Source organism: Simochromis diagramma, unplaced genomic scaffold, assembly GCF_900408965.1.
Source record: "Simochromis diagramma unplaced genomic scaffold, fSimDia1.1 OVJJ01000753.1, whole genome shotgun sequence".
NCBI classification, from domain to species: domain Eukaryota; kingdom Metazoa; phylum Chordata; class Actinopteri; order Cichliformes; family Cichlidae; genus Simochromis; species Simochromis diagramma.
The window spans coordinates 5,036,919-5,241,735 of record NW_024387523.1 but is presented as its reverse complement, the minus strand read 5'-3'; the positions used below and the strand labels follow the sequence as shown (position 1 = coordinate 5,241,735).

The window sequence follows — 204,817 nt, the reverse complement described above, 5'->3', positions numbered from 1 at the left end:
TAAACTCTTGAGTCTTAAATGGTATCACGTGACTAAACATGCAAATCAGAAAAATAATAACAGAGGTGATAATTTGCAGCCTGAAATAGAACCTGAACAAATTAAAATCTCTGAATGGGAACACTGATGTAATGGTTTAGGGGACTGCATTCTCATGTTTGTAACGAGTGGTTATTTGAGTTACTGTTACCTTCCTATCAGCCTGAAGCAGTCTGGCCATTTTCCTCTGACCTCTGACTTCAAGAACTGCTGCTCACTGGATATTTTTTCCCTAGAGATGGTTATGGAAAAATCCCATCAGATCAGCAGTTTCAGACCATCTGCCGCCACATTCAAAATCACTCAAATCACCTTTCATTTCATTTCTGATGCTCAGTTTGAACTTCAGGAGATCATCTTCATCATGTCTGCATGTCTAAGTATTGATATATTGAGATGTATTGAGTTGCTGCCATGCGACTGGCTGATTAGACATTTGCATTAACAAGGAGTTGAGCAAATGCACCTTCATAAGGTGGCTCGTAAGTGTATACCCTCCCTTTTGTTTTTATCTGTTTGCAGCATGTGAAACAGAGCAGGAAATTCATCTAGGACTGCAGGACTCACAGACACACAAACTAGGAGGAGTGCCAAGACCGAATCCCAAGACACAAAACACACTCAATTGCAGATAAAGACAAGAGTAGGTTAAAAGACACTGAAAAGACAAGGGAGACCTGGGGTGTATACACACAGATACTACGTGGACAAATCGGAGTAGTGGAAACGTGTGAAAAATGAAGAGCTGAAACTAATCAAAGGCAATGGGACAAGAGAGGTAAAACTAACTATAAAGCACAAAAGACAAATGACTATCAAAACAGCACAGGAACCAGCATGACATAGAAACAAGTACCACAAAGACAAGATACAAGGGAACATGGGGGTACCAGTAAAAACGGAAAATAAACTACATCTCTAACCGCAACAGTCTTACTTTAAAAAAAGGTACCAAAACTAAGAAACTTAAAGAGTAAACTGAGAAAACAATTAAGGAAATTATACTGGAAATATCTACCCGAAAAAACATCATTCAAAACTCAAAACGTAATGAACACAGGAGTCTACACTCGCCTAGAAAGGAAGCACAACTAAGAACAATGAAACTCATCCCAGGATCTACATATTAATAGAAAAATCCTTAGACAACAGCCACAAAACCCCAGGTCCATGATAGTTTGTGTTTCTATCTTCCCCTATGCTCCAAGGCTCCTGGGTCTTTTTAGTCTTTTTAGGACGTTTGCAGCTCAATCAAGTGATCATTTTTTCTAATGTCTTACGCCTCAGTGTACTGCATTTGGGTCCTCTCTTCTCGTTACGTTGCTTTTTTATTTTCTGGTCTTGGCTCTGTATGATGCCACTGAGATGAGATACTCCAGATCAGCTCATTTCAGGCACATAGCTCTGGCAGTAAAACCTGCTTACTGTTAGCACTGTCACTGTTTAAATATTTTGCTTCCAAGAGGCAGCCAATCAAATGAAAACAGCCTTAAAGGGAGGGTGGCCTAACAATGATTGATTAAAGGATTATTATTTTGAACTCTAAATCATCAAAACTATTATGGCAGAATCCCAAAAATATATATTTAGATGGAAACGAGAGTACCCCTTTAGATTGTGTTTACTCAAGGCTCTTTGTGATGTGTCTCAATCTGCCTCATGGTAGCAGGATACTGTACAATGTACTGGCAGTTTGGGATTCAGAGTGTTTCTGAAAGAGTCACCAACCATGTCATTGACACATAACCTACTCTGCCTCCTTAGCCACAGGTATTGTAATACCTAATGAAATGACATTGAAATGTCAGGTAATAAGACTATAGCTGCTGAGTGGAGTGCTTCTAACATGCCTGCCTGCTTTGGCAACCTCACTCACACCCATAAACTGTCCTGCCTCTCTGCTCTTGTAGCGCCGGGTGTGCTGATCTCATTCTTTGTAAGTGAATTTTCTGAGAACAGCTGAGTGGACTTTACATGCTGCTGCTTTCAGAGCAAGCCATTGTACTCCCTGCTCTCCATCTGAACTTAGCCCTGCAGGGATCAGATCAGTGTGCTTTTAATTAAAGCATAGGTAATGCACTAGGTGGATAGATAATCCATTTTAGTTACGATACCCCCTCCGCTCATAATTATTACACTGTTTCTATTTCCCTATAAGGGGTGATCAGGTCGCCTGTTGGCCTTCCTCTCCACTCTATCTGTCTCCATCTTTCTGTCGTGCATTCTCATCAGGCTCCTGCAGAACTGACTACATGATGCGGTACTGCAAGCCTGTTGTCACTTTCATGGTAATCTGTGCTGCTTGATTGTGTGCTGTTGCATGTAATCAGTCTCAGTTGTGTTTTCCGTGAGTTTTCCTCCTGCTGCTCATCAGTGACGGTTGGAACTGTTCAAACAAACACACAGTTGAGCAAATACGAAGTTGTTACGATTTCTGAGAGCAATGCCTTATGATGAATGAAGGTCTTTTATATTTTTATTTTGTTGCAATGAGATTTGATTACATCAACAAGAGTGGGCCCTTTGGAATCAATAGGTTTTTCATCAGCTCGTTTTGATGTGATCAATACATTCTGCTGTTTCTCTATTCACTTTGAACAGTGAGGACAGATGAGCTCTTGGTTGGTCAGGGCCTGGAGACAGCTGTCTTCTTTAGGATTTAGGACACATTTACGTTATACAGTACTGTGCAAAAATCTCAAGGCACCCTTATTTTTTGTATTTTGCCAGGAAAGTGGGAAGGAGCTGCAGCAGTCACAGTCAAACATACATGGAGAGGTTGAAGGTCAATATTTGGCGTGACCATCTATATTCTTCAATACAGCCTGAACTCTATAAGGCAAGCTTTCTTGTCATTTCTTTAAGCAGTCTTCAGGCTTCTTGAAGGATTTTTAAAGCTCATATTTGGATGTCAGCTGCCTTTTGTTCTGTTCTGTGGTGGGATGCTCTCACACTGCTTCAATAATGTTGAGATCTGGGTTCTGCCACTTCTTCTTTTTGAATTTTTGTTGATTCAACTGAAGAAATAAGAACAAATGATGTTCAAATGACAAATGACAAACAAAACAAGCAAACAAAAAATCTGTCTCCTCTGAAGCAAAATATAAAGAAGTAAGGGCCGACTCTAGGGTTTTGCACACTCTCTCAAACTTTTACATTTTCCATCCTTCTCCTAAAGTTGCATCGTTAATCAGCAACATAGCAATATGGGAAAACGTATTCATCTCGCTACCTGCCTCCACCCACTCACCATCGCTGCTTCCTCTTTCCAATTAAGCTCACCAAGACATGCTGGATGATTATGGAGGAACTTATTTCCAAAAGGCATGCCTCAGTTAGTCTGGCGCTACAGCAGATGGGGATTGTGAGAGTAACACTCATTCATCCTGGCAAGCTAACTAGCACTCTGTCTGCAATTAAGAAGTTGTGGGCAGTCAAGTGAACTCAGTGTTTTTCGCATCAGTATTGCATGTTGCTGCTAAAAAGAGTGGGAAAAAAGACTCTGGGTTACCATTACATAAAGTGTGTTACTGATAAAAGAAAATTGAAATCCAGCCCATGGCACTAAATTTCAGTGAATGGTGTATATTAAGTAATAGCATCCTAATCTACTTTTTTCAGCCTCATTCAAGCCTAAAGGTAAAACCTTTCCTTTTTTCCCCCTTCTTTTTAAAAAAGAAATAAATAAAACTCTTATTTCTAGTGTCTGTAAGTCACTAGTAGGGCAGTAATTCTGCAGCACATGCTGAGGAAGCAACCTTGTACAGCTTGCTGTCTGTTCGTGACACCTCTTGTATTTCAAATTAATTTGAATTCTGATGGCTCAAAAAACAATCCAAGCACAACTGTACAGTAGACTATAAATAATGGATGGGTAGATGCACTGAGGGATTTAATTTAACACAGAGTAAGGGAAAGAGAATGACCCATGAGAAGCAATCATGTGGCGTAAAATGGCCTGGGGGCTGATGAACTCAGATTTGTGGTAGTGATGCTGTTATAAAAAAAAAAAAGAGCCAGTATGTGTCGCTCTTACCCCAAGTAGCCCGAGCACATTTTGGTGTGCGCGTTGCTTTACCGTAATGTTTTCATGCCTTAGAACCATTCAGAGGGAAGCAGTAGTTGACCAAAGGCATATTTGATATTAGTACATGTCAGTTATAACATGTTATTCTCGTTAAAGTTATACCAAATTAAAAAAAATATATATATACATACACACACACACACACACATTTTCACGTTTCGCTTCTATTACATTGTTTACAACCCAAAATAACGGCGTCAACTTAAGACTTCTCGCGATAGTTGCAGCAGCAGCTGAGATCCCTGGAGCAGAGGGACTTGACATGTCAACAAAAGAGATAAATTATCACCACACAGGTAACCTACCATGTTGTAATTGTGCCGGTGAGCAAACATGAATACTCTCTGTGACATGATGTGGTAGAAAAATTATATATATATAAAAAAAACCCACAAAAAATAAACGTAGAGAAAGCGAGAGTGTCGTATGGTGTGAGTGTCCACTTAGCTTTTGTGACAATCACTGTACTTTTACATGAGCGATGATTAACCCGTTACTCTATTTCATGTATCTGGGTGTGTCTTTTAAAGCTCGGGGTGGCATTTGAGAGACTTGTACTGATGTGAGTTATCGTTTAAATAGATTCAAATCCGCGTAGATAACTTATTTTAAAGGCTATGGCGTTAGCACAGAGACTAACGCGTTGTTTTTGTTACTTTTTAGCACTTGTGGAGTTTTTATATAGCTGAAAATATGTTTTTATCAAACTTTAGCCTAGCTAAAAGCTAAGCTGATATTGCTAAACTCTATGCTGTTGAGTATTCACAAAGCAAGTGCAATGACCAAGACTTCCTTTAACTTCTCTAAATTTCCTTCTCTTTATCCCCTTTAAAATGCTCCCTAAAGGCATGTAAATGTCTCCTGGTGTGGAATAACCTGACAGGGAAACACGTGAACCTCCCTCCAATCCATCCTCTCATCAGCATCTTCACCTGCAGTCTCCATGACGACCCCTCCTCTCGTGTCACCTTTTGGCGGGCAGCCACCACCTCAGCAGCAGCAACAGCAGCAGCAGGCTCAGGCAGCACGGGACGTCAACACGGCCTCGCTGTGTCGCATCGGTCAGGAGACGGTCCAAGACATCGTCCTCAGGACCATGGAGATCTTCCAGCTCCTCAGAAACATGCAGGTATGGTCACGTTTGTAGCTCTAGAACCAATGTGAGACTCTTAAGTATGACACAAGATGAGTAAAATTAAAGGTTTGGACACGCTGTCATGAAAACAGACCAGCCAAAAGATGTAAGGGGGAAAAAAAGAGATACTAACATAACATGATGACTATTATTCTAATAACAAAGCAAATGCCAGTCAGGAAGGCAGTTCTTTATCAACACATTTTGATGCAGGATTTAAAAACAACAGGATGCCTGCAGTCTTGATGGTAAATGGGAGACGACCACAGCCAGCAAGAAGCGCAGTGCAGTTAAAAGGCCAAAATCACTTGATTTGAGAAGCCTGCAGAGGCAGTTTAAGGTTCATTAAAATAATGTGGCATGTAGATTGTATTCTGAAAGAATTTGGCAGAAAGTACAAAGATGTAAGGAAACTTTTAATCAGTGTCTAGGCTCCAAATATGCCTTTTTCACAAATTACATTTTGACAACTAGGAGCAGGAAAAGTACAGACCCTTTTTTATGCCTTCAATCATTAAGGCAGGGAAAATACATATTAGCATAAAGCAGTGCCTCTTAAATCTGGGGACAGGAACCACAGCATAAAACTGAAGTTAAATTAATATCACTTAAAAAAAATTTTGTTTGACAAAATAAACAAGAGTTTGCTGATGCGATTCCAATCACCTTTACTTCCCAATTTTCAGTTGTTAATGATAAAAATGAGGCATGTGGGGGCCTGCCACGCAAAAATTGGAGAACTGCAAGCAGATCTTGTTCGTCTTTCTTGAGATAGGAAGTTTTTTTTGGATATTTTAATTGCTCAAAGTTCAGCTTACTGTCAGGAATTTATGACCAGAAGTGCATTTTTCCATGCAGCAATGTGATATGACAACCATTGTCAAAGTGTTTGCGATAAATCCAACACTGGCTAAGCAAGGATGTTGCCTTTGTGTGATTTCCTCCTGTGTTTGCAGGGCTTTGTTTATGTTGTCATAACAAAGAAGGAGCGCTCGTAGATAAGACTCATGAAGTCATCCTACATATATCATTGAGCTGAACGTATTGCTTTTATGTCAAATGTGTTAGTGCACTTTCCTTCCAAATGTTTTCTTTTATTTCCAAACAGTGCATCAGTCTTTACTGCATTTAAGTGCCAGCGGATGCTTGTTATTATTCCTTGAGATCATTTATTTGTGCATTAGCTTGGTCTGCAGTTCACATGTAGTTCAGCTTTGACCTCATCTTAAAGATGCAACTGGAATGAGTTTATCGTGGATGTCTGCCTGCTCCTCCGAGACGCCGCTCCCGCACCTTGTTAAGATCACAGCCAGCGAGATGGACCGAGCGAGCGCGACCTCAGCCGCAGAATGCACAAACAGCATTGTTGTGACTTGTTTTTTTTAGATCACAGGCCGCCTTTATACTTGTAAAAATTCCTCATGTGTCTTCTCCTCCCTCCACTCCTTCCGTCTCTCTCTGTCTGTCTCCCTTCTGCTTCTCTCTTTGCTTGCCCTCAAGGCAGGCTTGTTTCATGCTATGCAGGATGTTTATAATCAGACAGTGCTGCTCCAGAGGCTTGTCGATCCTCTCAATAAAAAACATGTCATGCTGCTCTTTAACACCCATTGTTGTTGAAAGCCAGTTTTGCAGCCTCAGTATGGGAGTGAGTGGGGAAAAAAGAAACCATTCAAAGTGCTTGAGCTGAAGCTGTTTATCTTTTGATGCTGCGCAGTTTATGTTTGGTGCTTTAAATTGTGATTATTAAAACCACATGCCATATTGTTGCAGGATCACAAACGTGTTAAACACATTTTAAAGCGTCTTTTCAGACTGATGGCTCCCGTTCTTAAGTAGAAAGAACACTATCACTTTTTTATCAGAGGATTTCCTAATGCTTTCTTATCAGCTGGGGAACAACAGAGGCTTCGTGATGCTTTGGCAGTCAGTGAGGATCAATAAGTTTAGCTTTTTTATTAGCACTAAGAAAATTCTAGTACTTTATTTAACACAGAGTTTCCCCGTTGGTTCTTCTTAGCTGCCTAATGGAGTCACTTACCACCCCAACACCCACCAGGACAGGCTGGGGAAACTCCAGGAGCATCTACGAACGCTTTCTGTGCTCTTCCGCAAGCTGCGCCTCGTCTACGATAAATGCAACGAAAACTGTGCCGGCCTCGACCCCATACCTCCAGAGGTGAGGCACGACAACACTAAGAAATATGCTAATGACAGCTTTCTCTTACTGACGTTATTGAATTTCTGTTAAAAGTTGGTAAAATAGTCAAATTTGTGAAACTTCCTTCCATTTCCAAAGGAAACCCGTTGTGCTTTTTCCCCATTTCCTGTCACATATATACACACACTGTTATATCAGTTATATTATACCACCAGTGGTGCACTTTCCATAATTATTAAAAATAAAGTTGTGAAGTTTGTTAATGAAATGTTTTTGCAACATTCATCAATACAAAATATTTCAGAAGAAACATGTAATAATGAAGAATGTGTCAAAATACAATCATACAAACGGGGGGAAAAAAATTAAAGAAGATTAGAAAAGCATAAATGTAAGCTCCAAATGATTGAACAGTTGGTGTATTAATATAAAACAGAGTCATGAAAGTGCAGCATCAAGAATGAAAATACAGTGCAACTCAGTAGTTAACAATAAAATAAAAAAGCCTTAAAGGTTTAAAAGAAAAGTAAAAAGTTATAAGGAAGCCTGCCGATATATTTAAATCTTTAAAAGAGGTCTAAAAGGAAATGGCAGCAGTTTCTTACATAACAGAGGAGCTCTAACAGCTAACGCTCAGCCGCCTTCAGTCTTTTAAGTGTGAGGTGGGAACAGTTAGCAGGTTCTTACATTGGCTGGTTGGTTAGGGGACAACAGAGTGCACTTATAAATCATAAAAGGATTGACGAGGAGGGAAAATTAATCTTAAGATGAGCCTGAAACATAAAAAATGGAAAACTTTGAACTTTCCAAAAAGGCTTCTAACATTTCTTTGATCCGTATTTGCTGCACACACCGGTCCTGTTGCAGAGAGTGAAGCAATATGACGCACGCCTACAGTGGCGGCACGCACTGGTTGCATAACGCAGACAAAAGAAGCAGCTGGGGTTTGTTGGCTGTGATGTGGAGGAGAGGTGATGACATTGGTGCAAGTTGATTTAAGTATACAAAAGATTGGCGTGCACCTGGGAACACTGAGATTTAATCATGGGTTGATGCATGCCAGTGCACTCGGGTAAAGGTAAGGTAAAGTTAGCCGAAGAGCTCTGTCTGATTACACACATGTACTGATGCACTGAACTTTCCAATGCATTGCCAGCATGGATGTGTGTGAGGACATAAATGTCAGACTCAGTTGGACAATAAATTGTTTTTAAGTTATTAGCTCCATATTACAAAGTCAGTGTGATATGTGATATCAGGCTATGATCTGATTAATTCACCCTGAGTGAGCGAGTGTAATGTGTCTGGCTTCCTGCAGGCTCTATACATGCACCGCCCTCACCAAAAGTAAATAAAGTATTTGCAGTAGTGAGACATGTTGATCGTGGAGTTTGTGTGTTGCTGACATACTGTCCGGAGTCCAGAGTCCACCCAGCCATGCTCAGCCTTAGAAATAACTCCTCTCCCCACCTTAAAGGCTGAGCCCGGCCAACCTATAAAGGAAACTCATTTTGGCCTCTTGTATTCGTGGCCTTACTCTTTTGGTCATTACCCAGAACTCATAATTATAGGTAAAGGTTGGATTTGTAGGTTGACTTGTAAAGTTCAGCTCTCTCTTAACCATGGCAGTCCAGTACAATGCCTATATTTCTGCTGAAACCATACCAATCTGCTGGTCCACCTCTCACTCCGTCTTCCATTCACTCATGAATAACACACTCTCCCCCTCTTCACAAAAGATTAATGAAACAAACAAATAATATAGTTGTTACCTGATAAAACACATTGTATTATACTTTGTATTTTACATATTTTGTCCATTTGTTATTACTTTTAAGATGCTGTCTTACCTCAAATTAGGTCATGCTTTTATTATATAAAGCACACCTGCAACTGCATTTAGGTTTTACATGATGAGGCTGTAAGCGGGGAAGTGCTGATACTACATTTTAAGTTGACTGATTGATCTTTTTAGATGTGAACGTCAACAAATGCTTTATGTGCTTGTCAGGATTTTTTTTTTTTGTGCTTTCAGCCGTCGCCTCACATAGTCTGGCTTTTCGTAAAAGCTGTCTGCTAAATTAGGAAGCTGTTGGTTTAAAGGAAGTAGGCCATTGTAACTTCCATATCCCCTTGCTCATGCACACACACACCCTCTCACAAAGCTGCTCACACAAACACACACATATTTACCCTGGGGAACTCTTATCTCACCTACTCCCTCTAGGTCTGTCTTTTCTCTGCCTGCAGCAGATTCATTGGTCGTTTCAGGTGAGTCTCCAGAGCCTCTTTACTGCTGGTTACAGTCACCATCCACCTTCAGGAGCAACAACACCACTTTGCCTCTTAGCCCTGCTCCTTCCCTGCCTGCCTTCACAGAATGATTGCACAATTGTATCCCCCCACCCCCCTGACACACACATAAATGTACAACATAGAAATGCAAGTGGTGCAGTGTAACTTGGCACAATAGCATGTTTTCGCCACATGTGCAATTCCACACGCACTGGCTCGCTGGGGGTGCACTCTGTGAGGCACCATGCGGGGCTCCGGCACGGCTATCCACTACTGTTTGATTGGATTTATGACTGCGGCAGTCCCTTCCCAATTTCTACAGATTGGCTCGGAGCTAATCTTTCTCACCAGACTCCTACTGAGGATAAAGGAGGATGTGGGAGGAGACCAGTCTTAAATTGGAACAAATTTGTGATGGCTGCCACCACGTACATTTTCTGCATTGAGGAGTACAGTCAGCGAGAGGCATTTCGAACGATCTGTTCAAAGTGACTCTTGTGTGCAGTTGTGCCCTTAAATCAAAGCCGGTGTGACGGGCTTTCTTTGACATTTTCCTTTTGCCGTTCCTTCATTGAGTCATTACACCATCTGGCTATTTTTTTTCCTCCCCCTGCTCATTCCACCTTATTTAAATGTTTATTCATTTCCCCCCGAGGCTGAGACCCAGTCCGGTGCTGACCAGCCAATAGCTCCTCTCACCATGTTTGTCTGGGGCTGAGGGGTTGTTGATTTTGGCCCCAGCATGCATGCCATTTATCATCCTAGAGAATTCAGGTGGCTGCCTGACAGCCACTCACTATTGGCTGCCTGAAACAGGAAGTGGAATCAATGACTCGGGCAGCGTGACCTCATCTCAGCCTAATTAGCAGCAGACCCGTTTAATGAACAGCTGGACCAACTGCACACGTCAGCGCTTTCCCCCCTTTTTCTTTCCACTTGTCGTTCGTTGCAGCTTTTTGCTTGCCCCTTCTCAGACTTTAATCTGCTTTCTTCCTTTTTAGATGCATTTTTCTTCCTCCTCCCCACATTTTCTACCACTTTCATCTTCTTTTCTCTGATATCTGCTAGATATTGGATCTCTGCTCATTTCCTTCTTTCTCTCGGGCCGGTCTGTTTGTCCTCGTTGGCTTTGTCTCTCTGTCTTTTTCTGCTTTTCCCATGTTGTTCTTTCCCTGTGATCCCAAGTCTTGCTCTCCTCTTGTCATTTCCTGCAGTGAACAGCTATGCCATTTCATTTCCCTCTCCTCTTACACATTCACCCTGCTGTTTTTTTTTTCCCAGTCTTTTTTTACCCTTTTCTTTTTGTCTCACTGAGGCAACCTGGGGAACTTCATTAGGCCATTCTTCTCTGTCAGCCAGGAAACCACATCCATCTTTCTGTGGAAGAGGCAGGGGTTATGACTCACACTTTGACGTGCACGTGCTGCATATCTACACGTACACACACACACACACACACACACACACACACACACACACACACACACACACACACACAAAATACACTCTCCATCCATCTCTCCCAACCTACTCAGCACATTTCATTTTCCCCCCGCGGGCTGCCAAACTGAGCCCACCACCTTTAAAATGTGATATGTCGTTGGCTTCGGCCTCAAATTATCTAATGAAAAAACTTTCATCTTTTCCTGCTCAAAGTTGAAGGCGAGCTCATAGTTTGTCTGGTATAATATCCTGCACATGTCCTTGCTGTCTTTTCTCCCTCCAAGAGTCAGAGTTTACAGTTTGGCGCAGAGCTAAGCCTGGAAACTGACAGGAGTAAAGAAACTTTTTCCAGACTTTTATGTCTTTTTGTCATTCTTTATTTTCTTCTTTGTCTGCCTTTCTTTTTCCCGTGCCCATTTTCTGTTCTCACCTCTCTCTGGCTCTTTTCCCACGACTCTTGCCCTCTTCAGTGCTATCCTACTCTATTAGTCTCCTCTCTCTGTCTGTATTTTATTTTATTTTATTTTTTTATAACTTCCTTTGTGCTTGTCTTGATATTGTCTGGCTCCAACTCTACTCATACACTAGTCAGTCATTGCTTCCAGATGAATCAGGTTACTTAAATCAGCCGTCGACTGTCTGCAGGGCCTCTGCTCCAGCTGCACAACACGGGCCAAAATCTGTAGTCAGTCATAATTTACTGCTTTGCCAAGTCATTATTGGAGGAAGGTTTGCTATTCCACCATATGGGATATTTTTTTTATTAGCTAATGTTGCTTGGAGACTGTCCTACCTAATCTATGTTTGTGATCTTGTCTGGTATGGCAGTATTGTTTTGGAAAGGAAAACAATGTTTTTCTAGATGTTTTTTTGTAACAGGAACTTCTTGCTTCCAGTATTACAAACCATAGCAGAGTCGTCCACAGCCTTTATTAAAACCCATAAAATGTCATGCTATATAAAACTGTTGCTGTCTTTTGAGAATATGAAACTCAGGTTTGACTCCATTTTCACTGCGTGTGCTTTACAGTCTATTATTTTGTTGTTGACAAAATTCAATTTTGTGCAGTCGCTCTGCAAAGATAGCATAACATCAATCACACATTGTCAGTGCAGGTCTTTTATATCCTTGCTGTCTGTGTGTTATGAGGAACAGTGTGTTCTCAAGACATTCATAGATTACTTGATGTGTGACTGCAGCAAGCCTCCTGCTCCCCTACCCACACCGAGGTGCCCACTAGGGGGCAGTGCGACGCAAAGCAGCAGGCAGTGACCCTGTCGGCTCTCGGGAATGCTGCCTCGCCTGAAGGCTCTTGCACATCAGCCTCACTCTAGTGTCAAGCAGACAAGGTCAAGCACACAGAGTGTTTAAAAATAAATTAATCTCCCACTCGCTTTTCCCTCTCACTCTTTTCCTGTCCCTGTCTTTCCACGTTGAAGAGAGTGTTCGAGAGCTTACACACAATCCCCATTTTCACCACTTTGTGGGAACAATCGTGCGAGAAGGCATAGAGATATGTTGAATATAGCTTAGTTGAGATTTCCCATACACATGTAAATGTGGCCTATAACTGCGCTCAGTGGGCGTATAGGAAAGATGTGACTAGGCAGCACAGTGCTTTTAATTTATTTGGACCTTAGACGTTAGATTGGGGAAAAACATAGAAGTAGGAAAGAGAATAATTGCATCAGGAGGTGAATCTTTAAACAGATTTTATTGAAAAAACTATGATATGGATCTTACTGTGCGACTCCAAGCAGGGAAACACAATCCAGTTATCTGAATAAGTCAGCATTTTGGGAGCGATCCTCTTACGCTTGTCTTGCTTACAGTAAGTAATACAGCCACATTTTTTTGTTTGCTGTCCCTTCCAGCAACTGATACCCTTTGTGGAAGATGACGGCTCCAAACATGAAGACCGATCAGGTGGGCAGAGCCGCTCTGCCAGTGAGGAAAGGAGAGAAATCCTGGAGGTCAACAAGGTATGGTGTTCTGGATGAACAGCACAACACTGAAAGGCTTACAGGTTTGATTTCCAGCCTGTAACAACACGAGGAGGAGAAGCTTATTAGAGGAAAAATGGGAAAAGGTTTGAAAAGGCTCACAGTGATATCTCAGTCTCTTTTTATTTCAGCTATAAACATGGTGTTATTTCAGTGATGTTTCAGTATCATCGTACAGAGAAGACATGATAATTAGGCGTGCAGTTTATTCCAGATGAATAATTTTACTCAACATCATTAACCCGAATTTTTAATTGCAGGTTTGCTCTTATTTGAATTGCAACCATCCAGGTTGTACAGAAGGTTTGTGCAAAAACAAAATTAAGAGGCCACACTTGATAAACTTTGTCTGATGATAGTGGTTGTGTGTTTAAAGAAGGTCATGATACCACTGGGAAATCCTATTAACCACAAATGCATTTTACAACATTTTCCTGGGGACTAGATTCATCCTCAGCTATCTTTTTTTTTTTTTTTTAGTTTAATTTTTATCAAAACCTGAATCTCCTGGTCAGTCGGGGAACCTGAGGAACAGTTTGAAGACCCAATATTTGAACCTAATGACATTTTTCCAACTGTGCAGGAGGAGCGTACGGTTAAAATGAAGGAGACTCATCTCATATGAGGTTTACTGTTGATCTTATTGAACCGAGCAGATATTATGTTGTGACTGATTCAAAATGAACTCAATTTGATATGTTGTGCAGCTGATTCTGTTTTAATGTGCACCACTCAAGCATCACCTCCACATTTAATCCAGCACAGTGTGGTATACAGATTTTATTGTAGTAATTATTATTGTTATTATTATTATTATTGGGTTTTTAAAAATTAATTTGAAGTTGTCTAACTTAATTCCTAATTCCTACGTTTTTGAAAAGGCTTTGTAGAGTCGTGTTGCACCTCGGGTGTCTGAGAGTCGTGTTCGATGTTTGTCTGTCTGCATAAAAGTGTTTAATATTAGTTTGAGTGCAGCACCTGGACTGGCTGACTGATTCTTACCATATTTAATGAAGAGGCGGATGTAATTCCAACCTCAGCCTTCCAAGGAAATACAGGGACTTTTGGGAGTATTTGTGGAACATTGGAGTGCTGATATAGACCTATGGGTATGTGATCCTTATATAATCATCATATTAATAATAAGTTTGTTGTCTTTGTTGCCAGTGGCAGGGAAATTGAATAATAATAATAATGGATTGGATTTATATAGCGCTTTTCTAGGCACCCAAAGCGCTTTACAATACCACTATTCATTCACACACTGGTGGAGGCAAGCTACAGTTGTAGCCACAGCTGCCCTGGGGCAGACTGACAGAAGCGAGGCTGCCATATCGCGCCATCGGCCCCTCTGGCCAACACCAGTAGGCAAGTAGGGTAAAGTGTCTTGCCCAAGGACACAACGACCAGGACAGAGAGCCCAGGGATCGAACCGGCGACCTTCCGGTTACAGATGCGATTCCCAACCCCCTGAGCCACGGTCGCCCCAATAACACATGATGTCTTCCAGGGGGCATCCCTGAGTTTTGCTGACAATGTAGTTCTGTTTAATTGCATTTTCCATGTAATTTTTGCCAATCTGGGAGTTGATTATAATGTAACTTATTTAAATGAGACCTTGGCTGAGTTGCAACTTCCTGTGAACTCACCTGTATGTTAAAAGACATGCTACCGTGTGCCTTACCCATAGACTGTACCTCAAAGATGGATGTAAACACTGCGACTACACCCACTGGTTACTGGACTATCATTTTAAAACCTCGCTATGCTGATTAATTTAGTTTATTTGAGCCAGAAATCACCACCGCACAGCAAACTGCACTATTTTCTTGTAAAATCCATTAAAAATGCTCATACATCAAAGGCGGTGAAAACATCCAAATGAGTGTATGAAATTAGCAAAGGTGAGATCTGAAAAGCAGCTGTCAGCTACAGCTTCCTGTTTGGCCTTATCAGCCATATGCCATAACTTTAAGCCTTATTCCTCAGATGGATGAGTTATAATAAAAATCTGCCCCCTGTACTGGTTTTATGGAGGAGGAAACTATCCATAGAGGCCAAAATGTTTTGGGCTTTTTTGTGCTAAGCTGTAAATATACTTTTTAATCCTGTGCAGTTTGACATTTTAACATGGGAGTCTATGGGGCATTGACTGCTTTTCAAGCAGCCTCAAGCAGCTGCACTGGGAGCTGCAGTTTTCTGCGCTTGCTGCTTCTTAAACCCCAGAGTTTGCTACTTGGCTGTGCCTCAGTCACTCTTTGCTGCTCCCCAACAGTGCAAAGCAGTGAGTAACACTAGCTAATGTTAGCTTAGCAATAGAGTTCACTAATGGCTACTTGTTCTCAGTGCATCACTGACTGCAACACAAACTCCAGAGACAATTTAATTTGTATTTTGCTACTGACAGCGTTAGCAAGGAAGCAAAGTAAGGTTGGACACTAGCTGCTATGTTGGGTGGGTAGAAGTTTGTCTGTGTTAGCAGGTATGTTAACATTTGGTAATATAAGCCAAAAAAAGCCATTTTATGTGATCATCCTAGCCAAACGGTTTGTGACCAAAGTAACATAAACAGGTTGCTCGATCTGTGGAGGGATCTTGGCCTCTGCTCCAGCTTAGGGATTCATTAGCAAAGCTCTGCACATCCAGTCATAGTGGTGATATTTGGATTTGTTGTGTTTTGGTCTCAGTGTTCATCTACGGTCATGAACACTGACATTGCTAAGGTGTTTGCAACATATGAAAAATAATTAAAAATAATGGCGGTAACAAATCAAAAAGCAGCGAAAATGCTTATCAGCTTTTTAGACACCTCTGTAGTATATAAATACATTTTAGATCGCAGTAACAGACTGAGCTGAGCTGACCCTCAACTACAAAGAGCTGTGTGGGGAAAAAATAGTAGCTGGAGGTGTTTTAAATATTAACAAGAAGAAGGAAGAGATGACTTGATTTTTTTTCCCCATATCTTGTGTAAGGTGTTCACGTTTGGTTTCAATTGTCAGACATCAAACACACCTAAGAGCTTTTTTTAAATTTATTCACTGTCAGATAAGTTTTCGCTCAGCTGTGGTAGAGCGGCTATTTTCTAGCGATCTGAAGTGCAGTGCAGCTTTTCTTTGGACTGACATGCCAGCGTCAGTCAGGACTGAAATGTTGAAGGTAGATTAGATCCCAAGTCACGACCTAAACAAACGAGTTGAATATGAGAAGTCAGTTACATGGAAATGTGGGCCCTTATATGTTAATTAAACAAATTGCACAATAGGAAATGTTGTGGATGAAGCTTTGAGAGGGAAAAGGCTTTTTAGTGTCATCTTATTCTTAAAATAAAGACCCATCCTGATTGATTTAGTAAGGCCTGTGGTTTCTTTGGTAACAGCAATTGCACTGTCAAAAATGCCAAGAAGTATTACACTCATGTCACATTTTGCAGACAAATGTATAGATTGGTTTTGACCTTGTGGATAGATGCACTAAAATTTCTGTGACAGGTTCATAATGGTGTGTTTCAAATACATTTTTTTTCTGAAGCAATAGCTGGAAATGTTGGCTGTATTGGACCCACTTTATCAAAGATTTAAAGTGATGATACTTCATTCAGCGGGGGAAAATAGACCCTATCGCCATGAGTGAAATCTCTGTAGCTACTTCAGAAAATTTAGGCTAGTATAAAAACAGGGTGTGATTTTTATGAAAGTCTTAAGGATTTGTAGCTCCATATTTTAATTGCTCAAGCACAGCGAGATGTCAGAGTGGACTGTGTGGGCGTCTCCAGGTGCACTTGCTATTTTGGTGTATGTAGATCAGCATGTAAAAGAGGAGGATGAAGCTGGAGGCTGTGGTGGTTAATGAACTTCCAGTCAGTCACATCACTGATTTCATTGCGCCAAAGCAGCTGTACCAATCAGACTGCATGACAAGAGCAGATCAACAAGTGACAGCAGGCTTCTAGCAGTCTGAAAACCAGACGCAGATGGTTTGGCTTTTTGTCAGGCATGTTCAATAATGATAGAGATAAATAATACAAAATGTTGGCAAAGCTAAGAGCATTATAGCTTCACTTTTACTTTGTGTTGGGATAAAAGTCGCATATCTACACACAGTCATAATGAACGCGTGTCTTCCAGTTTTGAGTAGGGCTACTTTGCGACATCATGCTGTCATTTGCATACAATTAAAGGTACGGTAAGTACTGTTTTTGAGTTTATTTAAAAGAAAAAGAATGGTGAACTCATAAATGTGCCTTGATTAGTGTGTAATCATGCCTTCCAACAAATTAATGCATTGTCATAAACTTAAAGCGAAAAAATAAAGAGTGAATCCATTAAAAATTCTTGTGAAGGGGTTGCTGGTTTGTGGAAACCGCTATCTTGCCCCCCTGTCATGTTTTGTGTATGTGGCTAGAAACAGGCCACATATGTAGTACGCCTTATATAAGTCCCATTTGTGACCTTTAAACTATATATAACCATTTAACATTAGAATTATCTCAATCTCTTCCTCCTCACCTCAAACTTCATCTCCTGAACTCAAATCAGGACTTATTCCCGATATTGTTACGATTACTTATTGTCAGCTTTTTAGACATGTGACCCTCCCATCTCAGCTGACAAAGAACTGGCTAAACAACTACAGACAAAAAACAACAAATAACTTCATCCTACTCAGTTTTTATTGGTGAAAACTATACGTAGAGGCCAAAACACTTTTGGTAACAGGTTCTAAACATGCTTGTTTCCCCTGTAAATTTGGGCATGTTAACATGGTAGTCTAAGGGGATTGACTCCCTTTTGGAGCTAGCCTCTAGTGGCTGCATGAAGAACTGCAGCTTTTTAACACTTCCAAATAGTTTTATTTTTCAGCTCCACAGGTCCAGGAAACATCACAAAATTTATACAGAAAGAGAGAGTCCATCATTGCCAATTGAATCCGGTTTTTAAGACGTCAAACAGAAAGTGAGAGGAGATCTCACCAATTGGTTCATGAATTAATACCCAAATTGGTGTGTGGACAGTGTACCTCTTGCTTGAGTTTTGGTATGATTATCTTCTTTCAAAGGTGGTAGAGGCTTGTCCGTTTCTTTCAGTTTAAACCTTTGTCAAATTTGCCTCCATGTCTCCTTTTTCAACTCTGACATGTTTTTTTTACTCTCCCACGTCCCCTGGATCGTTTTAGGAAAACGTAACACAATTAATCATTGATTCAGTTAAATAAATAAATAATAATGGATTGGATTTATATAGCGCTTTTCGGGGCCCTCAAAGCGCTGTACAATTCCACTATTCATTCACTCTCACACACTGGTGGAGGCAAGCTACAGTTGTAGCCACAGCTGCCCTGGGGCAGACTGACAGAAGCGAGGCTGCCATATTGCGCCATCGGCCCCTCTGGGCATCACCAGTAGGCGGTAGGTGAAGTGTCTTGCCCAAGGACACAACGACCCAGACTGTCCGAGCCGGGGCTCGAACCGGCAACCTTCCGGTTACAAGACGAACTGCCAACTCTTGAGCCACGATCGCCCCGCAGCCACGATTGGAGCGATCGTGGCTGCGGGGCGGGGAGGATAGAATCAGTGCTTACAACCACAGATCAAGTTGCCGTGGCATCTGTGCCATGTTGAACTGCTTTGCGATCTTTGGATCTGGAGCTTCATTTTCAGTTCGAGTTTTGTCTGTAATGTTATGGCAGAAGCTGGTGTTTGGAATCTTTTTTCCTTTTCTTTTTTTAGAGCCTGGAATTTCAGGCACATTTTTTACTAAAATTCCAACAAAGCCTCACTTGAATGGACCTCCCACGTTTTTGCACTTCTTCTGCTTCCATGTGGTCTGTACTTAGTACCAAAATACCACCTAGATCCATGAAGTGAAATTCAAGGTTAGGAAATTACCAAACAGTTGAATCACTACTTGTGCTGCAAAACAAAACAAAAGGGGTAGGGCGAGAAAAACCACATCAGTATTATTAAGGTTGACAAGGGTAAATGGGTTGTTGGTTTGAAAGGAATAGGTGCTTTTACATGGCGTTTGTCTGAACTGGGCGATGCGATATGAAGTAGGTTCTCTAAACACTGACAAACCCTGCTCTGTGATGTTTTGACATTTGTCATAATAGATTATTTTGAGTCCTGGATTAGGTTTAATCTCTCCCTGGGAAGCAGGCCCATCATGACGACAGCAAAGCACTACATGCAAATATCCGCCCTGGGTCGATGAAACCTATACCAGGGAGTTAGAGTACGCAGGCGGCAGCCACACAGAATATCTCCCATATCGCAAGTGAGCATAGTGGTTATTAACAGTGGAGTATGGCATAGATTTAGGTAAAGCACACTATTCGTTATTTAGGATGACTTTTTATTTCCCCTCGTCAGTAGGGGATTTGCTTTGTTTGTATATACAGAGAGTGTGTGTGTGTGTGTACTGAGTGAGACAAAGAGCTCTTAGTTCTTTCTTCAGTGAGAAGAGATCGAGTTTGCTTTACTCGTGTTTCCAGTGTGTGTGTGTGTGCTGTCTTGACGCCCTGCTCTTCTCTGTTTCTTCTCTTTGTATGTGCATTGTACTGGCTCTGTACAGATTGAACATGCCACTCTGTCTGCGTTTGCTGCAATGATAATAGTCCAAGGTCAGAAGTGTCAGCAGAAGAGATGAGCAGAGCTCCCCTGGCTGCTTTTTAAATGTTAACACTACAGTGAAACATTGCAGCGAGCCTTCTACTCGACTGCACTCAGTCTCTTCACCTTTGCACACAAAGCTGCCACACCCACAAAAAGAACATTAGAAGCCTGCCGGAGCAAGTGCTTAAACCAATCCTTACAATTCTGGAGCAATGCAAAAAAGGAAGGGGAAAAAAGTATCGGATCTGTGTTTTTCATTCACATTATTCACTTTCAGCTCTTGTGTTTAAAGTTTAGACACCTTTGTATCGAAGTGATAGCCTTATATGTGACGTGACCTTCCTCTTATGCAAAGCATTAGCATGCAAATTGATTCCTGTCAAGTGATCCGAGTATATAAAGATTGGGAAGACAAGCTGTCCTAATGCGCTCTGGGAAAGCTTTTTTTCACATTCTGCAATCCTCAACACTAGCAAGACGTTATTATGGAGTATAAATTAAAAACGCTCTTTACACTGTACAAAAGATATGTTATTTCATACTTATTTTTTTAGTTTAGGGCTTGTTGTTGACTTAATAAGTGGGCTTATTTAAGGCATAATTGAGATTTTAATTCATCGTTCCTTTGCAGGCGCATCCTGTTGTTTTCATGTGGACAAGTAAAACTTTTGTTTACATAAAGCGCTTCTTACCAAACTCTTATGAGTAACCTTCAATCATAACAAACTTGCTGTGTGTGTGTTTGCTTTGTGAAAAATTTGCAAACCTGATTTCCATAGAAGCTTGAAACCTGTATTGTTTACAAGTCTAATAGTCTTCCCTTTTCTTGCATGTGTTGGTGCATTGCTGCATATCTCTGAGCTTTACCGTCCCCTGTGGATCAACTAAAAATGCGAAACCACTGGCAAGAATGTATATCACGTCATCGGCAAGCAAAGTAGACACCCACATGGCATTACTAGTTGTTAGAAATAATACCTTTTAAGCTTTGACTTTCCTACTTCAGAAGCTGAAAAACACCCAACAACTGAATATATTTAAATAATGAGTTATAAACCATAGACTGTGTGCTTTGGATGCTCTGTGGCATGCAGGGTTTATGCCAGTGTATTACAACCTGTCCAATACAGCTCCACCCTTCTGTCAGCGGACAAAGAACAAAAGCAACAGGTCTTATAGAGCAACAAATCCAAATTTCAAGTGTTTGGTTCAAATTGTCAAGATATTCCAAAATGGTCAGGAGAGAGGTTTAACAGTGGGTGTCTACAGCCATCTGTCAAACATGGTGGAGGCTCTGTTGTGGTTTGGGGGATCTTGACAGCATTGATGGAATTATGAACACAGACAGCAACAGCTTCATTTTTCCCAGATACATTGCTAATACAGTAAAAGCATAGCTGGATAAAAACACAGACGCCACCAGTCGTGGATTGACCTCCCTGGAGCTTGAATCTCAACATTAATGAAGCAGTGTGAGATCATCTTGACAGAACAGAATAAAAGGCAGCCAACATCCAAATAGGAGCTTTGGGTGTCCTTCAAGAAACCTGGAGCACTATTCCTAAAGAATACTTAAAAAAAATTACAAGAAATCTTGCCTATGAGATTCTTAGGGAAGAATAAGGGTAGTCATACCAAATATTGACTTTAAAGCTTGTGAGGGTTCTGTAGACTCTGTTTTTTTTGCCTTTTCTGCTTTATTTTCATGTAAATTTGTACATATTTTTGAACATTTCCACTCCTGCTTCCCATTTTCCTATCAAAATATAAAGGAATGAGAGGTGGCTCGAGGCTTTTGCACAGTACAGTACTTGTGTTTGCTCTCATGTTATTTTCTTTCTGTCTGTAGTGAGATGTATAACAGTTGTTTGCTTGTGATCCTTTCTGTTTTTTATTGTAAATTTTTTTAGTTCTATTATTGAAGAAGTTTTCTACCACGATGAAGTTTTTTAAACTTGAACTTTTCAGACATTTCCAATCTGGCTCTTAGATTTCTGGTGTATGCCTCATGTGTTTGGAAAAAATCGTGTTTAGCTGTGATTCTGCCCAGGGTGCCCAGCTGTGCGTTAAGGCAGCAGTAAGGACACCAAGCTTTGGGGAGTTAGAGCAGTTAGCCTGATCAGCAGAGTAGAGATGCAGCAGGACAGGGAGAAGCAGATGTTTGCAGCCTGGCTACATCTGCTGCACTCACTCCAGCCAGATAGGATAGTTCTGGATGAGAGGGGGAGGAGGAGGGTGCGATATCAGCAAGCAGAGAGAGATAAAAGAAAAACACAGAGAGAGAGAAGAGATGGGAGAGAGAGGGCTAAATGGCAGGCAGCGAGATATTATGAAAAGGATGAAGAAGTGAAAGATGAAAGATTTGTGATAAAGAAATAAAAGAAAAGTCTGGGAGCAAAGCTTTCTCTGGAGGAAAAGAAGAGAATGAAATGGACCGCTCAGGTGGGAAAGGTGTTTGAAGATGGATCACCAGACAGATAGCCATTTTGTCATGTTGAGGATAGATGTGTGAAGCAGAGGGAGACAGAGGAAGACAACCGAGAGGGGGGAGGGACACAAAACAAAGCAAACATGTAGCAAAGTGCAAGAAATAAAAGCATTCCTGCGTTGCATTTGTGATGGATCAAATGGTATACAACAGTAGCAACGAATCAGGGACTCCTTGATGTACAGAAAAGTAGAAACAGGTAAAAGATGGATAAAAGGATGGATTGATAGATGTGTAGACAGCTGTGAATTGTCAGAGCTAAGCCGCTCCCATTCAGATAGTGTCTTCAAAAGGAATAACAGAAAACTGATGAAACTAAGCTGCAGCGTTGAAAAAAGGAGGCCTTCTTGTAGCAGGATGCCGACACAGGGGGAAGATTGATGCATAAGTGAAAAGATAAGTCCAAGCTTGCTGCAGACTCTCTGACTGATATGTCACAGTGGTTTAGCTTCATATTCCCCCACAGAAATGCCAAAAGAAGATTTTTTTTTTTCTTTGTAGAAAAGATGGCATCTATCAAACTTTAAATTCACTCACTGCTGTAAATAATGAACAATGGCGTAATGTATCGTCATGGGATGATAGGATGGCGGCCTAACAGAGTTCTGAATCCATGGATGGGTTTTTTTTGCATGCTCTGCTCTCGGTGAGCTAATCTCAGAGCAGAAACTATAATGGTTACCGCTCGACAAAAGGGAGTGATCTGAGGGAGGCCGTTGAAGTGCGTTTTGTTTTATACAAAAGGAAAGAATGGAAAGTAAGGACACACAGTCATGGTTAAAAGAAAGTAAAATCTGAGGTGTTGCATAAGTTCCTGAAATTAGGTAAATACAACCTGAGATGAGCCATTCTAGTATTACTCCACATCATCATTCATTAAACAAAAAGAACCACCTTTAGCAGCAATGACTTGAAAAAAATCATTTTCTAGATAATTTTCTCAGTGGGTTCGCTCTCTTTCCCATCGTTGCACTAATTCATTGAAGTTTTTGAGAATTTGCACATATGCACAGCTCCTTTGAGGTCCAGCCACAGCATTTCAGTTGTTGCTGTTCTGCTTGGGATCACTGTTCTGTTTCGTGACCCTGTTTCAGCCAGACTTTAGCTGTCGGACAGATGACCTCAGATTTGATTCTAGAATACTTTGTTATTCAGAGGGGTTGATAGTGGACTCAATGATTGCAAGATGTCCAAGTCCTATGGCTGCAAAACAAGCTCAAATCATCACCGCTCCACCACCATGCTCGACAGTTGGTATGAGGAGTTTCTGCTGTGCATTACATAGCTTTGCTCTCGTCTGTGCAAGGGGCATTATTCCATAGGTCTTGTGGTTTGTTCAGATGCAGTTTTGCAAGAGGCTTCCTCCAAACAAGCAAGCAAGTTTTCAGTCTTTTTTAAAAAATTTGTTCTAGCATGAATTTTAACATCTTACATGCTAACTGAGGGCTGTAGCCTGAGATGTCTGACCTTGGCATGAATTTGCTGGGACGTTCTGGAAGACTAGCAACTCTTGCAAATCTTGTCCCTAAATTTATTTGGCCAAATAACCCTTATCAGATTGATAGGCAGCAGCAGTTACTTTTTAAGATCATTGCTGATGTCTTTCCTCCTATTAACACACACCTGAATGCACCAGACCAACAAACTGACAAAACTTGAACTTTTATAGAGGTGCTCATTCTGGCTGATGATCAATTAATCAAATGTGTTTGAACAGCAGCAGCTGGCAACTACTTTCCCTCTTAATTGAGCAATAAAAGTGTACTTAATTTTTCACACACTCCTTCTGCATTTTGGGGTTAGTTTTTGTTAAATAAATGATGACACGGTATAATATGTTATGTGCTGTTGCTCACTGAAAGTTGTGTTTACCTCATTTTAATGAAAAGAAATGTAAAACCTTAGAATTTCAAGAGTGTTTACTTTCTTGTTGCCTTTTTAGCCATATAGTTGACTATCCAGATGTTTGTTCACTAGGTAGATATCCAGTTTTTTAATTTGGAGTTTGGATTTTTTGCTAAAATTCGTTTGTGTGTGTGTTTTTTCTTTAATATGTAAGTTTATTTTTCCAGCCAACGTCCCTCTCCCTCACAGCAGCGATCATCACGCTTCATTTCACCAAAATTGCTAAGGTAGTAATTTTGTTACTAAATTTAGCCATTTTCCAAGCCCCCTTGGCAGGTTCAGGTTGAGATTACTTTGTTTGTACCCGTAGGTAGATCTGGTCTGCAGTCGATGAGTCACCCATCCTCTCATGCACATTTCCAAAACACACACAAACAACAGACAAGGGTAATACAACATAATGAAGAGATAAATCATGCGTCATGTTCATCTGGGTGATTGCTGCTAGAACAAGCTGTTTTTTACACAAACTCGCTGTGGAAAGGGTGCCAACGAATTGGTGCAAGTGTGATTTAGGAACACTGGGTTCAGCTCTGGCTCCCCAACTATGTAAGAATCTGACTTTTTGTTCTTTACAGAAACCATAAATATTCAAACAATGACATTAAGGATTGGGATAAAGCAGACTCAATCAAACATGATATAATAAAATCATCATGATTTTGTTAATGTGAAAATAAGAAAGCTTCATCATACAGAAGAGTCATTCAGTTTTAATTAGTAATTGTTCCAAGATGTTTTTATGACTGAGCACGTCACACCTTCTTGAATGTGACCCTTTGTGTATGAGTACATGTGATCATATCGTTTGTCTTAAATCCCTTTCATTGAAGATGGGGTTCATCGCTCTATATAATAAAATCATCAAGGACTGGTCTCATTGTCATAGAGCTGAGTAATAATAATAATAATAATAATAATAACAGGTCATCTGTATACTTTAAAATTGTCCTGTTTTCACATCTGCTCTGACATATATTTGTGTACAGGATAGATAATAAGGGCAAAATGTGTCAAGCTAATTAATATAAGAGTCATTTACCCTAACTCTGTGAATTATACTAGTTAAAAGTCAAAACTCACACTGCTCACAAAGTTGTTATTCAGGTCAAACTCTTTCTAAAAGACTTCTGATTAAAATATGAGGTTGAATTGTGTTAAAGGCCAAAGAAAGACCAGTGAACAGTAGCTGAGCCCCTCAAAGTCTTTAAGCTGGGTTAAACAGGGTTGCTGTGGCATCTTCCGCTCTTCTTCCCAGCCTGTTTTTCCTTTAAAACCTCAGTTTTCACCAGTTTTCATCACAACAGCTGTTAAAGCAACCATTTGGAAATCCTTCAGAGTTTTGGGATGGCTTTAATTAGGAACAGTGACAAAAACTGCATATTTCCGTACATTAAGTACATGCTGTGGCTGTAACCACAGAGTTTTTTCAGTTAAAAAAAAAAAAAGTTATACCAAAAATCCTACTGTTTCATCCTGACACCAGCAGTTTCTCTTTCACCAGCATTCAGTGGATAAACGAAATAACTGAAATCACAGCATTGGCATCATCTGTCATTTGTGCATGGAGATTCTGTTGCAGTTAAAAAACTTGACATGAGTAGCTATTGACAAACCCCCCCGCCACTACCACCACCACCACTACAACCACCACCCCCTGCTAAACAAGCAAGACTTTGATTATTCACTGCTGAATATTAGTATAGCCACCCCCAAAATAAATAAATAAAATAAAAATAAATGGGACAACCTTAAATCATACCAAACTAATCCTTGTCAGCTCAGAAATGGAAATCCAGATAAAACATATTGGCATATCTACTGTGGTGTAAGCCACATGAGGGATGTGGTGAAGCCTGACATTGGTTATTTTAGGTTATTGGATCTGAAATTGGTTAGAGGTGTCATTTTTGGTAAACCAATCAAGTGAAGCTGAGAGACATATTAGTTTATGCAAACATGTCTTTTAGGATTAAAATCCCCTTAATAGAACAACCCACCAGGACAGTGTTAAAACTGGTGATATGCAGAGGTTCCATCATCATTGAGATACGATAGCTGTGGTGCTTCTTCTTCCCTCCATAATGTTTGTGGCAAAGAGATATTTTTTTTTAGTCCACAGGGGATTGTAAGTTAATCAGCATGTGATTAAAGTGCAGCTTTAATTCAAGGGGTTTTACTAATATTGTGCATGAACTGTTAAGAATTACAACCATTTTTATACACAGTCCCTCATTTTTAGATGTTGGAAATTAATGAAGTAAACCTAGATGAAAATCCTTCGTAGTCAATGACTGCGTGAAATCTTAAGCTCATGGACATCAGCAAATGTGTCCCCCCCTTAGTTGCTCTACTAGACCTCTACTCAAACTGCCTTCAGTTGCTCCTCGTTTGTGAATCTGTCTGCATTCAGGGTTAGGTTGTGGAAAAGCATGTTGCACTGATTTGAGATCAGGTGACCGACTTGGTCATTGAAGAATTTCCCATTTATTTGCCTTGAGAAACTCTTGGCTTGCTTTTTGCAGTTTGCATTGGTTTGTTATCCAGCCTACTTCATCCTGCCAGTTCTATCAGCAGCCACATATGCACTGGTCACTGGCAGCCGTGCATAACCATGGCATAACACCATGTTAAACTGATAATGTGGATCCTGAGCTGCTTCTCTCCTTCTTCATACTTTTCTCATCATTCTGGTAAATGTCTGTTGGTTTCTTCTGTCCAAGATGTATTTTATTTTATTTTACATAACTATTCAGGTTTTTTAGATGTAGAAGTCTAAATTTGACCTTATTGTTCTTGAGTGTAATCAGTGGTTCGAACGTTGTTGTAAACCTTCAGTCAAACTTCCATTCTTGATACACCGACTCTCCAGGAATGTTCTTGACTCAGATTATGTTAATTATTTTTAACAATGTACTAGATTTCTGATTTGTCCTTTTCTAAAGTTTTTTCTGTCTATCTAACAGGTTTATATGGAATTACAGTCTAATGATGGCCTCCCTTACTTGCCTCTTGTTATGTAAAATTACACAAAAAAGCTATAAAATACATACTCAACACTTCTAATGTTATTTCTTTCCTTTATTTTTGGAGGACTGTGTATAAAAATGGCTGTAATTCTTAAACAATTTATGGTATTTAAAAGAAACAAAACAATAACCCTGAATTAAAGCTTAAAGTCTGCCCTTCAATCACATGTTGATTGTTTGATTTATATTTCATTGTGGTTGTGTAGAGAGACAAATCTACTAAAAATGTGTTTTTGACGCAGATATTATGGAGGCCTACAGCATAGATATAATGCAGACACATAATTCCCACGCAGGTTCCACTGCACTGTATTTCAGGAAAATGTTACAGTTTTTATCAGGATCAGAATTCTTTATAAATGCTTAAGGCAATGATGTGGTTACAGTTGCTCCAAGACAATATGTACAGTGACAGACTGAACTAAATTAAATAATACGATATATGACAAAGTTACAAAATATAAGAAATAGTTCTTTTATATACCAACAGCTCAATTAGTCATCTCCAGAACATGGATTAAACAGATAGATTAACAGACATTAAATAAATATGATTGATATTTTATTCTAAAATATATTTTATTTGACTGTAGAGGATGTGCAAAAGAGTGTATTGGATGTACTGTGCATTGGATGGAGGAGTTGTACAGGGAGATGGCCACAGGCAGGGATAATTTCCTGTGCATTGGTGCATTGTGTAATCTCAGTCTCTCACTGAACGTGCTTCTGTGCCTGGCCAGCACGCCATGGAGTGGGTGGGTGGGTGGCATTGTCCAGCATTGTCCTTATCTTGGACAACATCCGCCTCTCCGACACCATCTTAAGGGAGTCCAGCTCCGTCCCCACAACATTACTAGCCTTGTGGATAAGTTTATTGAGTCTGTTAGCAACCTGCTGCTCCAGCATGCAACATCATAGAGGATGGCACTGGCCATAAAAGACTCATAGAAAATCCTGAGCATTGTCTGAAAGATGTTAAAAGACCTCCGCCGCCTCAGAAAATAGAGACGACGCTGGGCCCTTCGTGTAGAGTGCAGCAGTGTTTTTTAACCCAGTTCAGTTTTTTATCTATGTGTACTCGGATATATTTATAGTCCTCCACAATGTCCACACCGACTCTCTGGATTGAACCAGAGGTCACAGGTTTTCTGTTTCTCCTAAAGTCCTCATTCAATTCTTTGTAGCATGCAACATTATAAGCGCTTTGTTTCCATTGTGATTGATTTTTATTTTGTTTTTAAAATGTTATTTCTGTCTCTTTAGACCTTTATTTGACAGAACTGTGTAGAGCAGAAAGGGTAGATGAGGGTGAATGGAGCTATGGTAGTTTTAAAATCTGGGCTTCATGGGGCACTGCTCCCAGGCACTGTACTGCCTGGGAGCTACTTGGCTGCCCCATCATCCGTCCCTTTTCTTAACCACTTCTCCAGCTTAGGGTCACGGGAACCTGAGCTGTCTGAGGGTGTGAGGCAGGTTACACCTGGGATATGTTGCCAGTTCGTCACAGGTGAACTGATGTGAAAAGGCAAATAAAAATAGGTAGAAACCATAGCCTATGGTAAATGGTAAATTTTTGCCTTTACCGTCTTAGCTTTTTGAAAACGCACATCACAAGAGAGGCGTGGGTGTGACTGAAACTGAGCGACACTGCTGGGACCCTCCTTATGGACATCAGAGGTGACCCTAATGTACAAAACGACCATCATTTTACATTAAATAAAGATTGAGATCATTAACTCATCAGCTCCTGGTTATTTAGAGGAGGTGCCCCCTGTTGGCCATTAGATAGAATGCAAGTTTAATGTACTTGTGTATTAGCTTCACATTTAAGACACAGAAATCATATCCATTATTCATATACAATATGTGATTGAAACACACATATTAACAATACCTGTAGATGCCTTTAAAAGAACTGCATTTTGAGGTAGTAATCTTGACCCTTGTGGGTTAGCTGTCACTTTCCATTTGGCCTCAGACCTCTATCCTACCCTCTGTTCAGCTGGGTCTAAAGCCCACCCGTAAAGCTTGTGGCGTGAACAGGTAGTAAACATAAAGATCAGAGTAGGATGCAGTGGAAGCAGAAGGGGGATGGGCAGAGGAGAAGCAGATAAATGACTCCTTCATGGTAATGTCTGGCTGCTTTATGGGGCGTCCTGGCTGTGAGTGATAGCCTTGCTCTCGTTATCTGTCGATTGGGGTAATTGCTGTTTGTCGGAGTCTGGCTGACGGATGGTGATGCAATCTGCCCAGAGCTGGAATGGGTGGAGGGGGGAGGTTACGCTCTCATCACTCTCCACAAGTGTTTTTATTAGGAAGCACATTGTGTGACACTATGTGTTTTAACTTAAGTGTCTTTGAGTGTGTACATTCCCTTCTATACATGTGTGCGAATATGAATTTGTGCCTTTTTGCCTTATGTTGAAGTATACAACCTATTTATTATCTTTTAATGCTCACTCCCATGCATGCAAGTGTAAGTGAGCTGCAGTCTTTGCATATGTTTGTGAGAAGAAGCAAAGTTTATCTGAGCGTGTGCAGAAGTCAACAGTGTTTGCATAAATGTTTTAGATGCAATCGTCATAATTCATTGAAGCTTAATGGGTTGCGATTGCTCAATCTCTGTGCTGCAGACCCCTGGTAGCAAGGAATGTGATTGTGCATATCAATTCAGGGTCCCCAGTCAGCCACATGTTTCTGCTCCAGTAAAAAAAATAAAATAAAAACAGGACTGAATTATCTCGTCCCCAAGTGACCATAAATTGCAGCCATTCATTCCTGGTCACACGCCAATTAATGGAGGAAAACTAGGAATATGAGAAATAAAATAGCCAGCAGATCATTTCTCAGAGTGCTGATTCAAATACAGCTTTGTGATTTGCGTAGCTTTCACTTTTGCCAGCTTTCTGTAGCGAGGGGTGTCCAAGTCTGAGGGAATCAGCCTCCTTTCTGCCCGCCTGACTGACTGATTGGCTAACCGATTGACGGACCGGCCGGCTGTCTGGCTGAGTGACGGTGCATTTTGCAGAATGGAGTAAGAATGATTCATTGCGGCTCTCTGGACTACTTGATAATCATTCCATCTGGGGCATGGGACAGGCTCTCTTGTCGTTGGCACATCACTCATCCTTACTTCTCTTCATACAACCCTTCCCTGCGCCATCTCTCCATCCTTCTATCCATCCCAAGGGCCTTGGAGATGACCCTCCACCTTAGAGAGGGACTGTAATGCCAGACCCTTGTGACATGGCAGAACCCAATGCTTTCTCTACTCCATCCCCCCACCCCCCGCCCCACTCCACTGCTGCAGCCTGCCACTGCCACTCGCCTCGCGTTTGATTTAATACCAGCCTAAGTGTGAATAAATTCCTGTCACAGCCCATTAAGGAGGCCTTGGAGAGATCTGGCCTGTTATTAATTCTCCACAGCTCCTCTCTTCCTCTCCCCTCTTTTAGTTACTATCTCTCCCACTCTGCTGCTGCAGCCTCCCATGCCCCCTCACCCTCCTCCTCTTCCTCCTCCTCCTTCGCTCCCTCCCTCATTGCACACTGTTTTGCTTTTTTAATACCCCGTTAATTACCGTGTCTGTCCTCTTTATTCAAATAAGAAAAGGAGAAATTAAAAGCAAAGGGATGTTTGTAATTTCAAATAGAACAGGCATCCACTGTCTGGCTTTGCTCTTCTCTCCTCTCTGGACCTGTCTGAGCTTGCTGCCGGCTCGGTGTATATAATGAATTCTAGTGTTACTGGTGCTTAGTTTTATCTAAGAGCAGGCGTGTATTCTGCCGAGGCCTGATGATAAACAAACGCAACCACCTTACTGTAATAAGACCAGGAGAGAGGGATACTGCTTGGCTGGCAGATGTTCTCGCTGTGTTTTTCTTTTTAAATTTCTTTTGCTTTGCTCCGATTCCCCTTCTCTGTTCTTTTTTTGTCTACCTTTCCACTCACGCCGACATTACTCCCCCTGCTGTGCTCCACTTTCTCCCCCTCCTTTTCATACCTATTTCTCTCTCTCTTTTCTATCCCTCTATCCCTGTGTCCCTCTATTCCCATGCTCTCCAGCTATGTTCAGGGTCCAGAATTAGTACGCTGTGCACAGTGGGTGTCCGTACCTCTGTCTTATTAGCAGCCTCATATGTGGCCCATTACTAGCTCTTTGTATGCCGAGGGCTTTTTAATTGTTTTGCTGGGGTCAGAGGGGCATTGTAGCCGCAAAGCTCTTGCAGGGGTGGTATCAGAGCGTTTATTTGGGGAGGGTATTTTGCAGCATTTTGTTGCGTTTAGTTTCAAATGTAACCCCAATTATTTCTGTTTTGTGTTGCACTGTTTAAGGGCTATGTAAGCAATTAGAGAAGCAGAGTTTTGCTGCTATTGTTTGACTGCTGTTTACTCAGACGACAGCCATGAGAGGTGGAAAACCTTGTTCAGCTTGTATTGTGCACATAATTTGCACAGGTTACTTGTTTAACTAAAAAAAACACATTAAGCCTTTTATATTTTTTTGTATGCTTTTGAAGCTAATTTTAGCATAAACTGGAAAATGTAGGATGCGCGTCAGAGGTTAATTTGTGTGAAAGAGGTTTCAGTAAAGATGAAGCTGGTCAGTAAAGAGAGATGTCTTTAATTTAGTAAGAAGGAGACTAGTGCTGGGGCACTTTCAGGTCACCAGGCTTTCACTAAGAGTCTGAGTAAAAGTTTCAACTTATTTATAATGTAAGAAAAACAAATCCATTATTTTAATGTAGATTTCTGTAGAATTGTTGATTGTTGCAGAGAGCATTTATGTAAAAAAAATGCATGTATCTTAAAAGACTGAGGGGTTTTTTTTGTCAAGGAAGTTATTTGTATGGTGGTGTGCTCCTAGGTTTTCTCAGTGTAGATTATAAATAATAGCAAGGTACAAGAGAAGGTTGAGGATATACAGATGTTTGAGGACAGAGGTTAGGATCCTGATGGCCAGAGGAAAGAAACTTTTTCTTAGCTTCTCGTTTGCATCAAAAATAATAGCAAAAAAACAGGACAGCACAAGTTTAAAATAGATTCTTTAATAAAGATTACATCCAGTTTATGCCATATATGCTTTCAATCAATGTTCAAGTACATGTGGGAGGAGGTCAAGTTATTCTAGCAAGCTTCTAGGCTCCATAATATATCAGAATCCAGCCTACAGTGCATCATGTCTATCTTCTCTATTCATCATATTTCATATTAGTGGAGACTGCATGAAACATAATGGCTGAAACGTGGTGTTTATTAATGAGGTGGTAGGAGTAGTAGATGTGGTGTAGTAAATGTAGATGTGTTGGGGTTGTAGATTGTTGTTGTTGAATCAAGCGCTTCCCTTCTTTTCTCTTTGTACCAAAGTCTGGAGGAGGCTTTTGTATCAGTCACATCCTGGGATGCACCTCCTCCTCCTCCGGTGCAGCGTTAGGCCAAGTTCCAAGCTTACAATAATGTGTAGTCTAGCTGAATGCATCATGCATAGTTTAAAGTTTTATGTAGAAAAACTTAAAACTAAGGTTTATGGTAGATGTGCTTGAGTTTTAACAAATTTGTTCTGTAAATTTATGACTTACTGATCGAATAAAAAAAAAACACAGCCACATCTCTGTGACTCTCCCATTCTCCACTTTTCGACTTTCTGTTCTCTTCCACTGAAGAAACATGCGTTGTTGTTTACTATTTGTGTTTGATCTGTGCATCTTTGTTCTCCATTCATTTGTCTCTTTGCTTTTGGTTGCCGTTTTCTTACATCTTGCATCGGGCTGTCAAGTTTTATTCACAAGTGCAACTTTGGATCAGACGTGTCCTAGTGGCCAAAATCCAAGTTATTTAAAGTAAAGGTAAATGATCGATCTGTTTAACTCCATTTAGTATAAAGTATAAATTAGCCCATCAACATAATTATTAGGGGCAAATACTTTAACTACTCGTGACTACGCAGCAGTGGGTTATTTGTGATAATTTAGTAGTTTTAAGTGGATTTTGACTACAATAATACATGTTTTTAAAATTATTTTTATTGCTGCCAAACTGAGAAGTGGAGGTAAATAAATATCTATTAGCGTTTTTTAACAGGCAGTTTGAGAACGGGAGGAGATGCGAATCTCTTTATGGTTGCATCAGGAAGGGCATCCAGCATTAAACTGGGCCAAATCAACCACGCAGAGCTACCCATTGTGGTGACTCCATCCATAGAATGTAGCGTTAATGTACTTTAGGTATACTTTGAGAGATAATTCCTGTAAGGCTATTCCTGTAATCTCTGTTTGTTCAAATTAATCAAAGTAAAACTAGATAACTTTGATAATAAATTAAAATAAAACAGATTAAAAGCTTTTAAAATAGTAAAACCAAAAATTGTCTAGCCACAAATCAAGCGAATAAAGGAATCCATTTCTCTTAAATCCTCTATTTTCCTATTTCTTGAAGGGACTCACTATGGATACATCCATGCTAACTAGGGCTACCACAAACGATTTTGATAGTCGACTAGTCACCGATTAGTCGACTAATCAGATCATGCATCCATTGGACGTACAACGTACAGCTTATTGCACCAGCATGTGTCTGCTCTTATATAACTATCATTAGCTTACAGCTTTAAGTGTTTAAGGTATGTGCTAACTAAAAATAAAGTCAAGATGATAGTTTATTAAATTTTAATGAAATTTGCAATTGTTTAGGTGAAGTTTAATAAACTCAGCTGTCTGCTCCTTGCTATCTAAAATATAACAGGACACCGGAGTATATTCTCGAGTATCTCACACTTCTGATAATCAGTTGTCTGCTTGACGTTTATTCAGCTGTGTAAAAACTTTAACTTTAATCTCAGCCAAACCGATTTACTCAGGAACAAATAAAATACTGAAAAAAGGCCAAACAATAACATTTTTAAGTTATCTAAGTGACTTATATATGTTTAACCTGAGTAGCGAAAGACAGCGGTGGGTTTCAAAACGATTAGCCGAGAGTCCGGTGTTCTCACGGGCTCTAGTGAGCCATGCCCCCGGCTAGCTATCGAGCTAGTGGGTAACAGACGTCTCCGAAAACGTCGGAGCGCTTTTGAAAATATGTGGTGTCTTCATAAACTAAGCAGATATTTGAGGTTTACACAGCTACATTCTCACCTGAAAATGTGTTAAACTTTTATTTTGTGACCCAGAAAGAATAATAAGAGTAATATTAAAACTAACTAGCTGCCGCCATTGTTGGAAACTGAGCAGGGCCGCGCTATGAATTCTGGGACACAGTTTCTTCTTCTTCTTCGGGGTTTAACGGCATCTGGCATCCTTGTACATGCAGTGCTGCCATCTTCTGTTTCAGTGCGTTATTACACTCTTAAATCCTACTGCTTATTCCTTCGTCTTTTGGGATCTTAGATTTTGATAGTCGACGTAATCGTGACTAGTCGACTAATCGTGGCAGCCCTAATGCTAACCACTGCTATAAAAGATCAACTAAAGTATAAGTATAGCAAACAAACTGACAGACAATTAGGTTTAAAAAAAGACGGTGTTCTGTTTTCTTATCCTTCCAGAAATCAATAAGCTTACACCACTGTGAGGTGTCTGTTGTCTGTTCACCCCTCCACTTTTCATAACACTTGCTACTCCTCCTACAATATTGATCAAAGTTAATCAAAATTACAAAATGACACCCTAATGGATCTTTAAATTTTGCTCAAGGTTACATTTGATGCTTTATGAATAATAGCTTGTAAATTGTGATGGATGAGGAGCTGGATGGATGGAACGTGTCTATCACTGACATTATGGGTTTGTCAAAGCTGGAGGTGGGAAAAAGAGCTATGTTTGGTTCTGGAGCTGAGTGGTTGTGACCTCCTGGCCCCTGCAAACAAAGAAAACGTGTCAGTTCTCTAGATTAGATTATTGGTGTTGAAATTATTAGAACACCAACTCATTTGAGATCCAACAGGTCGATGTTGAGCAGAATGAAGAATAAGGTGCCGAAGAGCCAAATGTAATTTCCCCCATGCATGTGTGCTGGGATTGGCTGGGCTGGGAAGTTGTTTGTTTTTGATTGTTTTACAATCTACTGTACAGGGTGAGTTACAGTATAAAGGGCAGTTTGTGTGCGCTCGGTTCAGAGCATATGGGTTTCCAATTCAGCACTCAGCAAAATATGGCAGCTAATATCAGAACCACAAAATCGAGGAGTAGACAACAAACAACAGCAGCCTCTCCCGTGTGCTGTGTAAGGGATGCGAATGGTTTGATAAGGTGCATTTGTTTCCAGATTTAGCTGTAGTCAGGGTTTGTTGTCAGGAGCTGATTGAGGATCTGTGCTGTGACTGCCAAAGGGCATGTTACATCACCCGAAAGCCTGCTATGTTTTGTTTTGCTTCAAACCCTGTCATCACTTTCCATTCCACTTTTTATTTAGTAAAGGGAAAGCTGCTTGCTCAGGAGCTGGTAGAAATGTGTACATTTGAACTTCAGAAACTGCTTTCTGTGTATGTGAAGAGTCTATTAGAGTTTTGATGAGGGTGAGGCACAAGTAACAGGCTGTTACTCTTTTGAAACTCTTCCCTGCACTCAGTAAACAGCATCTCCTGTGAGTGCATAGGAGGCTTTAAATTGAAATTACCTCTCTTTTATCTTTCCTGAAATCTGCCTGCCTTTCTCTTTTTCTCACCCTCCCCGCACTGCTGCTTTCACTCTTAAAACGATGGAGTTAATTAGAACCGATATTACTTTTTGGAGACGTGCCACAAAAGAGCTGATTTTAAGTGTATGTGAGTGATTGTGCCAATTTAACACATCACTGCGTCACATGATGCTTTTCATGTATGAAGAACTGTTTTTGGCACCTGAAGAACTTTTTTTTTTTTTTTAAATTTCGGAGGAATCCTTTCCTGCCCATTAAAACCCCTTGAAGTATCATGTTTACTTAGAGTGTGAGAGGAGGTGTTCGGCTTGGCCTCAGATGATATAAGCTCCTGACAGACATCTGAGAGAGATGAAAGAAACAGGTCCTGTCTGCTCTGAGATTGAGACGGCGGGGTATCGCTCTTCAAATACTGGCTTCAAGCTCTCACTTCTCACATGTTCACACAAACCCATTAAGTGCACATAGCATGAGCAATTTATATGTTTGAGAGGTACAAACAAACACTAATAGGTAAATAAACAGAAAACTCGCACATCATCCGCTACAAGCCAACTCTGCAGCAAGCCTGCAGAGCCGGTGTCAGCTCTCCGAAGCTACTTCCACATTCACCTCTCCTCTTTAGACCGTGTCAATAAGCTAGCTAGTTAGCAGCACAGGTTCAGCTGACTGTAGCTGTTTACGCTTGTGTCTCCAGGCAGAGCCTAACTGATATTGATCAGTCAAAACAAGTCAGTCTTTTTGATTGCTGTTAATATGGGAATATTATGGGAATTGATATTAACATAGGAGTTGTGAATATGAAAGTATAAAATGGCTGGACGGATTTCTTCCTTTTTTGTTTTGATGACAGTTTATGAAAGAAAAAAGATAAAATATCATATATACAAAGGTGAATACAGTAAATGGCAGTACAATATATGCAGTCATGTGACAAAGAGTTTTCAGAAGACTCTTTGTAGGCCTCAGTTAGCATGTTACATGTTAAAGTTCATGACAGTCCAGTTAGAAAAACACTGAACAAGCCTGACTTGTTTGGAAGGATTTCCAGGAGAAAACATCTTCTCTCTAAAATGAACATGGCTGCACTGCTTTGCTAAGATGCAGCTTAACAAACCACAAGCCTTCTGTAACAAACACTTGGACAGAAAAGACCAAAGTGGAGATGATTCACCATAATGCACGGCGACATTCTTGGAGAAAACTAAATATAAACAGAAACACTTCATCCCAGCTGTCAGGCACGGTGATGGTGGGTGATGATTTGGGCTTATTTTGCAGACACAGAACTTGGGTGCTTTGCAGACAATGAGTCGACCCTGACCTCTGTATATCAAAGTATTCGAGGGTCAAATGTGAGGCCATCTGTCTCACAGCTACAGTTTGGCTAAAACTGAGTAACTCATATTTATAACTCTATATTTACAGGATTCTGCCTCTGTATACTTACCAGCCCTCTTTAATAGGTACATTATCAAGATGATTGCAAAGGGGGAAAATGCTTAGAAGCAAACAAGAAGAAAGTGAAGTAATTGGGTTTTTCTACTATGTTCTGCAGAATGTTTTAGAAGCGTGCCAAAAGCTTCTCTCTCCTCTACTAAAAACATACACCTTGTCTATTTTTGATGTGAGTCATGAAAAGCTGCACAGCACAGCTGGAGAACAGGGGAGGAGGTCAAACAAAAGAGCGGTCTAAAGAATATGCTCAGGCTTCTAAATAAAAACGTTGCACAGACCAAGCAGAACACAGAATGTAATGCATTCGTCCCAGCATGTCTCTGCCACTATATAAATACAGTTAAGTGGAATTTAATATCACCCACCATCATGTTTTAAAAATAATATGGCATTGTCCCTCATAGTCGTGCATTTGTTATGTAATGTTAATGTTATGTTGTTTTCTAATCTGTTTGCATTCTCTTCACACTGCAATCTGCTGCAGTTAGCAATCAATTCAGGAGCTCACATGAGCTAAATATGACAAGAGAAGATATAAGAGTACCGTGCATGTGCATTTGTTTGAAAAAAAAGAAAATGAATTAATAATTATTCAGTGAAATTTTGCCAGAGGTTAAGTTGCTTGCATGGTTGCCCATCAGTAGTTTTAAAGCAACAGCACTTCACCCGCTCAGCCCTCATTCATTATTTTTGGGAACCAAATCACAGAGGAAAGCCCGATCGATGGGGCTACCTGGCAGAGACTCAAATGCTTTGGAGAGAGCGAGGAGGCGACTAGCCTCAGATACTGAATCGATTGCAACCATTCTGCATCAGTCGGCTGACACTGCAGGCTTTCCACCTCAATGCTGAGGATGTATTGAAAGAACCCCGTTGGTAGGTGTATGCAAGGATGACAACATGGCTATTGTATTTCTGCCACTGCTGGAAGAGAAAGCTTTTATCTGCTTTCAGAATCCCTTTAAAGGCCTTTACTCTCCTGAGACAGCCCATGCTAAACACAAAACACACTCGCACTTAAACCTTCCCATTGAGGAAAAAGCCATAAAGTTTATAAAGTCAATTAAGGCTTCTTTTTTTTTTTAACTGATGTCAGGCAAATTAAAGCTGCCTGGCCTCGCTCCCCGTGGGTATACTGTCAGATGGTAAACCAGGGCCCATTTAGCGTCACGGGGTTCCCCAGGCAGGGCGCAGAGCAGTAAGCCTCTTACTTACCCCCAACTCACTTATGCTTTTTACAAGTTCCCGTAGAGTGGCAATTTGTTTTTGTTTTATCAGGGAGTGACATTTTACTTTGGTGGAACATTTTTAATACACATGGACTCACATCATCAAGTGCAATCTGGAAGCATTCATGTTAAATTGTTCATTCAGAATCGTATACATTAATCAGCTTAGGGGAATTTACTGCAGCAGACTTTCTAAAGCGGCGCTAATCACTGTGAAACAAGAGCTGCGATGTCTAATTTGGACAGCAGAAATCAATGAGTTTCCTGCTGTGTCTGCCCAACGTATTGACTCACCGTGTATGTCCAATATTTGTGAGCTCAAAGCGATACGAGAGCAAATACATCATATATATACATTATGCATATATTTTAGTGGTGCAATGTGAACTATATTGTTTATGTGTAAAAATTTCCATCGTTAATATTTTCTATTTGGCAGCATGTGATACAGTTGTGATGCTCTGTGTTGTCATTTTTGTGCTGGCGCATACCATCGAGGTTGCATCATGAATATTCTGTCTGCTCTCCAAATGCTGTCAACTGGACAGCCTCTGGCTAGGGCGCAGAGATGCACAGTGGCTATGATATTAAACAGATGCAATAGCTGAAACTAGACTGTGCTTTTGAATCTTGAATGCTTTCTTAGGTAAAAATACATGCACATGGAAAGGTAGGAGAGGGTCTGCACATACAAAAATAATCAACGTCTCACTTTTTCAAAAACTGATAAAACGTGAAAGTTTTTTTGTTTTTTTTTACTGTGAGCCTGCCTTTAGTACAAACCGGGCATGGAGTCAAGCCGAGCCTGTAATTCTGGCACATCAGCTGATAACAGCTGATCTCAGCGCCAGTTCACAACAGCTGATGGCTCAACTGATACCCTCCTGCACATCCTCTGGCTAATCTCATATACTGTGTGCTTTTTAAGTTCAAGCTTTAGCCTGCCTACTGCTGCCGTGTCCTCTGCAAGCTGCTCTGCCACCCAGCCCACCCCCTCCTCCTCCTCCACTGAATCAATATCCTATTTATTATAGCCTCCAATCTATATCACAATTTTGCAGTGAAATTTGCAATGATATTTAACATGATATAGAAAATGAATACTGACCAATGTTTTCTGGGTGAGTGCCGCTTGCAGGCAGCAGCATTTACTTAGTGCAAATAAATGAAGGGCTTTTCATCCGTCATCAGTGAGCTAGTGTTAGTGATGTCAGTGAGTTTAAAGTATAAATCTACTGAAACAAGGTGCCAGCAGGTGAAGCATTATAGCATTATGCACTGTAATACAGCATGAGCCAACGTAGCGCTTTCCATAAATATTTAAAAAGAAGTATTACAAATAGCTGCTTAATAGTTTAGTTTAACAATAACTAAAGTAACTTAACCTTCCACAATATTGTCACATAAAAAATGTTTAATGAAAAATATTTTCTACCTTTTTGGTCTCTCCGTTGCCATTCTTTTAGCAAGGTCAGTAATTTCCATCCACTATTTGCTCTACCTGTCAAATGAAGTGCACCTATCAGCTATTGCATTTGATTCTATGTTTTTGCCTTGAGTGGTAAAAAAATCTTGTTTTTTTGTAGCTCCCTTTACAGGTAAAAAAAATCCTTAGTAGGTGATGACATGGGCTCTGGCTTTCCAGCATGTCTAGGCTTGCCTCATTGTTTTGGGGGAAAATAAAAGTGTGGTGTTTCTATGTCAGTGATATTGTGATGTGACAGTTTATCGCATTAAATGTGATGATATGCCTTATCTGTTATTACTGATGCCTGCTCTGTTCCAGACTGGGGGTCCTGCTGCTGGGACCTTCCCATACCACAAATAATAAATTAATGCAGACAGATTAAGAATCACTGTAACTTTTGACTTAACTGTGTCTAAATGAAATATAATATACGTGTAACTCACATTTAAGCAGCTATAACAGAAACTGTGTTACTAGGTAATGAATTCAAACAAAGTATTTGTCTGAATGTTACAGGAATGTTGAACAAAGCATGAAAAGATAAATAAGTTGAACAACCCTGTTTTTAAAAACTACATTTTTGATACAGGTATCATTTTTCAAGTAGTCCTTTAATAATTTCCTGTTGGCTTTACAAATAAATATCTCGACTTGTTATTTTTATGCACATAAAATGCAATCAGCAATCAAACAGTGTAGGGAAATTCTCGCACCTTACTAAACATTCTAAGGTGAGGTACGGAATCTGCGGCTTCAGTTATGCAGCGATTAATGATATAATCAAAAGGACAACCCATAGCCTTATTACACTCACGTTTTCAGTCACGTTACTGGCAGTTTGCCACATATCACCAGTGGACTTAGTCTGTGCACCACTTTTAAACTAAGTTCTTAAAGGAGTTGGTGACTGCGGATCATTGCAGCTTATTTTTACTCATGCTGCATATTCTGTGGAACAATCTAAATGATTGATTACCCAAGCCATTTTCATTCACTTGTAATAAATATGCAAAAGTTAGGTTGCGAAATAATCAGTAGAAGGTCCCGAAAAGATTTTATGCTCATCAGCGTTATGGCTGCATGGACAGAGATTATAGCACTTTAAGAACAGAGCCTGGAAGCTTTTACTGTAGACACTCTCGATGCTAAAAGTGTTGGCCCCATGAGTTTGCTTTGTCCTAATTCTTCTTCCTGAACGAGAGTTACAATTCCTTCAGGAAATGAGTCATTTCTACATAATTTAGGGGATCACTGGATTCTGGGGGAAAAAGAGCACCTTTACACATAGCTGTGGCTCTTCTCCATGTTTCCTGTCACGCTTGTTATGAATAATAAAATTTAATTAAATTTCACTCCGGTGCAGGCACCCAATCTCAATCTCGCTGTCTGAGGATAGCCAGGGGGTTTGCTTTAGCCTTAGCAAACCTTGTGGAAAAGGCAGAAGCTGTTTTTGTTCACTTTGAGTTGGGGGTTGGGCGATTAGACGAATATGTATCAATGACTGGCTAAACCCACTGCTAGCTAGACTATTTGGGTCATTTTTCTCATGATTTATGTTGTTTTATTTTAAAATTTATAGTAATCTTCAGCGCTGTCAATAATTACTTTATAAAGCACAGTTACTGAATAGCCACAAGGTGGTGCCTTCTTACTTTTTAATGTGTTAAGCTTTAGTTGACACCGCCCTGACACCGCACGGTCAGTTTACTTTACTGTAGAACAAAGCACCAGTCTAACTGCCTTCACACCAGTGTTGCTGATGAATTTCTGAGCTAGCAGGCTAGCCCATGCTAGGTAAGCTAGCAACTTGTAGGTAGATGGTTTTTCCCTTCCTTTACGTCTTCCTACTTGCTGGTTTTCTGTGCTTTAAAATAAATATTTTTTTTGTTATCTTGGTAAATTTTTTATAAAAACATTCTGGCAGTATTATGGTATATCATTATATTTCCTTTATATAGGTTTGCAGTGCTCTCGCTGGCCACTTCATTAGGTACACCTTGTTGGCACTGGGTTAGAAACATTTTTAGATTGACATGACAGACTTACAAAGTTGCTGTTCCACCACATCCCAAATATGCTCTATGGGACTGAGATCTGGTGCCTGTGGAGGCCATTCGAGTACGGTGAAGTCACTGTTGCGTTCAAGAAAGCTGTTTGGGATGACCTGAGCTTTGATACATTACCTGGTTGGGTAGAAGATGGGTACACTGTGGTCATAAAGGGATGGACATGAATGATGTTCTGTTAGTACTAAGGGATCTGAACAAAGCAGATATTGAGACTCATCAGACCAGGCAATAATTATCTAATCTTCTATTGTCTAATTTGGGTGGGCTTGTGTCAATTGTAGCCTCAGTTTACTCTAGATGGCTGGAGTGTCACACAGTGTGTCGTCTGCTGCTGGGTTAACATGTTGTACATTCAGAAACGCTTGTCCGCATACCTAGCTATAGAGTCGGTCCCTAAAAGGATACCTGCTTTTGGCTTAGATTTAATGTCACTTTTGTTGAGGAATGTTTTTTGACCAAAGTCAAACACAAGGTTTGTTGGTTCTGAAGTGCTGCTTTGACACAAACTCCATTTGGACTGATTCTTCCTAAACCACCTTAGTCTTGAGTAAAACCTTTCTGTGTCTTTACCTCGCTTGGTTCATGGTGTGTGGAGGAGCTGCCTGAGCCCTGTCTGCAGTGAAAGCTCAGTACAGTGTTAGCACAACCAGATGGGAAGCACAAGTCTCTTTTTTTTTTTTAAACCAAGTGGAAAACCATATATTTGGAAGGCAGTAAATTATGATTGGAGTATCATCCAGTTCTGGTTAAACAAACAAACAAATAAAACAACCCCCAGAAAGTGATTTCGCATTATTTTTTTGAAGGAGTAAGAGCATGAATACCTGCTGCTCTCTCGCTGGACTGACAGTGTTTGAAGGTTTTAATTTATTTTATGATTTATAATGGCTGATGTCAGGCATGATGAAAAAGATCAAAGGATTTTGAGTGTGTGGATGGTAATAGTTGCAAATGATGATATAGAAGCGGTCATATGTCATGAAAAATCATTCATATGACTGTTTAAAAAAGGGTAAAAAGGTCTCCCATCTTCTCTTCTCTTCTCTTCTCTAATCCCTTCTCCTCACTCACAGACACTTACACTTGTAATTCCCAGCCAGATCCATTGGAGTAAAAGCTGTGATTTGAGTTGCCGGCGACAGGCCGGATTAGCAGAAGAATCCTGAGTGAAGGCAGGTTTTTGCTTCACTTGCGACATTCCTCTGTGTGTGTGTAGTATTATTTTTTTTTAATTGAAGTCTTTTCTTTCCAGCCCTTCATCAAAAAGCCCAGAAGAGATTTTAATGTGCTCAAAGAAGTGTGGTGGTCGTGTTTTTAATTGCAGATGAAACACGGTAAATGGTTAAAAAGCAGGTGAATACTTCATCCTATTCACACAGTAATATAATTGTCAGATTAGCTCGATTTTTCTGTAATGTCTAAGGGATAAAAATAACCCCTCCCCAGTCAGCTTTAACACAGAAATAATGCAGCAGAATTAATTCATATAGAGATGGCAATTATCAAGCTCGATAACCCTGGAGACGCCCTGTTGTTTGATGGCCTACATTCGACAAATCCCGAGTGTTTACAGATTTAGGTTTTGTGCTGAGTTGTTGCGCCTGACTGTTGATGAATGCCGTATTGAAGGTGCGGAAAGCTATTCACTTTAATCGAAAGCAATCTCCAGTGGGCCTACACTGATGTGAATGTATGAATATATTTGTCACTAATGGATTTCAGGTCAGGGAATGTCCTTTGGTGGCCTGAGTCAGAATCTGTCTTGACATGACACACAGATATAGTCGTTAGAGCTTCTCTTGTGGCAAAGTTTCAGTAGAACTGAATTTTAATGTAGTGATTTCGATGAAAAATTCATTTTTTTCCTCCCCTTTTACTTCTGTCTTTCACTCGTCTACCGGGGACAGCAGCTTTGATCTAGTTTGGACGAGTGGGGCAGATGGGGAGCGTGATGTAGGAAATCAGAGAAAGGCAGACAGGGATGGAAGAGACAGAGAAATATCCTTCATCCATTAAACAAACTGGTATATGGCTCGGTAACCAAGACCTCATGTGTCCACTCTCCATTTCGTGTCCTTTATTTGTACATCTCATCATTTTCAGACATATTCAGCCGACCTCTGAATAATCAATGGTCATTTTCTCCATGAGATCCAAACTGGTAGTTTTTTTTTTTAAGTTGATGGTGAATAAGATACCAGATACTGTCTGGATAAAAGCTACAGATACTGACGGATCTCATCAGTGTGTGGCTCAGAGCATGTATAGGATGGTTTTCTTTTCTTTACAGAGCAGCAGCGTACAGTGACACAGATACTGTAGCTGCTCGTCTTATCTGTGTCACTTTCATATCAAAGAACAACACGAGAATCTTATGAAGTGTCTGAAGTATAGAAGGGAACATGAGCGTATTATACAGTAGCCCTGGGAGGTCAAACGCATTGGAACTTAACGAAACGCCAGCAAATAGAAAAACGCGAAAACGCAATAAAACACAACATAAACAGAAATAACCCACAAAACAACATAAAGAGACAATAATATGACCTGTGTAATGATTTAACAGCTCAGCTAACACCTAATAGCAAACATCTATAGTATTGTCCTCCACTCAGTCCTGTAAAGGTTAATATACTACATTATAGATATATCACTCCTGCACACACAAAGTCGCACTCTTTAATATTATATATAATACAATAATGCTTTTGTTCTTTCTTTTGGTTTTATTACTCATTTGTTCTGCTGCATGTTCTGTCTTCTTCAAAATAACGTGTTTTTTTAAAAGTAACATTTAAAAAAAAGGTCACGCTGCTCTTTGGCTCTGCTTTCTCCGTCTTCATAAGCATGTTTTTTTCTTCTTCCTTTTTTTAAATAGAAATTTGCTATTACTGTGTATAAATCAGAGGTAAAGTACAACATAGACAGGTACTCTGACATGTCTTTCATACTTAGTGGAGGTTACAGGGATGGGAATTGGATTTCTCCCACTGCTGCCAAAATGTTTAATCTCTTTAGATGATGTGTTCCCAAAACTGTGTCCGATAAACAGCTCTGTGAGTCCATGTGACTTGTTTACAAGGCTCATTCTGCGTGCAACTTGCCTGTGCTTTGAAAAACACATCTCACCCCGGCCTGTCCTCTGCCCAGATGTTCTGCAAGTGCACCTGAGAGCGTCCTGCAGTTGGACATTAGCATGACCTTCTCTTCCTACTCTCAGATTCCACACACACACACACACACACACACTAACAAATTCACTCAGTTGGGTACCCATACTAGCGATGCACTGACCTGACTTTATTCTCTCTATAAAAATCATATTTATTTGACCTTTGCTGAGTATTGATTCACTCTTTTTCCAAATCTAAAACCTGTCAACCTCTGCCATATTCCCCTTTATATGCAGTAAGATGAGGCGGTTGTTACATGGCTTTGGCTGCAGTGTTATTATGTTCAAATACAGAACCTGCAAACAGCACCGAGCGTCTGTGATAAACGGTGATCGCGGCTGCAGTGGCTTTCTGTCCGCACAGCAGATAAAGTAAAAGCCTTTTTTTTTAACGTAACAGCGTGACTTGCGTTCTCCTTTTGAATCACTGATTTCTGCAAACCACAGATGTCTTGATTCTGATTTTTAACGTCCAAAGTAAAAACTGTGGATAAATCACCTGCACGACAGAGACTGATGCACACAAACACACCCTTATCCTCCCACCCTTTCCATGTACACACACACACATCACAACCTAAACACTTGTTCTGGACCATTATTTTCACTCCCCTCATCTCGCTGCTTCTCTTCTGGGCGTGCCAATCACAGTTTCTATCTCAGGTCGCTGTTCTTTTAAGCTCTACCGCAGACTACTACCAGCGTTTCCAGGTTATACGAAGCAGGTAGGAAGTCTCCCAGTCTGCAGGAGGCCCTCGGAGACAGGACTCAGACAGTGGTTCCTTGTTTACTTTCATGAGTTGTTGACTGGCCACCCTGCAGCAGGTGATGGCCTGTCAGTGCTCTTGCTGTGGATTGAAAGGACATCAGAACATTATTGTGGGTCCGAACATAGAGAAACGAGGGAGCGTATTTGCTGGATTCCTGAAGTGTGTGCAAAACGCCTGGTAATTCAGACAAAGAGGAGACGGTTCAGAGCTCCATCCCGCTTTGTTCTCTATTGTAAACCCTTTCTCCAAATATTGCATTATAGGTGTGAAGGATTAGAGTTCCGCTAATTATGAGGTTATGAATGGAATTATATCTCCCTGAGGTTGCCGAATCATTACTGTGATAATAGCAGTCTTGTTATTCATATATCAAGATATGCCAGCGAGCCTTTTATAATAAATGTGCTGTGAAGGCTTTGCTGCCTCTATAGTCTTATTTCCACTGTGAAAAATGTATAATTTTATTGCCTGCTTTCAAAGAAAGCATAGGGCACAATTTTGTGGAAGAGTCTGTATTCAAAAGTGAAGACAAAAAATGCATCTTTGAAGCCATATGTGGCTGTTTTATTCTTAAAAAGCAAGATGAAAAACATATTTCTGAGTGCAGCTCCTTTTTTTGAAGCTTCATGGAGCAAAAAGTGTTTCACTTTTTTTTTAAAAAAGGGGAGCAACGTTGTATTCTTGGAGGGAGATTACAAAGACTCTGGGTATCGTCTCATTAATACGTAAATGACCGAGTTATTTCAAGACTTGCTTGTCAGATTAATGAGGCATATCCCTTTTAATACACACTCACTGCCATCTTCTCACACACACACACACACACTTAAGACTCAAAGTGTAAGTTGGAGAGATAGAAGGTAGGATGGAGTAAGAGAGCTTGAGATGCTTTTAGAGCCCCCCAGAGAGAGGGGAAGAGTGAGGGGGAGAAAGACTGGAAGGCTTCCAAATGTTCCACTGTGGAATATCTTCAAGGACAATCAGCTAAACAGTTGATATTAAAAGAGCTGTGTGAAATCGATTGCTCAAGGTGTTATCTGCGCTGCAAAAATGGCTGGTAATTAGTCATGGCTAAAGGAGTGTTAGCGAGAGAGTGAGATGGATTTAATCTTAATAGATTTCACTGCACTGCAGATACAGTAGCTCCTGAGTGAAGGAGCTCTCCTCTTTCTCTCCCCCTCACTCACTCTGGATATCTATCAGAGGAGAAGCGGCTGAGCGAGTCGCTGTGATGTACTGCTGCTGCTTGATTTGCCCAAACCTCCAAATGGCAGAGTTATTTTTTTCAAAAGGCAACGCACATTTGGCAGCTGTACTCACTTTTATTCTTCTGGCTCTCCAGCAACAGCAGCTCAGGAGCTATTATTTGTTTATGTATAAAGCTTGGGCAATGAGGCACTTCAGTCCATGGCAGCTGTTGACTTAGAGATCTTGGTGCGGCATTTAGAGGCAATCAGCGAACAAAACCCTGAGTGACTAACTGGGAGATTGTGTTGTTTGCTGCTCTGTGATGTACCGGTACCCTCCCGAAACAGGCCAGATGCGTGTGTTAGTTTAGCGATTAGTGGGGCGAGGATTGATGAAGTGAGCTGAAGCAGGGAGTGTTTGGGAGAGATGTCAGCAGGCAGGTGGGGAAACTTTGTTTATTGTGTGCGGGAGAAATACCTGGAGTTAAATGTGGCTTTGAAGCTTTTATTAAGCCTCCTGCCATACACATTTCAGAAAGAGGAAAACAAAACACATTTCACATGTTCTGTCCATCCACAACGCTCTGCAGCTAATTTCCTCAAGGGACCTCAACTGGGGTCTAATTCCAACATTTACCAGTAGCAGTTCAGAAAAAGATAAAGAGATAAAAAATTAATATTAAGATGAATTTAGTTCGTTGGGATGGCCCTCCGCAAGAGTCCCAGTTTCCCTTGTAGCCCCTTGGGAATATTATTAATATTTGTCCAACCCTGTGTTGATTTTCCAGTCTGGCCTCTGACAGGAAACTAATCTGAAGAAAAGCAGAAAGTCAAAAATGAAATGGCATTACTGCTGGAAGCTTTAACATGGGAGTCTGTGAGGACTGGAGCCAGCCGTTACAGAGACTGCACTTTTTGGCTTCATTTTTCAGCCTCACAGCTTTGTTGAAACCTTTTGAATATTTGAGTTCTAGATCAAGCCAGTGAGATAAATGATTTAAATGGCTAAATTACCTCCTCAACATGTCTTGAAGTTCTCCAGAGGCCTGGTAATGAACTAATCATTTGATTCAGTTGTGTTGACCCAGGGTGAGATCTAAAACCTCCAGGACACCGGCACTCGAGGCCTGGAGTTGCCCACCCCTGGTCTAAGCAATGGGCAGTTTGTATTTTGAATATGTTTTTTGACATCAGCTACTAACCTTACATTTCCTAATGTATTTTATTCAATTCTTCACTTAATGCAGTTGATTATGAATTGTTCAGTTGACAGTTATAATCACCACTTGAGCAGCTGTACATCTGAAGTCTGAATTAGAGAGAGCAGCACCTACACAGCTCTTCTGTTTCCACAGACTACACCGTATAGTGTGGAGTTGTAGTGACTTAACAGCTTTTCAGGTGAAAAACAAGCTTCTTATTCTGCGCAGCTCAGGAAACAGGCAGTTGCATTTAGTGCTGATTTTTCTCCACAATCCAGGACGAATTCTCACAATCAGATGTTGATTACCTACACCACTCAGCTTCACAAAGGAACTGATGCTAATTAGTAAATGTGAGCATGTTAATACACTAAAGTAAGCTGTTGAACAAGGTAAAAGTGATGCCTGCTAGATATTGGCACTGTTTTTCTTAGCAATAAGATTAAAACCACCAAAATGTTTAAGTACAGCAAGGATCTTTTTTTAACCAGTTTATGACAGACGGGGATTAAATGGTTCATTGTTGGAGACAATCTTCAGCTGCAGAGCAATGCACATTTTTTATTTTGCCGATCATTTATAGCAGCAGGATGGTGGATGAACGATTGACTCGAATTAACCCTCTAGGGTTTCACCACATACAAACAACCAGAAAAGCACTCAGCTGTACTTTTGTTTGTCAGAGGCCAAGTTTGAAGAAACAAAACACTTTATTTCATTGAAAAATGAATAAAATATTGGAAATTCACTTTCTACCATTTAAATTATTGATAATGTTATTTTGAGTTTACCGAAGCATGGCGTGCTTAAAAAAATTATATCCGCAACCTGCTTGTGTCTTACGGTGCAGATTTTTGGAGGAACCAGTTAAATACAAACTAAGCCCCTCGAGGGTTAAAGCGGGTTGTTTATCTTAATTAAGGAACAAGCTCCACATTGCCACCATGTGACTCATTTTGTAGGAACAATTGAGCCCTGTAGAACGGAGGAATAAGTGACGTAATCCTGCGCCTTTTACCGTGACGTTTTTCTAAACCACTCCCAAATCTGGCAGTGATTTTTGACACCAGCCCAAGTATCAGCAGTGTCCCCACTAAAAGCCTTTCCCAGTCAAAAGTTGTGTGTGTGCGTATTTTAACATTTTATTTGCCTTCAGAATAACTGACTAATACTAATTTTGAAAATATTTGTCGAGCCAGACTTTGTGGTTAGAACCTGCTTGTTTTCTAATGGGAGCGGCAAAGTGGCAGCGTCATTAGGAGCGAGATCACATCTGGAATTTATTTTTCTTCAGTAGCGTTTGTTAAGTAATTTATGTTACAAGGATTTACAGTGTTATAGTAAATGGTATGAATCAGCGTTTGTGTTGTTGTGGGTAGTAGCTGCAAACAAATCTGTAATTATTTGTGTGTGTATATAATTGCTTTGTTGGTTTTACACTGTTTAAGCAGGCCTTTTTTTTTTTCCAGTAACCAAACTGCTCTCACATTTGTAGTTATTATTGCTTTTGTATCTAAAACATGCTTTTTCCCGTCTCTTTTCTATGTTTTTCCTACAGAAGCTGAAGCAGAAGAACCAGCACCTGAAACAGATCATGGACCAACTCCGCAACCTCATCTGGGAGATCAACTCCATGCTGGCTGTCAGGAGCTGAGCCACACACACAAACACACGTGTACAAGGTGCAATCAGAAAGTTTAGAGACGGTATCTATAAAATCTTTAAAAGTAAAGTAGTCTTTACGACAAGCTGCATCTCATCCACAGCTTCCAAATAACAGCTGTTGCTTAATATGAAGCTCATTTTGTGAGCAAGGATGATCTAAGCAAACAGCTTGTAGGGACTTACTTGTTCAGCAACAACACGAGGCATAGGGTGGGTAGTGGGTGTGTCAGTGTGGCCAAAGAACCTGTGCAATGTCACCACGAACCACCGAGCTGCCGTCGTGCCAAAGTTTGTGTTGGTTGAATCTTCTCCCTCAGGACGTTGCTGCAGACCTCATTGACAGTTTGACACTGTGGATGAATTCACAGTGCACACACTGAATGTTGAAGAAAACAATGCAAAGCATGCTCTTTGTTCTGCACTTCATGCTTTGGCACTTTAGGTTCTTCTCCTGCAAAAACAACCTGTTTAGTTGTTAAGGCGAAGCAAAACAGCCAACTAAAATCGATGATCTGCGAGACAGATTTTGGCTCATTCTGGAGTCTGTTGATAGATCTGCTTGCAGACTCTGAGACACTGTGCCTGTTTCACAGCATAATTGTGCACCTGCACGTGGATACAAAAATATCAATGACCCCTGACTCACAAAAGTTAATTCAATCACCCGTTCACATTCACATAATCAATGTCTCAGTCGATTCTTTCTCAACAGGCACAATCTCGGATTTATTTTGATTGCACCTTGTATGTAGCACATCCACAGGTACACATGGACTACAGATAATGGATTGGTGATGGGTTCTTAAACTGGATCTATGACAGGTTACCACAGACTGGCTGAAGCAGTGCTTCACAGAAGGAATTGGTACTCTAGCAATATCAAAAGGCTTCTAAAAGAAGACATTAAAGAACAGAGGATACACGAGAGGAGACAAATGAGGGCAAGACATCCCATGGAGGAGCCAGGGGATGGAGGGCACCGGTGTCATCAGCATGGCAGAAAATATTCTGTCTACCTCGACATTCAACATTACAATCAGCATTTTTTTTCTTCTCAGTTAATCTGAAGAGTTAATGTTTTATCTGTCTGTAGCTGCTAGCTCAATAGAGGGTTTATGCCTGTAGAGAAATTGATATATTCTATTTAATCCTTATATTCTGTTACATGCCTATGTTACAAATGTATATTGTACTTGAGAACTTCAATAAGAAAAAACACTGTGGCAAAATCACGAGTCTTATTGTGAATATGTTGATCTTTTTAAAGTGGATGTTAGCTTGTATTTTAATCCAACCGATTATCTGGTTCCAATTTTCATTTTCTTGTAAGTAATGGGGACAACACATGTTCAAGAACATTAGTATGCCAAGTGTACAAACAAGATTTTAGTAAAACAGCTTATTTACATCCGTAATCCTATAACAACTGAACTAAATCTTCCTGTGATTTTATTTTTTGAATCACTTTTTTTTGGTTTATTTAATCTGTATTTTCATTAAGCATTTCCCACAGTGTTGCTGTTTTAACACTGAGGGAAGCACAACTGAAGGTTACTAATGGACCCTCCTCATACTCTCTGATGGTAAATTCATTTGTGTGCTTCTGCTGGACCTCAGTACAGCATTTGATACCAGTTTGTGGATGTAAATGAGGAATCTTTCTCACACAGCGAGTCATGGAGTTCCTCAGGGTTCTGTGCTGGGACCTTTAATTTTTATATTGTACATACTTCTCTTAAGTGGTAGTATTACAAAACACAACATCCATTTTCATGGCTAATCAGATGAATCCCAGCTTTATTTATCCATGCAGTCACTCAAATCAGTTAGTTAAACTAAAGGCATTTCTTAAAGGCCTGGGTGAGCTCTAATTTCCTGCATTGTTGAAGTCAGCCCCAGCTTCCTGTAGGGCTGTCACAGAGAGACAGACAGCCATTCACACCTGTAGGTAATTTAGAACCACCAGTTAACCTAATCCCACAAACTGCATGTCTTTGAACTGGGTGAGGAAGCCAGAGTACAGACACAGACAAGTTGACATAGGAAGGCCCCGGCCAGATGGTGGATTTGAACCCAGTACCTTCTTAATGTGAGGCAACAGCGCTAACCACCTTTACAGTTCAGACAAGAGTGAGGTCATTATATTTGGTCCTAAAACCTTAGAAATGTGGTGTATGTAATACTATGGATAGCATTACCTTTGCCTCCAGTAATCAGGAGATGTCATTCAATACATGTATAACAAGTATGTAAGACTGCTTTCTTTCATCTGCACTGTTTTGCCCAGTTTCACTGGCTCCCTGTTAAATCCAGGATTGAATTTGAAATCCTTCTTATCACATACAAAGTCTTAAATAATCAAACCCTGTTGAATCTCAAAGATCTTTTAGTATGATGAGATCTTCCAGGAGAGCACTCTCAGCTCTTAGGTCACCAATTCATCAAAGGTTTAACACAGAAAAAGGAATCATTCACATCCACAGCTGATTAAGATTCACCAGTTAACCTAACATACATGTGAGGAAACTAAAGGGAATCACGCAGAAACAGGAAGAACATCGAAGCACATAGAAATGACCCGGTCGACCAGTGGAATCAAACTTGGGACCTTCTTGCTGTGAGGCGGCAGTGCTAACCGCTGCATCCTTTGCCTGTCATTAGGAGGAATGCAGATCCAAAGGCACTTAGGCATTTGCTTCACTTATCAGACCCGGAGGCTACATCACTTCTTTTTATATGCAGTCTGGTCCAATCACTGGACCGCAGCGTGCTTTTACTGTGCGTGAGTGTGTCTTTATTGAAGACAGAATTTCTCCTCTTTATAAAAGTCCAGTTGATATTTCAAATCATCTGGTGTATTATTACAGGTGAGGCCAATTATAGCTCATCTACCCACTGTTGGAAAAATGTCACTCAATATAACTACATCTTAGGTAAAGGTCAGCTGTCAGTAACTCTAAACCAGAGGTCTCAAACAAAAGGCCCAGGGACCAGAATCAGCCCGTATAAGAGTCCAATCTGGCCCTCTGCACGTGCGCACATCTTTGGAAAATGCGAACAAGGGCATAAATTTTAGTGTTTTAACTAGAATTTGATCAATTACAGTATTTCTTACAGTGCTGATAGATTTTTTTTCCCCATTCTGGTAATAGAGCAGCATTTTTGTGCAGTTGAAATTGCACTTCTTTTTCTTTTCTTACAATATCTCAGTGTAATTTAATTTCGTTAAACTTCTTTACGCTGACTGAAAGGGGAGTTTCACTGTTCCGGCCCACTTAAGATCACAGTGAGCTGTATGTAAAACAAGTTTAACATCACCACTCTTAAAAAAAATCATGCAGCTCGTTTTTCGTTAATTCGCTCCAAAGAGTTTGGAAATAACAAAAATATCCGCAAAGCTGCACCAGGAAAATAACAAAAACACCGGTTGTGATTGGAATCGAATCAAAGCTGCATTCACCCTGCTGAATCTCCCACAAAGTCCATAGAAGAATTCCTCATTTTAATAAGCTTTAAGTCATTAATGACATGTGCCTCAAACGCACGTTTCAGCCTGAACACCATCTGCTTGTGACTCCAAACATGTTTGCACGTCTCAATCTCTCATAAATATTAGAGAAGATAAGAGCCATTTCATATAATGTGGGTTTTTCTTCTTAGAAGCTTAAAGCGCGTCACTCTTAAAAACTTTCGGCCAATTAGAAGTGATTTCTTACTGTGAGATGCTTGATAAATAAAGGCCCTGCTCTGATAAGAGGAGCGCCAGATCAACTCGTCAGAGCTTTTTGGTCTCTGTTGGTGTCCTGTGATTCCAGCCTCAGTTTAAAAAAGCCTCATTTATAGATCAGAAAAGAAAGAAGCAGTGAGAAGAACTCACAAAGGGCCTTATTCAACCAAACATGAAACATGAGCTTAAATCTGAGTACATGTTCGTGGCAACAAATCCACACACACACACGCACAAATACGGCACTGCTGTCAGGTCACAGATATGCATGAGAATATCAGTGTCTGATATGGGTGCTTTTAATAATTCAGAACAAAGCTGGGGTCGTATCTTAGATGTGTTATGAGGCTATTGTCCTCAGGGAGACGCAGAAGGACAGATGCAGCTTTGGAGCAGTGAGAAGGCTTTCAGCATTGTGGGGGGAAATCAATGCTCTGAGTAGTGACTAATAAACCCCTCCTCAGTGGTCTAATACTGGGGTGGTTATTATATCGCAGAGGGCAACGCAGCATCGAGGGACTATTATTACTGTACAAATGGAGTGTGTTCACATTCAGCTGAGGCAGAGGTCAGGGGCTGAGTACTTGTCCGTGCACACTCTGTCACAGATGATGAAATTAATAAAGAAAATGTGCAGGGTTGCACTCGGCTGTTGACAACGTGTGCACAAAAGCAAGCACAAACAAATCATCAGTGTTGTTGCAGCGTCTGTTCGGGAAAAAGTAATCCTCAGACACTGGGACATGTAATATCCTTTATTACGTCCTTCCTGTCTGGAAGATGAAAAGTAAACCTTTTTGTCTTCCAGAGGAATTAAAGCATCGAGGTGCTGCTAATCAAAATGACTCGACTAACTGTGAGCACCTCTGTAAAAGGAGTTTTGGAAGTTTGCGGGTCTAAAGCATTCAGGTGTGTGTTAACACAACACCATAGGATTCCCAGTGGAGGTTCCAGCAAATTCACCCCAAGGTCAGACCGTACAATGCTGAGAGACAACAAAAGCTACAGGCCTCAGTGAACATGTTAGATGCTAAGGTCATGACAGTACAATTCAAAAAAGTATGGCTAGTTTGGAAGGGTTCTCTCTAAAATGACGTCATTTGGAAAGACAAGACTTAAATGGAGCCGTTTGGCCCCAAAGCACAGCATTGTCAGTAGTTAAAGCCAAAGAACATATCAGCACAAACACCTCATATAAGCTGTGAAGCACTGAGGTGGAGAGCTGATGATCTGGGCACCTTTACAGCCACTGAGTCGACCATGAACTCCTCTGTATCCCACAGCGATCCACAGTCAAAGTTGAGGCAATCTTTCCCGACAGTTTTGTCCAAATTGTGTAATGTAACAGGACAACGGGCCCAAACACAGCATGGAATCTACAACAGAACAGTCTTGATGTGTGCTCAATCATCCAGGTAAGGAAATCCCCCCCAAAATGAACAGAATCAACTTTTTGGGTACAAAAGAACAGCTCAAAAAGAAAATCAAGGAGTTGCAATGGTCCAAAGTCCAGATGTCAACCCTGAATGAAATGCTGTGGTTGGCCCCTTTAGAGAGCTGCGCATAAACAAAAGTAAACCTCAGAGAACTAAACTGCATACGGTCCTGTGAAAACTGCACACGACTCTATTTGGGTTTTCAACTGCAGATGGATGACATATTAAAGAAAAACCCAACGTTTCCTTCTTTCCACTTCCACTCAAAAAGGTCAAGGATCACTGAAAATGTCATATCATTTTCAGTGGATTTGATACTGATCCACAGCCATTTCATTTCTTCCGTGGTGCCTTTGGGGACCCACCCCACATTTCAAAATGTTTTAAGACTGAACTTTGCTTAGCTTAATGAGCAGAAGTCGGGATACATTCCTCTGGAAGAAATTTGTGAGGAATTTCTTGTGTTAGCCCACATCTGTGGCTCCAACTTTAGACTCGGCTATTTTGTGGTACGTTTTGGATCACGCCGTATTTGCATTGTTTCTCCCAAGTCCCGGGAATTTAACTGGTGCAATGAACATTCATTCAAAAGATAATCCCATATTTTTTGTGTAGGCCATAAATTATAGGTTACATTTTTTCTTTATGTACTATTCTCTGGCTGATTGAAGTGTTTCGTCATAGGGTAAAGGTGACCACTCAGAACAGCTTTGTATTGATTCAGAGTGACTCTTCCAGTATAAAATACAGGATTATGCTTAGTTAAGCCTTATTGTTACATTTGGATACCATGGATAAAGACTGATGCTTTTTTAACCCCAACTTTGCTTGAAGGAGCCTGTAGGGAGGAGTCAGCACCTCGTGTAACTGGAAAAGTAGAACCTCGGTATAACAAAGCTATCAGATCTTCTTCATAGGAGGCTTTTCGAAATAATTTGTCACCATTTTGTGCGCTCGCTTGAGGTCCAGGATGAGCTGCCTGGCCTCTGTTGGGTTTTGGTTTGTGCTTCAGGCTCTGGTGGAGGCCTTCTTCTATGTTTCTAGTTGGTGCCCACTGCATTTTGGTCTTTGCTGTAGGTTGTGGCCACTCTGGAATTCTGGGTTCATGTGGGTTCATCACCACTGTGTGTTTTGGTGTTGAGTCTGGTGATTTGGGTGGCCTTGGTGGGAGTGGAACCACCATACTGCCAGTTTCTAGTTCCTTATCTGTCCTTGCTTGAGTTTCTGGTATGTGGATCTCATTGTGTTGCATTTTGCCCTCTGTGATAGTAGATAGTTCAACCATCATGGTTGTCGGAGGCGTTGGCATTGGTTGACATTTCAGTTTGCTGCCTCTTTCACCTACCGGATTGTGACAACTGTCAACACTTTCCTACTTATATCCAGTTTTTCCTAATAGCCTCACACATTTTTTCTCTTTTAGTACATGTCATTTGCTTAGTCTGTCATGTACTGTATGCTTTTCCCTGTTGCACTTGCAGGTGAAGATTTGGAAACAGAACTGGTCCATGTGAGGCAAATCATCACGTTCTTTAAAGCAAAATTAAAAAGGAAACAAAAATAAAGGCACAGAGATGCAGTTACCATCAAATATGAGTTTATTTTTTTTTATAAATCATTCTTACAAAATTGGAATTTATTCTATTTAATCTGTGACCTCTATAAAAGTCTTCTCTTAATTACAAGGTAGGAGGGAGGAGAAGGCATCAGGACAGCTGGGCTTGACCAAGTCCTTACAGATCAACAGACACTACTGCTGATTGCTCGCATAATACAGTCAATCACTGATAAATAATCAGAAACAGGAAGTGGTCATGCGTTGTCGCCTTAGCAACAGTGTCCGAACACAACAATGAAAATGGGGCGTCAAAACAAGAGAATGGAAACTGTGACTCATCCAGTGTATGAAGGCAGGGATATGAGTCCTCCGCACATGGTGCTATTGCTGCCCGTCTACTGGAAATAACAAGTCTGGGACAGACAGTGCTCAGCATGTCAGGAACTCGCATGTTGATAAAAAGGCACAAATCAAATCGAGAGCAGACCAGTTTCCAGCGCACACGCCAACCGCCTGGCACGTTTTGGGTAAACCTTCTTCCATCTGTGTTGAAGCTCAAGATGATAACTTGCATAATGTTTCCCTGATCAAATGACGGAGGCATTTTAAGGGGATACGAAGTTTAGTTGCTTTTTCTTTTCCGAGGGCCCCGACTCACATCCATCACACTCTGACTGAGCTCTGGAATTGAAAGACTGTAGATACACTTCAGTTTCTGTTTTTGCGAGCTACGACTTGAGCCCCAAGCTGCGACAAAGACAATTTAAACCACTGTGTCACAGCCTCAGACGCATTACTGTAATGCATGAGGGGAAGATGTTGCGGCAGAATGTGAAAATGTTTCCATCTGGTGCAGGAGAGAGAGGGCTGGGGGGCCCCAGCTGCTTATTATTTTCCACGTGTCAGTTGGCGTAGTCTTTATTGGGACTTTACAATTTCACTCCCGCAGAGAGCCAAGATGGAGCGGCCCAATCCAATTCTGGATCACTGGTGTATGCAATCTTTTCCAGGAGTTAAAACTCCACTACGGCGACTCTGGAAATGTTATCTCACTTGGGGAGCTCTGTATTAGAAAGAGTGTGATAGATGCTTCCCCTGGAAAACCGATGCAGAGTGCGACATAATACGAGCTGTATATCGGCATCTGTGTGGATTAATGTGCACAGCGTGTAGAAAATAAACTGAATAAATACCACTTACTCCCCTCAGCGACGCAGGATCGGTCTCAATGTTCTCGCCGCGTCATCTCAAATCGTACACAGTCTTGTTTTTTTTCCTTTTCAAAAAAATAAATATGTCTATGTACAGTGCTGAGACCAGGGATTTGAAATAGGTGGTGGGTTGTTTTTTTTTTAGTGTGTGTGGATTATCTGCAAAGCTGGGGAATGTGGTTGTCTTGAGACGATCAACAACAGTAACTCTGACAATCAGACATAAAAGGCTTGATATGGATTGAAACAATGTGATTCTTTTGAAGATGAAATAGAGGCCAGATGCAGACCGTGCGAGGAGCATGAGTTTCCCAGAATCGCAACGTATCGATGTTGTTACACTGACGACGAATCTCCCGGGAAACGACTCCAAGTTTCAAAGTTTCAGAGTACAAGCACAAACAGCGATATTCAAAACAGTGACATGATTGGGGCAAAAAAAAAAAAACGAACAAAAAAAACAAAACAACACAAGTTAGTCCTGCTGGGTTTGATATGACTCGCGGAAACAGAGCAGCTCTGCTATAGTAGCATTTGGATATGGCACTTCAAAGCACGTCTGTCCCCTTTGTTGAAACAGCGAAGGCTTTACGATACATTTTACATCAACTCTTTGTCAAGCGAAAATAAAAACAAAGTGTGAAGAAAGAAAAAAAAAAATGAATCTAAAGCAGCCACTGAATGTGTGACACTGATGTTGACGATGTCAGTGACAGCTAACTGATTAACACGCTGAGCAGCTTTGGCTGAGACATTATGCTGAATGCCTGTCTGACAGAAAAGGCCACTAAAAGCATGCTGCTTTCATTCAAGTGTCTGCAAACTAAATGTGTGACTGGACCGCCTGTGCTCCCGCCTGCACGCTGCATGCAGACCTAATGGCAGCGTATAGCAGCTCAGCTATGAGCCAGCCACCTTTATTTTTTCTTCCCCTGACAGCCTGTCTTTAAAAATGATCAATTAAAGGTCAAGATATCTATTTATTTAAGCATTTTGATCTGGTTGTCCGATACCAATAAGATCATTTAAGGTGCAAAAAAGTGTCAGCCATAGAAAAGACACCGAGCGTGGCCACCGTCTCTCTCACACACACACTGTTGCAGAGGAGGTGGTGTGTGCCAAGGGGGAAAAAGCTGTCATCCCAAGGATCGCATTAGACAGCAGGTCGTGTTTGCCGGTCACTGTTTTCGCAAACGCTATGCTCCATAATGTTCAGTGTTTCATCAACAGCGTGTCCCCTGGGAATAAAACAGCACTTCAAACGAAATACCTAATTGAAGCCTAAACGTATCTCTGCCTGACAAATGGAGGAGAAAACCTTTTGTCAATTTAATGGCTCCGAGGTCCTTGGATATGTCACGGGGGGGGGGTGGGAAAAAAATAAAAATAATCAGGGCGCCAGGAGAGACACATAAAAGTGGCGATTACAATATTTCAACACAAGAGCATCTCAAACGGATGTAGGCAACGTGATGTGCAATAAACAACTTTAAAGGCAGACCCTGATGTCAGAATGGCACTGATGCGCTCAGCGTTAAAAATCTGTCCTCTGAAATGATGCTGGTCACCAAAGACCTGCTATGGCCCCCCCCCCCTCCACAGTAAGGTTGGTGCTCAGAGACCATGCAGGAAGAGGGGTGGGAGGGAGAGAGAAGAGGGGGAGGAAAAAAAAAAAAGTTTGGGTTAGAATGCAACGTTCTGCTCCATTTCATCCAGAAATGTTCATTTCGCTCATTCCAACGGAGGGAAAATGTACTCCGCTCGGGCTTATGGTTGGATGAGCCAACTTTTCAAGGGTCTGCACACACAACACACACACACACACACACACACACGGACAAGAGGGAGAGCAGAGAGTCTGAAGTGAGGAGGGAGGGGATAAAAGATGATGAAAGTAAGTGGGGATAAAAGATGATGAAAGTAAGTGGGGAAAAAAGATGAGAAAAGTACAACTGCTGTGGCGAGTACGAGAGGAAAATGGGACATGAAATGAGATGTTTTCCTAACTTATCTTTGTGATAACACAGGAGCAGATAGACCATTATAAAAGCCAGATCAACTCATAAAGGAACGAGCCAAGGGTAGGAGATGCGGGGTGTTTGTCAACTGCTGAGAATATTAGGAAGTAATGGCTGCTAAAAAAAAAAAAAAAAGAACGGGTTGGACAATGTTTGTTTTTTAACTCGGAGCAAGAAAATATTCATGGGTTTACAAAGCAGGAGTTTGGTAATGAGTCCAGTATTATGTCCTGATCCAGAGTAGGGAAGGTTGCTTGGGACGACAGGTTGGGTTGCCAGGTTTGAGATCACAAACACCTTCCCGTCTTCTACCATCGCCCCGCACGTGTGCCGAAAGAGCAGGACAGACGATGTCGTCCTCGTCCGTGTCATACAAAAAAATATTCTATCCAAGAGTTCTTGTCGTCAGTAGTGCGTGCTGCGTGTTTGCACATGTGTGAAACACACAGTACTGTTTGGTAAGCCCGTCAGTTTGTGTACTCTCTTTGCTTTTTTCACACCCAAACGGCATACGCTCGTTTCACGTTTATCCCTTTCCTCATCGAGTCTTTCCAGCAGCGGCGCTCTGGTCATTGGCAATGTGCTGAGTGGAAGACAGACCTGTGTCTCTCCCTGTCCATCCCCCTGTACTCTGATGACTCCTAATCTCCACAGAGTCTCTTTCCCCCTGCGTAGGGTCTCCCCCGAGGGGGCGGCGGTCTTGTCAGAGCCTCTCGATGTCCCTGTATTTCTTGCGGAGGATAGAGACCTGGTCCTTAAACAGGACGGGGTCCAGTCTCATCTGGGAATGGACCAGTGGCATGGCGCCAAACCAGCTGGCGAACTTGTTCATGCAGGTCTGCCGCTGGGCGAAGTGGTCTGGGTCAGCCCAGCGAGAAGCCCTTGAAGACTGGAGGGAATGGAGAAGAGGAGGAAAAACAAAAAGAAGAAAAGTTAGAGTTTTCAATAACAGATGCAGATCCTGGGGGAACATGAAAAAACTAATTACAAGTCCACTGTGTTTTGGAACAAAATCCAGTTTTGCAGATCTTTATAAAATATCAGTGGTAGCGTCTTAAAAGAGCCTCAGATGCTTTTCCTTAGTTTCTGTCATATGTATCCTGTTACAGCAGTGAATAATTATATTAAACATGGCCACATTTTCAAATAATGAGCTCAGAATACGTTCGGGTAATCCCTGTGAGCCAAAAGCATAGACGTCAAACTCCTCTAAATCCTATAAATGTGGAATATTTTAACTGTAAATCATTCCAAGCAAAGACGAAAAGTATGGAAATGACCGCAGTAGGACCCCTTTAAAACAATATTTTGCAAGTGTGCAAGAGTTTATGAGACCAAATCTATGATGTATGAGTGAGGCAGAGAAAGAAGGAACTACTTTACTTTTTCATTTTGCCACAGTTCATGTCATATGCATGAGCATGACCGAGGAGGGCTGCATTTCTCTTATGTCTGCATTATTCCATTATAGCAAGCATGGCGAATAAAGCCGGGATTATAATCTCATGTGGACATGCACATGTTATATTTATACTATGCAGCGCTTGAAATGATCGGAGCCTTGAATTCCTCTTCTTAATGGTTGGCTGTAGCTCAGGAGGGAGAGCAGGTCATTGCTAATCAGGGAAGTTTGTAGTGTAATCCCTGGCTGCTCCAGTCTGCTTCCCAAAGTGTCCTTGGGAAAGCCACAGAGTGTGAATGTTAGATTCACACTCAGTAGAAAAAAGTGAATGTGTGTCAACGGATGAATGAAACATGTTGTATAAAAGGGCTTCAAGTGCTCCAGCAGAGTAGGAAAGCACAATATGTGAACCGGTCCATTTAGTAATGACGCATTTTTTGTCACCGGTATCCAGGCGGACTCCTGTATTTATACATAAACCCTCCTGATAATAACAGGAAATAACAATAATACATAATAATACAATGGATTGCATTTATACAGCGCTTTTCGAGACCCTCAAAGCACTTTACAATTCAACTATTCATTCAATCTCACATTCACACACTGGTGGAGGCAAGCTGACAGAAGCGAGGCTGCCATATCGTGCCATCGGCCCCTCTGGCCATCAGTAGGCGGTAGGTGAAGTGTCTTGCCCAAGGACACAACCACTAAGACAGACAGAGCTGGGGATCAAACCGGCAACCTTCCGGTTACAAGATGAGCTTCCCACCCAAATTTTTTGATTGACCGCTAAAAGAGTAAAAAGCTAACTGGGGTAGCCGTGGCTCAGGAAGTAGCGTGGTTGGCCACCAGTCGGAAGGTTGGCGGGTCAGATCCTCATTTGCTGAGGTTTGAATATGTGAAGGTTAAAAGTGTGTTGAGTGCTCCAAAAGAGTAGAAAGGCACCAAGTATCTGTCCATAACTGACTAAATACTCCAATACTGAAACTCTTATGTTATGCTAGTTTCAATCCACTTTTCAGTCAGCGTATTCGGACCACGATCATTAACAAGCAGGGATTTTAGACGTACACTAAACAAAAAGAAGCTCTTTGACTCAATCATGCTCAAACTTTCATCGTAGTAACAAGGGAAAGCCATCACTGAACGATGGCTGATGTCAACTTCTCTCAATAAATCGTCAGCTCCGCCATATTTGACAGGCCGGAACCCGATGAGAAAGTGTGACGCAAGGCTTCGGGACCGACACGACTCCTTTCTGTGCTTTTGTCTGTGTGTCGTTATGACTTGCCCTGTTTTTTTTTCTTTGTTTTTTTCTGTGGCCCATACCAGAGGATTTTTAAAGAGAATAATTCATGCTGTTCATAAAGCAGCACGGCTTCGCTCCAGCTGAAAGGCCATGACACACTCATGAAGGGAAGAAAACAACACTGGCTTCAGCATGAATCACGGCTCATGAAAAGAAGGACAAATTCAAAGAGGTCCGTATAATAAGGCTGCTCTGTATCCAGCATTGTAAATTGTTACGGGCTCAGTCACATCCAGTAATGAGATGCAAACCAGTTTTCTCGACCGGCCGTTATCCTCTTCTTTTTAAAAGAACCCCAACGCTAATAAGCTCTCCAAGTGCAACAAAGAGATGGATCTAAGCATTATAAGTATTCATACTTCCACATGCGGTGTGGTGTAGTGGTCACAGCTGCTGCCCTCTTACCTGTCCCATCATGGTCTCCTTGTACTGTTTCTTCTGTGTGACCTTGATGGGCGGCAGCTTGGTGACAGCAGAGACCAGGAAGTTCATCAGGATGTCCTCACAGTTGGCTAACTGGTCCACCATGCTCTTCAGGCTGGTGGGCAAGTAGTTGGTGTACAGGAAGTGATAATACCTGAGAGGACAGGAAGAAGAGTATTTAGAGGATCCCAGATTGAAACCAGTGGCACTTAAATCCTTAATAGTCTTAATTCTACTGAAGCTCTTATTTTGAAAGTAATGCTTTAAAAACTTCTAAATAAACAGTGTTAGAGCTTCAAAGGTTTAAAGCCGGTTGTGCTGACAGCTTAAATTAAATATAAAAAGGGAATATTTCACATTTCACACATATCACACCATCGCTGTTGAAGCTCTTGGATGGATTGAACGAGTGACTTATTGAAAGTGATTAAGCGTTCGGCTGCGGTGATTGGCTGACTTAAGCTTAATGGACTGCTCCCATCACAGCTGAGTGAAGCCATATTGAAGCTGACAGGACTGTAGTCGAACTAAATGCGGGAACTATCGAGGGCTGCGTGGCAGACAAATTGACATTTTTTGGGGATAAAACATACTCCGTGTCAAAACACTGGTTTCCCGAGGCTGTGCCACACTGAACATCACATCTACTTTCATAATCTACAGATCACCGCATCAAAGTGCCGCATCAAAAGAAAGACAACCGAACACTGGAGAGCAGAGCGGAGCAACAGCGAGCCTCGTGTAACGGAAGGAGAACGGAGCAGGAGTGAGGAGAATCAAAGGACATGGAGGTAAACAGAGCTGCTTGAGAAGGGAGGCTTTAGTTTAACAGCCTGAAGTGCACCTGTGATAGATGGCAGCCCCAGTCAGGACCATCGAATAGTCGTTGGTCCATTTGGAGGTGTAGCCCCAGCGCTCCTTGTTGCTGTCCCAGAAGTGGCTGCGGGCGGGGTAACCGACGATTCGCTCTGGAAAACTCTGCCAGACAGTGAAGGCAAAGTCCACCTAGACAGAGATTAAAACATTAAAAAATCAGAACATTAATCATTTCTAATAACAAACTCTAATTTAGTACCCTCTGGACACCTTTGTGGCAAAAATGTACACATTCTTTTCTTCTTTTTAATCAACTTCAGCTGATCAAAATGACAAGCTACTGTTCAGCACTTTTCATATACAATAACCCCCACTATGGAGAAACTGTGCAAAAAAAAGCACGACAGCCTGGTACTGTAAAAAGGTGCTTTTGCTTTGGTATTGTTGGGGGAGGGAAGGATAAATAAGGGAGAATTTTCACAGCTCAGCAGATGTTTTCCAGCTACTCGGGATGCACCGATCCAATGTCTGGATCAGATTGTAATCCAGTTCCAAGGGTCAATCTCTTCAGTCTTGTTCTTTGTTGTTCTACATCTTCTAGATCATTAGTGGAGTAAAGCAAATCCAGCATGGACGCCAAGGAGGTCGACGTCAAGGTCACACCAAATCAGTAAAAACTTTATGGATCTTGACCTCAATTGTTAGCGCCCAAGGTCAAAGTTGACCCTAAATCTTTTAACTTATGTTGGTCCAGTTTCTTGTTATTTACCAATAAATAGCAAATCAGTCAATTTGTATTCTTGGATATCAGCAAAACAATATTTAAATGGCGTCAGAACGGTCCTCTATCAGTAAAAAAAGGTTGGATAAGTGCATCCCTAATAGTCACACCATTAACGTCATTATAAACCCCTGTTGGAATGAGCTGTGTTAAATATTTTCTTACAAAAGCCAAATAAAGTGAAGTTGTTGTTTTCATTAATCAAAGGTGTAAAAAATTTATCTATTTACGGTGTGTTGTGTGAGGGAAAAAAAGATAAAGAGGAAATGAAAGAGACTACAATGAAACCCAACAAAGGAACAACACGTTCAAAACACACTCGAGTGAAAATACAACTGAGGCAAAACCTCATGAAACACAAAGCAGTCTTTTCTAAGCAGCTGCTTGTAGTAAACGACTGCAGCGACGATCAAAGCGCTCAATCAAATAATTAGACAAAAACATCAGAAAGGTCTCAGCGGCTCCTCAAACAGCCTGCTCTGCGTTACACCGCACACCACTATACTACGCTGTGAGGCTGCTTATGTTGTTGAATATTAAAAAAGAAGAGAAAAAATTTAAAATCCACCATAAAACAGTATCTATCTGCTCTTCCTGCCAAAATTTGTACATATGAAAAAGCCCTGAAGGAAAATAATGACTTTCTTCTGCTCCTGCCTGCAGTTCAAAATAAAAGAGATGGAAGCTGAATGATGTTACAATCACATGGAAAATATTTCACAGACTTTCATAATTCTGCCTACTTTCCGACTGAACCGGGAGTCATATTCAAAGGAGTGAGTATCATTGTTAAAGACAGCTCTCGTCGTCGCCATCTTCACTTAAGGGTGGAGAGAATCGGATAAAAATGAGAAAACAAAGACGCCGGGGCCAGAAACTGCACTTTGAATCATTTGTTTAAAAGAAGGAGTGGGTGGATGGGGAGATTACCGGTTTTACCCTTCATTTTTTTCCCCCCTTTTTCTCAAGTTTCCTGGCATCGACATTCCCTGAGCTCAGAAACTTTGAGAACTGTTTGCTCTCGTGATCCAACCGTCTTCCTGGGAGTAACGCAGGTCGATTCAGTTGTCAGGGATGGATTTTCCCTTCTGTCTTGCCATCTTGATCTGCCACATAAACTCATTTCTTTCTGCTATGTTCTGGCTTCCCATGATGCCGCGCCAAAACGTATCCCCAGGAAAAGAAAAAAAAGAAAAACAGGAACAGCCCCGCCAGCATGTGGAACAAAAATGCCCATAACAGTGCTGCCGTCGAATAGGGGATAGGAGAGGTAGAGCCAAAAAACAGGAGGTGGGCGATGGGAAGAAAAGGAGAGGGAAGGAAAAAGAGGGAGAAAAGCGCACGAGAAGAGAGAAAAGCAAGCAAGGCCTCGGGAATGAAAGTTAGACTTTAAAAGATTAAAGAACCAGGCCACAAATTTTGGGGGGCCAACTTGAAAGCAGCAGGGACAAACAGAAAGAAGCTAAAAGCTAAAAAAAGGAAATGCAATAAGGGAGTGTCGAACTTTACAACTCAAGTGGAGGAGACGGCGATACAAAGGAGAGTCGCTGTGTTTATTAGAGGATACCTCAGTGGTGGACAAAACTGTGTCTTCATCCAGGCTGAGGACAGCGTCGGTCACAATGATCTCGTAGGGCAAAAAGCGGCTGCTCATCACCTGCAGGGGGAGACACAGAGCACAGAGGGTTAAAAATCATTGGAGCGACATAAGCTGGGATCCCATCTTCAAACTACACTAATAGCAAATCTAGATCCGAGCACAGCGGGAAATAATAAAGTAAACCTCTCTGACATTCGTTCTTTTATTAAACAGCACTCGTGCAGACAAGAGTTTTAATCAAACTTGACTGAACAAGACGTTTTCAATTTTGAGATAATGCATTTCAGGGAATTGTTGCACTTTAAAGACAAAATCATGTGAGCTGGTTTCTGCTGCTTTTTTGGCGCCGACGGTACGAGAAAACTTAAACACGGCATAACCGAGTTGTCTTTTTTTCCCTTGCCAGGCAAACTGCAGCTTTAGGGTCACCTCCCAGGATCAAAACTTTCATTTACAAACGGAGAACCGCCTGCACAGTCTGTAAACCTGCTGTAACTGGTTTTCTTTGGCACTTTGGGGAAGCAATTTTCATAAACAATGAGATAATATCCCCCTTTTTACATCGGTATGACAACCCCCCTTTTATGTTGGTGTGTTACGGCGTTTAGCTGGAATTGTGTTTCCGTCTGCCTGATCAAAGCGAGTTCACTGTTCACTCTCCTTTTAGCTGTTTGTTAGATTTATATCAACTCCTGGCAGAAATGTGTCTCTCTTTAGCTCCTACATGCTCCGTTATTCACCGGACTAACAGACAGACAATTTGCATTTTTGTCCGTTTTATCTCGCTGAAAATGGCTGCAGTGAGAGTGTCGAGACTGAATTAAAATTGTTAAATCAAGGCAAGAGTCTCCCCCCCCCACCCCCGAAAATTGAGCTGAAAGATGCTAAGGAGTGCTCAGTGGAGCTGAGAACAAAACATAAACGGAGAGCTTAAAACAAGAGACACATTTTAGAATAACAACTCCGTTTGCTCCTGAAGTCTACCACATTCATTTTTATTCATTAACAATTCCTCATAATTTCATGAGATTCAGAGCAGACAACAAACAGCTGCTTATTTACACACAGAGCGTACAGGTGGAGGTGTATTCCTGCCCACCCGATCAATACATGTTCACTATTCATTCTCTGTTTAGCTGATTGTTAGATTACTCCCGGCAGATGCTGCTTTGTTGTTTCACCAGCTAGCTGCTTACTGACAGATAAAGCTGGCAGCTATTTGCTTGGTTTGTGCTACCAACCTCAGTAACAAGCATCAGACTAAAGTTGATGATTAGAGGTTTTACTGTAGCAGAAAATGGCTTCAAAGTGAGACTGCACATGTTGACACTAAAGTAAAACAGTAAAATTGAGGCTAGTAACTCCCAAATCTGCTGAAAGTTGCTAAAAAGCTGAAAGTAGAGCTCATGAAAATCACATGCAAGTAGTTACTATTCTAAAAACAGCACTTATAGCTGCTGTATAGCTCAGTCACAATACAGTAAAAACAGGATGGCAACCTCCTTGGGACTAGAAAAAACACCTAAATAAATAAATTGGTGCCTGCCTGATGATTGCTTTAAACTTTCTTGCTTTTGCAACTGGTTACCCAGTGTTTGCAACATCCTCTAGGCCTGGCTGACCACGTTTGATTGCAAGGCCACTGCACAGGTCACCTGGTGGGAAACTTGTCTGATGGCAAATAACTGCCAACACGTTGCACTCAAACAGAATCAGTCTGTGCTGATATTAAAGCAACGATGTATCTCTATCCAATAGGGGGCTGAACTGGTTGCCAACTGGTTGGATTCTGGTTATATTCTTACATGCAATTAAGGCTGCTGAGGGCTTATGTCATTATGGAGTTAACTTGATATCCTGCAGCATCTATGTCACTATTTGTGGAGGAATTTCTGAAGTGCTGTTGCAAATCTCGTGGGTTCTGGCTAGAGTCTGAGAGGAAGCAATAAATGTGAATTTCTTGCATGTAGATGGAAAAAGATTTACAATTGCTGCCGATTTATCCCAGATATATCACAGTTAAGTTAATCACCTAACTACCACAAACAGATTGCATTTAATTGCCAACTTTACCTCATTCAAATGCAAATGGACAGCAAACCAAGAGCAGACTAAGTCCGTCTTACTGCCATGTGATCATCATCAAGTCAGCAAGTGATCACATCTTTGAAGTCAACTATTTCCAGGGCAACAACATCCCAAGTTTATCACAAACAGTCGCAATCATTTTGCTGGTGGTGCAACCTCCAGTCATTGTTTCCCCTCGTGTACCTGGAGCACTGCAGACGAGCCCACCCGCTCTGAATCGCTACCCACGGCTCACTAGACCCCAGTGCTAAATGCAGAGTTTCACCTTGAGATAAATCTTGGAATAAAAATTCCTTTTTGCTCTCAATATCTGCCACATGCATTTTTAATGATCCCTCACAAATTCATGAGATTCAGAGGAGACAACAAGCCATGACATCAACAAATAGCGGTGCACAGCGAATGAGAGAAAAGCCAATATCCTACGCTTTACTGCAGGCTGCACCCTGTCGTTTGCTACAGAGATAGAGTGCTGATACTAGTTTCCATTACTGCTGCAGGGTCGACTCGCTCTTTTAAATCAATAAAAACACACAAATGTAGTCAGACACCTAGTGTGAGTCATGTGTATTACATGTGGCCCAAATTTACTTTATCTCAGCCGCTGTTGAAAACACAATATGTATATTTAACAGTGGATGAAACCCAACTGTATAATGCATGACGGTCCTTGAATATTTACTGGAGGCAGAGAGAGTGTTCGTGGATGGGGGTTTGGTGGGTGGATGGAAAGATCAACATCTTGAGGATATTTAGACTTGTTTGGTCTTTGGCTGTGATGAAAGGCATTCGGATGAGAAAACATTGGTTTCTCGGTGACAAAGAGCGTGCGTGTCGTAATCCGGATGTGCGCTCGAACTCGAACCGCCTCCCACGCAATTAGAAAACTGCAGAGAAATGCACAGCTTTAATGCGCGCGGACATATCGAGATACACGTCCCATATATGTAAACACTCTCACGCACCGTTGTTTAGTTATTCAGCACGGCTCTGAAGGTCAGGCCTCTCTGAGGATTCTTGTTCTTTTAAAGCACTGCCTGCACAGAAAAGCCATTACATTTACATTTAAGAGTGGTCAAAGCTGACCTCGTTTCCCTGTAAACACCTGCCATTGTCTGCCTGCCGAGCGTCACTGCTGACCTCACTCTCAACAGGTCTTTATCACTTCTGCAGGCGAAGGGCACCGAAAATAAATAAATAAATAAAACAACCAAACCGCTCCCAAAAATTCTGGTTTTGCAGTCAAGCTGCGGAAAGCCTCTTATCTACTGTAGTGCTCCAGCTCCTGATAACTTTTATTGTACAAGCAGTGTGACCAAGCACTTTGTCCTGCAAACAAAAGGAAAGACACGAGTTCCTCAAACACTTAAATCAGAACTGATTTGCACAGCGTGCAGACTTCACTTGTCTGCCAGGTCCTTTAGATAACAGGAGGAAAGCACGTGACCAGTTTTACTGGATGACTCAAGGGACTTTTTGAAAATCTTTAAATTCAGCTGATTATTAGGTGAAACACAAACGTTTTAATACAAGAAGGAAAACACTTGAGCTCAAATTAAAAAGCCTAAAGGAGTATAAAATAAGATTTCAGTCCTTTATGTGCAAATATATGTAAATTAAAAATTGTTTTACTATGTAAATGTTCATATTATTTAAATTAAGTCCAATATCTGTTTTAATTTTTAGCAGAATAAAAAAAAAAGTGAAGACCTAATATATGCTCTTTATTTGAATTTTAAAAAAAATATATATTCTAAGACATGCAGGTGTGCTGTAATGAAAAGATTACAAGTCTGTGGTTGAACTCTTGATGTCTTGACTTAAACTTCATGAGTTAATTTTTATGAGTGTAGAGAAAAATAATGTTAATGACCCCATTTTCAGGCTAAGGGGAATCTAAATTGTTAACAAACTGCTCTAAAACCGCAGACACAGGCAGATGTAGCATCTGGTTATGACAGGTGGAATACCTTAAACCTGCTTATTATATGCAGACAGGAAAGCAGAGTGTGTGGGAAGGACATGCAGGAAATGCTCAGAGCCTGTTGCATATGGGCCGCCTGCTAAACCAGGTGAGCTAGAGCAACGCCCTTCCTGGTGCGTTTAGGGTCTTTTGTCAGTCGTGGTCCTTTTTACAGTCAAAGACAATGAGCAAAGTTTCTTCTGATGTACTTCTTTGGGATTCAGGAGTTGCTACCCTGTGAGCTTGCAGGAAAATCAACCCCTTGCTAAATTTCATAACAATAAGATGAAGCCAATATTACCTTGAACCAGAAACAGCCCAGGAACCAAAGGACACCACATCATCTGTCAAGCACGGTGGAGGTAGTGTTATGGCATAGACGTGTATGGCTGCCAGTGGAACTGGGCCACTTTATTGATAATGTGACTGCTGATAGAAGCAGCGGGATGAACTGAGCTACACTCTCTGCTCAGCTTCAGCCGAACACTGCAGAACTGAGCAGACAACGCTTCACACTGCAAATGGATCACAACCCAAAGCAAACTCCAAAAGCAACCCAAGAGTTTCTCAAGGCAAAGATATTCTTTGCTTTTTCAGTCATTTGACCTCAGAGCATGTTTTTCAGTTATTAAACACCAAACTGGAGGCAGAGAGACCCAAAACACGCAGCAACTGAAGGTGGCTGCAGTAGAGGCCTGGCAGAACATCTCATGGGAATAAACACAGCATTTGTGTTTATTCCTATGGGAATGCGAACTGAGATTCTTTAAATTCTTATAATGCTTCACATGTTGCTCACACAGCAATTCTAAAATTCATCCCGCTCACACGGTGGAGCCCGACAGAGATGGGAACGGCCTGTCCAGCCAAGTGCCGCGGTGTTCCCGTCTTCCCGAAAATACTCCAGCGGCGGCAACAAGAGCAGATGAAAATTTCAGCTGTCGCTCACATTCGAACGGGGTGGAAGAGCCGAGGTGCGTGAGTGACAGCGAAAGATGGAAAAACGCTGGAGAGAAAATGAGAAGAAAGACGAGAAGCGGTACCCTCCCTCTCATTTCATCGTCGTCATTACTGCCATGATGTCCTGCGGGCATAAAGCGAGAAACAAAACAACCCCGTCTCTCCGCCCCCCCCCACCACCGCTTGTTTTCCCACCAGAAAGACACATAGAGGATACCAGAAAAGACCAAAAAGAGGTGAAAGACCAGGGATAGGAGACAGGAGGTGAGGAAGTGACAGTGAGACAAGCAGCGAATACTGAAAGAGACGAAAAGAGACAAAGAGAGGATGAGAAGCTGATGTTTCCAGGCCCCAGATGGTTTGTAATGTTAGAAGTGAGACATATTAGCCTGGGGCTTCCTGCTTCTCTCCAGGAATGTGAGCTCTTGCAGCAGGAATCTGCCTGCAGCACTTCACCTCCTCTCTAAAGGACAGCAGCAGAGGAGAGAGACGTAGGGAACGTCGGAAGGGAGGACCACCAGTGCATGTAAACCATATCAAGTGCCGCCGGGATCCTCACACGGCCTAAACCAACAGTCACAAACCAGATTTTGTTGGCCGCCGTGAGAAGACAACAGAGGGAGGGAAAGACAGGATGTGGTTGAAGGATAAAATCTGTATTATTCTGTGTTTTTTTCCGCGCTGTCGACAAATCCCTCAAACAAACCAAAACCAACAATGCAACCACATGTCTGTGTTACTAAGAGCCAAGCTTTCAAATGAAGGCATACACCCTAAAAAAAAAAAAATACAATACCAAATCCATAATTTAATATTATTAAAGGAAAAAAGCAATTTCCTGAAACAGCTGGGCACTGGACTTGTTTGGAACGGTTCGGAACGGCTCGCATTAATAACTATTCAAGGCTCTGGTGGGTATTTGCAGCAGCAGGAGTGCGCGGTGTGTGGGATTATCGCAGCGGCCGTGTTCACTTTAATGCCAAAACATGCCATCCAGTGCATTAGTGTGATTCACTGACGTGTTTATATAATGCCGCCGATAGAAGAATAAATACAAAGCTGAAGAAGGATCAACTCATTTGTTTTATTTTTCTTGGACTTAACTTTTAACTACCGACACTGCATGAGGAGGCGGCGCTGGGCGAAGCGCTAAGAAAGGGGGGAAAAAAAGAAACGTAGTCCTTGTTTTCCTGGGTGTTACACTTAGTTTGTGCAGCACCTATCCACAGTTTTCATTAAACTGCAATGGAAACTGCACACTGTGCATCCTGTAATTTTCTTCTTCGGGGCTTCAGACTTTAAATTATCTTCACCTTATCAAGTGCTGACCCACGGGCCCTCACGTGTAAACAGAAAAAGCTGCCAGTAAGCAAAATTTTCTCTCTTCCCCTTTTCTTCAGATGGAAAAGCATTTCCAGTGAGTTTTGGTAAGCTGATTTGTTCAGCTTTAGGAGGCTTGTGCTTGTCTTGCATGGTGTTTAACAGGAGTTTAATTGCCCACAACAGAATAAGAAGTGGAAAGTTACAACAGTTTGTTTGGACTCATTTAATAGAGAAATACTGCGGACTCGACAGCCACTATTAGGTACAACTGCTCATTTTGTGCAATCACATGGCAGGAAATTAATTCTCTTGGACATGTAGGTGAGGTCAAGGTGAGCATCAGAATGGGGAAAAAGGTGATTTAATTGACTCTGAATGTGGCATAGTTGTTGGCACTGGTTGGGCTGGTCTGTTTCGGAAACTGCTCATCCACTGGGATTATCCCACAAAACATCTCTGGCGCTAAAAAGAAAAGAAATTTCCACTAATCTGTAGGAAACGCCTTGTTGATGTCAGAGGTCAGAGGAAAATGCCCAGACTGCTTCAAGCTGATAAGAAGAAAACTCAAATAATCACTCACTACAGCCAAGGTATGCAGAAGAGCATCTCTGAAAACACAACACGTTGAACCTTCGTGTCAGCTAAAAACAGGAACCTAAGGCCACACTTCACACGGGGTCACCAAAACTGCACAACAGAAGATTTGAACAATGTTTCCCGGTCTGATGAGTCTCCGTTTCTACGGCAACCTCAAATAGTGAGATCAGAATTAGACGCAGATAACATTAAAGCCTGGATCCATCCTGGTTATGTAATGGTGTGGGATTTTCTTGGTACATTTTCCGCTGTTTGGTCTCTGCCCATCCTTTGTGTACTTCTTCAGATAGCTGCTTTCAGCAGGATAACTCAACATGTCACAAAGCTCAAAATGACCTCAAACTGGTTTCTTAACCACACCAATCAGTTCAATGCACTCAAATAAGCTCCAAGCCCAGATCAAAGTCTAATAGATGTGGTGCAAGAGGAGATTCGCATCGTTTACGCGCAACAAATGTCTGAGGAATGTCTGCGGCACCGGCAGGAATTGGGGCAAAAGAAGGTCCACGTTATTAGGCTGTACCTAATAAAGTGGTTCATTTTTTGAGGGATCTGCTAAAACTGCTTTATTTTAAAGATTTCTTTTCTGCAGAAAAACAACATGCCACAATTCATCCACGCATACGCAAATAAGTGAGAAGACGTAAAAACCACAAAAGGAAGCGAATTTGGCGATTCTTCCAACCACGACTCATGACGTCAATATTTCTACACTCCTGGTAACATCCAGGACAACAAGCGAGAAAAGAAGGTGGCAGAAAGAGATGCAGAGATAGACAGAAGCAAAAGCAAGATAAAAGAAAGTGTAATGACAAAAACACCGGATGTGTGAGTGAGGGAAGGAATGAAGCAGAGATGGGATAAGGGGGGGAAAGTGGCAGGGAAAAGGCGAGAGGGATGACAAACGCTCTCTCTCTCGCTCGCGCTCTGTGGGGTGGAGGAACACAGCTTGGCTCGCCACGGTAAACACATAAAACGCCACAACCACAACAAACCACAGGCTGCCTGGCGCACGCACATAAACACACACAACAGCAGTGCGCTAAGCCCGTTCTGCTCGCTTTTCACAAGCAACACAGCTACACGCAGAGGCTTCCCACTGTGATTGACAGCTTGGGAGAAACCACTCAGAGCCACGGGGGAGAGGTAAACCATAAACCCAGCCTACCGCCGAGTGACTGACACTGATGTGAAAGCCACTTTCCCTGATTGGCAGTTGAAGTTAAGTCCTCGGAGGAAGAAGGGGAAAGGAGGGCTCCGGATGAGTCTGATGTCCAGGAATACAGCCGAGCAACAGATCCCACTTACCCTAACCCTCTCAAAAAACACCTCAAAGACGCTCTTTGAAAAAGGAACAATTCAAATGTCAAACTGCGTGTCCGCGTTTGACCTTTGACTCGTACAATAAGAGGTCAGAGGGAGGTTAAGGTAAACATAGCAATGCTTTACACGGGACAGTACCTTCAGCATAAAAGCCTAATGCGGATGTCATAATAAATGCCACCGAGGCATGCTCTGGGTCTCGCTGGAGGGTTTACTTAAAAACTAGGAAAAACATGCATTTTATGACACCGCCAGTCATAACAGAGGGAAAAATATCTCTAAGCTGACATGCTGAGAAAATTGACGCCCACTCAAAAACATAGCTTTTATGCACATTACCCATCGTCGAAAGCTTTTTCTTACCGTCTGTGTGGAAACATTTTCGAAGAGAAGATTTCAGAATTAAACAAATTTGTCACTTCTAACGGCGTGTCAATTTAAGGGAACTGAGCTGTTGATTTATTTAACCGATTAAATAGAATCTTTTATATTTTATTTAGGCGATTATTCTTCTTTCAAGAAAAATATCAGAGGCAAGGGTTTGTTTCTTTTCATGGTTTCATATAAGTGTTTTTACAGGCAGTTGTCCCTATTTTCTAATCACCATCTCTATACCTCAATCTATCACGAAAACACCATTTTCCGTTTCAGTCATATACTGTATATAAATGATGGACACATCCAATGAGAACTCCTGAGGAGGATGTTGATCTGACTGAGAAATCGAGGACACTGCCTTCTAGTTATTTTGAGAGTTTTGAGAGAAGTAACTCGAAGTTTCGAGCTAGCGCTGCCAATCAGCAATCTACGTGAATAACGTCTCTTTCTTGTTACCCAGAAGGTTATGGCGCAGAGGGATGTGCACTCAAAACCAGATCATGAGGTGCCAATGTATAGCAACAAATTGACGCTTTCGGGAGTACGTTTGCTGATAGTAACGCCATGTGATTCAGCTAACAGCACAAGGATGTCATCATTTGTGAAGCCACATTGAAAATACTCAGCAATCTGTGCATTCATGACTGACTAATACTGGTAGCTTAGCTGTAGCATTTGTAGCTGAGGGCTTCAGCTTCTGGGTAACAAGGAAATGACGTCATTCACGTAGATTGCTGATTGGCAGCGCTAACTCGAAATTTTGAGTTAATAGATCGAATTTTCGAGTTAATAAGTCGAAATTTTGAGAAAATAACTCGAAATTTTGAGTTATGGATCTTTTTTTGTGTGGCAGAAACGGGCTTCCACACATTTCTGATGAGGCTTCAGTGAACTGTAGCTGGATCGAATGAAGGGCCAGATGCATCTCTTGGGTCCTGCGTCAGGTCTTTTATAGTTTCTTCTTCTTTTGTTCTCCATTTGTGCACTTTCCTCAAATCTTTTCAGGACACCCTGCATGCAGTGCAGAGATATGCCAAGTTTTTGGCTAATATCTCTTTCGGAATCACCTCAGTGGTACAAAAATGGAACGTTTTATGCCTGTCAAAACGGCACGTGTTATTTTTCAATGGTATAACTAAAGAAACTGGACAAATAACGTGTTATTGTGACAGGTTACAAGTAACAAAGTGGCTAAAGATACAATTTAAGACACGCTCTTTGCTAGGTTGCCCGTCATGTGTGGACACAACGCTGGTTTATCCATTGTGCTAAGTGCCGTGTTTATGCTTGACCGGTTAATGTTAATGCTTACCAAACAAAGAAAATGGTCAGGTGCAGAGACTGGACTGAAAAAGCAGCAAAGCTCAAGAGCACTTTTAAAAATTACAATCACTAAAAACCAGAGATTAAGAATCCAAACTCATCAGGGAAATGTTTACTGAGATCATATTTAATCATATATAAAATGAGTGGTTGAGCATGTCCTCATACATTTGTATCCAATCTGATTTAAAGCTGCAACCAGAGGTGTTGCCCCCCTGTTGGCTGCTAAAAAAAAATACAGATTTACAGACTCAGGCTCCATCTTTTATAAATAGCCTATATTTACAGTCCTAAAAAGTTTTAAATGGATGAACGATGAAGAAAAGTAAATGCTCTAAGTGCATTTATGTTGCAGATTATGGCTCAATGGTTACTCTGCAATGATTTTGTCACTTTCTTTAGCTAATTGGATATTTGGTTCCGATCAAAGTAGAGCTACTCTGCCTGTGCACTTAGCCATTATTACCACCTTATCATTCCAATACACAATATGCATTAGCCTTTCAGGCCTTCTGTTTTCAGTGTATATTATTCTCATTACTGAGCTTTAATTAAAACCACACAAACTGTCCTCTAATGGAATCATTGCGACACAAATCGAAACTCATTAACTCCCCGAAACTCTCAGACTGAATAAAATGTCTGAAGATTCAGTAGCTTTACAGAGAATATATGTGTAAGACGAGCTAGGTAATTAGAAATGATCGGGATCACGGCTTTGAGGTAACCGAGAGGCCGAGCGCGCGCGCGGCTCACCTTATTCTCTCCCTCTATCACGATGACGGGCACTGAGGTGGCGGGCCAGCGGTGCTTTGCGGGGAGAGGCTTGTCACAGTTCCACAGGACGATGATCTGAAAGAGAGAACAAACAAAGGAAGTTTTATTTGTGCGCTGAATCTAATTCAGCTCCTCAAACCCAAACAAAATGAACTGGCCTAAGCAGGCGACATTTATGCGCTCCGCAGCCAGAAAATGTCACCTTATTACAAGCTGATTAAACGTTTAAGAGACAAAAGGGCAGCTGAAGTGATAAAATATTTCCAATTATGTCCCCAGCGTGCTTTTTACATTTCGGTCTGTAGCCGATCTCGTTGCATTATCAGGTTGTCCTTCTTAATGCTACATCCCTGTGATGCTCCACCTCCCTTTAGATGATGTTTTCAGATTAAAAAGTCATGTTCCCAGCCACAGTCACATCATGTTTTATATGACCTGCAGGTCAGCCGATTCGCTGCACGACGACGGCGGGCCTCATTAATATTTGATGAAAAATACACACACACACACACACACACCCAAATATGACACGATCCTAGCTGACCTTACACACACAGTTACATCCCTATATCTCGAACCATTCTTCTCATGCATCTTAAATTTGATGTGGAATAATGTGGCGACACAAGCTCGCTAAACTCCTCTAGCTGGACGTGGCGTGCCTGTCAAACTTTGGATGTCGCCGTGGAACTGCAGTAAGCCAAACATGGTTATGTTACTCTGGATTTAAAGACTTTGGAAGGTTTTCTCTGCAAAACAGCAAATGAGTAAAGAACAACCTGCTCATCTCTGCTCTAAGCTACAACTGTTGCATAAACTAGATGCAACATATGCTGCCTAAGGCTTCAATCATACCAACCCCAGGCAACTTCCAGTCACTGAGGACTGATCGGATCATGTGTGGCTACTGGGTGCTGCAGCACAAATCTCCTTGTCATTGCTTTGGTTTCTTGCAGTTGCATTAAAAAATTGCATCTTTTTTGCAAACACTTGCCAACTAACCACAGCGTGGCAGTGAAACTTGTGCCAACGTGTTTAAAAGGCGCAGCTTTTACTTTGAAGGTGGTTTGCGTCACCCTTTATCCAGTTTAACTACGGCTTAGTGAGTAGTTGGTGAGGTGTTTGTAGACAAGTCAGTGTCTTCCAACAAAAGCAAGTAAAGTGGTTGTGCAGTTAAAGGTTAAGTAGCACAACATCTGTAACCTCCAAGGAGAACATGGAGACTATTATTGTTGGTGTTGGTGCCTTTTGAGGATTAAAAAAAAAAAATTTGGCAAATAGTGAGTGCCACGAATGAGTGCAATTCCAGCATTATTATTATTATTTATATATAAAAGCTAATTAGCAGAAACCTGTGTCTGTGCAGTGCACAGTACACTCTGTAGACGTGGTTTGCATTTGCTGCAACTTGGCTCTCCACCGCTCTCATCCCAAAACGCGTCCTCGTGCCTCCAAAAAATGCTATCATTTAAGCTAAAAGGTTTACACTGAAATCAGCAGTTGCTTTAACAGGAAGCAATTTCCTTGGTAGTCTGCCTTTTTTACAGCGTGTTTCAGTGTTTGCACTGAATCTTAGTAATTTGATTGTTTTTTTTTTAGATATTTTTGTTTTGGTCTAGGGGTGGTTGTGGTTGTAGCTCAGGAATTGGAGCAGGTCATCTACAAATTGGAAGGTTGGTGGTCTGACCCCCAGCTGGTGCAGTCTGTATGCCCGAATATCGTTGGGCGAGATACCAAACTCTGCGTTGGCGCGTTCATCTGAGTGTAAATGTTAGATAGAAAGCACTTAGGTGTAAATAAAAATGCCTGTATGTGTGTGAATGCGTGAATGAGAGGAAAAGGGCTACACATACATATAAAAATCAGTCCATTTAGCATCTATCAAACTTCCTGTGAACCTGGGGCAGATGCTTGTTTCTCTTTCCTGTACTCTGAACTCTTGAGACTTTTATTTGCATGCATCATCAAGCGCCAGAGACATTGACTTTTTGTCTGTGACTTGCAAGTTAAATCCTTTGTTTTTTAGATTTTCCCTTTAAGATGATGAAACCATAGCCTGCAGTGTGTAGTTAATACCCAGCTGGTAAAGAAGAAACTGATAGGGCCCCATCATCAACATCCAGTTGCTGTGTGCCAGCTAACATCTGCCCTGCTGGAATGTCCTTGAACGAGTGAGCAAATTAATCCATCCCAGTTCCAGTGTGCAGAGCTGCGGCTGACACCGTGCTCAGGCGTCCCTGATGGAGGCAACCCATAAGAATTTCCCTGCAGGGATCAATAAAGTTTCACATTATCCTGACATTAACTGTGTCACACGCAGCGGTTCCCCTCGGGGTCTCTGCACCCTGACTGGACCTGCCAAATTATGCGCTGGTAGCTATTCAGATATCTGAGCTAAGGTGTTTCCATGTGTCTACGGCAGCTGTGTGAAGAGAAAGAAGATGATGTTCAGCTGTTTGATGAATTGCAAAATCATCTCAACATTATCAGCGAACAAAAACACTCGTGACGCCAAATCTGGACGGAGAAAATGCCCGTCATTGTTAGACAACAACAACAGGTATGCAGTCTGCATGCATGTGCACGCACCCGCACACACACAGAGCTGAGCTGTTACAGCCTTCTATTCCTGTTTGATTAGAAAGACAGATGGTGTCTCTGTCAGCTCACCAGCTCCCAAGGGGTGCTGGTGGAGGCTCTGTATGTGTGCGCCTATATGACTGCAGGAGAAATGGTGAAGGAGCTGTTGTGTGTCTGCAGCGCGAGAGGAAGAAACGCTTCCCACAAGAATGTGCGTGAACACATTCACACATGAGCACACACACACACACACACAGCGGGAGGCTGTCAGAATGTGCTTCAAAAGCTTTCTTGTGTCCAATTTAGCCTCCTCCACCCTCTCTGTTCTTTCATTCTGTCCCCTCCATTCATTTATTTATATCCCTTTGCTCATCCCCTCATAGCCCAGCAGCCCTGCTCTTCCTCTCCTCTCCTTCTCTCCTCACGCTGAGAGTGGAAGAAAACACTCCGGCTGCGTACCTGGCTCTCCACTCTGCATGCACAGCCAGAGGAACGCAAACACAAAAGCACCTCCATAAAAATAATAGGAGGGGAGCATCTACTCATTCAGCCAGCTGCTATGAGAGGATGCGTCTGTGAAAGCTTGTCGACGATAGGACGTGCAGCTGGGTTACACCACACCGAGGAAGGGCTGAATATTAAACACCCATTCTTCTCACTAAAACAATGAAATGTTCAGCAGAGGCAGCATTGACTGCTGGGCTCAGACTTATAATCTTCGTAACACACATAAATATTTTTTAGAATCCAGGTCATTTTTTTACTTTTGCTTTTTCCAGATGATATTGGTCAACATTTTTAAGTGACTTCACCAATTTTACATTTCAGTGCCGTTAAAAATAATACCGCCCCCTCTGAGTTACACAGTCTGGAAATGTAAATCTTAACTTTGCTTATTTGTTGAAGCCACACTGCTGACATAAGGCAGCAGGGGCAACATTTAAATATCATTAACCACAGTCTCCAACTTTCAAGCTTTTCTAGTGGCACTTCTCTTCTGTCAGTGTAGTTGTTATTATAAAAATTATTAATGTTGACTTAGAAAGAGAAGGAGGTTTTTTATTAAGTTATTGGGTCTGAAGTCATACCAGTGATGCCTCTGGATTAAAACAAGGCTCATCTAGCATTTTCACTAAATATATATTTTATAGTATTATAAAACATTGTTTTTTGTAAGGTTTATTCTTTTTTCCTTCAGCTATTTATGTTGAAAGTATATTTCTTGATAAAACTATGTTTGTGTTTAGAGCTGTTCAATATAACGACATATATCGGATGACGATATAAAAACATCTATCATTGCATTTTACGCTATCGTTTGTTTCGTGGTGTCGCAAAATAAACTGTTTACGGCAATATTTTTTCATCGTTTCGATGGTCACTGTAGTGGCTATATTAATTTCTTAAAGTTCTCTCTTTCTCTTATATTTAATATAACCACACTACAGAGGGACAAGCGCCTGTTTTTATGCGTTGTGGTTAGCAACAACGACGGTAACAGCATCGCGTGTCCGCTTGTTTATGTTCCACGTAAACCTTTCACAATAAAGCTCAAGATCCTGTTGAGACTTTTCAAAATAAACTGAATCACGTGAAAGAGCAGATTATTTACGGATGAGAATTAAAAAAGAGCCGCCAGGTGCTAGAAAATAAACCTTAGACTCAAACGTTAGAACAGGCTTTTCCCCGCAGCACGCCGTGTAATAAATACTCAAAGAAAACGGCGGCCTTTACAACTTTTGTCTAAAAATGTATAGTTTCATGCATCAGTTAAAACACTCGACTACATGACGCGCAGCCGGAAACACTTCCCGCAAGTCGAGCTGCCCGAGATTCACAGAATTTACAGAAAATGTTACATTTTTGTGATTTATATCGTTATCGGACGATAGAATTCTTATATCGGGATATGAGATTTTGGTCATATCGCACAGCCCTATTTGTGTTTTCAGAGCCTTTTCTGCATGTTCTCCAGCTAACTTAGCCACAGGTGTGAATGTGTGAGTGAATGGTTGTCAGCTCAGCTGCAAATATTGGGCCAATATTGCCAATACTGATACTTCTCACCTATAAAGGCAGCTTATGTAGGGGAGAGCAGTGTCCAGTTTTCAAATTGGATACTTTGCACTACATCACTGAGATTTTAACTTTTCATGATAATTAGTTAACACAACAAAAGACACCTTTGAGTTTTTCATGTATTCTGTGTTTTTTGGCCACCTTGAATGTAAACGTGCCCGTCTCTAAAGCACTTGGGCTCAGCTTCTGTAATTTTACTGTGGTACAGGCTATAAATAAATACACATGACAATCAACGTTTTTCACAGTGTGTGTTTGAGGTGTATTTTTCATTTACAAAAATATTAAAGAAAAATATTTGTACAATTTTGTGGGCTAAATGGAATTTAGAGCAGAGAAAGAAAAGAAAAGAAATTAGACTTATTTTGAAAGTCTTTCAAAACTTTGTTCCAAAAAGTTTCATCTTTTGAAACTGGTGCGACATCTTCCTCTGTTTTAATGATGCATGGGTACAAAAACTCAGAGCTTCAAACTCAGAGCTTCTGTACCCATGTATCATTAAAACAGCTGTAAAAACCAACACGGCTGTAAACACTCACGTCTTCAACCTGGCTGCGGCGGCACAACGAGTGAGGTTTCAAAAATCAAGAGATGCACTACCGGCCGGCTTGTGCTGATGGATCTGACACATCTTTTGTTTTACGGTGCCGTTTGCCAGGGTGAGAACAGCAAGCTTAATGGCCTCTCTAACCCTGCAGCAGACTGGCAACCTGTCCAGGGTATATCACACCTCTCACCCTATGACAGCTGGGATAGACTCCAGTCTCACCATGACCCTGAATTGGATAAATATAAGAAGATGGATGGACAAGCTAAGAAATCCTGATTTTAATAAACTGTTATTTATTTTAGACAAGCTGTTGTGTCCATCAGTGGGGCAGTGATCACAGTAACAGATACGGGCAAAAATGGCCATAAGGCATCAGTGAATAAGGTCAGATGTAGAATCAACATGTTTAGATGAAAGAGAGTGATTCACGATGTGCGATATTTCCAGGAGAAAATAACCGTGATCCAGGCTACATTATGCCTTAACTACAGCATGTATGCAAGTGGGCTTTATAATTACAAACAACAAGTGCCTTAAAGATGGCAAGCAAACAAAAAGATACAATTATCATGCCCTGCAATCCTGTACCAACACACATCCATGTACTACTATCCAAAATGCATTCCTCCTACACAAAATACAAACTCACTTGGTCATACATTCTGCTGGTCGCAGAAACAAACAAAAAACACGCACACACACACATATATATACACCCACACACTCAGGCAAACACAAAAACCAGCCATCAGGGAGCAAATTCCATTTCATTTCCCGCTTTAGTAAGGAGCAAGCAGGGGAATCGATACATGCCATCTCCAGCTGTGCTGAAGGGGGTTTGGCTGCCATGGAGACAGATGTAGCACCGCTACAAACTGCTGCTCTAATTCAATCCACCGGAGTTAACACACAAGCACACGGTGATGGAGGATGAGCTCTGCTGCTGCCCTGGTTGGAAAATACGATCGCAAAATAGCCGTACGAGCGAGCCGCATAACGCGGCACAATTTAGCAGATGCGCGGTGGAGATGAGTGGAGGATTCTTGAGATAATGAGTGAACAATCACACAATCACACACACAAACACACAAATGGTGTACCTGTGCACAGTACTGGGACTTGGCCACGGCCGCCAGGAGCTTGAGTATGGGCTGGGATTGGGACACCAGAGGGGAGACGGCATGGATGACAGCTGTGAACTTCGGGTACGGTCTAATACCTGAAACGCAACAGACAGAAAACACTCAATGTATTTCTGAACAAAAACAGCAAAAAGAGCAGACTGTCAACCCATCAATGCAATTTCAGGCTTTTGAAAAGAGCAAAGCCGAGTGAGAATCAGAGCTCTGCATTTCCAAACACCTCATATCTATATTCAGTGAAAGCTGTTCCTTAAAACCAGTATGTCAGCATTTCAGTGGCACAGATTACATAATTGTCAGCGATGGAAGTTTTTCAAACCCCTCTTAAAATATTCAACATTGTTAATGTGTTTTGAAAATGCCAGATCTTTTGATCACTGAATATTTCATTTTAAAAACTCCTCAGCTGTATCAGCAACCCAATAAACACACGACTGCTAACTGCTGATGTGACTTTAAATTCAGTCTGACTTGATAGAGTAATTGAGGCTGAAAATGAGGAGGAAATAAGATATTGAGCAAGACGGATCATAGAGGACGTCCAAGTTTTCCTAATTTAAATCTAATCTAATCCAAGGCAGCAAAGCATGGCGGGGAGGAGACAGCATTAGATGAGTCTCCTTTCCGCCACTGAGCAACTTTTATGAAGAGGAATATAGTTCAAAATTGGTAAACTATCCTTTAGATTTGTAATAAAAAGTAGAGAGACTGCCGACTTTTTTAACACCTAGGGATGTAAAACCGTAACAAGCTCATAAACAGACTTTCATGAAACATTGAAGAAAACAAGGAGCAGGATTATTATCACGCAGCATATTCTGTATTTTGAATGTGCATGCTGTTTTCTGCCTCTTAGCACATGATGCTCAGTGGCTTTTATCTCATCCGGCATCAGCACATTACACATTTCTTTGGCTAAAACTTTAAAGCAGTACGCCAGGCAGATTAAAGACTGATTCAGCAATTTGAGGCAGTTTCCTACTTACAATGACCCTCCTCGTCTAAGAAATACTGCATGGACTGTATACTAGATAGAGTCGAGACTTTAAACTAATTACCAATTATGGATTGTTTTAATACAACAGCATGAGGCCTGTAATTCATAATTTGTTTGGCTTTCATTTGCAAAAAAACAAATATACATATACTTGAATGTTATAGAAAAAGAAATGCAAGACGACTGCTCCTGCAAACTCTTGTTTGTGTTTTTCTCCTACATAAATCGCATGTGGGACTCAGAGACCAGTTGGAGACCACCTGGCAACCATCAGTATTCTCTGGTCAGCTGCGAGTGGTTGCTGATGGTTGTTGTGGCAGTCGCTGCGAAACCAAGTGCTACTCCCAAGTCAAGCAGTTCTAAAGATTGGTCTGTGAACCCCAACTATGGACACTTGGCAAAAAAAATGTGTATTCCCTGACTGGTTGGCAAGTGGTTGCTGGCTGTTGCTAGGTGAAAACCTCATCGCGATAGCTTTGGTCACTATAAGTTGCCGTGGTAGCTCGTTGTTTGTAAAACCTCACCAACTTCTCGTGTTTGTGAAACTGAACAAACCGTAAATGGAGATCGCTCCCCTTCAAATTAAAAGTTGCTACTGAAATGTGTTTGCTGCAGCTGTAATATGCAATGTTCTCAGTTTCCAGTGTGTGCCGCACATTGATTAGTTAGCAAATGTTTGAAGTCGTCTTTCATGCAGGCAATGGGGGCAATCTGCAAGCGACCAAAGAAATCAGGAAGTTATTGATTCAGTTTGCCCTCGGCAGACACACACCAGCTGGTCAGAGATGACACATTTTCACTAGTGACTGGAGGTTGCCAGGCAGTCACCACCCGGTCTCTTGCCTGTATGACTGAGACCATAAGTTTCACTCCAAACTGTGGTCATCTTTGTCCCACTTTAAGTGTTGAGAACCACTAAAATAAAACATTTGAAGACATAAAAAGCAAAACTGGCCATAATTTCACAACAAAACAGCAAAAGCCCAAATAAAAAAAAACAAAACAACTAATGTTTTGTTGCATAATTTTATCATTACTCCAACAATCATCTTGTGACACTTTAAGGTTTATCCTGTTACCCAGAGTGGAAAGTCAAGCCCCATCAGTCCCACTTTGGTTTGGCTTCTGAGTCTTGGCCCTGACCTCAACCCCATCCAAAACATGAGGGTTGACAGCCAGACCAACATCTGTGGCTGACATTAATAATACTGATGAGAGGAAATCCTTGCAGCCACTTTCCAAAGCTTTCCCAGAAGAGAGAAGCCCATTTTAATTTTACTGCTGATATTTTTATGAATGAGATGCTCAAACATTATTGATGTGTTTCGGTGCGTCTCAATACAGAAGTTTTACCGGACCCAAAGTGAGAGAGAAAGCAGCGAGCTGGAGAGATAAAAACTATTGACTGTGACTATTTTTTTCTCGACTGAGGTTTCGCGCAATCGCGTCAATTCTAACAAAGTATCTGAGGTAATGTTTTATATTCACTTTGTTATTTTTACTGTTACAGTTACACTTCTTGCATTCTGGGTGAACTCTGCTGCCCCTCCCTCCCCTGTTTGAGTACACTTGTATACAAATCAACATTAGACTGACGCACAGTGTCATCCGTGTCAAGGAACATCCTGTTAGGATTTTGGAGTTTCGGTTGGCTGAAAATCCCTCTCTCCTAGGCAAATACATACGCAAACGGACACAACGGCGATACTATGAAGAACTCAGCCTTAATAATTATAATAGGTGAGCTAACGAAAAATAAATAAATATAATAAATATGCTTTTCTTTCTGCTGTGTCAATTCAGTAAAGCAGTAACATGGTGAGTAAAAAGTACATGTAAATCGTTTTGGTGCTGTGGGCAGGACTCCTGCTGGAAAAAGAAATCTCCATAAAGCCTGTCAGCAGATGGAGGCTTGAAGTGCTCTAAACTATCCCAGTAGATGGCTGCATTGACTTTGGACCTGATAAAACACAGAGGACCAGGTAAGATCATCTGACATTGTCTCTCTGTCTTAACACAAATTAATCGATACTCAACACCAGCATCAGCATCCACCCAGTCCTTGTGGAGAGCTCCCAAATTCTTAAATGAACTTTTCCCCATGATTGTTGTTACATGTACTCAGAGATCAACAGTATTTAGTTTCTTTAACAGTAGTTAAACCCAAAATTAAACATTCTAATAATATTAGATACTGGATTTCTTTAAAGAAAGTCATTGGAATAAACACGAAAAACACCCACTTTACATATGCTCTGTGTTCATATTCAGCACATGAAAGTTTACTTTTTTTAATTACATTTTTTTTAGTTAAATTATGAAAAAGGAAACTTTTTATGATATTTTAATTTTTAGAGATGGATGAGTATTTTTGCTCAGGGTATTATTATTACTATTCTTAAAGATGCATGTTATGATCATCCTAAAAAAACCAAACTTATTTCTGCTTCTTATTAGAAAGACTATTCTGCTAAAGCAATCAAAACAAACTCTTCTCCTGCTGTGTGAGTCTGAGTGTTAATATGCTGCATGAGAAAGAGTCTGTGTGTGTCTTGTTATTGGCTCTTGGACAACAAGAAGAAATATCTCTTAGAAGCAAACTCACATTCTTTGATTTCACTCATTTACCCGTCAGCGACAAGCCACCTTGTCTCCTAAAAACCCATCCGTGTTTAATTGCTTCCTCTTTGACAAACAAATAAACTTGCCAGTGTTGTAATCCATGCCTGTCACTGCGCCCCATCCATTTTAATATCCGCTCCACCTCGGGTGCTACATCGACACATTTTTGCATTCGTACTGTTGCTTTCTGGACGTCTATGACTTTGTGCACGTGGGGACGTTTGCAGCGGATGATGATGGAGTGGAGAAGCGAGGGATGGAGCAGCTCCCGGGTCGCGGATTGCGGTGGGGGGGGAAATCAACACTGCTGAACCGTAGCGGGCAGCGGCAGAAGCTGTAGCAATGCTGACTCAAAAACCAATGATGGACGTGGCGATGTGTCAGCAGCGCTAATACAAACATCCGTCAAAGACCTGTTCGTCCACTCCACTTGCTGCTATTCACAGCCGTTCGAGGAGGGCAGTAGACCAAGGCTGTTTTTCTAGTGTTTGCGCAAAGTCCACAACCACAGCTGCACACAAATCTACTGTCTTTATTCAAAAAGTCTGTGACAATTTAATGGCTATGCAGGGTGGGAGAAGCGTAACAGCACTTTACAGTGAGAGAGTGTGTGTGTGTGTGAAGGCTACTGACCCAGTGTGTCGTAGTAGAAGGGGAAGTCTCCCAGGTATCCAGAGTACTGCGGCAGAGCGAACAGGCCCCCAGGGTGACTGTTCCACATCAGGCTACTCCTGGAGGCGTGCTCTAGTACACGGTCCTGAATGATCTGCACACAGGAACAAAACCACACACAGGTTAGATTACAACGTAAAAAAACAAAATAAAGCCTGTATAAATTAAGACAAGTCTCATATGAGAGATATGAGATGGATCTTTATTTCCACAATTTATTTTATTTTGTGCTGCTGCGGGGACTTTGTAGAGCCCTGCCAATATTAGGCTTTTAAGGCCGATATCAATACTGGTACAAATATTTGGTGAATTAACAATCTGATATATATCCAATTATTTTTCTTTTCAGACACAACAAATAAAAAAATAGAAATAGCTACCCATTTAAAATGTAATCTAAGTTCTTACTAAGATAATATGACAATGTGGCTTAAAAACAATCTGGTTTTATTATCACAACAAGGTGTTGTTTGTGGCATTTCAAACAAGGTTACCAAAATTAAAGTAAAAGTCAGCTACACTAAAACTAGATGTGAAAGAAAAAAAAACAATTTTAATTAAATAAAACAAAAATGAAATTTAGACTCCTGAAATAATGAAAGCTAACTGAAAGGATTTTGTGACTCAAGTAACCAAAGTAAAGATGTAGAGCAGCCGTCCCCAACCCCGGGGCCTCGGACAGGCACCGGTCCGTGAGTCGTTTGGTACCGGGCCGCGAGAGTTGAGGCTCAGGTGTGAAATGTATAGTTTTCAGGGTTTTTATCGGTTTTCAGCGTTATTTTGTTATCGTTTTTATCGTTTACTCTGTTTTCCTGGGTCTTTTCACGTGTGTTATGAATAAATTTTCTTTTTTTCGGTACCAGTACTAGTTTTATTTTGTTGTATTTATCCGCGACACCTTAAAGGCCGGTCTATGAAAATATTGTCGGGCATAAACCGGTCCGTGGCGCAAAAAAGGTTGGGGACCGCTGATGTAGAGGAATAATACTACAAATATGTCTCTGCCAGTTTGGCAAAAAATTGTTATCACAGGTCGTCTTGATGACATTTTAATGTGTTTACTGAATTGTTAGATGTTTACATGACAACGAGTTAACTGCCCTCAAAAAGTACTGCAGTTCTATCTAGCTATCTATCAAAAACAATTAAACCCAGAAACTAATTAAAACTAGAAAACCCAATCTGGAAACTAACAAAAACTAAACCTAATTAAAAGCTAGAAATTAAATTAAAATTAAAAACTAATTAGAAAATATATTTTTAAAAGCCTAACAACGTTGTCCCATATATGTGTTGCCTGTCAGCACTCAGGGTGTTTCTTCTGTATAGTCTTTACTTTTTTTATTTTAATTTATCAGCTATTATAAAAGCTGATCCCAGTTTATTGGAAAATAGACGATAAATCATCTGGGTTCTAGCGCTTAGTTTAAAAGTTGTACGAAATTTAAAGGGTTAAAAATACCAAAAATACCTGCAAAGTAACGAACTTAAAATGGTGCGTTTATCTGTGAGGACTTTGAACGGCAGCTTTCACTCTGGACGGAGTTGGGAGAGTTAAGTCAAGGCATGTCCTCTTGCAAATGCACTTCAGACATGTTCTCACTGGAAATGCTCGGCCTTTGTGGAGCGCACAGGACTCGGGACACACGGCATCACCTCGCTGGCTGCGAATCCACCGGGACGATTAATTACCTTCGCTATTCTCACATGAGTGCAGTTGGACATTACTCTGACTTTCTGCTAGGCCGCTGGCAGCTTCGATTATTTAATATCCAATCTGGCTGCGTGGGGCACAGAGCTCTTCAAAGTTTCAGTGCATATGAATCCAGAGTCTGTTTTACAGGATTAAAACTGTACTGCTTTAATTACAGCAGGGTCTATGTATACCTCGGGCCACTCTGTCGTTTGTGCCACTTCTTTATTAATTCAAACTCAGAAAAAAAACACACAAAAAAAGCGGCATGAACCCAACAAAGATTACCTTTAAATAACACTTCTTAGATCACAAAGGACTCATAACAATCAGAAATATTTGTGTAGATGAGCGAACATTCGTAAGCCTTTCAGATTATGCTGAATGAAGGATTTGATCAATGAGCCTTGTAATCACGTCTATAAAATATCTCACACTGAGAAATGAGTTTTCTCACAAAAAGTGCCAAGAAGAAGACAGTCGTAAATGTGAATGAGAATCAACACGGCTAATGCACCAACTTACAATACCACCCCCCCTCCTTTCAGCTCTGAATAATACTCGAGTATTATTCAAAACTCAGTCGGTGTATTAGAGGAGGTGAAAGCAAGAAAAAAAACTGGTATAAAAGTAAGTCTGCGGGCGTTAGATGAAAGCAAAAAGCTAGCTGAGCTTTGCAAATGTTTGCTTTGTATCACCTCAATAGCAGCCATTGATTGTGTCAAGAGTGAATCGCACTGGCACAAAGCGAGGCTGAAAGAAATCTATGTTATTGTGCAATATTTTCTCCGCTGACAACCCAAACTGTTTTTTTTTCCCCTTCCCCTTCTTTTTTCTTTCCTCAAGCCAAAAAGCATCTGTGCCGGTCAGTCACACAGACAGTGGGGGGAGGGTGGGTATAAGAGCCAAACGGTGGACACGGACAAAGTCATCAGCTGCATCTAAGCACCAGTCAGTCAGGCCTGCCCCAATCCTTTCTGCGCCCAAATAGAGCAGTCAGTCAAACGGGTCGGACGTGAGAATGGGCACTATTTCCCCCCAGCTGCAGCTCGCACCGGGCCTCTGCTGAACAGGCAGACAGGAGAAAGAGATATTGCTGCTGTGCCCTTGAGCCATGCTAAATTGCTTCAGTAAAACAGACACGGGTTTGCGGCCGTGTTTTATGGCCGCTATTGAGCGGGAAGGTGCTGGCTGCTTGGCTTGGCAACTCAAAGGATGGATACATAGCATGGAAAGAAGTAGGGAGAGTCAGGTGGGGCGATGGCTGAGCTGCTGATAGCTGTTCAAATTGTAAAAAAAAAAAAAAAAAGAAAAGCTAATAACATAGCTCGAGGGCCTTACTGTAATAATATTGACAAAGCGGCATAAAAATTCATCATAGTGAGGCGGGGATGTGAAGAAAGAAAGGGGGAGAGAAAAAAATCAGCCCCGTGTGAGTCTCTTTTACTTTTCCGAGCTTTGTCCCCGAGGGCAGTCGATAACCATTTGCCTCAGAAAAACAGATTAACTCGGAATCCGTTAACTTCTCTATAAAAACACTGCCTGCCACCTTAACACCCTCAAGCCCTTTACACCTTATGAGGGGCAATTTTGCTCGCTTGGCTGCTGCTCCTCCCCCGTCGGCAGCCCTCAGTCGGGACATGATGGACGACTCAATCTCACCTCAGAACAGCCACAATCAACCAATTAGAGCATGATAGATAAATCCTGCCTCCGTGGGAGCACACTGTGAACTCGCTTTTAATAGGTGAGTTTAATGGGTGTACCAGCAGCACGGAATCCGGCGATATTGACCTTGTGATTGGTCGAAATGTGGCTGCTTCCTGACAGGAAAGAGCGCATGATAGGTTGAACTCGTGTTTCCTGCTTGCTCGCTGCACACACACACACACACACACACACACACACACACACACACACACACACACACACACACACACACACACACAGGTAGTCAATAAAACAGGCAAGTGTGTTTTTTAAATGCGCGCAAGCAGATTCAATCTGTCAAGATATCAGAGTGTATATGTGTGTTTTGAGCATGTGTGTATCCTTACAGATCTGCAGTAGAGTTGGGTGTGTGTCTCTGTGTGTGTGTGTGTGTGTGTGTGTGTGTGTGTGTGTGTGTGTGTGTGTGTGCGCGCGAGTGCAGGCCCAACAGGATGAATAAACCATGTCGCTCGTTATCTGGGGGCCTGCCACTGCAACGCCATTTACATATGTCACCCCCACTCCTCTTCACCCTTTCTCTCCCCACTCTGCTCTTTTAACAGGACAGTCAGTCAGGATTATATGTTTAGCCACTGCCCCATTCAACACACACACACACACACACACACAAACATGCAGGCAAACTACGCGCACACCCTCACAGACGCACGCTGAGTCACAGGCCGTGTCACCTTGCACTTCAGCGTGGAGTGACAACATGTCAGCAAGGTTATGCCTGGGTGGTGCCGTGTGTATCTGGCCTGACACATCTTGACATATGGAGATGTGTTTCTGACTGCGTGTGTGTGTGTGTGTGTGTGTGTGTAATAGCTCACAGTGAGACATGGCTAGATAGAAAACAGACTAGAGATGTAGAGCTAGCTGAAATCAGACAACTCTAGACACTGAAGTCACGACAGATTACGTGCACTGTGTGTGTGTGTGTGTGTGTGTGTGTGTGTAAGATCTGGGAGGTTATAGTGTCAGTGAGATTGTAGCATTGAGAGGGGAATCTTGCTCCGGGGCTTCAGCAATGCAGTAAGAAAGGAAATTAAAAGCGTGATGGGGTGCTTGAATGAGGGAGCACACAGGAAGGAGGAGACATTTGCAACCGCAGCATGAAACTAGCAGTAAGCCCCGGTGTTATCCCTGCATCCATAACCAATTTGTTTAAAATGAATAATAAGGGATGGAGGAGGATTGAGTGGATAAATTGTTTTTCCACTCACAGATTCCTTAAACTGGGTTATTGTTAACAAAGTCAATGTGCATGATAATATGGGGTTGGGAGGAGGCTCTGGCACTTTTGAGTAGTTTTCAGTTTTGTGCCTCCTGTGGTTGACGTTTGGTTTGGATTGCATGGATTTCAAGTTATTAACCCATCCTTTAAAACCTGTTAAATGACTAATACGTCTACCATAGCATGACTACCTATACTGCTTCCATCTTACTAATCCATGTGCATGCTGCTAATCAAGCCTGCATGTAGCTATGTGCATTGCTTGTTAAGTTATTTTAAGAAAAGAAAGAGCAGGAGCAAAATCTAACTGAATAACAGCAGTTCTTAGAAAAGCGACTGCTCCCCGTAGACTCCCATGTTAAAATGCCCAAATTTACTACAGAAATAAGCCTATTCCCCAGCTTTTAACCACTATGATGGGTGAATTTTTATATCTCACCAATTCAAATTTTATTAAAGCCTGAAAGATATGAATAATTAAAGCTGTGGCTGCATATAAAAGACGGTTGTAGCCACTGTGATGCCACCCACTGATTTACCGAGGCCTGTTTTGAATCCACAAACTGAGCATTGTGGTCGACGTCATTACCTTGGTGTTTTAAAACCACACATGAAGAGACTGAGGGATCTGCTAGAGAAACCGAGGGACAACGCTCTGACATCTTAATGTATGCTCCTTTTGCACTCTAATGGTGATCAGAATGTAGAAATCAAACCTCATATTTTATTTAATAAGACCAGAAATTAGTAAATTAGAAAACAATCTCATCAGGACCACAAGAGTAGCCCCCTGCTGGTCACTGGAAATAATGCAGGTGCACTGGCTTCATTTTAGCAGCTTCTAGAGCTGAAACTTGAAGCTACATCCTTGTTCTACATCATCTCTGTTATCAGCACAGGCTAGTATAGTTATGACATGTTAGGAGGACCTGTCAATGCCGTTTGTAATGTCGGTGCCTCAGGATATTTAACTATCTGATAAATAACATGGCTTCCTGTACGCTTATATTACCGTAACTGACCGCCCGAGAAGTCTGGGCTGTGGTTTTACTGGTGAGTAAAACTCTAGTATGACATTTATATACTGTACAAGCACTAACTAACAGTTATCTGTGTGTGTGAAATCTTGTTTGAGGATGCACCTTGCCGACAAGAATAACTCAGTATTTCCACCGTCTCATATAAATATGCACACTTCTGCCTCCCAACTACAAAATATCGTGACGACCTACAGACCTAAGTTGTTTATTTCTAGCTTCCAACATAGTCCCATCATTTTATGACCTTTTGAACCAAGCAGTCTAGAGAATGATTTAGTTGTGTCTGGCCGAGACGCGGAAGTATGCAGGGTTTCTTTTGAATACTTCTCTGATGCTCTTATTTTTAAATTATATACAGCTACAGTCTTACAGTCACTTTAAGTGAGTTCAGATGAGCACACTGTTATTCCAAATCCCTCTGTCATCGCATCATGCGCCAGCGTTTGCCAGCAGGCATACTGCCTTGCCTTTGAGCGGGGTCATTTGAAACAACCATAAACACTTTTGCTTTTAGACGTGTTTGGATGACATGTTGTATAAACTAGATTGTTTCAAACACCCTCTGGCCTTTTTGTCATATTCAGAGTTGAACACAGATGCAGACTACACTGATGTGAAACACGCTAAAAGGGATGTGTGAGAACTTTCCATGGACCTAAAAGAACCTCAAACTTCACCCACAGAATCTGTGGCAAGATCTGAAAACTGCTGTTCACAAACGCTGTCCATCTAATCTGACTGAGCTGGAGCTGTTTTGCAAAGAAGAATGGGCAAGGATTTCAGTCTGTAGATGTGCAAAGCTGGTAGAGACATACCCTAAAAGACTGGCAGCTGTAATTGCACAAAAGGTGGTTCTACAAAGTATTGACTCAGGTGGCTGAATAATTACGCACACCCCACTTTTCAGTTATTTATTTGTAAAAAATGTTTGGAATCATGGATGATTTTTGTTCCACTTCTCACGTGTGCACCACTTTGTGTTGGTCTTTCACGTGGAATTCCAATAAAATTGATTCATGTTTGTGGCTGTAATGTGGCAAAATGTGGAAAAGTTCAAGGGGGCCGAATACTTTTGCAAGCCACTGTAACTGTCTCTACTGGTGGCATTATAAATAGTACTACCCCGCCAATTGCTGCAACTACTATTGACATATCATAAAATAGCATTTAATAAAAACAAAAAGCGGCCTGTGAGAAATTCTACATGAACACGTTCCGCAATTTCCATTTTTTCTTTGCTCTCTGTCAAAAAACACAGAGAAAAATTCTGTTTTTACTTTTAGCCTCACACCAAACAGACCAAACAGAGAGCGCAGCGATTATGGAGTCTGCAGTGACACTGCAGCCCTCGGAGAGAAAGGCTGATAATGGACGAAGGAGAGTTTGTACAACTGTGCATGTGCGTCTTGACTCCTCACCTCCAGGGTGGTCAGAACAATCTTTTCCACAGAGGAGAAGTAGGCTTCCCAGAGGAACTGAGTCTGCTGTCTGAGGGACAGGATCTTGTCCTGGTGGATGGAGCGCACCGTTGTGGGAATCTGCAAAGAACAAACGGCATTCGATCAGTATTGCACATCGCTGCTGAAGAACAATTGATCTGGGCATTAAAACGTTTTGCTGTGGGTATGCACCTGCTTCTACTGTCTTGTCATAGACATATGCATGTAGATGTGAACTACATGTACATGTAGGTTCTTAGTCATCCAGGTCATGCTAACTTTTAGAGCTTGTGGGGGAAAAAAAAGTGCAGCTGGAATTATGTCTCCTTCATTCTAAAAACAAAACTGGAGTTCCAGATATGTAATCTTAACCCTTGTGGGGGTTTCCCCCTTTGCTGGGACCCACTACTGAGTACTACTGAGTACTACTGCTACTACGACGGATTATTCATGCGAGCTGTCATGTGAGCCAAGGTGTAAGAAGGGGGCCTGGATCATTACCATCACCACGAGTGACACCACTGTGAGACCTTGCCCCACCCTGTCATGTGACCTGCTGAGGTCACCTGAGGTAAGTTATGATACCTGTGACCCAGGTCTACCTTTTGTTCGTTTTCTTCTTTTGTGTACTTTTTCTTTGTCTTCACAGAGAGCAGTGAGCTGCTGAACTTTTAGTGATTAGGTCCAGGATTTAGATCTTTTCAAAAACTTCAAGACTTCAGAGCAAGTTTTAGTAAAAAAATAGCAGCAACATCAGAAGATTTGTGTTTTCCGTCTGTCTCTTTTTAACCTGGCAGAATTTAGTCCCAATCAAGAATGAAGTCCTATTTGTGTAACTCAGTTCAATTCAGTTTTATTCACAAAGCATCATATTCAAGATTCTTTCCATTCTAAGATAGAGCCCCTATGATAACACAGAAAACCCCAATATTCAAACAACCCCTTTTGAGTAAGCACTTGGTGACAGTGGGAAGGAAAAACTCCCTTTTAAACAGGAAGAAACCTCCAGCAGAACCAGGCTGAGGGAGGGGCGACCATCTGCCGTGACTGGCTGGGAATAAGGGGAGGAAGACATCACAAACTCAAGGTAGGTTTAAAAAATGTTTTGTTTTAAACCGGCAGCATTTACAAGAGACAAATATGTGATGTTCCTGAAGGAAACAAAGCACATGAAAGAAGGAATGAAGTTAACGGCCTCTATCAGTCAAACAATATTACGAGAGAGAAGCTTTAAATGCTTCAGCTGGAATTTAATGGACAGTTTTACACTTTTGTTCCAATAGCTGTGTAGTTTCTGTTGTGACCATTTGTCACAGTAAAGGGGAGATGATGGCCAATAAACGGTATTTATCCACTCTAGTAAAGAGTACAGTCCTCTATCTGTTAGCATGTTTATTGGAGAGGTAGATCCACTGTACGAGCAATATTTTCTAGATATTTCTGTGGTTCCGATAAATACCTCTAATAAAGAGTACAGGCATCTCACATTTAGTGAAAAACGCACATATTAAGTGGGTGTTGTGTGCACCTTGCCCCATTGTACCGCAGCAAAATACATAAATCTGGAGAACGATCCAGGGCGTCTCAGACCTGTTTGTAGCTGCACAGAGAAAGCAGAGATGGAGCTCCTGCATTATAAAACTCAATGTCAAACAATATTATTACACACTTCATTCAAATTAAGGTTTAATGGGCATATAATTACTTTCCCCCCCATGAAGTTCAAGCCGTTCCAACGAAATCCATTTGGTGGTTTTATTTATTTGCCCTCTCACAAAGCAACGTGGGGCTTTGTGGGGACATTTGGAAGCAGTCTGGGACTTGGTATGCCGCTTGAATTTTGTTTAGTTAACAGCCATGTCGCTAGAAAACCAAACATGGTGAAGATGGTGAAGACTGAGCGTGTGCCGAGGGTATCGAGAGTCAGAGAGAGAGTCTGATTTCAGTTGTGGGAATGCTGCGGTTTCTCTTCGCCGTGTCACTTTCAGGTGATATACAGAGCATGTGATTGTTGTGCGAGCGCGTCTACGGGCCGTTACCTGCAGCAGGAGCCTCTCGTCGCCGATGACTGCGGCCGTGTTCCAGTCGATGATCTCGGAGAAAGGCAGCTCCCAGCCGTTACTCAGCATCACTGGTACACATGCAGCCTGAGACACACACATACAGAGAGTGAGGCCTGGAAGTGATGCTTTTACGACTACAATCATTGCTACCTGCCTAATCTCGGCTGATTTACTGGATATTGATCCTCGTCATTACAGCGACAATACACAGCTCTGTTTATATAAAGCTGTGATAACTGGACTTCATAATAATCGATCACTCTGTTATTATCTGTGTTTGAGTTTCTTTGAATTGAAAGAGTTTACTTTTAGTGTTTTTCCCGTTATTTGACAATGTGACCGGTAGAAGAATAGAGAAGGAAACGTGGAGAGAGAAAGAATAAAAGTTCAGGTGGAGGTTAAGAGCCTTGTAGATTCCTAACTATTCAGCCATTAAATCCCTCTTAGGTTTGGACATACAGTGGATAAAAAACACCAATGGAAGGAAAGAAACCACGATCCAAGCAGACATACCTTTTTTTGCTCAGTCAACTGTACCAGCTTAAGACTAGATCCTGAACTTTCATGGAGTTTATTCACTCCTATTTATTTTTCCTAGATATGAGAAATACGAATCCTGACAAATAAGCCACAGTTTCCTCTAAATAATAAACTTTTGATGGAAATTTCAAATATTTAGCAAACATCTTTTCAATTATAAATTTGCAGATATGATTCATGATGGATTCCTCTGGGGAAAAACCACAGGCCTGTGGATGTGGTTGTTATTTAAACATCTCTGTGCACCTTGAAAGGTGGCGACTACTTAGTTTCAGCAAATATTGCACGTACAGCTGTTTTTGGACTACTTTTTACTGGATTATCTGACATGTTAAATCTAGCTAATCTATCTATTTGACTTGAGCCTCTAAATGATGCCATGTGCACACCAGCTATTCTTTAATAAGTTTCAAACCGGTCCCTCCACCCTCTCACTACACCACTGCCCTCATTCAGCTTGTGAAGGGTCTGTGACATTAAGTGCTATTCCAACCAAATGCCCTTAAGAAGAAATGGCTTACAAAAGCATTTCATTGGGCGAGTCGGTGCTCATGTAGGTTTACTAACAACAGGTGCAGCACCTGTTCTGTGACCTATTAATATACTGATTAATATTGATTAGAGCAGCTTAAATCCTACAGGACACGACCGGCCTTTTTTCCTTTTGCATTCACTCTGACAGAACAATGTGACACATTTGGACTTAAACCCATGTTGACTGGCTCATAGTTGCAAAAGTGGTTAATATGATATGTTGGGACGTAACATTTCTAGATTTGCATGCTAATAGACAGGCTATATGCAAAGACAGCAGCTGTGGCTACAATGTAGCTTGCCATCACCAGTGTGTGAATGTGTGTGCGAATGGGTGGATGACTGAATGTAGTGTAAAGCGCTTTGGGGTCCTTAGGGACTAAGTAAAGCGCTATACAAATACAGGCCATTTACCAACTATATCTCATTATGAACTGAAAGCACAGGAGTCCAGACTCAACTTCAGATGTGTGGAAAAAATTTAAAAAGCCAGATTCATAAAAACATTTTCTCACACTGCTGCGACAAGAACTACAAGAGGTGAAACGTTCACAAAAAGAATTCCTTAATTACTCGCCCTGTTTCAGTTTATTTGATTTCTGAAAATGTCTGAATCATTCACAAGTCTGGAAAATCAAAGAAAGGAACCAGGCCGCTCTGGCGGTTTTATTCACTTCATGTCTTCACATCAACGTTTAAAAATGATGACATTAGGAGCGGGTGTGTTAATTACTCAAAAGGAGGTGAGCTCGAGGAACGATGAAGGGATGAAGGGAATTCTTAAAAGATGAAAAGGCAGACGAACGCGGATAAACAGATATGAATGATCAGGTGGGGAGTTAGTAAAGCCGCAGATGACCTTTGGCAAAGGAATGGCAGAAGGATGGAGGGGTGAGAGGAGAGGTACAGGGGAACAGCTGGTGTGTGCGTGTGTGTCTGTGTGTTTCTGTGGTTTGATGTTAATGACGGCCCTGTCGCTCCCAGGTCATAAAGGTGTCAGCTAAACCAGAACTGGCCCTCGGGCTCTGCTGCTGTCTCTCTCACACACACACACACACACACACGCACGCTGACCTCTATGAAGAATTGCTTTTTCATGCAAAGACCAAAGCTGGCAAATACTCTCTCTTTGTCGTCACGGTTTGAATTCGATGGTTGGAGTGAGTGTGACAAATGGAAAAAGGAGAGGAGAGGGCAAATTTGCCTCCTGAGTGAAGTGTTCTCTGCGCGTGTGCGTGCATGTGTGTGTGTCAGCTGATAGTGAGATAAGCACACTTATGTGAGTGCACTCTGTGGACAGCGGCGTACGGTAAGGAGAGGTAAAGGACAGTGCAGTAGTAATGCAGAGCGCTGTGCAGTTACAGAAATGGATGAACAGAGAGGAGGAAAAAAGAAAACGATTGGCGCATGTAAATGAAAAGGAGGCAGGAAGAGGCAAAGTGGAGGTGAATGCAGAGCCAGTGTTAGAAAATTACTATGATGACTTATGTTTATTATGTGCAGCAGTTTTACCCGTAATCCAGCTTAATATACTCTTAACCTGAGCAGCAAAAAGCTAGCAAACGGTCTCTGCATGTCTATGCAAATGCATAAAAAAAACAAACCCTCTTTATTTATTTTTTTCATGAAGTCAGGCAACAATTTAACAGTGTATCTGCAAAATGAATATCAGTGTTTAGAGGCAGGAAGCAGCAGCTAATCCTCTCAGCGAAGGTCTCGTTTGTTTATATTAATTAGACTATTAGTCTGAAAATTAAGGTGGTAATGATCTAGTGATCCTTTAATGCTAGAGGTAGCACCATTAAAACAAATGCTAAGTGGAAGGTTGAGTGTAGGTAGTGATTATTTTTCTTCGCAGTGATATTTGCTGGTTAGCTTGAATTTAGAGCAGTGAGCAATGCTCTCTCGCAGTGCTGTGGATGTGTGTGTTGCTTGTTTACCTGCAGCGCCTCGAGGAAGCGGAAGGAGCCCAGCCGTCTGCCGCGGGGCACCAAACAGAAAGTGGAATTGTGGAGCATCTCCTTGTAGTCGTACCTGCAGGGACACACACACACAGACGTGTTGTGAGTTCACTGATGTGAAAATGACACTAAAGGAACGGGCTTAGAAAAACATGTGAGTGATCATCAGCCACACAGGCCTGGAGACAAGTCATCCTCCCATGGACAACCACGGGAGGCTAACGGAAAATGTGTATTCCCAACCAGTTGTCACCATCAGTCTCAAAGAGAGAGCTGCACCTAAAGATCTCCCTGTAGCCACAGTTTCACTAGCTCTCTGTAAGGGTTCTGAATGGTTAGAAACAGAACACGGTGCCTTGCCAGTGCAACCAAAAAGCTGCAGAAGGTGCAACTGTTACTCGTCCGTTTCCAGGTTCACCGCCACCACTTAGTGAGCTGTTGGGGAGTGTCATCAGACAAGTCGCCGTCTTGCATGCACATTACTGTCGACTGCATCTGTTACTGACCGAAGTAGACCCAATTGCAATTGGAAAAGGTTGCACCTAGCAACTGCCAGCAACCACTCACCATCTGGTTTGGGACTGCCCATCTTTCTCTAGCAACCTGTGGTAGTCAGAGTGGTGTCTCTAGTCACGTGTCACCGGTTTACAGATTAGACGATTGCATGCTGTATGAGCTAGTTCTCATCAGTCAGTTAGACAATTGTTTGATTGTTTGATGAAGGGATGAAATCTTTGCCACAACATGTATTAGGGTGGAAATTGTGATGTGACTCTGGATACGATGCTATCTGGAATCATCGCCCATGATAATGCTGTTATCATGACACAGTGATTATCATATTGCAATTATTTAGTATCTATGAGAGTATGAAATCTGTAACTAACAACATCAACAAAACTGTCCTAAAGAGCCAAAAAGCAGAATTTGATTCATATTACAATATTTTGAATGATTGCAAGAAGATGATGCATCACAATGTTGCTCTTTTGCAGCGCTACTGTTATGCATGTACTTTTCCACACACTCCCACACATTTAATGACATAAAAACCAAACAGTTATATCAGGAGGGCTCAAACAACTTTTTTAACAAGGTGAAATACAATAATTATCTGAGGGATTTCAAGAGAAAGGGGAGTTCTCACATTTAAAGCGTTGCTTTTTGTGTATTGTAAAGTGGGTTTAACAAGTCAGCAGCTGGCTAATAATCCCTTGTTCCTGGAAAACAAGGTGTATGTGCGAAATCACAGCAAGAACAAAACCACGAGTTGATTTTATTATTATTTTATTATTTAAGGTCCCCAGAGTGTCTGATTTTGCTCTTGCCTTTTTCCACCGAGCCTCCTCCTTTCTGCTTTTTCCTTCCACCTATGTTGTCCTCCACTTCCTGTCATTTATTTCTCACAGCTTTTCTACATCTTTTTCCTTTTTCTTCTCTTTCCCCCAATCTCAAGATTCACATCCACCTGTGCACACCTCCCCTCTTCTGTCTGCTACCTGTCCCGGTTCTTTTTATCTCTCGGAGCAGGAGGCCGAAGCTCCCACCCTCCCCATCTTCCTCTCTCTGCTTTCCCCCGCTCATCCCTCTATTTCTCCAGTGAGGTGTATCTTATTGCTCTCCAAACAGGGTGATCAACCCAGCCAGGGGTAATGAGCTGAGAGTGACACCTGCTTCCACCACACAGCTGGCTCTGCGCGTGCATGTGTGCAACAGAAATAGACAAACTGTGCATCAGTCTATGCGTTCATGTTTGCATGCTTGGTGCTTTCTCATATTTTGACAGGTTGTGTGTTCAGACCAGCGTTGGCTGTAATGACACTTTTTTCCTTAACACTGTAATAGGTTGTAATTCTATAATCACACTAAACTTACTCAAACTGCTACGCTGCTAAGTTTTTAAACTCTCTGCACAACAGGAGGACGAAGCGTCTTCAACTTTTGAGCAATGGAGATATGAACGTTAATCTTTATTGCAAAAAAGGATGAGAATGTAATGGTGAAGCACAAATGACTTTCCGGGCCAGAAACAGCAGTATCTAACACAACATTAACTCTTTCTGAGCATCTGCAAAGCCAGTAACGAAGAACTCTGGACCCAGAGTGATGTTGACCTCAGTCAAGCAGCCAAAGCTTGATTTTCAACGGGTAGGACAAGCTGTGATGAGCAGTCAGGTTTGTAGAATTGTGGCCTCCATTTCTACCCATACCTGTCTCTCCAAAAGAAAGATCTTGTTATTATTCTGGCCTCATTAGGACAGGGATTTCTTCCAGTGTGTGGGCACGTATTCTAAGGCCTAGATTAAACTCTGCTGCAGACACGGACACAGACAGCTGGAGCTTGAGCAGACATTACTGCTGTACTTCTTTAACAGTCCACGTGAAGTCCATCACCAGCAGCACAGGAAAGAATAATCCCAGTTTAGGACTTGCATCGTCAGCTGGTTATTATGTGATCATGCATTTCAGGTAATCTTGCCCAATAATGCGGAAGTAATGTTATATCTTTCAAGGAGTAATTTATTACTTTTTATAAAATAAAAATAAGAGGTAATTCATGACTTTTTTGCTATAATGTCCCCATAATTGATCCTGACACGGAAATGCTGATGTTAATGCGTTAGTTACACCAGGTTGGACCCCATTTTGACTTCACAGCTGCCTTTGTGGCAGAGTCAACAAGGTGTTGGAAACACCCGTCAGTGATTTTGGTCCATATTAACATGATAGCATCAGACAGTTGCTGCAGATTTGTCAAATACACTTCAATGATGAGAATCTCCTGTTCCACCAAATCCCAAAAGTGCTGTATTGGATTGAGATCTGGTGACTGTAGAAGCCATCTAACTGCAGTGAACTCATCGCTATGCTCAAGAAACCAGTTTGAGGTTATTTGAGCTTTGTGACATGTTACAATCTGCCTGGAAGCAGCCATCAGAAGACGGGTAAACTGTGGTCATAAAGACACGGGCACGGTCAACAATAATAGTCGGTTACTCTGTGCTGTTTAAAAGATGTTCAACAATACTAACAGGTGTTCCAAGAAGATATGCCCCATTACACAACCACCAGCAGCCTGATATGCTTTTGTGTTGTTTACGCCAAATTCTGAGCCTAAAACCCGAACATGTAGCCCATCTGCGGCAAGTTTTGACAGAGACGCTCTTCTGCGTTGGTTGTAACAAGATAAGATAAGACTTTATTGATGGGAAAGTTTTGCTTTACCTCAGCTCAGGTACAGATAGCAGAAGGAAAATACAAAAACTCAAATGAAATACAAACAAATATAAAATAAGTAAGATAATACACTATATACAACGGTAGCATACACAGTATGTGATTATGGATATGGTTGTGGAAATGTGCAAGACATAAACTATAAACTAGTTATAACATAACTATTCTACCACTACTATTCCTAAGTAAGTAATAGATATCTATAAGTATAGACATGTACACGCACACCCACACAGGTACACACTAAATACACATATGCATACACACGTCCATACACATAGAAGGTGCATTATGCATGAAGTGGTGACTGTGGATGTCCACAATGACCAGTGACTTATGACATCGTGATTGAGGAGTTATAGAGTCTAACTGCTGTTGGGATGAATGATCTGTGAAAGCGCTCCTTCCTGCAGCGAGGGTGTTTCGCGACTGGTTCTTTGAGTTACTGTTGCCTTCCTACCAGCTAAAAGCAGTTTGGCCATTCTTCTCTGACCTCTAACATCAACAAGGCATTTTCTCCCAGACAATGTATAGTCAAAGGTAAAATACCAGCCAGTGGCGCATTAGAAAGGAAGCATCCTTCATAAATGATCTTCAGACATATTTTCATGACTCCACATGTGATGAAGACAATAATCAAAACAATGTAAACGAAATCTTCCTGCAACAATGACAGATCTAATAACGTGTTTTAGCATTAAGAAGATAAGAAGGAGATAAACTGGCATAAAGCATAAACACGATCATTTTAATTAGCAGTACCCTGTAATGCATTTGCATGATTATTTTTACATGTATCTTCTACTCTACTGATAACAGAGCGGCTGTGCTGTAGCACGTAAGGAAGTGTGAAGGTGATTGCTGATGCTGCCTTTGGTGCGTTTCTCTGACTATGGCCCACGCTGACAGGTCAAAGCTAGAAGCCAGTCAATTCTCTCCCTCTTTCTTGTTCACACACATACACACTGATGGGCGACTGCTGATGGTGCCTTGTCCCTTCTCCAGCCGAGCTCTAATAAAGTGCGGCGACATGACAGCCTGTGATAAAAATCCCACCCTCATTCACACCTACACGCGCAGCGTTCTGCACAGCACATAACACAGTTATCGCACACACAGACTCGCAGACGCGCGCGCTGCAAGAACAAGCGACAGCTGCACGCCCTCACATTGACGTTCCGTCACCTGTCGATGGAGACGAAGAAGCTATATTAGCCCATATTTTCACACCAGCTGTCTCTCTGGACAATCTGTGTGTGTGTGTCCCCGCGTGTGCGTATGTGTGTGCGTGCACGCAACAGCCCACAAAACAGACCAGCAGCTGATGGCACTGAATATCAATGTGGGATTTAACACGCAACAGCCCTATAGCATGTTTTATCCAGCCATTGCACTTTTCTTTGTCACATGTTTAATGCGACACAAATGTTTGCCATTTATCCGACCCAGCCGGACATGGAAAGAACTTTTTTAGCACCAGGTTTTGGGATATCTTAAGACCACTATAAGAAAGTGTCGAGGAAATCACTGGCTTACTGGATGCAGATTTTAGGTAGGATGTGACAGCTGGCTCCCTCCCACATGATCCACCTGCTCTGCACCTTAATCCTACGACTGGGATTGTGCCTAAAACCGATAATTTTCTTTTCACGACAGAGTTCTGGTGGTTTTAGAGGATGTGATGAGGTTTCATCAGGAGACCTCTAGGAGGCGAGTCCCTGCTGGACAAACCCACTTTCCTCCTTCCTTTAAATGTCCTGTTTGTTTGCACAGCCTTCCTTTACCATCATCTCCTTCTATCCCACCCCCCTGTCGCTCTCTCTGTCTCTCTTTTATTTTCTTGCCGGCTCTCTCTCCTCTTTGTGTCCTTGAGTTAGTGGTGGGGGAAAAAAAACACCTCTGAGCTGCATGCCTGCGGGCTGTGATCGTGAGTTTATGTTTTTCAGACACTTGCGCGAGCCGCCACATTTGCAGCCAACAATTCGGGGAGCGGGAAACAGAAAGTGTCCAGAAAACAAGACTTTTTGAGTGTGTGCGTTTTCCCCAATGTACAACAAGTGTAAAGCAGTTAAGTAACATTTCTTCACCAACCCCAATGTCAAGAGCCTACACACACTCACCATGGCAACGTCATTAAGTGCCTTTATTTGTAGCAACGTAATTACATGGAAAAGGTGCGTCTTTCAGACAGATGGGGGGGTACAAGGTGAAAGTGGAGAGGGAAACTGAAATCTGCTTACCCCTCCTTTCCACTAAGGTATAATCAGCTGGTACAACATCTTCTGCTTCTTATCTCGGTCATGGGGGCAGTCGCCTAAGCAGTAATGCCCTGACCTCCCTCTCCACCTTCCCAGCTCTTCCAGGACATATAATGTCTCCAGCATGTCCCATCTCTGTCCCTGGGCCTTCTCCTGATAGGGCATGCCCTAAACACCTCACCTAGGCATGCAGGAGGCATCCAGGAGGCAGATGCAGTGGCCGAGTAGCCGCTCTACTCCGAACCCCTCACCCTGTCTCTAAGACTAAGCCTGAACACCCCACAGAGGAAGCTGATTCCAAGCTTGTATCAGCCATGTTATTCTTTCAGGTCACTACTCATAGTTCGTGGCCACAGGTTAAGGCATAATGACCAGTAAATCCATAGCTTCCCTTTCTTGTTACCACGACACCCTCATTAGCCATTTAATTTCACAAATAAAGTGGACACATGCCGGCTTCAGATTTCAAAATAGATGATCAATTCTTTGCCTAAACTATAACCCTGCATAGATTTATGCCTCGTTGTTGGTCTAATAAACCGATATGGTTTACTTACATGACAGGAAATAATTTAAGCATGAAAACTAACCAATAAATTTGGGAAACATAAGAAATTAGGAAGGCAGGATTTCCCTCAGGCCTAAACTAAATTAAGGACAGACAGCTGTAGTCTTTTTTTTTAAGTAACCCAAATAATCATGTAGCCAGTTGGATTTGTAAAATATGGCTAGATTAATACAGAAATCTTACGTATGTAAATAAGGTGAAAGATGAATGAAGGAAGAACATCCAAACATGCATTTCATTTCCATGTGTCTTCCTAAGTGAGATGCAGTTTGTATTTTTTGCAACCTGGAAACAGTCAGAGAAATGAATGCGACTTTTCTGTGTGTGACCTGAGAGCCGGCTGCGAGAGCCTTGCAGAGAGGCAGTGACAGATATAGTTGAAAGTAGCTTGGCACCCAGAAATTCTGGAGTTTGTTTCAGAGTCACAACCCCAGCACTAATAGCAACGCATCCACGCACCTATAATTAAAAATTCGTCTGCTTTTCTCCTCATCATTGTTGCCATCTGCTCACAAAAATCACTGGCTTCCACGGCGCAACGACTTATAAATGACTTCCGCTTGCTGTTTACTTCCATACAGTATTATGCTGCGGGTGATGCACTACCAACAGCCAGATTGTATTAGTAGCCTATGCAACGACCACAAATCTATAAGAGCACACAGTGGACTCATTCTTGGTTATTTTCCTGCCGTTGTGGCCGTGCAGGCACCCACCAGTCGATTATACTGTCCACTGCCTAAACATGGAGCTCCAGGGTGACGAAAACACAAAACCTCAGTGTCTTGCAGAGAGAAAGAGATCCAATTTACTGCTTATTGAGACTGTTGTTACATTAGCCTCCCGGACCTCTCTCTTGTCTCCCTCTGCCACTCTCTGGATAATTTCTAATTGTCTTCCAAAGTGGGTTTCTGTGCGAGTCTTGTGAGAGTCTGTGGAAGAATAGGTGTCTGGAGGTCTGATGATGGCTGGAACACAATCCTGTAAAGTTTTTTCTCCTTCTTTTTTCTACTCTACTGTAGTCGGGTTTGAGAGTATGCGCTTGAGGTTTTGTTAAAGGGAAAATGATCTAATAAAGACCTCTGACTCATCTGATTAATAATTCATGATTAAAAAAAAGCTCTGGTGTCTTGCAACTTGGCCCCTTTTGGCGCATAAGAATAGAAGTGAACCTCCAAATATAGCAGTCATACATCGAGGGATATGAAAAGTTATTTAGATTTATGAATACCATCTCACAGATGTGCCCATTTGTCTGGTAAATAACTACCAAACAGACTAAAGGACAGATTCCAGCAGTAATTAAACAGGAGCCTCGTACTCCCCGTAACAGTGCGAGTGTCTAAGTTGAAGCATATTGTGGTGTGTGTTCCCACGAGAATACGACAGATGTGCAGGCTAAGTGAGCTTATGGAGAAAAGGGGACGTTGTTGGCTCTTGACTAACTGAGATAGAGCGTGTTTGGTGAGGGGGAGTGTGTGTATGTGTGTTGGCTGTGTTTATCTACATATGTCGTGTGTTTAGTTAAGGATTATAATGTGCGTACATGCATATAGTGAGAGATATGAGCTTGAGAGCACCTGCGTGTGTTATGTCCTCCCCCTCTTAATCGTTGCTTTTTATTTACCCTGTGGCAATACGGAAAAAGCATGTGTCAGCAACTGTATGTGCGCATCCTGATCTGTGCTTGTCCATTCTTTCCCATCTTCCCCTTCATCTGCTCTTTTAACGCCTACAGTACACTGTGCATCTAATTCATTAGCCTAATTAGAGCTCATTAGCCAGCTTATGCTACTTCCTATTAGCTTTCTAGCGTGGCATGACCCCAGAGTCCGCATGGCCAAACATACGAGCTTTCTGTGGACAACCAACCATGATGACGGTGAGGTCTGCCTTCAAGGGCAGCAGATTTAGTGCTGGCCACACGTGAGAGATGTACGCAAATATATATGGCAGCATAAAAAAAAAACCCCAAGGCTGAAATGCCAGCAGTTCTGGTGCTGTAATATGGACTGACTGAAGGTTTTATATGACTTTTTTGCTGAACTACTGTGGCACAAGATAAGAAGAGGAGAGTGCAAAGGGGTCGTTCTGATTTTAAATGGGTTTTCAGCACTTACTGGCCATCGTCTGTAACTTTACTGACCGTTGATGATCATTCAGTGAGTTTAAGAAGTCTACCAACAAAGGATAAAAACCATCAAATGTGTTACTAGATCAGAATAACAAGGGATTCATACTTTTGTGTTAATCGGCTCTGTAGCTACGTCATAACCACAAACCCCTCTGAACCCCTACATGATCTATGCCGTAACCTGAAGTGTAGCTCCCTGGAAATGCAACTGCAGGTCATATCAAAAAAGCGATAGGCCTGTTCAGTACTGTCCATTTTGAATTTACAAATAAAAGCCTAGAAACAGAGCCCAGAAAACATGTAGAAGTCTCAGTGTTTCCTGTCAGTCCAGTGACCCCAGCTTTAACGAAACTCATTTCTAACGTCCCCGGTACAAATCGCTGACACGAAAGGAGCACGGGGGGCCAAAAATCAAAGATATTTAACAACAAGAGTTTAACCCCATTAAACTAGAAATTAACCAAACACATCCAGTTTGTAATACAGCAAATATTGTTATTAGGGAGATGAGGACTGCATCACAAGAGGACATCTGTTAGCCCACATGTGGGAGCTAACAAAACAAAGAAGTCCCCGATCTCAGCGTGCATTCTGATAAATGACACCAAAGTCCATCTTGAGCAGATTTCACCTGAATATGGAGAAGATCTGAGCAGGGCCACGATGTGACAGGCCTTCCTGCCCCGTCAAGAGCTATTTCTTGAGGGGGAACTGCTGACCGACAGATCCAAGGTAATATTTCTGTTGCTCCTTTTGTCTCTATCTCTCCGTCCCTCTTAAACTGTGTGAATACAGAGCGCCTACAGTCACACAAACAACCCCCGAAACGCTTCTGGACACGTCTCTTCATAGCTACCGAATGCTGTGTTGCATGCATAAATAAAATGTGTGTGCAGGCTTCACATAGACCATCTCGCTGTGTGTGAGCATGTCTCCAGGCAGCCAGATTTTGAACTCAACTCATAACAAGGCATCAGGAGTTTCTAAGATGTTATGCTAGTTTGCACAGCTGTACTGGATCCATGTCACTATTCAAATGAGATGTAGGAAGTGAGTATAGCTGTAGGTGCTGGGTGTCAAATTAGTCTAAATACATTTATAAAAAAAAAAAAAACACATCCACACATAAAGACGGGGCTCATACACATGCAGACTCACACTTGGTATGCACTCCTGAATCAGTTAAAGTCAGCAGTCTGTTCTTTCCCTTCAGCTACGGTCCCCTTCAAACCCCCCTCCACCCCCACCGCACGTGTAAGCCTGAATATTTTACAAATACCCCGATAACAAGAAGTCTTCCTGCCACGACACTAATTCAGTATGACGGCTTTATCCTTGCAATCTTTTCAATTTGTCCTCTCAGATTTTTTCCACTGCCAACAGATGGAGGCAATTTTTCAGTTACATTTAGTGTCTGCACAGTAGTCAAAGTCCCAAACTGCATACACACACTCTCAACTCTCCGGGGGATGGAAGTGAGGTGGATTTCAAACTAGGCGATGCCTGCTCCGCACACGTACGCAGGGCTGCTCTGGGGTGACGGGTGCAAGATGACCGCAACAATTGCACTTCACACTTGGACGCAGACGTGCTTCACGTCAACGGCCGGCGCTTCGCTGTGTGAGCTCGTGGATGAGGGAGGGGCTCGGACTCCGTGGATGTTCACCGGAGACCAGCTGCGCCTCGCTCCGCTCTTCCAGATGGCCCTCGGGATGCCTCGCTGTGCCGCGGTGGCTTGTGTGTACGTGTGCGCAGATCTATGTGCGTGAGACGCTATCGGATTTAGACATGTCAGCGCGTGCTTTGCGGCGGGCCTCTTTTTAAAAACACTGACACGTTTTGTCATCAGAGCCGCCAAAGTGAGGAGCGCGGAGGAGTCTGGAGCTACCCCTCACCGAGATGTCCTTTCATCTGACGTACACAGACTCGGGGAGAGAGAGGGAGACAAATATTTCAATTCCTTCAGTCCACATTATGGTCGCTGCAGGCTCTTTCCTGGCAAATCATTATCCAAAATCCTGAAGAGCCTAAAGACTACACACACACAAAAACCCACACTGAGTTACTCACACACACATTCAGTCACTCGTCCCTCCACGTTAATATGCATGTACTACACAGACACTAACCCCCTTATTTTCAAAGCGCCATCGACCATTATCATGGTCCCATCTGCCGGCAAATGCTGGTCCGACTCTCCTCCAATAGGTGAGCAGAAATTTAATCACACCTAATTTCTTGTCTACAAATACATCCTAATGCAATCCCTCTGAAGACTTCTCTAAATCAGAATTTAAACCCAGTCTCGGAGCCACCTGGGTCCCCTCGGCACAACACCGCCAATCATAGAATGCTAAGACCCCACCAGAGCATCACCATGAGTAAATGGACGGCTCTGCACGTGCACTCACACGGAGAGATGTCAGCTTTGGAAAACTTTAGAGAAGCAGCGGTGACATCACCGACTGTTTATGTTGGAATTTAACTGACCAAGCTACAAAGTTGCAGCTATTCGGGAACGACAATAACCTTTTTAATGTTGGTAACATGTTCAAATTGGGATTTTTAGCAGGCTAAAAACCATCGATCCCTCCATTCTTCTCCACTTATGTTGGGACTGAAGTTTATCTCAGCTATTGTTAGGCCTAAGAGCTGGGATACACCCTGGACAGGTCGCCAGCTTAAGAAATTAATCCTGTCAACATTCAGTGTGGGGCTAAGGTTTATCTAGCATTACCAGCCTATTGTTAGCCGCGACAATGAAGTCATGCTATCTGCTTGCGCTCACGCTTGTTTCATTTCAGCTCAGCAGTACGAGTCCTTCCTCCTGCTTTGACTGCTCCCCATTTCACTGCTCTCTTCCCACCATGTACCACTGTGAAGCAGGCATTCACAGGGTGGAGTGAAGTGAAGCAGACGGGTGAAGCTAAGACAATGCTTCTGGAGTCTCAGTTCGTCGCAACGACAATATGTTATCTAACTGTAAAGGTAACAAAAGGTTTTTATCTCCTCTCCTCTCTCACGCCCTCCTTATTTACTTTGGCAGACTGGCACCATTTCTGCGTTCCATTTGCACCGGAGGCCAGATTTCGGAGCTGGGATGGACGTCACTGCCTTCACTAGGATTCGTTTTGCTCCTTAGCAAGGTGGAGTCATTCACGCATCGCTAGCAATACAACGCAGACAGCCACTCTGCACGTGGCTTATTTAGTGAGACACAAATACACAAACGTGGCAGCTCATTTTACAAGTTTTACAGTTTTACTAATATTTAGGGTGCACTGCTATCATTTGGATTCTTAACTCAGGGGTTGGGGGGACGTGTGACCTTCTGAGCTGTTAGTATGACTTACTGCTTAGTGTGGGGGGCGTTCCAGTTAAAAATTCTGACTGGGAACTTCAAATGGAACCCCTATATGCAGTAGGAGAACTGGGGTTCGCAAACGCAAGGGAAGAGTGGAGTGGTGTGAGCTTGCAAGTGGCGAATGGATATTTTTCATTGAAAGAACTTCAAAATATGTAATTTTGACGAAAGGAGGTGAGTATTCTATGATTTCATCAATACATGGAGAAGTGCTTTAAACCAGCGGTCCCCAACCCCCGGGCCTCGGACTGGTACCGGTCCGTGAGTCGTTTGGTACCGGGCTGCGAGAGTTGAGGCTCAGGTGTGAAATGTATGGTTTTCAGGATTTTATCGGTTTTCAGCGTCATTTTGTTATCGTTTTTATCGTTAACTCTGTTTTCCTGGGTCTTTTCACGTGTGTTATGAATAAATCTCCTTTTTCTGGTACCGGTACTAGTTTTATTTTGTTGTATTTATCCGCGACACCTTAAAGGCCGGTCCGTGAAAGTATTGTCGGGCATAAACCGGTCCGTGGCGCCAAAAGGGTTGGGGACCGCTGCTTTAAACATTATATTATGTTACTATCTCAGCCCCGCCCGTCGGGTTATCATATAGCCCGACGGGCGGGGCTGAGATAGATTTTGGTCGCCCGACCGGAGATATTGCTAGCTCCGGGACGTCGGGCTAGCGATTTTGCGATCCCTGTTGTTAGTTCACTGTGAATTTCCCACATAAGGAAGCAAAAAAAGTAAAGAGTAAAAAATATATGCTTTTTCGTTCTTGCATACGAGCCAATATTATTAATTAAAAACAGATCTCTTTTTTTCCCTCAACACACACACACACACACAATCATTTGATAGTGAGTTTGACATCAGCATCAAACACAGAGTATGTCATCCCTGCATGACACTGGAGAGCAGCATGACGCCTGAGACAGTCGGAGCTCAGAGGGTGTGCACGTGTGTGCGTGAGAAAGTGAGAAAGGAGGTACAGCTGTCAATCACAGCGCAGAGGCAAGCAGAGCGATACGCTACCCAGTGGGTTCATCAGTGCCATGTGTCAGTCACACCCTGAGATCACATTGATTGTCTGTCGGCACCCATCTGAGTGTGTGTATGCGTGTGTGTGTGCACCGCATGTGTTTGAGTGAAGGGGCCATATTTGGCCTTGAGAGAATTACAGAGGGCAGTGGAATACAAAGGGTGAGAAAAATAATAAGAGAAAGAGGACGAAATATCCACAATGATGCAATTATGATTCAATTTAGATTCCCGCATCAATTATGCAAACATATTCAAGAGACATGTCAAATATTGATAGGCTCTTCAACTTTTCAAGCCGTATTCATTAGGGAGCCAAAACTTAACCCATACTCTCTCATTAATCATGGATAGATGTCAGCTGGAGGTCTACATTCATATTCAGCCAACGCCCCCAAGGCTCCACCAGCAAAGGCATGTCTACATATGTCTGTGTGTATCTGTGAGAGCTCATCTTAGTCTGCTTATCGGTCTATGCATTGCTATGTAGCTTTGTGTGTTAGTGCTGAACTGTGACCCATCAACTTTGAGTGTGTGCATGACAATTGACACATGCTGCTGTGGTGTTCCTGGCAGGAAATCTGCTGGGAAATAGTGAATGGATGCCATAAACTGGGCCCGAGCCCGAAAAATTAGACCTGGGGGGATTGGTGAGGTTTGGATTTTCTTCAGTAAAAGATGGCAATACAATACCTAATGCAGTCTGTCTGTACTGAGCATTTATGAATGCATGCTTTTGTAGAAATCCTTTTTCATGGCCAACAAAAGTGCCACAAAACGCAGTCTAAAATGAGAAGATTATGATGAAAATAATGGGAATATGATAAAGCCTTGAGTGCAGCTTTCAATACATAACAGCTTCCTATATCTTAGCCAGTCTCAGACTGAAATGTCTTGAGAGCTACTTAATGGATCCTCATGACATTTTCAACTGACTGTCACAGCCATCTGTTTTCCATCATCTGATCAATATTTTACCTTATTAGTTTCAGCAGCTTATGTCCAAATCCTACAAAACTGCACTGTGATTAGTGGTTAAAATGTTGCAGCACTGCTTCTACCACCAAACTCACCAGCACCATTGGTACAATTCAGGTTTTAAGTGCACCATCTCCAAGTGCTTAAAGTTGCATAGACTCTGTCATTGCACATGCCCAGCTGAGGATGTACATCCTGCACCAGCTCAGGAAGTTCAGCCTGCCTCAGGCAATGCTGATTCAGTTCTACTCTGCAATAATCCAGTCCGTTCTCTCTTCATCCATCACTGTCTGAATTGGATCGGCCACCGAACACAACAGAGAGACTATAACGGACAGTCGGGGCTGCAGAGAAAACTGGTGCCAGCTTCCAATCCTTTCAGGACCTTCACTCATCCAGATTCAGGAAATGAACAGGAAACATCACTGCAGACCCATCGCGCCCTGAACACAACCTGTCCCAAAGACTTCCCTCCGAGAAGAACACGATCACTGTGCCAAAAGAACAAAACATGAGAACAGTTTGTTCCTGATACAGGCAGATAGTTATCAGTGGCAACCGCTGGAGCATGGATGCTGGCAGGGATGAAGTTAATGTGATCGACTAAAAAAAACAAAAAAAAAAAAACAAAAAAAACAAAGTGTCTAGATTCGGCCCAATTTACAGCATAGCACAGATCCAAAGGTTGTGTCCAGGGTTCTCTGCCCTAAAATGAAGGAAATTAAGGCCAGTCTGTCTAAAAAATCCAGGCTAGCATAAAGATACAGCAGTTTAAAAAGTTAAATCGAAACTGTGAAAACATCTGCAAAGTCATGAAACCTCAAGTTTCCCAGCCATTGTTTTGATTGAGAGATGCCTTGGTGCAGAAATCACATAGTGTGCATTTAAACAAGGAGGCATTCAATAAGTGAAGACAAGAAATGCCTTCAGAACAGCTTTTTTAAAACGTGCAGCAATTCTGCACGTTTTAAAAAATATGTTAAACATTAATTACAAACTTTGAACAAAGCATAAAAAACCCCATTCAAATGATGAAAAGAGTCAAGTCAAACAATGTTGCTGTGTTAAAAATGACTGATAGTAATGAATGCCGATGCTTTATTACAACTGCATTGTATGCATTCCTTTATACCTCTGTCATGTCACCACTGAGAAGAGCCCCTGCAGCTACAACCGATGCATCTCAGTCATGACATCTTGGTGCGCTAACCTGGTCTCATATGACTGCGCTTAGGCTCTCTAGCTGGGTGGGGTCAGGAAACCTGGGTCAAAGGTCACAGTAGTCCCCACCCTGAGGAACAAAAGCGAGGAGTAAGCCTTTCAGTGAGGATCTTGTTGGCTTAGACTGGGGGGGTTGTGGTGTCTGTCTGGGTCATTGTGTTCGTGTGTGTGTGTGTGTCTTGGGAAAGTGTGTGTGTGAGTATAGTCGAAATCTGTCAGTGTGCGTGGAGTGTGTGCATACATTTTTACCGTATGATCTGTAGCTTATGTCTTGTGGTCCAAGTGCAGAGTGCTGAGATTCACACTCGTGTCAGAAAACAAATGTGTGTGCATCTGTGTGTGTATGTGCACGTCTGTGTGTGTATGTGCACGTCTGTGTGTGTATGTGCACGTCTGTGTGTGTATGTGCACGTCTGTGCGTGTGGTAACTGTGATGAAGCCAAAGAGTGAACCTACTGCCCCTACTGCAGGCCTCCCCTGAAGCGTTGCACTTGGCTGGTTGGTGTGTGTATTTGTGTGTATGGAACAGCTGTTCTCCAGTACTACATGGGGAGGGTCAGGGGGGAGACACAGACGAACTACAGCTGTGGCCCTGGGGCTTGTGGGAACTGTGGCTTGAACAATGTGGGAAGAGAATCAGGGGCAAGAGGAAGGACGAGAGAGGAAGAGAAGAGATTCACTGGGAAAAGAAGCGTTTACAAGCTGAGACAAGATGAGATGGCCAAATGAAGAGAGAACACATGGCAGCGAGAAGAGAAGACACCAGAGAAAAGAATATGTCCCTCTGTGTCGGAGTGCTCTGAAGCAGGAAAAGCCACAGAGACCAGCAGGCGACGTGGACCGCGGCATAATTTGGCCACAAGGTCACTGCAGAGAGACATGGGATTAGAAACACGTAGACAGTGGGCTCTTATCCAACGAGCTGATCCAGAGCCATCAACCACAGTCACTTAGCATTCTCAGTAAAGCTCTTAACTGTAAGAAAATTAATCACGGCTATAAGGCTCATAAACAACTTGACTTTCCTGGTAGCCTGCTGGCCAAGATTGCAGAGTAACTCGAATAAAGACCCACTGTTGGAGATAATGCTTATTTCAGGACAGCACATAATGTGATAAGTCTGAGAAATCACTTTACAGTTTTGCACAGACAATCATGAGCTGCTGTTGAGAGCGGAGCTCCTACAACAGAGAGAAACTAGCGGCAGAGGGAAGGGGACTGACAGTGAAAACTAATAAGCCCTGTGCAACGGGAGAGAAATAGGCTCATCTCTCTGTGGCACCAAGAAAAACTATTGGAACTGTTGTACACCATTTCCAAGAACAAAAAAAAAAAAAAAAAAAAAAAAAAAAAAAGCACCTCATCTATGCTGAAACCCAACAGTAAATCCCTTCTGCCCGACAGATTCAGCAAAAGAATAATATCTGAGGCAAGAATAATATTTGCAGCCTACATTATAGAAGAATGCCAGGGAGTAGAGCATGAGATGGAACTAGGCCAAAAGCCAATTTATGGCTTTTGTGGAACCCCCAAAAAAAGTAAAAAAGAGTGAGAGCGGTCCAAGGTGCTACTTAAAATCCTCTCATCCACTCACTCGCAAGCCTCAATTAAACACTGCCGATTGCCATCTGCGAGGCTACTGAACCTAAAATCATTAAAAGTCTAAAAAGATTAAAAGCAGTCGTGGGCGGAAAAAAAAATTGAATAAAGGAACGAGGGAAAAGACGATAAAGATAAGAAAACGGAATGAAGCGAGTTCTCGGAGATGAGTGTCAGAGATGACCTTCATGGCAAGTGGTTTGACTGTGAGCTTTGATAGGAAGTAAACTGACTGAACTAGATGTAACGGATAACAAATTGCTTGCCAGACTGAAAAGTAGCAGTTTCCTGTGCTGTTTCTGTCTGCATCTTTTTCTATCATATTATGCATATGACATAAGAGACTGAGCTGTGTTTTATAGCAGCCATCAAGTGTTGTTTAAGAGGGTTAATTTCAACCAGTGGTGTCACTGGGAGGAAGGTGCTCTGACGTGTCAGTGGTCTGATTTCCTGTAACTGATAAGCAATAGTCACGTATTTTCAATACACAAAAACACTGTATATGCTGCTGACAGTAACTCACAAACAAAAACAGGATGTAGGTGCCACTTTTTTCCACCCAGAGAGGTTTTACCTTTACTCAGGTCTTTATACAAGAACAGTACAAAGACAGATGTGCATGAAGCGGCTGTTATCCTTGAGCTGTCTCATATCTGCAGGCAGTGTCACAGTCATGACATGTCTGTTGTCGAGGTGGCTCCGTGAACGTGGGATTTGTCTGTCAGGATGTCAAGAAGTTCTAGAAAGCCAACTAATTCTGCTCTTAATGCACCGCAGATTGGATAACCTAATGCATGTCATTCAATTGTAAAGCAATTGCGCAGGTCGTTACCTGGTGCAAAGCAACCGGTTTCCATCCACACAGTCTAACTGGGAGTGACTGCAACCTGTCTCAGACAGATTGCAAGTAATTGCAATAACTGCTATTTAATATTGGAAATCAGACGGATTGCCAACACTCTGCAATCAGTCTGAGCCCGTCTGTGCTGATACGCGCGACTCGTCTGCAATTTACAGTTTAATCACCATCCTGTTGTAACTACACCACTATTTTTTGAGGATATGATGATCTATGATGCTGTGGCTGGACTCTAAATGTAAGTAGTTAATGTAAACAGCAACAAAGTTGCAATTTCTGCCAATTCATCACAGTTAATTCCCAAATTATCACAAGAAGATTGCACGTAAACGCCAACATGACCACATTCAGTCACAAACTGACAGCAGGCCGACTGTCTTATTGCCGTTTTGACGCACTAAAGTCGCTTCGTTGATATGAACTGTCTGCAAGTGCTCAAACACTAGGTCACAGTCTATAAGGCAACAGTTTCACAAGAAAAAAGATCGCACACGTCATTGTAAATAGCGGTTCAGGAAGCGGTCTCTAACCACTGTTTTTCTTAGTGGTTGCGTTTGGTTAAACTTAGTGGGCACGCGTCTATGAGTTGCAGTCGTATCAATTTTCTTTCCTCGTATTTACCGACATCGCTTCACTTCTGCCCACAGAGAGAAGGCCTAAAGTTGCGCAGATTAAAGTTTGTGTTGCCATGCAATTCTCTCTGTTCCCTTAAAGGTCAGCACTGTCAAGATGGCTCGCAACCAGTCAGCAGTGCACATTTAGAAGTCAAAGCTTACCAAAGGACTGCCACACAACAGTTCTTGCTCTTGCTACTCATCTCCCACTATTCAGTGATTTAGGCTTGAAGCTGTGTCGTCAAAAAAATGCCATTTTGTCCGAGCTCCAAGTTTAAAAGAAACATTTTTTTTTAATATTATCAGGATATTTGACTATAATCTCAGACCTTCTGCTTCTCACATAAAAATAATTCCAGCAGCTTTTGTAATGTAGAGAAAAGTTCACGTCCTTTGAACAAAAGCAATATTCTTAACAAAAGTCTTCTTTTTAATAAAAAGTGAACGATGCAAGAGAAAACATGAAGAGGCAGTTCTCGGTGAGAATCTCTAGCTCAGCACTCGAAACTCAACAATACATGCCTTTGAGACATTCCTTGATGTTTTTCGGTGATCTCCGGCTCTCTTGCTTGCCATCTTACTACGTGCATTTTTCTAATCTCAGGGTGAGTATTTTCCTCCGCAGCTGTGTTTTTATCTGTCTGTCTGCCAAGGATGTGCTGAGGACAACAGAGGTGAACGACAACTAAAAGACACGGGAAACTTTTGACAGCTTTGAATAGGTGCATTGTGCCCGAGAAAAACCCTTCGAAGACGCTACGGGGGAAGAAAAGGAAAATCCTTCCTCCTGTCTCATTTTAGATGTGGCATTCTCAGGTAAAGAGCACGCCACGCTTAATGTGAAGGCGCAGAAACATTTTTAATGCCAGGCAGAAAATGGGCTGCCAGATTAATCGTATCTGGATACAATCTGGGCACCAGGCAAATGTTAATGCGAGGTGCGAAAGGGCCCCCGGCCTCGTTTCTTTTTTCTTCTTCTCCCCCCCTCTCCTTATTCTCTTTTCTATCAAGAAGCAGCCATCTCAGGCATTTCTTCGGTGCAGTGGAGCAGAGAGCCAGCCTTCTCTTCCCGTACCTGTAACAGAGGGATATTGTTGCCACAGAACCATGCCTTCAGTTACCGAGCATTCCTGCTTCTTCATTTCAAAGACAGAAATGCTAAAAGGTAATGTGAGGTGGGAGAGAGAGAGGACAAGTAGGTACAAAATAAGCAGGCGCAGAAAGCAGGAAGAGGAGCACGGGGGATAAAATATTAGTGCCAATTACCAAGTGACTTTCTCAACTTGCACCTTGGAAGAGATTATCGAAGTGCAGTAGGGCAGACGGGCACAAGCAAGATATTTTGTGAGAGCTGACAACGACAAAAAATCTGAGAGGCGTCGCTTCTTTTAAATTCGACAAAAGTCGTCTATTCCACCGACCGAACAGAGCCGAGGAGAATAATCTGGTTGCTTTGATCTAACTCGGTGAGAGAATGTCATCTTCGATACGAGGCATGTAATTCCCTCCAACGGGATGCTGCGGCATCAGCTTTGTGTTGTTAGTCACCCCGCTCCAGCAATGGCACACTTTCCACTTCCTGAAAGTCATAACAATTCCACCACTGCTGCTGCATTAACCATCCGCGACAAATGGACCCATGTCTGGCAAACCAGTCAGAAACACACACACACACACACACACACACACACACACACAGTAAGGTTTGACACATGTCACACTGACTCAGCTCTGGCAGCAATTTCGTTAGCGTGCATGCTCACATAGGGCTCTTATGAGATTGCCTTGGTTTAAAACACTGTATATTCATGCAGTAAATAATTTCATGCATAGGGAATTTATTATACACACACATCAGTTGAGGAGATGTGGGGGGAAATTTAATCCCACAGTAATGGATTTACCTCCAACTGAGAGTCCAATTACCAAAGCTATAACCGCTAATGGCAGTGCTAATCATAACAATGGCATCATGGTTTAAAACTACTACTTACGACACGGTCCTTGGTTCGCCTCGGCAACTGCGCAGCGCAATTACACCCAAACACATAAAGCAGGCGGCTCCAGCTGATTTAATCCGTTATCGCTCCGTTCTCATCACTTTCTGCCCTTAAACGTGTTTGAAATTCACTCACTTACTTTTTTATCTCTTGTTTTCCAAATTCTGCTCTTTAAAAGTCCAAAAATCAATAATGACGGTTTAACTTCATTATTGATTTTTGGGGGGATTCCACAGGGCAGTAAAACAAGTTGTAAACATAATGTTGACATACTGCTTGATAAAGACGTTGTGTTAACCAACAGCTGACACTCTATTGGAGTTAGAAACCAGTGTAAGTTTTTATTCTGAAGTGTATTTCAAGCAACATGAAAAATTGTAAAGTTCAATATTTGTATTCCTTTTGGCAAATGTTGTTTTGGGTTTTTTTCCCCCCCATGTCCTGAGAAATAAATTGGTGATTTTTAACTGCTGACTATAAACAATCCAGTTCATGCAGAAGTTAGACATTGGCTTTCTTTGTCTGTTGCTGCTGAACTGGCTGTTTTATTATAAGTTTTCTTTGTTTTCCAATTGACTTACTCATACAAACCTGTCAAAAAGCTCAGAATCAACACCACCTTTCATGTTCAAATGTTCTTTATTAAAGAAATTTTAAAGTGAATCTTCCAATTTCTCAATTCAGTCAGGACTAGTACAGTCAAAGATTGTTATTTCCATCTGCAGTCACTCATATTTGGTGGTATAGCCAGGGGTGCACATAAGTGGTCCGCAGGTGCGCATTCGCTGTCAAAATAAAAGACGCGCACCAGATAAGAAGTTGCAATGCGCATTTGCGTCCATATAAAAAGCACTGTGTTTGTCCGCTAGAGTGGGATTTTCACGGCACATTCCGCACCACATCTCTGTGCGTTCATCATTTGTTTGAAGCCAGCTAACCTCCTGCAACCACTTTTCCGAGAATACGCGCTTCTTTTGTGGTTCGGACTCCTTCTGACATTTCTTTGGAGGTGGAGGAACACCAAAGTAATTGCTTAAAGGAGCTTCTTCGACATCTTTAAGAGTTCTAAACAAATGCCTGTCCTCCAGAAAATCTTATGTACGCAAATGCGCGTTGCAACTTCTTATCTGCTGCACGTCTTTTATTTTGACAGCGAATGCGCACCTGCGGACCACTTATGTGCACCCCTGGGTATAGCTCTGAGGGGCCTCTATGCCCTTCCATGTACATACACAGAGCTGGAGGCAGGTTACACAGCAACTAAATTTTAAAAAAATTAAGTCATAGCAGAATTAAAAGGGGAACAGGTGGGTTTATTTATATAGCTAGTTTCCTCCAGGTGCTTTATACTGTAAAGTCTGTACAATAATACAGAGAGAACTCCAACAATCAGATGTAACACAAAAATTATGCATCAGTGGAGCTTTCCAATGGCAGTACTTATTTCTTTTTCCAGTCAAAGCCAGTCATTGTCTCATTATATACCATAGTAGTTTTAATACCTATAATTTCTACTACTTGCCAAGTCCCTTATTCCTTTACAGGATTCATATTGTAATAATCACACAAAAGAAATGCAATGGTTGAAGTCTTATTTTTTTCAACACAAGTGTAATTAAAAACAAGAAAAAACAGAAATCTGGACCAGTACTACTGATTACAGGGGACAAGGTTATATGATTAAAGCCTTAATGACATATAATAATAATACTAATACTAATAATAATGCTTTAATTATCCTTGGTTAAAAACAATGAGGATCATCAGACAGGAAAAAAGACCAGCAAAGTAACCCCGGGAAATATCTGCCTGGTCATTTATTCAGCCTAGATCTCTCTGGCTCACCTCCCATCCTCGCTGTTAACTGGGTCATCTGTGGGAGAGGCATGGTGCTCTCCTGAGACACACGTGTGCGCGCACACACACACGCACACACACACACACACACACACACACACACACACACACACACACACACACACGGAGTAGTTCAAAGAAGCCCAATAAAACATTTACAACACGGTTAAGCCTTTTTCTTCCCCCGCTTTTCTCGGTCTGCTTCTTTGGCTTGTTGTGTATCCTCCCTTCTCCATCGCCCTCTCTCTCCCTCCCGTGATTCGCTGTGCTGTCTGGACTTTGAGTCTTGTACATTTCTTTCACTCAGCTCTGTACAAGACCTTGGGTTAAACACATTTAATTAGCGCTCACAGGATCTGCACGCCCCCTCCTACTGGCAGCTTAGAGATGCGCCCCTGGACCAGGCAGCTAGTGCAGCATGTGTGCGACTATATCAAGTGTGTGAGCGCGTGCATGTGCGTTTGTGTGTGTGGGCTGATGGTAGTTTCGTAGGTGATGTCAGATTTCACATGGGCAAACACACTCTCCTCAGGCTTGATAATTACACTGGTCTGGGCCAAGGTCTTGTAGCACTAAAAACAAACGCGCACATACACACAGAGAACATTGTAAGAGCACTCTCTTCTCGCCAACCTCAAGTCCTCCTTCATTCCTCAGATTACAGTGAGCCACAATGGAGCCACTTGCTTTGAAACACGCAGCCCTGTCAAGTTTCTGCTGAGCCAAGACACAACAGCAACATGTTTGACACAGCATTGGCCAGGAGTTTCTATACGCATATACAAACATGGTGGTCTTTCATGTTTCTGACAGCGAGAGGTTATCTGGAGAGGAGCTGCAATATGCTTACAGAGAATATTCAAAGGCACGGGAGGCCCCGTGTGCCCGGCTTCCCGCTAATGAACTGCAAAGAGAAGGTGATAAAGAATACAGAGGTCCTTGTAGGTACATGAAAACACAATATAACAGGTTAGACCCTTTAATGGTAATGAGTGGAGTATGTGCAGCCTCCCAACAAGGGGGTGTTTGTGGTAAAGCGAGAAGCAGCGCTCACCATTAGAAAGGAATAGGTTTTCTAGCGTCGAGTGGCACTCTAGGGGTTTTACACATGAAGCTTAATCACAAGGAGCCCTCCTTAGCTCACAGAAACAGCTGTATGTCTTTTACAGTGCTACAGCAGACTTTCAGGTTGAGATTTAAATTCCTTTTATAAAAAGTCTGGAAAATGAAAAAGCGGAGTATAAAAGAAGTAGATTCACAAAACTCGCTGTCATTTCACAATGAAACATGGCTTCTGCTAGTTTGGAGAATGCCTCCACTATGAACTACATCTTGGTTTCTTTTCCTTTTATTTGAATTTTTTGGAGTAGCTCTTTTAAAGCCATACTGCGACGCGATTTTGTGACTGTGACATTAAAAATGAACAGTTTGGGAAATCATGTAGCTCAAGCTTTCTTTTATGCATCAATAGATTCTATATATTTTTCTAAAAATTCTTGTAAAGCTCATAATAACTGCTAGCGTAATTTCGGGTTTCACAGGAAGGACACATCATATGCAGGATTTCTTTTTAAGCAGTAGTGTAATAAATGTCATTGTACAGTGTATTGTGCAATGACAAAGGAGTTGTGAATCTTAAACCTTGAAAAATAGGACATTCAAAAACATATATAAGGCAGTTTTTGGCACAATATAGTGATAAATAGAAGTGCTTAGTAAAACAATAAAACGGGTTTACTCTTAAGAGTTAAAGTTCCTTTTTCCAAATTCATCATAATCTGAAAAAGGTTCCAAAAACAACACCAATTTCACTAAAAAAAAAAAAAAAAAAAAAGTGCTGCTCTATGAGGATTTCTCCAAGCATTTTAAGTTATATCTGAAAGAAAAAAAACATAATAATAATAACAATAATAATAAAAAAAGTCAGGTTGTAAAAAATCCAGAGTAAGTCACAAATCGCCTCTAATTTTTGAAGAGAAAAGAGCAATCTACTAGATAAGATGAGAGAAAATAAAGCAGCGGTGCTTTGTTTGAAAGCTGATGCAATCTACTTTGCAGTGAAACATCTGGGGAAATAAAAAGGTCACACGGATTTATATTTAGATGCCACAGGGAGAAATATGTTTCTACACTGAGCACTGTACCCGCAAGCTAACAATGGCCTGCGATGGAGAACCAGATTAATGAAGCATTAATGGCAGCTCACTGCACGGTTAATAGCTGCTAGTTTTGTTTCCGCTAGCAGTGTGACATGAGTTTAAAGTATACTCTGGTGAGCTAAACACATGCTAGCTTTGATGTTTTAATATGTTCTCAGACACGGAAGAAGCAGTGAGGTTTCTGACTGCTTCGGGTGTTTTACAGTGAAAGCAGGAGTCTTATGTAAAATTAAAAAAAAAAGTAAAATTTAACAACACCATTTGTTTAGCTTGGCGTAAACCTTTACATTAGCCCTAGCTTAAACGTTTACCTTAGCCCAATCTAGCACTAAGGTTAAAAATAAAAACAAGGTGGTTTTTTGCCTATTATGTAAACAAGTTGTTAGATTAAACAATGTCTTGAGCGTTAGAGGCATTTATTACAGATTTTGTTAGCTTAGGCTGAGCCACACTAGTTGTTTTCTCCTGTTTCCTGTCTTTACGCTAAGCTAAGCATCTATAATTACCATATGCAACTGTTTCAATCCTCTCTGCAGAAAATATTTAAAAAATGTTAATGTCCTCCTTTAAAGCCTTTAAGGGTGAATTTATCCTTGAAAAAAACAACAACAACAACAACAATAACTATGAAACACATCTAAGGTAATTTACTGAATCCATCCATCCTTTAATGTGACATACAGTGCTGTGAAAAATACTTACCCCTTTCCTGATTTCCTATTTTTCCCATATTTGTCATACATTCATGTTTCAAACTGAGTAAATACAAAAGACAGTTTTTAAATTATAATCTCATTTCCCTTGCTGGGGGGTGTCAGGTTTTTGGGAAATGTGCTATGGATAGCTTTCCTTCCTTTATAAATAAAAATCATAGTTTAGAAACTGAATTTTGTATATACTCTGGTTAACTTTGCCTCGCATTAAAATGTGTTTGATTGGACCAGAAACATAGAAGTGTGAAAAATTGAGAAACCAAACCAAAAAGAATTGTAGATGGCGACAAAATTCTCTGTAACTGGGAAGACGTATTGGCTAAGTATTGGCTGTGAATTATATAATGTTTATGTGGTATCAGTTTTGTGCTGGGTAAATAATGGCTAAAGATAGCGTAGCAAAGAGTTGGAAAAACTTTGAAAGCGTTCAGTTATTTATTAATTCTTTTCCAGGCACAACAGCAGCTAAAGCAGAAGCATCGGGTAAACTGTTACATTAAGCATCGCTAACAGTACATCCTGCACATTACCTTTTACTCTGTGCAAGGAGTAATGTTAGGTTTGAATCTGATTACTGGCATTAAAGCCTTGTTTAGCTGTAGGTGCACTAACATTAGCTATGAGGATCATCAGACAGGAAAAAAGACACAAGCTGAGATCTCATCAATCTTTTTTATGACTATTTGTGTTGGAAATCCAACTCCCTTCGGAACGCTCGGATACTTGAGCGTGGGAAAAATATATAGTAAATATGCAGAAGGAGAATGGAGCTAATACCACAGGGACCAGAGTGAAGAGAAAGTCAGGGAACATTTCAGGCAAATACAGGACTAATTAGGGTGCATGAAAACACCCCAGGGTGCCCACGAGGCCTCACTTTCCTCTTCTGCTTCGAGAGGCTCAGAGGTCTTCTTTGCTATCTCTCCACTGAAGGCCTAGCAGACAGACTGTGATTAATGCTTAAGACTTGCTACTGGGCCTCTCCTCTGCTTAAGATCCGAAGGGGCAAACTTTTAACCTGTGATTGAGCCGCGATGATTCACCTCTAATAAGTCAGAGGAGGTATTCCACCTCCCAAACACCTCGGGCAAGGCAACACATCACTTGATATCAGTCACAGGATGCTCGTGGAGCACTAACCCTGTCAAAAGCACCATCTGTTGGCTGTCTTTTATAGAATGAAGGAGTCTCTGCTGATAGGCAGGGGAGTTTCATCTTACTGGCACCATGGGGCTGGAGTGTGAATATACAGGAATGGCAAAGGAAATTAATCCGTGCTTCAATATTTGTAAGCTTCTGAGCTCTGTTGTATATGGACACCTGAGGAGCTGTAGAGGATATTGGCCAATGCTGATTCGGTGTAGTTCACCGTCAAGTTTATTGCCAAGCACCAAAAAAACATCTGAAATGAGATGCTTTTTTACAGACAGCCTGGAGTCTTGACTGAATATAATAAATAACAAACAGAGCTCTAAAATGCAGCAATAACAAATACAGTCTCAGTAATATTATTTTAAATAAAATGCATCAGCTATTTATAAGGTTGAGCAGATAACATATAGTTCATCTAAGGTAACTCAGCAACAAGGGATGCGATTAGTGCAAATTCTCGTGTATAAAACAGATTACACGGTAATTCCATTACATGCTAATGCTATTTGGGAATTAATTAACTCACTAATCAACTTAAATACAGCTTAAATGCAACAAGAAGACACAGAGTGACATCAGTGACACTCTAAGAGCTAAATAAAATTACATAAAGAGGCTCGTAAAGGTTCATCCCAGGTATTTTTTGCTTCTGTACAGTGGATTACAAGAACACACAGTCTAAGAAGGACAGAGCTATTTATCATTGTCCTTTATCTAACAGCTTTATACCATTTTTTTAAAGTTTCACAATTAACTCATTACTTACTGTTTAATATAACACAAAAACGTTGCCAACCTGTGTCAAGCGTGCGTTTGCGTGTACAGACAGTGTCCGTATCCGAGGGCACACATCCGATTTCCTGTGTGTGCCGTCGCCGCCTTAAACAAAGCCCCTAGTCATCTTTTCCAGATGTACTTTGAACATGACGCAGTGGGCGCCGCAGGATTCATGAATCACCGTGTTATGACAATAACACCGACTTTTGGGGATGAACAATGACTTTGTATGGACTTGGCAGATATCTGAAAAGCCCAGGTTTTCCTAAAACAGTACACAGAATGAGCTCATCTTTGAAGGAGGGTTTTAAAGTGAGTAATGCCAGTCTCCTCAGCCATGCTCATTACAGCCGAATTAGGCCGTGTCGTCGCGGTAAGCTCCAGTAATCAGACTACCTTGGCAGCTTGGCTTAATTGGCTCATCACTCAGCCGACACTCACTCCGCGCACATTAAAACAGACAGGACTCCTGTCATTTCTCCGCTGCTTGAAACAGCAGAAACAAAACATAGAGAAGAGCTGTTTCCTTGACGTGTCTTTTCTGATTTGGAACAAGGCGACATTGAATCTGGGTCAAAGCAAGAAAAAAAAAGAACAACATGATAAGGATATTGCAGTCATCAAGGAGACTGTTATACTGCTCGTGTTTTAACCAGAGCTACAGAATGCTAAAGCTACGGTGGCCCTGAGAGGCCACGGACTGCAACTTAAGAAAACAACAGCAATAAGAAAAATACCACAAAAGCACACAAAACACAACAGAAATAGGAAAAAAGAAAACAGAGATAAGGAAATAGGAAAAAACTGATTTCCAAAAGCACAAGGGAAGTGTTTCTGGGGAGACAATAACCCGACGGACCAGTTGCAGGAATCAAAACATGTTAGGTAAGTGTGTTTTAATCTCATGCTTCATATAATACTGATGACGGATTTTTAGGCTAATAGTTAGGCTAACACACTTACCTCTCATCTTTTCTTTCCTCACAAAACCGATAGATCCTCCACTTTGTTTAAGTGTCTCCCACAATTCTTAGCATGTTTTGGTTCCTGAAACTGGTCCGTCGGGTTATTGTCTCCCCAGAAACACTTCCCTTGTGCTTTTGGAAATGTGTTTTTTCCCATTTCCATTTTCGTTTTTCCTATTTTTGTTGTGTTTTGTGTGCTTTTGCAGCGTTTTTCTTATTGCTGGTGTTTTCTTAAGTTGCAGTCCATTTGGCCTCTCAGGGCCACCGTATAAAGCACCTCTGTTAGAAAATATTCCCCCTCTGCTGTATGACAGAGAACCCCAAAGACACTTGAGAGGCCTAATAACCTTCAGCTCCACATGTGCAATTCTGAGAACAGCAGCGTTGACCACAAACCAAAAGGAAAACCTATTACTGAGAACTGATTTCATTCTATCGCCTCATCTAGCTCAACCTTGTAAACCCATGGGAACTTTCTGCATCACCTTCAAAATTAAAAAGTAGAAAGGGAGGGCTCAAGGCTTTTTAAATCACTGCTGCCCATGTATTAAAAATAAACATGCAGGTTAATTCACAGTACAGTCCACGAACAACACAGCGCGAGAAACAGGAAACAGATGAGTGAGGGAGATGGAATCAGAGAGACCGGGAGCGGAAATGAATAAACAAGAGTGGGAGACTGTGATAGAGGCCGGAGGTTTTTGTTGGCCCTACTGTGCCAGCCCCTCTTGGAAGCTCAGATATCCATCAGGTTTGCCTCTCTCTGTGCTTGACAGCGAGTCTACAGAGGGCCCTTTTTAAATCAAGCCTCTCCTACCGCTGGCACAGCTCCAGATAAAGGCCCACTCTGAAGGGGATTCCTCAGCCCGCAGACCTCCGCTGGGAAACGGCCGAATGAACACTTTTGTAGAAGGAAAGAGCGGGCAGGGCGGTCAAGGAGACTGACACGGAGCAGAGAGAGCGGGGGGAAATAAACAAGGAAGAGAGGAAAACAGAGGACAATGACGAATTAACATACACCGACACACAAGCTCAACATGGGGTCCTTGGGGACCTATTCGACATTTGTTAAATGCATCCTATAGACATTTGTGCCATGTATCTCAATGTACTCACTGGGAGGCACGACGTGATTAAGAATAGCAGCTATGCATTTGGTCCTGGTGCAAGAAAAAAAAAAAATGCATCGGGACTCTTGAATGGATTATCAATAACAGAGTACGATCACCTGTGAAGATATCGGGTAACTTTCACACCAGCAGTGCAGGAAAGCGGGAAAAATGGCTTCGCATTCAAGGTACTTTTGTGGGTACTGGAAATGCAGAGTTGAAGATTTGTGTGAGCTGTTTGTTGGACAGTTTCTGTGACCATCATCCATCCTCATCTTCAGTTCATGGAGCCGTTAAAGAAACCAAGAAACTGTATTCAAATGCACCTTCTGGGCTTAAATAGGCATGTTGTGGGTAGGAACGTACCAATTTACTGCATCTCAGAAAAACCCTAAGACAGCGGTCCCCAACCCCCGGGCCATGATCCGGTACCGGGCTGCGAGAGTTGAGGCTCGGGTGTGAAACTGATGGTTTTCAGGGTTTTTATCGTTATTTTTTTTTTCATCGTTTTTATCGTTAACTCGGTTTCCCTGGGTCTTTTCCCGTGTGTTCTGAATAAATCTTCCCTATTTTGGAACTGGTACTGGTTTTATTTGTTGTATTTATCCGGAACACCTTAAAGGCCGGTCCGTGAAAATATTGTCGGACATAAACTGGTCCTGGCGCAAAAAAGGTTGGGGACTGTTGCCCTAAGAGGTTTAGGTATCAGTCATACATTCATCACTTATACTAAATAGGCAGATGACTCAATATGCTATCCCAGTTATAGTACTTGTACATTCTAGTACTTATGCTACCCATAAACCCAGAGGTCAAACATCTGTTCCTATGCAAAGGAATCCATATCAGCAGAAGAATGCTGGATCCATCAGTCTGACCCATTTTTTGGTTAGAAAAGCCTGGAACTGCACCTCATTTATCAAAACAATTACAGATACAAGAAATGTCAAACCAGAAGATTTCTGTACCCCAACAGGCAGGCTGGTAGGCTGATACTGAATTAATAAAAATCATGATTTCTTAAGTGAATAACTGTTTGAAATACAAAACTCACATGTATTATGCTGGTTACTAAATAGTAAATACTGGCTATTAACATAGCTGGTAGAGCACCAACAACCACCACAGTGTGTTTATGTGACACAAATATTAGAAAAGCAAATAAATCTGAGTTGCTTCTTTCACACTTCATGAATTCAAGTCCAAATTTCTAAAAAAGCACACCTGCATCTCATATAAACTCCCCTATTCATACGCTTGGTTTTCTTTGGTCCAAAGCAGGACAGGATTAGAGCTGCAATAGCATTCTGAAGCGTCACTGTGAGAGAAAACGAACCCCCGTTTGAATGAATGACACCTGTAACACTGCTGTTAACAGCCTCTCTGTCGCCGTGCAGTACTTATCAAGCTTTTTTGAGGAGCAGTGGAAAGCCAATCTGGCATCGCTCGCCACCCTTCTTCCACTATCTCAGTCACTGCGACTTGTCAGGAAGCCGTGATTCTTAGATGAGACCTCCTAAGGGATGACAGACAGCACTCGTGTTGACTGAAGCAAAACAAGCCTTCGGCTCTGCCATGGTTGCTAAACAGGAGAGCTTAATATCCACTTACAGCGCTCGACTATTTAACAGTCAACACGGCCGTGGGATTGGTTCGGTTATCTGTTTACGTCGACCAGCTGACAGATGGTTTTTGCCAGAGTTAGTTTCAGAATACAATGGAGGGAATATTCTGCAGCGTTTTCTCCATAAGCCCCTTGAGAGCGTTTACTTATCAGTGGGCACACACCCCTATCAGCGCCCGTGCACCGATGCACTGTGAGCTTAGGAGTGTAAGTTGAAGAGAAAAGATGAGGGGAGTGAAAGGACGAGGCAGGGAAAGAGGCTCTCTGGAACGCTTTGATATATATACTGAAGAACATACATGGCTACTTCAGCGGCTAATGCTGCACTCCCTAAACACATCTGTGTGTGGGGCGGGAGGGGGGCCAGCTTCTGAGCATTGGGGAGTAAATTCCTTACTCTCTCCCGTCCCTGTGAGACCCATTCTGCTGCCTGGAGATAAGTGTGGAATTCAAGCTTGGTGGCAGGCGTGCCGAGGTGAAACGGATGCTATGGCTACGGCTCGGGCGAGCCGGCGCTGATAACCGACGGCAGGCCAGAACTGAAGCCTGCCAGCACACACAGAGTATGGAAGCTTATGAAAACAATATTAACATTCATATGACAGGCATGGGCAGAAAACCAGCCACCTATTGTGAACCACACAAGGCAAATGAAATATACGTGCTTCAGCAATGTCAGGATGACCCAGTGAGCTGTGTGGGCTTCATTACTTGAAGTGGCCGTGCCAGCGCTAGTGAGATATCCCGCGGCTACCGAACACAATGCGGCGAGCACCGCTGACTGCTGTCTCCTCTCTATACATCTGAAAGCAAAGCACAGTCACTTCTAATTAAATTTATAGGAATAGGATAGAATGGCTTGACAGTACAATGTAAGACTGTGTGTGTGTTGGTGTGTGTGGTAGAGTGGGAAAGAAGACAAATTAACACACAAGTGAAAGGATCTGACAGTCCTTGTCCCTCAGCAATGGAGTTGACTGAGGAAGTTCAGACACACTGAGAAAAGAGAGATGGTCTCTGTACCTTTATATAAATAATAAACCATTTAAAGCAGTGCTACGGACTCGTCCTTATTTCTTCAGTCTCTGCGACAGGAAACAGTAATGACATTACATCTCTACTATAGGCATAATTCCAGAGACAGGGACAAATTAATCATCGTCTGTTTATTTACAGAGCATTTGAAAAGCTTTCAGGCTTTCTGACTCATCTTACAATGGACTCGCATCATTTTTCCTCATCAGGATCCTGCAATAACAACGCAAAAGCTGGTTTTGGGGGGGGGTTTCGTGAATTCAAAGTGAGCTACACGACACAGGGATGAAGGCCAACGCTGTGCAGAAAAGTGGAAAAAGACCACCACAACTCCTAAAAAGGTGCCGTACATAATCCTACGGGAGAAAATGAAAAAAGGTGTAAGAAAGCTGCCAAAAATGAAGTGTAGAAGCAAAATGTCATCGGCCTGTCAGGCTCTAATTCACTTTTATTCCCCTACACTAAAATTTCAGGCCTCTTTGACAGCTTTGCCAAAAATAAGACCTCACAGTCGTTTCTTTTTATCGTAGGCTGTTTTTTTTTTCTAAATTAAATTTGATTAAATTGTGAGGGTTTTTTCCCCCCCCAGCCATCATGGCTGTCTGCTCTACATATGTGGTCTGGCTCACACATGTGGTACTAACACTGACAGACTCATGTCTATTCAAGCTGCCCAGATTAAGAAAAATAACAACTAAATATTCATTTATAAACATTCAATCAAAAAATTTGGAAATTTCTAGTTTCAAATAATATAAAAAAAGAGGAAAAACAACGAACTTGCCAACCTACAACTACCAAGCTTTAGGTTTATTTAAGAACTTGATCTCTATTAGGATTGTTCTTAATATTGATTCCTCTATTAAGCAGGAAAAGCAAAACCGTCCGGTGTCTGTTGACAGGTTTTTATAATGTAATTATATTTTCTAGACAAGATCCTATATACAAACCAGGAAATCTACGAAAATCTAATCTGTGACAGAAGATAAGAGACCCGTCAGCGACGTCACTAGGGAACAAAAAGAAAACGCAACTTTTACTATAAAAGCAAATGGTCTCCGTTTCTGGTTTGTATCAGTTTTGCTACCAGTCATCAAGCAGTTGGCAAGTGTTTGCAGATAAGTCTGCTAGTAGTATGTGTCTTTCACACAAACTACTAGCAACCAAAGCAATTGCAAGAAGGTTTTTTACCTAGCAACTGCCAGCAAATTTTAGCAACCCCTCACCAAGCAAACTGGAAGTTGAGAGGGCTTCCAATGAGGGTCACTGCGATTAGGGCTTTAGCAACTGAAGCAACCTTCAACAACCACTCAGCAACCAGTTGGGGACTATAAATTTTTCCAGAGAGAACAATCTCCAGGTCTATATGATCTTAAATGATTAATCTCGGCTCTAGTCTCCTTCCTGAAGTTATTACTTACAGCACAAAATTTTAAAGTTATGCTCTTTCAAAAAAATAGAAAAAATTAATAATTAATCAATATGCTGCTGGATTCTGAGTTTTCATACATAAACTGTCAAGATGCCTTAGCGTCAACACCACCAAAGTTATTACTCTATATTAGACTGAAGACTTAAAACGTTTATTTCAAATAATCAGTGAAATTGTGAGTCCCTCCAGGGGAGACTATGCGTTGCATCCAGCCTCAACTAGAGTAAAAACAAAGTGTGTCTGAGACCGTGTGCTGCTGCCTAATGCTGATGAAAAACAAGGGAGTGTGGGAGCAGCCACTGGAGCGGCGTTAACATAGGCGAAAGCAGGGGAGGTGCGAAGGAGGGAGTGTGTCTCGGTAAAGGCACGCGAATGTCGCCGCTTCCACCTCGACCACTTCGTCTGACTGATGAGTTCAAACAGGACATGGTAATAGCCTGTCTCCAACATTCCCCTAACCATAAATCTCCCTGCAAGAAAAATGGGAAAGCAATCAGGTGGGAAGAAGGTTTTCTGTGTGTGCTGGTGTGTGTGAGAGAAACAGAGAACTACAAAGAGAAATGAGACAATAAAAGAGCATGTAGAACATAGTCCATGCACTGCAGGCATGCAAGAGGAGGAGTGCTTGTGTATCTGTCTGAAATTACAGGTAAAACTAGTCCTTCAATGAGCATCTTCTGTACGACAGGACACCGGATGATGAGTGGGCACTCAAGCACTCGAGATATGAAGTTTGTTTTAAGGTGCATCAAAAAATGAAGCTGTCATTCTTGCCCAGCACTTAATATGATTAAAGAGTGAAAGACAATAGCAAGGCTTGCCCTTTTCTTTAACGTAGTTAAACCATTAAACGGCGAAAGAAGAGTTATTCCGCAGAGAGTTTTGGCAGGCATACCAAGTGGAGAGTGGCCAAAGATTTAAGGCTTTTCAGCGGAGAGTCAGAGGGAACGATGGAGACGGAAGTAGCTAATTGATCAGAACCTGGCTCTTCCCGTTTATCATTCACCATGTTACCGCGCTGGTTGTTAATAAGCATTCCCACACCCCTTTGACAGCTGCCGGGAGGCCAATTTGAAGTCCCAAGGTGTTGGAATGTACACAATGTGGTGTGTTTGCATCTGCGTGCGTGTGAAAGTCCGCAATGTGGCCACACAAGCATGACCTCGCCATCAGCTACACATACACACAGTCACACACGCCTGCTCTCGAGGGACTAAGATGTAGGGCCTCATCAAAAGCACAATGCAGCCAGTGTGCTCGGCGCGCCGCATTCAACCGTCGGCACTGTGCGACAGGGCCGTCAGGTCTGCCAAACAGCCGGCTGCAACACTGTGGCAAATGAAGTCTGAGTTTATTGAACAGGGAAGGAGGGACTGAAGAGGGGTGGAGGAGAGCAAGGGAAGGAGGGCAGGGAGGGGGAGAAAGAGTGCAAGCGGGAGATAAAGAATGAGGGAAAAATTCATTATTCTCCAGTATGAAAGAAGGAAAGGAAAGAACGAAAGAGGTGGAGGAGCAGGTGAAGGAGGAGCTCAATGACTTGCACGGGGTTCCAGTGCGAGTGCTAGGACTACATTGTCTGTTTTTGCTGCTGTACCGGCTGTTTGAACTGATACTACAATGCTCATTAAGAGGTTACACTGCACTGTAGGTCAGTGATTATTGAAGAATTGATTTAAAATGAGATTTGTCATCTGTTTATTCCAGTGATGTTGAACTGTGCCAGCTGAAATGCAAAAATCTGAAAGCCATTTAGCAAATGGCCCATGTGGTTAGTTGTAATGATTTTTCCAAAAGGACAGTTGTGTAATGTTCTTCACTGATAACCTTCGTTAGAATACAAGCTTAAATTGCTTTGGTGGTGCATGTCGGACACGCGTGTCTCATCTTGTGGGCTCATTTGATCGTCTCTGTGAGGAAGATGTTCAAGAAAATGCTAATTGGCTGTGGAAGCCGAACACATGAAGATATCCCAGAAACGCACACATCCTCTTTCCTCTTTCCTCTTCCCCCTGCGTGCTCGGGTCAGTCACCCCGTTCCAGTCAAAACAGAGGACACCGTGACCACATCGTTTCCAGCAACTGGCGTGGGAGAGAGTAAAGCAGAACTTCAAAGCTTTGTTTGTCTGCAAACAGTCCTCAGAGAGCAGACCAAACACCCTCCCACCGGCTGCTATAAACAACCGAGAGACCTCACACGGGAGAGGGGAGAAGGAAGGGAGGAAAAAAAGGGCAGGTAGTGTTCTGGAGGAAGGACAGGATGGTTGTAAGAAATGTTAGAAGGAAGGAGGTGTTTTGATCTTTTGACCTGTTATGGTAGCTCCTCTGAAATCTTAACTCCAGGCAGGGAAACTGTTGCCCTTTGCATTCAGTTTATATGCAAATGTATACTAAACCTGTTCACCCTAACAAGTGGGAGTAAGGCAACCATGCATGAGTATAATACACAGTAATGCACCATATATTATTACCACTGTGTGGGGATGTAAGCAAATGTGTATGCTAATTGTGGACTCTGTGACCTATAAAGGGTTTTAATTTACAAGCCACATTTACGGGTGAAATCACACAAGCACACAAGCTAAAAACAAACACAAACACACACTTTTTGTTTCCTTCAGCACGTATTCAGGTTTGGGATTTCCCGGCGAATCGCAGGAGCATCACTGCGGCCTGACATGTTTTCAGCAGCAATCAATTCGAAACCCACAGCAAAGGAAAAACAAAGAAAAAGCTTTAATATTGCTTTGAATTATTAATTCCCTGCAGCAGTAAAAATATATAAAAGAGAGAGTGACCCAGTGAACTAGCAGCCAGCTCAGACAGTCAACTGTCAGCTACCACACAGTGCGAGGAATGACACATGGGCGCAGTCTCACAGGAGCAAGCTGAGCGGCATTGTACGAGGAAGCGGTCATGACAGTTGTGAGATTCAGAAGGTTATGCTGAAATTGCCACAGTAATACCGTTTAAATAATGTGATTGAACTGTGAATCAAATAAGTGCTTTTTGCTATTAGTCCCACCTGTGAGTTGAGCCCTCTCATGCTAGCAGAGCAAGATATTTCTCTTTTCTACATAAAATGTGAAGGGAGAGAAGCAAGTGTAAAAATAACAAGAACCAGAATGTAATTAAGTAAATCACAGAGGTTCTGTCAGCTTACTAAAAAAAAAGTTAAAACCTTCTTGTCCCAGTATTTGTAACCACTAGAGTTTAAAGTACCTATTTACAGTTGGCTTGCAGCAATAAATCCTAAAAACTGTTAATTTATGGGTTTTTAGACATTATTTTTTAACATGCATAAAACAGATTATAATGCATTATTCCTGAGGAAATGTTTGCCCTGTGATGCCAACAGTGAGGGGCGCCAGTTAATGTTAGGCCAGAAATGGAGTCCAGTAATCACTCGAATGCAACATGACAACATGGCTGCACGTTTCCTATGGCTCACACCGCTCATTGAGTTTATCCCTGCATCAGCCGCACCCAGTTCAACTGTGCTAAACTTTGGTGTTCTGTGTTATACATTTGCAACACCAATAGAAACAAGGAATCACAGGGAGAACGGTGCACAAAGTATACAAATTGGCGCCAATTGGCAACAGTCACCTCAAGGCGCTTTTTACTGTAAGGTGAAATACTGATAAAAATTTTAAAAAAAACAACAACAATCATGTAACCCTTGATTAAAGTGAGAAAGAAAAACTCTCTTTATCAGGAAGAAACCTCTGCCAAAACCAGGATCAAGTAGGGGCAGCCATCCTCAATCACTGGTTTGCTAGGCGAGGAGAAATTACATCGTATAGATAAAGCAACAAATTTGGAGCAATTTGCTCAACCAATTAGCCTAGCAATTGTGCTGTTTGTGCTATAACTTCAGCAAAATGGCAAAGGACAAAAAACCCAAACAGGCTAGTGATAACATTAGGGATGACGCAACTTTAAGAAAGCCAGCTAGCTGATACGCAGGTAAAAATGTTAGCTAAGATTAGCCAGAAAATGCCAGTTTCATCTAAAGCTGGTCTAAGTTTCATCTTTTCAGTTGTACTTTTTAGGATTTTTAGACTTTGTTTAATAGAACAGTGGAAAGACGAGCAGGGGAAGCCCCACAGTAAAAGGCCATGGGGCAGATTTTAACTTGGGCAGCTGCATTAGCTTTGCGCCATAAGGGTTACTGGCTCAACTCAGGGAGCTAAACCAGCACCCAGACACCTGCCTCTTTAAACATAAATTCATACCAATGATAGCAAAACTAGACTAGGATCAATATCAGGAAAAGTCTGCACCCAAGCTTTTTTTGGCTAACGTTAGCAAGCACTAGCTTGGCTGCTAAGCTACTGTCAACTGCTCCCTTATTTCCCAAAGGATCGCCAGTGTGGTTGGATCCACATATTTGATTTGGCACAGAAACATCCTTCTCATTTATCCAGGCTTGGGACCAGCAATAGCTTGTGACCCCCTGAGGCTGTGTTTTTGTCTCCTGGTGGATGAATTCTAAGCCATGTATTTCATCCCTAAAAGTGACTACAGTTCACTTATAGAGGCCATGGGTGTCATTAACAATGATTTTCTGGCTTCTATGCCAGAACCTTTAAAAATCTGGAGCCAATGCTAAGACTAATTCCATTTCAGAAGGGAAAAAAATTCTGCAAAATTCAAGTTTCTATTTGTCTTTTAGAATTTTTTATCCAGTTTCCCTTCTTCTACTGTTCTTTCCTTCATTACATTTCAGCAGATAATCTCTCTTTCTGGCAGGCAACAGAAGAAGAAGAAGAAAGTGTCTCTTTATTCAGTCAGTTGAAAGCGGTCCACAAAGCTGGCCCTTTGACAGCAATCCTGCCTCTTATTTACACGTGAGCTATATGTTTGAGAGCTGCTTGCGCGCAGAATTCGGGCATCGTTAATATGCTGGGCATGTTCCCCCTGCCACCCTGCCAGTTCTCACGCCCCACCCAGCCTCCCACACATTTACACGCCATGCACACACAAGCTCACAAGGAGAAGGAGAAAAAGTTTTCTTACCTAGATGGTGTAGATCGATGTGGATGACGGGCAGTGCAGGGAGGCAGAGAGAGGAGAGAGAAGGGGGTGGGGGGGAGAAAACACAAGGAGAAAGCTTGATTAGTGTGCGAGTTCAACACTTGTAACCTCTCCTACAGCGAGTTAAGCTGCTCTCTCTTGTTCGGCTCAAACAGGTTGATGCCAAGAGTACGCCTTAACAAATCCGCCGTGCACTCCTGAGGGTGAAACGCTCTTTCCTCTGCTTTTTCTCATTCGCCTCCTTTTCGCAGGTTCCCCTTCTTGACAGAGAAGAGGCCGTATTCAGGTCTTCCTTTTTGATTCCTTCAGTGCTACACTTCTCACATTGCTATTCTCTCCTCTTCCTCTTTGCTTTCCTCTTACCTTCAATTACCCTACACCCATTTCACCCTCTCATTTTCTCCTCTAATCTTCTACAGGACTTCTCCGCTTACAACCCCTTCTTCTCTTCGAGCTTTTCAGTCTCCCAATTTCTGCTCTCTTACCACTCGTACCAAACCGACAGAAACACCCCCCGTGGGAAGCCAGGAACTGATGAAAACCCCAATTAGAAGCAGTGAAACCAGCAGGTGGGCCATCTTGCAACTGCTCCACTTGACAAAGGTGACCATTCACTACAAGTTACATCATTTTATTTCCTCCCTTTCCTGTCTGCAGCCTTACAGTGGTACACACTCACTCCTCCTCATACTACCCCTTGGGGAAAAGACATCAGAAACCTAGAGGCGCAGGTCAAATATGAAGGTGGATTGGGAATGGGCTGGATGGAAAGCTGTGCACAGAGCTAAAAAAATCCTGAGGTGGTAACCAAGAGAAATAAAATTCTGGAATTACCCCATATAGCACGTTCCATCCTATTATAAAGAGGGTGTTGCTACATGCCCAAAGCAGCAGAGTGAGGTTATCTGCACTATAGCAATGTCATTATTCCCAGCTTTTAGTGGTAACCTGATTTCAGAAACATGTTAGGTGGAAGCTGGATTTCCTCTTCTGTTTTTTTCCCCTTTTTTTGGGTCAAGTAATTAAGGGAAACCGATCAAATGAAGTACTCTGGCTATATATTAGAGCTATTTGAGAAATTCAAACATCCACTTGAGCACAAGAAAAAAAAAATGGTTCAGTCTGTAATGTTCTGAGTTCACGAGTCAGGGTGCAAATACCACAAATTCCAAGTGTATAATATTCAGCCACTCTGGTCAATTGTACGTTTTGCTGCAAGATTATTATATATATTATCATCAAAGCTCCTGGCAGACCACCAAGCAATTCTAATTTATCCTCTGGGGAGCATAAATATCAAATGTCTACAGTGGCAGGAGAAACTGGAGCGTCTGGAGAAAACCTGCGCAAGCATGGCTGCACTATGCAAACTCGAAGTGGAAGTGTGCTGCATGGCTTTGAACCCAGCCAAAGCAGTGCAAAAAATATATTTGCTTAAATCTTACAGTACCAACTGTTTATGAAGCATGGGATTTAATACAGTTGCGAAACAAAAACTGCGCTTAAGGATCCACAGGGTTAAAGTGGCAGCAGCTTAATGTAAACTGTGGTTTTCGAGCAATCACACTAAATAAGCATATGCTGATTATAAGACAACAGATTCCTCACTGCTTTTGATAACAGTCCACGGGCATTTCAACAAGATAAACAGATGGGTGCAACAATAGCAGAGCGGCATATTAGTTTAGTATTACTCTGATCTAACACAGTGCAGACATTGTCTCTTTTTTTGTCATAAGCAATGTACCAGATTTCCTGTGAAACAGTCTGATGATGATGGGAAACGCAGAGTTGAAACTCGCATGCAAAACTTCATTTGGGTAAGATTTCCCTTTGTTTTTTAACCAAGTGTGACAATAATTGTGGTTTTATTTGACAAGTTTTAAAGTGGCAAGAGAGCTGCATCACCGCTCCGGCTTGCTCTCAACCACACCCACACGCACTCCTAAACAGTGGCTCAAGGAACCACTCGCTCCTTACTGTAAATATTTCTTGAATGTTTTTTTGGGCGCTGGTTCTGGCATGACAAGCTTTTTTTCTGATGAGCCCTAAGCCTACCAATTACTGTAAGTTGAGGACACTTAACGGCAGCCTATGGCCTGAAAGTCCCTTTTAAGTCAGCCAGGCAGCCGTTCAGTCAGACATTCAGTCAGCTGTTCATACAGCCTGCGGCGACGGGAAAATTTCCTGCGGTTAAAACAGGAAGAAAGAAAGAAAGTCAGCTTGCTGAGGAGGCGAACGTGGCCTCATGTGGCTTACGACAAACCCATCAGGCAACAGGGCATGACAGAAAAGACAGCATTTTTAGTTGCTGCCACACAGCAGGAGTGTATGTGTACATTTAAACCGAGTGCACTTCGGCTTCTGTATGCAAAAACTGTTGGTACAGTGTTGGGCAAGCAGCCAATCAAAAGCTGGGAATGACTTTCCACTTAAAGCCAGGGGAGAAATTATGTGCAAAAATATAATAAGTGGGTCTAATTTGCAGTCAACTCTAAAACTAGAATTTGCTAGTTTCTGCTTTGTATCATTGTAATTACAATATCTTTGTGGTTGGCAGAGTTGGTTGAAAAGAAACAAACAATTTAAAGATACCTGAGGGTGTTTTTTTTAGGCCTTTGGAAAATGCTAAAGAGTAGCAGACACAGGGATAATTAAAATTAATCTCATTTACAGTGTTTTTACTGGACTCTTTCTAGTTCTGGGAAAAAAACATGCACTCTTAATTAAGAATATAAGTACCAAACAAGTGCTGCGAATCAAATGGACTTGATTAAGTGATCATCAGCAAGTGTGAGCACTTCTATAAAAGCAGGTGAGTGTTAGCACGATGACGATCTTTCCAGCAGAGTTCCTGGCACAAAAGCCCAAAAGTTGACGTTAAAAGCTAAAGTTAATGAAAGCCCAATTAGAACAAGTATGCTTAGGTTTGCAAAGCTTCATTTGAACAAAAACAACAAGAATGTCCTTTGGAGAGATTTGGCCATCATGCACAGCTCCGTGTTTGGCAAAAAACAAACACAGAATATCAGCACAAACACCTCGTACCAGCTGTCAACCACAGGGGTGATGATTTGGGCTCGTTTTGCAGCCACAGGACCTGAGCACCTTGAGGTCATTGAGTCAACCATGAACCCTCGGTATACTAAAATATTATAGAGCCAAATGGAAGGCTGACTAAAGCTTGAATGAAACTGGGTCACACAACAGGACAACGATGCCAAACAAAAGCAGCAGAAAATGTACAATGACCTGGCTGAGGCGTTGCAAAGGGCCCAGTCAAAGCTCAGACCTCAAACCTATTAAAATACTGTGGATATTACGAGAGCTGTGCATGAACGAATGGCTGAAAACCTCAATAAACTAATGTGTTGGCAATGTGAGAGTCTGACAGTCATACAGAAAACAATCAAAGTGATTTCTGCTAAAAGTGGTTCAACAGACGACTGAATCACGGGATGTATTTTTTCCCCCAATCTGCATATTAGTTTTTGCAATGAATAGTCTTTCAGACTGTGCATTAAGGAGAAAGATTAGCTGATTAATAAAAAAGAAATGTATCTCCATATTAATGAGCAGTTTAGGGCTGAATGTAACAGTTATTAGCAGATTTGTTTTACCTCAACTAATTGATGTCTATCTGTTCTAATGTCTACAAAGACTCAGGTTTAATAGAAATCTCATTTGAGAAATTAAACCATAAAATATGTTCTTATAAATAATTAATCATCCATCAAAGTGGTTGCCCATTAAATTTTTTGCTAAATTGCGTCTTCTGTTTCTTCTGTTTTGTTAAGCTCCAACATCCAGACATGAAGTTTTACTGCCTGCATGGTCGAAATTTTGAATTAATTTCTGGTCAGCTGACCGCCCAACATCTGGCTAGAAGGCCACTTGCCTGACAAATCACACGACTGGCATCTCCCTTCTGGCAAAGCACCAAACTTAGGACAAATTGCACATTATTCCCACTGAGACAAAAATTGCACACAAGTGGAGCAGCCTCCTGGATTAGGCTTCCCATAAATCTTTGCAGAGCCGGTAACAGCTGCACCGAATACTGACGGCTGAACAGCAACGCTCTCCTTCCCCTTTAAGGCTTTGTTAAATGCCACAGCGCGCATTGTAGGAAATTCATGGCCACTAAATATCAAGCAAGGTTGTGTCAATTAACATGCAGGGAATAAATTAGACGGAAGAGAGCCTAAAGCAGCCCTAATGGGATCCGTAATAGTCTTGCTCTTTTTAAACATGCACATGCGGTGTTTATTAGGCTCTTTGGTCGTAAGTTAAGGCGGAGGTAAAGAGGTGAACCAGTCGCTCTATGCGCTCCAGCAAATCACCTCAAGTGTCCTGAAGGGGAATATAAGCGGAGCCTAAAATTCATGTTGGTGTAAAGCAAAACAAAAAAGAATATGATTTGAAAACAAATAAAGGGCAGAGTGCTTACTGGAAAGGTTACACAGTTATCACTGAGGTTTCCAACCAGTTTTTGTCAGAGCGCGTGAGGCAGAGAAAGGTTGATAGTTGTCAGGTCCAGGCACAGCCCACACCCCCCTCAGGTGTTTTGACATTTTAAGTGAATTTAAGCGCGGCAGTCTTCTGCTGCAACCCTACACCACAGCGGTCTCCATGCCGACAGCAGCACCAGCAGTTGTCTCCCAGAACCAGCCCTGACATTTTGTCTTCTTCTCGGCATGAAGAGAGTGTGTCTGTTCCTGCCAGTGTGTGTGTGTGTGTGTGTGTGTGTGTGTGTGTGTGTGTGTGTGTGTGTGTGTGTGTGTGGCTTCATATGTGCCTGTTCAAAAGCTGGTGTGCTGCTGTGTGCTTCCTTCCACCCACCACTTTCTTTAGATAATGTAAGACACGAAACCTGCACACACTCAGGTGTCAAACCGCAGAGAAAAGTCTGCGTGGGCTGCAGAATGAGAGAGAGAGAGAGAGAGGGAGAGAAAAGATGGAAGGGAAGTAATCCTCAATAACACATCTCCCATACATGCCTCCCAGTAATGCCCAGATTAGAGCGCTGTTCTCAGAAACTGGAACAAGTGGAAGCACAAACACTGCCAGGTGTTCTCAGAGGCCCATTAGGCACATTTTCAATTAATTATTGCAAGCGTTATCAGATTAGCCTAATATTTTCCCTTTGCCACTGTGATACTGTATAATTAGATTATAGTGAGATTATGGGGATTTTTCACTGTAGTTGCACATCAGCATGAAATTATCATAACCACAATCTCGTGCCCTTTCATCGACACTGCCGGTCTGTTTTTTTGTTGTGTTTCTTTTTTTTGCGTGCAGTAAAACATCACAGGCCTCGTTCAGCCACGAGTCACAACACATCTGTGTGAAATGTCAACGAGAACAAAACAAAAACGCACAAAACGTGTGTTTTCGCATATGCTCGGTGGTGAAGAAATACTGGGAAGAGTCGTGAAAAGTTGATTTTTTTTCTAAGTAGTTTGGCTACAAATGATACGACAGACGTACAGGAGCCTAGCATCTTACAGAGTCTGTGTGGATGTGTGCGCTTTGTGAGCCCTTATAAGAGACTATAGCTTATAGTATTATATGTTGGTTATTAACAGGTTTTCCCGCAAGAGATATTAAACTTGATTTAATGTTTAATATGGTGCGGTATAGTTTTTATAGTTCTTTAAAAAAAAGCACCATGAGCAGCATTTTTGAGGCAGTATGCTTCAGTCAGTCTAAGAGACTGTTTAATATGTTACACATTTAGGCTGTTGTACTGATACCAGGGAAAACTCCTACCAGTCTATGTGCCAAAGTACTATTGAGCAAGGACTGTGTTATGTGTCGGCAACCCTAAGGCATAAATAAAAGTGCTGCGTGAGTGAGACTTGCAGTAAGAAAGCACTTTAAGTGCTTCACTGAATAGAAAGGCACTATATATAAGTACCAATCCGTTTACCACACACCACGCAGGATTTAACAAAGTGCACAAGCCAGATTTGCTGATAGAATAAATTGCAACCGCTATCAAATGAACATTAAAAAGGGTTATATGTGCATGTGGTCAACAAATTGTGGTAAACTTAAATGATTTTCTCCCCTAACTGTTCTATATTGTACAACTAAAATGCACATTTCTGTTTAATCTTCACAACTTTCCATAACGTAATCTTGTTTTGGGCCTTTGTTTATTTTTGTTGTCCGCCTGTACAAATGGACTATGACTTTGATATCTACAGCGATCTGCATCAGCATGAATAATGAGGTTGCCAATTAACTAGTTTTCCCTTTCACCTTCCTGTTAGCACATTCTTGGGGCAGATTTGCTTTTCATTTTATCTAAATCTAGGGTGAAATTACCGCATTAGAGGTTCCGATACTTTCATCTTATCTCAAAAAGTAGGTTGGGGCAGAAAAACAACTACAACTGCCGTCCCATACATTCAGATTCTCATTTTTAACTAAATTTGAACCTTTTACTGGATTTTCTCTGCAAGAAAGCAGTTGTTAAAGCTATAGACCAAGTATGAAAATCGATCTTTAAAAAAAAAAAAAAAAAAAACACACAAACACACACACACACACACACACACACACACACAACATCCTCCGCAAAAGGAGGATGTTGTAGCAGTAACGCTTGTGGGGAAGTTCTGACTTCCTCACAAGTCTGCTAGTTCCTGTTAGAGACGCGTAACTGTAGAATAATTTCATTATTAACAGATGCAAAAAAAAAAAAATTAGGGTGATATATCGTGTGAAGACATGATTTCTGTTGTGTCATGTGTGAAGGTGTTAGCCATCGCACTGAGTCGTGAATAAGGGAGCGACAGACAGAGTCAGTGTGGTAAGTAGCAGGACTAACTACTGTACGAGCTCTTTGATGGGCAGGTTGGAGAGCGATTCCCATGGATCCAAGGGGCACTTATGCAGGGGGTATGGAGAAGGATTATGGCCCGGCTCCATTCATTTAGAGAAATAGAGATTACAATTTTATTTGAAAAAACAAAACAAAAAACAATCACAGTAATATCCACACATTGTGCAAGATGTAACATTTCAATGCCACAAATCTCTTGAGAAAACCGATCAGAAAGAAACCAGAGCAGGGGAAATAGTGACATGCAGAGCAACTGCTGAATGGCAGGTTTCGCTGAAACTAACAGTCAAATCGTTAGAAAATAATGAAGAGCATGTTTGCAGCTAAAAGCACTGGAGAACTCACTAAAATGCAATGGGACTGGTTACATTCTGTAACATGGGCAAGTGGTTAAAATTTCAAATGTTACAATCGACACATGACTGCAGCAACTAACCCATAAGAATCAACAGATGTTTGAAATAGCAGTAAGATTAAGATAACTGGTGGAAGTAGATAAAACTGATACCGGCAGGGGATAAATAGACTCAGCTAGTCATGGTCTATCTTCAGCTACTTTCAACTGATTGTTGTTTGACTTTACCAGACAGTAGATATAAAAAAAAAGATATAAGTATAATATAAAAACAAACCCTTATTAGCAGTATGTGTCTGTATGCATTTTAAAAACTGAAATATAATATAACAAGCAAATGTTTGGATGTCTGACTCCCATTAGAAAAGACAACTGGTTGGAAATAAACTGCACTCAATGATTTTCTTATTTATATTTGTTTATTTGCGAGCAGGAGCTTAGAAGGGAGACGCAGATCTCATGTGCATGTTTAAGTGTTTATGTCTGCGTGTACGTACATCCTGATTGTGCTACCGCTGCCATTTTGGAATACAATAGCCTATGGAAACAGGAAGCTAAGCTGGAGACTTCCTGTGGTTCTTCCAATCAAGGCGCTTCCTTTCGGAATTTTGAGTGTGTGTGTTTGTGTCATTGTGGGTGCTGCTTGCATCCTGCAGGGGGTCACTTAGGGAGTCCGCGGAGAGACGGCAAGTTGCTATAAAAACATCAAGCGGCAGCAGCAGACAAACTGTCGTCAGAAGGAGGAGCGCTTCCACCCCAACGAGAAAGGAATTGGGAGGAAATCAAAGCTTTGCCTTAGTGGGGGCAACAGACAGTACCATGACCACCTGAAGCTCTGTGTGTGTGTGTGTGTGTGTGTGTGTGTGTGTGTGTGTGTGTGTGTGTGTGTGTGTGTGTGTGTGTGTGTGTGTGTGTTCTCTGTTTAGCTGTCAGTCCTCAAATACCCAGAGAGGGAGAGGCTGGCTGATGTTTTCAAAGCAGTGCCTTGTGTGCATTAAGCTGTCGGAGATGACCTGACCTGGATAGAGGAAGCGGTGAATAAATAAATAAGTCTTCCACATTCACAGAGCCCTCATGCCTCTGTGTGTGTGTTTGTGTGTGAGACACAGATGATTATCAGTGCAAATATCTTTGACTGATACACAAGTGGGAGTATGCTAGTCAGGTCAAGATCAATATACAAATAAGGTAAAAAAAAAAACAACAAAAAAAAAAAAACATCCAAACAAATCAAATGTGCGTGTTCCTTTACAGACATGCACAGTGTGTCTATAGCTGCTTAATGTGTGTGTGTTTAGTACTTCTACGGGGCTTGAGGGCTGATATTAATGAAGCATTTCTCTCTGCAGAGCTCTGTCAGTACAACAAGCCCCTAACGTGATTAATAACTGCCTTGCTTCCCTTGTGTGTGTGAGCATGTGCGTATTTTTGTGTGCACGCACAGCATATGATGCAATTACGTATGTGTTTTGTGAGAGCTTATTAGAGCCCGCCTGATGCATTGATCACACTGATATCGCACGCCAATTTCATCATGTTGATGTATTTGCTCAGACAAAACACTAGTTCATTTAATTTCAATGATTATACAGGACCGTTCATCTTTTTGAACTAGTTCTGCAGTGTGCATTATTTGATGTTTGGGTCTTTTTTGTTTTCCTTTAGGGATGTACTAACTTTTCCTTTCATCTTTTGTTACCAATTATATATCCCGACCCATTCAACACCACTTTCTCCCTAATTTACTACACAGGGAAAATTAGGGAAGAGGTTCCTATGACAGTGACACACAAATGAGCTCATCCCCAATCTGCCTATTAGTCTGAGTATTGAGTCTGGTATCGACCTCTCCTGTCTTCCTCATGCCAGCATTAGTGTTTGTGTTATATTTTATTTTCAAATGTACACTACATTTTGTAAAATTTTCACCGTCAGAAATCAATAGATTGCAAATTACACTCAACTGAATTCTGTTTTCTTACCGCGGCATTTTCCCCGAATTGTGGGGGGCTGTTAGTGCACTGTTTACCTCAGCTGTCAATGTCAGGTGACGAGTGTTCGCCTCTGCTCTGAAAGAAGCTGTAAATCTTTGTGAAACAAGTCTGATACAAATCGAGTCAGTGAAGCTCACTTCTGTCCGGCGACAGCGACACTGATGAGAGTTGTTGAGGAACTTTGCTATGCTGAACTTTCCTGTTGGTAAGTGCTGCTGTTTTTGCTGCTGTTAGCCTCTGTTAGCTGCTGTTAGCCAGCAGTAGTAAAACTGTCCTTAAAGTGCGTGTAACATTGTTGGGCTCTGAAGCTTAGTAAATAAACTCTTACACGATGTGAGAAGGCTTCTGTTTATCAAACAGCTTCAAATTGTTTATCAGAATGAAAGTGAACACTCGAGCCCAACATTAGCCGGGATAACGTTAGCTTCAAACCAGCTGTTGTTATTGTTGTTTAGGTGGCGTCGATCCAGAGACGGGAGGGTTGCATGTCTAACCTGCTAACTATAAGTAACTGTAACAATATCAGGAACAAATAAACATGTCAATGCACATTTTTGTGTGTTAGAGCCAAGATCTCAGTTCAGGAGATGAGGCTTGAGGTGAGGTTGGAAAAGGACGAGATTTTATTAAGATGCTGCTGGCGTTGTCTTGTTCCTTAGAGTTGATGATAAAACAAAGGTATGAGCCTTCATATCTTGAGTCTGAAGGTACAGACATGAATTTAAATGTCCCTCCACAGCATGCTAACACCTACAACTAGTCTCATCTGCCTTTGTGTACTACATAGGTGGTCAGTCTCTAAACATACACATAAAACACGATCAGTTGGAAGGGAGATTTCCTGCCTAGCTACTATAGACTGGGCGTCCGCTTCTATGTACTTTTAATGGGTTAAATATAAGTTTATGACAAAATGCATCAATTTGTTGAAAGATCTAATTACACACTAATCACCTCATATTTATAAGAAAAACATGTTTCTATTAAATAACCTTAAGCTCAGGCTAACTGAAAGGCTATATGACAACTTGGTCACTGACTCTGTTGCACAGGTAACCCTGCTTCACATTTACTGACTACATCTTGCGCTCACCTCAATCACCAGCATCTTTTGCTCCCATCAGTTGCAACGTCAATCATTCATCTTAAGTACCGGTAGTTTAACTCACCGCCCACTTACTTCCTATAGTTCCCTTTATACTCACAGGACTTCTCTGTCATCAAGATCAGATTTTAAATTCAAATATCAATTAATTCAAAAATCCAGCATTTGTTCTTGGGCTCTTGCTATTTTGTGCATGTGTTTCCTCTTTGTTGCATAAGTGAATGTGCCTGTAGAGGCTTATGTAAAAGCTCAAGTAAACATTAATGAAAGGGAGTACATTACAGTAGCTCTTCCTGTTTATGGCTCTATACTCTGCCAGCCACTGTGATTCTTCTCCTCCTGCCTGTCTAATAAGCTTTGTATCGGTGTTGTCTTTCTCTACAGGACGCCAGTACGCTTAAAGCTTCCGGCTGTAATGAGCCAAATGGTTTAATGTGACCACAAAGCAATGCTACAATGCTACAAACATCTATTTTGCATGACAAGCATGACAAGGCACTGTGAGATTTGCAAAATGTCTTTGCCGCCAAAAGACGGCTGGAAACGTTGGTGTATGTGAGTGCCCACATTATCTCCAAAGCTTCTTGCAGCCCTGCTTAGCAAGGTGCTCATCATTCATCTTCATTGCCCAAGGTGCCAGTGTGTGTGTGTGTGTGTGTGTGTGTGTGTGTGTGTGTGTGTGTGTGTGTGTGTGTGTGTGTGTGTGTGTGTTAAGACAGAGATTTAGTGAGGGGAAGAAGGACACGAGATTCACAAAGGTGGACTTTTGACTGTTTAGTACAGCCTGTGTTGCCTTGCCTTATGACAGGGGTGGGCAACTCCAGGCCTCGAGTGCCGGTGTCCTGGAGGTTTTAGATGTGTCCATGATCCATCACAGCTGATTTAAAGGGCTAAATGACTCCTCAGCATTTCTTGAAGTTCTCCAGAGGCCTGGTAATGAACTAATCATTTGATTCAGGTGTGTTAACCCAGGGTGCGATCTAAAACCTGCAGGACACCGGCACTCGAGGCCTGGAGTTGCCTACCCCTGCCTTATGATGAGGATGAACTTCTCACAACTTCTGTCTCCTCAACACTCCCGTCTCTCCTCCCTCCCTTCCTTCTGAAATTAGATGTTCTACATGCCTGGTTTGCAAGACGCTATCTGTTAAACTTATTTCATCCCTCACCCGTATGCCTCTGCATTAAGTCTCTCTGACATGAAATGCCTCGCTGAGCTATCCACTTCTTGCCCTGCAACATATCAACTTCACAGACCCCATGAGCATGATCAGACTCGGCATCAGCACAGCCAACAGATGAATGGATCCACATGAAACTAAATATATAAAACAACCACTACCACCACATACACACACACCCCCACAAAAAACAAAACACAACCAAATGCCTGCCAGCAGATACAAAATCAAATGGGCAGGAACTAAGTCACTCATCACTGGTTCCTGCTTCCATGCTCCATTATACAGCTTCATATGGTGGTTTCTCGTCAGTTTTTCCCTTTCTTATCAAACAGCATGTTTTTGTGCTCACTTGGCAAACTGCCTCTAATCATGACTAGTTTCCACAATGTGGAATGCCTGAGAGCGAAATATCAAGTTTCCCTGCTGTAGGTCAAAATAATCATCCCCGATATCTGATGCAAAAGCGCAACTGTTCTTTGAATTGGGGTGAATTGCTGCGATTGTTAATATTAATGATCAGAGTCACTTTAGAGACACAATCTTCATGCATTAACATGAGCTGCTGATTTTATCATTTTGCTTTAATTATGCAGATACAGTTTTTCTCTTGGAAATGGACGAGTGATCAGAAGTGTTTGGGACTAACTGTCAGTGACTGCAGTGTCATCCTGTCTTAATTCTCATTTGCCTGATAACAGACAGACTTAACTCAGAGTCTGATTCTATTTTCGGTGGGGCATCACATCCGCTCGTACCGATTCTGAGGGATCTGATGTTTCCTAACCGATCCCAAACTAAAAGACGCAAATCTGGAATATCTGTTGCTCTTTAAGAGTCGGGCAAACATAATGTAAGAATCAATGCCGTCAAGCTTATCAATGATCGGTGCAATTTTTGGGTGGTCCCCCTCAATCTTCTTCTTCTTTAGTTCCTGCATACAGCTTCAAAATGCTCCAAGCACATTGGCTCCCAGTCGGTCTTCCTACGGTGCTCATTGGACTGTTCCAGCCGAGAAAACGATGTCTCATGCCACGATGCCAGATGAATCAGTGAACTCGGTGGAGCGGACCGATTCAAAGGTCTGGACCCGGGCAAAAATTCACAGTGCAACTCATCCAAAAGAACATTGCTAATAAAGCCAAGTGGAGGACAGCAGGAGCAACATATGGCCCGTCTTGGTTGGTTGAGTTTATCAAATGTTTCAGAGCCCCTGAGTTTGAGCTCTGTGGTTTGAAACATTTCAGTGCCGGGGTCTGTGCAGATCCCAGAGTTTTCTTAATGCAGATAATTTTTTCTCAGTTAATGAAAGAAGAGTTAAAGAACAAAGTAATTTCCTTGATCAACACTATGAAAATTCAAAGATAACAACAAAGTAACAAAAACACCACAAGACTCACTTCACTTGAAGTAGAAAATTTGAGTTTTTGCAACTCTGCCAAATGAATTAACTAATGAACTGGCAGCTTTTAACTATGTCGAGGAGCATGAACAGCACCTAAAAATAACTAGTTGTTTTTTTGTCACTATTGACTTTAGCAATAGCAGCTGACAAAACAGTCTGGGTTCATTAAGCAGCTGCTTTAAAGCTTTCGAGCCACATGACATTCTATTCACCAGCAGTCCAAACAGGACAATGTCAAATTCACAAAATATGCAACGTGCGCACACTAAAATCAGAAATACGGGATGGTCGCTCAGGCTCTGTAACGTCCTCCAGGACCAGGTGACATTCTCCAGCAACGATGCACGGCTGCTTTAGCTGGGCACAGCGAGCCATCAATCTTTATAAATCATTCAGTTCTCCTGCTCTGACCTCCACACGTAAACACCGCGAGGACACACAAGTGCACACAACTCAGTCCTGTTCCTCCTTTTTCTCTTGCAGTGCTTTGCCATCACTATGTTGAACCACGAGCATGAGAACAAGATGTGACTGTAACGGAAGCTAAACGTTAAAAAAAAAAAAAAAAGTTTTCGAAGAGAGAGATGAGACCTGAAATAGCCTGCCCTGCAGAGCTCTACGACCTACATCGAACACACCGACATTCAATTGAAGTAAAAATCCATAATATTCTAAAAATTAGAAGTAAATTATGCCCAATTTTTTTTTTTAAATTACATAAAAATTCAGACTTAATGAACCTAATTCATGTTATTTTTGTTGTTGAGCATATGCATTAAAGCTCCAACGTTATAAAAACCCTGCACTGTAGTGAAGTAATGCGCATTAAAGTTTCATCAGCAGCTGCAGTTTGAAAGGAGAGCTTCACAGTTTATATTAGCATCATTAGCTCCTGTGGTCGAGCAAATAACAGAGAAGAGAGCAAAATAAAAGCATTGCTCTTGCAACTGCACACCCTTTACTGCAACTGTAACCAGTTCAGACTCCTGTGGTAAAAGTGATGCATAAATGTTACGTGTTGGCATCGCAAGTTTTACAGAAAAGTGACCGCCGTGCTTATACAGACCTGATCAAATGCATCAAATTAAGTCTAAAAGGTGGCTTAACGTGTAATTTACAAGATCATGAGCTTCCTGAGATCTTGTTTTCAACTGCTTTTGAGTCCCTATGCTCACTCTGTCCTTACTGACTTTTCATTTTAACCCGTGGAAATCCTATAATAGCTGGAAAAATGGAAAAAAATCTCGGTTAAAGGCCAGAAGGGATGGATACGAAGGGTTAAAGATCCATCTCAACGAGAGATAAAGAATTTAGAATTACATTTGCCTGATTGGGACTTTATGGGGAGCCAAGTGGATAACAGTGAATTATTCATCAGCTCCGTTTAAAGATCAGTTGGGACTGAAATAAATGGAAGTTTATGTGGATGGGGTGGGCTAGGGGTCAAATTTCAAGATAAAAAAAGGCAGTCTTCTCGTCGCTCCCATCAGAAGTGCGGCTGTTGTGCGCCGCCTCCCACCCACCGAGCCATCCAGTCCTTCCCCCCCCGTGGTCGCCTTGCATTTTAATAACACGGTCGCCCATTGATCTTCGGGGAGAGGTTGTGTTCGCTCCGATTTAGACCAAAGGAATGCTGGAATGTCTCTGACTCTTGAGTTGGGAGCCTCTTCCTGGTCTCACCTTTGACCCTTGCTACTCCAAAACAAGGGAGCTTTGGCTCCATAGAAGAAGAGCTGGGGGGCGACTGAGGGTAAAGCAGGCGGTGACCATCAATATCTATGTTTTATATCTCACACTACAATTTTAGAGTATGAGATGAATATGAATAAATAACGCTATGATTATTAAACCATAGAAGGAAATATCTAGAGTAAGATTGATATATATTGGAGGCAACGAGACATATTTTCTCCTGGTTATAACAACACTAGCTCACAAACTCATTCCCTGTTTTGCCCATGCATCTAACTTTAGCTGCATGTGCATGTCAGCCTATGGATAGAGTCATGCTCTGTGGTCCTGGGTAAACACACAAGCTAAAGGCTGACTGCACATGTCAACACACGCTGAGCTGCCTGTTCCACAGAGGGAGTAAATACACATATGCACAGTACAGAAGAACAGCACCTGAGTAACGACCTGTGTGTTCATGGATAAAAGCCTCATAAAAACAGGCTACGTGCATGTAGATATGTCCTGTGCTACCAGATATGTCCCTGGTAGCTATACATAACACCCCTTTAACCCCATCAACCTGTGTAAATCTGAAACCTGGAAGAGTGCCTCTGAATGTATGTTTTTCCTTCTACCATAACCCATTCCCATGTGACCGACTCGTGAGGCAGGAACGCTGGAAAAATCTGCATCATTACATCATCTGGCCTGTGCTAACCTCAGCCGCTTGGCATGGGCGAGAGCGGCCGGCAGTGCCAGTATGAAGGGAACTTGGAAGCATTTTTAAAAATAAACGTGGAGCAGTAAAACACAGAATGAGTAATCGTGCAGAGGGTTAAGCTGGGCAGCGTGACCGAAGGGGGGAGAAAAAAAAAATTCTAGAGCATGGCTGAAGTAAGTAGACTGAAAAGGGCTTTTATGGGTGGCATGCCAAGTCTGAAGATATATATGCACAGAGTGACAAATAAAAAGAAGTATGAGGAGCGTATGGGAAAAGAGAAACAGGATATAAATACGAGACAGAGTGTCAGAGATAAATAAAGGATGGCTGTTTGAGCGCAGGTGGCAGAGAGCAAAAACAGGGAAAGCAATGAGGTAAGGCAAATACATGGCAGATGACATCCATACATATGTATGCATCCATGCAAGTGGACGTGAAAGAGGAAAGATGAGAAGCAGGGGGTGAAATTAAAGAGGAATGCAGATGAAAATAGAGAAAGCATGCACTGGTGCTGCTTTAGACGGAGTTGAGGTGCAATCTGAGACGATGACAGCGCTTCCTTTCCTAACTTCAGTTCTGGCATTTCCAACAGAGACCCAGAGAGTGAAGGACCCCGGCCGTAATGTTACGCTCGACGGAGTGCAAACAGCTGTGCGAGTGGATGTATAGCTGCACAGGTGTGAATGTGTGTTGTGAACATGATGCTGTTACTTAAAGAGAAGTTTAAAAAAAAATAAATAAATAAAAAAGAGTCGATTCAGCACACAGAGAAGCACGTAGACAACACCAGTAAATACAATCTTTGTGAAAGGAGGGGATAAACACAGGGTATTCCCTCATCGCCCCTGGCTGCAGTTTCTGCCGACCGAATAGAAACAGAGAGGAAGCCTCAAAAACGAGCGCAAGAGGGAGAAAATTATAGATCTCTCTGTCACTGTCTGCTTATGTCATGAAAACTACCCGACCACATAGCATTAGCTGTGACGGTTCAGCGCACTCAGACACTGAGACATGGCTTTAGCAGCATGTGAAAGGTTTTGTCACTGCCCCTCCCCAAAAAAACCCTAAGAGGGAAAGGGAAATGGAAAAAATGGGTAAGGAGAGCTAGGAAGGATGGCTTTTACTATCCGGTGAATTAAAACATGCAAGCCTTGTCGGAAAGAGAGGAGACTAAACCATGCGGCGGGTGGGGTGGGGGAGGAGACTTCCCAAAGATGACGGTGTGGTCTTTGAGTGTCTTAACCGTGCAGTCTCTCCCACCATGGATCAAAGGCAGAGAAGTGGCTTGGCTCTCGGCGGCATTAAGTCACGTTAAGCCTAGACGGAGGCCATACACATGCTCCCACAAATAAACCTGACTGGGATTAGACTGACAATGGCCCACAGTGAGTAACAGGCTTTCAAACAAGGTCAGACCACAGTCACATAAGCAGCGAGCATGCAGGAAAATAAAAGATGTGCTTGAAAATGGGCTAAACTGCTTAAGGTGCGGTTGATTTAATTTACCAGTGTAACATGATGTTTTTGTGGGTCGCTTCGTTGCAGATGAGATGCTTAAAACTCTTGAAGATTTAGGTTTCGCACAGAAATGCAGCGCTTAACCTTTCACATTTAACTTTACTGAGAATTCTGCCTAAACCTCAACATATGTTAACTGTGTCACCTTTAAATACTTCCAGTATTTAAAGTGGTGCTTTACATGCACTTCAACATATGAGCAGTGTTTTGTGTAATGTTCGGTCGCTAACCGTCTGATGAGAAAATTCAAGTCGCTTGGACCTGAGGAGACCCTAGTATACTCCTGGATGTGGAAAGTCTGATCCCTTTACTTAGCACTAATTAGCCGGTATGCATGGCTGTGCATTGGACCTTGAAAGTGTATGCAGTGAATGCAGCTTGCCCTCTTTCGCTGTTAAATTAACACTTCACCCTCTCATTTGTATACAGTAACCTCTTTTATACTGTCTGTGCTAACTACATGCAATAGCAATATATGAATTATTTCTAAACACCAACAAAACACACTGAAATTCTTACCTTGCTGCTGCTTTGGAGCCGTGTAGCCTGTTGCTGTAGAAAAATTAATAATAAAGAAACTTTTTTCCCCTTTTTGGTCAGTATGTTAGTCATCATCAACATCCAATACTTATAGGCTATCAGTGTAGCCAGCTGATACCCAGCCCAAGACTTTCTTCTCCTTGTACCGATGTGATCGTTTATTAATTCAGATAAAAAGCTATTTATAAAAAGCTAAATTATCTATGATGTCAAATGCAATCACTCTTTTGCTCTCCACACGGTCTGCACCCAAGACCTTGGAGTACTAGTGGACAGCAGAAAACGTCCAGCACGATAAATCCTGCCTCTCGCCTACATGTTGTGCATAATTACAGGCGGATTACTTGTTCGGACGATTACAATTATTGTGGTCAATGCTGAGCTCTATAAAATACCCGTTTTTGTGAAGTTACCAGGGGTTTCAGCAGTTGAACACCACCAAGGTGAAGTAAGCCTTGTTGGGTTTGGATAAACAGTATCCTGATATGGATGTAGGAAAGGCAGAAGCAAAGACTGAGGCTGACATCCTATGAAATACTCAAAAACTGAATTAGTTTCCAAGAGGGGAAAAAATTAAATTACTATGCTGTTTAAAATGTTTTTAAAAAAATTCTCTCTTAACAGCACAGAACATCAAAGCCTCAACACTCACAGCATGTTTGAGTCCATATTCTGAATTCTGATACCGTGCACCGAGTTTTGATCGGGGCTTTAAAAGAGCTTTTGGAGATTTAGCAGGTGAAATAAAAAAAAGCAACAAGTCACTTTAAGACCGCTTTACGAATGTCTGAAGAGCGACTGAGGCACAAGGGTACAAACAAAGAGAAGAAAAGTAAAAGAGAGCATGAACACACAAAGAGGTGTCAAACTAACTTTAACTTAATAAAAAAGAAAAAAAATCTTCTGACATTCACACAAACTCACACAGATCTAAAGGTCCCTCTGGTGTCACCGGGCTGTCAGCCTCTGCATTAGACACCCGAGCATGGCAACACATTTGGACTTGCCGACACTACCTGTCAGCACCAATATTAAAGCCCTTAACTCAGACGCAGATATATAAACACACATGCACGCATTTAACAACACGTGCTGCCGTGCACAGACGAACATAAAAACACAGAGCGACAGCCACGGACGACGGCTTTAAATATCGATGCGATGAAAGGGCGAGGCTCTGCCGATTTGCAGGAGGACAGAAAGGATGGGGAGAGACAGAGAGGGAGAGAGTTCAGAGGGGGAACACGGGGAGATCAAAGGGGGTGTTTCATAGTCAGTCCCTTGTTGGACTGTTTGGGAGCTGTTGGCTGTCAGCGGGCATGAGAATAAACACAGATAAATGTGATGCAGAGACTGGTTTACATACAAAAGCTTTGCTGCTTTGCTACACACCCACTCCAGAGTGTAGACACAACGGGGACTGAAGTGCAAACACGTGATTATCACACACAGGAATACAAAAATAAACGTAATCAACGGGGAGGCTTCCGAGAAAAGTGATTCTTCTTGCTTTCTCTCTAATTTACATCCATCAATTTTAATGTGCTTTCCTCCACTGCGCCTAAAAAGTACAATAAAGCATTTTAAACTGGGACACCACCAGTTTTGTGACGTGTACGAGCTTAGAGGATTATTGCGACCAAGTGCCAATAGAGCTAGAAATAAATAGGACTGTAATGGAATATATATTACTATTTGGATATTTGTTCACTGGTATTTAGTTATCAGGTTCAATCAGAATGATTGTATTTGGCAAAGCTTTAGAGTTTATTAATGTGCAAGGTATAAACCCGCCTCCTGAACTGTGTTCTCACAAAATAATTTGCATTATAAAAAAAAAAAAAAAAGGTCTAGTGAGGAAATATTGTTTGATCTTCCAAAACCAATTTTTTCTGATTGAGATTTTCATTTTTGTATATCACTTTACCAGATAACAGGATGCTGGCACTTGTTTATTACTGCACTCTCTCCATAAAGCGCTGAGCTTTAGCCACGTTGCCTTTCTTACATTCTTTAAAAATGTCCGTGTTCAGCTCGGTGAAGGCGAGTTAAGTGCCTGATTAGATTTGTTATTAAAAACGTGTTTGCAGTGGCTCCTCCCACGGCCAACTTAGGCAGTGATGTGTTGATACTCGCTGTGACCTCTATGCTAATGACAAGAATAGCATGTAGCACGAGTATTTACCTGCCCATGTTGTATGTGTATAGGGGAAAAATAATAAATACTACTAATAATAAATACTTAAAGTATTATTAGTATCTAGTAACTAATACTTTAACATTAACAAATAATTAAATTCCATAAATGTAAGTTGGCTTATAAAACCACACCTCAGTGCACAGGAAAAACACCTCCTCGTGCTGGTGTACTGACTCATTATGCTAGTTGACATCATTGATCGTCACCTGTCACACTCATTCTATCCTGTTTCGATTGAATAGAATGAAAAATAGAATTAAAATTAATTTCAGTCTGAGTTATCATGAGATTGCTGAAAACACAGAAGAAGAAGGCAGGTAGAAAAAAAACAACAATATTAATTAAAAATAACAATAATAACAAAAACCAATAAAACAAACCAACAGCAGCCTTAAATATAACACCTGATGTTAACACTAATCGTTAAATATTTTACTTATGCTGCATCCACTTCAATGTGGTATTAAAACAACTGTAGATCAATGCCTTTATTGATTACTAATTACTGGGAAAAGGACTTCTGTCTCTCTGTGTTCACATATTCCAATTGTCCACTAAGCACTTCCAGGAACTATCCAAAGTCTACATGTACCACATGATGATCCTGCAGTCTGAACCCTCGCTGACGCAACGATTCCCGAGCTCTGTTGGGGAGTTGGCTTTATGTGCGTTCGTTATGTAACTGTTAAAGTGAACCATAACACTTAACTGCAGGCTGTAAAGCCAAACAAAAAGCTGTAAGGCACTAAAATGGATCACAGGGCTCAGTGAAACTGCAAGACTGGGTGTAATGTTCTGTGAGTTCATCGCTTTTACTGGTCTCTTTTGACAACACATCTAGCCATGTCAAAGTAAACAGCGTTATATAAACGACTGTGGTTTATATCTGCAAAATTGCATTTTAGCATTGGTGGATTTATGAAAGAGGTCAGTGTGTCAGCGATACAGTGGCCCTCTTCCCCCACACGTCAAGTGAAGTAAAATCATTAAAATCACTCCCAAAACAAACATGTTTTGCAGCATAACAGAAAAATGTCTTCTTGTTATGTGTTGCATCCTCTCCTTCACTCCAACGCCCACACAAATAATCAATCTGAAACCTGACATTTTCAACCTTTTCCACAGGAAAACACTTGCAGATTGAAGCAAGCAATTCAAAGAAAGCCACGAGTCCTGGGATCGCTAGGACTGCTTATTTTTCAGTAGACGTTTTTTTTTCTTTCCTCGAGGCTTTTCTTTCCCCTATTGTTTTACCGTGATTGTCAACCTCGCACCTTCTGTTTACATCCACGTGAGACAGGCGGTGCTGTGCTGTGGTTTCCTATCGACTGGACAATAAGGTGATTGCCCGAGCTGTTTAGCTCAGGCGTCATAAAGATGTTACACATAGAGGGGGGATTGCATTTACTTTGTTTCTAGCGAGAGACGCATAAAGTACAGAGGAGGAGATGGAGAGGAAGCAGAGACCAGGATGCGTCCTTTCAGGATACTGACCATGTTTTCCCCGACTGCGTCTCGCTGGCCACTTTGCCTTTAGAGGATTAGTCCGAGTGTGTGTGTATGGGTGCACGTGTGTTTGAAAAAATTGGCAGTGGTTGATGGGCTGGAAGGCACAGAGCTTCCCTTCGCTTTATAGAAGTGTGGTTGGTTTCGTGCACTTTCACAGGCGCACGCAAGCACAAACAGCCTTTTTCAGCCCACCAGGACTTCCTAAGCAAAAATATCCAACCACACACACACACACACACACACACACACACACACACACAGAGTCCAAACCAGCTCCGTAGCAGAGATACGCGCTAGGAAATACACAGCACGCACACAAGGCATCTGGCCTCATGCTGTTCAGGTCTAGGAGGAATAGCTAACAGCAGCGGCGGCAGTGAGTTTCTCATAACATTAAGAGATAGGCTTCCCTGCAGTTTCCTCTAGTGTTTCTCTAAAACACACAATGTCCTCCCTGAAGTGCTTCTACATGCACAAAAACCAGAGCGAACAGAGAGAATAAATCTATGTTGCCGACGGCTCTCTGGCTCTGGATGGAGAAATCTCCAAAGGTGAAGAAGCACTTAACACCGAAAAGGTTGAGGCGTGTAAGACAACGAGGAGGAGACTGCAGCAGTATGAATTCACCCTAAACAGGAAATGATCAGAATGGCTGTTCAAAAGGGGGGGGGAAAAAGATGCAGCCTTTGCATCAATCAAATTGGGCCTTTTTTTGGCTGTTCTGAAAACTTTCAGGTTTTGGTAAAGTTATTCAAAGTTTTGAAACTCAGGAAGTGACAGTTCTGCAAACTTGTACCTGGAGCATTCGTCACCAGCTTGCTGAAAGTACATGCACGAGGGTGTTGCATAAAAACAAGCTGCACAGATGATTATTCCTCATGTAGTCTATTAACCTAACAGAGTTTGCCTTTTTAAAATGGTAGTTTTCTCTCTCATAATGTGTAAACAGATAAGAAATCACGTTACAGCCCTTTTCATTCAGCTCGAATGCTTACTCCTTGTTACTGGCGGACAAAGGGTTTGAAATACCAGGATATCATATTCCATGAAGGCAGCTATCAGTTAATAAGGCTGAAGAGGAAGTCATCGGCTGATTACAGATCCCCTCAGAGAACCTTTTCCTGTTTTGTTGCTTATATAACTAAACAATTTATTAAATTACAAATAATGTGCAGATTGTGCTGCCTCCTGAAAAACATTTCCGCTTTTTCCCCTCGTTTAGTGCTGTGATGGGGTTTTTTCTCTTTTTTTACAACGCGTGATTTGAGTCAAATCATAAAAGAAATTTGACAAACAATATGAGTCTATGCGTATATGGAGGGAGGGAACTTATAGACCTCACGGGTACAAAAAAAAATGTGACAAAGTCTGGTTTTGCCAAACTTGTAGCAGTTGTACCGCTCACCACAAACACTGTGAGGACTCCACATCATCGTCTTTTCTGCGCCCAGCCACACGTGAACATCGAGGCCCATCGAGGCCCTCCCATCTACTTATCATTATAAGCCTCACTTCTGTCTCCATCTTACTTTGAGCAGTAAATCACCGTACTCTCAGGCTTTGACTTTGATCTCCTCTGCCCCTTTAAGAGGAGTGGCGGCCTACTGCTTGCAAGATGCTGTGAGATCTAGCAGAGTGCCCGGGCATCAGGCGGTATCCCACAGTGCCGAGCAGGCCATCAAATCACACGGCTTCAAAACAGAGGAGCGGCAGGAACACAGGCAGCAAATGGGGCAGGAATGGAGAAAGGGGAGTTAAAAAATGTACGAAATGTAAAGTGTCGAAGGCCCAGAGGTGTGCTTTTACCGTCTTCTGCCAGTTACCCTCTCCCAGTCGGCCAGCAAAACCCAGCAGCTTTTAATGCAGCAAAAAGCAGCGCTGGATGCTCATCATTTGATTATCCCCAGAGACGCATTTTTCTCTACCGCTCCTCTGTCCCTGTAAGATACCCCTACGCCCTGTTCTAGCTCTCCTCCACCACCTGCCTTTGTGGCCACTTCCTCCTACTCCTCCTCTCTGCCAGATTCCCTAATGAGGCTCCGTGGGAATGCTCTCTGGTTCCCTCACTGAAGATAGACCTGTTCGCTCTCTCGTTTCTTAGGAGCTGCTGGAACGGATTGTCTGCAGCGTGGAGCATATGGCCTAGCTGCTCCGGCATTCATGCACGCACGCACGCGAACGCAAAAAACAAGCGGGCAGCCGTGCACTTTAGGACACACTGTTTTTTCGAGTTAGTATGCATGCGTGCGCATTACTTCGTGCATTAATTTAGAAAGGATGAACATATGTGAGCATGCGATGATACAAGCACGCACATGCTGTTTTACCATGTATAGCGTGTAGTGCTCTAGCTTGTTGAAAAGGCACAGCCACCTTAAGTTGAGGAAATGCTTTTAAGTCATGCTGGACTGTAGTTTTGTGATTTATATACGAGTCAATGCTTACACTAATGCATTGACTAAGTTGATCCATGATCCATAACTCAAGCAAGACTAATTATGTCATATCTCGCTATTTTCCCCCTGAATTGATCATCCAACTCTTTTGTCATTTTAAAATTAAGCAATGTGGTTAAAATTAACTGCCTAATTTCATTTTTTACTATTTTATTTTGACTTTTGAAGTGCACTGCTGGCAAGCATTTTTGCACCATCCCTGCAGCTGGTGGTGGCAGATGGCTGGCCCACCCTGAGCCTGGTTCTGCCAGTGGTTTCTTCTTGATAACAAAAGAGAGCTTTTCCTCCACACTCTCGCCAAGTGCACGCTCACACGGGGCAGCTAAATTGCCGGGATTCTCCTTATGATCAGTTAATCAAGCCTTTTATTTGTCACGTGCAAAGCGACATGTTGTTCGTTCTGCAATGATACCTGCACTGCACCATCCAACGTTAAATACACTTGATTTTCCAAATGATGCAATAAGCAATAAGGGCGGGGTGACTACGCAAACACATGGCCTCTTTTGTTCAAATCCATCACCTGCTGTTTTGTTGGTTGTGCAAATTTTGTGGTTTTATTTTTCTAATTTAATCTCTGCATCCTTGAGAGCATCTATATTCGTAGCCTTCGCCCCACAAAACAAAACTAAAACACAGTACCCATTGCTGGGATAACTTTCCAGACCTACAACATCCTGTGACACTTTATTAGCATCGGATAAGCCTGGAAACTCATGCCCCAACAAATGAATGCACTTCCTGGATCAGGTTTCCTGTCTCTCTCTTTCTCAATAGAGCAACCTATCAATGCACGCCGTGGCGTTGTTCTAACTCGAGGTTACTTTGTGTCTGAGAAGCTGCAAACCCGGCATTAAAAGAAAGAGAGAAAAAAAAAAGTAACATTTAAATGTCCAAAAAGCTGGATGGGGAAAAATTCATGTTGACAGCCAGACGAGAGCAGCACATTGCACCAAAATTTGCGACGTAAATCCAAATGTGAAACGCCGTCATTGCATTCATACCAAAATCTGGCAGATGACTACATGGAGCAACTGCTGAATGACTTGCCGCTGCTGGCAAAAAGCTTAATGAGAAAATATTGGCTCGGCCGTTCCTGAATTGAACGGCAAAGATGTTTAGCTGCGCTCTCTTTCCAACAATATGCCGGTAATTGGATAATAAAGTCTACCTTGATGGAGAGTTGGGAATACTGTGGTCTTTCTTTCTTTTTCCCCTCCCCGAGCAGTAAAGGTCTGACTCTGATGAGCTTAACGGGCACTTCTTGAGGATATTGAGTGCATCGTGATGGGTCAGGTTCGTTCTGTTGTGCTTGCCCTTCGCTTTATTTCGCTCACGTTCTCCTGCTGCGTCTCTCCCGCTTCACTCCTCCCTCTCTATCTGGCTTCTGTCTCGCTTTCTCCTCTCTGTCTCTGACTCTGACTCACGCAGTTAGCAAGCAGACTGTTTTGTCCAGGTCTATTTCTGGATGTCATGCTGTGGATCAGAGAAATAAGATTAAAAACAGAGCGAGAGAAAGAGAGATATTTCCCAGCGGCTTAAGGATCGAGGAAACTTAAACCGTTTTATTCAAAAAGAAATAAATAAATAAATAAAAATAAAATGTGACACTCAACAAAAAGGACAGTGTGACACTAAAGCACAGCTCGCCGGGCGCGCACACTGACACTAAATGGAACTAAAACACCATAACCATTCCTCATATCCCACACTGAGCTTTAGGAAGCCACTGACTGTATTATAGCGAGTCCACGGCTGCTTGTAGTCCGATCGATAACTGAACCTGATAACGTTTAACAAATTGATTTTTGAAATGGAGCTTTAAATGGATAAAAGGCCACGGATACGCGTTTCATAAAGATACCCGGTATGTTTCATTTTTATGTTTAATACGCCGCTTGCTCGGCCAAGGTGCTTCTCTCAGTCGTCTTTCTCTTCCTCCTAAACTGTTTTTGGGAACTTGCCAATTACCGGCGCCGTGGGATGCATGCATGCATGCAGGTTTTAAAATGTTTTTACACTTTTTTTGAAAAGTACTGCAGGAATGAAAGGTAATGAAAAAAGGATTTAATTTTTCCTGATGGAGCTGTGTTTTGTATTCGGAAAGAAAATGTATTCTTTGCAGCTACGCTAATGGAGGAGCACCTGATTTTCATTTTCATTTCTTGTGACATTTAAAAAAAAGTTTCCTTGTTAGTCTGATGGAAAGTCTGAGTCACTGTGGGGAGAAGAGCAGGAAGGGAAGGGGAAAGGGAATTTCTCTGACTGCAGCAGATGTCCGCCCCTCCCTGAGCCCGGCTCTGCCGGAGCTTTCTTCCTGTTAAAAGGTGAGTTTTTTCTTCCCACTGTCACCAAAGTGCTTGCTCATAGGGGGTCATATGATTACTACGTTACCTACCTTACAATATAAAGCGCATTGAGGCAACTGGTGTTGTGATTTGGCACCATATTAATAAAGCTGAATGGAATTGCACAGTAAGAGTTGCAGAAAAAGGCATTTTTAGGGGGTTAGTTTTTAAAGCTTTAAGCCACTAAAGCCACTCATGTAAACCAAACAGTTCAGGAAGATTTACTTCAGACATGACCGCCCCCCTCCTCCCCTCATTTTTTGTTCTTTCTTCCCATTTCTTGCTTTTAACCTTGGAAACTCAACTCCAGCTGTCCCACATTTGATCAATGCCACCAGCTTTGGAGTTAACAGAGGCTGTGGAACAAGAAAAGAAGAGTCATCCCCTCTCGCATGGATCATAACAAATGCCTCGTATTAATCATCCCTCCCATTAAATCCCTCTCGACCAACATATTCCACTGTCTCTTTTTTCCTATTTCGGTCTTTTTACAGGCCACTAAGTTCCCTCTGTCCCTTGCCAAGGGGGTCAAGGTAAGTTCAGTTCATCCTTACCCACCCCATGTGTGATCCTGTGAGGAGTAATCCTTCTGTCGACACACAAACACACGGCTCTGCATACATTGGAAACCACTAAGGTGTGCCAGCGTGTGCATGACTCATGATCTACACGGAAGCCGGGAGGGAGGGCAAGGGAATAAAAGAACAGGCAAAATGTGAGATGTGTTTTCTACCGGACAAATGACTGCAACATTTTTCCGCTACCGGGCGGCGAGTCAGGTCCGTGTGGATCAGCGGAAAGCCCAAGAATGTGACTTCTCAAACACCGGCTGGACTGAGCTTTGAGCTTTGATCCCTCACTGAAGAGAAAGTCGGATTTTCCGGCACACTGAGTGACGGGCCTGCGAAAAAGGGTCGGGACTGGGAAAAGCCGGGTGGTTACTATGGCAGAAAGGGATTGTGCATGTGTCTGTGTGTAAGTGTGTGTATGCGTGGGAGGGAGAAGCGGAACAAGGGAAGGGGGTGGGGGTCGAAATGGCACCGCATATGCTCGTTTTCAAACTCCTTTCTTTTACCCCACCGCCACAAAGTCATTTCTTTCTTGGCAACTGTTGGCTATAAAGCTTTTCTCAATGTGATACAGAGGGGATGTGAAGGGCTAAGACTCGTCTGCGGTCTCCAGGGGCTTTTGCAGGAAGTACTGTATCAGAGACGGGAGGAGATAGATTCCCGGACAAGCGGGGAACAATGGCGGTGACATGGCATAACTAATCGATATGAGAAAGCTCCAACTTGGGGACAGGGTCAGGGCTCTTGATGTGGCAGACTCCATCTCTCCCGGCCAGTTTCACTCTTGCTCTCCAGTCCCACCATCCCTCCACACCCTTCATTTCCTTTCTCAGCGGCCATCCTTTGAAATGCTAAACAATCGGGGCAAAGTCCACACCTCGGGTTTCCCCTTGAGACGGCAAACTAATTTTCCCCTGGCACCATGGTTCACCCCTGGCTGTCTGCTCATCCCCGCCAGAAAGATGGAGGGATAAGAGGCTGGGAACCAACAGATCAAGGCGGTTTAAAAAAAATAAAAAATAAACTGCATCTCCCCCTCCCCCTTTTCATCATCATTAAGACTGGCAGCTTGGCATAACTAAAACATTTGCTTTCATTTACCGAGGACTTATTTATCCTTTCTGCAATTAGATGATGGAACTAATCTGCACATGAAACGATGCAGCATCTTATGCCTGAATGAAAACGGTCTAGGTTTCTTTTTACTCTGTGCCGTCTGCTCCAACAGTTAACATGTTATTATTATCTTCATATACTTTCATGGTGCTCCTATGTTTTGTTGCTAAGTAGCTTTTTCCATTTTCACAGTTTTTTTTTTAATTCACTTGAGCGGAATTACTTTTCATCTAAGGATGATTAGGACAGGATTACACAGATTTTACTTCATTATGTTGCATCACTGTGTTGATAAAACTAAAATTCCCCTCCAGTTGCTGAAAACAACAACGATGGGATCAGAATAAGTTGAAAATTTATCATCCCCAAACATTTTCACAGGCAGGACTTGAGATATGCATCTTGTCCTTCAGCTGATCCATCTACGGTTTCCTGAACTCTCATCACAAATGGTCTCTATCAAATAGGGCTGTTCGATATAACGATATAAAAACGTCTATCGTTTCCTTTTACGTTATCGTTTGTTTCGTGGTGTCGCAAAATAAACTGTTTACGGCAATATTTTTTCATCGTTTTGATGGTCACTGTAGTGGCTATATTAATTTCTTAAAGTTGTCTCTTTCTCTTATATTTTATATAACCACACTATGGACGGACAAGCGCCTGTTTTTATGCATTGTGGTTAGCAACAACAACGGTAGCAGCATCGCGTGTCCGCTTGTTTATGTTCCACATAAACCTTTCACAATAAAGCTCAAGATCCTGTTGAGACTTTTCAAAATAAACTGAATCACGTGAAAGAGCAGATTATTTACGGGTGAGAAGTAAAAAAGAGCCGCCAGGTGCTAAAAATAAACCTTAGACTCAAACGTTAGAACAGGCTTTTCCTCGCAGCACGCCGTGTAATAAATACTCACAAAGAAAACTGCGGCCTTTACAACTTATGTCTAAAAATGTATCGTTTCATGCATCTGTTAAAACACTCGACTCCAGCTACATGACGCGCAGCTGGAAACACTTCCCGCAAGTCGAGCAGCCCTAGATTCACAGAATTTACAGAAAATGTTACATTTTTGTGATTTATATCGTTATCGGACGATAGAATTCTTATATCGGGATATGAGATTTTGGTCATATCGCACAGCCCTACTATCAAAGGGTCGCTACTAAGAATCCATTTTTAAAGGCAGGGAAACTGGGAAACACACCAAATTACACCTGAACTGGACTGAAAATGAGTGGAGAAAGACAACAGAACCAAAATTTGACATTTTTGGCTCAAATTATCATTAATATGTACAGTCAGATCATGGCAGAGCAGCGAGTGTCTACAGTCGTCTATAAAACTAGGCGTTTTCTAAATCATGACTTTGATCTTGTTAAAACTGATGCAGATATGATCCATGATGCAATACCATCTGAAAAGAGTCTGATTGGAATGTGCTTCATTTTTCAGTGTGGGAACATCTTGAGAGAGAGCAGAGTAAAGGCCAGCCAACATCCAAAGAGGAGCTTTGAAGGTCCTTAAAGAAACCTGGAGAACTATTCCTGAGGAGCGCTTAAATATACATTTTTTAAAAAGAATGCCTTTGAGCATTCAGGCTCTACTACAGAATAAGGTGACCATGCCAGATATTTTAGTTTCAAGCTCATTAGAACTGTACAGACTTTTACATAATGTATTTCACGTATGTTTGTACGTAACACATCAATTTATTGAAACCTTTTGTTCATGCAAAAAACAGATGAGAGGTGGTTTGGGACTTTTGCACAGTGCATGCATTTATCGTGTTTAGAATGATCTGCTGATATCGAATCATTTGTATCTTTATAAAGCTCAATTTCCTCTTTAGACTTCCGCCCTAGAGAAGGCAGATGATATATCACATCCTGAGGCCACGATGCATTAGTAACATTTCAAAGAGGGTGCACAACTGAAGCCAGCACAGTTTACTCTTATCACTTATGCTCCTCATGGCCTAGTTGATTATCCACATGCATTTTACCCCACTTGCAAAGCGCTCCCCTTGCCTCCGTCCTTGCTGAAGGCAGTAGTGTATACATACACTACACACTCATACAGCACGGCCTTTACGTCAACAGTACTCTTTAGAGAAGTCCTTAATTAATATGGGCAGAGCAGAGGTGTCTGCCTCCACTCAGAAAACACCCCAGAGACTGAAAATATGATGTTAAATGAGCTCTGGACGCAGCAGAGGTTAGCGCTGACCACACTGGTCGGAGCAGCTGTTTGCCTCCGTTATGTTGTGGTTTTAAACAAACACTGTCACACGTGTGTACATATACATACATATTTATACACGCGCACGCACAGAGCGGGTCTGTTTCTCTGTTTTGGTCGCGGGTCTGTGGTCGGGTAGGGTTCAGCAACACACATGCTCTCTGTTTATGTTGTGCTCTCAGGCTTCCTGTGGTCTGAGCCGCTCCGGCCCGACGCAATCTGCAATCTGAGCACAACATTTTTCATCGTCTGTAACTTCTTTCCTGCCTTACTTCGCCCGTCAGGCTGTACTTTTAAAGTCATTTCTCACTTCCTTTTCTCCAAGCTTCGGCGTATTGATTATAACCCCAAAATAAGTTCTGTTTATATTTGGATGGACGGCGGAGATAACCACTCTTTGGGGGTCTTTTTTTTGGATTGTGTGTATTTATGTGCTATATTCATGCCTGTTGGATTCCCTGGCTTTCTCTCCTTTCCACCTTTTCCCCGACTCGCTGTCTGCTGCGTCTCATTCTGCGCTCTATTGTTGGAAGCCAGTGAGTTTACGGGGTTGCCGGCCGGCCTGAAAACATAAACGAGGGGTCGGCGTGGTCGCAGCCGAGCGTGACGGATGCAATAACCCCTGCGGCGGAAGCACCCATGTGCTAAATTACTGCCACAAATGTTCTCCCATCATGCTGCGGCAGGCCCATCAGGACCATTCAGCTATCCCGAGCCTCAACTCGCTTTCTTTTTTTCCCTGTTACATAATTGCGCCTTGACCAAGAGCATCCAACAAGTAATGCTCCAGTTAAAGGTGGGATGAGGTTGATAGAAGATTGAGATTGCTACTATACCCAAAAATGAATCAAAATTGCTTTGGTTTTCAGTTTGCTCGTTGCTGTCAGACTGCAACCGTGGTGTCATATAGGTGGGTTTCCTCAAAATAACTCTATAAAAGTCAAACAAAATGCACATCTTGTATAAAGGATTTGAAAAACGAGTCTCTATAAAGAAGCTCAAATTCCACAACTATCCTCAGCATTTAAAGTCTGACAGACTAAAAGGTTTCTCTGTGATTTATATGGGAGCTCCAGACCAAAGTCTTATGTCAAAGGCAACCATCATGAGTCCAGCTCGTGTTTACTTCCCCGCACTTGATCACAGGATCCGTGCGAGAAAATGCAGCAAACAGTTCAAGCTGTTTTGTTTGCAAGATCTGCAGTGCCTCCTCCTCTGGGATTTCACCTTCCTGCCAGCAGCCACAAACACCTATTGTCTGTGAAGGCCATTCACTTTGCGCCTCCTGTTCAGATCGCCTCAAACCCAGCCATTCATCACCGGGAGAAGCTGAAGCCGCACCCGTATCACATTGGCTGGAAAAGACGTACGACTGCCAGAGTCAGATATCTTGTGAACTCCTCGCAAGAAATACGAATAAAAAATTCTAACGATGTGGATTTCTGAGGCTGCGTGCTATTTTTAGATGGAACATTTGTGGGTCTTGTTGTAAGCTGCCATGACATGCAGCACAGACAAGCAGGGCGAGGAAACTTAACGCTGGCATTAAGAGTTTCAAAATCCATCACGAGTGTCTTGATGACTACGCCAAAGTAAATCACTGACACGCTGTCGAGAGCATCGTGGGGCATTTAAACTTTATGCTGCCATTCAACCTGTCTCACCTTCCCTGAAGTAAAGGTCACTGCTCCTACTGTCATAAGAAATTATAACTTATTCATGAAATTCACCATCAGGCTTATTACGCTGTGAGGAAACAAGCCGTTTGAGTGCATTAAACAACAATGGCTACATAGTCAGTGAGTGGGGGTGATTGCTGATCATCAATCTGAACTGATTATCATAATGTTAACTTAGCATTTCATCGGATAATGCTGGGAGAAACAAAAGAGGTTGAACTTTAAGTTTAAATAGTACTTTCCATTTTCAGCAACAACAGGAATTTGAGGGACGTAAGGAATAAGGAGTATTCATAATAAATTCAACCACAGAATACCACCAGCCAGAAACAAAGGGATAAAATGTGCAAAACGATCCAAAATTCAAAGATGTTTAATTTCTAATAAGAGGAGACAGCAAATTTTCTGTTAACGAATCAATAACCCAACTAATGTCTATGCTAATATGATCAAGTGAGAACAGCGTTAATTCTGACCAGCCTCGGCATGCAGTGCAATGCTTTTGTTTCCTTTTTATTTGTTTCCATGTTAGTTTTCGTTAATGAAATCGATTAATTTAGCTTTAGTTTCAGTTAAGGAATATGCTTTTTACTTTAGCCTGCTCACAATGGCTGCTGTCTTGCAACCCACCTCTGCCCGAGCTCCTATCTTATCATCTCCTCGATATCACGTGTGCTGTTACTGATGTTTGCCGTGCCGTGCTCTGTGCTCAAGTGTCTTGCTACTGCTGTATCATGTGGAGTAAGGCTGGAGAGGTACCCACACAGATCTCTACCATCAATTAGAAATGGCTGCAAATGCTATCACAGTCTTTTGATTATAGCAGTCCTCACTGCGCTGCTAAAGGGACTCTGCTTTACCAACACAGTAACTAACATATGCGCACAGATGGACAGCAAGGCGGGAATTAACACAGAACATTGGCCTTTTATGCTCTTAGTGACCACAGATATATGTGCTTTCTTACAGCCATATTGATTCAGAAATGACGGATGTGCTACCACTAGCTATTAACTGACCCATTAACAGAATACACTCTGATCCTAGCAGCTACTTTGCCACAGAAGAAACCTCCATAAAAACAAAACACATGCATAAAGCTTTCTGAATACGTTCTTAGCAACATCAGGGGATTTCATATGATTTGCTCTCTACTCCAAACTGACAGCAGTGTTTCATATACAGTTAAAATAATCCTTCACTGCTGCACGGCTCAGTGACCAAACACACCCAACCCTGTGAGCGCAGTGTTCGTGCATGCTCGCGGATCCTGACTCTACTATGTCGGTTCAGGCTGCACATCATCATGACAGTAAATGAGTATGAATTAGAAGAGAGGAGTTATAAACACAACACACCTTAAAAAAGGTCGTTGGTGGCCGCCCGCACGCCTTTCACCGCCGAGCTCAGTACAATAAACGGGCTCATTGGTTTGCGGGTCAGATTTCCCCCTCTCCACATCCATGTTTATTTTGTATGTATGCACATGTGCATCCATCCGTGCGGTAACAGACTGATAAGGAGTGACAGCCTGACACATTATGGCCTTGATAAGGTTATGTTGGGTAATGTAATCTGACAATTATTAACTAGACAGTGCAGTTGCTGCACTACCAGAGTGACCTTAGAGGGTAGAAACGCTTTGGGATCTGATCATGATATGATAAAAAGCTCCCAGAAACAAAAGTGAAAATACACTAAAATCATAAACTAAACCGTGCATAACCCGGGAAAATGAAAAAAAAAGAAAAGAAAAAAACAATGGCTCCTTGTGAATGAAAACATTTACAACCTATTATTACACATTTACAACACTTTCACACATCACCGATATCTATACATCACCCTGAAGTGTTTGTTCCAAGTTAACTGACTAGTAAATAAACATTTTTGCTATTAAAAAAAAAATAGAGATTAAGAGACTGTAGTTTCAGATTTTCTAAATGCGACCTGCTCATATCGATTTTTATCAGCTCTGATTTTCTTTCTGAGAGATAACTGATGCATATTTAAAAAACTATTTTTAAGGCAATCTATTAATTTCCTAATAAAAGAAATTATTGAACAATTTCTCTCAAACTGCAATAAGTTACAGGATTTTCTCTCACTGAAACAACTCAAATCAAAGTGCTCTACCACTGGAAACGGGCACAAATAATTAACTGAAAATGTGCCGCTGTACACCCTCCATTACCTGCTGACATATTTTATCTCACCAAACAAAGGCAGGTGCAGCAGAATAAGATAACAAAATAAATGCCAGGTACCTCACCTGATAACAGAGCATTATTATTATATTTTTTTCCTTTTTCACTTGTCTCCATAGTTTTCCTGTAGCTATTTAGATTCATTGCTCATACCGAGGCTGCTAGCTTGTGAGCTCTGTCGATGTTTGGCTGGGTGAGGATAATTTAAGAATCAAATCAGATTTGTGGGTAAGTTTTTTGTGGTGGTCCCTCCACAATTCACTGTGGAAAATTTTAGATCTTCACTACCTGTGAGGAGGTTCCACGCTAACGACGTATTAGTGTTTGGTTGCGAGTATGCGCGCGACTATTTACTTGTGCCACTGTGCAAACATCAGCCAAGCGTGAAATGGACTTCCTTGTAAATTAGACGTAGGCGCAGGATGGCCTCTGGGTTACCTGTCAGGGCTGGGAAAGTTAGAAATTAGCCAGCGCCGGTGCCTGGCTGATCATCCAGTATGAAGGATTCCACATTAAATACTTTGAGTGAAGTTTATTTAATCCGAAAACACGCATTTACATCACATAAAACAAAACACTTCACAAAACATTAAGTCAAAAGTCCCACATGCCAATTAACTGAAAATAGGCTTAAATCATTTAACAAAAGGTTCATGTATGTGAAAGTGCAGCATATGAGTTAAACAGTATAATACGCTGGCACCAAAGAGGCAGGTGACAGCTTTGAAGTGATTAGAAGATAACATGGCTAGTGGATGCTAATCCCACCCTAGCGCTCTGATTAGCTTGGAAAGCGAAGGTAATCCAAACTTGGCTCTGCTACTGCTCCATGAGCCCATAATGAAAGGATAAAATAGTGGGTAGTTACACCCGTAGTACGGGACAGGATGAGGCACCAATATTGTCTCCATCTATTAATCCATTAAGGATCTGGTGGGATTTGACAGAGTTTCTAATCTTTCACTCAAATTTATAAACCACGCTTAAATTTTTAAGCTGCACAGAAATTTTAAGTGGCCAGCATTGGACTTTTAGTTACTATTTGTCATCCATTCAGCATTAAAGAGCAAACAGACATGGGAAAACTGAAATATACTGTATATCAGTAACTTTTAGCCATATTACTGCAACAGGGTATTGAATTGTTTTAAAGTCTCTGAAAAAGCAAGAAAAAAAGAGAGCAAATAGGCACAAAAATTAAACAGAAAAATCAATTTTTAACCTAAAAGAATTCTGAAAGATCTCTGTTTTAAACTGTGAGATTAAAAAAAGATGAATAGAAGAGTCACACAGCTTAGTGAATGTTGAAATGAGAAGGCGTGGAAGCTTTCTACCGTGTGGCCAAGCCTCAAACCTCCTCAAACATGTTATAAAGATGATTGCAGCCTTTTCCTCTTGTGTGTCCAAGCACCTACTAAAACACTCAGAGCAGAGACTATGATCAATGCTCATAGCAGCTTAGCTTAAATCTATGTTATCTGTACACAACAACAACACAAGGGTCTATGCTTGTTACATCATCTTTAGGGTTTCACTACCTCATAACTTAAAATTTAACTCAGCACTGTCTAAACCTTTGTATATATCGCACATTGCTTGAAACTGTGCAATGGCCTAGAGACTGGTTGGCAACTGGATGGCAACCACCAGCTGCTAGGGAACATTTAGCATTACCAGATCGTTTCTGTGAGGTCGCAAGCAGTCGCTGTGAAATTGATTGCTAAGCCAAAGTCATGCACACTGGTCAGCAAACCCCTGGTAACAACTGGTTGGTAGGGAATTATGTGGCTACAAGAGGTTGTGTGTCATCAAGATGAAACTGGTCACAAAGAAGTGATCACTCGTAGTTTTAATGGAAGACACCTAGCAGCCAAAGTCTTAAAGTTCACACAATGGGTTCATAATAAGAAAAAGAGGGTCTACAGCTTTTTGTGTCGCGTGATATCCTGATTTATTTAGGGATATTTAAAATGAATAATGTACTGCAGATCTGGTAGGGATGATGTAAGACAGAGCTCTAGCCTTGTTGGTCAAAAGAGAGTGTACAGGAAGTCAGATTCCCCCATGCAGCTTAGAGGAAATATTTGTGAAATCCAGAGGTTGCCCATACCCTTGAGAAGACGAGGAGGTTGGGCTGTGCTGTGTGACTGGATGTGTCTGTGCAGACATGCTAGTTAATATGGAAAGGAAAAAAAAAAGAAAAAAAACATGAATAAAAACTCCTTTGCTGATACATTATTCATGTTTGTAGCTTCTAGGGGTTCCACATGAGTGGCCACAGTTAGAGTTAGCACCGGGTTTCAGCCAAACAAGATGCTGCACAGTACGTGGGAGGGTGGGAGTGGGGTGCGCTTGTATGTCTGCGTGCGGACAGGGATGGAAGAGGCCGGGCAGGAGGTTCGCCTGAAGGCTTAAAAGGAGAACATTCACAGAGGAAAGCAGGGGGAGAAAAAAAGAGTGGGAATGGAAAGACACTATTGAATCAGCACTACTTTGCTAAAGGGAACACACACACACACACACACACACACACACACACACACACACACACACACACACACACACACACAGGCCTAGAAGCATACACAGCCATGCACATATGCATATGCAGATGCACAATTTAACACACATACAGCTCAGACTGCAGTGTAAATGTAGCACATACTTGTCTGGATTTCTGTCTGTCCCCTTGTGGGCTACAGTGCAAACACTTCACAAGAGGTGAGCAATCCTCGGCTGTCTAGGCCACATGATACACAGAAAGATAGCAGGTATATTCGGACTTTACTAGCTCATGCTTTCCTTAAGCTCCTGAAAACTCAGTGATCCCAATAGTATACTTGTGTATTTATAGACTGTCAGCTATGTAGCTATGGGCAAATACTCTGTAGTCACCAGATACTCCACAAACTCCTGACTGGACTCACTAGCTAATACATGTGCTTTCTTTCACACAGACACACATGCAGGACCTCAAACTTTGGTCTATAAGCTCAATAAAGGGGCAATGATACAAAAAAAGAAAAAACACTCTGCAGGCTGGAGTCTCATGTTTGAAAAGTGTTGGAAAAGCACTTTTCAAACAATTTTTTTGTTCTTTTTTTCAAGTATATGAAAAGATCTGAGCTCACATCAAAACATTTAGATCATTTAACCAAGTTCAAATTAGCATTTTGAAAGTCAAAGGAGTATCGTGTCGGGCTATTTCTGTAACTTTCCACAGAAGATGCTCTGAGATGCAGTTTGAACTAAAATGAACTTAGAGCTTCGTTGTAGGATGTTTTTAGTTCCTGCTCTAAGATAGCTAAATGGTCCTCGTTTGTTGAGTACCTAACACTAAATATTAACCAAAGTGTAATTTCCAAATTTGCATTGAAGCGACCAACACTGCCGCCAGCATTTATACCTCTACGGGCTGCGCTGACGTGTCATGTAGTTGCATTTCTGGGAAAGGTGAACATCAGGTTAGGGCGTAGAGTTTCAACAGGGTTAGAGTTTAACAGTGGCATAAATCCAATATAAGAGTGAATGATCCGGGCATTAGAACATGTTGATTGGTTGAATACATAGCACACATGCAAAACTGCTAAAGTGTTAGCCAGTCTGTACATGACACTAATGTACATACTATGAAGTTCAGGCTTTGTTGAATCTATATGTCAAAGGAATTACAACCCAAGCTAAGCTTGTACACCAAGCTTGATATGGCTTGCATTTCTTTTGGCAATGCAAGTGAAAGGAGGGAAAAAAGCCCTTAAAAGGTATGTAGTTCTCGGTGGAGCTTCCCAGTGGGCAGTTCCTTGCACTGCTTGGTCTGAATGTGCATCCAGGTAGTGGGAAAAGGCAGAAGACCTCAAATTGATGTTGTGTTTTTCCAACAAACATAATTAGTGTGTGGGAAGTGAGTGGGAAAATGAGGAAAAAGGTCATACAGTTACATACTTTCCTTAAGCAGGCAAAGATGAATAAGCCTAAAGCCACCAACAGCCGGAAAGAACACATCCATGTATGCAGCCGCTCAATATGCGCAACATGAACTCAACCTCATGCGCGTGCAGTGCATCTGTCTCCTAAGCCCTTTCCCTTAAAAATCACATATTTGTACATGTGCACAGCGAAGGTGCAGGAAATCTTAAACTGATGGCCACTCAACAGATTCCAGCAGAGCAACGGGTATTCAAGTCAAGTGTATCTCACCTCGGGCTGATACTTGATACTGCTGTTCAAATAGTGTTCCCTGATTTTCACACTCAGTACTAACTGGCCCATTTACCAAACGTTTTCACTGCTGCCATCCACATTCCCATCTTATTACAGGATCCAAATGTTGCATAAGATGAAGGATCCATAGTTCCGCTCATTAGTCCCTCTTCAGATAAAGGCACGACTTGCAAGCGACCTAAAAAAAGACACTTTGAAAACAAAGCGCTGCCGTGTCCCAACTTTCTGGGGAAATAAGCACTTCAATTCATTCCCACAAGGAAAACACACCTTGTCGAGCTGCTAAACTAAGCAGGATGCTCTGCTATTCTTTCTGCCGCACACTTTCTTGCTTTCCCCCCCCCACACCTCATTTTTCTGCTTTCCTATTTTCACCTCAGTGGCTCACATTCAGAGTCACTGGCTTTCCCCACTCGAGTTACCCATCCTTTACTGACTTTTTTTTTTTTAGGTCTGCTTGTATGGAAAGGATGCAGTTGGATAGGCACCACCAGTCATGACGCAGCAGGGCAAAAATGAAGCCACTGAACAAGAAAAAGCATCCTACAGCTTGGCAATACAGCCACAGAAAGAGCTGCAGATAAAGCAGCAGAGCACTGACTTACAGGAATTTGCACTTGATCTGCAGACCAACTTCACATCAACCTGTGGAAAAAATTCACCAAGCCACTTATTATTTGAAGTGCCAAAACTTCATGAGAAGTAATCCATTTTCCTAACTTTTCGCACGCATTCAGACTTGAATATTGCCCATGTGGGCTTGTTAGGCTGTGGGAGTGTGAGACAGAGGAAATGACTACGTAAGAAAGGAAGGAGAAGAAAGAAATTGCAGAGAATACGAGTGGGTGTTAATTTGAAATATCCAGCATTACCACCAGCAGCTGCACTTTGTCCTACATCGCCTCTCAAAGACAAGCATGCACTCCTTTGCTTGATCTGAAAAGGAGGCCCTATCAAACTCATGAATAAACCACCACGCAACAGCACCGGCAAACAAGCTGCCAGGGAAACTGGGAGAAACAGCGATAAACCACCATAATTCCTTCCTTCCTCTCGGTCAATCACACACCCACGCTCTGGGCATACTGGGACTCTCCTTGGTGAGACCAGATGCCTTCTTTCCTTGTAACCATATCCTCTCATCCTCCACAGCCACCTCCTCCTCCCTGTTAGATTTGGCTAAGCCACTGAACCGTGAAGTGTTGTGAAATCTGCCAAACCAGAGCCTGGTTGTCGATGGCTGGAGCTGTGCGAGCGGCCGCTGTTGCCAGTTGTCGCCCAGGATTTAAAACCAAAAGGAAAGAGATGCAGACAGGAGGAGAGGCCACCGCGGCGGGAGAGGGAGGCTTGATGGAGAGCGGTGAAAACGAGGGAGTGAAAGGGGAGGCATTGGTGTCAACGAGGCCCGGGGGTTCCCTCTGGAAAGAGAGCAAACTTCGGCACAATGGAACCCCTCTAGGGGCAGCCCCAACTTTTACACCCTAAGAGTGGAAGTCATAAAGCAAGATGAACCAAACAGGGATAAGAGCCCTTCCATCAGTCTGCCAGGCAGCCCGAGCTGCTCCAACAAAACCTTCTTTCTCTCCTTGAAGCCTTGGCCCCTTAAACACTGAGCCATGCACACATTCTTCACTGACATAATGCTTTTTTAAGCTATTGCCCTCTTAAACTCCCCCCACTCCAACATCACCACCTCCTCCTCATTCTCCTTCTCTTTGCTCTTACTCAGATTTCCTCCCTTTTCCATTACTATTTGAATATGAATACCAGGAGAAGGGTTAAGTGTTTGTTTTTACTCTTGCGACAGAGAAGTGAAGGAAGGACGCCAACGTATAAGTTGACGTCAAACAGTCTGCCGTCCCATTGATGTGCCGTCAGTAGGTGTTTGCCGAACAGTCTCTCGGGGCCGTAAAAGCTGCCATTCTGCAAGGCCATAAAAACTAGCTAACACCCCACCTCCTCCACTCTCCCCTGCGGAGTTGTTGCAGTGTCTCAAGGGAGGCACAGAGCTCCCAGGAGGGGAAACCTGTAACAAATATTGATGGACTTACGGTGTAATCAGCGTGGGGGGGGGTTTTCCCCCTGGAAGGAAATGTTTATATTTCTACTAGAGGTCTGTGTGAGTGCATCTAAAGGTCATGGTTTCTGCCCACTGATGATCACTGATAATAGGACAGCGGTTGGGTGATCCACAGATTGGGAACCAGGCAGTCATTCAGCCCAAAAGGCAAATCCCCAGGATCACTGGGCTGCCGGAAATCCAGCCACCTCCACACAAACACACCCTATACAGTTTTATAGCAAAACGGTAACAGCTCTACAATTACAGCCTAACTTACTCAAAGTGAAACCTGCGTCTACTTAACTAGTCCAGACTAGAGCAAGAAAAGGAGAGAAGAATGAGGGAATAACTGCCTCTCTGTTCAGTTGTGACTTTAAAGGAGATCTTTTTTTGATGACCACAGTTGATACGAAAGCAATGCCGCTGAATCCTAACAATAAACTTGGGAGTCCCACAGCCTAAACACTCATAAAACGCTCCGTAAAGCAACCCTAAATAAATTTAACCCCCATGCACTGCTGCAAGAAACTGGCAGTTAGCGATAAAGTGCAGCAAATATGTGTCAGACGTACTCAACGAATGATAGATATTTATGGGTTAAAGAAATTTAAATCCAAGGACACGTGGCGAGAAAGACTACAGCGACTAACGGTGGGAATGTTGGAATGATGGAGACGGGAGTGTGCGCTCACAGCGGAGTTGTCCTGTCTCGGCATGCCCCCACGCTACGCAGAGAAAACAGAGATGTGAGAATTTCTCAAAAACTTAGTCGACCAAAAAAAAAGGGAGAAAAGAAAAGACAGATGTCAGAACTCAGTCTCCATTGCGCGAGCCGAACGTGCAGACAGCAGCCGTATCTTCCTTTCATTCCTTCACTGCGGAGATTTTAATGAGAAGCCAATCACGCGTCTGTCCTGATCATCGCTTTTTGCCTCAGCCAGTCACATACCTGTCTACTTTAATTGAGTTCACAGGGATCCAATCAGCTTCGTTCTCTTGCTCCTCTTCCCTTTCTGTTCTGGGCTTGTCAGAAAGACGCGCAGCTACTCACTCACCTGTCTGCCTGCAAACTTTTTACATCACTGCATCGGCACTAGTTAAGCCTGAGCACGCTTCAGTTGTGACAGGAAGGAGAAAAAAAAAAAAAAAAAAAAAGAGACAGCGAGAGAATAGAGAGTTAACTTTTACCGCTGTGCCTGTGTCTCTTATTAATTCATTCCTCTTAAACACTTCCTGACAGTCCTGGGAAAGGAAGGCGTTTTGATGCCTTGTTATTTCTCACTCTTTCAATTACAGTTACCACGAGCACAACAAGCCCTTGGACCTCTTTCTTTCCTCCAGAGTGGAAGTGAGCAGTTTTTAATAGAGAAAATGACGCCAGGGGCTGGCCCACTGCTGTGCTAATTCTCCCATCGATTTTCATTTTGGGGGGGAACCCTCCCAGCTGATCAATCTCTCTCCACCACCTAGCCAGCTGCTGGCCTGGGAGGGGGTGCGGGGTGTTGCACTTGGACTGCGCCGTCTGATCCGATGTGTGCGTGTGTGTATGTGCCGAGTTCATGTCCATCCAACCCCCCTCGATTCTTCCCCTCACTTGCTTCCCACCCCTCCACCCCTGCCACCTCATCTGAGGCCAGGGGCGGCTTGGCTGCCCTGATAATCCCTCAATGAATGTGGGTCAGCGAGTGGGGCTTTGCCTTCGTCACTCAGCAAGGGGACAGACAGCAGGGTCGTGACCCCAGCCATCCTGTGCGTACTCGCAAATACACACACATTCAGACAAAGGGCCCAAAGGGGTGTGCACGCACACACTGGCGTGAATAGATGAGCTGCCACACACCAGCAAAACTGCACCGATGAGAACGAGTAGAATGTGAAAGACACACAAATGGAGATGAGCAGAAATCAAATGATTAGGGAATTAATTGAGTTGAAAGAGGAAATAAACTGGTAACGCTTTTTACAACAGGTGACCTTCTATTTTAGTAAAGACTTTTTAAAAAGAGAAAATCAGGATGATGAGTAACTCGACCCTTTCATCTCCTCAGTTATCTTCTAGCTTTATTAGCCTTAATTTGGGGGGGTTTTGACTATTGATTAGACAAAACTACATTTGAAGCTGTTGCTTTGGGCACTGGATACTTGAGATCAATAACTGGTTGATTAAAGGATGATCATTAGTAGCAAGTCTAGCTAGCATATTCAAAAACCTGGTCAACTGATTACAAAGGCTTGTAATGTCTGACAGCAGAGGTTCAGTTCCTAACAGTTTTCACAAGTGCTCCATCACAAAACTGTGTAGATGTGCTAGTTTTCTCTGGTTTATACTGCTGGAAAATGAATATCTTTACATTTCTGACTGTTTGCTGCAAAGAAAACACGAGATCGAAAGTTGGAAAGAGCTTTTTTCTTTTAGCGACTTGCCCTGCGTGTCCCAAAGAGGGGCTGGATCCACTCAAACACACAGGAAGATGGTTGGAATGAGAGGAGAGAAAGACAGATAGTGAAAGTAGAGGGGATTTAAGACGGATAAGATAACGCAACACAACAAACAGAGGGTTTTATGTAGTTATAGGCTTAAATATGTCTCTTACACACATGCACACACAAAAAAATATCAAAGAGTCCCAATTAAGCTGCACCACATTCAGACTAATTATTCTCCACATCATTAACATTCCCCATCACGAGCCGAGTACTTTATCTAAGAGAGAGCAGGCAATCATGAAATATTCATGATTTATTAATCTGACTACAGAAAAACAAACAATGGCAACCCGGGGAGTGTGACACCCTCTCCTGCCAAACACCGAGGTAAGCAACACGACTGTGTCTGCTACTCGCTCCGCTCTCCAACAGGAGGCCGCTATCAGGCGACGCCGCCGAGCTGACATTCAGGTGAATGTCGTTATTCCCACTCACAATTTTTGTTCTCTCGTTTTTGTTTTTTTGTTTTTTTTAAAAAACCCGTGTTTAACCGAGATAACGTGGAAAGGAAATGTTGCTGGTTTTCTTCACTTGGCCCAGATCAGCTACTGTCTCTCACTCTGTGGCGCTCTGTCAACAATGTGTCAGACGCCACGTTGTTTTGAATTTAAAAAAAAAAAAAAAAAAAAAAAAGACGAAGAAGGGGAAAAAATATCCTATGGAAATGAAACTGTGGCAGGGAGACAAATCACATCATTGCTTCAGTTCAGTGTTTCTCGAAGACAGAAGCAGAAGAGGGGGGAGAAAGAGAAAAATGAAGATAACCAGAGCAAAAGGAGAGAAGGTAAGAAGGGAAAGTAAAACAGAGACAACAAGGGTGGGGAGGGGGATGCAAGAGGGCCAGAGGCCGGCCTCTCTCCCCATTTCTCCCTCTCAGCCTCTCATGCTTCCAAGATAATTTTCTCAAGTGGGAAAAATTTCTGCTGATGACACAGTTGTGGAAATGAAAATGCCACAGTGCCTGGCTGATGTTACCGTCATTGACTCCTAATGGGAAAAAAATCCCACTACACGCGCAATTTTCTGGACTCTCCGTTTCTTTCATTCCGACATTGCTGCCATTATGATCACTCGATATCACACCCACTTGCTCATCTTCTTCTCCTTGCGCCGTTTCGAGCACGGGCATTTGCAAACACAGACGCGTTTCCCGTAGCTCCTCTTGACATTCTCGTTCTGTAAATCTTTCCCTCTACCTCTCCTCGTCGCTGCCCTCCCTCTCTCGTCGGGGTTTTCAAGTCCCCCGGGTGACCTTGAGCGGCAGCTGCCAGTGAAGTAGCTAAAGTACAAAGTCAATACGAGTCAACAAAGCTGGTTAAGTATTAAATGGGGGGATGATGACGCTGCAGTTAGCCGGAGAAAGGCTTCAACGAAGGGGAAAAAATAAATAAAAAAAGAAAAAAGGACATGCTCAGTCAGACTTTAATGGAACACTCAATGATAATAATGATGTACTTTCAGCAATTCACTCCACTGACATTAGATGAGACTTTACGTTTGGTTTCTGCAGGATAATCTGCTTGATAGTGAAACAGAGAGCAATTACAGTACTTACACGGTTGATTCACTGCTTGCCTACACACACACACACACACACACACACACACACAAACTATGCATGCTACTGCACAGATACAAATGCAAAAGTACGAGGTGTGTTAAAATGATTCTTCAGCCCTTGTTTTGTCACATAACACAACGGAAAAAGCTCACACCTGAAAAACCGCGGGGCATGACACATGCTTACCATTTAACAGAATCGGGAACTTTATTTTGAACTCCTCAAGTCACGAAGAACAAAAAAAATTATAATAATAATCCCCAGTTTGACGTATTCCTCTACAAAGCAAAGCACTGCTGCAGAATTCCTCCCAACATCAACTTTTTTCAACTGCGGAGCCGTAATAGCCTTTCACTGTCCTCTCCCTGGATTATTGTCAGCAGCCCTGAAACTCAGTGGATAATGTAGCAGTGAATGGCTCCTTTCATCAGCGCCTGGCCATGGAAGTGGACCAGAGTGACTCCAATTGAAAGCTATTGCGGCTAAGAAAATCAATTGAATAAATGTGTGGAGCGTGGTGCGTTTGTGTCTGCGTGTGATGAGTGTGGGTGGGTGGGAATCGGTTTTGGTACTTATATACCGGCTTCCACTCTGCCCTCCTGCTGCATACCTTTGTAGAGCAGCATTCCTCTAGAAGGCTGCAAGGTCAAAGGTCGGGAAAAAAGAAGAACATGAATTTGGATGCAACACCAACCGTGGCACCGTGTATGTATGCATGTAGGTATGTGGAACGGTGACCGATTTCCTTCAGGTGCAGGATCAACCACTGTCCGCACAAAATACCGTGTGCATTTAAGAGCCATTTAAAACTAAGAATCGCATTCTTCAGTGCGATTAATGGATTTCAAATGTTGCTAAAACACAAACACGTCAGATTAGTTTGCAAAGTGAAGCTATGACTGGTCATGTGCCAGTTTATTCTGACGCATCACATGTACGATCATTCACTTTCATTTTTTAAATACTGCCGAACTGCACTTGTCCGACTTTATAGGACTTGGTTGTTTACAACTTCCTGTCACACGGAAAAGAGAAGCGAGTGATTGGTTAACTTAGAACCAACACTATCCTGGCTTTGATTGCACTGATTGCCTCCATCTATTTAAAGTCTGTGTTCCATCATATGATTTATTCTTTGGGATCAAACTTTGAATTACACTGTACATTAAAAGCATCCAGGTACTGCTCACAGGTACATCCAGGTACATGCGCTGTGCAGACACTCTGCTTTGGCAGCGGTCTTGCTTCAGCTGCTAACAGCTGCTGTGACACGTGTGTGCATTCCTAAGTTCCTGCACTGCAGCGTCCCCGCATGGCATCGCCTGTCCGCCCTCAGCCTCTGGAAATGAAGCACTGGCAAACACCAGAGGGCCAGCTGCATATAGATCCATTTACCTTGGAGAGCTACGTCAGGGTTTTTGGCACCCAAAGGGCTTTAAATTTGATTAAGAGGGAGGCATCAGTTTGATTAAATTTAAACAGGTTGCTAAATCACAACAAGAGCAAAATTTATGCGTTGCCTCGTTTGTGCCAAATACCAGAGAAAACTAGAAACCTGAGAACTTCGATAACCTGGGGAAAAAAACAAAACAAAAACAAAGAAGACTAAAGCCACAGAGAGATGTACGGGTTGACAGCCCAAATCTAGCTGCACTGTAAATGTGCTGTGTAAAAATGTGATTGGATTTATTGAGTTTTAGTGGGAACAAAAATCAAATACAGCATTGCAGCTGGAAATGAAATGACTGAGATGTAGCAGTATTGATCAAAATCAACTCAACTGTGAAACACGCTATGGCAGAAAGAATGGGCAGTGAAGACTCAGGTTTCCCTGAACCACTGCCATCAAGCTGGATCAATCATCCGATTACGGTGCTGAGATCTTCCAGAGGCAAAGCCGCCTTTGCGAGAATGAGGCCTGATCCTTTAGCAAACAGAGCCACGAGAGGAGCAGAGGTAGGCTGTCCAGAGCCGACTGGAATGTCAGATAATGGATGGCATACTGTATCTCTCCAGGTGACACCGAGCCCAAGGCATCCAGGGAGATGGAGGAGAGGGGAATGTTGGAAGGAGAAGGAAAAGGGGATGATGAATGGATGGACAAGTGCATGCTTGTGAAGTTTTGTTAGAGCTTTTTTTTCGCATTAGCAAAACGTCTGGTAAGAGGTTCCTGAGTGCATACACACTGGTTCCTGAGTTCACTTCAAGTTCAAGGAAAGTCACTTTGTCTCTCAACCAAGCAAGTGCCATCTTTCCCAGCAGCTCCTTTTTCTCCATCTTTCTGATTAACAGAAAGCGAATACGTCTGTGTTAACTTTCCATATGCTGCCCATCTGTCCTTTCCCTTAACCCTGACACCAGGTACACACACACACACACACACACACACACACACACACACACACACACACTGGAAGCAATGCTGACAAGTGCTGTTACCACACGCCTGGAGTTTACTCTGGATTCTTTGCAAACGCTAGGATCCACAGGTTGATAAATGCAAATCAAGCAGATTCCACTCACACACACAAGTGAACCTGAGCAGTCGAGTTCACCGCTTAATCCAAATATGTGAACCTGAGAAAACATTGCCCCCTATATTAAAACATACCAAACACTCGAGTACAGCTGCTGATCCCAAGGGGGAATCATTAATTACCACTTCGACAAAACCTGATACCTCCAGAATTAGAGGTAATCAACTGTCCCCGGGGGCTAAATGGAAACCACGCCACTAACTCCCAGACATGAAAGTGTAATTAACCCATTTTGACTGATTTATTCACACTCGCGTTCAACCAAACATGTCAGGCCAATGTAAACTACACTGCATGCACCTTCAACTGTAGGAAGCTGTATTTTTGTCATGACTGGGTCACTTTTACCTCTAATTTCAGAGCCCAAAACTCCCATGGTCCAACTTTCACTTAATTTGCACTAAGTACAGGGTGCAAATCAAACATGCCCATGCATGTCCTTTTAAAAGGCTTCAGTAGGGAGGTGGTGGTGGTGGGATTCCTTCATAGGAAGGGAAGAAGTGAGGGGAGGGAGGAAAGGAAGGAGGGGAGGGGTGTCCAGAGCGCTAACAGCCTGGCTGGAGATCTTTTACCTCAGGTAGGAGAGGGAGAAAGGAGCTGGGGTGGAGGGGTAAAGCAGTCAGATATAAACTATGACCTGCAGTTTTAGAGGGGTGGGTGGGTTCAAAGAGGTTCGGGTTTTAAAAAGGTAATGAATTCAATGGAAAGCAAACTTGTGGATGTTGCTGATCAGTGTCTATTTTCAGTTCTGAAGGACACTTAATGAGTTCATTTGAAGTATTCACACACACACACACACACACACACACACACACACACACACACACACTGTGCCACAGCGTGAGAACTGTGGATGATGCGCTCCTGCTGCGCAGTTTGGAGTGATGACAGCGCAAATAAATAAATAATAACATTTTAAAAAAAAATGTAAGCACAGATTAAAAAGAATAACCAACAGATAATCACTTTCCCCTCTACTTGCTCCAACTTACTTGTCATACTCTGCGTTGTCCTTGTCGCACCGTGCGTCTTTGTGCTTCTGCCAGTCTTTGCCGTGCTTGCAGGTGGTGAGCAGCACCACGTCCTCGGCGTTGTGAACGTGATATAAGGCATTCCTTGTGTCCGAGCCGATGCCGGTCAGGTAGCGCTTCCCCTTGAACACCAGCATGTATTTTCTGAAAGGCGGGATGGAGTTGTACTTGAGGTACCCCCGCTCTCCACCCGTACGCGGGTGCTCCTTGGAGAAGAGGGGGATGGACACGTCAAAGTTGGGCCTGAAGTTCTCGGTGCTGATGCTGGCTTTGGCCAGCATGGCTTGACCGATGTCGAAGCCCAAATCTTCCGTATAGTCCGGCCACGTCCCCGAGTACAAGTTAAATATAAGGTGGTTCCTGCCGTCGTTCCACAGGGGCAGGTTCTGGACCTTGGTCTTCAGGTTGTGGACGTATTGAGGGGACAGCTGGTCCCGGTCCAGAGTGTCCAAACTTAGAACGAACAAACATGCTTGTCCAGGGTCCGAGGTGTAAAACCTGGACCCCTCGATGGTCGATAAAATATTCTGGTAACTCTCTGAGATCTTCTCCCCCTTCTGCTGGGGGTAAACATAAACTTTGAATCCGTTCTTTCGACACAGAGAAAAGTCAAAGCAGGAATCCATGCGACACCTTTTGCCTTTGTAAACACTTGTGTTGATGTCCCTCTTCTGCCTCGGAGATATGTGCAGGTTGTAGTCCTCGGTGTCGGTCTGATCCCAGGGCAGGAAAAGATGTAAAGGGTCCGAGAAATGAGGCCAGGGCTGCTCGGGCCGGTGCCCGTTTCTGCTGCGGTCATGCCGGCTCCTGCTCGCCGCTGGAAGTTGAACCCCTCCGAGGTAGAAGAGAAGCACTAGACACGCACCGGCGGAGAGCAGGATCAGGTAACGTTTTTTGGCCTGCATGTGTCCTGAAAACAAGGGCGAGTTGTTCAGGAATAAGAAATGTAAAGTGGCCCGAAGTTAGGCTCTCACTAACCCCGACTACACCGCTCCATCCTCCGGCAGCCTCCAAGGATCCCCAACCCCCCTTCTGCGTATTCGGTTCCCAAATCCAGCAATTGATCCAGTGCATGTGGGCGATTTTAGAAGTCTTGTCCCTTTCTCCCTCTTCTGTAGAGTTTCACCATATCGCACAACGCCTAGCAGCCGGGCTCTGGTGCACCTACAAAGATCAGCGCTCTCCGGACCCTCTCGGACACAATCATATGCAGCCACTCTTCTCTCCTGCACTTCTTCTCACCCTCATTCAGCCTGGCTGCACGGAGGGTGGGGGGCTATTGAAATGGAAAACTGTCAGACAGCCGCCTGGGAACTCCGTCCTCCCGGATAAACAGCGGCTGGGGTCCCCGAGGCTCTCCCAGACGTAAAGGTACAGCCCGGATTGGATGTTAAACTCGGCAACACGCTGACCGGGCAGTGTAAAAACACGTCGGTACGGCCACCACGCGTGTATCCAAATGCCTCTGGGTGAATTCGTCCGATTCTCCCACACACCCCCTCCTTTTCCCCTTTTTATTGCTCCATGGTCCCGTGTGAGGAGAAGCGGAGAAAAAAAAAACCGGGGACTCGTCGTAGCGCAGGAGGAAGCTCAGCGGCACAACTGTAACCTGACGAATCCCTGCATTTCTCTTATTTATTACAACCTCCCCACATACGCGCTCTTATTCAATAAAAAGCTCGTCGGCGAAGAGCCGCACGGCAGGCGAAGTTATCCGGAAGACACGCGGGTAACAAACGGTGACCTCAGACTGACTAAATAGCTGAGAAAATGTTCAAAAAGACGGGATTCCTTGATCCTAGTGTCCAATTACCGAGTGCTCAGTTGTTCCGATTGTTGGTCGCTAACATTCCAATCCCGACACGACGGCAGCCGACGCGACGCCCCATCGGCTCAAAGACGCCGCCGATTGGTCAGACTGTGGGAACGGAAGAGGCGGGACTAGCGGAATGCACCCATTCATAACCGGAGTCTTCCGCATGTGCAAATTATCTAATTGTAAGCCTATATGGAAACTGGAGCTTTGCCAGAGAGCAAAACACTCTCAGTTTAACAGAAGCTGATAGCGTTCGGGAGGAGCGGCTCGTCAAAATCTCGCGGAGATACTCGTGCTGTTTGCGGCTGGATCAAACGTTTTCTGTTTTACCCGCGCGTGTTATATTCAGTTGTCTTTTCTGCATTTCTCCCACAGTATTCTCTGTGGCCTGTTTATCCTTTAACCTGAATGTGCCCAACTTTGATGCTGTAGACAGGGAAAGACTGAAGGGAAAACGACAGATAGTAACTAAACAAAGCAACAGTAATCAAATATTATTGAAATCAGTTCCTGCTAAATTACATACAGTTTCACTTCTTCTTTCTTCTGACATTATTCCCGTTTTAGAGACGGATGTTTTTGTGACTGTCTGTGTGTCATTTGTCAACGGTGATTATTAATAGCTGACAAAAGAAGTTAATGAGAAGTCCGCCAGGTTTTTGCTTGATCAGTGTGCGATACTGCACATTTTTTATTAATCCGATGCCAATTAAATATAGTGTCAGTATTGCCGATACTAATACCGATACTTTTTGGGGGTCAAATTATGTTGTTAAAATATAAATAAAATAGACGTGACAGTAAGCACAAAAAGATTCAGACATTTTTTGTAGTGTTCGATGCATAGTTTTTACATTTCCAGTAGTAGTAGTAATAATAATAATAATTATTATTATTATTAATTTATCAAAGTTTAGTGGGCTACATACTGAGCTTACTGATCCTATTGCACTAATATCGGTCCACCGATTGCTTCAATGCTATCGATATTTACGTCAGTGCATCCACCTCTGAGAAATGCTCCTTGAGAAGTGGCCACATTTAGTCAGTCACAGATAGACGTGACTCAGTGCACAGCTGCTCCATCCTGTTTGATAGTAGTTTGGCTGCACATGCTGGACAGGATTCCAAAGTGTAGGGTTATTATTAGGGGCTAAGACCCCAAGAACATGAATGCAACTCTGCAGGCAAATATTCGCCTGGTTCTCATCAGCCTCCAACACTGACCTTTGCCAGTGCTGTTAACAGGCTGCTGGCTTTGAGCACGGCTTGTTATTCAGTATTTGTATTTCTCACAGACTTAATAATATTACCTGCAAAGTCCACAAATATAGCTGTGTTTGAATAAATTAATATCATAATTGCTCAGCAAATAGCCTCCTAATTATATGGAGATTTATGGCTGTAAACAAAAAATCTGCTGCAGTCACATTGTGTTGTGTCTCAACAGCCAGACCACCAGGACAGCCGGTCCAAGGCATTTATTTTCTTAAACATTAGCTCTATTAACTTGATGCATGGTCTATTGTTAGACGGGTTTTCATGGAAATCCCAAATCACCTACCCGCAGTCCTGACTGTGCAAAGAGAAGGAAAATCCACTCAAGTAAGATAAGCCCTTTGTAATTTGCCTGTAACAAGTTGTAACACCGATATCACCCAGGACTCAACATCTGCTCAAATGAGTGATCTCATTGTTCATTTGTACCAGGGCGCTAAATGAGAAGAAGTTGTCGGAAGTCAACCCCGGGCCAAAGTTTTCTCGCATCCGCTTACAAACCAAAGTGACACAGCAGAGGCGACCTGCTTGACAGGGAAATTAATAGCAGAGGAGTGGTTCTCACTGAGTGTCACCATGCCTCATAAGCCCGCATAATCCTCCCTACTGCCGTTTGGTGGCACAACATTTGGGCTGGGTGAAGAGGCCATCCTCATTTTTTATCGGCCAATTAGCTCAGAAGAGGGGGAGTAATTAGCAGGGCTGGCTGGGAGACAGGCCAGGATCCTGAGGTTGGCCAGTGCTCATCGTCAGAATATGTTGGTGATGAAGAGGCCTGGGTGCTGTTCCAGAGGGCTGCTCTTGTCTTCAAAGTTGTCCCGCTTAGTCTGATGTCCAGCAGTCCAAAAATGCTTCACATTTTCCTTTATGCAAAATGTGGTTGTTCTGCACCCCAGGTTTAACTCCAATAGTGTCTTCTTGCAGCAGTTCCTGCACCCTTAGAGCGTCTTACAGTTGCCATACTTGCAATGCCGCTCATGCCTTTGTTTATGCCTGGGGGGACTTTTCTCTCTTAATTGCTTGGAACTCTAATGAGACTAAATGACACTGGTTGCTAAATGACACTGGAAACTAGGATTGTGTTAACCAGAGAATTTAGTGTAATTTGAGACGTGCTCTCTCAAAAGAAAGCTTGTATCTTTTGAATGCAGTGTGTGCACATCATTTCACATTTCCGTAAATCAGGTGAGACAGAGAGACGCAGTTGCTTGAGCAGAGGCAGCTGTGTTAACCGCTCACCATCAAAGGCACTACATACCCTCCCCAGTTCATCCCATGTATTCCAACTGTTTTGGAACATTTTGTGGCTGTGTGGTCTCGGCATGATTGTGATGAGGGCTGGGAGTCGTTCCAGTGAGCTTTGCCTTGCTCCGCTCGCTCATCCTTCCTTGTGTATGCTTCTAATATTCCCACCACAGAAAAAATTCCCTGCTACAGTGCCGCTTTTGTCTCGCTTTCCTTCACAGGACTGTATTAGGGTGGAGATTTGTGAAGGTGAGAAAGCCTTTAGTCGCCTGTGAAGCCCTATAAGGTGGATTGTGCAACACTGTCACGTAAAACATTCCTTTTTAATCAGCCAAAAAGAGAAAAAAAAAGGATCTGAAATAAAGAAAAACATGTGCTGATTTTCTTTTCCCCCCCTTAAACACAACCCTGATGTCAGTGTGGTCATGTGCAGGGAATTTAAGAAGTAGAAGTGACTAGTTTTTACTACCAGGAAAAGAGAGAGGCATTCAAAGGCTATTAGGACTATTTGGGATGCATACGTATGGAATAAAGATTATTAAAGTAATGCTACATAAGTTCACCATCACTAGAAAATGCTTCCCAGTGTGTAAATGGCCAAACATTTGAGAAGAATATATGGGATTGTAAACCATGTCTATAGAAAAATATTACACATTTTTAACATGGAATGTAACAAATTACCTGTTAACAGCAAGCAAATACTTCCAGTCTCATATGCAGCATTACTGCACAGCTAATATGATACTCAATTTGTAGATTTAATAAATGGATGAATTTTTGCTTGTGAAATCTCTACATTTAATATCTTGACCTGGGTACTCATTTGGCATTTGAATAAAATGATAAGATGCTACACAGTGTTGTCTAATGAAAAAAAAGAAGCAATAATTTCTCTTATTTTAAGCCGTGACTGAGCAAACACGCTAAGAAGGTAGTTAAACAAAGACCTGGATTACCGGTGGACTGACTCTCCTTGCGCAGATAAACTGTGTATAAAACACTTCCCCTCAGTGATGGCAAGTAGCCGCGATAAAGACTTGCAAATTCAGGCTGCGGTAAACAAATACCCATGGCTGAAAGGTAATCTGTGAGTTCAGAGAGTTTCAGGCAAAAGGAAGACAAAACAGCCTTTGGGCTGCTGCTGATTGGTCGCTGATAAACTCCCCTCAGGATGATGTAACAAGCTCGGCTTGACAAAGGGCATGTATGTGTGTGTATGACGGTGCGCGCAGGCTCTTATGCCCCAAAAAGACTGGATTTCAGGTGTGTTTGGGTCCATGCACCTGGCATGCGTATGCACTGGAGACTATATTTTGCCGGCTGTCTGTGTGTGCATGTATACGATGAGTCACAAATCTTATTGAGTTTGCTTTTAAAGCCTGTGAAGTCCCACCTAATACCTGGGAATAGAGTTCCACTGATGTACTGTGTAATCTTGGCTACATGGTCTCACTGGGAGTGTGCTCTTCCAGCCCAACACTGCCGCTTTTATTTAGAAGATTCAGAAAATAACACAAAAGCTTTCAGAGAGCTCTTATTGAAGCATTTGTCTTGTCACCTGCTTTACAATTCCCAAGTGCTATATTGTTGCAAAGTTTGGGTGGGTAAAAGTTGAGAGTCACGGAGATGCAAACATATAATGAAATGCTGGTCAAAACAGTGTCTGCGTTGCTCAACCTGAGGCAATAAATTAATTCCACATATTCTCATGGCTGACAAACAACAAACGGCACAATGACAAACAGGTCAGAAGTTTAGCTTAAAGAACTGATGAAGCTGTGGCAAGTGAGTGGGAGTCAATCTGGACTTTCTGTTCTGACTGCTAGCCTCACGGACTGCTCGAGGCTACTGAATGCTAAATGGTGTAGCCTTGGCTATCCTTTCAAAGTGCTGCTCATTCCGTGTGTGGGATGCCTAGTAATCTCCTTATTCTTTATTTATTTAAAGCGACCTTTCGACTCCCGAGCCGAGATTGCTTTGGGCAAACTGAGCTGGGTTTAAATGTTCGGGGGTGTGGGAGGGAGGCCATCGTTTGTTGCCAGGGCCCTGAGCGAACCGCGCTCAAACTCTACAGTTTTAACCCCAGAATTCTTCTGGGAAGCGCAGGCTGGCAGGCAGCGGCAAATGAAGCGTTTCAGGTTAGATGTGGTGATAGGTTTTTGTCCTCATTAAAAGAGAAATCCCTGCCACTGCTTCCTCATTTGTATTCCACGGCAATTCATTCGAGGTGGATTTTGATTTGAGGGATTTGGATGGTATAAGGCCACTGAAGCCAGGAGGAGAAGAATGAATCTTGTAGCTTCATCTTACGCAAAGCCCTGAAAGAACAACTTTACATATACTTTTCCCTCACTTACTTTCCAACTTTGCTATTAAATACAAACCCTCCGCCTTGGCTGAGCAGCAGGAAAGTATTCCTGCATATGGAAGGGTCTAACCCTCGTCCCGTGAAACACCTATTCTTAAGCACACTTACTGCTGAATGTGCCAATCACTTGAAACATTGGCCCCACTTCAGGGAGCTGAAACATAATGAGTGTCAGTATCATTAAATCTACCGTGCTGATATTAAATCAGTATCATTCAAAGGAGCTCATGCTGATATCATTGCTTCAGAAAGTGCTGATGCTGCTCTGGGACCTGCAGGCTCCAGTACGAAAGGATTTTGCATCCATTCAGAGATTCTCTAATTCCCCCAGGCACTACACTGCACAGTAATCCACTTAATTTACAATTACCCATGCAAGCCACACTCATATGGAATGATAAATGGACTCAAGTAATCCCACGGATAGAGCTTGTGAGCGTGGAAATCAGACCGTACTGTACACGGTGTGTTCTGTCGTTCCATCATTTGTCTTCATATACACAGCAAGGTATATACACAAGGACCGCTCTCAGTTTAGTATGCACACCCACATACTGTATTTACAAATATATATGCTGGACGTACCCCATGTATCTCCCCTGTGCAGACTGCATGAATTCCTCCCTGCCTTTGAGGAGATGCGGGGCTAAAATATGGCTGCGCAGAGTGAATGCTAATGTTTTAACCTCCCTCCTTGTCAGAGATCAGAGGAGAGTTTGCTCTTCTTACCCCTTTGAACTTTAACCTGCTTTTTAACTCTGCCAACCTTTATCTTTGCTTCATCTGCAGACGGAAAAGGTTTTTGGTGGTTTTTGCGCAAGCGACAAAGCATCTACAACCAGGAGAGAGCGGCGTCGTGAGGTATAATGTTTACTACGTTCACCGTGATTTTGTTAATTGTTACTGACTGCAAAGGAGCAGATTCTAATGCAAATATGAGTTCAACAGGTATCTAATCATAAACCAGAATATAGGGCAAATTGAAAATGCGACTTGCTGATGATACTGGATGAAAAGTAAACAACTGTCACGCTTCAATTGTGCAAGCATTTGCACAATTCAGAGTCCATTAGATATTAATAAAGATATACTTGGTTTTTCAGGAATCAAAGACATGTACCTTGCCTAAAAATATTGAAAGACTTCCCTTTTATTCTTTTCCCCCCCCTTTGATTAAGTGCTATACTGCTTGTATCCAACTTCTTAAACATTCAGTTTGTGTTCATGAAAAAGAAAGATGAGTTGCTGAATTACAAGAAACACTGCTTTGGATCAACTGCCAGTTGATCCAAAATGCTACAACAAGAGTACTGATAGGGACTAAAACTAGAGAGCATAGCTCTCCCATATTGGCTTCTTTTCATCGGCTGCCTGTTAAATCCAGAATCAAATTTAAAATCCTTCTCCTCACCAGATCTTAAATAATCAGGTTCCAGCTTATCTTACAGAGCTCATAGTACTGTAGCACCCCAATAGAGCACTTTGATCTCAGACCACTGGTTTACCTGTCGTTCCTAGGGTTTTAAAAGTAAAATGGGAGGCAGAGCCTTCAGCTTTTAGCCCTGTCTTCTATGGAACCAGGTCCCAGTTTGGATTTGGGAGGCAGACACCCTCTCTAGTTTTAAGATTAAAACTTTCACTGTTAATAAAGCTTATTGTTTGAATTTTTCCTTAGTTATGCTGCAAAAGGCCAAGGCTGCTGGGAGCATTTTGTCTTCACTCACCTTTTTTCACTCACTATGTGTTCATACAACACTCTACTTTACCCACATTATTTTAAATCTCTGTCTGTCTTGAGTGTGTCTCTTGCCCTATTTTCCTCTCCTATCTCCAACCAGTCACAGCAGAGTCTGATTCCTTCCTGTTAAAAGGCAGTTTTTCCTTCCTACTGTCACCAAGTGTTTGCTCATTGGGGGGTTATTTTATTGTTGGGGTTTTCTCTATATTTTTTGTGAGGTTTATAACTTAAAATATAAAAAATCTTGAGGCAACTGATTTGGCGCTATAGAAATAAAACTGAATTGAACTGAACTTCTTTCCATCTCACTGACAAGAAGAAAGCAATCCACCATTGTGGCAGGAAACAGCCTCTGCCATCACTGGCCATCAAAAATACAGACTCTGTCACCAAACAACTAATAGAGATTAAGTTGGAGATGAAGTAAGTTACCAAGTACAGGGAGGGGGGGGGGGGGGGGGGTTACTTTGTATATGCACGTTTCCCTTTAAGGCAAATAAATCTTATTAATCTTATTCTTTGTCTCTCTCCGTGTCCACATGACATCCATCTCTGATTCACTTGCTCCCACAGATCTCTCACTTTGGTCTCCCCGACACATTTGATTGGCCTCTATTTCAGTTTCTAGTGAAAGACAGGCAAATCTATCTCCGTCTTTCACTTTTTAATCACCGTCTCTTGCTCGTTTCCTTGTTCTTTCTTTCTCTCTGACTTAGCCTCTCTGACCCCTTGACTCAGTCAATTGTGCTCCCTGTACCTCGCCCCTTTTCTCTGCTTTGAGTCACACGTTTTAATTGCCCATTCTCCCATCTCCGGAATTAATGAAATCTTTAATCATACAAAGATTTATTAAGATTTAGACTGGTGGGAAAAGAATGTCGAACAGGAAGGAAAAATGAAACAATATGTGGTATTTAGCTTCTTGCAGAGAACAGCAGATGTTGATAGCAGTGATTAACCTACAGCCAAATAGCTCAATCGCCCCTCGCTAACAGGAAATAAATCACACACGAACCTCAACAATCTCAAATGAGAAGCATGTTTTTCTCCCTCTGCTTTGTGTATCATTCGCTGTCTAAAGCCTTTGAGATCAACGCTGTGAAGGAAACATGGTAGATCAAAGTCTTTTCCCTCAACCCCCTCTTGCTGCAGTCCTCATGCAGGGAACGACAGATGTGGGTGATGGGTTGACGGCAGAGAAAACAATGCAGTGAAAAAGGTTAGAGTGACATGTGAGGGCATGTTATGACTGCTGCTTTGACTTGACAGTGTAGGGTTAATTATGGATGGCCTCCTCTGTTGGTGAGGGCTTAACATTAAGTTGCACAGAAGCCTAAGATAGCCTGGCTGCCTTCTGGCTATGTGTGCATTAGGTTCCCTTATGTTTTATTACTGCTCAAGAATGCATCGGGCCGGTGGAGTTCCACTCAGGATTTTCTGACATGGGAAGTTAACAACAGTTTTTTAGCTGATGTTTTATTGCTGACACATTTTACTAATGGATTACGAGTGAAACACATCCCCTGAGTAACGTGGAGCTGATGTAACTGCTTAACTCGCCTGACTGAAAAGAGGAACCAGAGACTCATGAAGAAACACATCTAATTCCTTCTTTCCTCAGCAATGCGATGACAATCTATTCCCTATAAAAACAGTCCGACATTACGGAGAAACACTTCCACTTCTTTCAGAGGGTGAGATGAGAAGATTGATACCAGTGTCATGGGTACCTTAGCGTAGTGCAAAGCATGAAAGTGTGTGTGTGTGTGTGTGTGTGGGGGGGGGGGGGGGGGGGGGACGGCTAACTTAGGTGAATCAAAACTCACTAAAACTGAAATATATTAGCACAGAGTTTCCCACACTGAGTCACACAGAGCAGGTATTGTAATACATGCTGTCAGTTTATCTGCACCTGGCAAACTATGTTGAAACAGGCAAAAGCTCTTCCACAGAGGACAGACGTCGATGTTGTTTCCACATACAATAGATGCCCAGTCAGAGCGTCTCTTACGAAACTAACTATGAATCATATTATTACAATAAAGAGGCCAAATACATGTTTCTGTTGTTTAAATCATTTTTAACTGACTGAAAATGAATTTGATTACTAAATGGCTGTGAACAAGTCTCCAATCCAACACTCATAAGTCATTTACCTTTACTTACATGGACATTTTGTCCCATTAGTTGCTCGGTGAACCTACATAACTGGACTGTTAACTCTTTACCTACTGATGTCTACATTTCAAACCTACCGTGCTATTGAATCAGTAGGTGGCTCAGGTAGACTTTAGAGTGTCAGGTTAATAGCTTAACCTTCCTTGGATGTATTTTCTTAACTTTCTTTTGTGTTCATTTCATTTTGTTAATATTGATTAAATATAATATAATATAATATAAAACAATCCTTATACACGAACATCAACTTAAAAGCACAGGGGTAATTTGAGAAACACACTGAGCAAAAGGTGCCTGCTAAGTATCTACTGGGGAACAGTCATCTATAGGAACAGGAATATTGAGATACAGCAGCGATAACTTGAAGAAATTGTTTAGGTTGATGTCTTGGCCATTGTAATACCCTCATTTTTTTCTTTTTCAGCTATTCTGTTGTAAACTTGCTGCATTGCTTGGGATATTCATACTGTTTTATGACCCACTTTCAGCCAAGTTTTAGGTATCAGACAGGTGGCCTCACATTTGACTAGAATACTTTGGTACAAAGATGGTAAGGTTGGGCGATATGTAAAAATTTTTCAACCAACAATCGTCAGTTTAATAACGACGATAGGCGATATATTCGTGCAGATTTTTTGATGGCAATGTAATCATGCACTGACTGATTGCACACTGGAGGAGAAGGCGCAGATAGAAGTGGACTGTTACCTCAGCGAGGCGGTCGTAGACGGAGAAGAAGATCCGCTGGCTTGGTGGAAAATGCATGAAAAATGTTTCCCATTGATGTCACACATGGCACGGAAAGATCTGTGTATACCAGCCACAAGCACCCCATCAGAACGCGTCTTTAGCACCGCTGGTAATATTGTTAACCACATCCAAAAGTCAATCAATCAATCAATATATTTGTCCAGTCACCCAACCCTAGTGCACGGTCTACTCAGTGACTTCAAGGTGCCCAAATCATCACCCCTACGCCACTGTGCTTGACAGCTGGTATGAGGTGTTTGTGGTAAAATGCTGTGATATGCTAGCAAACATCTATACTTTGGTCTCATCTGCTCAGAAGTTGTTGGGAAGTCTTGTTGTTCGATAATATGCAAGTCTGTTAAACCTAAGCCATGCTGCCGTGTTAGTTTTAGAGCGAAGAAGCTTCCTCCTGGCAAACCTTCCAAACAAGCTATACTTGTTTAGTTTTTCCCTTCTTTTTTTCTTTTTGACTCTCCTTTACAATTCAGAGCCATGATGGTGACTGTTGAGAGTTGGTAAACCATCCAGCTACTCATAATGAGCATTATGTTGCCATGTTTGTCAGCCTGAAGCAACTTATGGACAAGCAAGTGGAAGAACAGAAATATAAAATCTAAGACAGCCTGTGCTTCTGTTCCAAGGAGATGGTTGCTTTGATGGGTTTTATGTTTCCAATTATGTACGGGTTACACAAACAAGAAACAGAGTATTAATCAGACAGCTTTAGTGATAGGCATATTTATTCAGTGTGTACATGCATCCTTAACACCTAAGTAGGTCACTAGCTTTAAAAAGATGAAGAAAACCCCTGTTTTTACTAGTGATTTATGCGCACACGTATATATAAATCAACAGATTATTAACCATTTTCTGTTGATGCACCGTTTCATTCCACACTATAAATTTACATCAAATTGTTCAGTCAGGGATAAGTAAGATATGCCCAGTTTATTTGATTCATTAAAATCGGTGCCTACAAAAGCACCACTGGAGGGTCTGCTGTGTTTTCACAAGACACTGCATATTCATAGGCGTTTGATTGCACAGATGCCATAATTAGCTCGGCCGGGAAAAAGCATTCTGAAGTGGTTCTGCCCGAGTGTATCTATTTAAAAGACCTTGTTTTTGTATTGTTCACAGAGTTATGGATCGGAATGAAATGATGTCAGGGTGGAGGAAAAAAGCCTGAAACATTTAGTCGATTTACTGTCTCACCCGTCGTGGAAAAAGTTGCTCAAGCCAGAAAAGTAGTGGATTTGTCTCTGTTGTCTGCAGTGTGAGGAGTAATTTGCTACATTTGGGGAAATGTGGGATAATTTTTGCTTTGTCATGGGGAATGCAATGATTCATGCTAAAAGAAGCCCAACATCTGGCCTCATTAATCATTTCTTTTCAAGTCTGGGTTTTCAGGGAATCGTTTTCTATTTTTTTTTCTCAACACATTCTCTCTATCTTTTTCTCCCTTTCCCCCCCCACCCCCCCGTCTGCACTGCTTGTCATCTGTTGACATTCTGGCATGCCTCATCACCCATCTCACTCCTCCCTCTTCATTTGCTCCTTAATTTGTTTAGATGGCAGGAGAAGGAGAGGGGCGAGAAGGAAAGTGACTAAGGTGTGGTAGAAGGATAGAAAAGAAGGATAGAGTGTGGGAAAATGAAGAAGTGGAAAGTTGTAAATCAAGTTTGATGAAATCCATTTAACAGTTAGGGAGTTCCTCATTACTCACTAAGCTCCGAGTGAATGCAGTGACACATCCGCATTAATGCCACATGCTACGCTGCCCGGGGCCAACACAACACAACGATAAGAACAGTGTTTTCCATTCACTGTGATGTCAAACACCCACACGCCACTCGTCACGCATTTACAGCGTTTGGAAATTGCTGCTTTCTGATAAAGTTCCCATGACCACTGTGATTACAGCTGACACATATGTTACTCTTTATTGCATTACTTTCATAATGTTGACTGATTGGGTTACTGAAACTGAAAGATGACACTCCAACTAATTGCAAAGCACTTGGAAGGATGGAAGCATACATTAGGGTAAAGGAGCAGGTCAAAACACATCATAAACTGCAACTGAAATGTCAGTGCTTTCATGAGAAAAGCATTAGTCACTGCAGTTTTCCCTAAAACAGGATATGTTTACACTCAAGAGACAAATTCCCGATGACTAAGCTCCTTTAAACTTGATGAAGCAGTAATTTAATTCAAATCACTGTTTCTTTATTCTTTATTTTTCTCCAAAACTATAATTTCTTTCCAAGCCAGATCACAAGCCAGTGCTTTCATCCTGCTCAGAGGCTCGACAGATCATAGAACATTTCTTTCTAGAGGCCGAGGATGAATTATGTAATCGGTTGCTTAATATAACATACTTGGTGAGAGAACTAAAACAAGAAAGACCCGACTGATGCGATGGCATTCTTCTTCCTCATTTTCTTTCAGATGGTATCTTTAAGAGTCGCCACAGCAGATGATCTGCCTTCATCTGACCCTGTCCTTTGCATCCTCTTCGCTCATGCCAACCCTCTGGATGTCCTCTTTCACTACATCCATGAATTTCCTCTGCAGTCTTACTCTCTTCCTCCTACCTGGGAGCTCCATACTCAATTATTTGCCTCTCTAACTCAACCCGATGTACTCATTTCTAATCTTGTCCATTTAAGTCACTCCCAACAAAAATCTTAGCATCTCCAGCTCTGCCTCCTGTATTTTGTCATTCCCACCATCTGCAAACCTTACATCACAGAAGGTCTCACTATCATTTTGTAAACCTTCCCTTTCAATCTCGCTGCTTCTGTCACAAATCACCCCTGACACTCATCTCCACCCACTCCTGCACTCTCTTCTACACCTCTCTTACGCGCTGCCTGTTGCTTTGGATAGTTGACCCCGTGTATTTAAACTCGTCCACCTCCACTACCTCTACACCTTGCGTCTTCACTGCTACACCTGCCTCCCTCTCAATTACACACATTATTTGTCTCGCTTCTACTGACTTTCATTCATCTTCTCTCCAGGGCATACATTACCACCTCTCCAGGCTCCGTTTCATGTTTCACCCGCTCCCTACTCTTACTACAGATCATCTGCAAACATCATACTGCGTGGACACTCCTGCCTGACCTCATCTATCACCCTTAGAACAGTAACTTCAGAAAAAACTTGTGTTATGTGACAGGTTCTTTTTATTTTGATGGCTGTTTGTTTGCCAGAAAGATTATGCATAAATAACAAAGCCAAATTTCATGAAACTTGATGGAAAGATGGAGCATACACATTATAATTTGATAAACAGGGAATTAACCTTGATGGATGATGCATTTTCTGAATGTCGCTGCAGTTTTGTTTTTTGGCTTGAACAGCTACATTGCAAGGTCAGCAAAAACTGACAGGCAGTAGAGAGTAGAAAGAAAGTGTAATTCACATTTTTTGCGTTACACCCAACTGAATGTAAATGAACAGTGTGTTACCGATTTAAAAATATCTGTAATGTGAGTTGCACATCAACGTGCAAAGTGCAAATAAAGCAGTTCCAGCGAGACAAAGTAGTCTGTCTCAGAATTACAATGCAGCAAGTTTAAGTCCCAGTTTTTTAGTGTGGCATTATTTTGGCACTTTTCTTTGGCACAGAGAAGCTGCAGCTGCAAGGACAAGCTCACTGGCACTTACAAACAAACATATGCTAAACTCACTCACAGCGCCATCAGAATATAATCAAGATCTCTGTGGTGCAATCTGGGCACAGTAAAATTTATAAAAGCTGGGAATTGCGACAGAGCTGTCTTTGAAAAGGCCAGTTTAACGTTGAATCTGAAGTCTGGGGCAGCAAAGTGGAAAAAAGGTCACAAAGCAATAAGGTTTAGTGAGGTATTTTTGTGCTCTCAAACCACAGTCTTCTTCCAGATGTTTGTAAGATGGTAGAGCTGCGATAACATGAGCATCCAGCTAAAGGGAGTCATTGATGTCATGATTATTGAATAGGAAGCTACACCTAGATTTTTTTGCAGACAGTGATTCAGTTTTTGAAGAAAATACATACTATACATGAACTGGTTAATCCAGCTGACAGGGCAAAGATGAAAAACACATTTCTTACCTCATTTTCCTAATCACTTAACTTGGAAAACATCTTGAGGTGAAGGAAAATCGAGGAGAATTTCTAAGGACTTAGTGCTGTGCAAAGAATCGGACTAGTCTTGCACTAGAATCTTCACAACGTCTGCCACACTAAACACTACATTGTCCAGAAGATGAAATATAAAATATGCATGTTACTTCACCCCATGCGTTCCTCTGGTGAAATATTTTATATACCCTATAAATTAAATACATATTGTTTTCTTTTTTCCTGCTGGTGAAATGACCCAGTGGTACTCCTTTTCCTCTGGTTTGTTGATGCCTTCATGACTGAAGTAAACTTCTCATTCAGGACTAGAAGATCCTGAATGGATTAATGTTTATCCTAAAGGCTGCCAGTACAACAATGGACATACTGAGTTATGCAAACTGAACCACAATGAACTTTAAATCATGTTTACTATATTTAACACCTTGAGCAAAGCTTAACGTTTGAAGTTCAGCTGTTGGTGCAACAGGCTGAAAATTCAAAGCACATCAGCAACAAACTTATAATTAAGATTCATAAGATTTTCATCACTTTTCAGGTGTGTTATTAATGTTATGTTGCTATGATTTGTGGGATGGCATTGTCTCCTCTCCTTAAATCAAGGATAAGCCAGTGTATCCTGTGGTAAAGGAGCTAATAAAGAAGCTCTGATGTGGCTTTCCTTGGCATTTAGACAATTCAACCAGCCCCTTTTATGGCTACCGTACAAACTTGTGGGGCATTTTGCTCAGTTAGGAACCTTCCTAAGGAAATTTGACTTCTCAGCCACACCCTTGCATCGATGACATATTTTCTTGTTACAGTACATCAACACTTACAAGTATGAAGCAAAATGCATCCCAAAGCGCCTCGGGAGCTGATTTGAGTGATCAGATGTCAGTGCATATCGGTAATCATTTACACTTTTATTTGGGCTGTTTGCTGTATCCACAAGATATATTAAACTACAAACTCACCCATGGAGACACTACACTACACTGCACCATCTACGCATGTGCCCTTTAAGTGGACTCCAAAGAAGAACAGGAATGATCTCTGCTTTTCGTTGTCTGCAGGTGTCGTGTAGCAGCAGTAGAGGTGGGCTGTTATATGTAAATATAGATAGCATCACTGTCAATGTGGGTATTGGAATTGGATCGATACCAGTGTGATAAAATCGATATTTCGTTTCTGCCCTCTAAGTTTAGCATGTAGACCACTGAACTGTGTCAAATACACTTTTTTGGAAATGAAAATATACACGCACTGTGAAAAATGCCTCAACCTTTTGGTTTTTAAGTTGGTTTTATTTATAATCTGTCACACGTTTAAACAACAGAAGTTGACCCAAACTGCTTTAAAGACCTTCCAGGTCTGCATAAAAACTGATTTTTCGAAATACACAAAAATCTGAAAGGCACGTTTTGTTCTGTTAACTAGCAATTTTGGAGAGTAAAAATCTAAGTGATTTAGCTGCCTTTATAAGTTGAAAGTTGAAAGTATCAGTATTGGCGTTGGTATTGGCAATACTAGCCCCATATTTACTTGGTATCAGATCAAATCAAAATGTGCAGTACCGCACAGGACAATGCAGCAGCACTAAAAGGAGGTGAGATGGTGTCTTTGGCCAAGAATGATGTTTAAACCTCTGCTTGGCAATTATTTTCCTGAACAAAGACAGTTACCTCAGTGCCCACTTTTCATTCTGCAAGGTCCTCAGATCTGATATCAGTAACGTCTATAATCTCCACGGACTCAAATTTTAAGCAAGTAATCCTACATAATCCTCAAAGAACAGCAATTCATACACGCCTGCCGATTAGAGAATTTATAATCGCATAGCTCACTGTAAGACATTACCATCGTTTTTTTCACATATGAAAAAGCACATGTTTTTAATGAAACCTGTCTGGAAGCTGTAAAGAAATGCTCAGGTTTCAAACAGAAGCTCTGACAATACAGTCTGTGTGTATAAAAGTGTATGAAAGATGTATTCTTTAAAAATATTACCCTATTTTCTGTTGGGTATACAGTATAAATATCAAAAATTACTACAAGCATTCCTTATAAATAACAAAAGTCTATTTTAAATCCACTTTGTTGTATATACAACACACAATGACACTAAAACTTAATGTACAGACGAGCACTTAAGACTAAATAGGCTCAGCATCAATACAACCCATTATACTGAAATTACAGCTACACAAAGCAGAGAAGCCCCAAACATACAAATACTCACACATACCCACTCACACAAGAACAGGGAGTCATCCAATTTAGTGAATTTAATGCAGTGTGCTAAACAATAGTCTACATCACAGGGAAATGCGCACAATGAAGCCATACGAAATAACATAATTGTGGTGTGTTTGCCAAACAGGCAAAACAAAAACCCAGTCTCATGCGTGAGTGCTCTATAGACCGACTTCTATTCAGAGGATTTCTGCGCTTCATGGACGTGTCAGAGAGAGATATCATTAAACTCTCACATACTGACAGCGGCAGCAGCTGAAATGATAAATTATGGGTTTGTCCACTTAGATCTGTAGATTGTCATGAAAACAGCATTAAACAACAAAAACCGGCACTCTTCAAATCGATGAAGATTAGGCCTCAACTTGTAACAGGACATGGGAGATTACCTGTTTTAAAGATGAACTAAAAATATAAAAACCCTCCACCAAATCAAGGCCAAATCCCAACTGAGCAGTTGTAATTTAGCATGAAAGATCTGTCGGCTTTATACTTCCTTATGTGTGGAGTTTGCATGTTCTCCCTGTGTCTGTGTGGGCTTTCTCTGGGTATTCTCCCACAGTCCAAAAACCTGCATGTGATTAGGTTAACTGGTGATTCTAAACTGGCTGTAGGTTTAAAAGGTTGTCTGTCTCTATGTGGCAGCCCTGCGACATACGGGTGTACCCTGCCTTTCATCATGTGACACCTGGGAAAGGCTCCAGACTCCCCGTGACCCTGAATTGGATAAGTGAAAGAAAAAAAATTCAGCTTTAGATACTCATTTACACACTCAAAGTGCTTTTATCTACATTGCTCATTCACCCAATTAGACACACATTCATGCAGGCTTTTATATACTCCTAACCACTTTCTAACATTTGCACACACTCACACTCCAGTGGAGGGTTCAGTATCTTGCCCCAGGATACTTCTCCCTCTGTTCAAGAGTCGGGGATCAATTCGCCAACCTTCAGATTGGCAGATGACCCACTCAACCATCTAAGCCCCAGCTGCCTCAGCATGGTAGGCATCACAGTGGTGCTGTGGTAAGCAGTCCTGTCTCATAGCAAGAAGCTCCTATAGGTTCAAATCTACTGGCTAGCTGGCCCTCTGTGTGGAGTTTGGATCTTTTCTTCCACCTTCCTCCCAAACACATGCCTGCTAGGTGTTGGCTGTAGGTGTGAATGTGATCATGAATGTCTTTATCTGTGTTACCCTGTGACAGACTGGTGTCCTGTCCTGTTTGTACATTGCCTTTCACCCTGTGACAGCTGGGAAAGGCTCTGCCACACCATGACCCTAAATTGGACAAGCACAAGAAAATGGATTCATGGATCAAACCGTGTCATTCTGCTCTTTATTCTGTGGGTAACAGAATGAATCTGAAGTCCCTTAGGTCTCTCTGTAGTCTGCTTTTACTGTCTACCTTTGTCTGAAATCCAAAGCATTGTTTCATAGCTCAGGATTCCAAATGATAAGTCAGAGTGAGCCGTGCAATAGTGAAAACCTGAAAACTGGTGTTTATTTAAGTATGTTTAAATGAAATAATGCCAAAAACATCATGTTACATGTTTTTATGCTTATGTCTCTTTATTCTGTTTTCTTTTGGTGAAAAACTACTAACTGATTATGGAAAAATAAGGAGAAACTATGCAAAATAGTAATTAATCCCTCATTATGAAAGCTCAAGCGCTACAGAGCCCCTTATCTCCAGCTGGCTTGGACACCGATTCCATAAGGGATTTTGAGCCAATAGTATTGGCAAAGAACAAAAACTACGCTCGAGAAGCTCAAGGACACCCCACTGGCAACCGACATCTAAGAGTTAGCTTGGTTCATCGGGGTCCAGAAAAATAAAGACACGCAGATCAAG

General features: G+C 42.1%; 2 protein-coding genes and 1 long non-coding RNA gene across 4 annotated transcripts; 1 reads left to right on the top strand and 2 right to left on the bottom strand.

The window, feature by feature from the left end:
* Window positions 1-4,303: 4,303 nt before the first annotated feature.
* med30 (mediator complex subunit 30) lies at window positions 4,304-51,279 on the top strand. Of its 2 annotated transcripts, XM_040020343.1 has the most exons (6): window positions 4,304-4,422; window positions 4,973-5,255; window positions 7,279-7,437; window positions 13,033-13,140; window positions 49,944-50,027; window positions 50,873-51,279. In XM_040020343.1, exons 2-6 carry the CDS (start codon window positions 5,070-5,072, stop codon window positions 50,942-50,944), a joined length of 609 nt encoding a protein of 202 aa, XP_039876277.1. In that variant the 5' UTR covers window positions 4,304-4,422; window positions 4,973-5,069; the 3' UTR covers window positions 50,945-51,279. The 2 variants fall into 2 exon arrangements, with proteins under 2 accessions (XP_039876277.1, XP_039876278.1); XM_040020344.1 differs by having other exon boundaries at window positions 49,944-51,279.
* Window positions 51,280-56,793: 5,514 nt separating this feature from the next.
* ext1b (exostosin glycosyltransferase 1b) lies at window positions 56,794-187,127 on the bottom strand. The gene is made up of 11 exons (XM_040020342.1): window positions 185,178-187,127; window positions 99,908-100,001; window positions 96,870-96,977; window positions 94,810-94,929; window positions 87,670-87,802; window positions 83,376-83,494; window positions 77,046-77,141; window positions 66,302-66,391; window positions 63,982-64,142; window positions 63,120-63,291; window positions 56,794-60,889 (listed from the first exon to the last, which is right to left on the bottom strand). The coding sequence occupies exons 1-11, from the start codon at window positions 186,119-186,121 to the stop codon at window positions 60,704-60,706; spliced, it is 2,223 nt and encodes a 740-aa protein (XP_039876276.1). The 5' UTR covers window positions 186,122-187,127; the 3' UTR covers window positions 56,794-60,703.
* LOC120726626 lies at window positions 113,456-116,930 on the bottom strand. Its single transcript, XR_005694348.1, has 2 exons — window positions 115,102-116,930; window positions 113,456-115,043 (listed from the first exon to the last, which is right to left on the bottom strand). It is a non-coding gene; the product is annotated as an uncharacterized LOC120726626 (long non-coding RNA).
* Window positions 187,128-204,817: the final 17,690 nt, after the last annotated feature.

Bases quoted from the DNA above. Each gene is read 5' to 3' on its own strand.
- med30 (XM_040020343.1), top strand. From the start codon at position 5,070: ATGACGACCCCTCCTCTCGTGTCACCTTTTGGCGGGCAGCCACCACCT. The intron at 5,256-7,278 runs GTATGGTCACGT...GGTTCTTCTTAG, and splicing joins AGCTCCTCAGAAACATGCAG to CTGCCTAATGGAGTCACTTA. The intron at 13,141-49,943 runs GTATGGTGTTCT...TTTTTCCTACAG, and splicing joins AAATCCTGGAGGTCAACAAG to AAGCTGAAGCAGAAGAACCA.
- ext1b (XM_040020342.1), bottom strand. From the start codon at position 186,121: ATGCAGGCCAAAAAACGTTACCTGATCCTGCTCTCCGCCGGTGCGTGT. The intron at 94,930-96,869 runs GTAACGGCCCGT...TGTTCTTTGCAG, and splicing joins ACGAGAGGCTCCTGCTGCAG to ATTCCCACAACGGTGCGCTC. The intron at 87,803-94,809 runs GTGAGGAGTCAA...TCCTGTGTGCAG, and splicing joins TTGTTCTGACCACCCTGGAG to ATCATTCAGGACCGTGTACT.